General features: G+C 41.5%; 10 protein-coding genes and 1 long non-coding RNA gene across 15 annotated transcripts; 8 read left to right on the top strand and 3 right to left on the bottom strand.

Annotated features, from left to right (window-relative positions):
• Positions 1-27,435: 27,435 nt before the first annotated feature.
• Positions 27,436-95,443, top strand: atp2a3 (ATPase sarcoplasmic/endoplasmic reticulum Ca2+ transporting 3). The gene is made up of 21 exons (XM_066696128.1): positions 27,436-27,899; positions 44,506-44,523; positions 45,534-45,616; positions 53,280-53,384; positions 54,749-54,887; positions 63,925-64,005; positions 65,567-65,652; positions 66,031-66,495; positions 77,135-77,223; positions 79,198-79,300; positions 81,634-81,765; positions 83,436-83,552; positions 85,654-85,872; positions 86,195-86,530; positions 87,493-87,713; positions 87,848-88,050; positions 88,346-88,431; positions 88,806-88,939; positions 89,666-89,783; positions 90,181-90,298; positions 91,977-95,443. The coding sequence occupies exons 1-21, from the start codon at positions 27,782-27,784 to the stop codon at positions 92,021-92,023; spliced, it is 3,018 nt and encodes a 1,005-aa protein (XP_066552225.1). The 5' UTR covers positions 27,436-27,781; the 3' UTR covers positions 92,024-95,443.
• Positions 90,293-111,130, bottom strand: LOC136718411 (uncharacterized). The gene is made up of 3 exons (XR_010805286.1): positions 111,049-111,130; positions 108,705-108,851; positions 90,293-91,970 (listed from the first exon to the last, which is right to left on the bottom strand). It is a non-coding gene; the product is annotated as an uncharacterized LOC136718411 (long non-coding RNA).
• On the top strand, positions 98,909-112,957 carry p2rx1 (purinergic receptor P2X, ligand-gated ion channel, 1). Of its 2 annotated transcripts, none has more exons than XM_066696131.1 (13): positions 98,909-99,189; positions 105,032-105,173; positions 105,728-105,799; positions 106,341-106,410; positions 108,734-108,815; positions 108,914-108,994; positions 109,101-109,233; positions 109,532-109,668; positions 109,811-109,901; positions 110,191-110,256; positions 110,461-110,556; positions 112,024-112,069; positions 112,411-112,957. In XM_066696131.1, the coding sequence occupies exons 1-12, from the start codon at positions 99,053-99,055 to the stop codon at positions 112,066-112,068; spliced, it is 1,152 nt and encodes a 383-aa protein (XP_066552228.1). In that variant the 5' UTR covers positions 98,909-99,052; the 3' UTR covers position 112,069; positions 112,411-112,957. The 2 variants fall into 2 exon arrangements, with proteins under 2 accessions (XP_066552228.1, XP_066552229.1); XM_066696132.1 differs by having other exon boundaries at positions 106,341-106,398.
• A 122-nt stretch (positions 112,958-113,079) lies between these two features.
• On the bottom strand, positions 113,080-175,501 carry camkk1a (calcium/calmodulin-dependent protein kinase kinase 1, alpha a). Of its 2 annotated transcripts, XM_066696129.1 has the most exons (18): positions 175,144-175,501; positions 158,858-158,909; positions 154,086-154,548; positions 146,148-146,195; positions 145,314-145,367; positions 138,997-139,048; positions 138,284-138,417; positions 136,671-136,707; positions 135,493-135,514; positions 134,813-134,901; positions 132,796-132,995; positions 129,072-129,125; positions 127,383-127,456; positions 126,715-126,802; positions 125,099-125,227; positions 124,314-124,417; positions 120,489-120,536; positions 113,080-117,557 (listed from the first exon to the last, which is right to left on the bottom strand). In XM_066696129.1, the coding sequence occupies exons 3-18, from the start codon at positions 154,428-154,430 to the stop codon at positions 117,485-117,487; spliced, it is 1,551 nt and encodes a 516-aa protein (XP_066552226.1). In that variant the 5' UTR covers positions 154,431-154,548; positions 158,858-158,909; positions 175,144-175,501; the 3' UTR covers positions 113,080-117,484. The 2 variants fall into 2 exon arrangements, with proteins under 2 accessions (XP_066552226.1, XP_066552227.1); XM_066696130.1 differs by lacking the exon at positions 120,489-120,536 and having other exon boundaries at positions 175,144-175,497.
• Positions 175,502-187,233: 11,732 nt separating this feature from the next.
• On the top strand, positions 187,234-193,951 carry dhx33 (DEAH (Asp-Glu-Ala-His) box polypeptide 33). Its single transcript, XM_066695445.1, has 12 exons — positions 187,234-187,613; positions 187,841-188,001; positions 188,114-188,341; positions 188,515-188,685; positions 188,777-188,962; positions 189,071-189,182; positions 189,287-189,446; positions 189,604-189,692; positions 189,993-190,120; positions 190,291-190,494; positions 190,681-190,767; positions 190,946-193,951. The coding sequence occupies exons 1-12, from the start codon at positions 187,406-187,408 to the stop codon at positions 191,252-191,254; spliced, it is 2,043 nt and encodes a 680-aa protein (XP_066551542.1). The 5' UTR covers positions 187,234-187,405; the 3' UTR covers positions 191,255-193,951.
• Positions 193,952-194,753: 802 nt separating this feature from the next.
• c1qbp (complement component 1, q subcomponent binding protein) lies at positions 194,754-198,025 on the top strand. The gene is made up of 6 exons (XM_066696112.1): positions 194,754-195,171; positions 195,726-195,876; positions 196,283-196,370; positions 196,511-196,606; positions 196,732-196,857; positions 197,140-198,025. Exons 1-6 carry the CDS (start codon positions 194,910-194,912, stop codon positions 197,287-197,289), a joined length of 873 nt encoding a protein of 290 aa, XP_066552209.1. The 5' UTR covers positions 194,754-194,909; the 3' UTR covers positions 197,290-198,025.
• Positions 198,026-198,387: 362 nt separating this feature from the next.
• rpain (RPA interacting protein) lies at positions 198,388-200,646 on the bottom strand. The gene is made up of 7 exons (XM_066696115.1): positions 200,406-200,646; positions 199,961-200,149; positions 199,747-199,819; positions 199,298-199,412; positions 199,050-199,113; positions 198,671-198,808; positions 198,388-198,555 (listed from the first exon to the last, which is right to left on the bottom strand). The coding sequence occupies exons 1-7, from the start codon at positions 200,604-200,606 to the stop codon at positions 198,526-198,528; spliced, it is 810 nt and encodes a 269-aa protein (XP_066552212.1). The 5' UTR covers positions 200,607-200,646; the 3' UTR covers positions 198,388-198,525.
• A 931-nt stretch (positions 200,647-201,577) lies between these two features.
• mlxipl (MLX interacting protein like) lies at positions 201,578-229,062 on the top strand. 2 transcript variants are annotated; one of them, XM_066696114.1, is made up of 22 exons: positions 201,578-202,350; positions 205,823-205,929; positions 206,355-206,437; positions 206,793-206,882; positions 207,319-207,360; positions 211,897-212,071; positions 212,397-212,477; positions 216,372-216,523; positions 216,730-217,378; positions 217,480-217,553; positions 217,811-218,093; positions 218,368-218,480; positions 218,669-218,788; positions 218,985-219,112; positions 219,205-219,328; positions 219,585-219,714; positions 221,129-223,776; positions 223,892-223,960; positions 224,184-224,330; positions 224,649-226,591; positions 227,052-227,146; positions 228,667-229,062. In XM_066696114.1, the coding sequence occupies exons 1-17, from the start codon at positions 201,992-201,994 to the stop codon at positions 221,269-221,271; spliced, it is 2,853 nt and encodes a 950-aa protein (XP_066552211.1). In that variant the 5' UTR covers positions 201,578-201,991; the 3' UTR covers positions 221,272-223,776; positions 223,892-223,960; positions 224,184-224,330; positions 224,649-226,591; positions 227,052-227,146; positions 228,667-229,062. The 2 variants fall into 2 exon arrangements, with proteins under 2 accessions (XP_066552211.1, XP_066552210.1); XM_066696113.1 differs by having other exon boundaries at positions 224,649-227,146.
• A 3,472-nt stretch (positions 229,063-232,534) lies between these two features.
• On the top strand, positions 232,535-235,563 carry LOC136718046 (intelectin). The gene is made up of 8 exons (XM_066695659.1): positions 232,535-232,641; positions 232,765-232,833; positions 233,057-233,203; positions 233,513-233,760; positions 233,858-234,016; positions 234,281-234,401; positions 234,516-234,619; positions 234,962-235,563. The coding sequence occupies exons 1-8, from the start codon at positions 232,626-232,628 to the stop codon at positions 235,112-235,114; spliced, it is 1,017 nt and encodes a 338-aa protein (XP_066551756.1). The 5' UTR covers positions 232,535-232,625; the 3' UTR covers positions 235,115-235,563.
• Positions 235,564-236,337: 774 nt separating this feature from the next.
• LOC136718510 (intelectin-like) lies at positions 236,338-238,157 on the top strand. Its single transcript, XM_066696265.1, is given in 7 exon segments — positions 236,338-236,347; positions 236,547-236,608; positions 236,611-236,793; positions 236,891-237,049; positions 237,314-237,434; positions 237,549-237,652; positions 237,990-238,157. Coding segments are annotated over 7 exon segments (792 nt in total). The 3' UTR covers positions 238,143-238,157.
• Positions 238,158-246,695: 8,538 nt separating this feature from the next.
• On the top strand, positions 246,696-253,899 carry LOC136718047 (intelectin). Of its 2 annotated transcripts, none has more exons than XM_066695660.1 (8): positions 246,696-246,928; positions 247,269-247,331; positions 248,006-248,164; positions 248,645-248,892; positions 249,227-249,385; positions 249,755-249,875; positions 251,141-251,244; positions 253,129-253,899. In XM_066695660.1, exons 2-8 carry the CDS (start codon positions 247,274-247,276, stop codon positions 253,279-253,281), a joined length of 1,002 nt encoding a protein of 333 aa, XP_066551757.1. In that variant the 5' UTR covers positions 246,696-246,928; positions 247,269-247,273; the 3' UTR covers positions 253,282-253,899. The 2 variants fall into 2 exon arrangements, with proteins under 2 accessions (XP_066551757.1, XP_066551758.1); XM_066695661.1 differs by having other exon boundaries at positions 246,701-246,928; positions 248,042-248,164.
• Positions 253,900-256,376: the final 2,477 nt, after the last annotated feature.

Below are 256,376 nucleotides of genomic sequence, written 5' to 3' on the forward strand. Positions count from 1 at the left end.
TGTACCGTCAAATCTTGGGTGAGAACCTCCTTCCCTCCAGGGCATTGAAAATGGGTCGTGGATGGGTATTCCAGCATGACAATGACCCAAAACACACAGCCAAGGCAACAAAGGAGTGGCTCAAGAAGAAGCACATGAAGGTCCTGGAGTGGCCTAGCCAGTCTCCAGACCTTAATCCCATAGAAAATCTGTGGAGGGAGCTGAAGGTTCGAGTTGCCAAACGTCAGCCTCGAAACCTTAATGACTTTGAGAGGATCTGCAAAGAGGAGTGGGACAAAATCCCTCCTGAGATGTGTGCAAACCTGGTGGTCAACTACAAGAAACGTCTGACCTCTGTGATTGCCAACAAGGGTTTTGGCACCAAGTACTAAGTCGAAGGGGTCAAATACTTATTTCCCTCATTAACATGCAAATCAATGTATAACTTTTTTGAAATGCGTTTTTTTCTGGATTTTTTTGTTGTTATTCTGTCTCTCACTGTTAAAATACACCTACCATTAAAATTATAGACTGATCATTTCTTTGTCAGTGGGCAAACGTACAAAATCAGCAGGGGATCAAATACTTTTTTCCCTCACTGTATGTTGTGATATAATTTGACACAGGATATTGGCTTTGGCAATGCAATGCTTAAGTCACTGGCCTTTATATATTCAAGTCTTTCCATCAGCTCTGTGTAAACCTGCGCGGCCCTGTTGATTGCCTTTCTCCCCGAGGAATCGATGTCCGAGTAAGGATTTCTCCACGCGGTGCTGGCAGAGTCTGTAAGTCGTGTGTGTATTTCTTTACCAATATTAAATGTGTTCTGCAGGTGATGGCAGATCAGTGTATGCATCTGGAGAACGAGCAGAAAGAAATGTCTATTTGAATGCATTAATTAATCAGCCTGAGTTTTAATATGTGGCTTAGATACAGTAATTAGTTTTTAGTTCACTTAAGGTTGTGCTTCTTTTATTAGTATTGTCATTTCTTACGATACGTCAATAATTTCATTTGTGCCGAGTCCCGCTTGTCTCTGCTGCAGGGTGGCGACCAACTCAATTATTTCCAAATATTAGCTTGAATTTTGATGGTTTCATAGAGATGTATTCATTCTTAATGGTGTTTGGTCTTTTTGTTGAATCGCCTGGGCTCTTTTGTCCTTCTAGCAACCGAAAGGAGCAGACAGATGAAAATAATAACACAAGATCATCTGAAAGTGATGATTCAGTGTAGCCCCCTCACTCGACTGACTCAGCCTGCTTTGTTTCTCGTTTTCTCGAAGCCGCCTGCCCGGCCGAACACTTTGAGAGCTGTGAAAAAAAAATAATAATGCAATAAACTCAGAAATCACGTAGGTACAGTAGCTGTGGGTTTGTGAATGTGATGCATCTCTTCTTGCTCGGACTACATGCAGTGATCCCACTCAGACGCCCCCTCATGTCAAAAAGTGCCACTACACAACACAGACACCCAGATGTTTCATATGCGAATCCAATAGAAATAAAGAAGAATGCTGTGGATGGGGAGTGAGCGAGTGAATGAGGGCCATGAGGGACTGAACCTCAATTGGGTGTATTTATCCATTAAGAATTTCCTGCCCCTCACTTACACACTTCGCGTAATGTTGTGGGGGGGAACTAGAATACACCCTGAGGTTCAACGAGACAAGGCTGGGTCTGTGTTTCTCGTTGCCACCATGAGTGTCAACACCTAATAAAGCCTAAACCTTCTGCTTTACAGCTTTTGCTTGCTTGCCTTGTTTCACTACAGGATGGCTGGCTTTTGGAGCATGTTTTAGAACTTGTACTTTTGTTCCTGGAGGCAGACAATCTTCATTACCACATCGACACGAAGTGCAGGTATTACAATCAGAGCTTAGTGCACATTTGATTGATTTGGCAGATGTATAGGTGTTTAAACGGGCTATCCTGCAGGCCACGACAAGGACAGTGAAAGCCCAAGTAGCTGCCCCTGAGCGGTCGCTATCCATTCATGCCATTCAAATTATGCAATCTGCACAGCAATCCTTTAGTTTTCACCCTTTTTCTCTTCCCCAGTCAATGCCAGTACTGTTCGTAATGTACTATAACTAACTGAGGGGCAGGTAATCGACTGATCTAGTGTAGTGGTGTATAAATGGTCAATTGTCACTTTAATAGTTTCACGTCTCAGAATTTAGCTTCTGAATATTATTTAGTTGTTTAATTAATTGCCACCTAGAGTAACAGAGGAAGGTAGGAATTGCCCAACTGTTACATTCAGCTTCTATAGAGTGCATCAATTTAAGTAATTTAGCAAAATGCGACTTTAAATGAAGTTTAGAGATTAAATTAGTGTTACATTTTGGTCTAGGCCTTTGGTTAGGGTTGCTTTTCTACTGACCTGACTCTATCAGGTGTGGATTTCAATGTTTACGGTAGGCCACCTCTCAACGCTAATGTGATAAGGCACAGTGATTCAACTTTGGATATTTTGCAGCCCACAAGCTCTGTTGAATTCTGTCAGGAGTTTATTTATGTATTTAAATAAATGAGACGTTTGTTCCTTTTTATTTATTCATTCATCTCAAGTGTGACTTATAAATGATTCTGTGGCACTTCTGTTCACGGCTGACGGCTCGCCGCACAGGAAACACCGCTGAACGCCGCACTCGGCTCATATCCCCGGTGGACATGAAGAGCAGAGTTTTCGGGAAGAGTAAGATCGCTGACTGTTGTTAGGAGAAGAGTATTAAATGGCAATAATAAATTGGGCAATAGTTGTCTGAATCAAACCTCTGTGAACTTTAAACTTCAAGTCTTGATAGTATGAGCAGATTATTTTTGTGCCAGAACTTATCTTAGAATCTTAGAATAGCATCTAATTCTTATTTTCGTTTCTCTCTTTTGCCAATTCATGTGCAAGCCCTTCCTCTGTGTCCATTAAAGATAGAGGAAAGTGAACGCAGTGAGCCAGTGGTTTGTGATGTGGGTACTCATCACCTTTCCATTTAGTTTTTTTTTTTTAATGTTCTTATCTGAGTCACAGAAAAACTGTGACTCATCCCTCAGCGAGACCCGGAGTCGGCCACTGAGGCTCTGCAGCTACATAACTTCGAAATATAATGAGAACCTGGACAGTTATTCACTCTTTAAGCACCTGCTTTGCCAGACAGACCCCCGACTCTGACCCGCAGCGCAGTGACAGAGGTTGGGTGAACGTGATTCAAGCTCTTGCACAGATGATGCCTTCAGGACAGGTTGCATTCAAATGACACATCAAATCGTGAAATCTGTGTAGTGCATCGGCATCGCCCAGCCGAGAGCTGGGTTTGGTATTCAGAGATGTCAAATTAAAATTTCCCAATTGATCAGCTGGCTTGTTCAAGTTACTGATGGGGAAAAAAGGTCTTATGGGCCTCCCAGAAGACTTTCTTGTCACCCTCTGCTTCCCCAGCACGCCGCAATGACTGTATCTTAAAGCACAAGCTCACAATGTCTCTGGGAGGGGAGACTTGTTGGCATAGCTTCGGTCTTTGGCTTCTGTAGTCTTGAAGAGCAACACTGAATCCAGTGCATACTGCATTTTCAATAGTTATCACTGCTGACGTTTTTGGTGCCCACTTCCTAGTCTGAGATGAGATGTTTTGATTGCTCCACCACATTCGTCTACTGCTGCCCCCTCTTCCTTTGACGTGGGTCTCTCCAAGCCTCTCCCGACTAATGTGAAGCAGTGAATAACGCCGTCAGTTTAGCTGGTAATAAACACCTCTTTGAACGCAGACGCTATCCAGGGTGAACGCCAACATCTTGCTTCAAGCCTGTAACTCTGACATGTTTTTTGTGAGTCAGGTTGACGGAGACCCACGCTCAGCCCTGGATCTGCAGGCTTTCTAGGGCCTTCATGACTACAATGACACCGCCCGGTGTGTTGACTCATTTATTGTGTGACGTGCAACCCTGCAGCAGGTGGTTGTCAACGAGGTGTGAAGGGAAGTCTTTGTTTATGGCCGGGCCCAGAAAGACAGCGACTGCATTCGTGTTCTCTCTTCATTAGCCGCGATCGAGTCGCAGCGCTTTAGTAATAAAAGGACTCAAGCGTGCCATACTCTCGGTGCTCGTGCATTTTATTTTTAAAACCAACGTCAGCAGCAGGAGAATGGATCACAACATGAAATAATTCTGCCCCTCAATACCCAAATGAAAGCTTGGTGTCTAAAACCACAAGGGGATCACGAAACCTACTTCTGCTTTCTGCGTAGATTAATTGCTTCTACTGAGTGTGCAGGTTATTTTTGATGTCGAAGCAGTATCTTTATGATCAACCATGCTGTTTATTTTTGTTTGTTTTCTTTCAACTTTTTCAAAGCCCTGGTTCTCCACACACGTATGGGGTGCTAGTGTCAGCCGCGGAGAGATTTTTGTTTTGCTCCAAATATTTGCATGGGAACGATACACGCAATAGGGAACCAAAACTGGAGTTGCCTGTCACAGCATGCAAATGACAGACAAGAAACCCTTATAGAGATTCTTGTTCATTGGCAACAGTGGCAGGGATGCCTAGGCTGGTCCATTCTCAGGTGTTTAAACAACTCGGAAAGATAGCAGTTTGCCGACCAGTGCAAACATAACTGACCTTATTCCAGGGAAATATTTGTGTTTCCTTATTTGTTCAAGGATTATTTCCAAGAGCTACCGTGCTGTATGGTCAGGTAAAGATTAAATCAGCCTTATTTTGGTATTGTCCTTTGAAATAAGTGAGGGATGCCACCCGGGGCACTTTCTAACAGCGTGAATTTGGAGGCCGATCTATTCTCTCTTCCTGTGCTGATTTGCCGCATCCTATACACTGCAAGGCTCGGATCCTGAGAGACCAAGTTCTAATGATTAGACCTAATTAATTGCACCCATAGAGACATCAGGACCCAGCCTTTTGTGGATGCAATTAATTGCATGGTTAAAATAATCCAGGAAGGCAGGGCCCATTTAACCCTTTGGACTATTTTTAGCCATGTACTGGTAGCTAATTTAAAAAAGAAACCACTAACCATTTGGTATTGAACTTATGTCTCTCTTACATAATGAAATCCAGTTTATTCTCTTATTAACTTTGCGTCTCTCCTGTTTTCTCGATGTGGTTTTACAGTCCAGCATTGTCAGTGATATAGACTATAATATACGTGTCTACCAACTAGGTGAATCCTGGTAGCAACTTGGTTTATCTTGTGTTTATCAGGCTGGTAAGGAACTCATGTGAAATTCCCTTTGCATAATATCAATACTCCAAATTTCAGTATAGTCCTAATCCTTGCAATTACTATATAAGGGTTTGCAAAATGTAACTATGTATTAAAGCAATTAAACTGACCAAAGTGAAGTACCCATTGCCTCCGTATTGGACATGTATCACTGAGCCCTGCTTTCTCAAGTTCTCTGGGAAATACGCAAGTGGGTGCCGATATCTGTGTGACAGTGGAGAAAGAAAAATGTTTCCGGCCTGTGACTGACTCTTTGATTGGCAGCTTCGAAAAAAAATACAGAAATGCACTGTGAAAAATGATTGAAAATGGTTATTGAAGGAACACAACGGCAGGCTAATTGAAGTGGCAGGATTCCAGCTTGGTTCCTGTACCCTTGAAAGGGCCGCCCGTCTCTGTCATCGATGACAAGGGCAGGCAGGCTGACAGCTGTGCCTCGGCTCCTTTTCATACATTCATTTTACAGGGGCTCAGACACCGAGGGAAACACAGAGGTAAGTTTAAACAGTAAAATGCCCCCATGCCCCGATTTCAGCTTTGTGTTACATCTTTCGTAGCATCACAAAAGCCTCCAGCTCATGTTTGTGCCGTTCATAGTGCACATAAATCTGCAGCATCTTCAAGAATGACCTCATCTCTAGGCTGATAAGAGGAAGTGAGGTAAAGTGGGTAAAGTCGACAGAATTCCACATCGGACCTAGAGGTGGTTCCTGAAGGAGGAACTATTCAGACGCATCATCCCCTTCTTCTAGGGTGGCAGGGAAGGGCAGAAGCTTATGGGGCTGTGTTTCTGAAACCCATGGAATCTTATGGAGGGAAAAACAGAAGGATATTATACTAGTTACAGGAGCACATACTGAATGACAGAATTGTTAAGCAGTAACTATAATTCATGCAGGTTTTTAATTGAGCAGCTTTTTAGCAGGAATGTGAGGTTGCTTAACAAGTTGGTCTTGTGTGCTGTTTTTATGAGGGAGCTGGATCAGGGGCAGTCAGTGAGAATGAAGCCATAAAAAACCCATTAAGGCTTCCCACCGTCTCTCTCTCTCCCACTGCCCACAGACTTACAGACTCGGGTGGGGCGGGAGGGTGAATTGCAGTGGCAGTGGTGCAACACTGAAGAGACTAACTTGGCAACTTTAAAACTTTAAACGGCAATTACACAATTTGGAAGGAGATTCCCTGAACTATTTCTTCAGCTTTTCCCAGCTCTACAGTTGTGGGCGACCAGTCTTACACACCGATGACACAGTGATTGACTTGGCCTCACCCCTCGCAGTCTCGCAACGATACCACGCAGGTTGGCTTAGTTTCACACTTCGTGAGAACCTCAGTGGGGGTGAGGGGATCTTGCTGGTCAGCCCTGTGGAGAAGTTGTTGTTCTCTAATTGGCAATTGTATTCGTGCCATGTCTTTGTCTGTATGCAATGCTATATATATATTCTGATCTTTGACCAACACTGCAATTAGCAATTTGTTTTTGCCACATCTCAAAGGAAACCAAAGTATTATAATTATAGATTACAGTCTCCTGCTGCATCCAGGGCACCACAATTCCCAGATATGAGGATGCTTTTGTCTTATTTGTGTTATAAAACCTGATCTTGGCCAGTTATCTTCACCAGCAGTAGAGAGTCAGGGTGATGCATCAGTTCTGGGACGTCAAGATGTAACTGGGGTACGGAGCTTTTGGGTTTATGGATGAAAACTTTGAAGATATAGGCTCAAGTGTTGACCAGAGCTCATGACGTGGATTTATCCACTAGCAGGAGTGATGCAATGTCCAGTGCAGTCCCTTGCAAGGTCTCTGCTGCACGGAGCCAGAGATCTGCAGTGGCCAGGGCTCAGGGCCAGGGAGGAGGTGCAATAAACCAGTCTGTTAACTACAGGAACAAATAATGTCATTCTGCATTGTTGTTGTGGTTTTATTTTCCTCTGAGGCTTTTTTTTTTTTTTTGCCTGTAACGTTTATGACATGCTTATGCTGCAAGTCATGCTTCTTATTAAAGTAATTGCTTATAGTTGTACCACCTTGAATCCTAATCTTGGCTGCCCTCAATTGCTGAGCAAGGATACACTGTGAAGGGTAATGAGTTGGTCACACGGCAGAATGCAACGATGGCCTGAACCTTCATTACAACGTCTCCTGCCAACAGGAGTGTCTCCAGGTCGGAGTGTTTTGGACGATGTTCGTAGGAAGGTGCTGAGGGTGGGCCAACACCCTGGTAGGTTCTGGGGGGGAAACCTGAACACCTGTGTGTGTATCAAGGAGGAAAAGAGCAAGAAATGTGAGCACCTGAAATCCAACACCGCGTGCTTCAGAGCTTGCTTTGGGCTGATTGTCAAACGCAAAACGGCCCTGCTTTCGGATGGGAGGGAAGCTCCATTCTTCAGGCTCTCACCTCCCTGTGTTAATTAGCTTTTCAAAACCCTTCAGTTTGGTCTGAGAAAAGGAGACAGACACCGAAGCAGCCGGAGAAGAGGAGAGGCAGGCAGCGGGCCTGGAGCGCCGCGTTGTTCTCGGGCCACAGCAATGTGCTTCCTGTCACCGCCAGCTGGCCGAGGCAGTGTCAAAGAGTCTGCTGTCGCGGACACCTGCTGACTGAGCCACTCAGCTCCCTTTATAGCCCACTAAAAGCCATCCGCAGCATGTTTATTTAAGTTTCCTCAAAGCAAAGAACATGCGGAATATAGCCATGAAATAAAACAAGTACTTGTGTAATTTGTATATCTAGATTTAAAACTGAGCCTGAAGATTTTATTTTCTGAATACACAAGAAACATTTTAAAGCATTATAAAAGTGCAGTAGTACAATTAATACAAAATACTATAAGTACACATCCTAGTACAATGAGGTAACAAGTGCATATTTAATACAGTCAAGTCCTAGTTATGTGCTAAAGGGAGGGGGCATAGGAGAAGTCACAGTAAAACAACTGAAATACTAATAAATAACAATACGGACACATAGCTAAATAAGGTGCATAATAGCAGGAGTGCTGAACAGCCCAGAAGAATGCTTTCATGTTCCACCTATATTTAGTGGTATTGACTTTGTTTCATGATGCAGCATTAATATGTTTTCCAATGTCCCCTGTCCTGGCACAGTACCCGTTTTGAATCACGAGCTTCGAAAGGCCCTCTATTTGAGTCCTTGACAAATTTGTAGGTATCGGCCTACATGTAGTATTCGGTACTTAGTGAGCAGGTGGCAGGAAAATGCACCGTCGTATTTCACCAAGTGCTGCCACAACTGTGTGTAAGTAATGTCCTTCTACAGAGCTGGATGCGTTGCCCGCGGTTGGCGTTGGTCCAGTGGCCGCGCGTGTCCTCAGGCAGGGAGCGGGCACCTGCAGGCGCAGCGCTGAGTCAATGCCAGCAGATATCTCGCAAGTGATAGTGTGAAAACATGTGAACAAGGAAGAGAAGAGTTCCCCGACACTGCACAGCTGTAGCACGTATGATGTCTAGCGGGGTATCTGTCCACAAACCCAGCTATGGGCTTTTCACGTTCTGAATAGTGGTGGAAATGGATTGGGGGGCCTGGACAGACCGTAATCATATAATTGACCCTTCAACTTGACATCTCGTCTGTTCGGGAGGCGGGTGGCATTCTCAGCTGGCTTTAGCTCTATCGGAGGCGGTCGTTTGAATTCTGTCTCCAAAGGAGGACAACCTTTGCTTTGCCTTGCAAATGACTGCGACCAGTCCCTCCACCCCTCCCCTCCGCATCCCTCCCCGTCATTACCTCATGCATTCTCCACACAGGTGGTTCCTTTGGGAGCTCTGGGGCTGTTAAATGGCCCATAAAATGAGCCCTGAAGCGGCTGCCTGCTCTGAAGAGCAAATATTGATCTTCAGCTGATTCAGTTCAGAGGAATTACCTCACCGGATTGCCTCCGTGTGCCTGTGCCCCTCCGCCCCCTGCCAACACCGCCACTCTGTACCTATTCAAACATGAGCTTGCGTCTCAGGATCAATGCTGTGCATCACTGTAGATGCGGTGCAGCTGCAGAGCTGAGGTCTATAGAGTCGGCTGGGCCAGCTGTGCTAAATCAGGCCACTACTTTGTCTAAAGACTCCAGACTGACACTGCAATCCCCTGGCTTTCTCAGTACAGTGTAGCTCACAGAGGGAAGGTGCATCAGCAATATACATTACCGGGGGGAGGAGGGAAAAAAGTTTTCAGTTTAGTTATAGCTTTGAAGACTTGTAAGACATTCTCTTGCATTCTGGGAAGGTGGTCAGTGTGTATGACCAAGCCAGTGTACCTAGGACAGTAAAGTGGGCAGGTGGCTCTTAGACAGAGATCCATATAACAGGTAATCTCCTGCTCAATATACATCCCAACCTGTCCAAACTCGAGGACAATATGGCTGTCCTTATTAATCTGCAGGCAAGACCAGATGTGTTACAAATGTGTTATGGCAGTGCAGGTTTCTGTTAATGCTGCTCTGTTAAACAGCCACTGAAAAGGGAAACAAAACGGCCATCTTCTCTCCTCCACTCAGTAATGACTGGTTATTAGAACCAACTTATTTCCAAGAGGAACTGAGGTTTGCCACACAGGTGATCTCTACCTGCCCCACTGTCATCTTACAGGGAATAGGCCAGCAGTGTGCAGCCTCGCTGGAAAATCCTAGCTTCCTACACACATTTGCATTGGAAATCAAAAGCTGAGAGACCCACATGACTCGACTGCACCTGTCTGTGTCAACACTGCCTCTCTGCTTTACATACGTTGGGGTGGGGGGGGGGCTTCTTTTATGATGGCAATGGAGAAAAAAAACTAAAATTGGTTTCCACAGCAAGACTTGCAGTACAACAGTTGTGCACTTCTAAAGATATTTTTTTGCTGTTGTAACCTGTTAAGATTGCATCTAAAAGTGCACTGGCATTTTTGCCCTTAAGCCCTTACTAAATGATGACAATTGTGCGACAGAAGAGGCGCAATGCTTCTCCGAAAGCCAATGAGTGAAACCGCTTTGATCAGCTGTTAAGCTATTGAAATCCTCTCCATTGCCCTGAGATGTACCAGTATATAATAGCACTGCATAAAATCATTCCAATTGTATTATTATTAATACATTGTTAAAGCACCACAACAAAAATAATAATAACTGGCACAGGAAAAAAACGAATTGTTCTCAGCCTTGAAACACAATCCCTGGATGACGATTGTGTGGAGTACCAGCCGCTTGCTCTGTGAAAAGGTGGTCAGTCAGAGAGCCTGTGAGGCGACACGTCACGCTGTCCTGATCCCCCCCGGCCCACGTGGTTTACTTTCCACTTGATTTCCAGCCCAGTGTGGGATAGACCTTTTTCTTCTTGCTGAATCGCAACGCCGCTCTTCAGATATAAGGGCCGAGCTCTGAGACCCCACCAAAACGTCAGATTTGGTTTTGAAGTCGAGTTTGCTGTTATTATTATTATTATTATTATTATTATTATTATTATTATTATTAATCTGTTAATTAGTGGCACTGATACACAGTGGTGCCAGCCTATGCCAGGTTGGCAGAGAGGGAGGGAATTAACAGCCTAATCCGTCTGTGCCTGGTGCCAGCCACACACAGCCCTGCGCACATCTGTATGGGAAGCGCGTGCTGCTGCACCGCTGTCATCTGCACGCTGGAGAAACGGATTTCATTTGCACACAGATGACAGTGCTGAGCAAGAGTTATGAGTGCAGGGTAGGCAGTCCTGACTCAGTGCGAAACAGCAACAACAACAGCAGCAGCAGCAGCAGAAAGCAGCCTGTGAATGAGCCTTGAAGGGGAGCACAGTGTCGGCTAATTGCCTCTTTCAAGCTGTGGTGGCATGAGTCACCGGCGCTACGTCAAAAAGCAATGCGCTAACGCGGGGACAGGATAGCCCACCTGCAAAAAAAAATAAGCCAGGTCTGTAGAGAGGAGGCAGCAGGGAGATCAAACCTGCAACTCTGAACAATAAAGCAATTCTTGTGCCGGTGGTAACTCCAGAGAGCAAACATCACCATTGTGATTCATCACACATTTCTCTCTCTCTTTTCATTTTTATGTGGGATGCATCTCGTCAACATTTTGGAAATTGAGGCCACAGGCGCCGCAGATATGTGCAAGGGCAGCCTTTTAGGGTTTCAGATGAGATGTATTCGGTACAATCTTTATCGTCACCGCTGGCGTCCTCCACCGTGTGTCACGACACCTTTTGGTAATGAGGTTTGTGGTTTTATGGTGATACAAATGTATTTAAAGGGCTGCCCCATTTGTGCTAGGAACACCACAACGTATGCGCCCATCTGACCTACTTATCGTTCCTTAGGCTCCCATTCTCTCTGGCGAGCTGGATATAGTTTGTCGCAGACTGAGCCATCGTAAATAATATGTAAATATAGTGGTTAAGCCATGTAATCAGTAACTGTCAGGCTTTGCTATGTGTCCCTAGATATGATGCTATCTGACTTTCATGTCGGCTTTATTTGGACGCGGCTGCCTTTATCGGAAGGGTGACAATTTCCTGTAGGACTTTCCCTTGTGGAAGCAAAGGGTACCCTGAACTCTCTCTCACCAGGCAGACGACTGGCTGTTCATGCCCTGGTCCTCTGCTCAAAACTACTGTGAGATTACGTGTATATATATGTGCATTTACAATTGAACTGTATTCTATTCAATACTATCAGCTCATGTTCTTGTGTTGCTGTGTTGTTACAAGCAGGTCAGGGCAACGCTATCATTGCCCCCTTGAACTAGAAACCATGTCATGAATTTCAAGTGCATCCTGTCTGCTGGATGTTTGTCAGTTATTAGCATCTGACATTTTATTGAATTTGATCCTGATCCCTTCAACATTGTTAATGATATCATAAAAAACAAAACAAACACATAGACTCAGTCAGTCAGGGTAACACACACACACACACACACACACACACACACACACACACACACACACACACACACACACACTCAATAACTCACAACCTTTGCATGTCAGGAAAGTCTTCTTGGCTCTGTAGGATTCAATAGATTATTGCTGGTCGCTACATCATACAATAGTAGTTCAGAAACATTGACACACGAGATTCACACTATCATTGCACACTGGACATCATCGCAACCATTTGAATAACTAAATACATATTTAAAACTGGTATAATGGAAGCCGAGTTTTCTTGTGAAGAGACTGATATAAAAAGGGGTTGTGAGTCATTCGTGTATTTCTTTTTTCTTTTTTTCGGTGCTGAGCTAGATAGTTTAATTAAAGAAAAAAAAAGAAAAAAAACTGCATCCCTATTCTCCCGAGCACCCTGTTTATTGAAGGCAGGGCTGTGTTCATTTACTGACTGTATTGATATTGATATTTGTGAAAGCAGTGTGTGTAGGTTAAGCCTCAGGACACAAAAGGATAGATATGAGCCGGTGACTTTTCGAGCCTCAATCTATTATTTTTCTTGCTGAGGTAAGGGTGCTTTGCATACTAAGTATGTTTGACTTTCCACAAAGAACCCTACTTCTGCCTAGGGGACATCCACCTGACACAGAGAACGGCGGGACACACAGAATTCATCATTTGAGTTTTCCTGCTTTATCAACAGACTCTTAAATTTGGTAGATAATTGTGAAACTTTTAATTGCAAATCAGTCTAATTGATTTTCTCATATTACATTGCCAGCACCAGTTCTGAATAGCTGATGATTATTCTCTGTGTGCGTGTGCATGTGTGCATGCATGTGTATGTGTGTGTGTGTATTAATTCAGATATTTGCCGGCAGAGTGATTTTATGCCAACGCATTATACAACCACCACTTGAATGTGCCTCTTGAAAATGACCTTTGCGTACGTGGCCTTACATGATTTAGCATGTTTTTAAAAGGAAGTTCGGATACAAGAAAAGGAAAGATACAGTAAAAAGTATTGTTACCAAGGCAACGCACAGTTCAAAGCAACAGAACATATCCGAAGGAGACGCTGAACAAGGCTGTGCAGTCCAATCAGAGTGTTTGACTGAATAAACAAATAATACGCCAATATGCAGTCAAAACTCAAACAAATTAGCAGGCAAATGTGGAATTGTGTGCCACAGTCCCACATCCTAAAATGTGTTCAGGAACTGATAAACCTTGGCGTGGCAAACATTTTATTCTAGACAATAGCTACACATAGGAATTTCCATGGAATTACCAAATTAATTTGTAATAGGAGCAATTCCCAGCAACATCTCCAAGAAACTATACATACATTCACCTATTCAATCTGCTGACTTATAAGACTTACAGTTCTACGCTCCTGTGTTGTGTTGATTTACACATTTGTGGGTGCAGGTGTCTGACCAGAGGAGCTTCAAACCTGTCCGCCAGATGTGTGGGAATGACTTCTGAGCCTCGGACACCTGCAGCCAATCAGTACGTCTGGTGCTTCATTAATGTTGCTTGGAGAAGTAACATTGGAGTAACATTACTGATCAAAAAGATAAGGTGTTTGTGCAAACTGCTGATAAAACACTGTGGTAACTGCTGACCTTTACTGGGACTCTGAATTGGAAGTTTAGGGTGGGACCGGCCCGGCTCAGGTGGGACCCTGTCCACATTGTTCAGGAGCTCCTCGGAGTCGATAGCGCATTAACACCCTGTCTCTATGCCGAGGCGCAATCAATGGATTGGCAAAGGGTGACCTTAATTACTGAAACGTGCCTACAAACATGATGCAGTCTATTTCAGATAGTCTGTGTGTGTGTGTGTGTGTGTGTGTGTGTGTGTAGGAATTCGCTGTGTAGCCCCTTCAACTGCATGAGTGATATTGAGGAGAGTCATTTGTACTTTGGGATGTTTGTCACACAAACGTAGTAATGACTTCCGGTCTCAGCAGCATGGCTCAGCTGAATGGCATGAACACTTTCCCTGGTGTTAAGAAGTTAATTAAAGAGAGCTATACAATCCGCGGGACTCTGGCCCTTGACAAACACAGCTGACCTTCCCTGCTTTATTTTCTCCACAAGTCAAGAGGGACAGACGGATCTAAAAACGTGGAGGATGTGTCGCAGAATGGCTTTTGGAAACGATTCTTTGCTATGTTCCTTGCCAATGTTACGTTGCATAAAGTCATTTTCCCAGGAATATCCTCCTCTGGCTCACCGAAAGCCTTCAGCGTTGGGTCCCTCTTTCATTTCCTTCCTTCTTTTCGTGTTGTTCTAGAATAGCTAAGCTGCACAGTGAATTGCACCACAGAACATATCAGACACACGAGAGACAGCGATCCCCTTGTGTAAGGGTGTGCTAAACCTCAGAAATGACATAAAGGAAAATGTAGATACCAACTCGATCGCTGTGTCCAAGCTTAGCTGTGATCACACTTGAATGCAAAACTGTGAGTGAGAAGGGGCCATCTGAGATCTTTACACACCAGCCTACAAGCTCACTATGCCAGTGTGAACGTACCAACACGACAATAATAACTTGTAGTCCTGAGCGCTTTGTATCTGTAAGTGTGTATTATGTGTTCCTGCAGCCCTTCTCTTGAGTGAAAAAAGCAGACTTTTGAATCAACACCAGCCCTGCCTCTATCTTTGTTGCTATTTATACTGTTACTATAGAGCACGCAGCACTGAGCAATGCTGTATTTCCTTCCTTTGGGTTCAGCAGAGACTCACGGCTCTTTGTCATGGCCCAACCATGCCCATCCACGTGTCTCTCCCCTGCCCTGTTTGAACAGTTTTTCTTCTTTCTTCTTTCTCTCCGGAAACACAGCTTAGATAACCTAGTGCACACAAGTCACCACTACCCACTGAAGCCAGCAGATGCATCCAGCATAATACAGCATCCTCTCTTTCATCCGTGGCCTGTCAGGGGGAGAAATAGCTACAGCCCTCTTTGTCTGTGATGCAGTTGGAATAAAGCAGAATGTGTGTAAATGTTTGGTTGTGGATTGTAGTCTTTCCTTTGAGTCATATTCTGTCTAGTTCTTTTAATTAACAAAGACACCCATAAGAAAGTCTCATTGTAATGTAGTAATGTGACAGAATTGACTTTTTATAGGAACCGTCCACCATCTGTTTACTGGAAATGTAATCCAGTCCAAGATAAGGCACTGGGCTGGAACTGCAACCCAATTCAGTTTGATTTGGATGACGTCTTTTTGGCGGGACTTTGTATTACAGTTAAACACTTAGCAACAACTTGCCCAGGTATTCCATTATATGTTCAGAGTAACCTTGTATGACAGAGCTTTTGTTTCAGTACTGAACACGACATGACTCTTGGCCTTCTGTGGTTGGTAGAAATCAGGAAATCTGTCATAATAAGCAGACTCTCACACACTGCAAAACCATCTACCATACCATGCTTACACTCCGACTTACTAGGTTTAATGGGGGACAGAGAATCTTGGCACCAATTACACAATGGCAATGCTAGTCTAGTCTCCTCTTAAAGAAAAAAAATACAAGCGAAGAGAGCGCATTTCACGTCTGAAGAAAGTGGGCGAGAGAGTCATGTTTCTTCAGCTGGAAAGAGAGAGTATATTATGAAGATACTCTCTCTGTCACCGAGAGGAAACCCGACTTGTGGTTGATGATCTGTCTTCAGGAAATACCCCGAGGCGAGGAGGAGGGAGTCAAGAAACACTGCCTGCACTTGCGAGTTCACTTTGCTTCTCTGCTGTTTACTCCTGTGCGGTTTTAACCCTTCCTGCCTCCTTCCTGCGTGTACAGTTACTATAGCTCACCTCAGCAGAGCTAAAACGTACAAATCTGTAAGGCTGGAGAAGCCACAAATGATACTTCTGCTAATGATGTATACATACAACCTTTGTGTCCTCAGACTGGGCTAGCATACACTATTCACTTGGCGTTGTGGTGTCGAATTGGTGTTTTCAGCTCATGTATCTTAGACCATTGACTGTGTTTGTGTTCCATTGATATTTTATTCTTTCAGATGTTTTAATTAAGGGCTTCTAGACGGCTCCTGAGCACCAACCTGCAGTCATGTTCCATTCAGTATTAATCTCTTTATATCTTGTGGGAAGAAAATGCCAATATTGTTTCTTCAGTTATGTGTGCTTTTGAGTTTAGGGTGATCTGTATCCTATTGGGTGGGTTACTAATAGTTTAAAGTTTACTAACTCCAATGCCTGGCACTCTGGGCAGGGGGCTGGGCAGGGTTCTAGCTTTCATTTAAAAATGGCGGCATTGTTTTGAACTACTACATTTTCCAATCTAGTGCATTTGTCCAAAATCGCTGGTTTTGTCACACCGTTTACGCAACACTTCAATCATGTATACGTCTTGTATTGTGATCTGACATTTGGTCATTTCAGATGTGCTATAACATAGACGGTGATGCCAAATGAGTCCATTATGGCCCTTCTCGTCATCTTTATTTTAAAGCTGCAGTACAAACGAAGTGCATTTGCAATTCAACGGACATATTCCGCTGTTAACCGAAGTTTTAGCTGTAATTAACGTCATTAAACTGCAGTTGCTCTTCTCGTTGGGTTACTATGCCGACCGACTGTGAGATGAGGAGCTGAAAGCTATGGCAAATGAAGCCATCTGTTGCTCATTAGGCGTCGTCTTAGTCAGGGTGTCACAGTGGCTGTGAACAGGGAATCAGTTTCAAGACTAAATGATGGTAAAAAAGCCTCAGAATGTAAAAGATCCCTGTCAAAGGCAATCCTGCAAGAAAGGCATGGAAATTAATAGGCCGTCAAGAAAATCCATACTTGCCAAAAAATAGTTGGGGGTTCTTGTCATACTCCATCTTAGATGCGAATGTTTTGATGAAGGCTGGGCTGATTTACTGACTAGTGCAAGATATTAGATGCTGACTGATGGTGCTGGAGTCCCGTGTGTTCATCTCTGTGTTTGATCACAGCTCCTGAAAGATAAAACAGATTATTCAGCATCAGATGGTACTGAGACATATTTTCCCTGTAGATGACCTTCCGATGCGCGTTTGATCTCATTGGACACCTAATCAAATGAGACGACCCCACGACCGGAATTGTTCGGAATGGTGTCCCACCGAACAACAGCTTGAGAATATACATCTCCCACTTTCACCCCCAAAGTGTGTACTGACGCATGAGTCTGCATCTATGAAATCATTATCGACCAAGGATGTCAGTGGGGTATCACTCATGTTGACCTAATTTGGAAGGCAATATAACTTTTGAGTGGTGCGTAATCAAAACACGTTTGCTATTAACGTACACTTACATATCCAAGACGTCATCCAGATACCGAGCTGATTCATGAGGCTGAGAGAAATGCCGGAGAAAGGCAGCCTGGCTTTTCCTACTTCTAAACAATCGGAGAAAAGAGACTGGGCCGCAGACGGTTCCAGTGCCTCCTGAAAGTTTCAGGTCTCTGAAAGGCAGGAGATGAAAGCCTCACCGGGATCCGCTGCTTTGTAATCAAGATCTAATCTAATCCCTGTACAAATGATTAAGAAATAGTCAGAGTTTGTGTTCAGGTTATCAATGAGATCTTTGCTTAGATGGTTAGATGGTTTATATTTTGTTTGTTTTTTCAACTCGTGTACTTTAATACTTCTCGACATGGAGAATTGCTGGAAAATAAGCACTGGATTAAGTGTGCCGTTTCATTTTGCTTTGATAAGCATTCGTCACAATTCAGACATCTGAGGTGTACTTGCACTGGGGTCATGCGGTGTACAGACACATTTAAGATACTAACACTGACTTGTGAAGTTAAAGTAAGAGAATGAAAAGGGAGCCTCATGTAGCTTAAAAATAAATGTAGAGAAAAAAGCTGATGCCAACATAGCATAAATTACTATTCTAATGTTCTTTCAAGTGCTTCAGCTGTGGATACATAATTTCCTTACACTTGCTCATTACGCTAAGTCTCTGGCTAATTAATTTTACCACAGGGCTGAAAAATACCTCATATGTTTCTGTTAATTTCTGGTCGACAATGCGGACCCATGACTCAGTTTGGCAGAGATTTTCCTCTAAACTCAGGCTTTAATGTATTGATTGTGTTTTCTACAATGCATCTAATCAGCTTTTTGTACTTTTCACCTCAGTTTGGGAAGTGTCATTCTAGAACAGGGGGATAGAATTCCAGTCCTTGAGAGCTGTGTTTTTATAGGCACCTTCCAGTTCGCAACCGATCAAGACCTGGAATAGACAGGTGATTAATCTTCTGATTCTAATAATGAATCCAGTTAAGTAATCATGACATTATTAGGTGGAATGAAAATCACAAATCTCTGTGGCCTAGGAAGCCAAGATGTTCCTACTCCCGCTCTAGACCTACAAATATGTAGTCCCCTTGTCCCAGCTCCACATCTTTGGTTGAACCAAGATTCAAGACTGTGTTTGTTGACACTCTCTTGATCTCCGGAAATCAGGATTGTGTCTCGAGGCGGTAGTCCATCAGCAGACCTGCTTCTATGGCATGTTGGACAGTGTCCCTATTCTGCATTGATTGGCAGAAGACTTCTGTAGGACAGCCATCAGTGTTGTCAAGGGAGTATGATATGGCCTCTGCCCTAGGTCCTCCTAATTCAAAAGCTCTCATTCTCATCTTTGTGTGGGACTGGAACAGCTAGAGTCTCAAGAAGCTACTCCTTAAGCACACAATCAACAATCTATTAAGTTTCGAACCGTTTACCAACTCCCTTTTAAGCTCTTGTTTTCTAACCAATTTTCCCATTAAGCAGGCCAGATCATTGTACCATTTGCATATATCTCAAGAGCACTTTACTGGCTTTTTCATCCAGAAAAGTAGTGTCTCTGCTCCTCATACACTGAGCAGAAGAAGGGATTGCATCAGGAGATTAGTATTTGTAGCGCAATAAGCGGAGGAACCAATGTTTCTACTCAAAAGGGCTTAGAGATGAATTCCAGCTAGGGTCACCAGGTGAATGAAATGCATTTTCTGGAAATGTTTCAACCCCTCCACACTATGCTAATGGACATAAGTTGCTCAGCTTTATACAAGAGATTTTTTTCCCAGGACAAGCTTTAAGCAGACTCTACCCAGCCCTGAAGTTATGAAGCCCAGTTACGGTAAATATTTGGCGATGGAAAAGAGCCAAATATTAACTGTGTATTGAAGCACCCAACAGAGTGGTTATTCCTCTTCTTGGCACTTAAACAAAGGATTGAATAATGTTATTAGTAAGTTAAACTTCAAGTAAACTCAATTATGAGTGGCCAAAACATTCCACTGGCTTTCCTGGGATTAAATGAGATTTATTCGGTGTACGTTAACTACCAACTTTCACCCCTGTGGTGTTTTTCCTGATTTCAGAGTATCTCCTCTGAATACTGCCTATTGTGGAAGGTCACTTTATCACGTTTTACTGGACTGTGAGTCAAATTATTTAACCTCCCGACTGACAAAATGAGATTCACGGCCAGAATTGAAGCCTCTTTGTATTTGCTGAGGTTGGCAGTCTCTCAGTAATATGAATGGGTCCCTTTCCACATTTTGAAACTTTACACTGTTTCTATGGCAAGAGACTTCCTCAATGCTGCAAGACAGGAAGTGATGTGGGGAAAATATTAATCTTGCACTGAAGGGCTGCGAAGCATTTTGCAACACAGATGTTCTCCCCTTAATTACATTACGGGCAGGGCTTGGGGACCAATCCTCAACCGCACCCCACCCACACTTCTCCTTCACTGCAGGGAGCGGGCGGCGGTCTGAAGGGGTGGGAGGGCAGATTTCACCATGGTGCAGTGCTGCAGGCTGTCTGAAGGGGCCGGGAGCTCCCAGCTCTTATGCAGATCCTGTCAGCGAGCCACGTCCCTGGGCAGTCAGCTTTGAAATGACTGCGGCTCCGTCTCCCTGTCTGTCACATGTCAAGTCAGATGGAGCTGCACAATGCACCCCGGGGCTGACAGCTTGGTGAAGAGATTGGGCAGCCCGTCAAACGCAGCTGCAGAAGGCCGGGCTGCCACGCACTCAGACCATAATTAGAAGTCCATTGTAACAGCAGCTCCTTAATAAAGAACAGTAAAGCACTTCTTACCCCCTTAGAGAAAAACACCCACAGGAAGATTGACCTCGCTGATTTGCATAACCATATCACCGAACTGGTGTGTGCTTTTGAAGGCTCGGCATTCTTTGCTTTGACTTTTTTCGGTTCTTTGACTTGTGTTTTCTTTTCCATGGTCCTCCTCCACCCTAGCCATGCAATTGGCCAAACCCATGTCACCACCATCCAGAATATCACATGAGAGAGAGAGAGCTTGATATTTGTGTATCTCAGTCTCATCACAGGAGTTCATGAGCATTTCTATAAATTACTGAGTGCTTAATTGTGTTGATGTGTGTAGCTGGCAGAGGTTTCAGTTCTCTCGGTCATATTCGGTTTGACAGCTCTGGGAGGCAGAAGTCAAACTATTTGTTTCTGGTCTTTCTCTTTTTCTTCTATCACTTTCGTCTCCCCTCGTAAGGGTGAATATATCACCAGGCCTGTGTTCCATTTTCATACGCATTATGCAAATGCAGAATATAACCAAAACGAAATGCAAAGCAGAGGCGGCCAAAGGAAAGAATGGAAAATACCCTGGGGCACCTGGCCTTAGCCTTGAACGCCAAGACAAAGTGATCTCTGAGAAGTAAAACACAAATCAAGACTTTTTATTTTGTCCTAGTTGAAGGATTCCCCCCCGGGACCCTGTTCTCGCCAATGAGTGGCACGATCATTTAATTTACCAGCCTTTCAGTACACGAGTAATGCAATGTTGGTGCGTATGGCTAGTTCGAGAGTCATGTCTGAGTCAAGAAGTCAAGGATTGATGGTCAAAGGGACTGAGCGCCCCCTCATTGTCTCCTAAGAGTGACTACCTTTCTAACTGTTTTAACATTAACTTAATCCATATGAAATATTAAGCACTGTTAATTGCTTTGTGCCTTGATTTTTGTGTTTGCTTGTTTTTGAAACATTGATTTATTACTGATGACAGCCATGTAAGAAAACAAAAGTCATTAGATGCTATAGAGCCTAATGCTGTATCGAAGCTTAAAGCCAGCAGTTTTCAGTGGAAGGATTTGAGTAAAAGTAAACCTCCCAAAGCCTCCCTTATCCTTTAACCTCTAACCCACTATTCACAAGCATAAAGTATTTAACAAATGCAAAGATGGGTTGCAAATACTCAATGTTTTTCTTTAAACCTTTGCTACATAATCTTCTGTTATGTTTCCCACTGTCTCCTCCACCCAGTCCCACTCCTTGCTTGTGTACTCTAACTCTACACTGTCACGAGTCTGAAAGGTTTGGAAGAAGCACTAAACCCACAGTGCCTTGCATTCATTATCCGTACTTATGCAAATGATCTTCAGCAAAGCGATTCTGACTTGTCCACAACCAGGAAAGACATGTCCACAACCAAACCAACAAGGATTGCAACTTGCAGGGAGCAATCTGCGGGAAACAACGAGTACATAATCGAATACTAGTTGTTGTGGTGCTTGAGTTAATCCCAGAGAGTAGTTTAGTTGTGGGTGATCTGTACAAAAGTCTTAAGAAAGAGAGGTGTGAATCAACACTGTGTCATGTATGAGTCAATACGTAAAATTGCCAGTTATTTAAAATATTTACATTTGGCCTTGGTGCTGTTTGGTGCCGGGCGAGGGCCAGCCAGGTTGGTCATGTCTCATTGAGATTCCACTGGGAATGGTACGCATGATCAGCCCACAGTGTGTGACACAGTCAGCGTTTACTGTTTTATCCATTAGCATTTCTGACACAGTGAATGTTATATGAACAAGAAAAAAATACTGTTTTATTGTTTAAAGTATTTTACATTTTACGAACAAGAAAAAAAAGTGTTAAGTGTTAAAAAATTGCGCTGAGGGACAGCACACACTAAAACGTGCAGAGGTTTGCTTACGCTATAAGCGCAAACTTCCAGTGTCTCGGGGGGCGGGGGGGGAGGTGACTGTTATAGTGCTCCTCCAGTTTCTGTTAATCAGCCACGTCAAAGTGTCAATCAAACATGAACTTTATCAGACCTACAGACTTGCCGGCATGAGATAATGGGGCTCTTTCTGAACAACAAAATACAAAAGGGCTTTTAGTTGTATGGAAATCCGTCAGGATCTGTATGGGAGTAACCGTGTTGCCTCGGAGAGCTAAATTTAGCGCTGCGCCTGTGAAGCATCTCAAAGTGCAACATGTTTGCAGAATCACTCTTAATCTGAAGAGAAAAAATAAAGTGATGGGAGGAAACATGGCGGCCTCCAGCTCCCTGGGGTAAATCACATAAACACCACCGACTCTAGTCAATCTGACAGAAAAACCATTGCAATAATAACAGTGCTTTCCTTTTTCAGATGTCTTTGCAACAGAGAATGACCTTGACAAGTAAAGGACTATATAAGTAATATTACAGGCATCGGCACAACAATAAAAATAAGGAACACAATGTTTTGTCCCAATCGATTTGCTTGGAATAGATTTTTCACTCCTTGTGTGTTAATCTGATTTAATATTTAGGCTGTGAAGTTACTGCAGATTCTAGTATTTTCCTTCTCCGCGCCGTGTACCAGGGGAGAACCAGAGAACACCTCGAGCCTTTTTCGGATCAGGATCGTGCTTATACAGCAATATTCAGTCAACAATCACCTGCAGGACTAAAAGGATGCTGACAAAAGCTTTGTGTTGGCCCTATTTGCATGAGAATCATTACCGATTAGAAAGCGTGAAATTGGGACCCTTCCAGGCCTGTTTTGTCAAGACTAATTAATCCCAGAATATTATCCAATCAATCCATCAATTTAGGCCTGGTCACGGTGAATGCTATCATATAGCATAACTCGTATAACTCGTGTTATAATAGGCTGACGCAAAGGTATAGTATGAGAGCTATATGGAAAGCACAGACAAGCAAACAAGCTTCATGTTTAGGTATTTTTATTTACATGACTAACAAACCATGAATACAGGACTCCAGTGGCAGTACAAAGAAACACTCTCACTGGCGAAAAAAACAAACTAAAAAGAAACACAGAATTCACACGATGCTGAGAATTTCCTAGGAATCCTCAGTGATTGTGAAGAGGCAGTTATCAGGAAAGATATCCGGTTTATATGAGCAACACATGTTTTCTAAACCACAAATGGGGGCAAAAACATTGAAATCTGCATCAAAGTGACCCACATTCACATAAAATGGGTTTTTAAAAAGACTGCAATAGCAAAGCTTGGGTCAGACGTGATCTCTTTAACAGTATGATGTTCTGATAACTCCTTGGCATTGGGGAACCTCCGGGACCGTGCCGTGAAGAGGTTTGGAGATTTTTCTCTCAATCCATTCACCTGTTGTCCAGACTGTCTCTTTAAATGCTCGACTCCTCAGCCAAGCCTCTATAGGAACACTGGCTTTCCAGTCCTTGGTTAAATGGACCATTGTTGTGAAGCACTATGGGATGCGTGACGGCAAAGGAATCAGCATGTAAATGTGAAGGCCGTTCATGCGTTACCATAGCGCGGCTGACATACGGGAGCCTTGCCTTCCCGTATTGCGTGTTAACAATCGAGACGGACTCTCCTTTCCAGCCAGGTGGTTAGCATCCTCACACGGGAAGTGTGCCGAGGCAGAAGAAGACAAGAACGCTCTCTCCCTGCTCCCTACACCTGTCCATTGCAAGGGCACATCAATTTAAATCAGAGAGAACCCCCACACACACACATACATATATATTATAATCAATGGATGCTCTAAGTCAGATGAAAAGAGCTGAAGGTTGTATCAATCTGCAAACCATTACCTGGTCAAGGTGACCGCAAGTAGGACGATAAATGTTGTAGCATGGCATAGGACAGGAGGCAGGTTTTTCACGATGTGTGGCTGTGTCCCAGGTCTGTTTACCTTGACAGATTGGAAGCGCCTCCATTGGGGCCCCTCGTCAGTGTCTCTCCATTGACGTGATTCGGTGTGTTGTTTGTTGTTTTGTCTCAGTCTTCGTCAAGCTCCACGAGCAGTTTGACAGCAGTCAGATAAAGCCTGCATAGCGATTGGCTCCAGATCTTCAAAAGGCACTGCTAGGTCAGCTTTCAAAACACAGAGAGGGAGGGAAAACTAAACGCACCAACAAACACAAGGAGCGCCGGTGGAATTGCTCAAATTGGAACGATATAGCTTGAGAAACCTGCTCTTTTTTATGTTTTTATTGCCAGACTGGAGTTGAAGGGCTTGATGTAATTTTTGTAATTACAACTATTCTCCCACAATGATTGATTCTTACTCTGCAAGTCACATAAGACTATTAGAGTTCGTTATGCTTTCTTTCTGTTTGGGAACCCATGGAACCAATTAGCACTTAAAACAAATCTAGTTTCTGAGCAAAGAAGTAGTGTTTTAAACCTGAGGATTTACTTCAGACATAAAGCCAATAATTTCTTAGTTACTGCAGTTCCCAGTCTGGCTCTGCAGTGTGAAAAGGTATAAAGATTGAACTAATAAAGAATCCACTAAAGATGATCTACAATAAACGTTTATTTCCTTATGTCAGTTATAGACCTAATATATATATATATATATATATATATATATATATATATATACACATATACACACTGGTATATATACTTTTATTACCTTGCCGAGCAAAAAACAGATGGCTTGCTTTCTGGAACACGACCAAGATCTTCTGGACTTCTAAAGTTACTACAGTTGATATATTAGATATAAGGTTGCTTGGAATCTAATCAAGCACTGAATACCTTGTAGGTGTATTTTTTTTAAGCTTAGTGCACTTTTATGGAGCTGATCCCAAGTAGGGCAAGTCTGACTATGTCTCCTGCAGAATCTGAAGTTGAGCGAAAGGTGATTCTACCTCCCTCTCCAGTACAAGTTTTTATTAATGGGCTCGTAGAGGAATCGGCAAATCACGACCCGGGGAAATTACATTTGTAGTTCAGTTGACTGCAGCAGGTTTTAATCATAGTAATGTTTTTTGGTAATGGATTTTTCTTTTTACTTCTATGTTTCGTATGTAAATCATAATTTTTGCACCGTCTGTATCGCTTCAGGAATCAGCCCTTTTCTTTCTCTGCAATCTTAGTAGGTACTTATTTCTGGACTATCTGTGGACCAGGGTGTCCAATCTCTCCACATCCAAATGCATTTTGTGAGACTCCACAATCTAGCAGGACTAGAACCTGATATGGGGGGTGAAAAAAAAAGACAGATCCATTTGGAAAGAGATTAATTATTTTGTAAACAACAACGATGTCAGCCACTGTCTTTAGAGGTCAGATAGTATTTTGTCGTTGTTGTTACTGCTTTTTATAACATGCAGATCCACAAATGCAACATTGACTCTTCAACCCCACTACAGCGGATGACTTATTTCAAACCTAGCCCACCTAGAGTCACAACTTTAACCCACTCAAGAATACGAATACCCAGAACTGCATGGTGGGTTTCCATTGAGTAGAAAAAAAAACATAACAAGGTGCTGTGTTTGTCATATACAACAGGCAGGGGGGTTGTGATTAAATCTGTCCTCTAATTTTGATGTAATTTCATATCTCTATCAGGTTTATTTGTATTACAAGGCTTGTCTCAACCGTGATTAGTTATTGTGATACACAGCTGGCCTGGGAAAAGGATGGTTTACTAGATACCCACTGTCAGATGAATGAGAAAAAGGAGATACTCTCCTGCATCCCACAATGGCATGACTGAAGTCAATATTCCTCTGGGAGTCAAAGGATGTGAGCTGCACTGTTTAGACAGTGTAGCTCCACTATCAATGGGTCTCTGCTGGCATCCATATATTGTCCAGCCAAGGCCTACTTAAGTCACTCTCCCTCAAACACTTACTATGACAAACATTACTCTAAGAAGTGCATCTCACAGTAGACTATGGCACAGGTATAATTAAAAACATCAGTAAAAGCTAGTGATAATATTTCCCCTATATGTTTGAACGAATGCCTTTTCTCCCAATTAAATTAACAGGCAGTTAACATATATAACACAATGTAAAAATGATCCCAATATGATTAGACCAGAATGCTTGTTCTAGAGTATAAGTTGAAAGAGACTGAATCCTTGACTGCAACCAGTATTGTTGTTTTGTTTGTTTGTATATTCAGACCACTTTTATTTTTAGAAGAAGAAAAATGCGCTTTGATCAATGTATATTACAATACATTTCCATAGTGTGCTTCCCCCGCCTAAACAATTCCTATAACTAAGCGACACTTGCCTTTCATAGATACTACTGATTTGTGTAACAATTCCTTCACTTATTACAATGGTGCTTATCTTTGCTATAGTAAACAAGTGTTTTTAATTTGATGTCTACGTGACATGAACGTTTTACTCATTTTAAAAATGGAGTTCAATGTATACAGGTCTTTGCGTTTCATGTTTTGAAGTGCCCGTTTCTTTTTTGATAGAAGCCATTTTCTTACCTGCTCTGATTTCAAAGATGCGCTTACTTTGTTCATCCTGAATTTAGTTTTTCTGTTTTTCATAACATTTATGATATTTGCATGAACAAAGTTGGCCCAACACTGGTTTATGATTGACTTGGTTACTTAGCAAGTGGTCAGCTGGCACACTAACCCTGGGCCAACCTAAAATTGCTGTCTGGGTCTGCACTAAATATAAATATATATTTCCTATCACTTCCAGTGATAAAATAACTCCAAAATAACTCCACCATTAAGTTCATGACACTGGGCTTGAACTTGGCCCCTGTCCCCCACCTGCCCGACCCCTGCGGCCGCCCTTTGGAGACCCCTTGCGCCAGGTTTGTTCCTGCACCACAATGGCATGTTTGAACAGTGGACGCGGAAGTGCAGCACCACGGCTCTAACACTAGATTTGCACATATGAAAACGACACATGACAGACAGACAGACACACATGCGAGGGGCGCCGCTGTGTGCATTGCAGTGCCCGCGAAAGTCTCCTACTCGTGTTGCCATTGCAGGCAGGTACGACCCGCACGGAAAGCAGCCGGCAAGCTAGCCACAAAAAATAAAGAGAGAGAGAGAGAGAGAGAGAGAGAGAGAGAGAGAGAGAGAGAGAGAGAGAGAGAGAGAGAGAGAGAGGCGGATTTAAGGGAAGGAGCCGGGGGTCATGGTGACATGCGTGTCCTATATGCTGTGCCCCATTAAGCAACAACCCAAAAAAAAAAAAAAGCTTGAGGGTTTGCAATGTGCAAGTAGGAAGCGCTGCAACAACAGTGTAGGAGTTACTCCTTCCTCCAGTGCTCAGGTAACAGGAGCCAATAGAAACAGACGGCAGGGCTCAGACACACATAAAGAAAGAGGCGGATCTCCGAGGCCAGCATACCTTCTGATGAACTAAAGACAATCTCATCTTTCTGGGGGGGAAGAGCAGCCCTTCACAGCCGGCCGCAGGACTCCGCAGGCTGCTTTACTACAAGTCGTTGGCTCGCAGAAGGGGCAGGTGGCACCGAGCGCTGCCCACCTCCGCTTGGCAGTCTGAACGCACCCCGGCGGGGAAACCCCCCCAAACCTCGCTTGTTTTATTAAATATAGAGAGAGAGATCTCTTTTTTTTTTTTAGCAGAGGAGAAATCTGTATATGCATCTTTATTGACACAGCCTACATGCTCGGAGATGGAAAACGCGCACATCAAGTCGGCACCCGAAGTGCTCGATCACTTCGGGGTGAATGAAAACACTGGACTGACCCTGGAGCAAGTGAAAGCCCATTTTGACAAATACGGACCCAACGGTGAGTACCCTGGGACTGGATACTGTTGCAGGCACTTGCATCCGTGTAGATACAATGTTGTACAATGTGTGCGCAAAGTTACACACGCAGCGCTTCCCACGCCCCGGCGCCGCGGACGGGCTTGCAAAACTTTTCGACCTCCTGAAATGCGCATTGATGTTGTTCCGCAACTTATCTGCATCTTATTGGGTTTATTCCAGCTGTGGGTGTGCGGATATATTTCACACCGGTGCACAATATATATATATATCTGTCTTTTCTTTATGTTTTTGATCCTTATTTGAAAAAAACAACAAAACCAGTGGGAAATGTGTGCACCAGTGCGCCCTTGGTTAGCAGCTGCATCACTGTGCTAACAAAAAGTTTAAATGTCCTTCTGGGTTTTTAAAAGAATACCGTGTATAAGCCTTGTCCTAAATATAGCACACTATTGTCCGAGTCGTGCCAAACGGCATATATTGTGTTTTGGCTGCTGAAATCGCACGCTTTTCATACGCAGATCAGGACTGAGCGTCACCATTCAATTATTTTGCGCTAAATCGGGGAACAAAGTGTATTTTACTGCTTTATCAGATGTCCACCTGGCGGCAGGACGCATCCTTAGCACCGCGGAAAAGGCGCAGATTTCTGGCGACGGTGTAAATGTGTGAAATGTGAAATGGTAACAATTGTGACATATAACATCGCCTACATGTATTGTTGTAGCCTGGACAGTATTACCCAATGCACTACGCATTACATATATCGCGCCGCATACAGTGCATTTTGTCAATTAACCCGTCGTCAGCTCTGCAAAGATAAATAAAATGTAAAGCTAGATTTGCGTCATGCATGCAGTATATTGTAAACGAACAGGAAATACGCCGTGATCATGATCTTGAAGATATTAAAAAGCCCTCGCTTACCAATCTGCTTTGGAAAATGCACCAGACCGGCAGTTTGCTGGTTAAAAACAAACTACACAATAACTCTCAACTAAGCTATTACTTAAACACTGTTGCATTATTTGGCCACACTTTACAATAATGGTCACCAATTCTTAATGCGTTCATGTGTAAATACCACAGGAATAATCAGTGAATACCTTATGCACTTCATCTGAGCTGTGCTGTTAATCACATGTGTAACACGGTTAGGAATAGGGTCACAGACTGGGTTTGGGTTTATTCATGTAATCAACACCTGAACTCGGTGGAAGTGCATGAGGCATTCATGTTTTATTCCTGTGGGATTAAGACATGCATGCATTGTGAATTGATGCCCATTATTATAAAGTACCCATAATTGTACCTTGCATTTAATCTTTTCTGCAGGCGACTAAATATTCAGTAATCTGATATTTAAATTGACAAGATATGTCTGTGACAATGTATTAGCCACAAATATTCGAATTCAAAGCGGTCTGTTAGTTTTCTTTATTTAAATATTCGTCAAAAGTAATTTCAGGAACAATATTCAAGGGCAAACTTAATGTTTCATTTAAATTATTGCATGCTGTATAGGTGGTTATATGTAGAGTGTAGGCAATATACCTATGCTATATCCAGCTATCTGAGTTTGAAAGTCAAATTATTTTATGCTCTTGCCCTGTATTCTCAATATAATATATGTATATCATGTATATCGTAACATTAAAACTGAATTCAATCTTTTATGTTTGTGAAATGCAGAGCTCTTTCTGTTTCATATTTTTTTTCCATTAATTGAGATATTTAAAAGTGGAAAACCCCAACCACTTGCATGACAAGAAATCAGCCATACGTTTCTAAAGGAAATTCAATGGAATTGTGTTTCATTGGTGCACATATGTAACTGGGGTTTAAAACACGGATACTAAAATATCATGCCTCTGGTGTTTGCAGAGCTTATATGTTCAAACCGAGGCCTAGCATTTGAAACAGGAGTATGAAGAGCCAGTGAATTCTGTCTTCAAATGAATCGGGAGTTAAAATTAGTGCTGTCATTCAAGGATTCCTGAGCAGTTCTGTACAAGTCTCCTCTATGGTGGGAAACCTGTTTTTCTTCCATACTCTTTAATTACTGATGTATTTTGTTTTGCGGTTTATAACAGTTTTTTGGTAGATGATTGTATTTATTTATGCATGTAGAGATTTAATAGAACAGCATTTACACTGATTTTTGGTTAGTTATATATATTCAGTTTATATTCCCCAAAAACTGCATTCCTCTCTCGATTATTGTAGTAAGTCTGAGCATCCCTCGCACCCGAGTCTCTGCTTCTGCTCAACATGCACTTTACAATTCACAATTTGCTCAGTCAAACTGAGCATTTCAGGACCAAGCCAAATGCTTATCTGTCTTGTGTCCACCGGTGACACACAGCATGAGGCAGAAAAGAGACATCGAAGAAGTATTGAGTGCTTGGTAAGGGGGCTGTCGGGTGAATCTTGCCAGGTTGAGTTTTCTTTGCGTGGCGTGGGCAAATGAGGTCACTGTGACACCTTCTGTGTGCAGTTTACAGGGATCAGGACAAAGCCAGCCCTGTCATTTACATGGCATTTAAATGAGCTTGATTTCTAAAATGCACAGGATTGAAATTGCTAGTCATAGTAAAAACCTTGATCAAACCCCGTCCTATTTTAGGAGGCCCTTTTCTTCGATAATGTGAACTAATTGATTTTAAAGCTTGCTACAACTTATCACTTAACTGGGCGTTGCTGTTTTTTTTTTTTTTAACCGTGTTTTATTTCAGGCACATCTCCTTTCAGTGCATCGTACTGAGTTCTTCATTTCACAATCATGTTGCTTAATGGAAACACTCAGACTCATTTTACAAATAACGTGGCTTTCAGTTTTAATTGTGACTTCCTGCTCTTTGAACATGAGCCAGTTGAGTGAGGGAATACCCTTTCTCTTCTGTTGACAGGGCTAGGAGCAGCTCTCCAACGTGCAACTTTAATTCATTAAATTCATTAATTCATCAAGTTGTTGTTGTTATTATTTTAGCTCTATTGAATATTGGAAAGGACTATTTGTACGTTGGTCTTTTTTGAATAAACTCACTTTACTCTTAATTTTTATGCCATGTGTAATAAAAAGCTTACACTGTTAGCAAAGTCTTGATATAGGCTAGTTGTTGATCTAGTTAATAGTGTGAATGTGTTACAAAGTGTCTTTTTAACACTTTCCCTCCCCCTCTCTAAACACTAGCTGTGTGTGTGTTGTTTTTTCATGCAAGCAAGAATATTTGACTTTTGCTGCTCATGCTGTAAGATACTGCACAGAAAATTGATGAGTGGGAGGGGGAGTTTAGATTTGTTAACCCACGGTGGTGATTCTTTCTTTTGATTATTTTAGAGAGATTCAGTTCTAGTTAGGGGTCAGTCTGCCTTTAGAGTGCATTGAATTCTGTACTCTGCAAATATAGGTCACACTGTTTAAAAGAGCTGTTTAAAGTAGACTTTTCAGAATTGCAGGGAGGATTTTTTTTGGATTGTCACACCAGGGCCAGACACATTGTTCTGGATCCCATATAAGTGAGACCAAGCCTTTTCTCACCAACTGCATTCTTGTATCGTTGCAGTTATCAAATTTAACAAGGATTTCGAAGTACTGTGTGCACCGGGCACTGCTCGAGCTGGGATGCTAACGAGAGATCCCTGCAGGAGGCCAACATCTTGCAGGACTTAATCTTCAGTATCAGAATAAAAACAACTTCCTTTCATGTAGCACTTTTAAGTTCCCAAAGAGATTAACAGATCGGGCTCAAGCACGTCCTCCAGCACTCTTCTTATTTTGCAATAGTGCTGCTGGATCTTTTATGACTACCAGTGGCCAGGACCCCAGCGTAATTTCACACGTGGTCTCTAATACATCTTGGTGTCCCATGTCCCCTCACTAGACTGTTGGATAGGAAGTTCCAGCCCACAGGAAATAGTGACTAGTATAGATCTTGCATCACTACAATTAGTGATCTAATTTGTCCATGGATGGTCCTCCTCCCAGTGCCTCCAGGGTGGTATAGCGGCTGACTTGTCTGTACAAGAGCCAGTGGTGTCTGCTCTCATGGTGGCACTTAAACTCTGCTTTCCTAACGCTTGATTGCAATACAAAGTTGGCTGCATAACCCACTCAGAGTGGGCTGTTTTCCTCCAGGCCAGTATTCAAATGTCTTGGACTGTGTTGCAATAGGTCAAGTAATAATTCACTTGAACACTTTGGATGTACAATTGTAGGATAGTCATTGTGTGGGCCAAATTTTGTGGGTGAAAAAAAAGCTTTGAAATGACTACATCTTTGCAGTTTCACAGTAAAATTATATTTTTACATACTGCAGTGATCTACATTTCTTGTCCATCATTTTAAACAGTAGTATATTATCAATTCATAAGGCATTAACAGTCCGGAGAACTACCAGCAGCCACATTCGACCATAGGAATTAATGTAATAATTCTTCTTCCAATCTGGTAAACCAATGACCAAGCTGTGGTCTTCAGCATTACTGAGGTAATAATGCATCATGTTGGCAACCAGCAGGATGTTAAATATTAAATGAAGTGGCACAATGGCCCATTGTTAAGAGTTGTGCCTATGACAAGATAAATGGGAAGTTAGATGGGACCTATTCAATAGATGAGAAAATTAATAGGTTAAGAAATTAAATTCATAATGAAGAATTCAGATGGCAGAGATGAACCTCAAGAGATCAGTTCTCCACTAGAGCTCAAATGAAGCCAGTTGATATGGGCCATTCTGAAATTTCCTAGCTGGGTATAGTTTGTGTGCATGCCTGCGTGCGTGTAACACATATGCAACATGCTTCTAGTTTTCTACTTCATCAGCTCGATGGTCATTTCCATTGATGATTAAATATTCTTGCTTCATTTGTCAACAGTGGATGACTAATTGGTGGTGCTTTGCAAAAGTTCATAATAAATGTTTTAAACCCAAAGAGACTCTTCTACTGTAAGATCGATGGTGGGGCCCTTCACTTCACTATGCAATATGTGTATCTAGTCTTAGTGTGACTTTTACCCCTTTCTTATCATTTCATGTACTCTGATACGACAGGGTGTGTGACTGCGATTATGCCAACAGGATGGGCATATCACACTTTCGTAAAGGAATTATGCATGGCTTTTTTTCTTTTCTTTTTTGAAATATGAGTATAAAGCATGTTTGTGCCGTATTTCTGACACACTGTAACCATGCACGCTCTATTAGACCCGATTAAAAGGGGCCTTTTGTATCCCCTGTTTGTGCAAGGCAGAGCGTCGGCATTTGAGCCAGGCCTGGTGTAAGTGCTAACAACGCTGAGATCTATAAAACAGAACAGGCAACTGGGAGTGTAAGCATGCCTTCAGAGCTCGGCCATGTCCTTGTGAAAGGCAGGGAGGATGAAACCTTGCAGCACGAGCCCAACAAAACAGACATTGAACCCTGTGTTTCCCTCCCTGTGCCACCTGGGGAGAAAGTGAAGGATTGACGGCGGCCATTGTGGCAAACTAACATTGTTTCAGGTTTTGCTTATCGGTGGTTAAAAAGCATAATTTGTGTGGCAAGCAACGTCAGTTTTAATGTTTTTTGTGTGTTTTTCTTAAATTGGTACAACATTCCAGAATTAACTAACGCAGTTACTGTGAGACAGGATTTTGTAGCCCCCAGTTGGCCCCCATGACCATGAGTTTATTAAATTAAACATTCTAGTGGGATTAAATCCATAACAGACTTAATATCTTAAAGACACAGCAAGAACCAATGCAGATAGAACACTAAGATACTAACGAGCTACAGAAAGGAAAAATGCATTTTTCTTGTGGTACCAGTGTTGATAGATGCATAGAAATGTTCCAGTGCATTGCTGAGTTGAGCTCAAGCTGTACGTGGTGTTATCTGTGTGATGTGCATCACGTGACACAACTGTGAAATTCGTTTTTGATGTTTACTTGGAACTTCTGCTTGTAACCCAGCAAAGTTGTAACCTTTCAAATTCTCTACATCCTCCAATCACTTCTGTGTTTTTTTTTTGCAGACTAATTATTAGACACAGTAAATGTGCACAGTTACAGTACCCAGAACTTCCCTGTGAATGTATTTCAGATAAAACCCGTCTATGTACAGTTGTACTGTCCTTTCCTCCCTCATTCACTTCCTTAACGTGACATTACTAGGGATGATTTTATTTTTTAAATGTAGTTTAATGGTTTTGAAAAAGCAACAGGAACTAGCAGTCAACCCAGTGGCCAACCATGAACATTAAATTAACTTAAGTGCAGTTTTCCTAAACAATGAAAGCATGAGTGATTGGCAAACTTGTCCCACATGACATAATTGTTCAGGACAAACATTAAGACATAATATAATGATTATGTAACTCACATTGTAGTTGCAACAGAGGCGTTTCTGTTTGTAGTGTTGGTAGACAATACTAAATCAGCCATTTCTGGCTTTAGCGGTTAGTGCAGAGAAAGTTGTGCACGTCACAGGACATCCACATGAATTTATATTTAAATATCGATGCCACAACTTCCACTTTCACGATTTTATGGTGTGTAAAGATTAAAACTGTTCTGTCGTGAGAATCCCTGACCATCTGACAGAGAAGTAAACAATTATGCCCAGCCTTTCTTGAAAGTTCAAAACGTTTGCTCATTTCCTGCGTTCAAATTCAAATAAGTGAGTTGATGTCATGGCTGAGTGTTAGTGTGCATCTCCCAGCCCTTAGACTTGCAAGGATAACGCCAAAGTGGAACTGAAGGCAATGCTAAGCTGGGGAAACTCGGGTAGGAGTTCTGGGTTACCTGGGAGGCAGGTTGGTATCCCTGTAGCTCTCCTTGATTTAGCATCGTTGTCCCCTCGGAACTGCAGCTACTAGTTAAGTACTGGAGGTCCTTGCAATACTGCTCCATTTTTTTTAAAGCTTTTGAAACTGAGTATATCTGCTTTATTCCTTTTCTCCTCTTTATACATTCTTGTAATTCCATTGACCTCGTAAAAGTTTGTAATTTATTACTGCCCATAACAATTGTCTCCTGTTTTTATAGTGTATTTATGATCCAAAAGTGAAATGGACGGCTTAATGTATCCAGGACAGAATATGATTAAAATCACTGTAGGATTTAATAAAAATAAAATGAAGGGGGTATATATAGTGTGTTATTAATGGGTTCTTCACTGAGCTTATAACAAACGCGTCATTCAAAGGAACCGTATGTGATAGATCGTCTGCGGTCAAACCAAGCTTCTTGTGTAGTTGTCTGTTATAGCGCTTAACTTGCCGTACTTTTTCCACTCTGTGCAGTTCGCGTAAGTGACCAATTCTTGTGATCCACACGTTATGCCACTGGCAAAGCTTTACTTAAAAAAAAGACCGTCGTACAGTGAATGATTCTTGTGTAAGGCGTTACATGATGGCCAGACATTTTGACTGGATTATTATAAAGGATTAAACTGATCAGACTTGGTAAACTGAATGGGGAAAATTATCTTTAGTAGTTTGCGTGCTTCAAAAGACTTTACCTGGACAATAGGTACATTTTGTCAGGATTCACCAGATGTATCTCAGTATTCAAATGTTGCTCCTGCTCGCACTGTGGCAGAAACCAGGAGCTTGATAGCATCAAACCCAGACGTGTGCTCTTCATGCTTTTGTGAAAGATGAATACAGACATGGGTCTCAAGCTCAGTCTTCGCTATCACGAGCTTCGGTTTGAAATGTACAAAATCAACAGTATCTCGGTCCTTTTCATGCGGAGAACACCCTCCCTCCTCTCTCCTCCGACAGCTGTTTGGTGACCGTGCGTCAGTCTTGACCAGGTATTTCTCCAGCATTGCGAGCCCGGGCGTGTTTGAGCACGTGCAGATGCGCTCCACAGAGCGGCTGTGGAACAGGGTGGTGATTTTCCATGTTGTAACTTGATCTGGGGTTTGACGGGTGGCTGATCTGAGGAGGATCTGTGGATGCAGCTGAGGGGTGGAAGCTGTAACCTCTGGTAACTTAAATGTCAGGTGAACAATATTCGTATAATAACAGTCAATCACACTACACACAGATGGTTGCCTTACAAGACATTATTGGATGGCAGGAGTAACGAACCCCTCGGACCCAAGCAGTATCTGGTCTGTCTGGGGAATGGTTCAAGGTTGATGTGTATTCTAGTTTCTGTTGTTTGAGTTGTTTTTGCCTGGAGTTATTTTGTGACTTCCTAAAGCACTCTCGGTGGAAAACACAGAAGTCTGACCTGTTTGTTGCCAGATCTTGCAGTTGCCAGCTCTCACACGTGAGGGGTAAAGGAGATGAAAATGATCCGAGTGAACAAGGCAGGAAACCAGCTGCCCTGTTACGTCCTGCTGTTGGTACCTTTTCCCTCTCCTGCAGTTCTTGCTCCCCGGATTCTGGCAACCGTCCCTCGAAGCTCATTTCAGCTTTCATTGGAGGCATGTGGTGACCAGCATTTCAGGCTGTGTATATATTCCCCTTTCCAGAGATCCTTCTTGGAAATACTGTTAACAGGCCCTTCAATTCTAACAGAAAGTACTTTGGGACCCTTAATGGTGTGGAAAAGATATAGCAATGTATCTCTTCAGTGTACTTCACTGTGATTTAGGTTTAAAGGAAAATACTGTAGGTGGGGGAAGCAATCCTAATTGTACTTACGTGCACGGTCTGCATATAATACTAGGAATAAGTACTTGATGAGTTTTGTGAATGCAATGTCTTATGAAGGTGTGCTGTAAAATGATAGGGAGAGCCTGGTTATATGCTTTTACTTTAAGATGTCAAGGTCTTGCATTATGTATTTGTATTGTGTACTGTGGAAAAGACTGCTTCACTTGCTTGGATATATGATTGAACAAGGTGCCATTAAAACAAGCAAAAGGAAAATGTAATTTGAAAATGAGTATGTAATCTTATATTTTCTGTAAAACTGGTTAGATGACGAATGGCAGAATAATAATGAGTCTTTCTGTGTGAAGTTAGTTCCCCCGCTTATTTTGCATTCAGATATTTATTATATGGTTTGAAATTGCGATCCTTCAAAAATGTTGTACCAAAAAAGAGTTCATCAACAATTTTTGCACACTTACTGAGCTCTTTTCAACTGAAAAGCACAATATTTGTAAATCTGATTTGCCTTCAATTAGCATGAGGTTTATTTGAAATGTCAAAAATATGACTTATGATGTTTTATGAGGGGGCCGAGTCAGTGAGTGCATTGTGGGCTACTTCTGTTTTGCATTTCTTTTGATTTTAACCTTTTGTTTTCCTCATTAGCAGCATAAACTTTATGTAACAATTGTTTTGCTGAAATATTTGAAAGCATTATGTGTCTGTTTAAGTAGTTGTATGCTTTATTAAGCTCCAACCATTTGGATTGCTTTTTTTTAAAGATTTAAACTGAATGGAAAGTTGTCTTCTGAGGGACACAAAGGAATTTTATCAATCTAATCAAAACATTTTGAACATGCGTATACGATTGTCTCCTCTGATAAACTGTGAAAGTCAGTCTACTCACCATGAATCTCTAATCACAGATTACAAAGGCAGAATATTTATCTGAGTATGAACCATTTTTTTCCATTTGTATTTGGTCAAAATAATAATGAAGCATTGAAAACGGCACCATACCATTTTTAATCAAAAGAGCGGCTGGCAAAAAGTATGCCACATGTCGGTAATGAAACCAAAGTGGTATTGATGCTGTGTGGTCCCCCTCCACTCACCCCAGACTGTGCCAATTTTTTATTTATTTATTTTGATCCCTAGATTGCAAAATAATGAGTTCAGTAGCAGTGGACGCCCCGTCCCTGTGCCGAAATAGCTGCAGTGTGTAATGACTCATTACGTAACAAAACCGATACAGTAAATTGTATATTTTCTTGAGGTCGTTCCTGAGCTTTATTTTGCTCTTGCTGGTGGCAGGATATCACTTGGAGCTGGGGGTTGTGGGCGACAGATCGTACAGTTAATCGGTGCCCTGTTTTATCACCATAGTAGCAGCATCATTCTTTTTTGCATCATTAGTTTATGATGTTGGCTGATGACAGAGGGATGTCCCTCATCGGAAACGCATCTTCCTAAATGCTATTTTCACTCTGTCGTATTGAGGGGTAGGAGTTGGGTCTGTACCAATGTGTTTCAGTAGCTTTTATTCCAGTTCTGAGTTGGGAACACCCTGTGAATAAGGCAGCCGTACCATCTCAATAAAGTGTCAACTGCCGCCCAAGTAGCAGGCTTCTGAAAAATATAAATGTCACGTGTTCCTACAACTGTTTGAATTAAACGCCCATTCATTTTGATTTTTATTTCTTACCTCCTGACATGTTTTTAAGCTTTTAAGACAACTGCCCCAAAGACGCTTCCTGAACAAACATGACTAAGTGTGGTGCACTAAATTAAACCCTATGGTTTCACAAACTTGCCAGGATTTGAGCAATGAGAAGAAAAACAAAACATGTATTGGACAATATAGTAATCTTTAACTCAGTTTCACGGCTTTTTAGAGAGAGAAGATGACGTTATGCTGTTGTGAAGTTTGTTCCTGGTGATTTTGTGGGTTTTATTCTCAGTTCTAGGTCATTGAAATGCAGAGTAGGACTGAGTCATGCATCGTACTCTATCAGGTACACAGGCGATGGAGTTTAAATTGAACTGCTGCAATGCACCAGAGCTGGTCCCCTTCCCCTACTATAGTGATCGTTTTTCACTTCAGTCCAAAATTGATCTTGAAGTGGGTATTAGCCCGGTAAGTTCATTAACCGCCCCTGCTTAACATCCGTTTGACACATCTAAAGAAAGGTTAATGCTACGTCCCGTGATTAAAACAAATAAACGGCTGACATCCGAAGACTGCTAATGTGAACCTATCTGGAATGTTAATGTGTCAGTTTCTTCTCGGGCTGCGTTGCATTGAGAGAGGTTCATTTTTTTTCCCCGTGTCTAAAAAAAAATGGGCTGGGAGACGCAGGGAGAAGGAGTCCTTCGGGAACAGCCTGATGGTTAGAAAGGCATGATGTCCCAAAACCGACCTTGGCCTCGGGGGAGGAAAAGAATTTCGGAAGAATGCTATGAGGATAATTAGTCCGTTTCAGTGCCCTTGGTGTGGCTTTCATGGCCCAGTGGAAAAAACAAGTTGTAAGGAGTAATTAGCTCAGTGTAGCAGTGCTCCAAAAAGGGAGGTTCTAGCATTTGTAAGTGTTAAGTGTCTATGTAATGTTTCTGTGGAGCAAGAAAACATACAATGGTTGCCAGAGTGAAAACGGTTGATTTTAAAGTCTATACCATTATGTTTTGATGTGTGTCGGTGACATATGTTGTATAGTAACCCTTTATTGGTAAGTCAGTTATGTTGGCAACATCCTTTTAGTGAAGCAGTGTGGTTTCCACCAGGCCCCGCTTTTGAAAAACCCGTCTGTCCGCCTTTGATGGGAAGGATATCTACCAACTCTTTGCTGCTTAATGAACTCACTCCCAGACACCTGGGCAGGAGACCGTTTGCCATGGGAACGATCTGCTAACACACAGAGGGATGTGATACCTGTTGTGGAGACCTGGTGGGACCTTGGGAAAAGACACCAGCTGTGGGTAGGGTATTAGAGGAGTTTTTCTAGGAGAGCTCAGAATAAGGTCACAAAGATGGTGCTCCCTGGCAGCTTATTTCCTCCCTGTCTGTCTCTCTCCCTTTCTTGTTCTGGGCCTGACTAGTGTTGTTGGCAACTGTTTCCAGGAAGTGTACCTCCTCTGGATGGTGTGTAAACAGGCTGGCTCTTGTTTTCGGTGTGTGTGTGTGTGTGTGTGTGTGTCAGCTGGGGGAAGGCGTGGTGAAGTCAGTATTGAGGAATGTGCCTGGGCAGGCCTGGCTGACACAACCCAGATGACTGCAGAGGGAATCCTTGGCTCCAGGTCGGGAGGGAACCCCATTCACCCCCCCACGCCCGCCCCTTCCCTTCCAGCAAGACTCTATTGTCATTAAACTGCAGGAAGCAGCAGCCAGCAGAAGAGTGAGGTTTAGGTTTATTGGTGATCGTTAAATGTTTCTTTTTTTTTTAAACCTCAAGCACCATTAGGCGTGTGCGTGCTTCACAGTGGTTTATCAAGAGGAATTGCATGTTCGATGCAAAGCAGTGACAGTTTCTAACACAGTCACACTGTAGTAGCTGATTTTTGAATGCCTGTATGTACTAATATTGTGCTAATTACCCTGAGGGAAATTTGACTTATTAATGTTCCTTAATGTGTACATGAAAAATAACAGATTCCTGAAACTTCGAGGCCCTTTCTTATTTAAAAAAAAAAAAAAAATCATAATGCATGCTCTGATACAAATGGAAACCATGAGCAGTGAGAACTATAGATGCACTACGTTTGTAGTTGCTATCTGAATTTCTTCGCAACAGCATTTCTTTCTTGGAGAGGTGAAAATCAAATTGAAGAATAGTTAGAAAGCACCACACACCACACCGCATTGCAATGACTTAAACTCTCTTGCCAACTGGATGAAAGCGCACTGATCAAAATTTATGAATGCATCCCGAATGGTAAATAAGTGTAAGTGGCAGGTATGCGCATTGTCCAGGCCGGGGCTGTAGTCCTCGGTACTAAACGAATACAAGAACGGGGTTTAATTTAGTTGAATTCAGTGGCAAGAGTAAATAATGTATTAATAAAATAATTTCCATCGTGTTAGTGCTCCAGTTGTAATATTTTAATAGTTCCCTTGAATGAACAGAATGGAAAATCATGACTTGTGAAGCCAGTTTCAGACGGGGCTTTTTTTGCACGGTTCTCAGGAAACCCTGAAACAGAGTGAGACTAACAGGAACCCGCAGTATCATCGATGAAGCATGAGTAAGCCATGTTTGTAGCAGAATTGGTAGAGTAGTTCACCACATCTTTTCATCACAAGCTGTATTCATTTTTGTTTCTTATAAATATGCCTTTATGTGAATTTAATAATAGTTTAAATCAAAATTAGGGCATTTTATTTGCATCCAACATGAATGCATAAAATTTGAGGTGGATGGTAGTGTAGCACCTTTCATGTGCAGATGTCACAGACAATTTAAAGATTCAGTGGGCATAATCTATCTAAATGTTAGACACCAGGTCACCATGAAAGTGCATGCTCTGGCTTCTCTGCCGCGCTTCTGAAAATGCAACCTCATAAGTAGCTTGCATGCACTTCAATGCCACCGGGAAGTGTGTCGGAGAATAATCGGCTTAATGCAAGCTCTCGCTTCGTTCTCATGTCCATGTTAAGCTCCTAACGCAGGCCTGGGCTCTGCAGACTGTGGTATTTCCCTCCTGATTTTTCCCAGCAGGGTGGATTATGACGCAGGGAATTTGGCTCCCGGGGTTTCCAAATATTATAGGGCAACACACATCACTTCTAAATAAGAAGCAGATTCCTTTTTCCACTAGGTGCTGAGAGGTTTATGTGTGTGTGAGTCTATATGTGTCTCTGTTTCTACATTTGTGCAAGTGTTTATTTGTAGTTAAAGAGAAAAAGCAACTGCAAAAAATATGTGTTTTATGCGGAGTGACTTTATAAATTTGATCACAACGAAGCTGTACGTTTAACCACGCATGAAAAGTACAGGACAAGAGGCACCAATTACAGCCAATGATGTAATGGTATACAATCCACTGTGCATGAATAGGCCACATAGCAGGAGTTAAGCTCTTGTGATAGTCAGTGTAAATATAGAGAGATTTTCCTAAAATAATTCCAGGAAAGGCTACTGCAGATTCCCCATCCAATACATTTTAAAACCATTAAGGGTTTACCGTTCCACTACTTATCTGACCATTACTGTGTCCTCAGACCAACCATTTGTTACATAATTAAGGAACAGTGCCCTTCCCTGCCTTAGTCTTTTCACCATGTCCAGTGGAACATTTGTTTTTTTCTTTACTACTAGTTTACACAGTTGTAGTAAGTGTATTGGTCCCTGTTCAAAGCAGGATTCATGATATTTAAATAATCTATTTTGTTTACCAGTGGGGTGTAGCTAAGTGCACATGGTGTATATACACAGGGTTAATATTTATCTGGTTAATATGACTTGGCCCACTCCTTTGAACCAGGTACATTGGAACTGGCTTATTATGGGCTTGACTTTTCCACAGTAACCTGCCATCTCACAAATACACTTCTAAAGCCTTTTTTATTACCTATAGTCTTTTATATGTACTTTTAATAGCTGTTTTAAATGACCCTGCAACTCCCTAAAGCACACCTAAGACCATATCTTTTGGGATGGAAATTAAGATTATAATAGTGTTGCACTATGTATATTTGTCCTTCTCACTTCTAAATTGGTTTATAGCTTTTTTCCAAGGTGAGTGTTGTTGCTAACAATTGGATTACAGTGCACTTGCAGTCCGCAGCTGCTGTCGGGCTTCACTGTGGTTAATGATAAAGCCACAATTCAAATGAAACAGTGTTTTACTTTGAAATTGGCATACACATTTTCTTTATCCCCCTGTGAGTCTCTCTGTGATATAAATATTTCAGGGCAAACAAGCGCCTGAAGTTCCTTTAAGAATTCTGCCGGGGAGAGGATAGCGCTGTAAAGAAAAAGGTTCGCCAGTTGCCAGCTCCCTTCCTGTCAAATCACACTGGTTGTACAATCCCCGGCCCCTGCCTACTCTCCAAATGCTGCCACCCACTGCCTGTTCGCTCGGCCTGCAAATCCCAGCTCGCTGAAACCTACACAGCTACCTGAGGCTCCGATGGGCAGAGGAGGTGAACGCCAGCAGGGCTGCATTACTCATCCATCGGAGAGCCTTCTGTGTCGACCTGCAGCAGATAATTGGGAGATTGCAAAGGCCTATTTAAAGCTGCGGAGCTCGTGCCTTTCTGTACCCGTTCTGCGTGCTTTTGTTGTCTGTCTGACCTTGGCCAGTGGTAGGACGTTTTGGCAAACGAGAGCCCTTCTGTTAGTGTGTTATTTTCTGTCAGTGTACAGTCCTCCTTTCCTTGTCTGCTGCTAACAAATAGGCCTGCTCCATAGCTTCCGATGAAGGCTGTTGTGTATTTTTACCTGCACGCGTTCAGGAAAAAGAAGTTTGAACGGGCCGGGGAAATCCCCTTCTCTTGACCGCTTTTGTTTTTCCGTACTGATTTCCTGATCGCCGAGAGCCAGTGGGAGATGAGTCTGGGTTGTCCATTGACTATGGGTTGTTTGTCAGCACTAAAAAGAGTTTGTTTAGCCGAATGAAATGCAGACCCCTATATAACTCCCATGCCTAGGATTTAATTTAGCCACATCCTGTCCCCCCAAACCTCAGTGTTTGAACTTGATAACTATTTATAGGATTTGCAACCCCCCCTTCAGAAAGCATTGTTGACAGACTGAGTGGGAACACGTTGGATGGTGGCAGACATCTGTACCTGGCTTTGTTAATGACCTTTGTGTTCAGTCCATTTCAGCTGGACAACTCCATGTTAAACCACTTTCATCATCACTTGCAGGCTAATTGTCATGCATTTATTGTTGTGCTTTATTTGCATAGAGGTGCTGAATATGAATGTTAAGTTGGGTTGCCTGTGTGGTGCACAGAGTCCTGAGGAGAGAGTTGTACCGTTCTCCTCCTTCTCTCGTCTCCCTGCATGCAGTTACAGAGGGTTACGGACCTAATGGGTATCGAACTCCTCATCTCTACCAGACAGCTTCTGATCTGATTTGTGGCGCAGTGTTAATGTTGGAGATGATGAATATCCACAGGATGAAAGAGCCCTGCTGACACATACAGTGCGTTGCATCTCGATTATTTGCATCTGGTGGGGGGGTGAGCAAAAAAGCTACAGGAACTCGGGCTCTGATTGCATGTCTGCCAGCCAAGACACCCACTCAACTGACGCGAAGTCTCCTGCAGAGACCACAGTCTGCGTGTGTGCGTTTGTGCGAGCAGAGCAGTCTTTGAAAACTTTTGCACTCGATTTTATTTATTTTTTTCCCTTTTGAAGCAACGGCTGAGGCTTGTATATATATGACAAGAGACGCTCTTCCTCTGCCCTGACACTTATTCAAATAACTTGATCCCTTTGTGCAATTAACTGCAGATGTCTTTATTGGGAGACTGATGTGCATGGAGGGTGGTTGAGAGGAGAGAGCTACAATATCTGATCCACATTAACATAGAGGAGCTACATGGTGCATTACTGTATGTTCCTTCACACTGTAAACTAATTGTTTCCGCTGTGCATTTCAGGGTGAAAGTTCACTTGCTTCTAATATCAAGGTTTACTGGAGTATCCTGAGACTTAACTAAAATACTCTACAGCCTTTGTGTAGGTTTATGAAAAGATAAGTTGATAGATCTAATTATACTCCACAAGGATGACATCACACACACTTCACTACGGGAATTAAATCGATTCATGGTTTTTAATCCTGACACACATAGTGTTGTGTATTGCTATGATTGGGGGCTTCGAGGCTCACAGACTGCCCTCACCTCATTTGTATTCCCTCTCATTGGGAGCTCTTGATAAGGTAGTGTCTGCTTTTATCTGATTCATTACCAAGCACCAAAGGGTTGAAAGTCTGATTCCCCTCTCTCACCTGCACTTAATAACCCATTATTTGTATTCTTATTTTTCATGCTCCTCTCCGGATTCTTTCTGAAAACGGCAACAGAGCTGCCAGCGGAAGAAGGTAAATATTTATTTTTCCAATATATTCCTCCCTCCCCTTTACTATAATCTTTTGTCAACTCCAACATGGAACTTTTCGTATCCATATTAAACAAATCCTATTGCTAAATGAGATCACAGCCCTCGATCTCCATTTAGTCTGTTGTGTGTTCAGGATATATGAAGGGGAGAGTGGGATTAGCGCTGCACTCTATTTGGTAAAGTATTCTGAGGAGTGAAAGCAGGCCGGGCCCTTCAGGAGCGGGATTAGGTCTTTTGTACCGTGGGTATCCTGTTTCCTACACGTGGTCAGGGAGCGCAGGAGACTCCCAGATGGGTTCCCCGGTTATCTTAGTGAACCAAACCATGAGAGAGTGTAACAGTTCCTGTAACAGAGAGGGGTTATATAATCTCAGCTCAGTGTAGATCTGACCTGCTGGGGAATATCTGTTTTTGTGTTTTCTGTCATGTTGTGAATGGTTCACAATGTAAGTTCCCCTTTTTAACGTTTTAGCAAAGAAGCTTCAGTTAATTTATTTAATTTCACAGGGTGAGATCCATCTTAAACCCTCATTAAATTAAGTTACAGCAGAGCAGTCTTCATTTTCTTGTTCATCTCCTGTCCACGATAACAGGCCCGACATTATCCATGAAGAGACCTAGTGTGCAGATTTAAATGCTGCTGTTCTGTACATAACAACAATAGCATGTCTGGCATGATTCAGGTATCATACAGAACCACATTAAAGTGCAATTAAATATGTCAGTATGTTTTTGTTGTTACTTGCACAGAACTTTTTTTTATTGTGTTTTTCCAATTGCATGTGTAACATTTGCTTACTATTAGTTCGTTGATTCCTTTGTTTACTCTGCTCTACTGATCAGGTGAAACTTTACCTAGCGGACACATCTCCCATCTCCCTACAGTGGAAGTGGTGCTATGCATGCTGGGAGTAAACATTAATTCCCACAATTTTATAATAAATGTGTCCTGATTATCCAGAGATCACACTGTGTTTCCTGTGTTTGCAGGCAAGTCCCTGTGGGAGCTGGTGGTGGAGCAGTTTGAAGATCTCCTGGTGAGGATCCTTCTGCTCGCAGCCTGCATCTCCTTTGTAAGTACCTGGGCTTTTGGGGGGCATATGTGTTGGTGGATCATGAGGTTTTTCATTTTATTTTAACTGGATGCTTCACATCTGAAAGGTGATGTTATATAGGGAGTGACACTGGGCCGGGTCAGCTAGGTAATTTTGGTTCTACTCGCCCATTAACCTATGAAATGAGATTAATATACTAAGATTCAAAATAGGAGGAAAGTGCTTATTTTTTATTATTATTCCTGTTTCTCATTAATGTTTGTAAATCTTTCTCCAAAATGCATAAGATTATTTCGTTTATTTTAGGAGACTTGACATATTAGCTCATAATTGTAATTTTACTCTGTGCTGTTTACTGTGTAGTGCAGTTTTTTAATTTTTAACTTCCCTGTTATCCTGCACATTTAAGCACGTTCTGAAATCCCCCGGGAGGAAGCAGGGGTCTCTTTTGGTATTCTCTCCAGGTATCCTCTCCTCGCCTTGCTTGGGATTTGTTCAAACAGCGGCATTAGATTATTCCGCTTGTTGCATGCAAACTGCGTTTAATCGGCAAAGCACGTCAGGAGCAAAGCTTATCTCTGAATGAAAGCTGAATGTTGTTACATTATACCTGTCAGCACGAGTGCATAGATAGCTATCGCTTGAGACCAGGACAGCAAGTTTTTAATTCAGCAGGTCAAGCTAGAAACCATATCTTGACAGCAGAAGCTCTCAAAAATAAGGCCTATGAGCTCCTGTCGGGTTGTCCGCAAGAAGGTTGTGTAAAACTATAGGAAGACAGCTGGAGTCTGATGAGGTTTAGTACAAAAAATAAAATAAAATCGGGCTTCTGTATTTCCTAATGTTGTGAAATCTTGTATACAAGTGACGTTTAGGGGTCAAACTAGGATATATGTCACAGTCCACAGGACACGTATACATCCATCAAGGTTGGAGTTGTGTGTTTACGGAGTTAAATGTGTGTGGTTGTGAATGGGGAGTAGCTTCAGTTTGGGGTTCTATGTAATGAGGTACATTTGTAATTAATGCAATGTAATTCACCATGGCTTTGTCTGAAGCACTTATTGATGATGGATGCATGTATTGGAATTCATACATCCCTTTAGAGGAGTTCTGGATCAATAAAGGCCTAGTTTTAAATGTACATCACATCTTAAAACCTTGGGGGCCGTAGATGGCAGAGCTGAGTTGTCCCCCAGGACTGTTTTCTGGTCATTCATATTAAGTGGCCAATATTAAGTGGCTATTAAAGTATATGTCCTATGCCATCAGTCAGAGGGGATCCTGTGTATTGAAGTTCGGCCCATCACAGCTAGCTAAGATGGGAGCACCCGGGCCAGGTTTTGAACGAAGGGCAGTGCCAAGGCAAGGCCTACCCCAGAACTTGGCATTGCATGACCTATTTTATTTATTTTTCCCCTCGTTCTCGTTTATTTTGTGTCCAGCTCAGAGGTTGATCTGAGATCCTACAGCCGCCCTTTAGTGGCACGGGGGGAGGGGTGGAGCTCTTCATTTAATGTAATATTGGCTAATGGGGATTTTCCTAGTCTCCTGGCATGTTACCAGTCTTTGCAGATTTTCCTTTTTGCTAGCTTTGCTAAAAATAGTAATTGCGAAATTGTTGATGTTTGTGTATTTCTAGCTTTTTTTTTTTGGAGGCTGTAAGTGAAAACGGCAAACAATTAATGAAAAAATGACCTTCAATCTGCCTTATTTCTGCATCCCTTTCAAACACACTTCAGATCATCTTCTTAATCTGTTGTAGGAATAAAATGTACTGCATTTCGATCTCCTGTGATTATTTGACGCTTTCATGTGTCGAATGATGTTCCCTATTTGTCACAGCCCCCTCTCTTAACTGTCACTTAGTGTTCCTAAAGGCCCAGCGAATAGGCCGGACCACCAGGGTCTGTTTTTTTAATGTGTTTTTTCTGCCCCCCCCTTTCTTGAATCGGAAGGCTTTTAAAAATAGCAGCTGCATTTGGCGAACCAACAGAAGAAGTATTTTACTTTTCCTTGAGCTCGGATCCCACGAATTTCCCCTCACTGGGCTCTACACTTTCAATATTCTCGTTGAAATCCATCTCTTCCTATAGCAAGCAGAACTAGGGCAAGTATGTCAGCTCGACAAATTTCCCGAGAGCGAGGCGACAGGCGGGAACTTGGACTCATTCTTGCTTGTTCATATCGGCATTGCATTGATGAATTGATGATAAATGCAGTTTGTGTATACGTACAAACATGGCCAGCATATTTCAAGTGTTATTTTCATATTTACACTTCAATGAAAATATCGAGAGTAGTTTGCCATACGGCTCACCTTACTTAATCTCATTTGCGTGGTTTTTCCATATTTTTTTAATGTGGCTGCCTGGCTTTCCATAGATTTGCATCCTGTGGGACACAGGGGAATTGTTTGTGCCAGCCTTGTTTAGCTGAAAGACTAGAGGAAAACTATAGCCTGTCTCGCTGTGGAAACTACAGCGTCTGGGCAGACGTGAAAAAGAAATGGATCAGCTACTCCGGAAGCAGGGTTCAGTCTGGATTTATTAGTTCAATTGTATATTGCAGTGAGATAATCATACTGGTGCAGACCGTTGAAAAGGTCACGGAAATCACTTCTATATTTCAAAGGGAAACACTTGATTTGTTTTATGGGAAAAGAAAAACAACCTGGTGTGGTTTAGCTGGGGAATGCATCACTTCAGTGCAAATGTATTGTTCTAATTGATTAATTATTCCATTTATAGATATCATCACCCCCTTATACCTCCTCTAGCTTTGAAGATGCCCTGGTCGTCTTATTGCATCAGCCTGTTCCCAAATTCAATTAGTTTTAGTTTCTATTTTTTCTCCAAGAGATACCAGCTCTGAATCCATGGAGTTTGGTGATGGATAAAAGTCACAGACTGGCAACAGGACCTCTTTGGTTTGAGTCAGTCAGTTTATCTGCTAATTAAATCTTGCACTGGCCCCCAGGAGAATTCTGCTCAACTAGGCCTATCTTCCAGGTCTCGAAATGTTGTCCTTGGGTGAACTCCTAACAAGTTATTATTCACCTTGACACCAATCTGAGATCTTACAACACCTTCACTTATTCTGGTTATCTGGTAACACTCTGGTGGTTTTTATTTAATTTCACAGGGTGAGATCCATCTTAAACCCTCATTAAATTAAGTTACAGAATCGCAGTCTGATCCAACTTCTTAATTGCTGACCCGAAGGCCTATGGTTTATTTTTTAAAGCATATTAATTTGAATAATTAGTTGTAATCCTCCTGAGATTGGAGCGTTTTGATACCGAATCATCACAAGCTATCAGTTTTTCTCAGAAATTCCCGTCCTCAGGAGTGGATTTGTGCAGTGGAAACATAAGATACAGATATTCCTTCATCCAAAATTATGTGAAATAGGATTTCTGAATCTGAATAACCAAGGATTCCCTCCCCTTCCAGTTCCCAATTCTGGAAGATGCCAATTGCTGGTGATTGAGCTCATGGGTGCATTCATGTTTCAGGTTAGCCGAGATGAAGACATGCATGCATTCTATGGAACGTGTTTTGTCAGACCGTCTGCTTCCTTTCGCAGTGCGGGCTTCATGTAGATTTCTTGTGATTCAATTCAGGAGAATTCTCTTTCTGCAGAACTCTGTGGCATCCTTATCTCTACCCATAAATCCAACCAGAAGATTAGAGTCTGTGTGCCACAAATTCAGCATACCGTTTCCTAGAGAACAGCTTTTCAAATGACCTTTAGCACGGAGCTATTAATGTTTAGGCTGTTTCTACACTGCTGTTTCCAAACTGCCCAGCTTAATCATAAGCACAAATTTGTTCCAGACAGATATATCTGCCCCGTCCCAGCAATCTCAAATGGAACAGAAATAGTTTTTAATTTGATACATTATCAAATGAAAATGGCCGCATATTGAACGGTTCAACGGGTATTTCTTTGAGTGTTTGCATTTTCTCTTCCTTGCTGTGCCAGTCTCCTTTCATCTTAGTCTTGTATTTGAGAGACCATCCGCTGTCTCAGGCAGAACGAATTGTCTTGATTGTGCGAGGAAGGACAGATAAACTAAGCTTACTGTTACTCTGCGGAGAGTGATGACGCTCAGACTGAGTCGGTGCCAGCACAGGTTTGCCACAAAGACCGGAAGTCAACTGGCAAACTGCAACTAATTGTAAAGGTCACCAACAACAATTGAATGGACTTCCTCTATTGGAGTCGAGAGTTGGTCTTTGTTCAGAGAGAGTGCAGGTCTAGATACTTCACAGAGATCAGGAAGCGAAAAACAAGCGAGTATTGAATTTGCTCGCATGACAGTTTCCATAAACGCTTCATCTGGACAAATATTCATTCTGCCATGCAATGTTGGAAACCAAGCTCGGCCTTTTATTTTTGAAAGCTGTCTACGCACTGTACATATTAATAGATATCATTACGCGTTTGATTAAACGAAATCTTTGTGCGAGTCGTTTACCGACGGCGTTTTTTAATGTCAAGATCGGATCATTCTCCTCATTAAATGTTACGTCTCTAGTGATAGCGAAGCACGTCTGTGCAGAATGGTTCATAAAGCACAGGCAGACGTTTATTTCTGAATGGTGGCACTTTCAGCCGGTGGAGTGGATTGGTGTTTCTTTAACTGGCATCCGTTGACGGCAGGAACCTTGAAACTGACTCCTTCTTCCATAAGCCTGATTCTCCGAGCGGCGGAAAATGGGACCCAAAGGTGAATTTTTCCGAAACTCAGGATGTCTTGCACGCTCAGTTTTTCCTCTTCTGTTTCATCACTGTAGGACTGTGGTAAAGTGGGAGAAGGGATTGTAGCGGGAATGGTCTTTTCCACAGAACCAGTTTCACTAGTGGCTTCCTAGCATTTCTAAAGTGGGTTGAAAGATTCCTAATCCTCACCCTATTGAAGTCTCCTCCCTTCAGATCTGATGTAATCCAGTATAATTAGAGATTAGATAGCACACCATGTTAGTGCCTTGTGAACAGACCACATCCATTATTAGTGCCATTCCAGAGTTTAGGGTTACGATTAGGGTATCCTGTTGTGTTTTAAAGAGGCATAAAAAGAAATTGCAGTGCAGTGTTTTCATTTCCCTTTACTTAATTATGGAAGTCAAACCACACTGTATAGCTTTTCAATAGGGAGCCAGTGAAGTCATTATCATCTACAAAGCCAGGCTTAATTTCCTCCAGAAAACGGTGAGAAAAACAATGGCTTCTATCTTTGGTTTTAAAATGACTCTCTTAAGAGACCACATTATGCCCCTGCGTCTTTGTGTTCCCCGTCTGGAGACTCAAAAGACTGGCTGAACTGATGATGTTCGGATTTTCGATCGTCAACGCCAAGAGCAGGATTTAGTCACCCGTCAGTGACAAGTTGTCTGGCACTTCTTAACAGGGACATAAAGTAGAGATCCACAACGCAACGGCCTTTTAAAGATGAAGTATTGATTTCTCAGACACGATCACACTCAGGAAAGCATTTGTCAGCATCCCTGTTTTGCATAAGGACGTTTGCCTTTTCAAAAAGGATTTATGTTTTCCTTCCTTTATTCAGGTGTGTCATCATTGTTTATTTTAACTTAAATTGTTGTGACCCCATCATCTTCCAGTCCAACAGAAAAAGGTTTAGTGTCCGATTGTGTCGGACATTTATTTTGCTTATTGATCTAACTAACTGGTGTATATTGACTGAAATATGCTATCACAAATGTCATCTCTGGGCCCTTTTTGTTTATATCTTTTGTGTTTGTTTCTCCTCAGATGTACAGTCTGTGTTTATACAGCACTTTCATGAATGAATTCAGAGATTAAATGATTGCTTGGAAACTAGGTCGTAGCGGCAGTGAGGATTTTAACCGAACATTTGAGTGTAACGTTTGAAGTCACTTTCTAGATGGCTTGAGAGCGGCACTCCTTATATTTTTCATTGACTTTCAAGTTTAGATTTCAACAGAATATTAGAATCTGTTTTTGGAAACGTTCCAGCACCTAAAGCCATGTTTCATTGTCCTACTTTAACTCATCTGTTGCATCAGAATAAAAGTAGAATAATAAAGTGGGACGCAGCAGAAAAGTTAATACCAGATAATATTTTTATAATCTAAAAATATATATAGAATTATCATTTCATAATGACTTTGATTATTCTTGATCATATCACTTACCTTTATAAAACCTGCATCCCCGCCAGTGAAAAATGCATTTCTGTGGACGAGTTTTAGTAAGATTAAATGTGAGCAATGAGGTTTTCGGGGGTGTTTACATAGGCTTTAATGCTATTAAGGCTTTTAATTGCTCAGAAGCCATTTTTGAGGGGTTGAGTTCTGGTGATTATTCCAGTAACGAACAACCCAAACAGCAGCTTGGCTCACAGTAGGATACGCAGCTCTGAAGAAATTAAATAACAGGAAATTGAAATTTAATGTAACTACTCTTTAAGAAAACGTCTCGTTTCCGTTTCTAAACATTGAAACCCAGGGGTCAATGGTGCCTAGTTTTAAACCGACTAGTTTTCTTTTCATTACTCATGAGAGACGCCGCTTCATCAACATCAACAAATAAAGTTCCAGAAGCAATTTTTATTTTATTTTCATTCTCACATCAGCTCATGCAGGTGCTGTTTCTAGAATGACATCGAAAAGGATCCCCCCTTTAATGTATCTCTCTTTCTGTCATAACCACCATTATCATTTTTCAATACAAGAAGGTCCTTTTGTTTTCCCAGAGCACCTGTATTTATAGACCAGGAATCACCCCAGGGCAGCTGCAGGCCTCATAGCAACATAAGCAGCATTGTAACACAGAGATATGCTTCAGCAGCATTTCCTGAACCACAAAGATGCTATCATCGCCAAACAGATCAGCTTTATTACAGCACGTCTGGTGTAGAGCTGGAGTACATCCACTGTTCATCACCATATTTATTCACCATTAAGCTCCCTCATTTAGGCCTAGATAATATCCGAACTAAGACCCACCCGTCAAATGCAATTCACACACGCAGTACTTGATGGAGGAATCCCATCTTAAAGAAGGAAGGCACTGTCCAAGTCCTGGGTCGGAATCATGAATTTGATTGGTCACAGTTTCAATCGAAGCTGGGTCTTACTTTTAATATCATTTAGATGAAACTGCTAATTATGGATAATTATTAAGTAACTCAAGGTTCCCCCATTCATTTTGGTCTTCAGCTTTTGATTTGGGTTGGCCAACAGTGGCACTGAATGTGACTTGTTTAGCTGGTGTGGTAAAGTCAGAGAGAGCTTCATCTTTTTTGTTTAGACCTGAAATACTTCTGTAAATACTTAAAGATCTTAAATTCTGCCACTGACGTTTCTCAAGCCCTCAGAATTTCATCGCCTGCGAATTACTTGAGGCCAAAATTGATCTATTTTATGGCAAACTGTTCTTGGGAAATGCTACCCCTTGCAATCTGTTGTGAATTTCCCCAGGTTGTTATGTTTGTGACACTGAGCCGGGATCACACAAACACACACACACACGGCAGAGTGTGCGGTGATGTCATCTGCCGTGCCTGGTGTGATGTCTCTCCGTGTCGATGAATGAGAGCCTTGTACAGAGACCCTCTCTGGCATGTGAAGGAGTGTTGTGTTTCCTCTGGATGTGCGCCTCACGTTGCGCTGTACTCTCTCTCTCGCAGGTGCTGGCGCTGTTTGAGGAGGGCGAGGAGACGACCACGGCCTTCGTTGAACCCATTGTCATCCTCCTCATTCTCATCGCCAACGCTGTGATTGGAGTATGGCAGGTGAGTCCTACAGACCTACCGGGGAACATGGGTAAACTTTTACTTAAAATCACTCTGAGGGAAGACATCGAAAACATAACACAATTAAGTGTTTCACCTCATTCTCTAAGGATGAGGAAGGTATGTCCCTGACTCAAATCATGTTCCTCTTTGGTGGTTGTTTACATCATGTTGGGGTAGTCATGTTGGGGTAGTTCAAAAAGCTACAGCCTTAGTCCAGCTAAGATTAGAATACTTTTGATTATATTACAGAAGTTTCTGGAAAGAGATGCATATGTAAGAATAGAAGTCCAGTTCTCGTGCTTTCAAACTCATCTGTGAAGCACCGGTGAAACATGCACATATTTATACTCCAAATGGATGTGTCAGTGAGCACGATGTACTGACATTGATTGATTAAAGACCAGCCTTAATAGGTGAGAGTAACACAGTTTGTTCCTTGGGTCTTAATTGAGCTTACTTCCTATGTGGACTTTGTAAGGAAGAAGGAATGCTTCAGGCAGAGTAGGTTAGTCTACAGCTGTCGCACCGAAGTCTAGTCGTGTGGGTTTGCTGACTTGGGTGTCGTTTACAAGCAAATTTCCAATACATGATCTATACTTCTACAGTGCTAGAGTCAAGGTAACTTCACTCACTCTGAACTGTGAAACGCACAGGGAAGAGAAAGCAGAGCAGCGGTGTACGGACTGTAGTGGGTTCAGTCATCTAGAAACTAGACGCTCCTTGCAATATGACTACTCTGTTCCACTACACTGACTGGGAGGGAGGCCAGCACAGACTTGAGGGAGGTAGTTTGAATGCTAGGCCTTTTCTGTAATTCGCCGTGTGCACCTGCTTCCTTTCCCCATTTCATTAAAAATCCCCCTTGACAAGTCTGCTCATTGCCGAGGTTGGCCAGACTACTTGGTTAGCCTGAAAATTAGTAGGCCAGACCCAGCCAAGTGTGTAGCCTCATACGGTGCCGAACTTACAGTGAGAAGACCTTTACAAAGATGGACATTAGACCTGTTTTATAAGAGTATGAAACGGTTTGCTCATTTTCAGGGTTTACAAGCTGCAGCACAAATGCAAATGGGTAAGATTATTATTGGTTCAACTCCCACTTATGTAACGGGCATTAAAAATATCTCACAACTGACATTCGCTCGTGTACAGTTGCCTGCAGCTCTTTCAAACCTAAAATGGGTCCTTCTTAATCTGTGTAGGACATGTAGCAGAGGAAATGCAAATGTCAATTTCCTCTTTCACGTGCTACCACCTCCACGGTGAACTCTGACCCTCATTTATTGAGGCACGGAGAATGCTCGTACGTACAGAGCCATGCGGGATGAGTTTGGGCTGATGGGATGTTCTCTCACCTGCAGGAGAGGAACGCAGAGAGCGCGATCGAAGCTCTAAAGGAGTACGAGCCCGAGATGGGCAAGGTGTTCCGGATGAACAGGAAGGCCGTCCAGAGGATCAAGGCTCGGGAGATCGTGCCTGGAGACATCGTGGAGGTGGCGGGTAAGCATTCGACCGAACTAGGTTTCCTAAGGGGGACTCAGACCAGAGCTTCTGTGATACAAATGATCATCTTATGCTCTGCTCTGATCTCACTGGAGTATGACAACCAAACCGCGGTTGGAGATGTGGCACATTGGGTTAAAATTGACATTAAGTTTCCTTCAGTTATTTCAACTTTGGAATTAAAATAAATAACATGGATTATATCCTCTTGAAGATTTTGTCTAAGCTTAAGACAGCTGTTATTAAAGCAGTAGAAACCAGATGTTAACACTTATGTTCCTCCAATGCATTTTCACATGTTTGTACGTTTGTGTCACATACTTTGCTTGGTTGGTTGGTAGTGAATCTTTGTAAACATCTAGGTGCTGTCAGAGTGAAAGTTTGGCTTTAAGACAAGGATTTTTCTATCTTGACATATACTTAGGGTAAAAGGCTTATCCTTTAAAAACATTCAAGGTCCTTGCTTTGTTGTCAAAGTTGGCTTTATAAGGTAATAAAAGGAGCTGTTCAGAGTGTGCTGCGCTGGTATGAAGGGAAGGCAGGTTGGTGCGATCGGCGAGGGGGGGCAGTTATCCACGGAGAGCTCAGGGGGGCGCTGCCCTTGTCGAGACCTCACACGCTCTGAAGAAAAAGAAACCCTTAGTCTCCGAGATGCCGAAGCAGCCATTTTTGAGAGAACATAAATCTCTCCCTCGGGGACTTCAGTAAACGGCGATGAAGTGTTTTCCACTTGAAAAAGTTTACCAAGTCACATCTAACATGAGCTCTAATGACCTGCTGCTCAGACCTGCCGTATTGATTCAGCCTCATCCGAATAGTGGCTGCATTGAAGTACAAACGAAAAAAGTAGAATCCCTGCCTGGAATGAATGCTAGGTCTTTCTCGTAGGTTTTCTGTCACCTGCAAAACATTTTCTTCAGTCTTGATGCTGAACACTATAGTGTAAGTTTTGAATGTAATCAGTGTACACTTTCTGCGTGGATTACATTATTGTATTATTAATTTATAAAATTGCCTCTGTGTAGTACATGATTCAAATATATATATATGTGTGTGTGTGTGTGTGTTGAATACGAATCTATATTTTAACCAGAACACGTAATAAGCTGCAGAAACAACACAACACAGCACGACACGAAGGTGCTTTTGTCGTCCAGTTGCAGTGGCCATACAATTATCCTCGTGTCTTTCTTCACCAATGACATTGAGCTCTGAGCAAGAACACATTTTATATCGCTGCAAGTCATTTGTCATTACTCTGGGGAAACGTCCGCTTTGATTATGTGATCAGCAACAATAGGAATGTTGAAGAAATACCTGGAGGAGGTTAACAAGTACTGGAGTGATTCATTGATGTCACCCCCACTCAGCCTACCCCTGTGCTCTTTGAATGCTATTTAGATGGCAAAGATTGTCTTGTGAATGCCGTTCTCCCTGTGCAGAGATAATTTCACCTGGCTTGGCAACTCCAGAACAATCTCCTCTTTGTTCAGACGGAGCTACCCCAGGCCTTTGCTACGACAGGCCTGCCATGCCATTACGTAAGAGAGAGAGGGAACTCGCGTCGGCATGGAGAACGAGATGAAAAGATCGCTTCTTGAGGAAGTGCTTAAAGTGGCAGTGCCCAGGCCTGGGATCAAAGGAAATCGCTTTGCACCTGTTAGACTGTGCTTCTCTCTCTCATGTCGAGGGGGTAGTGTTGTCAAACCTGAGCGGTCCGTCTCCCGTATCCCGGCAGAGTTTCCTACGTACAAACCCTCCGAAGATTTTCGGGCTATCGTTTTTTTCAATTAATCTACAGGGGGTTGTTATATATTACCTTGGCTGCACTGATGAAGAAGAGATGAGTATCTTAACTCGTCAGGAGTTATGCACGCAATGATTGATGTCATCTCCCTGACTGTAAACCAAAAAATGGGAAAAAAGTCACTTGGCAAACGCCTTCTTTTTGTATTTGATTAATCACTGCTGCTTTTTTTTTCTCCTCCGAGCATGATTGGTAATATTGTGCAGCCTGTGCTCGGCTTTCGTGAAGTTTCTGAGAAATTACACATCATATAAACAGTGTTTCTTCATTTATTTACTTTTACATTTTTTTTTCTTGCAAAGAGTCCGTTAAAATGTAATACATTAAAAGTATGTTTGCTTGGGAAATGTTGTAATAATATGATGTATCTGGAGAAAAATGACAGAGAAAATCACATGGGCAGCACCATTTTCACAATGATAGTGGCAGATGTTTTGGTAATAATACTGCAGTGGAATGTATTTAGAATTTGACATAATTCAATGGATAAAACAATCTCTGGGGCTTAATTTTTCCTGTCTCGATTTATCTTTCCTGTTTTCCTTGTTTTGTTTTTGATTTTCTTCTTATCTTAAATAGCCAGTGCCAGTTACCTGCAGGTTTATAGGTATCTTCCAAACAGTGTTTTCTCTTCTTCCCTCCCCCCTACTGTTTCACTTCCTAATTGCTAACTAATTCCAGGCTCCTCTTAAGCGTTCCTCATAAGAGACATAATTAGCAATCGTTGCGCTGGCGAGGCCCATGCGGCAGGGTATCCGAGGCCGGCCCATCCTCCTCGGGGCAATTATCGTTCATTTTTTCAAGAAACAGGCCCTGGCAGATCCCCAGTCTTGAGTGGGAGGACCCCCCATGTCGGAAAGCTTTGACCTGGATCACAGGATGCAGTTGGGATGGGAAGGAGGCTCCGGCAGGGGTTTGGGAGGGCATCCTGAGACCTTGAGGTTTTCCACCTCCGCTCCGTGGTTTTTTCAATGGCGGGGTGAGGGGGGGAGCCTGAGGTGGCAGCGGCGGCAGGTTTTTCAGAATCGTGAAGAGTGACAAGATGGGTTGATTCGCACTGCAAATCTGTCATTCCCTGCGGAAAGGGAGGGCACTGCGGCACAGGAAAGCTGTCTTGTCGAGGCTGTGGTGAGAGGGAGGTTAATGACCGCGTGATCCTCAAAGGAGCCCCCCCGCCCCAACCCCACCAGCAATTCCAGCAATGACCATTCCTACACAGACTGGAGGGGAGCGCCTGCCACCCGCACAGATTTATTCCCCTCACGCACACCCTGGCATCATAAAACCATGCTGCGAGTGAGACTTGTATTTGTGACTACGATAGAAATAAACGCCCCCCCAACCCCAGATCGTGTTCAGAGCAAGTTTGTCATTAAGTCGAAGTGGAAGCTGGTGAACTGAAGTAATTTGTGACCGTCTCGAAATGCAATTTTCAATTTTTACACCACGTGTTACATACACATGTCATTTTAGCTTCAGGTACCTGATTGTGTATCGTTTAAAATCTCCCAAGCGTGTTCCCAGCACCTTCAAGGAGTATTGTCCCGTTTCATAGCTTCTACTGAGGGTGCAGTTTCTTTATCGTTACATTAGTATTAGTATTATTATTATTATTGAAACAAAATCAAAATTAAAACTTGTTGTGTTCTGCAACGTGGAAATGTAAAAATGGCGAGCATGGCGTACAATACACAAAGGAGCTGCTTCATCAGAATTAAATGAGTAATGATAGTGTGTGTTTGCAAATCACCAGTAAATCATGCCGTAATTGCAAGCTACAAGCATGTCAGGGTAATTTATCCTATTTCGGGGGCAGTTTGATTCGGCAATTTGCTCTCCCTGTAGAACACTTTCCATTAAGTTTTTCGGAGGACCTGTTTCCAATTGAAGCGGCCGAGGCAGAGAGGCTGACAGCTGTGTCTGTGTCTGGCAGGACTGGGAGAAATCTCTTCCTTTCCATCAAGAGTTGCTCCTCTGACATTTTTTTGGTTGCTAAGCAGCCTTAAACACCAGTAAACATTTGAGAAGGTAAACCACAGTCATTTCTCAGTTGAAGGAAAAAAAAGGAGAGAGGAAAAAAAAGAGACGGAAAACAACATCTAACAGATTATACATTTGGGGAGGGGGGGATTGAAAGCAACGTTTGCTTCTCCAGCTGGGCGATGGCAACGTGGATGTAAGAGTTAACTGGGGACGAATGCAGGCCTGTGGAAAGGTCAGTGGAGGACGCAGAGCTTCCTATGGCCGAGATTAGCGTGGTTTCTCCACGGGTCCTGACTGGAAATTCAGGCAAGCAGGAATTATTGGGAACTGGAACGAGCGGCAAAGCCACCACGCGGAAAGTTTCCACCGTCTTCGGTCTCCGCGGCGTGCCAGTTTCACATCATGATTAAGATTTGTGCCTGGTGTGGAAATTTCCTTTTTATTTTCCCCTCTATACGTGCCGCAGTATCGCATACATGAGATTTATTGAGGACTGAGCTACTTGGAAAATTAGGAACGGTTTTCAAACACACCAGAGTGTCGGGCATTCGGTGGAGCAGCAAGTCTTGTCCCTGTGTGTAACACCAGGAAGCAGCGTTTCACGTCTGTTGTATTATATGGCCTCATCAAGCTTTCAGCAGTACTTTCTCTGAGGACAGGTCTCTGTTCTCCAAATACATCAGGAGAAAAATCTCCCATAAAGCCCTGAGCATCATGACTCGGTGTACAAGCTGAAGTGTAATCTCTTTACCATGGTAACTGCAGGACCTTTTAATAATCAAGAGGGCTAATTTCAAATAGCATTTAATATGTAGATTCAATACTTGTTTTGCTTTCCACTGTGCTTGTAGTGTTCAGTTTAAGTTTTGAATGTGGACAATGAGTAAATTCTAAACACGCAAATAATAGTAACAATTCAGGTAGTGGAAAATCATTTTAAAAGTAGATGAGTTAAAATGCTCGATCGCGGTGTGGTCTCGATGTAAAGCGTTGTGTAGGCGCTGAGGTTCTTGTTGTTTTTGTTGTGTTTCCACATTTGCTGGACCACAGCAGTTTCTCATTAAACGGCCTTGTAGAAATGGGGGGAGAAGCGAAACACAGCAGCCGAGAGGGATGGAAAAGGGCTCTGAGAGATAGAGAGAGAGAGAGAGAGAGAGAGCTCCTGGAAAACTTGTTTTGGGCGGATTCTCCTCACTCACTCCACTTCAAAACACTGACTATCATCACACCATCTCCTCGGTGGCACTGTGCCCGGAAGTCAGTAGGCATGCAGCATTCCAGTGGAGACGCCCACACACATGACATCATCCAGCCGCCCCCCCACCACCACCACCAGCAGCTCCGACTCTGAAACAAAGAACATGACACCAACTCGAAATGAAAAACAAGAGATGAAATATGTATTGCAGTTCAACTCGAAAATAGTTTTCTCTTTTGAGAGGTGTTGATGGCTGACAAATAACAGCCCGAGATTTCAAATTCAAGCACAGCATGTCCTGTTCATTCATACGGATTTTATTTGTTCTAAAATTGCAAATCCCTATTTAAGGAGTCTTCGAGATCCGTGCATTGATATTTCTGGTCTATATAGCCAGTGTAGAGACACATCTGTACAGTATCTGACTTTGAAGGAATAGAGGAAGGGAAAGTCATCTGAGGACAGTTCACATTGCTTTGAATGTTTTCTTTTACAGGCCAGAGCCAATAGGCCAATTATTTGGAATAATACTAGGTGTATACTAGACCAATCCTCACCCCTCTCACCCCTCTTGCCCATTCTTCCTCATTAGTCTAATGTTGTGAGGGGGCTTCTGTTTGTGTTTCCTCTACACAAGGTAGCTCTCAAACCTGTGTCTACGGCCAAGGTTTAAATGTGGGGTTGCAAACATCAGAGGAGAATTCTGCGAAACAGGGTTGACAATGTTTTAGCCAGTAATGAGAGTCCTGGAGAGTGACTTATACTCGGTCACCCCCTGAGGGATTATTCCAGTTGGATTTTGAGAACATCACATGATCATCATTCCTGTGACTAGCTAGGGCTGTCCGGTTTCCAATGGACGCAGTGAGCCCAGTGCGTGATCCAATCAACATCAAGAGCCAGAGAAGAGAAGATGGGCTGTTGAAACCACAACAGATGTGAGACGAGGGGCTTGTTTATATATTTCGCCAGACTCTTTGCATAAGCACCTTCCCATAATGGGTCATCTCTCCGTAATCGCGGGTTATTGCAGATGCCAGCTGACGTCTCTGGAAATTAGACTCGCTAAATATGCTGCCTGACCGGGCCAGCCAACATCCCTGTCGTGACCTTTTGAAGGGGAGTCCTGCAATTGATACTGACAACATATGTAAAACATGCCTCTCCCCTCCCATCTGTATGTAATTTTGAACAGTTTAATGCTTCATTTATTTGCTCGCCTTCCCACTGCATTACACGGTATCGCCCTAGATTGGTGCGAAGAAAGTAAAAACCAGCGATATAAATTTATAGCGACGGCACACCCAGTTGCGTTGGCCTGTGGGAAGTGAGAGAAGCTGAATAACGCTCTCCCCAGAGTTGTTAGATTCCTGTGGGGGGGAAAAAAAACAACCAAACACACGGAAGATGTTGGTTAATAAAATACATATTTTATTTTAGGCCTGATTCAACATTACACATTAAGTGACACATAGATGAGATTTCTTCAGTGGGCACTCGTGTACAGAACCGAGTGGGATGATTAATAAAGCTGAATACATTGTTTTTGCCTAACTTTTCTCGTTAAGCATACACGCGCACACGTTTAAAAAGGAAACACAGCTGTGCTTATTTGAGACACAATGAAAGTCGCATCTGCTTTTTAACTGATCATAGTTACAGTTAGGTCCATAAATATTTGGACAGTGACACAATTGTCATAATTTTGGCTCTGTACATCACCACAATGGATTTGAAAGAAAATGCATCTTGCTTGTTTCAAGTGCAGACTGTCATCTTTAATTTGATGGTAGTTACATCCAAATTGGGTGAACGTTGTAGGAATTTCACCCATTTTTATACGTGGTTCCCACAATTTTAGAGGCTCAAAAGTAATTGGACAAACTAACATAATCATGAATTAAATTGTGAGTTTCAATGCTTGGTTGCAAATGCTTTGCAGTCAATGACTGCCTGAAGTCTGGAACCCATAGATATCACCAGATGCTGGGTTTCTTCCCTGGTGATGCTCTGCCAGGCCTGCACTGCAGCTGTCTTTAGTTTCTGCTTGTTCTTGGGGCGTTATGCCTTCAGTTTCAAACTTTCAAATTCATTGTGGTTGCGTACAGAGCCAAAATGATGACAATTGTGCCACTGTCCAAATATTTATGGACCTAACTGTAAATCAGATTCAAATGATGGGTTTATGACATTTAAACCCTAGGCCCAGACCAGACCATAATAGCAAATAGGCGACGGTTAGCATTGTGCCATAATGTGGCTTAAGTCGAGTAGATAGGGTTAGATGTATAACGAGCCTAATTAAATAGCGGTATTTGTATTGGTAATCGGATAGGAGAGTTTCATTCTCTCTATGCTGCGGCGTTTGGGACGGACAAGAAGTTCTTAGAATAGGTTTCTTTTTGTACCCGAGATCTCGGAGTACAAAATATGTCAGACTTTCCCAGTTTACCTCAGAGAGGGTGAGTTTCCACCACAAAGCCTCAGTAAGTTGCCATTTATTTACGTTTATGGCTTAGTGGAACGACAAACAACCACAAGTCACAGGAAAGTATAAGCAAGGCGTGGAGTTCCCATTGAATGTACGGAAGATGGCTGGAGGCTAGAATGAACCAGAGAACTTTTTTTTTTTTTGATCCCCCCCCCCCCCCGCACTTCTTTTTCTGGCGTCCTTCCTATGGTTCACTGAAAGCAATGCCACCGAATCCTCATACGGCACAGTTCTGCCAAAATTGGTTCCATTTGGAAACACACACGCAACTCACAGACTTTTCATCGAACCACTACACCCTTCTGAGGTTTAGCAGATTTTGCCTTCCATTTTTTTATCCGTTCCCATTAGATATCTTTAAAGCAGGATATCCGACGACAGCTTGTGGCAGTGGCATTTCATCTCTGGAGGAACCTGCGGTCCGTGAAATGAAAGGTTCTTGCGGTTTGATTTCATTAACGAAAGTGAAGTCTGGACGGGGGACAAGGTTTCAAAACGTTATGAGATGCACTGATGGGACTGCAGCGAGACGGGCATGATTTCGAAATGGGAAATATTCATGACGCCTCTGAAAATCATAATGGTTTGGAGTAGTGTTCTTGTGCCGTGCTCTGTGCTTTTGTTGTTTATTAGAAGCATGGATGGTGTTTTCCAATAAAAAATCTTTCCGTCTCTGTCTCTCACTTTCTCTATTTCTCTCTTCTCCACACTGCTTATTCCGAGATTGATTTTTAATCATGCAAGCTGATCGGTAGATGTCTACAGGGAAAGCAAGCAGCTCACACATGCCTGAAGCCTGTTTAAGCCTTGTTTCAATGACCCAGGGCACCTCTGAAATGCTTCTCCCTGTAATTTCCTCTTGTTCAGCTTTGAGAATTGTGTTCGGGAACCATTGAACCAGTAGCGAGGCAAATAAGCCAAGAGTCTTACACAGAATGTGTCAATTAAATCCCAAGAGACCACAGATAACAAGTAAACCTTTTTATATATACCATCCATGGGAAAAAAAGTAGTATTGAATTCAGGTAACCTGTGGCAAGGCTGCTTTCATGACATTGACAAGGTCTTGTTTAGTGAGGAGAAAGTAAAACAAATCCAGTCTTGCAAGTTGTAGCGAGTCTCTGAATATTGAACGACAGCATCTGAACATCGATAATGCTGTTGCTGTCCCTCTCAAACAGCATCCTGTGACTGATTTACTTTCCCACGGGTTTTGTAGTCTCTGACGTCGTCGTCAAATTGCCACATGGGGAAGAAAAACGGTCCGCTTTTTCCAGAAGAACACTTTCCTCTGTGGAAAAATGCTATAGAGATGTCTGGTCTTAACACGGAAGAGGACAATCACATACATTAGCTTATTTGAGGGTTAATATGGTTTAAGGCTTGAATGAAATTAGTTTTTTAGAGCGGTATAGTTAATGGTCTGATTCTAATTGATAGTGTACAGTACATCTACAAGTGACTTCAATGAAAGATTATGTTCTCCGATTGATTATGTGCCACAGGGTGAGTAACTGTTAACCCCTGCCACTTCTCTTCTGTTCCTCTTTTGCAGTTGGTGACAAGGTCCCTGCAGACATCAGGATTACCTCCATCAAATCAACTACTCTCAGAGTGGACCAGTCCATTCTCACAGGTGACAGAGGGGGGTCACGGGTTCATTGCAGTATTCTCAAGTTAACTAGTAGCAAGAACCATTCTCATTATGACACAAATTAACTGTAGTTTCATAAGCTGGATGTCTATAAATCCATTCAAGTTGACATGATGAAATGTAATATTTGTATTTTTAACTGAAAAAGGTCCCCCCCCCAAAGAAAAAGGCCGCACTTTGTAAAATTAACTGTTATTTATCGAGGTCAGCTGCTAATGTGGAAAGTGACAAACAGGCTGAGGATGAGAGGATGCAAATGTGATGCTGAGCTGCTTCTGACATTGACAGTTCATCGCTGTCGTTAATGAGCCATTCAGGAAATTAAACTCGTCTAAAGCATATTCGCATTCAGAGGGACTCATTTCAGGCCTGGAAGGAGATTAGAAAAATGTTCCTAGCTCTAAACAGGATGAAAAATTGCCTGCACTCTCTGAACTGAATCAATTTTTTTGGGACTATATGATCCCCTGTAGCTCGCAAAACATGGCCTGCCTTTGTCCTTGTCCTGACTCTCATTGACATTGATGCAATCCTCAAAGTCTCTGCTGTTCGCACTCAGAAACTGCAAAGACTTGTTCATCAGGTCCTCTGTTTTACTTGCCCGACCTTGTTCTGTGGCAAATAAATGCGTATTTTCCATGAGTGCCCCGAGCTCCGAGACATTCTGTATCTATTTCAAAGAGAGAACATCACTATGAGAACATCTGTGTTTTAAAGAATGATAAGCTTCCTTAAAGATTGTCTTCAATCTGGCTGTGTAAAATCATTGAATGACATTAAACATGATTTACAAAGTAAGTTTCCAGCTCCCATAATATTCCTGCATTATACATCTTGCTACACACTATTCATTTACATATCTGTGCTTTTGCTTTCTATAGTTATCAGCCTGACACCTAATTTTAATAAGGCACTTAAAAGTTAATGGTTCTGGAAAAGGTCAAAGGGCACAACAAAGGGACATGCCACACCCTTCCCTGAACTGAGATCATAGTTCTTGAGGAAAGTCATCTAGGAATGCAGTTAGATGAACCTTTTACTGGAAGTGTCAGGTGTGCTAACTATAATTTACAAAAGTTATAGGTATGCTACAGGAGTAGACACACCCACAACGTGGTCTTTGGAAAATTAATTAATAAAACTCATCGCAGAGATGCATTTAAATATATTTCCTAGTAGTTATCCTGAAGAGCTTTTCCTAAGGTCTCAATTTAAAATTATGTTCCCTTCTGTGTATGGTTTAAAGTTTCCAGTGTCCACACATGGGCAGGGGTTATTGGAGGACACAACCAGTGAAAAAAAAAAAAAAGGAAAAATTCATGCTGATAGAAACACTGATATTTTAGTAGAGGTTCCCACTTTGATGAGATCTAGAAAGTACTTCTCTGCCTAACGTCCCAGAAGAACAAATGTAAACATGAGGAAAATGCTGAAGAAAACTCACAGTCCTAATTGTAGATATCTCCCTTTTGAGAGAAGAAAGCGGAAAAGCGGACTGTGAGTGAACTCTTGTAACTCACGCCCTGGTTTCTTCCTCCTGCAGGGGAATCTGTGTCGGTCATTAAGCACACTGACCCAGTGCCTGACCCCAGAGCTGTCAATCAAGACAAGAAAAACATGCTCTTTTCGGTAAGACTTCCTTCCTCTTTGTGCTCCTGATCTGAGCTCTGATTGTATCCATGCACCACACATAAGGCCATACGCATGAAGAAGACTGGGGAATGCTGTCGCTCTTTTTTTAACATTCAGAGCATGTTGCTAAGAGAGCTATACAGAGCCTCTTGGTACAACCCAGACACTGACTGTGCCGTCTCCCTGTACAGCACTGATGGCTGCTGGGAATGAACTGTGACCTCCCATGTCTGGGAGTGTAAAGGATATTTGGAGTTTCAATGCATAACTATATATCGCTTTCTATTCTCGCCAGGTGCATTCATCCATTTCCACAGGGTGATCAGTTTTTTGATCCCCTTGATCTCTCGCTCACCCTTCTCTGTTGTGCTGCAGGGGACCAACATTGCCGCTGGCAGGGCCATCGGAGTGGTGGTGTCCACAGGCGTCTCCACAGAGATCGGCAAGATCCGCAACCAGATGGCGGCCACGGAGCAGGAGAAGACGCCGCTGCAGCAGAAACTGGACGAGTTCGGCGAGCAGCTGTCCAAGGTCATCTCGCTGATCTGCGTGGCCGTGTGGGTCATCAACATCGGCCACTTCAACGACCCGGTGCACGGCGGCTCCTGGTTCCGCGGCGCCATCTACTACTTCAAGATCGCCGTGGCCCTGGCTGTGGCCGCCATCCCCGAGGGGCTGCCCGCCGTCATCACCACCTGCCTGGCGCTGGGCACCCGCCGCATGGCCAAAAAGAACGCCATCGTGCGCAGCCTGCCCTCCGTGGAGACGCTGGGCTGCACCTCCGTCATCTGCTCCGACAAGACCGGCACCCTCACCACCAACCAGATGTCGGTCTGCAGGGTGAGTCTCGGACTGGGATGGGGGATTTAAGAACATAAGAAAGTGTACAAACGAGGAGGCCATTCGCCCCATCATGCTCATTTGGTGTCCATTTATAACTGAGTGATCAAGGATCCTATCCAGTCTGTTTTTAAATGTTCCAAATTGTCTCTTCAGCCACATCGCTGGGGAGTTTGTTCAGATTGTGATGCCTCTCTGTGTGAAGTGTCTCCTGTTTTCCGTCTTGAATGCCTTGAAGCCCAATTTCCATTTGTGTCCCCTGTGGGATTGTCTCGCAGAACCTGAATTATCTTGGCCATGATTATGTCTAATATTTGGGGCAGTGACACTCACTTTTCATGACACATATACATTGATACATTATAGGTGGGTATATGCAAAATCTCCCCAAATTAGGTGGGCATAAGCAAAGTCCCATTCAAATTAGGTGGGTAAACGGCGTACTTATTTAGGTCGATTTATCTACGTTGTCATCCTCCTTACTTTTGCATTTCCCTTTCGAATTTCTATTTGCACGTTTCAATTACAGAGAAGTGATTATTTCCAGTTTTTGCTGAATAGCAACTTCAATGTTTTGTTAAATTTTACTTCACGTAGAAGCAGGACTTAGGGGCTGCATGCACACTGATAATTGACTAATTTTCATGAATTCAGTACAGTTGGCACTTAATGATTGTTGTATGGTATTTTCATTATTCTTAAAAACTGCTCTTATGGTATTGTGCTCTCATTTGCATTTAAATTCTGTGTTGCCTTCTAAATGAACACCTGAGACTCGACTGCTTCAATTTAGGTATAAGCCTATGATTTATAGTACAATTAGCATGCTGAGTATATGTGGAAAACTGCAGACCAGATGCCATACCTATAATTGTCACGGGACACTGTCAGGCAGTAGTATGGACACTGTTCTGAGTATTTAAAACTCAAACTAGGTCATTTTTGTTTCTCAGCTGCGGATGTGCAGTCTTTGCTAGCCTCTCTCAATCCCTATTCAAATGTTTGCACGCACCACGAGTGACTGTCCTGGTGTCAGTCAACACTACTGTGGATAAATGCAAATGTGAAAGCCCTCATTTGCATGTCCTTTGATTCTGTTTATGAATAGCTCAGGGCTGGAGCTATCTTTGTTTGTTCTAGGGTCTTTCAGTCATTGATTATTAAATGAGGGAAATTAGGGATTATTAAATGAGGGAAATTATTATTTATTATTTATAGGCCTCTAACTCAAATATTCCAAATGACACATAGAACAGGGGATGTGCCAACTGACTGGAAGACAGCAAATGTCACACCAATCCACAAGAAAGGGGACAAACCTGAGCCAGGAAATCACCAATCAGTCTCACCTTCATCACTTGTGGAAATGTTGGAAAAAATTATTTGACAGAAAATAGAGGAGCATCTTAATGAAAACCATATTCTTGGAGATAGTCAACATGGGTTTAGACGAGGCAGATCATGTCTTCCTAATCTATAACTTTTTTGAACATGCAACTGCAGCTGTAGATCATGTAAAAGCATATGATATGATATGATATACTTACATTTTCAGAAAGCTTTTGATAAGGTTCCACACCAAAGACTGATCCTCAAATTGGAAGCTGTAGGCATTCAGGGTAATGTAAGTAGATGGATTATGAACTGGTTGATGTCTAGGAAACAGAGGGTGTCGATTAGAGGAGTCGCTTCTAACTGGAGTGAGGTTGTTAGTGGAGTTCCACAGGGATCAGAACTAGGGCCTTTGCTGTTTCTAATCTATATTAATGATCTGGACTCTGGGATAGTTAGCAAACTTGTCAAATTTACAGATGATACTAAAATAGGTGGCTCAGAAGATACAATCTCAGCAGCACAGGCTATTCAAAGGGACTTAGATAATATTCAGTTGTGGGCCAACACCTGGCAGATGACATTCAATGTGGACAAGTGCAAGGTATTGCATGCATGTAACAAAAATGTCCACTATAATTACACTATGGGAGGAATAGAACTAGATGAAGTATCGCATGAGAAAGACCTAGGAGTCTATGTGGACTCCTCACTTTCTCCATCCACACAATGTGGGGAAGCAATAAAAAAGGCAAACTGAATGCTAGGGTATATTGTCAAAAGTGTAGAATTGAGAACAAGGGCAGTGATGTTCAGACTGTACAATGCACTAGTTAGAGCTCATCTGGATACTGTGGACAGTTCTGGGCTCCACACTTCAAGAAAGATATCGCTGCTCTAGAGGCCGTTCAGAGGAGAGCAACCAGACTTATTCCAGGTCTGAAGGGAAAGTCCTACTGAGAGACTGAGGACCTGAACCTTTTCACCCTGGAAAAGAGGAGACTACGTGGGGACTTGATTCAAGTCTTCAAAATCATGAAAGTCATGGACCACATCAACCCAGAGGAGCTTTTCCAGATCAGCAGGGACACACGGACCCGGGGACACAAATGGAAATTGGGCTTCAAGACATTTGAGACAGAAAACGGGAGACACTTCTTCACACAGAGAGGCGTCACAATCTGAACAAACTCCTGCGGTAGAAGCTGAAAATGGGGGAACATTTTAAAATCAGACTGGATAGGATCCTTGGATCACTCGGTTATTAATGTACACCAAAGGAGCATGATGGGGGGAATGGCCTCCTCTCGTTTGTAAACTTTATGTTCTTAAGCCCTGAAAAGCTGACGACTCTGTGTGAACAGTGAACACGTTCCTTTAGATGGTACTGATTCATAGGAATTAAAAACAGTTATTCGTGGCTTTTAACCCATATTTACAAGGAGATGCTTATAATATTTTTAAAGAGGTATTTAATAATTGATTGTTTGAGTACAGAGACAGGATCCAGGTTGTTCAAGGGATGGGAGAGAACTACTGTTCTTCAGTTTGTAGCCATTGTTCTGGAGTTTGGTAGTTCCTTTACATTTTGCCGTCTTTATTCGGTTTCAGACTTTCCAAAAAAAGGAAAGAGCACTTGTTTTCCTCTGCAGAGTCTGTGGGCACATCTCCTGTATACACAAAGTGTAGTAATTACTGAAGTAATGTGCTTCCAAAGGCGGGCGGCTTTTTAAATGTCAAAGCACCACATTCAACGACAAGCCCAATAAACCCGGCCGCTGGGCTGCGTTCACACTCACCGGGCCGAGAAATGCTGGCGTCGGATTGTGTGTGTGTGGGTTCGTGTGTGTATGTGCACACGTTTGATTCCCAATTTCCACTCTGTCAAGAGACAACACTCACACCACTCCTCTCACCACCCACAGCTCTCCATTCCGTGTCCTTTCACGGGAGGAAATAATGGCAGTCAGAACGAGAAAAAAAAATCTTGTTTACATTGGCGCTTACTGCTCAAAGCGCCTCACACTGCTTTTGTAGGGTGCTGTCTTCTCATAACCTCTTTCAGCCCAGTCCAGTCCAGTGCAGACTGCTGTCCACTTATAATTGTCTCCCTTCGCCTTGAGGGGGGCCGAGAGATGGCTGAGGTTTTGTGAAGCTCTGTTTCTGTGCATTTCGGCTAACTTTCAAATGCCCAGCTGTTCTCTTGCATTATATATGGAGGACTGCGCATGTGATGGCGCTACAGGAAAATCACAGAAAAATCTCGGCATTACTTTTTTTTTTTTCCTTCTCTAATGGGGATTCCCTCTCATGCGCTTGGTTGGAGTCGTGCCGGAGAGAGATCAAAAGCGCTGGTCAACAGGGATAGACGCATAACAAAAGTAGGAAGTGTGCCAGCGCTGTGGCACCACTGTGTATCTGATAAGCGCTGGGACTGGAGGCTGCGGTGTGTGCAAGGTCACCCCGTGCGGCTCCTCTGACTGGCAGAGGGTTTCACTTGCGGTCATGATCCAGGGAATCTAAAAGGGTTCGGTGAGCCGAGGCGAGTCTGAGTGCCGAGGACTTTCTCCTTCAGCGTCTGTACAGTGATGCACAGTGACACTGCTGGCGTTAATAATGCATGCGGGCTCTCGGGCAGACAAACTCTCTGTGAAAAAGAGCCACAAACACAGCTGAATTAAAAATACAGGGAACGGCACACTCGGCTGAGGTGGTTAGACTGCTTGGATTATAAATGCATGCGGTACTGCTGCTGCAGTCCCCAGTCACTGTTTTAGTCTAAGAATAACTTTTAAGCTTAATTTTTCTGGATGCATTTAAAGAGGTTATAACAGAATACTTACAAAGGGTTTGCCAGATACTTCCACCTGCAGGTACAGGAGAATATAATTAGACTCCCACCCCCATATGAGTGCTGATTGGTTTAACCTTGTCTGCAGATCAGGATTGGAAACTTGTTTTATTGATCTACATGCCATATTGATTCTCTCGCTGCTTTCCTTCTACTGAGCTTTTATATAGACTTTTGTATATGATAAACCTTTTTTAAATTGTACTTAAGTAACTGAAACCTCTACACAATTAGACGTTTGTAAATTATCATCAAGTGGATTGGACTGGACTGATATGTCACCATCACTGGCCTATGAAAAAAAGCATTAGGTAGCCTAATGGTGTAGGAAAAGCCACGGTTTATAAATGTTTAACTGCAGGGAGTTCCCTTGGTGGACCCTGTTTAATCTCACAACCCTAATACTGGGATCTTTTACAGACTGCCAGGGCCACACTCTGGTAAATATTTACTCTGTGTATTTACAATACCCATGGTCCGCTGCGCCAAGCCCATATCCCCCTGATAGTAGATTTTCCTTTCTTTCTGGCAGAGTGTTGCTGTGCTGTATTTTTCTTTTTTCTTTCTTTCATGGAGACTAACAAACAAAACACAACAGACAGAAAATGTTTTTTCCCCCTTCTGAAAATGAAAAAATAGCCCAGTGTCTGGGAACGCTCTGGAAAGCAGTTCTACCGCAGAATTAATGAAGCTTTGATCAGATCGCTGCCCGTCAAGAACAAGGAAGGACTGTGCTTTTAATCCGGAGTGGAGACTGATCTCTGCTGGGGTCATAACGGGACATTTCTGAGAAGCTGCTTTACTGAAACCGTCCCGTGTTACACATTTGTTCTGAATGATTGATTAATTTGGACACGCTTTCTTTTATTATTTTTATTTTTTAAGGCTATATATAGTTGGATAAAAGTCAAACAACATTTTTATTAGCTCTTTTGAGTTGTATTTGTTTTTGTCATCTTCTCAAAATTCATACCACGTAGCATTTCCCTTGATAACATTTCCATTCATACTGCCTTGACAAAAGAACACAGAATAAGTTGATTTTGTTTACTTGATTTACTCATGTTTACTTTGAGAAACAGGGCAGCATCACATGATGGGTAATCATTCCTGTGTGCTATCCCTGCTGTCTGTGAGACACGTCACTCGGACACACAAACATGCTTATGGCCCGGGCTTCTTGGAACAAATCAAAACGTGACATCATGGAAAGACTGAAAATGTTAAAATGTCAATGGGCCGGACACACTGCAAGAAGAACAGATCAAAGATGGACAAAGGAAGCTTTCGGATGGATCCCAAGAGATGAAAAAAGACCTAGAAGACCACATAAAAGATGGGAAGATGAAATCATACACTTTGCAAATGTGACCTGGAAAAGAGAAGCCTTGGATCGAAGCAAGATGAAACATCTTGGGGAGGGCTTCATCCCATTGATAATGGCTGATGACAATATATAAAGAAAAGCAAGCAACTCTATATTAAGATCACCAAGCAAAGGCACGTTGTAGAAGGAGAAGAGCGATTGATATTATAATGAAGCGGAGTCAATGTGGGCGAGTTCTTTTAGAAGTCATAGTAAGTGCTTCTAAATTCCCAGCTTCTCGCAAGGTATTGTGTCAAACCGAAATTAAAAGTCTTGACAGTTATGGTTTGATTGTATGTTGCGGATTTATGTTCTCCCTGCTGTGCTGTTCATTGACAACACTTGTAAAGAGGTTACAGATGGTGCTCCCCATGACATGGATTCAACCAACGTTACCTTTTAAGTAGAGAAGCACAAACGGGTCAGAATACAGCGAATGAAGTCTGAGCTCTGTAGAAATAAAACTGGCTGTGGTCCAGCTTGGCTTTTCTCTTCTCACATTTTTGATCTCGTCTCTCATCCCCACCCTTATAAGGTAAACGTCGACAAGTTTGCACTTGAGTTTTCCAACTTGGCCGCCACCCCCGGCCTTTGGCAGAGATCGCACTAAACCTTCAGCTTTATGTTGTGTCTTTAAAGGAACATTAGCCACCCTATTTATAGTGCAGCGCTTGGCTTGTGTGCTCACTTCCTCTGCACTGTGCACTGTTAAGGATAACATTATTATGGCTGGTGGAAAATATATTGTAATCCAATTACAACTGCCCAGGCCTCGGAGCCTGAGGTTCCTGTTTCAATGCCATAACATTACTCACAGACAAAGCGAGGAGGTTTGGAGCACCAGCTCAAAACAGAGCAAGGCCTCGTTGCCATGGCCACGGAGTAAAACATCTCTTTGATAAAGGTGGGGAGACCAAGTCTGGGAAGAAGGAGAGAGAGAGAGAGAGAGAGAGAGAAAAAAAAAAGCTTATACAAATCTGGCTCCTCACAAAGCAGTTTGCCTACGAGTGGTGATTCATTTTTGCAGCCCCCTCCTTTCACAGTTTATTAATACATATTTGTGAACCACCTAGTGTTTGAGACTTTTTCAAGTTTTCTATTTGCTTCTGAAAAGTTCTAGCATGAGAACGACAGCATCTAAAAATGACTTGTATTTCCATCTGCGTCTGAAATGTCAGGAATAGTTTGCAGAGGCTTCAATGAGAAAATGAATTCACATGCCACTTGTAGCTCACTGCAGTAACGTCCCTGAACTTGTTTTGCCTCTGATTAATTTGTATGACAAGTGTATGGATGTCTATGAAGTCCATGTATAATTATCAGCAAACAAAGGTGTTAATAACTTGTAAGTATGTAAATAAATGTTACTTATTCAAGGCGAGGGTTCTTTAAATCTGTCTTCAGATGCGTTTTCCTAAATATTTCTCTACTCAAAAGTGTACACAACTTTTGAATTAAACAAAGAGAAGGTTTAGAGTGTATTGATCTGTAAACTTTCAATGCTTGTGTGCTTATATACATTTATATTTGCCACACTCATAAATGATGACCTTGAACATGTTTTTGTGTTTTGGGCACGGTGCCACACGTCTTTAAAGTGATCCTGAATTGTTGTTGCTGCATTTGTTTTTCTTTCACGCAGCGAGATGATCTAATAAAGGATGAGTCTCCCTCCTCCAGACTCTGAGAGCAAAGCCAGTTCTTTTCCAAGCTGACAGGCAGTCTATACACACCAGGGAATATGCATCCGGCATTCATCTGGTTGTATTAACAGGGACTTGGTAGAGACGTTCCTGCTGACGAACAGCACCGTCGCTTTAACCCCTGCTAGTCGTCCACGTACAGTGTGAGTCCACCAGGAAGGAGAATTGAATTAAATCTGTACCACGACAATTTCCAATATATTTTATGAAACCACAGCCTTTCTAGGAGGGAGGAGAGAAAAAGTCTTTACACACTCCCACGTCGCACAGAAGTATTAATCCAGAGCCAGACATGTTTGTTTTCTTCTCTTTTTCTCAGTTTCATTTTCTGATGTCTGCATCCCTCTTATGCCTCCGTCTCGAAGGCATTATCACACAGGATCATAAGTACCTCTTTGGCAGTGCAACAGCGAAGGAGTGAAAGGGTTGTGATGCTGAGGAAAAGGCTCTAATAACTTTGGATTCCCATTAAAGCAGAATACTAAGAGGCTTATCTCGCAATTGGAACGGATGTGGTTTTAAATACATCTGGAATTTCATACAGCATTGGATGCAAGACCATTTACAGCCGAATCCTTTGCTTTGCTCTGTGTTTGTGTGCGAGAATGCGGGGGGGAGGGGAGGCGGGGAGGAGAGGCAGGAGACTGTCATTAAATGCCCTCTGAATTTCCTTTAATAGCTGTCTTTGATTGACAAGGTGTTTGGTAAACACTTTTGTTTGTTAGACTCAAAAAGCGCGAGTGTGGGTGACACGTTCTGTGTGTTGTTGGGTTTTTGTTTAGATTTTTAGTTTTTTTCCACTGAATTTCAAGTGCGCCGTGTTTCTCAAAGGACGCCAAGTCACGCCAAGCCCATCGTCTTTGAACAGCCTTCTATTCTTGGGCAGCTCTGGCTACAATCTGAGCTTCTGGGGCTGAAAATCACAGTGTCTCTGCAATGAAACATCTGTGGGCAAAGTTGGGTTTGAGGGCATCTTTGCGAGCTTTTAATCAGCTGCTTTTAATCGTCCAAGATCTGTCGAGCCTGGCCAGAACGGCAACAGCTGTTTTGTTTTCTGCTTCCTTAGCATTTTCCACCAATTCAGCCCTGCCTTGCGAAAGAGTGTCCAAGTTTTTGGAGAGCTTTCCGTAATGCGGATGGCAGTCGATTCTGGAAATGGAGTATTGATCTGGACAGCAGCGGCCGGCATGCAGGCCTTGGTAGGTAATCACATGTCAGTGAGTCCAGCTGGCCTGACGGATGGTGATTTACTGTGGAGAGCGGTTACAGTGGCTTTAAGCAGGGAGAGGTGTCACCCTTAATAACATAACATAACAAGAGGTCCGTTCACATCGAATGACTATAAGGGTTCTCGATGGCCAGCCTAATGAATAAAGAGAACCAGTGCATCTGCTCACCCAGTCTTGCTGCTGCCTTATTAGGGCCGGTGCTTCTGCACAATTCTGGCAGACTTGTTCCCAAACGCATCCATCTACCTAAACTGAATCTGAGGGTGTGTAGGACTGAGGAGATGAGGAGAAATTAAGGATGGGGGCGTAGCACATAGTTTGTTGGTGTTGGTGTAGGTGGGATAATTTCATGTCTTCTGACCTCACACTGGAAATGGAAATGGTAAAGTTGTTTAGAAATTACCAGTACAATGGAATCCATAGTCTCATAGTCTCAACAGTTAATTCAGACTAAAGCGATTATTGTGGTTTAATGAATTTGTTTTTCAATCCGGATAAAATAGCCAGGGTCCCCATGCCATTACTAATAGCCACATTCACACTGCTTCACAATGTGACTAATTAAGTCCCTCACAAGTGAAGATCATACAAGATTAGCTCACAGGGGTAGAAGATGCCTTAAAAGGAAAACTTCACAACACACTGCATTATAACATCCCTGCAGATTCCTGCAGACATTTCCCTTGAATAACACTTCAGCTGGGCTAAGGGGTTAAGGGCACACTTGAGCAGTACACAGCAGCCAGTCTCACAATAATATTTTCCCATGACTTCAGTTGGGGGGTCACTGACTAGGCCAGCAATTTAAGATAGATGTGTGTTCACAACAAGCTAAATATACAATAGGCACAGATAATTGAAAATACTGGAAACTCTGCAACTCGTGAAGGTATTTATTGATTCAATATGGCACACATGCAATGGTTTTAAAATAGGAAAATAAACTTGTAACAGAAAATGGTACAGGAACTTCAGAGGTTTGGATGGAAGAGATGAAATCACTGATCTGCATATGTATGAGTGTACTTCGGTCTATCATGCAAATTTATCTGGGAGCTGGGGAGTCCTGTTTAAAATATTCCAAGTTCACGAGACCCCAGACTGACTTCCAGGAAGGGCTGTGTATAATTTTCATATGTTATACGTTTGCAAAGCTTGATAACTGCATTCTGTAGCCGTTGTTATGACTCCCTCAATGAACTCGATGTGTTCTTGTATATTTAACACGTATTCATTAAGTAAAGTAGATTTGCTTCCACAGGTATATAAACAAGCCAAAACAGAACAAATTAATAATGCAAAGCTGACCGCTAGGAATGTTTTAGGGTAAACAAAGCCTAGTTTCAAAAATAATAAATATATATTTATTATTATTATACGGCATACTACTATATGAAAATGAGTAATAGTAACTAACAGTGGTTTCTATTCCTTTGCAAGTTGTTACAAGAAGCTTTTATTAGGATGTTTTGATTCTAGTCCTGTGTGGCGCCTCTGATTTCATGACTTGAGCCACGTTGTTTGACAGAAGCAACCTAAACCAGCACGGTGTCTCTCCATGCTTGAGTGCTAGCTCTTTAAGGCTGGCCGGGGTGAACTGTAGCAGAGGATTTGTGCTGGGTCAGTTAAAGGGAAGTTCCCAGCTGTGCGGTGGGGAGAGACAGTGAGGGGGAAAAAAATATCTGCCTGGATGACATCACGTGGATTCTGATTGGCTGTCTCAGTGGGAAACCCCTTCAGGGGGTGGAGCCTGCAGACATGGTGCTTTGAGTACACAGGAAGTGTTACTAACCCATACTAACTCCCTGGGCCAGCCAGACTTTTTCCATTTCCTTTCCCCTTTTCCTGTCCACCAGCACTGGGTCTCCCTGTCCGTGCCAGGCTGTGATGCATTGGATCACACAGATATATCGAAGGACGTTTTTTTTGTGGTGTTATTTTGCTGTGTGGTATCGCATCAGTGTTCCTATTTAGGGATACCATCTGCATCCGATCTCCCAAACACACCTGGGAGCAGGTGGCATTACGATTAATCCAGCAAACACGCTCTCTCCAGCTGCTGTTTTGAACTGAAAGTGCTTCATTGTGCAGATGCTGCTCGTTGTTGACCAAACCCAATCGGTCGAATTCAAATGTTCCCCTGTCTTTCTGTCCTCAGATGTTCGTAGTGGACAAAGCTGATGGCTCTCACTGCAGCCTGCATGAGTTCTCCATCACGGGGTCGACGTATGCACCCGAAGGACAAGTGTGAGTATCTGTCGGTCTGCTGGGAATCTCCTGCCAGGGCTCTTCCCTTCTTGATTAGGAACTGTCCAGGGAAAAACATACATACAGCTGATGCAGTGTGGTAGTCAGGCCTTTTTTAGAGCATTTCAGACGCTGGACAAAGAACTGTGTGTATGGAATGAAGAAAGAGCAGGTCTAATATCATTCAATTAACTTTACCCTCACAACAGACAGGGAACAGCTACCTACCAGAACAAACATATTCCTGACCATATCAGTGCTAACTAATTCACAGAGACTCGCTGAAATAATGTTAAATGTTTACTTTAATTTGGTTATTCGTGCTGCTGGACCATAGTATCCCAAGATCAACTTGTAAAATATATACAATCTCTCTCTCACACACACACACACACGCACACAGTTACTTCCCTCCAAAAACCTTACTCATAGATGTACATGTTTTAGAAGTTTTACTAGGTAGACCTTCCTTGAGGTTCAATTCAAGAGAGGAGTTTTTGTGTGAGGGGGATTATATATCTTCTACTTGCCAGATAGCTTGACATTCCCATTACACTGTGTTCCAGCTGACATATTTATGGCAGACTCAATTCGCTAAACTTTAAAGAAGCACAAGGACTAACAAAAGTGGAAGACTGGCTTTATAACAGTGTAAGAAAGCCCCCCCCTCCTCCCCGTGTATTGCATCCATTTATCCCCAGTTTTTCCAGTTACAAGTTTGTTTGGCACTTTCAAGTTATTTTCTTTCCCAAATCTCGATTTTATTCCCTATAGTCTTCTGGAAACCAGGATTCAGATCTCTCCTTATGAACAGATCACCTTCTTTATAAAAGTCCATCCCAGAATTCTGAGACTAAAGTTCGTCTCTTGTTTCCTGAATCTCGAAGTCGCTTCTGTTTTATAAATCGTTATAAACCTCTGGGGTAGAGGCGAGCTCATGGTGTTTGTGCAGATTTCCTGAAAGAGGGAGTTTGAAATGTCAGATAACCAGGTTCTGCTTTATTCTTCCGTACTCTTTCCATTTGTTTTTGCACTGTCAAATCCTTTTCCCAGCTTCTAAAAAGGCTTGTAAATTCAATGTGACTTAGGGGAAGCAAATATGTGAAGCTCAACGCTCTGAAGCCCATTGACAACACCATGTGAGCAGCAGAGTTACTCGGGCAAAACACACTGCAGAATGTGTGAAATGAGTTACAATTAACATAATATAAGCATAAAACCCCTCTTTTAAAGCATATTTACTTAGTGACACAGTTTATAATTTAAAAGCAACCAAGCAAACAATCCCAATCCCCAAGATGATTTAAGTGCACATATTTATGGCCCTACCCTGCACTGGCTCTGTAAAGACTGTAATATCTAAAACCACAAACATATGAAGAGGATATGAATAATATATTCTGACTAATATTAAAGCAAAATCAATCCCACTTGCTACTCCATCACCAACTGTGGTAAATATTGATAGAGGCAGGCAAAGGCAAGATTTCTGGTGTTTGATTGAAATTTGAGTCATATCGAGTTAGTGTTTGAATGCTCCACTTTGTGTCAGGCGTTAGCTGGGGGATTTCACAGGATTGACAGGCCTCTTCATAGTCATTCAGCCCCAGTATGTGTGTAGGAATCCAATTCCACTCTCTAGCGATATTAAGATGTAATTCCAGTTCCCGTGGCAAAGACCGAAGCTGCTCAAAACATACAGTGAAATCCTCTGGGTTTGTGTAATTAAGTGCAATCTCCCAGGGGTCTCTGATAAGTATAGGTAGGAGTTCAATTATACATTCTATTGCCACAGCTTTTAAGTGTTTTTGAATTTTGTATTATTCTGTATTGTTTGAAACTTGCCGAAGGGGATGAAAGTAGCAACTGAAGTAATCTGTTCATCTTTCTTGCATCGTGTTCCCTCTGGCTTGTACGATTTGAGAGTTAAGTTTCATCCTCCTTTCATGACTCTTGTCCGTTTCTTCCTTGCAGGATGAAGGGAGACATGCCAGTGCAGTGTGGCAATTACGACGGCCTGGTGGAGCTGGCGACGATCTGCACGCTGTGTAATGACTCCTCTCTGGATTACAATGAGGTGAGTCCCCCCTGCTCTCGTCCTTCTCATACATACAAAGGGTCAGTGAATTAGGTTAATTAAACCCAATACCCATCCCTTGGCTTAAAATTTTCAGCTCTTGTCTTCTAAAGCTCCCAAAACCCAGGAGCCAACAGAGCCTGATTTAGCCATGGCTAACTCCGGTAGCCGCACACATTCCTCCTCCCTCCTGTTTTCTCTCTGGGTGTGCCTTTGTTTGGACATTTGCTGCCGCCCTGTGTCAACTGGCCCATTATGCTGTATTGTCCCAGTGTGTCACTCCCTTGGACTGTTAAGAACATGTACATAACGTGACACACTGGGATGTTATACATGGGCGTGTCACTGTAGTGCGTTCTCACAGCTGGAAGGCACAGTAAAGACACAAAGTTACAAGCTGCACTGGTCAACGGAAATACATTGTGCACATGTCCACTTCTGGTAATGTTTTGCAATAGACACTTCAAATACTGCAACTAAGCATGTAACTGGGTAATCTTGGTCTTCCCTGTAACCCAGAGTAATTTGTTAAAGCAAAGTATTATTAATTTACGCCAGTTGTTTAGACTCTGCAATGCGACACTCAGGAGGGGTACATCCTGTAGCACACAGGTTGAAGCAGAAGGGACAGAGAATGAAAGGTGTACCTGCCTCCAATGAGCCAGAGTGAAAATGCTCAGATAACGGCTCGACACATCTGTGTGCAGGTTGCTGCGCAAAGCAGTGCATCTCTAAGAAAAACACGGCACTGTTTATACACAGCACACAGCTGTTGAATAGGGGCAATCACATTCTCCCTGCACACATTGCACACCCACACACGCATTTTGAATTTAAACTACTTATTTACACCTGGTCTTCCCGATGGAGGTGATTTATTGAGTGTCTATACAACTGCATTCATTTAACAAGAAAAGGATTACTTGGTTTTTGCTTTCTAATTTGTGCTCTTATTTATACCTGTTGACAGCAGGTTTTGTACCATTCTTTGCAATGTTGGCATTAACATACTTTGTGCCTTTGCTCACCCTGAAACGCGCAATGCATCTTTGTATGAATCCATGACCTCCAGGATTGTGTAATTTATTCATAACCGGAGATAAGTCTTGTAACCTTGTCATAACTGTGCAAGTTGCCTTGAATTTGAGCCAATTCTTTCTGATCAGTGTCCCCAACTGCTTATGAAACATGTGCAAAGTCATATCACTCTCATAAAAATACTGTCTTCAGAACACAGTGCAAACGCCCATAAAGATTTTTATAATTTAACTAGATGCAAAATAATGCAATGCAAGTACTAGTTGGTTAACCGATTTACATATACATATGCACACACACACACACACGCATTTAAAACATTTGTAATACTTTCAGAAGACTAGGTTTGTTTTGCCAGCTCACTAATTATAATCCAGAGTCCTGTTTGAGAAGGCTGTGGAGTCACTGAAAGCCCTGTGTTGTAATTCTGCTGGATAAAGCAAACATCTGGGTCAGGCACATCGTTTTCCTTCTGGCTCAGTCAGATGTGGGCCTGGCCCTTATGTTTGGTTTCCATTATGTATCATGTTGAGTCGGCACACACACACGCACATACACACACGTGCACACGCACATACACACACGCGCACACACACACGCCTCATAAACAAATACAGAATGTGTTCACATGTGCTTCAATCCCTCTGGATTCTCTCCTCAAGTCTGTTAACTGAAAAGTGTCTCGTGTTCGCCCATAATACAAGCAGGACTCCCTCGCAGTTTGATACAGTTGACTTTATCGGAGGGCTCATGTTTTGTGCACTATATTTAGAGGAATGGACTTTTATCATTCTTAGCTCCTTTTTGTTGTTGCTCTTTTTTTCCCTCCCCATCTACTAAAAATATATCTTGTGCCCCCTACTGCATGCTGTGAGTATTGTCTTTGACAGGCAGCCCTCTGGTTTCATAATTTTACTAAACTACATCAAAGGGTATGCAGATGACCCACATGACAATACAATTTCAATGCTTGTGTTTTGTTTTTGTTTCTGCTGTGTTAGATTGTGATACCAGACCATGATAGTAAAATAGAAAAGATACAATTCCTATGAAGTGTCTATCTGTGCTGTGGTACATTTGTGTTGTGCATTTGTATTCTGTTCCATTCAGCCTTACATTATATAAGCCCTTTGATCCATTCATTTTGGAGAGCTGCATCCAAAGTGGAATTCCAGTCCAGATGTGTGGTGTTTGTGTGTCTTTCTTTTTTTAAGGAGCATTTTGTACAGGACAGCTGGGTGTCTTGCTTGGTTCTCTCAGCTTGGTCTGACATGAGCCCTCTTTGTCTCCTGCAGTCCAAGGGTGTCTATGAGAAGGTGGGAGAGGCCACCGAGACCGCACTGACCACGCTGGTGGAGAAGATGAACGTGTTCAATACTGACGTCAGTCGCCTGAGCAAGGTGGAGCGGGCCGGAGCCTGTAACACGGTAAGACACAGGGTAACAGTGTAAGAAGAGACCGAGATTGAAGAGTAGGGGATATTGCTAGGACCTCTTTCGACTGTGATGTTATGTGTATTTCAAACCCTGAGCAAGCGATGGACACAGTGGTTTTACTAGAGTCCCTCAACTCTTAGGCCTTGGTAGTCTTTACATTATGCAGGTGAGAAAACAGCTATAGATTTAAGCTTATCTCTCTAAATCAAGAATATAAGGTCTTTGAGTTAAACTTGCAGAAGCAGTGCGATCCGATCTGCATTAATTACTGCTACTCTGTTTCCACCGCGCAAACGAGTGAGCACGGAAACGCTCTCGCTCTTAACAAGCTGAAAATGCCCTTCGGTGACTCCAGTACTTGGAAGTGCAGCATAATATTTAGACAAGAACAAGTTTATGAGGAGGTTAACTAAACATTCGCGGCAGCATCGGGCTTTCAACCGCCAAAAGAAAAGAAAAGGTTGATGATCTGACTTTGTTGGAAGGGACTCAGCTCTTGAATCACTTCATGCCAGAATAAGTACATTCTATTTCACCCTGCAGACCCTGTTTTTATTGTTTCTCACCATCAGAAGTACAGATTATTTAGCTATATATGGAGTTTTGTAACTTTCTGATCAAAGTGTTCGGTCTTGAGTTTTTTTTAAGTCAGATTGAAGCTGACAATGAGAAGAACGCACTGAATTCTAGGTAACTGTATTACCCAGCAATTGATTCCCAACTTAATCCCCCTCACCGTCAGAAAGTCTGTCTGAAGTCCACATACCAATGATGACACCTAGTGGAGATCTTATAAAACTCTCTATCAAATTGTGGTGCTAGAACAGCTTTAGTGTGGTTTAATTGTCTACAAATGTTATATTTAGGTTTGACTTTTAATAGTTTGTAGAATTCAGCTATATTTTCCTCTAGAATTAAGTTCAGAAATCAAACTAGGGTTGTGTTTCTGCTGACTTGGGTTAACTTGGGTGTAGCTTACAGTTTTTGTGGTTGGATTTAATGTCCTATTGTTAGGATTAATAATGAGGTAGCTACATTGTTTAAAATGTCACCCAACATGGTAAAACAGTGGAATGTAAGTATGTGGTTATTGCTTGTTAGGGATATGGTTTTGAAAATGATTTAAACTGTATTGTATAGCCTATGAATTCAGCCAAGTTAAGATGCATTTTGTACCCTTTAAATATCTATATTACACAACCACAGCAAACGTGTCACCATTTTAATTTACTGAAGAACCAAGAAAATGATTTAATGCAGCACTTTTAATATATGAACATCATCTGAAAGCTGTGCCTTCGCTGATCACAAGATTGTGAGATGTTCAGTGTGCTACCTAACTAGCATCTTGTCTAACAGCACAAAGTCTTCAATCAAAATAAAACCAGGGAGTGAAAATAAAACCCTCCAGAGGAACGAGTGCGAGTGCAGTGCAGACGGCAGGGCCTGGCTCCGCCGCGCGCACAATGGGGCTGACAAGCTGTCACCATCGCCCGGCGCAGGGATTAGCACTCTCGTCCTGCACTGGCCACCTGTGTGTGGCAGGTGGCTGTGATCCGTCTATAATTAACACCAAGGTGCACGTGTGCCTGACGTCTCCATCTCTCTCTGTGTCTACTTCCTAACCCCTGCCCTCTCTCTCTCTGTCTCTCTATCTATAGGTCATAAAGCAGCTGATGAAGAAGGAGTTCACACTGGAGTTCTCCCGCGATCGCAAGTCAATGTCGGTTTACTGCACCCCAACGAAGCCCGGCACTCAGAGCAAGATGTTTGTGAAGGTACGGGCAGCAGTGAAGGGGCTGTCGTCTCCTTCTGACAGCAACTAGACACTGTCGTCTAAGACTCCTTTCCATAAAAAAAACCCTACGATGACTTACTTAAGTCTCTTGTCAGCAGTTCCAATTATGTAACCATAATGAGATTACACACACACACAGATGGGTGACAAATTAAAGGAAAAACTTGAATAAATGAGTGGAGGAACATAACGAATGCACATGCCTCCAAACAGGTGTCCTGCATGATATAATTAAGCAATTAACATCCTATCATGCATGGTTTGGGTCCACTTGTCCCCTTATAGGGAAGGGTCACTGCAAATCATGACAAAGTTATTCTGAGTGATCACCTTTATCCTATGGTGACACATTTCTATCCTGATAGGAGTGGTCTCTTCCAGGATGACATTGCCCTCATCCACAGGGCACGAGGGTGCTATGGCCTTCGCAGTCACCAGATCTCAACCCAGTTGAACACTTATGGGAAATTGTGGACCGACGTGTTAGACAGCGCTCTCCACCACCATCATCAAAACCCCAAATGAGGGAATATCTTTTGGAAGAATGGTGTCCATCCCTCCAGTAGAGTCCAGAGACTTGTAGAATCTGTGCCAAGAGCACTGAAGTTGTTCTGGGGTTACTGAAACACTTTTTTTGTTTTTCCTTTGTCACCCGTCTGTATATGTTTAAATACTAAATCTCTTTACAACCAAATTTAACCCTTTGGTTTGTTATGACACATTCCACATATGTATTTAGGAAACCCCAAATTGGTCTACATACACTCACCTAAAGGATTATTAGGAACACCTGTTCAATTTCTCATTAATACAATTATCTAACCAACCAATCACATGGCAGTTGCTTCAATGCATTTAGGGGTGTGGTCCTGGTCAAGACAATCTCCTGAACTCCAAACTGAATGTCTGAATGGGAAAGAAAGGTGATTTAAGCAATTTTGAGCGTGGCATGGTTGTTGGTGCCAGACGGGCCGGTCTGAGTATTTCACAATCTGCTCAGTTACTGGGATTTTCACGCACAACCATTTCTAGGGTTTACAAAGAATGGTGTGAAAAGGGAAAAACATCCAGTATGCGGCAGTCCTGTGGGCGAAAATGCCTTGTTGATGCTAGAGGTCAGAGGAGAATGGGCCGACTGATTCAAGCTGATAGAAGAGCAACTTTGACTGAAATAACCACTCGTTACAACCGAGGTATGCAGCAAAGCATTTGTGAAGCCACAACACGTACAACCTTGAGGCGGATGGGCTACAACAGCAGAAGACCCCACCGGGTACCACTCATCTCCACTACAAATAGGAAAAAGAGGCTACAATTTGCACAAGCTCACCAAAATTGGACAGCTGAAGACTGGAAAAATGTTGCCTGGTCTGATGAGTCTCGATTTCTGTTGAGACATTCAGATGGTAGAGTCAGAATTTGGCGTAAACAGAATGAGAACATGGATCCATCATGCCTTGTTACCACTGTGCAGGCTGGTGGTGGTGGTGTAATGGTGTGGGGGATGTTTTCTTGGCACACTTTAGGCCCCTTAGTGCCAATTGGGCATCATTTAAATGCCACGGCCTACCGGAGCATTGTTTCTGACCATGTCCATCCCTTTATGACCACCATGTACCCATCCTCTGATGGCTACTTCCAGCAGGATAATGCACCATGTCACAAAGGTCGAATCATTTCAAATTGGTTTCTTGAACATGACAATGAGTTCACTGTACTAAACTGGCCCCCACAGTCACCAGATCTCAACCCAATAGAGCATCTTTGGGATGTGGTGGAACGGGAGCTTCGTGCCCTGGATGTGCATCCCACAAATCTCCATCAACTGCAAGATGCTATCCTATCAATATGGGCCAACATTTCTAAAGAATGCTTTCAGCACCTTGTTGAATCAATGCCAAGGCAGTTCTGAAGGCGAAAGGGGGTCAAACACAGTATTAGTATGGTGTTCCTAATAATCCTTTAGGTGAGTGTACATTGGTGTAAAAACCTATCCAGTAGAGTGAGAGTGGGGGGTCTGTCTGGTCATCAGCCCAACTAAGCACTCGTTGGTTTTGTCTCTGTGCCCCTCTCCCATGCAGGGCGCCCCTGAGAGCGTGATGGAGCGCTGCACCCACCTACGTGTGGGGACCAACAAGGTCACTCTCACCACGGCCATGAGGGAGCAGCTAATGTCTCAGATTAAGGAGTGGGGCACAGGGAGGGACACGTTGCGCTGCCTGGCCCTCGCCACGCGGGATGCCCCGCCACAGAGAGAGAACATGGATCTGGAGAACTCGGTCAAGTTCGCAGAGTATGAGGTCAGCACCTTTACGTGAGCTAGCAGGGGGTCACGTGTGGGTCCTGTCTGTTTTCACCATATTTATTTTACTGCACCATAGTCACAAGATCTTTTAATTTCCTTTTCACTGTAATGATTTGCTTAATGATACACTTTTATTATGGGTGTAACCAGTCTGAATTGACCTATTGATTAGAATGAGTGCTTTCATCCACCACACCTAACACAGTGGCAATGTACAATGGCTTAGGAAAACTTCCACAGGCAATAGTCATTCATTCATTCATTTATTATTTATTTATTCTTTGTGTATGTTTCCTCCACTCTTCCCCCAAACTCAGACCAACCTGACTTTCGTGGGCTGCGTGGGCATGCTGGACCCCCCCAGGAAGGAGGTGACCGACTCCATCAAGCTGTGCGGCGACGCGGGCATCCGGGTGATCATGATCACGGGCGACAACAAGGGCACGGCTGTGGCCATCTGCCGGCGCATCGGCATCTTTGAGGAGGACGAGGACGTGGACAGCAAGGCGTACACGGGCCGCGAGTTCGACGACCTCCCCCCCGAGGCGCAGAAGGAGGCCTGCAAGCAAGCCCGCTGCTTTGCCCGCGTGGAGCCGGCGCACAAGTCCAAGATCGTGGAGTATCTGCAGTCCTTTGACGAGATCACCGCCATGGTGAGTGGGGACCCTCTGCTTGTGTGTCAGAAAGTCATTCCTTTTATCTTGATTTTGCTTGTAAAATTATCTACCACCATTGCGGTATATTGATGGATATGAATTTCCAATAGTCAACTGTATTTATTCATAAAATGAGGTCAAATGTAGATCCAAACATCAGCTAGCCGGATGTGAGAAGATTGTAATTTATCATGTCCATTGAAAAGGATGCCTTTACCGCTCCAAACACCCAAAACATTTGCTACAAATTATGTACTGTTTGTTTAAATAGTGTACTGATGGGTGAAGAACATCAAATAGCTAACAGTGTGGTTAAAGTGACATACATTACCTCAGCAACAAAGTTTATTTAAGAAACCCGATCACTCAGCCGAAATGTCGAGACTCAACATATTTGTCTCATCATTGTCAAATCGTTACAGATTTACGGTGCATCTAAATATTTGTTTTTCCTGCTTCATTTGACATTACAACCAAGTACAACCCTTGACAGTTTAGACATTTGCTTAAATAAATGAGGGGATATTTAGACGTGTTTGAGCAATGGGTGTATTTATTATGTAAGTCTGGTGAAAGTATGGCCTGACTGTGAGAGATGATGAGGATGGGATCCAGATTGCCTTTGGTTTTCCGTCACATAGTTGAGTGAGCGACAGTGCCGTACTGTCTGTGAGGGGTTGGTTCACCCGAATGCTGCAGGAATATACCATTTTACCTTTGGGCAAAGTCATAGACAAACAAACTTACTGGAGAGGAATTGTTTTAAAGACGGTGGGTGGAAAATTGCAGGAGGAGTCCAGTTTGTTGGTTTTCTGGTGTTTTGCACTTTGCACACCTTGAAAGCAATATGCTGGTTAAGGGAAAAGTGCTGTATTAAACACTGACATTATTGACGGTATTTTATTCTGCCATCTCGAGGCTCAGAGCCTCAGTAACCAGTTCCCATCGTCTCTCCTCAGACTGGCGATGGTGTGAATGATGCCCCCGCCCTGAAAAAGGCAGAGATCGGCATCGCCATGGGCTCCGGCACTGCTGTGGCCAAGTCCGCCTCCGAGATGGTGCTGTCCGATGACAACTTCTCCACCATCGTGGCGGCGGTGGAGGAGGGCCGGGCCATCTACAACAACATGAAGCAGTTCATCCGCTACCTCATCTCCTCCAACGTGGGCGAGGTCGTGTGGTAAGGGGCCTTCTCTATCGTAGCTCCATAGTGTGCCAGCATATTGAAGGCCATCAGTCTCTACGGTGGTACGGTCCAGGCTGTCCTCGATCTTCTCCGGTGCTGAGACCCTGCTTATGTCTTCTCCTGTGCAGCATCTTCTTGACGGCAATCCTGGGTCTCCCCGAGGCTCTGATCCCCGTGCAGCTGCTCTGGGTGAACCTGGTGACGGATGGTCTGCCAGCCACCGCGCTGGGCTTCAACCCCCCGGACTTGGACATCATGGACAAGCCCCCCCGCAACCCCAAGGAGCCCCTCATTTCTGGCTGGCTTTTCTTCAGATATCTGGCCATTGGAGGTAAGCTGATCATGCACATTTTTAACTTCTGGAGTTGCTTGTGGTTTCTGGCTAATAATTGAGAGGACCACTGGATTGGGACCTTCTGACATTCTTTACAGGCCACTTTACAATGTACTTTCTCCAGTGCTTTCTCAGAATAAAGGGGTCTGCTTCGTTTTTTAAAGAAAGAGAAAGACTAGTTGACATCCATCCAATTTCAGAACTACATGCACACCGTTCCTCGGCTGCGGTCGCGCTCTTCTCGTGTCCCACCTCTGTGAGCAGAAGTTCAGCTGTTTCTCTTCCCCTGCAGGGTATGTTGGTTTGGGAACAGTAGGAGCGGCTACATGGTGGTTCCTGTATGATGAAGAAGGACCTCATGTTTCTTTCTACCAGCTGGTGAGTAGGCAGCTCATCACACAGCTTTTCACGTGAGAAGAACCAAGGAGAGAAATTATTTAAAAAGCGTTCAGAATTATTATATTGAATCAGTAAAGTACTGCAGCTGCTTCATTCACTACTTCATCTGTAATTTTTGCCAATGGTGCTTCCATTAAGTATTAACTCAGTGGGGTGGAGAATTATTAGTGTTTTTTTTTAAATAATAACTTTTGTTACCCTAACAGTATGGCATATGTTAAATCCTTATTTAAATGCATGAAACGCAACACAATATGAAAAAAGTTCAAGGAGGTTTAGACTTTCTGTAGGCACTTTATATTAAAAAAACAAAAGATCTGCTCCTGCTCATTCCTGCTGCTGTTGGCCCACAGAGACACTTCATGCAGTGTACCGAGGACAACCCCATGTTCCCTGGAATTGACTGTGAAATCTTCGAGTCCCGCTATCCCACCACCATGGCTCTGTCGGTGCTCGTCACCATAGAGATGTTCAACGCACTCAACAGGTCAGTCAACTCCACCCTGGAGCAAATCCAGAGGAAAGAGCTCATCTTCACAATCGCAGTAACTTGTGTAGCCGTTTTTATGTGTAAAGCTTTTGAAACCATTTCCAACTAAACAGTTCTGTGTTCTTATTCACCATCTCTCAGTAAGTTAGATGAATGGCTTTACAGGACAATTTACACATTTCCGAAAAGATGAGACACTGCAACTTTTAATTGGCACCGGTGCAGTCGAAGATCTCAAGTGAGGCGTGACAGGCCGCAGTGTTGTCTGTTGTGCGTGAGTTTCCACTGCTCTCCTCCCCACCGGGGAAAGTTTGGCGGAAATGCCGTGGCAACAGGCTGTCGGCTCACACAGGCAAAGATATCGCTTCATGAACACGTTTATCTGAGCAATCTGCTCAGTATGAAATATTATAAATTGTACAGCAGAGTCAGCAGACACTGAAATATGCAGTTAAGATGCATTTTGACTGGGGGTCTTTTTTTTTGGTTTGATGGAAACCATAAACTTGTCTACTTCGTTGTTCAACCATAATCATGTGGCCTTGAAGCATTAAAATAGTTTAATAGTGGTAAGATCATCCTGGAAGCAAATGAGCAGCCTTTACTGATGATGAGTAACTATATTAGTGTTGGACGATGTCTGCCCATGCGTTTTACCTTCTTTGAATGCAAACTTCAATTGGGCAAGAAAGCCGTTGAACCTCCAGCCTTTCCACTCCGCAGCCTGTCTGAGAACCAGTCCCTGCTGAGGATGCCTCCGTGGGTGAACATCTGGCTGTTGGGAGCCATCGTCCTGTCCCTCTCCCTGCACTTCCTCATTCTCTATGTGGAGCCACTACCTGTAAGTCCACAGACAGACGCACCAGAGCTGAGACATCCTGGGCAGGGCTTAACAATCAAATGTAGTAAAAGTCACTCAAAATAAATTGAAAATTGTGTTTATTTTGGCCTTACCTGTATAGGGCGATACAGATTCTGTTAGGTGTGTCTATCAATATTAAGGCTTGTTTGAAGCACAGGTGAGGCTTGAGCTGAGGGCTGTTGTGGTCATTTACTGTGGGAGAGTAGGTCACCAGGCACAGGACAGTTACAGACGAACCATGACATGAATAAACACTCGTTCTCCTGTTTCTCAACCACAGCCATCTCTGCTTCGTTTGTAGTTCGAAGCCTCAAAGTCTATGGTTTATTATTGCAGGCTTTGATGTGGTTTCTTACCCCACCCCTCTTTCTCTCAGCTGATATTCCAGGTGACGCCTCTTCGGTGGGGTCAGTGGATGGTGGTCTTGAAGATCTCAATCCCCGTGATCCTACTGGATGAGACCCTCAAGTACCTTTCCCGCCACTACCTAGAGGGTAAGTGCGTCTGTACTCTGAGGGAAGGGCATCAGCCAATTGGAGAAGGGCAATGGACGTCTGCTTCCCACTTCTCTTCAGTCAACCCAAGACATATTTTCAACAGCTGTCTACAGTAATACGATCAAAGTGTAGTAATTTGCATCAACAACTGGGCTCGTATAATTAAGGATACGATCTAGAAAAATGTAATTCAGTGTACTCCCTTCTGCTTGGTTGAAAATGTAAGGAGACTCAAAGCACTGCAGATGTCTCTTCTATTTATATATAGTTTTGAAGACAAAAATACTTTCCCAAATAAACCATTTAACGACGGCAGCACTCAAAAAATAAATAGGCACTTCAGGAGGACACCTATTACAGGAGAGCGAAGTGTCTCATTTCGAGTTCTGGGTGCAGGAAGTGACTCGTTCTGATGTTTTTTTGTGCTTGAGGGATCTGAGGTCAATGTGCTGTTTGTATTTCTTCCTTCTACAGCCTAACTTTCTCCTCGTGCCCTCTGTGAAAAGGTATACGCTACCCTGTCTGTCTCTCACTTGGTCATCCATACAGCATGTGGATCGCTCAGTATACACTTAGAGACACATCCAGTAGAAATGGCACATTGTTTTGACGTTTTGTTTTTCAATTTTGTATGTGGAAATGTGAGAAACTATTTCCAGTATGAGTTCAGCCTGTCCTAGCACACCAGCAATGTCAAAAGATGTCTAGTGGGTGGTAACTAAGTTAAGTTAAGTTAAGTTAGGTAACAGAAGAGAAACGTAAACTAATCCCACTGGACATTTTCTACATTGGAGTCGAAATCCATCTGGTTTTCTTTTTGCTTTGAATTTTTGCATCTTTTACTGTAGAACAATTCATATTTGTTAGGACTTTCATCATATAGAGTTTATATAGTGTATGGAGGTATTATAGTAAATTTAAACTTGGTGGAACAACCTTTTACAACAGCATGTACTTCTGAATTGGCCATTTCTGCCTCCATACACTATAGTAGACTGTGTATGGGTAGGCGTATACAGACAAAGCTGTTCTGGAAGCCTGAAGAAAGTGCTGCTGTATACACCTGGCACATCCATATACAGAGCCCTATCTGTCCGTCCTCCTCTAAGTCCCTGTCTGTGCTCTTGTTCCGAATTGCATGAAAAACAAAAAGCGGTCAGAAAGGCGGTTTTCTCAGGAAGACCAAAAAATGCTGATTTCATTAGAGCACTGCCCATGTTACAACATTATCTCGTTTCTAAAAGAGCTTTCAAGACAGTTTCTTTTCAGCTCTGCTTTTGCATGAATAAATGAAGCATCTGGCCTGTTGGGTTATTTTAAGAATGATTTGATTTGATTGGATCTAAAGAAATGATAAACGGTGAACAGTAGTCGCATGAATCATATAAAAGACGTTCAAGATCCTGCAGGTGTTAGAGAGCAGATCTCTGATCCCGTACTTGCTAAAAACCTGGGAAACCTGTCAGCTGTGACCAATAAACAAGGAATGATATCCAATGATTGGTCTGAAATACTGAGTTGCTGTGGGGAAGCGGAAAACTCAGAACCAACCCATGTGGCAAAACTGACCATTGCGTCTGCTAGACTTACAAATAAAAAAGACTGAACATTACCCTGAATCCAGTGACGTGCAGTCCATCTCATCTCGCCTCTTTTCTCCTTTTTCCCCCTACAGGAGAGGAGGAGAAGAAGTACATGAAGAGAAGGCAGCTGAAATTTTAACCCTTTGTTACCCTGGCCCTATGTACACCCAAGTCTTGCATGCTCAACCACCACTATCAGCCAGCAGGACTTGCATGTGTCGGAGCGCGTGTGTGAGAAGAACTCAGACCAACTGCGGAATATACTGATGACTTTAGATTTTTTTTTTTTTTTTTCTGTACATACTAGTGCAATAACTGGACCAGAGATTAGACAGGGGTAGGGCATACGATGGGGGCAGAGAGTTCTGGAAGGAAGGAGGGAAGGAAGGAAGGTGGGTGGGAGGGGGCGGTTCCAGCAAATGGGACAGTGAAGATCTGTTTGGGTTTTATCGGCATCTAATAAATTATTACTGCCGTTTGAGTCAGGCTACTGAAGACAGCCCAGTGAAGAGAGTCACCTGGAGGAAGCGGGAGAGGCCGCAGGTCAGCATGAAGAAGGGGGATCTTTTATGGTTGGCCGACACAGTGCTTGACTCCCTTCGACTGGGTCTGCCACAGCGGCACCGAAGTACCCTCGTTCCCTGGTTGTTTTACTTGATTTTTAATATGGATAAACGAAGTGTACAGCACCTCTTTCGCAAAGCCACGGCCAATTCCCTTGGTTTGCGACATTTGTTTTGAGGATGAGAAATGGCTTCTAAAAGGGTCAGTGTTTGTTCCGTACGCTTTTATTGTGGGTCCAAATCGGATGCCAGTCTGTCTCATGCCAGCCGAAGGGCATCACCACCATGGCTGATCACACGGGAGTGTATTGCTCTTCACTCTCTTGTAGTGTTTGGTTGGAGTGCCCCCCCTCCCTAATAATGTCCTTACTGATGGACATTTCCCCATATTTCCTGTCCACATAGTCTCTAAGGGATTCAGTACATTTCACTCCAGTTTGATGTTTACGCTCTGCAATTATTCTTTTTTTTCCATTTCTGTCACTGTCTAAGAAGTAAGCCGTTTAATGTAAAAGGTGTGGCTCTTTCTGCACGCTATTTGCCTTCCACTGTTGTATTTTAAATGGTCATATATATATGAAAAACTTGAAAGATTCCAAAGATACAATGATCTTTACCCTGGTGGGGTCAATGTTGTAGAAATCAGAAAGGGGGAAAAAGCTGAAGCACTTCAAAGATCTTGTTGAAATGTTTTGTCAATTTTGATTTAGAAAAAGAATGTTTTTAGAGATTTTTAGCATTTCCACTTTAATATTCCCGATTCCTCCACATTTAGAAAACCCAGTACCCAGTTCAATGACCGCGTGGAGGACTGTGAACAAGTCTGCCCAGGTGTACCTGACCTGTGGCTCTTGCTAAGGTACTGAACCCAGCGGGGCAAGTTACTGACCCTGCGGAAACGCTTTCCAGTGGATCGTCTTGGAGAGGAAATTAGTTTACACTTCCAGACCTAGCCAATCCTTCCTCCCACATCACGCATATCGAAACAACACTATCGACAATCCTGTAGGACTTTTGCCTTGCTTTAGGTTGGTGACCTGATTATTTAGTGATCTAGAAAGCACAGAAGCAGGAGTTTGAAGTGTGAGGTCAGCCTCCTGCTCGTCTGTGGGCTTCGCAGTGCATTGTATGCGTCTCAAAAGCAGTGAAAGTATGTGGTGGCAATAAATCAGGTGTCTTTGGAGCTCATGGGTGATAGGATTACATTTTTCTTTTTTACATAAGGCAATATGAATTGTACATTTCCAACAGCCTGCACTTTGTAACTTAGGGTCGAGAAATGATGCGTACGCAATGCTTTGCTTCCAAATGGTCATGCCTATTGCTGGCAGAACGCTTTTGACTGACCTGTCCTGTATTTATTTTTCCGCCCTGGTTTGGCCCTCGCACTGCAGGGTAAGCCACTGTGTTCGGATGGCAGGAGCCGTGTGTCGGTGCAAGTTACTGCACTGACCGGTGATCAGAAACCTCCTTAATGCCCAAATGGGATTTCACATCACTATAATCACTATCCATCACCATCCAACTCAACTGCATATTGAAAACCACGCCGAGAGCATTTGTCATGAATCTGCTAACTTGAATCACGTCTGGGCATTAGAGTAAAAAGGTCGGTGATTTAAGGTTAAAGTGCTGGGAAATATTTGAGATCTGCTGAACCCGTCAAAGCAGCATAATAAAGTGGAAGGACTGAACTGTGTTGTGTGTTCTTGAAACAGCTGATTGACCGTGTGTGCCACCCCTTATAATGGGACTGTATAGCCTTGTTATTTACTACTGAACTTCTGAACTCTGTACAGGAGAAAAAAAAAAAAAAATTGCATGGAAACATTGTTACTGTAATTAATAACCTATACAGTATATTGTATTTAAATTGTTTTTCGAATACCTACTTTAGCGATAAAATACGAACACCAACATCAAAAGAACTGAGCGAAACTTTAATTTTTTTTTTTTTTTATTCAATTGTTTTCTTCAAACACATGGCATCTCGGGATTTCATTTGTAGGATAGAAGGGTTGTTTATTTCATTGTTACTGTCTGTTTTTACGGTTGGTGGGGATTTGTGGCTTATAGTTTAGAGGGAGAAATGATACTGTGTATAATAATAAAAAAGAATAACAATAATAATTATATAATTTTTAATATACAACAAATTGATTCGGCAAAGGAAAACGTTACATTTATTTAAGTGTCTGGTTTACACAGAGCATGTCCAATAATGACTTTTGAGTTTTTAAGTTTGTACATTTGAAGGGCTCAGTGCGTCTCGAGACGTCTCTATCCTGACCTGATTCTATCTTGGTGATCAGTCCAGTGTTGTGGGAATCGGGTACTTACTGCTCTAACGCACGGGTCAGTTTTTGGCTGCACTTTGCACGGAGTATTATGGTACTTCTGGAATCATTAATTGCTTTTCTCATGATGCAAATGCTATCAATAGTCACTACTGTGAGGGTGAGTCCCTTTAGGAATCAGTTCAAACCCCTCTCACTGTTCTGATCCAAAACAATGTTACTCTATTACTCGATCACTCACTTTTGCATCACTCATTATCTGCAGTTTATTATTGGGGAAAAATATATATATATTATAACGTCTCAAATTTGATCCAACTGAAGTCTTCTCTCAAAGGTAGTTTAGTGAGTCCATTGCCTCCGGTGACTGCTCTATAAACTGAAATGAGGAGTAATTTTTGTGCCAATGTACAGAAATACTCATACTAGTAATGTCTGAAAAGATGACATTCCTCTGCCTTGTTTCCTGATTTATAGGGTATCATTGAATTCGAGCTGTACACTGTCGGGCTCTGGTGGATTTCGTTTTCCTGCAGCACCATCACAGAGAGATAAAATCGGGTCACGTCTAGAGTGCAGATCTGGCCACTGAGAAATAAATAGGAGTCTCTCTGTATTGCCTTGTTAATATTATCTGTTGGACACAGATATTTTATAAAAACACATTTAAAAAATAAAGATTATTTATCTTGTTATTTATTCAGAGATCTTTCTTTCCTTTCTGTTTTGTTCTTGATGTGTTACATTGTGTGAAAGAAACTGAAGGGAGCTGCAATAAGGGTCTTGTGTGAAAAGCTGAAACTTAAATCAACATGAAACACCCAAAATAACTTGGCATTCTGTTAAGCCTAATAAAAACCACACCTGTTTAAATATGACTGCCAATATACATACATACATACATTACATATGTGTTTTTCATTTAGCAAAGCTGCTGAAATGATTGAAAGGGTGAACTAGTTAAAGAATACAGGGATCTGTAGACGACACTGGCCTTGTCCTATACCATACGTATTTCCTCTTTTCCCAGTTCTGAAAAGCAGAACTAACATAAGGTAATATGCCTGACATTTTAAACTGCTTTTACTTCTTCTACACCTCATTGTGATGATTTTAACTACAGACATTCATTTCATTCTAATCACATTGTAGTTCACTGCACTTTGCTACACTGCACCAAGAATCATACAGTATTTCTACTGCTAAAACCTAGTGCCCTCTGCTGTATATTTGAGATATAACTTCACCAGACCAGACCTGGATAAAGCACTCTGTTGCTATGTAGACTTTTAATTAAATTAAAAGTGAAAATGTCACTTTTAATGAAAGGAGGTCCCATTATTAAATACAGCCAAAGATATGCAGAGGCCAACTGTGCCCACAATGTGCATTTTGCCACTTCTCACACTCAAACACACATCAGGAAGGAAAACAAACTCCCGTGTGAAAATACACCGGATTGTTTATCCAAGACAAAGCTGGGAGGGATGATCGATTGTTTGCATAGAAGCTGCATGAATCCGGTTGTCAGTCCAACAGGATACCTACGTGATGGTTTGAGCTCATTAACACCACGGGCCAATCCCTGGCTCGAGTGATGCACGCTTCCCAAACTTACAAACCCTCTGTGAGTACAGCAGTTCACTAAGAATGGCAAAACAGTTTCGGCTAACAGTGTAGCATAAAGCTGTCCAAGAATAATAAAACACGGAAGTCTTTTGATAAGACGATACAATTGAAGACCGCAATGCAATCTTTACTTCTGAATAACATTTCTAGATCAAGCAGACAAATCCAGTAGTCCCACATCCAGAGCCCAAACATACAACAAAAAAAGCATTTCCTACAGTGGTGATCTTTTTGTATTTGCAATCACACTGTACACACATGCCAAGAGTCACGATTGTGATCATGGGAAAGAGTTTCCCCTTTATCTCTGAGGAAACAAACTACTTTGTGGCCAATACCAATTAAAAAAAACACAAAGTGGTGATCACAGAGTTGTCGTTTTTTTATTCTATCCTTACACTGCATGACACTGACACAGTCCACTTTGTGGCAAAATGACTATATATGTCTCAGTCTGTAAATAACTCCCACTCAATCGACCAAAGAAAGCAGCCCCCCAGAAATTCCCACTGCTCGGCCTCACACATGCCCATGAAAGGGCAAGACGATGGCTCTGTCGCACCCCCAGTCTCTCGGGGCGCAGGGTTATCTCCTTGTGTCTTTAAGAAGTTCAGCAATGCGAGCATTCCTGAGGGGCACAGGGGCTGGAGAAGAAACAGTTATCCCCCTGCTTGCAGATAATGCTGGAATTAATACATATTTCAGTGCTTGAGGGGGTTATTTAGCTGAAGTCCAATTGTCTCCCATTGTCTGTCTAGATGAAGATCTGTATGGGTAAGCATCTTCATTACATCATCTAGATTATTCATGTACACATTCACAGAACCTCAGCTTCCGCCCCCCCCCCACACTTTAAAAAATGGGTTCCGTTATGTTGTTTTTTAATGTCTTATTTTCAGGCTTCAACAGGCAGCAACTACACTGGAACACTGTTTACATTCCTCGGAGATGATTTCATCGGTGAAACTATGAAGATGAGTCCATTCCCACAAAGACCTTACAGCCAGTTTGTGCTTGTCCTTGGCATTTACTTCAACACAGAAAACAAATAAACTCATAACTCTCTTTCTACTGTAGCACAGGACATGGTACACGGAGGGGAGGGTGTATCTTAAACTATATGACTACATATATAATATGTCAATCCTCAATATTTAGATTAGAAGGTCATGTCACAATTCCCACATCTCCTGATCGGCCCACTAACCTCTAAATTCTCAATCACTTCTCTTCAGCGATAGACACAAAAGTCCTGAATGAACGTAAGTCTGTTCTGTGGATCTCTATCTACTACATTACATCATTTTTTTAAATTATGATTATATATTATATATAACTGCTGTCTAACCTACAGAGCTCAGGAGTACACTTAATCCCAACACAAACAGCCACCACTAACACCTAACGTGGGCTTAGTTATACAACTCGACAATGACAGCCCGTGTCATTCAAAAGTGCGCTTTTCTATATTAACACATCAGGGCACATAAGTGTCACATAAAACCTTCCAATGTGCTTATTTAAGTAACAAAAGGAAATTAAATGCGTGTTTTGTATTTTGTACCCCTGGGTGTACACTTATTACATTAAAGGTTTTTGAATACGGCCCAGTGTGTACTGCGATAATTGTAACCCTGGAGAAAGGTGAGAAATTATACTTATATTTTCTGTATATTGCTTAAATTAATTTCCTGTGTTTATAATATTTTATTTATAGTGGGATACTTGTATTATTAGTTTCATTGGGGATACATATATAGCTATTTTGTTAGTTTTTTAATCAGCACAATCAGTATAAAGGTTGTGTGTTTTTTTAGGTTTGGTGGGGGGTTTGCAAATACAGGCATTTGCTGATAACATCTGCTGCCTGGGCTGTGCTGGCCACCAGTGAAGGGTGCTGACTTTTTTTGGTCAGGCATCCAGAGCTCGAAGCTACGCAGCAAATTAAAGTCACAAACCACACACAACTATGATGATAATGCATAATAAATGCGTATGTTTATTGGATTTGTACAAATATATTGTGTACGATTGTATTTCAACAAGGCAGCATGTTTGATAGGTTAAAACAAACGTGCTGCATTTTGTCTGCTGAGAATTCCTGAAACCTCTTACAAAGGTATCAGCCACATTATTACATCTTACAAAAATAATTGCAGACAACATGGGCTCCATTATACAACCCAATCAAACAGTCTATAATTACAAATCTATAATAAAGTAATTGCAATGGACTCTTTTGTGAGATTTGCTGGAGACATTCCTTCATTGCAGGAGAGTGAAGCAAATGGACTTCAATCATTTGAATACACATCCTAAACGGCCCGTTTCGTTGCTGCATGTCTTGCGCTCTGAGGAACAGGACCAGACGGGTGAACCAGGTGAAAGAATGCCAAATGTAAGTGGAAACAAAATTTTCAGTCTCATCTCATCTGACAGATGCTGATACTAGTTAAACATCAGTGTTTGCGGAGTCCATAAACTCCACCCCATTCAGGTCACTCGGTGTGTGTGTGTGTGTGTGTGTGTGTGAGAGAGAGAGAGAGACAGAGAGAGAGAGAGAGAGAACAATCACTTCTGGGTTTTCTTACTGTAACACTTAGCCGTGCATGAATGAGTCAGGGGCGAGTGTGAGAGAGAGTGAGTTGTTCAGGAAGCAGGAGGCGAAGGCAGTGTAAGATGAACAAATTCCTGAAGGAAGCCATCTCTGACTTTCTCTTTGAGTACGAGACCCCTCGCCAAGTTCTGGTCAAGAACAAGAGAGTGGGGATAGTGTGCCGGCTGATCCAGCTCGCTGTGCTGGCGTACATCATTGGGTAAGGCAGCTACTTCATTTAAATACCTACATGGAGAGGACAGCTTGTACTGAAGAAAAACATGCACAAGTTAAGGGGGAAAGGGCTTAAGTTGTTCTCTTTTCAAACATTCTGATGTGTTTTGCAACTGGATTGTGATTATTTTATCTTCAGTGAATCACTAGCTGTGACTGTGTCATTTCTAAAGCTCTGTGAATACTTGTGAGCTTAGTAAACAATGGCTATCATTTTAATTTATTTTTTTCTTTCAGGAATGGGCAAGGTAGTGGTTTCATCTATATATTTGTCTCTAGATAGGTTTCTGCATTTTGATTATCTCTCGTCTTTTAAGCTCTTCGTTCGATCTACCTTTATTCTTCAAAGATGACTTCTTTTGAAACATGAATGCACCCAAACCCTGGCATATTTACAAGGCAGGTTAAACCTCGAAGTGTAAACCACCTGCAACAATTGATTTTAGCAGAATATCACCCTTCAAAAGAATACTTTAAATAGTCTGTCAAGACATGCATAATTATAAGATTAAAAAACAAAAATACATTAAAAAATGTAAAAACTGCTGTAGCTTTTTATTGCAACCTGCTACATTATTCTTTGTGTTTTTCTTCTTATATAATACAGTTGGGAACATATTTACCCTGATGAGGAAAAGAAAAGAGATGAAATGTCACTTTCTCATGTGCAACGTTAACTGAACAAATGTTAATTAAATGCTTTTTAGTTTGTTCCATGGGGTGTGGTAAACTTAAAATTATGTTAAATGTTTCTTAATATGGCCCTGTGTATTCTGGAATAATTGTAACAATGGAGATGGAAACAGTTAAAGTATTAAAGTCCTGGAAGAAAGACAAAGGCAAAAGCTATAGACTATTTAATAACTGAATAAGTTAGATCCTAACATATAATGTGAAGATGAAATAGGCGTAAGTCTTTTGTCAAACCCAGTATTGTATATTCTTTCAAAAGTCTGAGGCTGATCTAGATGGTATATTGTATACATTATTCCGTTCTCAATGGAGTTATTGGCAAATATCCAGTTGCCTTTAACAAAAACACAGTTACAGAAGACCATCAACAATTGTTCTTCAGATGAATCTCCATCTGTAAGTTCAAAGCATCATCACTGCTGTTCAAGCATGCAACCGATCCCAGCTCTGTGATCACCTGGTTTTAAGCAGCAGAAAAAAATAATTTCTCTACGGCCAGCAGACAGGAAAGATGAGTTTGGAGGAAACTCTACTTTCAAATCTGTTTTAAAGCTTTTCCAAACCCCAACAGTCAGTAGGTCTGAAATACAAAACGCGGTCTCCCTTAATGTGCATCTACTACCAAGCTCATGTTACAAAGGACCAACCTACTCATAATGGAGGCTCTTATCAGCAATAAGCATGAGTTTTATTTTGAGAATTGTGCAAGAAGTAGAAGTAATGTGAAAATGTAATGTGCAGAAATGAGGCAGCAGAGGAATTCATGATGTGAAACTAAAACCAGACTGGCCTCCGGTTCGGTTAGACGGCAGTCAGGTTTTAACTCCACTGTTAACAAACTTTAACTTTTGATTCAGGTTTGATTTTAAAAATCACCACTGTGGAAACAGCCTATATAGGGGAAGTGACCCAATTAAACCCACCAAAATCTAAGTTCAACATGTTTTCTTATAAATATGTGAATTTCTTCCCAATAAAGTGGATATTAAATCAAAGAACAATCTCTCATCTAAACACTTGTGGTAGACTTTGTCATACTTCAAATTGTATTGATTAAGCACTTATATTTTATAGATTATTGAATTCAGACCTCAAATTACCAACCTAACCAATTAAAATCATATTTTTAAATTATCTGAAACTAATTTCCATCACATGGATTTGTTGCACTTGTAGAGGCAGTTTGCTCTGCTGGTTGGTGGGGTTGGGGCCGGGGCTGTTGGGGCTGTGGAAGTCTGCACAGGTGCTTCAGAAAAAGAAGCATGTTTTGTGGACGCTTGTCTGTGCACTCGGCTCTGGCTCACAGGGAATATTCCAGTGCTCTCAAAGCCACTGATGATGTTCTCTGGCTTGAGAGCAGTGGAAAGCACATCAAGTTTTGCAGGGAATTCCTGCTTTCAAATTTTGTCCCTGCTAACACGGGAATGGCAGCACAGTTCTTTCCTCCATTACCTTTTGACTAGGGATGCACTGATCGATCGGCCACCGATTAGTATCGGGCCCTTATGGCAAGAAATTACTATATCAGCTATTGGCCGATTTCTTTAAAATGGCCGATATTTCTGACCGATATTTCTCTCTGATGGTGTGCCTTTTATTGCGTCTAAGCATCCGATTTGTTGTATTCTACTCGTGTAGTTTTAACAAAATATGAATGATGCATACCAACTGCAATGCAGTCCCCCCAGACCTGCTCTTGTCCTATAGGCCAATAAATAACAGGAAAATATTGGTAACGGCCGATCTTGTTATATGAATATCGGTATCAATGAATATTGGTATCGGCCCAGATCATTCTTACTTTTGACATCAGCAAACACTGTCTTGTCCAAAACTGCTTCTCAAAATTCTCAAAATACCTGTAATAAAATGATTCTTCTCTGTCCATCCGTAATCCGCATGAAATTCGCAGCAAGCTTCCATCATGTTATTGCAGTCCCTATAATTCCCTATAATTTAAATGCAGTCCCCCATTCTGTCCCCATAATGAAAATAGGGTAAGTAGCTAAGTTAATGAATGAAAAGGATGTATTCGGAGTGATATTCATTAATTTAAGGCTTTTTTAATATGAGGGACAGTGGTCTATGGGAAATTAACCTCAATCATTTTATACTGAGTTAATGTAAACATGTAATATCTTAATAATAAAATAAAATACATTATTTTGTACAACTTGGACCACGTTTATTACTGTTAGTAGAAACAATTATTTAATGATTCTGCTTTCAAGTCATGTGCTAATAGGCTTTTCAAGTGCGCTGTTCCTTTAAAGCCCATATGACAAAAACAATTACATTTTAAGATTATAATAATTGATAGAAGCTTCTAAAATGTTCTGATTTACTATGGTCATCAAGAGTTTCTCAATTATTGTTGTTCTACTGCATCTATCTGTGTGACCATCACTCTGACAGTGTCCCGCGCTCCCTCCGGAAACTCATGAATTCTATATTTTCAAATACAATATAGTGCTTTTAAATGCCAAGCAAATTAATTTGATTTATTAATCTCTTCATTGTATAATGCTTATCAATATTCACCAAGTTTGGTCACCAAATTCCAGAAGGATGGCTTCTTGGGAGGCCCTTCATAAAGCAAAGTTTTGGTGTGACTAATAAAAATGCTGCTGCACAATGGCACCACAAAATCATACAGACCTCAAGAACAAAAAATGTGATTGGCTCCAAATAAAAAGTAACATGACAGTAACAACTAATATTTCCCATCTTTTTTGTATTTCAAAAGAAAAGAGCAAGTGGGCTTATATGGTACGTGGGCTTAATTGGGTCACCTCCCCCATATGCTTCTACTAGCATGCTGTGCAAGTGAGACTGGTCACGTTTATACTCTACATTACTATATATAAACATCAGAATAGAAAAAGTAGAACCCACAACACTGTGTGAATTCCAGTCTGAATCTCGGAAACACACCTTCTGTCTCTGCATTTATTTATATCTTATGTACAATACGTGTAATACCTATTATACTCTATCAATGGGCACAGAACACTAAAGTAATATATGGGGACTTTAGGTGTTTGTTCAATGTAATGCGGCAAAAAGGGAGACAGTTCACCGAGCCATAGACTGAAATTAATAAACGTATTAACATTTGAGAACTTCTCCCACTCTCTCTACCACAAAGGTGTGCAGGTCGATGCAAATGCAGGCTGATCTGAAAATAATGTTTAAACCTTTAATTCGGACATTAATTCATATTTTACGAATGGTGTTTCATTTAAAAATAAAGATAGTAAACCATGCCGATTCAATAAAAGCACCATTTTCCATTTAATTACTTTCATTAACAATATTTCATTTCTTACGAGCTGGAGTAAGTCACTCCCTCGCGGTCTACTGGAACGCAGCACAACGTGTCTCATTAATGCTGGGTGGTTCAGGGAAATGTTTATTGGTCAGTGGGCCAAAAACATTTCAGAAACAATCTTTCCCACATAAATAGATCACCCCTTAATATTGTGTGGCTTTGACTGTTTTTCTGGACTGTTCTGATAAAATCGGAACTGCATTCTATACCCTTATTTAGTCTTCAGCCAATAAACAAGATGCTATCCAAGCATGTGCTCGGGTTGACGTTCGCTAACAGAGCGCCATGAAAACTAAATGCACAGCAATGCCTGACAATCTGAGGAGATGAGTCTGTCTGAAAGAAATCCGCGGAGGACAAAGCCAACGATTTGGAAAATCCTATAGATATCAGGACCTATGAAACTGCATCTATCCTGTTTGAGAAGTCTGTGGTCAGGCCTTAATTGTTTTATATTCCAATCACCCCTTCATAAACTCATCTACTGCAGGTGTGGGCATACGAGTAAGTTAAATATCACATGGTCAAACATGACATCCCTCTGTGACAAATTCTGCCAACAAATGATTAACTCAGTGCATCCTAGTCCCGCCGGATAACTCCTCCAGGTCTTAGACAGACACACAGATACACAGATAGAAAGTTAGATAGATAGATAGATAGACAGATAGATAGATTTGGCAGCCGTTTATATTTCTTTTTAGAAGTATAAATGACAGATAGCTCTGTGTGTGGAAGCTTTGTTCTCTTTTTCAGACAATGTTTTATGCATTGTCAGAACTACACAGCATGTAGCAGAAGGTCATATAAATGTTTTGCAAAGATAATTGTGTATTCATCAGCATGCACTGCATATGCCTCCTGCTGTTTCTGTCAGTCTGTGATTGGATACATGAAACACATGAATCCCAGGTTAGTGTCAGAGCAACTGCACAACCGGTAGAAGTATGATAGTTTCGTTCTTTTCTTGTTGTTCTTTTTCTTTGTTTGCACAGTGCACCCACAGCCAGTTGTACCTAATAATAATCACACACCTGGTAGGCCACGAGTTCTCATGCTTGCTACCGTAAGTGTTAGTCTCATGGTGAGCCCACAAGTGTCCAAGACAGGAAATCTATCATTAGTGCGAGCGTATTAGTTTGCAGTGCAGTGAGCTCAAATGGCTGAGTAATTTCTTCATTCCGGTAGCAAGTGATATCTTGCAAAACCATATGAAGAAAGTTTATGCCCATGGGGACTGGGGAGTGCTGGGAAAATTCCTTATTGGATTTGACTTTGTTTTTATGTCTTACCTACTGCATTTAGATATTTTAATGAAGATGTTTCCTTGTACCATAATGTTATAAGCATGCATTACCTCTCTTAATATCTATTTAAATCCTTGGTCTCATACTTAAGTCTGCAAAAAAGGGTGAAATACAATTATTCTGCTCTCCAAAGAAAGCAGGCTGAGAAGATACTTGTCTTGTAGATACTCTGACTTTATAAGGGAAAAAAAAGTTTATGTTTCATTTAAAGAGCTAAAATAAATACCCTTGATAGGCCTGCTTTGGGGATGAAGTAATGAAATATTTTAAATAATAAGGTTGTTAATAACAAGAGCCAAGCACACGCTGTAGAAATGCTGAAATGTCTCGTCTTGTAGCGCAAATTACTTGAGTTTTGGGATCAGGTGTTAGTGTGTTGAACTACAAAGGTTAACTGAACGTCTGACACTCCTGCGTCCATAGTTGTGTATGTTGGACATTTCAATGCAGGCGATGAAGGGTCCAAAATGAAAGTGGTGCTTGTCTCCCTTCTCCAGGTGGGTGTTCATCTATGAAAGAGGGTACCAGTCTACAGACACGGCCATCAGCTCCGTCTTCACCAAGATGAAGGGCATCACCTACACTAACGAGAGCGGGCTGCGCATCTGGGACGTGGTGGACTATGTGTTCCCTCAGCACGTGAGTCCGGGTCTACAGGCTGACACCAGGAGAAGTCACCCCGACATCATCTGATCTACAAAGCCTAATTTGCCTATTATTTACAGCTCATTCATTTAGTTTAGACAGTAAGAGAGTCACACAGGACGATGATCTGTTTACAAACCGTGCTGTTTATACTGCCTGTTTGCAAAAGTGGCTTGTCTGACTCCAATGAAGCAGCCCACGGCCAAAAACCAGTCCATGATGATCCCCGAAGCAGAAAGATAAAACTGCCTGTTTGCTTTCTTTCCTCTTTAAACAACTCCAACAGGAACACCTATATTGACCTTTTCTTTCCCCCCCGCAGTCATATCTTAATCCTAAATATTCAGTATGTGGAGTTGGAAGCCATCGAAGCCTAAAAAAACACTTTTTTTTAAATACTTTCTTAACATGCAGGAGCTTCCTGTTAATCAGCAACACCAAAGACTCGGCTGCCACTTTTTAATGTTGAAATAGCAAATATTGAAGTAGATCTGTCTCTTTTAAGAACATCAAATATCGCTCCTCTCTCCCTCCCTCTCTGTCCCCAGGGGGGTGACTCCTTTGTAGTGATGACCAACTACATCATGACGTCCGGACAGCACCTCGGCCGTTGTCTAGAGGTATGCTCCAAACCCAATCCCTCTTTAGTTGTAGCCTAGTATAAAACACAAACATCTCCCTAAACGGCAAATGTCTTTTTTTCTAAATGCATTTATTGAGGAGCAGGGTACTTCGAGTCATCAAGGGTGGTAATGTGGAGATTCAATTTCCAGCGTTAGTCAGTCCCTCCTCTCGAATCCTGCACCCGTAACAAGTCTGAGGTTTCACCTTGATAAAGAGTTATTGAGAATTCTACGCCTCTTTCTGACTACACACTTCTTTGGCCAAAACAAATAATGAAGAAGCCATGTCCTCATTTTTCTTCCCTTGGATTATTAAATGCCGGAAATGATCTCTCACTTTCTCTCTCACACTGGAGAGCACCGTAAATGTGTCAATAAGAATGCAGCTTCAGTGAAAAGTGGAAGTCAAAAAACATAAATCAGTAGTTGGCTTGGAAATGCTTCCTGCACAACACCCACTCTTCTCCAGAACAGCCTCCCACTCTCACTCCTGCCTGGCAGCGCTGGCGAGCTCTACAGTCTCACCTCTGTCTTTCAGCTCCCTGGCCTCGCAACCTGCGTTTCTGACGATGACTGTGTGGAGGGAAAACACAAACGTACGGGAAACGGTAAATTGAGCGTGTTCTGAAGCCTGACATAGCATGATTGTAGAGTTCAAACCTGACTTGCCTACACGGATCCGTGACATCGGGCTGCGAATTGCAATTCAGTTTTCCAAACTCTCTTAAGGTTATCACATGCAGCCTTGCACTGTCAAAATTGTGAAACTGATAAAAGCCTCTGCTATTCACTTTCCACAGCCGTAAAGGACTAACCACATGCCTCGCTTGTCACAGTTAGGAAAAAAATGTGAATGACTGTCTGTGCTACACACACATACAGGAATATGAGAGTAAAACTGCAATTTCTACATTCATGCTATTCATGCACAGAATGCACCATTTCAAGGAAAAATCGATTTTGATCAATCGATTTTGATTTTATTATCGTAAGATAGCCTCAAAGTGATGGTAAGCACACGATCACACTTCTTTTAAATAGAATCCTGAATCCACTGATTAATGTAACTGTGATTAATGGACATCTAAAGAAACCCAGACTAGTTAAATAAGGGCAAACAAACTGTTAGAAGGGCTAAAGTCAGTTACTATAACTTACATTTTCAAATTTGAATAATCACATACATTTCTGGAAGTCACTTAATATGTTAGCGAATAAATCCCTCACGTCTCATTTACCTGTTTCAATAACGTATGTTACTGTGGTAACCAATACAAATATCTTGGTTGGTTCATTCAAAGATAATTTTATTAAAGCTGGACATGTATTTGATAGATCTAGATGAGTTGCTGGATCTGATGGTATTGATCAATTTTTCTTAAAATCAGCTGCTCATTTAATATCTTCACCATTGGCATGTCTGTTTAATCATTATTTTATAACAGTTCAAATTCCCTTCAACTGGAAGTCAAAGGGGGTGACAGAACAGATGCCAATTGTTATCGGCCTATTTCCATTTTACCTGGACTCTCTAAGATCATTGAATCAATTGTGTACAAGCAATTACGTTTCTATCCAGAAAGTAACAACATCTTACCTGACACTCAGTCAGGTGCTGGACATGAGTTACGGCAGCGCAGTTTTGAATGACACTACTATGGGTCTTGAGTTGTGCCGCTATTTGTATTGACCCATCAAACGATCCAAGTGGATCACTCAATTCTTTTGGGACTATGTAGCACTGGCTTTCCTGGGGACTCAAGTGCCTGATTCAGAACTACGTTTTAAACAGAACTCAATGTGTACAATCTGATAGTTTTACATCACCACCATGGCAGGTTTCTAAGGGAGTGCCACAAGGTTCAATACTAGGCCCTTCTCTTTGTTTTATTTATATTCATTGTCTTGGCCAGGGTATAGATAATGCACCTATCCATCTTAATGCTGATGACACTTTCCTATATTCATTAGGCCCCACTCTCTATCAATACAGTCTAATTTGCAAAGGAGCTTTTATCCAATGCTAAAGGCTTTATGTGATAATTGTAGATTAGTTATTTATAAAGCCCTTGAGAAGCTGGATGTGGTTTATCATTCTGCCACATGATTCGTCACTGGCGCTCTCCACCATGCTTTTCTCTGAGATCTTTACACTCTGGTCAACCGGCCTTCAAACAGACAGCTACACCAGTAGTACAGACTTATTTATAAAACATGAATCGGAAAATCACCACACTGTCTAAGCAAGCTATTAACAATATAAGTCCCCTCTTAAAAGCTGCGATCAAGCAATCTGATCTGTTTATGTGTTTCTTAGGCACTATGTGATCTTGATTTCTTTCAGCTGGCTTATTTCATAGAGAATTAAAAAAACACTGCAATACCACGTATTTGTGTAGGACCAATTTGCACAATAAGCATGTTAATAAAAGACAAATCAACCTGAATAACTAGGCAGAAACAAGATCGATCTGTTCCCAATTAACATACACCAGCATGCATAGTTATTTTATGTTCATTTGCTGCAAAAACGTCAGTACAATATTGAATTTCTACTTAATTTATAACGTGTGCACGAGAATAATAAAACACATGGTTTGCAAGCACAGAATGTGTGACATGGGGTGCATATCTGATTCACAGAACTTGTGCAAGAACTTTTTCAAGTTCTTCAACCACAAGCACATGGTCTGTTCAGAAACTGCAACACAAGCCTACATGATTAAGGTTAGATAATACTAACCTAAATGCTGATATACATTTGCAAAGTCTGGCGAAAAAGATAATTCCATAAAGCCACTCTTTGAAACGTTTGCATTTTAAAACAGATATTATAAGCGATGGTCTGCATTTCAGGGCCTGTTTTATAGATGGTGTGATGTGCAATAGATGAGTGAGATACCTGGTTCAAATTGTCCTCCTGTTCCTCAGGGAAGATGACGGGAAAGTGCATTAACTCAAGCTGTGAAGTCTTCGCCTGGTGTCCAATTGAAGATGACCGCACTATTCCCAGGTACACTGCTCCCGTGTCCAGGATTGTCGCTTTAACCTAGTGGAGAAACACCAAAGGATAACAATTGTGATGTTTACACTATTCCGTACTTTTTTTAGTCCACCGCTCTTGTTGGAAGCAGAAAACTTCACACTGTTCATCAAGAACTCCATCACCTTCCCTGAGTTCAAAGTTGTGAGGTAGGGGACAGAACGACCACCACATCTCGCATCAAATCGTCTCATTTGCGTCTGACTGACTGACCCAGTTGCCACGTTCCCCTTGTTTTTCCTTTCTGTTTTTCAGAAGTAACTTGGAGAAAAATGTAGACCTGGGAAACTGTCTCTACCACAAAACCAGTGATCCCCTGTGCCCAATATTTAGGCTGGGAGACATTATTGAGATGTCTAACTTCAAATTCATCGATGTAGCGAAGAGCGTATGTATTCGGCTACTTAACACAATTCTGATTTGGCCTTTTTTTCCTCTTCATCTAAAATTCCTCTGCTTCACAGTTCATGTTGCATGGATCAGTTATAAACAGTTAACTGCCCCACAGCATGGTGGGAAAAAGCAAGAGAAAGTGTTCTCACAGCACAGAGCAAATCTTTAGGCTGGAGTATAGTAGCACAAATCTAAACAAATTAAATATGTTTCTTAATTGGAGAACCAATATATGAAGTGGGTTTTCACCAGTGTGATTAACAGGATCATGACTGCGGCTCTGTTGTTCACAGGGCGCTGCGATCGGCATCCTGATTGACTGGACCTGCAATCTGGACTTGCCAGTGGATGAATGTAAACCCAAATACTATTTTCACGGTCTGTACGGACACGGGGATAAATCCAACTCATCACTGGGCTACAACTTCAGGTACAAAGCAGGAGAACAAATGGGTTCAACTGGATAATAGAAATCACCGTCCAAAATATACTGCTCTGCATGAACTCACCTAAGAAATTGCTGAGGCACATTTTTTTTTTTTTTTTTTTTTTATCTTTTCTTGTATCTTAAGGCACGCTAAATATTATGTGGAGGACAAGATTGAAAAGCGAACAATTACCAAGGTGTTTGGGATCCGATTTGACATTATTGTCCAAGGCTTGGTAAGACAACTGGGGTTGGTCAATCTGTCCATTACACATGTATCTGTTTGAATGTATGTCTCCAGATGCTTTATACACGCAAATAAATTCTACTTTTAGCACTTTCTGGAAAAAAAATAAGTCAGTTGTGGTTTTAAGTTGTGGCCTAGTGGAATATAAAATCCCTACTTAGATGTGTCTGAAAGTAATTAGAGCTGCACCTCACACATTTAACAGGTATGCGAGACACATATTAATAGGGGAATCCCAGATAAACATGCTATAGTCATGCCCTGTGTGTTTTTTCCAGGCAAGGCAATTTGACATCATTCCAACACTGACGACCATAGGCTCGGGAGTGGGCATCTTTGGAGTCGTGAGTTCAGTTTTACATCATAAAGTTAATACATTTTGTTAATCCCTTTAGTTTGGTTGAGAAAACGTCAGCGTTTCAAGCCAATGAAAACCATCAATGTCAATCATAACACTGTGTAAGTTGAAAGACACCATGTGAAACCTGTGCCTGTGATTCCTGCAGTATTTCTGATCAAAGGCGTAACTGAATTATTCTGGTTTTCAGGCAACAGTAGTATGTGACATGGTACTGCTGTATATTCTTCCCAAGAGGGATTTCTACAAAAACATGAAGTTCAAATACACAGCAGAGCAGGGCGAGGTGAGTCACGTCTGTGTGTTTGCAGGTTTGAGGACATGGGTTATGTATCATGCAACAGTAGCTATATCTTACTCTCTAAGAAACAAAGAACTAAAACATGTATAATACACCTACTTTATTGACTGCATTTGAGATGTGCTTTTAATATCCACAAGAGGGCGATAGACTAAAACTTGAGTGTGCGCTTCCACTCCTGAACTAACAAGTCCAGCTTGTGTTAATCAACGAGACGAGACGCCTCTATGAAGGCCCTAGTCTATTGTGCAAAGACAGACCAGGCTGAAGCTCAAATGAAATGATTCTGCTTTGAGCAAACAATAGCGTTGCACCATAGCCGGGGTTCAATCCAACAATTCACCTGCATGATCCGCTTTAGGATATAATTAAAGCTCGCTCAACTGGAGCAATATTTGATAAGCATTACATTTCTATGCATCAGTGAAAACAGTAGTAGTAGAGGTGTGCACATATATACTGTACTTTAAAATGTACCTGTGCTATGAGCCTGCTGACTCTTCCTCACTGTGTCAGTCACTGCTTTCCCCGATCTGGCGACGCTGATCCTCTGACCTCTGGCGCCTCCTAGTGGCAGGAGGGCGTCTTTGCGTTTGAGCTGCCAATGGATCGGCAGTGGCTTTGGTGTGCAGGTGCATATGGACTGTTTCAGTAATCTTACACGATACGTCACTTTCAAATCATGCATTAGTTCCCATTTAAGATCACATTTGAAACGAGGTTTGGCCCTCGGTGCCGGCCATGAGTAGGAATGCATGACTTTGAAGGTCTGCATAATGAATGAGCAAATTGCTTTAAAAAATCTAATTAGCTGTATTATTGTCTGTAGTTTGTGTTTAGTTAGTCAAGGGGGCACAGTCGTATTCTGAAAAACACCCAGGAATGCACTATTTTCAAAAAAGAAAGCTATTTTGCCATTTCAACTCATTTGAATTAGTTAGATTAAGCATGTAATCCAGGCAAAATATTGTAATATGTGCACTGTATAGAGAAAGCATTGTTCTCACAGTGTAACACTTGGGCCGGGTGGATAGAGCGGTGGTGCTGAGGCAGACTCCTGGCAGCGGTTGCTATGGTAATGCAGACATGCCGACAGAAGTTGTCTTTTAAAACATCTAAGTGCAAATGCTAACCTGCACCTGTCTGAACTCTGAAGATCAATACGAAAGCAGCAGGCTTTGAAAACGTGATGTGTCAATGCGGTAGCCCACAGAAACTGCTCAAATGACGATGGTTATGTATTCCTATAATCTGCTTTTCAAAAGCATTGAATATCAGAACAATGAGCGGCAGACATTCTTTGCTTATAAAGCATGGGAATGGCGAGGAAGGGCCAGGCTGCTCTGTCCTTCAGGTCTATGGTCTGTGCCTGTTCATTCAGTCCACGATGTTGACTTTAGTGTTGACCTTACTGAAAACACTCCTATTTAATACAACATGCTTCTGTTTCAGGACAAAGGGTTGACTCAGAGCAAGTCAGAGAACGAGAACAACTAAGGTAGAGTGAGTGCAATGTTCACAAAGTACAGCAGACATCTGATCATGCATGCAGTGGGGCCTAATGTCTAAACTGAAACTGCTGATTTTGTTGCTTTTTGGTATGCTATAATACATATTATTTCAGTGGACCTGTTGAATATAGAATAGAGGTTTATACTCTTTATAATGAGCAATCTCTTTAAATCACCGAGTAAGAAAGGTAGAATCAGACTAAACTATTGATGTATATTTAATGTATAATCCAGTAGAATGTGTTTCAAATGGGTGCATGCATGCATGCAATTAAAGTAACTTACGTAAACTTACATCACGCAAATGTTCCATTTATTCTGGTTGCAGGAGTGTCGATGGACAAAACAGTGTCATGGAGCTCCTGACAGGGCTGTGAAAGGCTTGGGTCTGGATCTGAAGAGAGCTTTGACCGTGACACTGGAAGACTAAGCACTGTAACACCCTGTGTGTAAAGCTTGTACACTTTCTTCCCAGAGCCTCAGCTCCAGTCTTTGTGTAAACATTTTTTTTCATATTTTTTTTTAAGAAACTACTGTAACCAGTGCAAGGCATTGGCCACAAGAAAACAAAAATAGTGATGCACCGTTCTTTATGATGTTGTAATATGATCACTTTGATCATAAAGTGAGATTAAACCAGTATATACAGTGTATGAAAATGTATGGTTTAAAAGCAAGCAAAAAGGTGTTTTGTGTTTGTAGACTATATATATATAACTTCACATTGTTCTTAAGTGCCATGTTTATTATTTTATTAAAATCTTATTTTATTTTTATAAAAAAAAATGACAGTTATTAGGGAGAATGATAAGTAATGAAACAAGTAAATGTACACAACACTTACAATAAAGTTTTAAAGGAGATATTAGACAGAATGAGTCCTATCATACCTCTGCTTGTGTCATTGCTAAATCTATTTAATGTTTACAATCCAACATAACAAACAATGTGATTGAAATATTTAATATCACATTAAAACCAATAAAAAGTACGAATGTTAGTTGTCCAAGATGACTTTATTGTCTTCTGTTATAACTAGTGTACAAAAGCATGCAAAAAATAGCCTCTTTATATTGGTACATATTTACATTATAACAGTTGCATTTCAGTTCAGTACAGATGCGCCATGCTTCAATAACCTTACAATACATTCATATTAATGCATTACAGTATATCCATCGAGTCAAACAGCAAGAGACGTCTCAAACACTCACGCAGAGAACAGTTAAATATGGTACAGAACAACGATGCTAAATTACAATGTCCATTCACTGCCTAGGTTCTCGTGTTCGTAGCCCTCGGATTTCGTTGTCAAGACATTTGAGGATTGAACCTTCATAGTTTTGGTTTAAAAAATAAATCACTAAAATATGAACAGTGACCCATAACATAGGCAAATTGCACACCTTTCTGGAATGTTATTTAACATTTGAATATTAAGTAACAAACAAAAAACGGCAGTACCTGGGTGACATAGTTGGGGTTGGGAAGATGAGGCTTTTGATGAGCCAAACACAAACATAATACATTATTAAAACAAGTTTTGATTGAATGTGACTTAAAAACATTGTTTAGACTCACTGGAATAAACATTTTATGAGATGCATTCAACTGAGATTTGTGGAGAGAGAGAGAGAGAGTGGAAAACAGCCACTCTGTGAAGAATGGTACACAAGGGGCACGGACAAAATATTGCACTTTATACACTTACTGGGGGCATAATATTCATAAAACCACCGAAACATCATAGTCTAGTATTTGAATTTTTGCCAGGGTTTTCACTTCTTTGAAAATGTATGGATTTCTAAAACACCAACTTTCAAAATTCATAACCACACTAACTAATTAGGTACAAAAAAAGTGTTTTAGTGCATAGGATCTTTTGGATGTGTGACATGGGGAATAAAAGAAATGAAAAATACAAAATATATTAAAAGTCCACAGCATAATAAGAAGTCATTGCACATTAAATGGGTTTTAGTTCAGCCAAATATAAAAGCTACTGCTATTAAGACAGGGATATTGAAGCCCTCATATCTATGAAGTAATAGCCCCGACTGATCCCGATCTCCCGTACAGAAGATAATGAAAACAAAAATATAAAAGACAGAAATTGTTTATTAGAGAAAAAGCGGATTTACTTTGTTGAACAGCTTCTTTAACTAGATCTAATGCGCGAGTTTGCTCTGTTTATGGGGGTGTTTTTCCTGAGATGTCAGATAAAGAATAACTTCTGCTCAAGCCCAGCTGAACATCGCGTCACAGTTTAGAGACCAGAGATACATTTTCAGTATAAAACCTATGTGGAATAATCATGGCTGAAAATTAATTTCCAGAAAATATCAGCTGGCAAATGGCAACTGTTCCGTTTCAAAAGAGGTAACAAAAAAGTATAAGTATCTTTTTTGTTTGTTTTTAAGTATCATTGATCATCAGGAGTGATTCTGTAAGAGTTATAATTCCCCAATGTTTATATAGCAAAACACATTAAAGACACATTATAACAATCTATTACTCATAAATTACTTGTCCTATTAGTTAAATTAGGACATAGAAAAGGCATAACAACCATGGAGAATGTGAGCCAATAGAAAATGTCTACGTTTTGAGCATTAAAGCCACATACTTGTGTGGTTTATTTCTAAGAATATACAAGTATATATTTTTCAATATGTTAGTGTGTGTGTGTTACAGTGAATTCATAGCCCAAGAATGACAGTAGTCAACAAAAATAGAACAGCAAATCACAGCTTTGAATTCTGCTTCATCCTTTTACTAGACCTAGAATTATTTTTTTCTGGAGTTGGATGAAAGGTTTTTTCCCCTCCCCACGGATATGAACATATTAAAGATTAAATCCTTCTCAAGGATCCCGTTTAACATTTGACAACATACTGAAGTTAAAAAAGAGAAGAGAAAATGTGAATCTTTGGCAAACCCATTCTTAAAACACGGAAATAAAAACCGGTAAATGTACTGTATTTAATGGTCCCTTTTCACTCATGGGAACTGTGTCTTCACTTCACTATCAGGTCAAATAGATAACATTGATTTTATTTTGTTTTACAAGTTTTCAAAAGCACGGATCTATCCATTCCACTGGCAAACCTACTAGCAGCAACTTTGTGAGAGGTCTGGCTTCAAATCAATGGCTATTTTGGAGAGAGATGACCATGAAAACTCCCATTACTCTCCCTCCTCCAAAAAAAAAGCTCCACCATCTAGTTACCAAGTGAACCCCCAGTTCACTCCCATGTAATCGATCGTGTTTAGATTGTGTAGGAGCATCCAACACAACTTCTCCCTGCTCGACTGTACACATTTCAGAGGTGGAGGTGGATCCCCAGTGAGTTTCTGAACATTTCCTTACGATATACTGGCATTGCAGTTTTCTGTAGCAAGGCCTGATGTTATCTGGAGAGTGTATAGTACAGTCCAAAACAGGGCTGTCAGACTCCAGTCCTGGGGGGCTGCAGTGCATTTACTGCTGGATTGTGTTCCAACAGGAGCTGCCAATTACTAAATTAATGTCATGATTTACTCAGGAAGGCTCATCTAAAACGTTCATATTTTATTTTTATAGCCGATACCTTGCAATTTGTTGATGACTGAAAACATCGACCCCACAGAACCTTTCAGAGTCTGGAGAGAAGTAATTCAGTTAATTGTTTAATTAGACCAATTAAGGAGCCTGGAACAAAACCCAGCCGACACCCCTGGTCCAAAAGAAAGCTCTCACCTTCACAGCACAGACGTACTGAAGAGAATGAAAAGATCTCGTGTGTATGCAATCTTCATCAGCCTAATTAAATAATTTGGTACAAAATAAAAATCAGTGCCGGGAAAAGAAATTGAGGGGGGATATCCAGTTAAATTAAAATAAATTGAAGGAATTTCAAAAACACTTCACAGCTAGGACACTGCCTGGAATTAGCGAGTTCTCTCGGATCTCCAATCCGTTTCCCTCATTCAGTGCGTAATCACTCAATTTAAACTGTGCACATTTCACATTTGTGCCTGTAAGATAATGATATCCTACTTAAAACCGTCATATACTTCTGCTATTAACGAGCCTTCAATCGGGCACAATATGCAATCATTGGCAATTAGCAGGACAAATTTGAGATTTCGACTGAATCTGTCTGCGAACAAAAACACTGTTCCCGTAAAAAAGTGGTGGAGTTTTGAAAGCAGTTCCTTTTGATTACATTCTGATTGCAGGATTATTACAGTCAAAAATGGAAGAAAAGCCTTTTTTCTTGCCGCCACTTGTTAAGAAAGAAAAAAAGGAAAAGAAATCTTTCTTTAACTGTAATGAGTGCCGCTGACGATTATGAGTGATGCCAATTCCCAGACAATTAGTGTGAGCAATTTATCACTTCTGTCCTTTCATTCTCCTTCCAGCCTGAGCCAGAAGCTACACCCCCTCACCTGGACTTCAAAAGGAATAATTTGCAGAACCTTTATGTTCATACGTCCTCAAAATTAACTCACGGCTCAGAAATGTCATATTAGAATTTGACGTCAATGGAAAACATAGCATTGAATTTTGAAGAAATCTCTAGTCTGCAAGTTTCTTGAAAAGTAGAGGCCGGCACACTGTTGACATTAACAGTTTTTTCTCCTTTTCTTGGGCTTATTTTCACAATAGAACAATGTTCAACCTTATTTTTTATACTTTAATTGTTAGTGGGAGGCGTATAGTTAAATATATACATGTATGAAGTTGGACCACTCGATATCGACCTTCTCTGTTGTGAGTTGGGCCTCGAATGGAGACGCCATACTTTCCGATGATGAGAAAGTGGTTTTGCAGTCTTCACGGCATTTTTTTTTCCCTTTCTTTTCTTCAGTCTCCTTGTCAAAAGCCATACAGAACAATACAGAGCAGCTTTCACACCTTTGACATCCCAGACAGGGTATATTGTGTAGGGAAATCTGGGGTGCTAGTTTGGCGCAATTTGGTTGGGTATTAAAGTCTCCATGTTGTCGGTGGCCAGTGCCGTGGCTGTGTCTTTGTAAATAAGCTTCCAGAAGATCCTTTGACAAATAAAAGACCCTACTTCCTTAGTGGTGAGCTGATGCCGAATGTACAAGCTGGATTTAAATAAGGCTATACAGAAAGACACAAACTGGACAAGACATCGACACACTCCGGGGGTGCTAGATAACACAGGCAGGCAGTAATACTAGCATTCCCAATGCACCTGTAAACTTTTGAAATGACTCCCTTTTCGCTAGTGGTTTTCTCCACCGTAACCCCCCCCCCCCCGAGTGGAGAAATGTGGACGTTTCTCCGCGACTGGAGCTGACAGGAGGATGAATGAAGAGGTAGGGTGGGGAGAAGAAAGATGGAGGGAGTCAAGGAGTAGCCCCAGTCTAAGGCAGGACCTGCAGGACGTTCAGGAGGATTGATCGTCTTCGTGCACGTCGGAGAGTTCCGCCTCCCGACTCCCGTCGCCACTGCTGCCCTTCCTGTTGGAGAGACGAGGCGGGATTGTTAAAAATGTGGAGGCACCTCCTCGGAGAAGACGGCCTCACCTCAGGTTCGATTCGGGTCAAAGAAGTCGAAACCTTGCCCGTATGTGTAGAATGAATGTACAGAACACAGTGGAATAGTCACGGCATGGCAGGAGAAGGACCAGAGCTACCCAAAGAAAAGTAACATAATATATAAGTTTTCCATCGACACTCATAAACCTTCTGGTAGTTTCCAGGCAGCCAGTATTTAAATACATCGCTCCAGAACCAAAATGGACAGTATTAGATTATATCAGCCATTTGTCGTGCCGTCTCCAGAGCAGGCTTTTGAGTTCATTATAATTAAACAATATCTAAAGATGAAGTGTATCTTCACTTCCACTTTTTTTCCATGTCCTTCAAAAGATAACTCTTTTTAGATGAAGTGACACATGAAGGCAGGTTCATTTCACAGGCAGCTCTTGCATTATCTGAGGGTCTGAAAAATGTATAGAATTTCTTTCCATTTTCGTTTAATTAAGGAGCGCTGTGCCGGGAAGACCTGCAGGAGGACAAGTCTGAAAAGCTTGGTCAGTCGGGTCTGGGGGAAGCTCTGAATGGTCCGGCTGCCATGGTAACATTCCTCCGCGTTCCTTGGTGGATTAATGACGGCTCCAAGTACAAGGGTTGAAAGTAACACGATAAGACCCACTTCACTTGGTAATCTAGGTCAACCAGAAGCTGCCCTTTTTCATAAGATTAAAGCAACGCCTGTTGAGATAACCTTGACTGGGGAAGAAAAATGTGAGCCATACACTGCGCCATCCTTCCCAGCAGCCTCATACATCCTCACACAACCTGACAGTGCTTGTTCAGGGATGGAGACTTCATTTAAGATCTGTCACTAATCCACTTTATGAGATGAATGGGGCTGAGAGGAGCTGGGCCGTCGTCGTTACGCGCAGCCTTGTGAGCCGAAAGCGTTAAGAAATACCAGTAGCAGACTCAAAAGTTGCTTCCTTTCTGCCCTTCTGTTATACAAATAAGTCCACCGATCAGGATAGGAGATGGCATATTTGTGATTTGCATATCATCAGAATTCTGGGTATAAAATACGCAGACTCATCTTCTTTTGACACGAGCACCTACAATACATTATATTTTTCTGATTAACCTGTATTCGTTCAGTCAAATATTGTCAGATTTAATTTGCCTTTATTTTGCCGAAAACTGGAATAGATGTATACATACACAGAAACAAGCCAACCAAGTTCTTAATCGCCAACTAAACCCACCTTCTGCTTAAAGAAAGGTTAATAGAGGAAGGATAGTCTACAAATACCATACATGAATCAAAACTATGTGAACTGAAGTTGTCATTTACTCATTCAAAATCCTAATCTGATGAGTTTACGGATGCCAATTCAGGATGTACACTCACCTCGCAAAACTCCAGTTCAACTTCATTGGCTGCTGTATCACTTATCCCATTTACGATTATAATGGTAGAAGTGTAATGTCACTAAAGACCAGTCCAAGTACAAATTAATATTCCACAATACAAACAAAAGCTTCCCAAAAGCAATCAGGCAAATGTTAGACAAAAGTGGCATTTCCACAATTTTTCTTTTCTGAATTCAGCATTCAACCCTAGAAATCCCGCACCTTCTATTATATATTTTGGATTCCACAAGCTACCTATAACATTTCACGAGGATTTGCTAAAAACTGTAATTGTTATGATTTACACAAAGCAGTTCAGAGTCAGAATAATGTCTACTGCCGTGTAGAAATGTGAACGAACATACCGAAGCATGATGTGAAAATGAATGTTATAACATGTTGATTGACAACCTATCAATGTATAGATCATAGCATCCTTGCATTTTATCAGAAGCAGATGATATAGAAAATATATTCTTCAAAATATGTGCATAAACACACACACGCACACACTTTACACTGGTTATATCTTCAGATTATGCTGGTATAGTCAATCTTACACTTAAAGACACAAGAAAATAATCATTCACATCACATTTTTCAAATCAGATGGGAAAGCTTTTGAATATTCAAAGCAGAAAGCACTCAGCTAGGAGTCAATCATAGGAACGTCTAATCAGAAGAGCATCCCGGTGACATTTGCACGGGGCGGAGAGCAGCAGGATTTGGGGGGGAAACACGGAGGCATCGGTCGACGCACTCTTTCAGCAACAGCCCCAGGGTGCGTCTGCTGCCAGGAAGCTGACCTACTTTCTCAGAGCACAGCAACCCAGTACCCGTTCGGCCATCTTTGAAGATCGGGAGGAGGGTTTCTATGCCCTGATTCAAGCTTTTAAGCACAGCCACAAGAGTTTCACACCAGAAGCTCTGTGAAGTGGTGTCCTACCACAGTCCTTCTGAGGAGACCACTTCAGCAACAAAAGTAGGACCACCTATTTTTACCCATTTAAGACAACTGAGAATTGGGTTTCTAAAAGTATGCACATAATCCATTCAAAAACAGGCAACCACACTGAAGTAATCACTAATTATTTCAGAAGTCTTACTAAAAGGTATAGAATAACAAGAGGCAGTCAATTGAGAAGTATAAAATCAGAAAGAAATACTAGGATTAAAAACAATAAACAGAGCAGTGATTGCCTGTTTTAAGACTGAAAAGTCTGTAGGCTATACGATAGATTAAAGACGTACTTCAGTTTACTTACATTTTCAGCAAATTCCTCTACATTACCCCATCAAGTTTAGTTTGTTTTCTACATGTGGTGGCGGCTGGGGTGGGGGGGTGCAATTAATATACAATCTTAGTCTGTTCAGAGCGATGAAATCCACAGTCAGACAGATGAGAAGGGGTGGACAACACGGGCACCACAGGGGGACACACAGCGAGTCTCCTACATCAGAGAGGACAGGGACGGACACCGCACTGGCACGGCACACAGTTACCTTAATGAAGGATGAGCTTTTACAGAGGAGTGGAACAGCCACCTGTCCCTGTAGCAAACAGTGGAGGAAAAGGAGAAGATCATAAACAGAGACAGGTTAAGTGTCAGCAGGGCGGCCCGTATGGAGAGACAATGGGGGGAGGAGAAGGGGTTGAACTTTAATCAAAATAACAGTGTCGCTGTGTCACCCTTGTATGTCCTCAACAGCATAAACTGACATTGATCTGTTCCATCTTTGGGGTGCTTTCACAGTTGTTGATTTTGTGCACCTCTGAATTGAACTGCGCTGTCTCAGGAGATAAAGGGTTGCACAGACTCGTGTTGTTTGATTAAACCAAAGCCATGTACCATACCATTGTGGGGGCAGCTTGCGCCTTCAATTTAACACAACCGGACTCGCATTTCCTGTACAGAAATTGCACAAACATCTGCAAGCACGGCACATATCACTTCACCAATACTATGCAAAGTCTCCCTTTGCATGTGTAACGGTGTGTATAGCTCGTGCTTGACACCACAATCTAAACAAATTGTATATTAAACAGGAAAGTCTAGCTACTTCAGTTGTTTTCTTTTTTCTTTTTTTCCTATCAGATGGGCCAATATCGAGTAATTGATAATTAATCCGATAACCTTAACCAAATACCAAAAAAAAAAAGATGTTGAGGTAAAACATTCGACAGCTGGTGAATCGGTGAAACCGGTGAACAACAGGTGCAAGGAGGTGTGATATTCAAACCTCCCAGAGTGAACTTTGTCTGACCCTGTATCCTTAAAGATAAATTTCATCTCACTACCAGCTTAAGAGTTTGCTCTGGGGATAAGAGTGAGAGGTTAAGCAGCTGTAATCCGACTCAAGAGAGAGTGAACGAGATAAAGAGATACGGTTACACCAGGAAAGGCAAGCGCAGCCGGTACTGTAGAGGCTGTTTCAGGTGTGTTGTGTGTCAGGGACAACATTCAATGTCCAACAGGGTCAAAGACAGATCTGAACAAACCGAGGTTCAAATTGTTAAGTCTCTCGCTGACCACTACCTGTGAAACATCAGCTTCTGTACTCGACTATTTCAGCACAAGATACTGTCAAAAAAGTATAGAAAAAAATCATTAAAGGAAAGCACTTGCTGATCAAAAGTGAAAATAAATAAATAAAAATCAGAGAGAGAACACTTCAATAAGAAAGCAATTTCATTAGAGCAACTGAGCCGTTTCTCGCTGTGATTATTCCATTTTTGCCATCAGAGAAGAGGACTTTGCCTTTACATTTCTGTGTGAATAAGTCCCTTGAGAGAGAGAGAGAGAGAGTGAGAGAGAAAGAGAGATGGTGTGCGTCTGTTCAGCACAAAGCAGGCATATAACATTTACACTCACTCCTGTTTTAATGTTAAACTATTAAGAACAACAATGCTGTGAGTTGATTAGCTTATTTGAATTAAGAACTATTATAAATGACTGGAGAACAAATCACCGTCTCTGAATGAGAGATTTCCCAGCTGATGAGGGTTATATAAGGAAAAGGTTTCTGCAGAGTTGTCCAAACTTTGGTATTGCCCAGATATAAATTGATAGAATTAACAGTCAATCCTCTTTCAAATTTAAGTAGGATTTCCGACTAAGATTTAGTAAGTAATCTACGCAACTCAAAACAGGCAAAATATTTGGTGTGTTGAAGTTCAGTTTCTCACGAGGGATTCCCGCTTGGCTAAATGAGTAAAGATTGCAGAGTCACATGCTATCTGCAAAGTGGGCTTCCCGACTGAAAAGACACAGACGAGGTGAAGATGTATGTTTTTACAGAACACGCGTGTCTTGTCTTCGTCTCTCCCGTGCTACTGCGAGGTCCCAAGAGGGAACCAAGTGGATTTACAACCTGGTGAGGTGATTGAGAGCTATTTAAGGAATAATATTTGCAGCTATTTAAAAAAAAAAAAACAATAATAATACCTCTCTTGGTATTTTGCAAATCTAATTTATAATTTCAGTTCAATTGCTAATTAACCCCACAAGGTGACTAAATGAAAATAAAAGTTTGTTCTCTGCAGATTACAATGCAGTGTGTGAGTCCTGGTTGTGTGGTTTCTCTGCTCTGACTGTGCTGTAAAATAAACTGCCGCACTGTATAGCTCAATTAGAGAAACCATTTACAATCATAGCAACTGACAAACTACCGGGTAACTCAGTTTCCTGTAAACTACAAATACACAAATAAATAAGGCACCTCAAAGACTTTATATATCATAGTAGAAATATTAGTTTAACCACACTTGTGTCAAATAAGTGCATGTGCACAAGCTAACTCAAATGTTAACTCAATGCATCGTGTTGTTGTTGATTTTCAGTTCATTTAAGTTTCAAATCAAAAAGATGCCACATCCCAAACATTAGATTTATATCCTGTGGGATTGAATAATTGGCCTCCTAACTGTAGATTTGTTCAATTTATCAATCTTCTGGGAGCCTGTTCTTGGTTTGACATTCAGGACAGATCAAGTGCCCCAGCTTGTGTAGTTATTATTAGTCTCAGCAGGTGGCACTGTTACATAACAGTCAGATTACAACGACTCCCTCCCTTCCGGAAATTATCATCGTTAGGTTTGCCTTTGGTTTAGTGCTTTAGAATCAGTTAGTCTAATAGACAAATTGATTTTATAAGCACATACATGCCGGAGAATTTTTTTTTTTTTTTTTAATGGTACAGGAAATGTGTATAACAGCTCAAATGTGGACTAGCTTGCCAGGCATTTAAATTACACCTGGAAAACCTGGTAAATATAGCTCCCAGGCTGTTGTCCCCCCGGTGTGTCGGTCTCTTAATGGCTCGGGGCGTGCCAGGCAGATCCGAGGTGCACTTGCGGCGAGGAGAGTTAAGTGGGAGCGCTAATGAAGTCTGCTGGGCCCATTACTGACAACAGCCTGTGATTGTTCCTCTCCTTTCATGAGCAATTAAAGCACAAGCTGCACGTTAAGTGCCAGGCATTCTTCTGGAGAACGTCAGCCACCACTCCTCCTAATTTCCATCCGCGCTGCCGGTATAATGCTGTACTCTGAATTTTACAAATGCCACACATTTTCCCAGAATAACTAGTAGAACAGTTTTTATTTTGTTTTTTTTCCTGCAGCAGATCTCTAGACACAACATGTAAAGTGTGGAGTGGTTGACAACCGGCAGTTGTTGTTGCACAGGCATTTACGAACACGTAAAGAAGTTATTCCATTTGCATAAATAAGTAAACGGTATGTAAACAACGAAATGCAAATATGGAGTCTTTACATAAACTTCCAAATAAAATTCTGCAGTGGTAAATTATATGTAATGATCTACAAAACCCAGACTAAAGTCAAATACTGCCTTGATGAAAACTACAGAACACACCTGCAACTAAACAGAACGACAATTAATTGACAGACATTTCACACTGTTTCTGTAGGGAAACAAACCACGAGCTGCCTAGTCCCCTAATAGTATAAGAGTTCAGCATAATCATAGCAAGGTAAACCAATGGCATGGTATGGAGCTCCAATGCTACAAGAGTACAGGTGGTTGGGGGAGAGTTCAGTTACCTTGGCAGCGCTGAGAGGTTCTGCTGTACGGCAAGCATAAGAAAAAAGAAGACCTTTTCCTTCTGGAAGAAGTGTGAAAGAGGCTGGACACAGGTTTCAGTGACACTCAAGTCTTTTAGCAGTAAAGCATCAGTGTAAAAAAATAAATAAATAAATTAATAAATTAAAAAAAAGTAAACTGCTTGGCTATAGTCAAGTGAATGCTTCCCCCCCCCTCAGTCTGATTGGCCCTGGCTGGGTGTCTAGATGCTACTGGCACACTTACATGAGGAGGTTCCCAGGGGCAGACATGGACCTCTCTTCTCTCCTGGTATGGCACTCAAATGGGTTCCCGAACGACCTCTTCCTCAGCATCGCTTTGACCAAAATCTGCAACAGAGGAGACGCTGGGCTTTAGGCGGCGGGTTGGACACGGGCGGCTTCTCCAAACAAGACCGGACTCACAGAGGTACTACAATCATGGTCAGATTAGGGATTTTCAAGGCGACAAACAGGAGAGCTTTGTGACGTGGACTTCGGTTCTCCATTCTGATGGGTGGTTTGAACCCAGGCTGTGCTCTTGATAGGAGCCAATTTCTAATGGCTGTATGTAGTCATATCTGCCTCCCACTCTCCTGCTGATGCTGCATCTTAGATGGAGATCCAGATTGGCTCGTGTTCATTAAATAAATCCCTAGCACTGAGAGGCAGGCGCTGGAATGCCTAATTATTCATAAATACAAATAGATCATGTGGTCGAGGCCTTGTGTCCCGAGATAAGGATGTGTAAATGATCACATTTCATTGGGGGAAATGACTGGATGCTGTAGCTTTCGCAAGAACAGAAGCAGATAAAAGTCAATGCCGGAGGTTGTGACGGAAGAGAAGCAGGATACGAGAGAAAGTATCGGCTCCATCCCCTCCCCGGTGTGCCGAGCATTGTGGAACACCATCTGAGGAACCCATGTGAAACTTATTCAAAACCAGATCTCGCCACAGATCCTGTATTCAGTGAAGGAACTCAGGTGGCTGTGAGGTGAGGGGTGTCGGCGATCGGGGTGGGCCTCTTACCACGGCAGACAGGCTGGGGATGAGTTTCACGGAGTTCTTCACCTCCTCCTCGGTCACCTCCACCACGGTGCAGTGCTCCTCCTCCAGGGGCAGGGGCTCGGAGCCGTCCTTGGTCACCCACGGGTGCAGCTGCGGAGAGAAAGAGCGCAGACACTCGAAACAGAGCGCCAACCCATCCCAGAGCCCTTCTCAGATCAGCTCTTCCCTCAGTGCCAGGTGCACGAGATATTGACTGCAGGAAAGAAATGAAATCTGGGCAACAGTAAGCGCCACCTGGTCTTTTGTTTGCTTCCGTTGTTTCTGAGTATTGACGGTTTCAATGCTGGCTGTGTGCTGTCAGTGACTGACTGACAGTGCAAGATGGCATTCCTTTTCTTTCGACCAAGTCTTCTTTAAAAATAAATTAAAATACACCACAAAGGGGCCGTCCAGTCCTGCTGCTAGATCACAGCATTGTGTGCATAACACAGAGGTAGTATGAAATAACTAAACGGTAAAACACAAAGGTTGGGCTGAGAAGTCCTGTAGATTATAATTCATGCATTTCTCTGTGTGTGCCAAAGCTTGAATACAATACATTTCAGAGGTTAGTTTCAATCAGGAACATTGATTAATCACTCTCGCAGTGCATTGTGGGGGATTGCCTCAATAGTTGGTCTAAGCCCAAACACACACCTCTGGGCCTTACAGCGCAGCAACCCTACAGCTCTGCTCAAAACACCCAACGCTCAGGCCCAGGAAAAGAGTTTAATCATTCCAATCAATCAAATAATTAGCTTCAGAAAAGCCCTGTAGTTCTAAAAAAAAACAGAGAGAAGCAATTCAACAATTTCCAGTCTGGGATCTGCGTCCCTCTCCGATCTAGGAGGACATGTGTTTGGCCCACAGGGAGCGCCGTGCGAGTTGGGTGGCAGCGATGCCAAGCTGCTATCAGCGTGTAACGGAATCAGAGATGAGGAGCAGCTGATGCCCGCAAATGCTGGCTGCAGCCGTCGACATTGCTGGCAGGTTCTGAAACCAAGAATAACGCCATACTCGAACGCTACACTTTGGTGCCGAAAAAAATGCATTTTGTCAAACGTATTCATGTGAAAAGGTGTGCCGGCATTATTTAAGGCCAATGCATTTCATAAGTATCCAACTGGTACTAATATCCGGCTGTAGTCCTGATTCCCACCAGGTGTGTGTGCGCATCGGTTGCCAAGTCAATACTGCGAGTGTTTATAAAATGGGTGCTTTTATTTTCATAGCTTTTTACACCTCAGGATACAAATTAACTCCCCTTAAACTCTAACCACAAAGAGCTAAAACAAAGACGCTAACGGCTGTAACAGCAAAGTCAACACTGTGTTAGTTCAACTCAAAGGCTGTTGGACCAGATTGTAATTATAATTGCAATTACTGCTGCATAATTGAAACAGTGACTTGGCTTGTACTGCTGCTACAATTGTCATTTTAATTACAAGTGACTTCAGGTCTGGTGGACACTCCTAAAAGGCCGTAGAAACTGATTTCTTTGTTCTGTGTGTAAATATAGGTAACTGCTTGGCTTTCTTTTTAATTGGTCAATATAATATATAAAAAACAAATATCAGGGCAAGTGAGCCTCTCTTTACCTTCACTTCAGGAATGGTAATCCGGGAGTCTGGGTTTTTGTCCAGCATTTTCAGAATGAGGTCTTTCAGGTCTTCGCTGATAGCCGGTCTGTATACAGTGATAAGGGGAAGCCAATAAATATTAATTAATGAGACTAACATGTATGATCGGTAGATTCAAAGAACCATTTCATCAACCTCAGGGGAGCTGTTGTGTCAGTTAAACATCCCTGTGCTTTCTTTTGCTGAATTCATTTGTTTAGATGATCACTCATATCTACACCGGCCCCAGTCCCCGGCTGACTGATGCACGCTGCAGTCCTCTGCAAACACCGCAAGGAAATGCACAGGAGAAATTAGAGAGCCCTTCTGGCTAAACAAAGCCCGAACAACTCTGCCCAGACCTCTCTATTTGCCTTTCTCAGGGCTTGTGCAAATAAAGCTCTTGACACTTGAAACCCAAAGCCTCCCAGAACATCCTCACTTATTCTTCATTTATGATGATGCTTTATTTGTGTTCTAACCCGAGTTCACCCAGATATCATAATGAAATGCCGCCTATTTGTTTGTTTTCCTGTGAGGCTTCACCGCGGTCTGATGTGCAATGAATTCCCAGGGGGTTCGCTAGATCTGCTGGAGACCAACATCTGGCGCAGCTGTGCGACGGGGTGTTGTGTTACGAGACTCACGTTTCTGGGAACTCCACGTTTTTGTTCCTGATCTTATTGTGCAAAGCCAGGATGTATTCGTCTATAAAAGGGCACTAGGGAAAACAAATAAATACATTAGAGAACAGTATAGCATATATACAGTACAACATACACTCACCTAAAGGATTATTAGGAACACCATACTAATACTGTGTTTGACCCCCTTTCGCCTTCAGAACTGCCTTAATTCTACGTGGCATTGATTCAACAAGGTGCTGAAAGCATTCTTTAGAAATGTTGGCCCATATTGATAGGATAGCATCTTGCAGTTGATGGAGATTTGTGGGATGCACATCCAGGGCACGAAGCTCCCATTCCACCACATCCCAAAGATGCTCTATTGGGTTGAGATCTGGTGACTGTGGGGGCCAGTTTAGTACAGTGAACTCATTGTCATGTTCAAGAAACCAATTTGAAATGATTCGACCTTTGTGACATGGTGCATTATCCTGCTGGAAGTAGCCATCAGAGGATGGGTACATGGTGGTCATAAAGGGATGGACATGGTCAGAAACAATGCTCAGGTAGGCCGTGGCATTTAAACAATGCCCAACTGGCACTAAGGGGCCTAAAGTGTGCCAAGAAAACATCCCCCACACCATTACACCACCACCACCAGCCTGCACAGTGGTAACAAGGCATGATGGATCCATGTTCTCATTCTGTTTACGCCAAATTCTGACTCTACCATCTGAATGTCTCAACAGAAATCGAGACTCATCAGACCAGGCAACATTTTTCCAGTCTTCAACTGTCCAATTTTGGTGAGCTTGTGCAAATTGTAGCCTCTTTTTCCTATTTGTAGTGGAGATGAGTGGTACCCGGTGGGGTCTTCTGCTGTTGTAGCCCATCCGCCTCAAGGTTGTACGTGTTGTGGCTTCACAAATGCTTTGCTGCATACCTCGGTTGTAACGAGTGGTTATTTCAGTCAAAGTTGCTCTTCTATCAGCTTGAATCAGTCGGCCCATTCTCCTCTGACCTCTAGCATCAACAAGGCATTTTCGCCCACAGGACTGCCGCATACTGGATGTTTTTCCCTTTTCACACCATTCTTTGTAAACCCTAGAAATGGTTGTGCGTGAAAATCCCAGTAACTGAGCAGATTGTGAAATACTCAGACCGGCCCGTCTGGCACCAACAACCATGCCACGCTCAAAATTGCTTAAATCACCTTTCTTTCCCATTCAGACATTCAGTTTGGAGTTCAGGAGATTGTCTTGACCAGGACCACACCCCTAAATGCATTGAAGCAACTGCCATGTGATTGGTTGGTTAGATAATTGCATTAATGAGAAATTGAACAGGTGTTCCTAATAATCCTTTAGGTGAGTGTATATAGCTTCTAAAATAATGTTTTGTCTTGCGTTACCGTCTAGATTATTAACAATTTAGCTAATGATTTTATTTTGTCATGAATTAATAAGTCTCCTAACAGAAGGTGCTTCCCACTATTACTAATGAGGAATAATTAAGTATTACAGGCAAGGCTTCTGATTGGATGTCTTCGTGCCTAACTTTTTAAGAACGCTTTGCTTTCCTGCCAGACAGAACAGCCACCAGGGATCATTGACAACATCCTTTATGTACATGAAGCATGACAGCATACATTCCCCTGGCAGGCACACATTAGGTCTGTAGATAATACAGATATTTCAACAGTCCACTTGCCTTTCCAAACACAAAACAGTAGAGAGTCACGCCCATGGCCCACACATCCAATGCCTGCAAAACAGCAAGGTATGTGAAGACGTTACACTCTCAAAAACAACTGAGATATAGACAAAGAAAAGGCATGATTAAACACCCCTCACAGAAAACAAAGTAGCATTTGAAATTAGACAGCATCTGTGGCTCCTACAAACTACCCACCTGTTACTACTATATCCAGTATGAAACACTTTACTGTAACCCTTTTGCATGCACTTGGATTTGCAAAACACTTTACCGCTATTGTTACCCCACTTAACTGTTTGTAATATTATTAGAACATTATTTTACAATCCTGCATGTAATTGTTTGCACTACAAATCAACTTTATTTTTACTATATAAGTACATCAGACTTGATAGATTTGTCGATTTGTTTATTTATACATACATTTTGCCAGCTATATTAATAGATATCGAGAAACAATAAATATGTCAAAAATATAGGTCTTTGTTGTGCTGAAGTGTAGGATGCTTTACTGATTGCTCCAACAGAAAACAAGTCGCCCTTTCCAGGCTGATACCGTGGAAGGATCATTTTCTGGACTATCAAGAATGTCTTGACGGATGTTGTGAAATACGTCAAACCCTCGTGTGTTTCCTAATCATTTTCTGAGACTGCACCCTGGGTTTTGTATTCCTCCCAGGGAGTCTCTCGCACAGCGCGGCTGACGTTTTGATTGATGGAGTGCACTGGAGCAATCCTCAGGCAGAAATTAACCCAGCGATCTTCTGTCTAATAACTGAGCGGGCTACCAACTGAGAAACCCAACACGGGCACCGGCCGGCAAGAAATCATTTGTAAAAAAAAAGAAATCCTATCAAAAATGTAAAGAAAAAAGGGGGGGCATGGCTGTAGAAGAAGGTCATTTCCGTAACAGAAATTCCTGAATTCCACAGATTTTTGCTTACCCGCTTCAGATCTAAATAATTCAGGACATGCAGACAATACAGCTTCTGCCGGGTGTCTGACGGTGCAGAAGAAACCTCAGAAAACACCGACTCCTGTGCGGCTGGCGAGGTTTGAAAGGTATCAAATGCTCGAGTGGATGAATGGCCTCTATGATTCAGGAAACAAATGAGTGAATCTAATCAGACCTAATTATTCTTACGTCCCAGGTAGTGCCGTTAAAGAGAAGCAAAAGGCAGTGATCACTAGAAAGACATTTCCTTTGATCCGGATAAATCTGTGCGACAAAATGGGTACAAAACACTACATCTAAAAAGAAGCATTTGTTCCCTTCTAACATGTTTTTCTTGCAGTTTTTACAGGGGGATGTGATCAACATGTATGTGGCAGCTGTGCCACGGTATCTGTGCATGAGCAGGAACATAGCTTTCCACTTCTTAGCATGCTATGAATTTAATCTACAAAATGAATACATACATGAACAAACAATGAATAAGAAGAGAGAGCAGTGCAGAGTTTCATGGGTGAACAAACTGATCTATGAAAGCCGAACATTTGCTTATCTCTCTGCGCTGGAAGAGGATCCCTGCTGGTTATCAATGGGCCCTCAGTAACTGAATTATTAAGTATGCAAAGTATATGAAGCCGCAGTTTAGGCTGAAGAGATCTCTTGCAGTGGAATATAACCTGTTTTCATTCCCTCATCCTTTTGGCCAGCCTGCAGACCTATCTGAGGAGCAGTGACTGGGTTTAATGGTTGTGTTGCACGATCAGCCCCTGGTGTCTTCAGAGACGCCTTTACGAACACACGGCCGCCTCTCGCAGTCACAGCGGACACCCGCGCTATTACAATGCCAACGCTCGTCGCTTTCACGGCGCTAACGATGCCATTGCTATTCTGGAAAGGCGTTTGCGTCACACGGAATGGAATCTTTAATTACTCTTCCGAGAGGATCGCTGTGTATCCAGGCACAGAACTTCATAAACCCGTCATCTGGAGCCAATACAGGGAGGGCTTAGGGAGACCTGGGGGGAAGCAAGCGTTCACTCACAGCTAGGGCCACAGCTTACAAACTGCTGCAGCTCAGTTCAGATTCTTGAATTTAGATTTATTCTCTATACAAATCTCAATTTATCGTTTTTCTATACATTGTCATTACGGTATTATACTCTATTATATTATGAAATAGTGTGTGCAGTAATAAGGTTGGCCTGGTTTCTGTTTTTTAAGGTCTTTTAGTGTTTTAGATTAGGAATCTATGTGGTTTTCAAATTGACTTCAGTGAAACATGTATTTTTACATGGCACATATCATATATATTTTATATATTAATTGATATAAATAAACTACGTAACATTAAACACATGGAGATTGTTTTAAAGTTCCATATCATAATTTAATGACAATGATTATATTTCTGTGGTCTTTACTCATGCCAGTGTGAACATCTACAATGGATGTTCTAGAGGGTCAGTTAATCTCAAATAATGGCAGTATTTCCAACAGCCTGACAGCATCAGATCCCTGGATCCCTACTTTATATCACAGGGTCAAACACTCTCACCCTGAGAGATGAGGAGACAGAAAGGGAGACAGAGAGAGGAAAATGACAAACACCTGCCAGGGTTGTCAGACAACTTTTTAAACATGATAACTTGAAGTATCCTTCACAGGATTCCATTTTTGGCCTTCCTTTTTTAAAATAAAGGAAAATGCTATTCGGCCTCTGAAGTTTCTCCAGCTGTGTTGGCAGCCGTGCTGAAGTCAGTGAATAGCAGCACAGCTGAAATGCAGTAACGTGGCACGGCCTGCTGACGTGTGTATGTCTGCAGAGACATGCATGGAAACCCAGCCATCACAGTCATTAGTCTTGGTTTTCAGTTGTTAAATTAATTCATTTGGAGAATGCAGGGGTGCGACATCATATCGGAGAGTGTGGTTTTGTTCTGCTGTGGCAAGTTAGCGCTAATGACAAGGAAAAGTTTGCTCAGAGTACAATTTTCATTGGATGTTTGAAGAGGATACATCCAATTTAAATGTTCAAATCCAGGTCACACTGAAACCCTGCAACCTGGCCCCAGACCACAATAAATTGCTGCCACTGATTGCCTGCGACTGTTACCATAGCAATTTGCCCAATGCTGCTGTGGTCCTGAGATACGAATGTTGGTAGGGCTGTTCTGTTCGAGTTCAATAAAGACAAGAAGTGGATTTTTCACCGCAGTTACATTACATGACTCACCAAAGCCCTGGAGACATTTCTCCACCAATTATGAAAGACAAAATAGGCCAAAACAGGATGCAAATTAAGCATGAAAAGCTAACTAATAGATCCAACTTGCCCACTTTTTCTTTTTCTAGGTAACTCTGTCAAAAGAGGCAATGGAAATTATACATAAGAGCTCTCTAAATACAGATGTTTTGGTTATAAATGGATGTCTGAAATACTTTTTCTGCCGATTCACATCTTTAAGCTGATTCACTGTCAAACTTTCCTTTTAATAGTTACTCAACCACTTCTTAAAAAAGTTAAACTGCTTTAGGAACTGACTCGTGCATTACTACTATAAATTGAGCATGAGAAACTAGTGTGAAAACTGATTCGATCAAGCGGTATAGAGACTTAAAAGGATAATATGACCACAAATGGATTGAAGAAAGGTCTTCGGGGCCTGTCCACCCATCTTTTCCATATGGACAGTGGGTACATGAGTAACACATAGCTGAAGATTCTGCTGGTGTGTACAGGGTTTAGACCTGGGGGGGGACTCTCACCTTCCCACTGAAGCTCTTGTGATGATCAGCCAAGGTCTCCGGAGCCATGAAGGCCGGGGTCCCCGCAGTACTTGAAAGCAGAGCATCGTTCCCCTCAAACTGGTTACTGACGCCAAAGTCGGCAATTTTCACATGCCCGTCGTCTCCGAGAAGCAGGTTGGAGGGCTTGATATCCCTGTGGACAATCTTCTGGTAGTGCACTGGGAGGAAGAACACACACACGTTCCAGTTTAACTCCGATAATGACAACAAAGCAGGGCCTGTTCTCTTAACTCTGTTCCCGTAGAGCCAAGAGCAGTTGGTATTATTATTATTATTATTATTATTATTATTATTATTATTTTTATTTCTTGGCAGGCATCAATCATTACAAAGTTCAAGATAATACATTTTACAAATTCCAATTTACAATTTACACAAGTACAGTAAGTGAGGTCCTACATCCTGGACCGTGAAAGCTAAGTGCTATCAAGATGTAGGGTCACAGTCAGGGGTTATGGGAAAGGGAGCAAGGAGGAAAACAAGAACGCAAGAAGCATAATAAAACTCTATGAAGTGCCATCTAACGGGGATAAAAGGGCTAATATTACAAGTACTGTTGGAAAAGATGTGTCTTGAGTAAGCACCGGAATGAGGTCAAGGACTCTGCTGTTTTGACTTCAGTGGGCAGGTCGTTCCACCATTTAGGGGCCAGGGCCATGTCTCCGCTTCATCAACAGCTTGAATCTTGTAAAAAGGGTCAACTTGATCCAATTTGGAACCGTTTAATTGAATTGGGAATTTAATAGTTAATTTGGAACAAACCAACAACAACCATCAAGGCCTTCAAGGGTCTGAGCTTTGAGAAAGAACATTGCAAACACAGCAGCGCCTATGTTGGTTGATAAAGGATCTACAGAAAAAATAATAAATCATAAAACCCTGGTAACAAAAAGACAATGCAGAAAACACAAAGCACTAGCAGTATTCAAGAACAGTTCCCTAAATAAAATATGTGACAGATGCAAAACAGAAATTCTCATTAGCTTTCAACAGGTTGTTGTCTCTGCATAGCTCCTATAAACTCTCACTGCGTTTTCTTTAACATTACAACCATATGTGACCACAGACTTCCATTCAAAGCTCATTTGACACGATGGCCCTGACATTGGTTTTGTGAATAGATGCACATTAATATATTGATTCCCACACACGGGTTACAGTGGCTGCTCATGTACGGGGAATTAAAGCGAGCATCCGTAAACCCTTTAAATGGAGCTGATCAAGAGCCAACAGTGTCCACTATTGACACAGTACCCAACACAAACACTCAGAGTTTGGTGCAAAGTGGAACTAATGGAAAAAGTCTGCCTGCACAGCTTCAGTCTTCTGCACAATCATTCGCAATGTGCTTCCTATCTGCCAAGATAATCAGGCTGACAGCTGATTTAGTTTGACTGTGCTAATAAAATTCAGCTGCAGCCATTTAATAAGCCAGAGAAGTTGTAAACATTTTCCACACACTTTACAAGACACTATAAACACCTACCGAATCATATTTAAATGTCAGTTCTTGCTTTGGTTAGATCCAAAGAGAATAAATACATACAATTCAGATTTGTCAGTTGGCATTAAAAAAGACCGAACCGAAGAAAGACTCAACAACAGGTGTTCGACTGCAGAAAGACTTACTATTTATTAAACTAAGATGTGGTGATAAAGTATAAACAATAGCTCTCTGTACATCATCATCAATTTTAAACAATATACTGGAACAACACACCCACACCCACACACATTTTAATCCATTTTGTTTTTTCAACCTGTCTGACCTGGTTATGTCCAATATGTGTTGTCAAATCTATCCCATACATGACGATTCAATGTCATTGTTGTTGTTGTTTCCAAAAGGTCGTGGTGAGGTCAGCAAACTTTTATTTTACTCTATACTCAGAGAACGAGGTATAAAACACTTTGAGACGGCCCTCAGCACAAGCAGGCCCTCTATAACAGATAGACAGAGAGCTAATGAACTCACGGTACTCGATGCCCAAGACTATGTCCCTGAAGTAGATCCTCGACTGCTCCTCGGTGAAAGGGCTGTCCGTCGGTACCTCCATCACTTGGCTTGGAGCCGAGAAGGAGAAGGAGAAGAGGAATTCAGTATTGTGAAGCAATACACACACACACGCACACGCACAGACACACTTAACTCACAGACACATGCTTTCCAGATGACATCTGCCTGTGTTGATGCTCTTTATTTAACTAGGGTTCAACACCATTAATGAAAAGAACTTGCGTTTCCAAGACACTATGGAACATTTTCCCAGTATGCAAAATATGTCAGATAAATAGACATTTACAATATAATAAATCTATAAAAGGTGATCTTTACAACTTCAAAATGTACGACGGCAAACTGTACATTTTTACGAGACACATCAAAACAACATCTTTGTATTATATTGTTTTTGTTACACCCTGCACCCAATTTGGTAGCTTCAATAAAACTGCAACACATTTAAAGGACAGAAAAAAAAGAGGCTGAATAGCTTTAAGATATCTTAAATAATCTTAACAAAAAAACACAATATAATCTCAGTCTAAGAAAAGGTATTTAAATGCTATATAACTTAAGACTACAAGTGATAAAGCAAATCATATGGGGAATCTAGGCATAGGATTTTAATTATTTATGAAAGGGAATATACTCACCCTTTTCTCATGAGCTCAAATGCTATAAAACAAAAGACAAAATGAAAAGTTACATTGGAAAATTAGGTTCTTTTGTACTTAAATCTTAACATGTTTCGCTCTATGAAAAGTATTATAATTTCAGAATATTTACTTAAAATATAAATGTATATTCTAAATATACTACTAGAAAAAAAGTACAGCAAGGTATTGGATGTAAATATTTATGACCAACATAAACACAATATAAAACAAACAGCAGTGCTTCCTGGAACAATTGATATAAAATACTGAAATCATAAAATCAATGCTATATAGAACATCAACACACACATACATACATATATACACACATACATACATATATATATACATATTACAAAGATAACATAATAATAATGCAAGGTTCGTAAGCAGCACATTAATTGTAACTTACGGTTTCAAGAAAGTAAATGTCCTGTGCATTTAAATGTGCTATTAAATCTAAGCATCAACAGTCAGTTAACCCTGCCTGCTGCAAGAGATTAACAATGTTCTGTAAAAACTTGGCCAAAAGAAAGTTTATACACATCGTTTGTTTATTGCGGCGTCTGTGCGGTTTATCCCTTGTGCTACTGTTTGGTATACATTTACTAATTCTGCAACTTTATTATATGTTTGATGGACTCTCACTTCACGGCTTTCAAATCACTGATTTAGATCCACCCGTCCCATGTGTTGCAGTTAGGGAGAGTTTAGATTTTTAACTAAGCAATTTCGGGAGGTCCTTCAACTCTCCATTTCCTGTTCCACAAAGCCTGCTTAAAAAGGGGTGTATTGGTTTGTTTAAGTGTGATATTTTCTATCCTTTTCTTGATGCGTTTCTACAAGTAAACTCAAACATTAAAATTATTGATTTACACCTTCCAAGAAATAATCTGAAATAGATGATACATTAATGCATGACTAAATAAATGTCTGTAGCTGCTACCCCTTAATCATCAACCCAATGCACCACAATAGAAGGACTAATTGAGATGATTAAAGGCATCGGGAGATTTATCAATCAATCAAGTGGTTTAATTAAGCAGACTACAGACTACGCCATCTTGTGCTGGGAGGAATGAAGTGCAGCCTAAGAAAGCTGGTGACGTAAAACCCAGAAAATAAAATACAGAAGCATAACTCAACACACAGACAACACAAGAGTGGCCATTTACCCATATGAAGGTTGTCTTCAGAAGGGTCATCAAGCACCTAGGAGGGACACAGAGGTGCCAGTTTAAATATGAATGATTGAAGCGTCTTTTCAGGATCATGGCAACAGATTCAAAACTGAAGTGAGGTTGTGTACCACATGCAGCAGTATCGGTTCAGGATTTTAACAGATACGATCAATCACTCTGCAAAATGACATGGGGAAGGATAGGCAAGGCGTTGAGAGCGCTCAAATACAAAACAGAAGCCCTCTTTGCAAAACTCATTAAAGTGGCAATTTAAGCTGCACAAAAGACATCCGTCTACCCAGTGCTTCTTTGCAGTCCCTGCCAGCCATCCTGATGACTTTTAATTACTTTTAGATTGCTTCTGTGTCTGTCTGCAAATTGAGGAAACCGCTAACGAGGCCACAAGAGGAACATTCAGGCGTCGAGCTCCGTTTTATCAATTTTCAGCCAAAGTTTGGAAAGCTGTGCTCTGAAATCTGCAACTTTCCACTGTGTGGGTGGGGGGGGGGGGGTTCTCTTTCCTTTCATTATGAACTAGAACTCCTGGCTTACCGCTTTTATTTTTGACCAACCGTCCTACCTGTTTTAATTAAGAGTTTACATAATGCGAGAAACCCCGTAAATGCAGAGTAATGGCTCGGCTTATGTAATCTACTTTGGGAAAGTGAGCCCAAAGAGCTGGCTGGAGAGGCTATCAAACACTGAAGGCTAGAGGGTGGTGTGGGATGAAAGTCCTTTATCTTACACTATGAAATATAATAAGGAAAAAAAAAGCGACTCTATAGAAAACACAGAAGTGCTTTCATGCAGAAACGCAGGCTCTCTGAAAGCTGTGGAACAATTAATTGCCTGAACGCCGAAGCATGTGCTAACGCAGTGTGAAAACCCTTTGCCATGTTAACAAATTAAGCGCTGTAATTGTTTCAAGATTTCTCTCGTGTTAAATCTTTCCACACTAGGATTGCCGGCACACATGGCCACCGATTCCAAGATGACTGGCCTCTGAGAGCGGCCCCTCTCTGCGATGATGGAGGTCTGATGAGGCACATGAGAGCAAAACTCGGCACCAGTGGAACTGCCATTATGCAAAGCTTTTTTGCAATGCAGTTAAAAAAAAAAAACTGCAAGTGATGAATAAAACGCCTTTTCTCCTTACTAATTAAGTCTGCTAATTAGTAAATACATATTTAAAATCAAACTACAGTAGAAGTATGATGGTAGCCTTTAATAAAATCACAAAACTATATTTTCAAATGTCTTTACAATATTTAGTTCCTCCTAGAAATGGAAAGCTAGCAAAAAAAGAAACCTAAATTTGCACATTAATGGGATTCTGTCAGTAGACATTGTTACCATATTGATAGAGTTTCCAACTGAACCACATTATCGCTGCTCGATGTGGCAGTGTAATCAGGTTCAATCTTCTCCTCTTCTTAATTAATTTCTGCTAAGAAAGAAAGGCTTGCCTAGGAATATTAATCCTGTCGAGATATTGTGTTATTTCTGAGAATAACATTTGACCGCACAACTGTTCTATCAGTGGGATCTCCCAGAATGCATCTGGAGGTCACAGGGATAAACAGGCAGAGAACAAGTTGGCACTGTACCTCCACCAGTTTGACGATGTTGACATGGTCCAGTTTCTTCAGGATGGCGATTTCCTGATACACCCTCTCCAGAGGCCCCAGGGTTTTTGGCTGGTCCCCTTGCACGGCTTTTGCTCCACGGGGTGGAGGACGACCTGCAAACACCCCCCAAAAAATGATGCATTACACACCAGCTCAGACTAGAGTGGCTATTATTGTTAGCAAACAGTTGTAGCAAATAAATATAATAAAAAACAACATTTCACCCGTGCACTGGGATTTCATTGGATAGAGGACAATAAAAGGAAGTTTATTTGTGCAAAAAAAATCAATATGGAGCTATGAAAAAAGTAAACAGATTTTATCTTGTCTTGGCCTGGTTCCTCACCTGGATTGTGAACTGTCAAATTTTAATGATACATTACTGGTGACAAGCATGGCATATAAATTAGTAAACAAGGTAAACAGGGTTGAGCTGATGAGGACAGTCGACAATATAATGCTGTTGTAGTCCTTTCTGATCTTGATATTTTTGGGGGAGAGGTCGCACAGGAGACTCGAGATTATACAGTCCCAGCTGTGAGTGAATTACAGCTAGTTTACAGCTAGCTACTGCAAGAAAAAGGAAATCACTGCTGGCGTTCCCCAACCATCCCTCACAGTGAGAGTGCGGTGGCCTGCATAGCAACCAAATTAAACATTTCATTCAAATAAAACGTTACAGAGACACCTACGTGGAAATCCATATTGCTTCATCAGCTTCTTCTTGGAGACTACTTTCATTGCCTAGAGTAAGATAGAAAATAATTAATACAAGGGGTGGGGGGGCTCTCCTGAACTTCAGGTATCAAATTAAACCATTCAATAATTGTAGTGCCTTTTGCTCTTATACAGGTGCGATACTGATGAAGTGAAGTGTAGCTAAAAGCTGCAGGAGCAGATTTGTCTCTGTGGCAATTTGAGCTGTGCAAGAAACAGTGGGATTTAGACCCGATTCAAATTCAATCTTATTAAAAAGAAGAGTTCCCCCCCCCTCAAGCTTTAGGTCTTGTTAGCTGTCATTATTCAGTGCATCTGTCTACAGGAGTGGAAACTGCACAGGAAGAAGGGAGGAATGTGTCACAACCAAGGTGTTCAGGTAGCGATATTTGTTGACAAGCCACTACTCTGATCTGCTGAGGATCCAGGAGACATGGAGCCCAGCCTCAAAGTCCACCGTTTCTCTCATTTCCCTTCTCTCTTATTCCTGTGGGATTCCACACTCATGTACAGCCACCAGATCTCAGAGTTAGGATTTCATAGCAAAATGCAATATCAGAACAAAGGATGTATTGTCATGGAAACATCACATGCTCATTATTTAACATACAACTGCACACCTCAGTCATAGTTGCAGTCTCATTGCCGCTTGCTTTTTCAGGTTAATTGTATATTGAAATTTCCCTGCACCAAACAGGATGCCTTTCGGAGCATGAGCGGCATTAACTGGTACAGTAAATATGTAAATCGACCGAGATCCAGGGCTCAGACGATGTACAAAATCACCTTGATTAAGTGAAAGCGGTGTTCATCAAAGCAGCCAATCGAAACGTCTTGTTGATTTTTTCCCCCATCAGGAAGCGACGGCAGAAATTAAATGCCGCCTTGTGTAAATACCATCCCTGCTGTTTCTCTACACGGCAGCAGGGTTGGCTTTCTCCACAATCACATAAATGCATGTTAATTTGTGCACAATTTTTGCATGCACTGCACTGGGCGCTGCAGTCCCTAAGCAATGTGACACGCTGAAACTTCCAGAAATCGATTCATTTTAAAAATCACAATAAAATGCCCACGCAGCCTGCACTATGGCCTCTAGTTCCCAGTGTCATTCTCCTTAGTTATGTTCCAGATCTTTTATGAGAAGATAGTAACTCGGTGTTAGCACACTACAGAGAGGCGGCCACATTTGTATTGCTTGGTAGCAACTGAAACGTGCAGTTAATCACATCGGTAGCTGTGCCAGGGCCAAGCTGCAATGCGAACTGTATAGAGATGATTATTTCACTGGCTAGGGGCTATTCTGCCCGCCAAGGGATGATACGCGAGAATGTAACCGAAAAGCGCGGCCATGTTGGCTTCCACGGCGCGAGAACGGCCTGCCTCGCACGGCAAACAAAGTCCGGGGAGGACGAGAGCGTATAGCAATGCTCTTACAAACTCCTCTGCTTAATGCATTACCCTGAGCACAGCACAACAGGGTCTCGAGAATTCCACAGGAATCTACGAGTAGATGGCAGCCATTCCAGGCAGGAAGTCAAACCAGACGACCAAGCTAATGACTCTGGAGAACGGTGCCGGTTGAAATAAACGGTGGCGATTATATTCTAAAAGGCTATGAATGAATAGATCCTGACGCCAGATCCTCCTTACTTTAAAGATCAGATATGGAAGGACAATTGAAAGGGTGAAAAATACGATTTTACAGGAGCAGCAGACGTGTGAGTTTTGCGTGGCGTGGGCATATCAAAGTTTTGATCTCACCTAGGCCATTGTTCTTCCTTTCATCACTTTTAATCTACAGTTTAGAGTGAAATCAAGAATGATTTTTATAGTTTAAAATATTCAGTTTAAACAGACTCAAGTGGGGGTTTTTCCCCCTCAGTTCGTACAAATTCAGTAAACCCGTTGCTTTTGAAACCTAGCTTGCACATTCTTGAAGCTACTGCGTCTTTATTAAAGTCTTAAATAAAGGGGGTAATTATGTATTTCTCTCTTGCACCTGCAGTTCTTATATGTTTTATTATTATTTTAATGAGCAGGACGCCACACAAAGAGCTGCAACGGTTGAATGAAGTTATTAAAATTTCCTTGTCATTTTAACGGCGAGAAACATGATCACAGAAATCCATGGTAGACTCATTAGTCCTGTCTTACACGCTTCACAGCTGGCGAAGTGATCCTATTGCCTATATTCTGCTGCCCTCCGCTATACAATAAATATCTTTTGAAAGTTACAAATGTATTGTCAAGCTAATGAGTCGTTCATTTTCTTTTAATTGTTTTTAGATAGAAAATTTTCTTTCTAAGTGGGTTTAAAAAAAAAAGTATTTACAGCTCAGGGAAAAAAAAGGATCCAGCAACATTTCTTTCCTCTCCCCGCCAGATAAACTAGTGCATCTTTCAAGATCAAAGATTTGCTTGTATTGCTGACAAGTGTAAAGAGCATTTAGCCTGCCACAGCACACAGATGTCCTGAGTATTAAATATACTGTACGTACAAATCATCTTGGGTACAAAGACAGAGGTGTTTAAATACAAACGTTAACAGGAATACACCGCACTGAAGTTTCAGCTGAATTCCCTCACACGAGACACCTAACCTTGAATGAAGACTAAATACTAACAGGTAGGACAAACCACATCACCAAAAACAACTGAAAACTGAAAAACAAACAGTAAACAGTCAGGAATTTGGGCAAACAATAACCTGTGGGAAGAAATTATAGAGGTTCAAATTCATCTTATACCCAATAAAAGGAGCATAGCTTACTATATCCGATCTGACCCTTTATAATGTGATGCAATTTGATATTCAATCTCTGGTTTATTCTGATCAATGGTGAGTTACTGTGGCTTTTTTGTAATTTTGCCATTTAATTTGCTTTATAACAAATGCACCTGAATGAAAGGATGTCCTGGTTAAATAAAGCTCAGTAAAGGAACGGTCAATCGGTCAATCTGGTGGACATATGAAGAGACAGAAACAGAAAGAAGGTGATCGCCTGAATATTGATTCTACATCCTCAGTTCTGTGGCAAGATTTCCTTCCCCCTCATTGTGATGGGCCGGGACCATGAAATGGATGCTTGTCACATTGCCTCCAGTCACGATCTGAGTTCTCAATCCTCAGTGGTGAAGTGGATATTTAAATATACCTTCGATCATGGCCTTCACATCAGACAGAGCTGTATAGATTCCCATGACAATGTCTCCTCGACTCTGACTAACCGGTAATAGATAAGGAAGTCAGTGGAAAGCACCGTTAAAATTATTTAGTCCACTGCATTATAAATTATTTCAGTGCATCAATTGCTCTGGTTTCAGTTTTAGTGGGAAACCTGCTGGATAAAAACTAAGAAAAACAGAAGAGTCTTAATATTATTGTATATTTAAAATAATAATAATAAAAATGTTTTTTCTTCGGTTTATACAGTCCTGAACAACCACTTTATGCAAAAGCACACAAACACAGTGGCAGATACACTGCTGTTACTAGGTTACAACATTGCTTCGAATGACCTAGAACTGCAGAAATAATTAAAAAAGCAACAACGACAAAACAACACAAAAAAGCTTGATGCTGTACAACAGTCTATATAAAAAGAAAATGAAATTCACAAGGTGTGTAGCCGTTTGGTGTACTGTTAACTGCATCATGCCAAGAACTAGCTAAAAAAGGATACAAATCATTATGATTAAGAGTGGATATTGTAAAGTAAAGTTACAGGGGTCCAAATGTGTTTAAACAGGGACATTAACCTAAGGATCAATAAGCAGATCATGAATTGAAGTATCTTGTATTTCTAGGTAACACTTCGTGATGCTGGAGACAATGTATAAAACAACAGGGGCCTGGGAAGTTTTCATTCAGGTATTTTAGACATGAAGTACGACAGAGCGATGTAATCAAAACAGCAGATGTGAGGGTGTAAAAAGGGGTTAAAATCAGCCCAGGTGTGTAGCTAGTGTGCTTCTCTGGATAGTACGGCCCAAAGGCACTCATGAATGTCCAATGTTTTAGAATAAAGAGGCCATTAATTCAGAGATGTTCAACGGGCATCAGGATCAAACTGGGTGGCTTCACCATGCGGAGCAGTGAACCTTTCACAGTACGTGTGTCTGTGGATCTCACAGTTTCAATAACGCACGCCAGCTGAGCACCGTCGACCACATGTTTCTTGTCAGGCGATATGAAACAATGATCTGAAAATAGATTCTCTTAGAGATTCTGTACACACAATACATACACCGATCAGCCATAACATTATGACCACCTGCCTAATATTGTGTAGGTCCCCCTATTGCCGCCAAAACAGCCCTGACCCGTCGAGGCATGGACTCCACTAGACCTCTGAAGGTGTGCTGTGGTATCTGGCACCAAGATGTTAGCATACAGATCCTTTAAGTCCTGTAAGTTGTGAGGTGGGGCCTCCATGGATCGGACTTGTTTGTCCAGCACATCCCACAGATACTCGATTGGATTGAGATCTGGGGAATTTGGAGGCCAAGTCAACACCTTGAACTCGTGATTCATCAGACCAGGCCACCTTCTTCCATTGCTCCGTGGTCCAGTTCTGATGCTCACGTGCCCATTGTAGGCGCTTTCGGCAGTGGACAGGGGTCAGCATGGGCACCCTGACTGGTCAGCGGCTACGCAGCCCCATACACAACAAACTGCGATGCACTGTGTGTTTTGACACCTTTCTATCAGAACCAGCATGAACTTTTTCAGCAATTTGAGCTACAGTAGCTCGTCTATTGGATCGGACCACACAGGCCAGCCTTCGCTCCCCACGTTCATCAATAAGCCTTGGCCGCCCATGACCCCATCGCCGGTTCACTGCTTTTCCTTCCTTGGACCACTTTTGATAGGTACTGACCACTGCAGACCGGGAACACCCCACAAGAGCCGGAATTTTTTGGAGATGCTCTGACCTAGTCGTCTAGCCATCACAATTTGGCCCTTGTCAGAGTCGCTCAGATCCTTACGCTGCCCATTTTTCCTGCTTCTAACACATCAACTTTGAGGACAAAATGTTCACTTGCTGCCCAATATATCCCACCCACTGACAGGTGCCATGATAACGAGATTATCAGTGTTATTCACTTCACCTGTCAGTGATCATAATGTTATGGCTGATCGGTGTATATACACATACATATACAATGGTTGAGCTTAACTAAAACCAAGAAATCGGGCACAGTGTTCACATTCCTCGCATTTCTCTCTGTGCGCTAGAGACAGAGCAGGGAAGGGGTGTGCATCAGTGGTGAGTGCGAGCGACAGCGTGCAATTGCGTTTGTGAACGGGATGAACACAAAACAAAAACTAACTCTACTGAAGTAACACAACACAGTGTCAGTGAATACAATACACCTGAGGGGCCGGGCTGGAATCTGTTGTAAAGACATGCTTTCAGACACTTTGACAGACAGAATTATGTGCCACTGATGTCGGCATTTGAGGCAATGTTCCCGTCACCATGCACAGAGACAAGTGAAGGGGGAGGGAGGATGCGTTTCTTTGTTTTTGCATAATTATGTATAACGACATCTAAACACAGCTCCTGTCTGGGTATTGGGTACCTTTACATCCCCTGTGCAACCCACAGGCTGGAAAAAACAAAAAGAAAAGGAACACAAAATCCATGAGTCATGCAATTAACATTTCAAGGCAAACTGTGTTGTTCCCTGGAGAGCCACGAATGATTAAATGTTCTTAATCTGTGTGTAAAAATAAAATAAAAAAGTAAATAAAGAAAACACAACACTTCCACAAAGTACAGTTATCTGTGCTTTTGAAACTGATAAATAAACGCACAAAAAAACGTAACCTTCTTTCACATAATTTGCTTTTACTCGTCCTTCTGTCAACCATCAGGCCTCAACAGGATTTGTTTTCTGAGTGGGAATCTGCTACTTTCGCGCCGGAGAGAGCAGAAACACAGGCGTGAACGGTCGGAAACGCTACACCATGGCAACTCCTGCAGTATGGCAAGATCCTTAGCTGACCCCTCTCTTCAGCGGACCTTTAATGACCGCCGCACACAAGACCGTAAGCCTGCCGGGAGCGGAGTCGCACAGCGGTTGGACGCCGACAGCCCAGTGTGGCAGAGCAGCGCAGTGGGGTTTCACAGGATGTTTTGGATTTGCATGCCAAGTGGATCAGAGCAGTAACTGTGAAGCAGGAGAGCACACAAAGCACGCATTCAAAAAAATAAAAAACAAAAAGGTCAGTGGAGCGCAAAATCTCAGCATACTAATTGCACTCCAGAGCCACGGTACTTACGTAATATTTGTCGTCATCCTCGTTGTACGCTAATTTCACCACTCCGTACGAGCCCTGGGACAGGAATGAAAATAGGACAGGAAGTCACAAGGAGCTCGGCTTAACGTGACATACGGCAGAGGCAGGAGCTAGTGTCTGTGCGGAGCCCAAAGTGACAATTATGGGCTATTGCGATACGCAGCACAGAAAATGCTTTGCTCCATGCATGTAGAGTATTTATGTCATTAATTGCATAATAGGAGGCACTGCTACACTGCCTGATATTCTCAGAGTTAAAGAGAATCGTGAGCAGGGACTCCAATAAGATGTGGCTGTCCACGAAGGAGTTATTCCCGACTGTTGGTTAACGTAGCCGGCTCCGATCTACTCGGCGAGGCCTCTGCTTTCACCAGAGCAGAGCTGCTACTGCCATCGCGATCCGACTGACAGATCGAGTTAAACTGACACTCTCCGCACGTGGGCAGTGCTTGTAGGTCAAGACGAGCCCAGATCTGTCAGATGCAGCTGTTCAGCATTAACAAAGCGAAAATAAATAAATACATACATAAATAAGCTGACAAAATACAAGATGGGCTTGTCAAAGAACAAATCGCTGTGAAACTGCAAGGATGCAGGGAAACTGCAAGGGAATTTTTGCCTGTATAACAACACATGTACACATATTGGTTCCATACTTGCCTACAAAGAGACATTCAAGACATTTGGTATTTTGCATACAGGTAATAGGTTCCAAATTCATCTATGCAGTTGCAGTGCTTTGTGGGAACACTGGCCTATATAACCTGCCAGTAAAGCACAACTCATAACAAGAAGAAAAGAAACCTGAGCACCCACCTTTCCAATTTCACTTTTCAACTTGTACTGGTTCAGTTGTATACAATCCTGTGAAAATAGGCAGATAGTTAGCTAATCCCAAGGGAGACCCACTGTTGTAACATTGACAGTAATGAGCAGTCTTTGAAAAGTACGTCAAAAAAATACTATAAAATGATCATTCTTTAGACAGTTAAATTGAAAGGTAGTTAAAAAAAATAATTCAAATGCTTTTAACAGCAATTCAGCTAGAAACTCGAGTGGCATTACAAAAGAACGATAAAACAAAAGGCTGATCGAGAGAGCCATGACGTAGATAAAGACCAGAGCCAGGGCTGGGCAGGGGATTTCAGTCTGTATAAGGAACTGTTAGGAGCAATACAGCCAAGACAAGGGCAACAAAAGTGTTTAACAGCTTGAGCACAACTTCAATAACCACTTTAGGAGAAATCACTGGCCGAGGCTGTGACAAATACTTCTGTGTGAGAGTCTATGAGTAATACTTTGGAGTGGATTCTCCAAACGGCTTCAAGCAGCTCGAAATGGAGAGAAAAGCTGTGAATCCTGCAGGCCTCGTGCTGCCTGCCACCTGACAGACAGACATTTGCATTTCTGTGTAAGAAAGTTCTGCACAAAAACAGCAAATGTTATTCTAACAAGTATTTCCAGGAGAGAAAAAATACAATGCCCATTTGGGTGTAGTGTGGTTTTCTGACTGTTTTAAAGGTGTGGATAATTTAACTTTCCAATCAATAGCATTGTAAGAAAACGAGTGCAGTCATTTATAGGTTGAGACCTCGAAAGTGAACAAAGAAAAAGTCAATATATGGGAATAATTAGAAGAATCAATGAATATGCATTAAATACTGATTAGTATGCAAAAATAATAGATTATATTGGTTTATGAATAATCAACAATATAACTAATGAGCAAATATGTCAAACCCTCTGGTACATTTCCACTGCACCACTTATGTAACCTTGTGGACAACTGTCAGAAACAACAGGAAGGTTTGTTATCAATATAGCCATGCTTATCTCCTACCCTGAAAGTGTCAAGGCAAGGGAAATCAAATGTTTTGAGAACGGAGTGTCTGCTACAGATGTCTCAAGACACAGAAGAAAGGCAGAGACACACAGACCCTGTATGATCCAAAGGGAATTAATTTGGATAAGTTCAATATAGTTGCCGATCAATACTCGAAAGTCTTACAGTGCTGAATTCCACAGCCACAATGTATGGAAATCCGTAGCATCATGCACATCAGTACATTGTTTGTAGGGGGTGGATACAAAATATGCAAAGGTGTTGACCAATAATTGATCACTATTCCACCTGTTGCAGGAGATCAAGCCCAGAAGGCGGTTATGGCCGCTGGCGTGCGTTTTTCCACCCGGTGGGCTCCGGCACATGCTCAGTCAGCGCGGCACTGCAGCAACGATCACTGCCTTTCTGCTCTCAACACCGAGAGCCAGTCTGGATGGAACAGCTTTTCAGCCCTTGAAAGCTTTAATAAATCATATGCTATTTCATCAATGCTGCAGCACCAAATGCTAATAACATCAGCAATGCAATTTCCAGGCAACCCCTGTTGGACGCCTGCCCTGCGTCTCCGAGCCATTTACTGCTGCAGTTGTGAGTCGAGAATCAATCAAGACAAGAGAATGACAACTCTCTCTCTCTCTCCCTCTCATGCGTTCTCTTTTTTTCTAGCTTTTAAACTTTAATTGATTATACAACAGCCTGTGGAAGAGTGCCCGGATTTCTGAAATTGCTCAGTAAAGAGCCATACATCCTAACGGGAATATAAATATAAGGAAATGTGTGCTTCATGCTTCATTGCTGATGTGTGTGCTTGGCAGAGTATTAATGATTAAGATTACGGTAGTTAAGGGCCTCGTCTTGGAAATCTAGCAGGCGGCTTTATTTCCTAGCTTAATTCAGAGAACCATTTAGGACAAAATGCTTCCATCCAGCTATGGTTTCTCTGCAAAATCCTCGGCTGTAATTTCCGATCAGATTTCTGTCAAAGAACCAGACGAGAATGACACATTCCCAGATACAAGCTGAATTGTGATATAAACTTGTATTTTCCAGCATAGCTAAATGTGTAAAAGGCAATATTCTGCCCATCTGTCACCTGCTATATCCTACATACACTTAAAAGCAGTGAATTGAGATGCAGTGAGGAGGTCACACAAACACCCCCCTACTCTCCCTGGTGAAGAACAGGAATCAATGCTTTAGAGAATTATACATCTTGACTGTGAAATAAATAAATTACAGAAATTAACAAAACAAAATCAGTAAAACCTCCTTCCCATGAATATATATGATGTGAAGTTTGATTTTGCAGCCTCTTTATGGTTATGTAAATATCAACTCATTGAATAGATTAGGGAGCACTCTCTCATCTCCAGTTAAAAGTAAGAACAACAGAGATGAGTGCCGGTCAGTATATACTAAGACAGTAGCTGGATCCCCCTCCCACCAAACTCAACATGTTAACATCACGGTTCAGCAGAGAGCACGGACTCCACAGCTACCAAACATGGTCACACTTCAACAGTCAGCCATTAACTCCCTTAGCCACCCTGTTTAACTCGGTCAATGCTAATGTCAACACCTCCACAGCCACACACAATTAAGCATCTCACGATTTAATCTCAACCACCCTGCTTCCATTTTTATCAGGATTCATACCGAAGACAGATACCAAAACATTCCGGACCGGTCATTTTGGTCACACTTCGCAAATATGCCACCGTCCAGAGGGCACCGTAGGTAGATGCAGTCCTAATTAAAACCAACAAATCTCTGTAAGCATCTTGGCGCTAACTTGTTTTTATTTAATGATGCATGCCATTATCAGTCTCCTGCTGAAGTGAAATTTGTCTGCGACTCTTTCGGTTATGAACGGGATGTGTGTGTGTGTGCGCTCGTCACTGTAGGGAAGATTCATTTGTTAGGGAATAACAAGCTCGCTGAAATTAATCTCAAATCACTCAACCACTTCTAATGGGTCCCGATTTATAATGTCTACATAAAATGCAAACATGTAAAGTACTTTGTGGAAAAACAGCATTAAATGTTAAAACTGGCTGTGCAGCATCTAGCATTGATTAAACAATTACAGGCATGTTTCGTGCATCAAATTCGCAAGATTATACTGCTAATCCTCTGTCAACAGATATTTTACATTGATAATCTATATCACACATTGCCGGAATTGAAGACACTGATCAGTTTTTGAATAAATAAGAAACTGAAGTAGGAAAAAGCAGTAGAAAAACACGGGAGTGAGTGTGCTCGTGTGTGTGCGAGATTGTGTCCTCATGAGAGATGACTCAAGACGGATTTTGTTTTCGAGCAAAAGAAACCCCAGCCAAGGGACCAAGAATTGTGGAAATGTGTGGAAAGTAACTCCAATTTGCTTTTAGCTGAACTAATGAATTCAGACTGGTTTCAGCTCAAAGTTGGGAAGGGGGATCTCTCAACCAGGGGTGTTAAACACTAAGTAAAACTCAAGTTTCTGGGGACCCAAGGGCCCCCCAGATGGATGTGGGTCTACAGACTCCAATCCTCTTCAGTCATGTTAAGTGCTCCTTTGGCTCCACCTCGAGTCAAGCATTCCTCACCCCACCAACGTTGGGCAGTGGAGCCTGAAGCAGGTAAATGGATTTTATCCCTTGTTTGGCTCATCTCTGAAAACATCTGCCTCGGTTACACAGGTCTCCCAGTAGATTATGCATGCGGTGGCAGCTGTCTGGTTGATGGATGCTGTGGGGAGGAGGGGGGGGATCAAAACTGTTCAGCGAAACAATTTGAATGGCGCAATTCATTACGGGTCACTCATTTCATGCCAGGTCAAACCCATTTAGGCGCTTTAGTTAACATTAGAAACGCAAATGTAGAGCCGCACCTGCTGGAAATTACAGGACAGGAATACCTCGCTTTAAAAGCTGCCATGGTGCCGTTATCTACAAGCTCTGCCTGTTTGTATAATTCAGAAGCTGTGGCGACTGTGTGACTGTGGCAGTGTCTTGTGAGGGAAAAATTGTTTTGCTGGCAGCTGAATTTTCCGAGCAGATTTAATCTGTACGAATTTCCTTCTGTCACACGGACATGCAACTGACAGCTTGTACAAAATATGCACCGCATATTAATATTAAGTCACACTTTCTGAACCGGGCTTTATAGGAATGTCTGTCGGAAGCAATTTGCTTTAAAATGATGTCTATTTTTAAGGATTATTTACCCGTACTTTTGATTCTGCAATTGGTTTTGTTAATATTTATACAACGATTCGGGTATAACCGCCAATAATTGGGGCCTACAGCTCAGGAAAGGGGACGATATATTAAAAGTCTCCTGGCTGGTTTCACAGACCTCAATTCGAGCTAGTCTAAGACTGATCTAACTAAAATAACATTGGGTGGTCCGTGACTAGTAGTAATTTGGGTCTGTGAAACCAGCCCCTGATCTTAGCATCTTCATTGTGCACCAGTATTGTGTCACATCAACCTGCCCACACTACGATACTAATTACACATGAGTGGGTATGTAGGGAACCCAGGTGGAGTGGTTTTGTGAAACTAATAATTATTACAGAGTCCTTATACAAAACACTATGTGAGGCAGATGCATTTAAATTGAAGGGAAGACAATCAGGATATAGAAGTGGGACAGTAAACCGGTATGACAGTAATTCATGGTTTAATAACATGAAATTAAGTGAGACGGAGAGGATGTTATACCTTGTTTGTTGATGTTTTGCTCTACCTGGTCAAGTGCCATGTTCTGCCATTAAAGCCTTCAATGATTCATCACTGACATGCTGCTTTTTCTTTTGTTAAACTTTGCTCAAAGTGTACTGCGAATCCGCTTAACCCTACTGAGTCACCCATCTCAGCCTACTGCCAGGATATGTGCGATGATTTCAGTGCAGAACCTTCTGTACTTATCCTTTCAACTCACCCAAAAGGAAGTAAAAAAAATATAATTAACCTTTCATTTAATCCCCCTCTCCCCCCTTAAGTTTGAATATCTGCAAGACAAGAATGATAAAAAAAAAAAATGAAATTATCTGCAAATTACATTATACTATATTAAAGATGTAAATCACACTTTTCGATAGTGACAGTATGTGGGCGAAATACAAGTCGTAGGACAAGTTGTGTGCAAATGTATTATACCAGAAGATGACCGTTTTTATATGTTTATAGATTATATATTCTATAAATACACAGCTTGCAGTTCCATAAGAAACGTCTCACAGAACACCTTGAGTGAAGATTTCAGGGCATATTGAAACTCATAAAACGGACTTTAGGAAACCCGTGCTGTAGCCTGAAGAAGCTATAACTGCAACAGATGTAAGTGTCACTTGAAAAGATTAGCAAGTACTGGCAGCAAATCAAACATAAAACACACAAAAAAACAAAAAATGACTGATATGACCAAAAAAGGGGCTCTTTTATTGCAGGCTGGAGTGAATATTGAAGCCAAAACAGATTCCAGCTACAGCATTGCTAACAAAGATTAGCTTGTCTCAACACATCTTCTATGAAAATAGCACATTATGACTTCTTAACAGAATCCTTCTTTTCATCTTCTGTATCACACTAACTTGTCATCTTGTGTATTCAACATTATTGTTGCAACCCAGCATTTTCTATTTCCATTTCCACCAATCTCTCACACTGTGACTTATCACACAGATACAACACATACGCTTATCATGTAGAGTAGCAAGATGTAGATGCAACAAACAAATAATCAGTTCATTATCCACTAATTAGACTGATTTTCTGAACATATTCTTGGATGACAGAATGACAGCTCAAGCCTCAAATAAGCACTGATCACAGTTGATAAGCAAATGCCTGGATCCAAACAGCCCAGATATGACATATACAATAAACGCAGTCATCGTTTGGGTTTGTTTATGTTTGTATCAATCTTATTATATTTAAGAGAAACCTGTTTATTCTACAATTAACAGAACATATTTGTACTTTATTAGGGTGGATTTAAACTAGGCAGTTATTAATAGAATTTCTGGTCTTCAATAACTATTAGTATTTAATCACCAGTATTTGTTTTACACGTTTCGAATTTTTGCAAATATTACAAGTAATTTCATGTTATTCAATAGTTTCTGATTACAAAGGGGAATAGGTTCAAACTTTTCAATTTTGCCTTAGGTGATTCAAAGGAATTTTAAATAACGGAAACAGCATGTCATCAAAAAATAAATATATTCTTTTAACTTTTAGCAATTTTACAAACAGTCTTATTAAATATGTTACACTGGAGAAATTTCCAGCTAACAAATATTGCAAGTATAAAACCACCTTCCTTCATAAAAGCGGTTGCTAATTAAAAATCTGAGAAAGAAATCCAATTGATTTACATTTCATTTATTTATTTATGTAGTATATTATGTATTGTATTTTTCGGTTTAAAAAGGGGTATTTGAACATACAGGAGTTGTGTGTATAGAGAAAGAGGAGCTAGATAATGTGATCATCAAGTAAATAAATTCTCATTGAGGCGAGGAAGCAAGGACACTTAAACTCCTGCAGCAAATAACAGATCGGCACATTCAATTAAAAAGTACAACCAATTGACAACAGTCATTGATGGTTTGAAAGACAAATTAACACCAAAACCGTTACAAAAAAACGGTTTTAGCATTGTAACAAGACAGAGCAAGTTCACAAAGAATTCTTATATGGAACATTAGTGTTCCAATTACAAAAATATATAAATAAATTATCATGAAAAATAAGCTGCCATTTTATTTTATTTTTTACGATGAATCAAAGATCTCAAAAGCCATCTTTATTGGCAATCATCAAAAAGGAAAGCAGGTTCAATTTCCCTCCGTCTCATACACAAGAAATCTGTCAGGATCAGCTGAAAATCGATGACAGCAGCTCGGACCCCTCTGCCCTTTAGGAACATCATCCATTTAATTAGAGCGACCTGTGGAAGTTTGCAACTGAGTGGACTGAAAACACCACGTGCATTAACATTTCATTTCAGCCCCAAAGGCAAGTATTTACTAGGCTCTGTTCCCACGAGAGCCTCCCCCTATGTAGATGTCATTAGCATACCATTTGGCAAGTGCTTTGAACTGCTAAGTTAAGTACTCCTAACCATGCAAATCACCGTCGGTTCTGCTCAGAGACAAGCTTAAATAACTACTCAGCGTTTTAAAGTGCGACAAAAAAGAATAAAGCCCTCAAGTGAACTCGTAATGGTAGCAAAGTGTGGGAATGAAAATGGAAACCAATTGTGACTGATCACCGTCACGTCGGCGGGTGATGCCTGAACATGGTTTCATCTCAGATTTTGGTCACGTCTGAAATGCCTCCCACAGTACACCCTCATGTGTTTGATATGATGGATGGATATTGCATGTTTCTGACAGATGGTGGTCCATTTACAACAACAGTTTAGCATTTACTACGACATGTGGATTTCAGCGTTGTTTTGACTTCGCTTGCTATCAGAAAACACAGACCTGGTACACGATCAGATTACAGACAATGCTGTGGTGACATCTGATATCCACCGATAATCCTTTTGATCTCGAGCAAGCAATATACTCCAGTTAATCCAAAATAATTAGAAATATGGGTAGAGGGTGAGTCTTCTTAATGTGCGGTTTTATGGAAATGGAAAAACAAACCCAAACAATGCAACAGTTTTAGTTAATCTCAGAGATGAGATTAAATGCAGTTAAAACCTCTTTATTTTTTTATTTTTTTACTCTGAACAGCCTGATCACATTTCCTCTCTTGTAAACTGAACAATTTCCATTCAACCTTGTTAAGATTAATACGATTTCCCTTATCCTATGACGCTTGAGAATAGAGATGATGTTATACAGAATGCAATGCAGTTCCCACATCTTGCCCCACCCCTCTCCTCTTTAAAAAAAAGATTACCTGGGAGTCAGATATTGAGACACGCTTGGACTCGATGGTGGGCCGGCGGGCCACTCGAGGGGAGATGTGGGTAGAGTTCCCGGTCGCGTAGGGGGCATAGTTCCCAGATGAACGCTCCTGCAGCGACAGCTTCCTGTTGGACAGGACGGGCCGCTGGGGGGCTTTCCTGGCGACAGAAGGGTCCGAGACTCCGCCCTGGGCGCCGTTGTTCATGCCGTTCACCCTCCTCCCATTTGGTGGGGGCGCCTTATCCGTGGTCACGTTGATGGCCGCCACCCTGTCGGCCAGTTCAGTCTGGTGCTCAGACTCCATCTCCTGCGGATCGGCGTCGAGGCTGAAGGACATGCCAGATTCGATGGGGTGTGGGCAGTAGTGGTGGTAGAAAGCTAGCGCGGTTCCTCTGTTCTCACATGAACCTTTTGTGGACCAAATTATTCCTTGGATCAGAACGGACTCCACTGAGCTGCAACAAATAATAGAAAGAAGTTAATCTTCAAATCCACATAACCAAAATGCCCTTGGTGCTCTTCAATTGGGTCTCTACATGTTCAGTACTCAATTTGAGCCCGAGCACCGATTAAACTAAGGCTGATACCGTGATGCTGTCAAACATGGCTGTCGCAGTATTCCTTCGTTCAACAAAGCACATACATCTGCATTCATTTGCATCTCAAAGACCTGCATGTGGCACTGACACATCCCCATTAACAAAGTGAACAGAAAGATAAATGACTTTGACGTGGACCTCTGCATCCTACATCTACGATTATTACACAAGCCTCGCAGCCATAGTGTGTACCGAGAACGACACTACATTGTTACAAAGACTTCCCACATCAAGTCATTACACAAGGATCTGGCAGCACTGTGATAGGCAGAGGGAATCAGTTAATTAGATATTAGTTTGAGGAAATTCTTCTTGTATTTCTTCTTTTATGTGCGATGAATGACATTTCCAACATTTATCAACAACAATTAAACTGAAGCGAAGCCCCCCCCCTGCGAAAACATGCGCGTATTAACAGACGATGCAGCGCTTACAACTAGATTAGGTTCGTCTTTGATCATAAATGGAAATCAGAAAAACAGGGCTCTACACAAAGATTAACGAAATTCAGTGTTGTCGGCAATTAAAACATGCCGTTCAGAAGAAATCCAAGCATAACCTACAAGTCAACAGTGAGAAATCATAGAAGTGAAGAATCACTCCTGTCACATTATCATTCTTCACACCCCTCAACACAGAGCGTAATCATACAGCAGTAATGACACAATCTAGCAGGTCCAATATTATGTTACTTCACACCACCACATTCTTTTCCCCACAAGAATCCCTTATTATTTAACCAAGAAAATGTATAATAATCATAAAATGTACCTTATAATCATGTACCAAAACCTTCTTTAGTTACCAGGTCGAGTTAAGCTTGTACAAATAATATAAGGATAGGTCAGGATGCTTTAAAACCACAGGGATGCCTCTTCCTCATTAAGGAGCTTAAGGAATACAAATGCCATTAATCCATACAGTGCCTGAGGTCCTTCCAGCAGCCAAGAGCTCAGGCCTGGAGTCAGATACGCCCCGTGTTCGGATCCCAATGCAGCCACTCTCCCACAGTCAGCTTTGCGTCTTAAGGTGAAGTCCTCGGGGGGGCATTCAGCATAACCAGCCCAAAAAATATCTACTCTGGATTCTGGAAGCATTTTCTGAATCCCCCGGTGACAGACTAATCACCTTTGAATACAGCTGACCCAGCAAAAGGCTGCAGTAAATCCCAGTATGTTGCACAATACTGCACTGTAGTCCGAGAGAGTATTCTTGAAATACAGCAACAGAAAAGGATATAATTTTATAGCCCAAGTGAAAACAGAGGAGCTAGCTGTTGTGCTGTTTGGACAGAAATTGTGTGGAAACTGAAGTTACCTTGGGGAGTCATTGTGGCCCTGCATGTTAGAAACAAAGCACCCATCATCTCAGGTAGCAAATGGGCCGTCTTGTCCAATCCTGTCTGATGTGGAGGGTGCTATTGCATACAGGATATCGATATGAAAACATGCTAGCATACAAAGCAGAATTCATTTTGATTGTCTAAGGAATGGCCTTCTAAAAGGTTCTTCTCAAATATAATATAATAATTAAATGAAGCACCATATGTTTATTACGGGAAAAGGTTAATTTGTCTGTCTTACTGTCTATGCACCTCGCCAAGTACAATCTTATCCACCGATAAGATCTAAAAGAGATTTATCATATCCACAAACACTGTCTTTACATTCCTGGCATAGAAATACAAATTTGCAACATGTACAGACTAGATTCTCCTTTTAAGGTATTTCTCAGGTGAGACTTGTATAATGGCCAAGGAAGAGCTTAAAAATGTGGGATTTAAAAAAATATGACATTCCCAAATTTGACATTCAAAAACACTGCCATCCTCCTCTGAATATTAACGAAAACCAATTACTAGCACTGCAGCCCAAGGTCACGTCGTGTTTTTCTTCCTCCATAGGTTTTATTTGTCTCTTAAAAGGGAGTTTTATGTACACGGCAAAGAATAACTTTGAAGGTCAAAACAAGAGAGATACCATGAAGTGCAGAAGCACGAAGAATGACTAAATCAAACCAGATTAAAAGCAGTTTATGGTGACAAAACACAGAAGCACAAAACCCAAATCAAATCTACTAAGGATCTGATGCTCTCAGTGTGTTTGTCCGACTGCCATTTATGTGAGTAAGCGACACTAAATGCTGAACAGCCAATTCTGAAATGGTTCTGGTGGCCTGTGAGCAGGAGGGAAACTTATTAAAACATTTTTTTCTCCTAGTCCTTTACAGAGCTAAAACAGTTAAGCAAGGCTATGTTATGGAAAAACATACATTGTGAAAAAAGGAAACCGACAGTATCCAACACCAACAGGAAGATTTTGTAAAAATGGTTGAAAATTGTTTGTTTTGTAGGGTGGTGAGTATTTGGTTTTTAGAAATTAATATTTTGTTCCCACACTACTAATATTGACACGACTAACCCCGAGGTGTTCTACTCCTGACTTCAATACTCGTTTCCCTCACAGCGTTTCTATTTTACATCTCGCAGCTCCAGTTGCGATTGTTCCCGTCAGCAGGAGGAGAGATTTTTCCCGGCTGTGTGGGATGAAGCTAGTTGGGTTTTCTCCCCCATCCCACCCCCACACACTCTCTCGCATATGGGCCTCGTATGCTTCATCACTTGTTCTAAACCCTATTGCCTCACCACCCACCACCTTCACAAGCGCATGTTCGCTTTAGTCTAGGGCAAATGTTTTTCCATTAACCAATGTCTGTTTCAATGCAGTGCTTAGAAAAACATTCTTACTGTGAAAGCAATCCAGCTGACTCAACCTACTTAAGGATCAACAGTCATCGCAGTGCATTATTCAAGTCCTCCGTGAGAAGCCATGCCTAATCACGACTCCCTCACAGCCTGGTTCTCGTCGTCCTCCTCCTCCTCACCGCGTGCCGTATCCAGACTGTGCTGTACCAGGCACTGCCATTCTTCTGCAGGTATGGAGGAGGACAGACCTCACAGAGCTTCCCATCTGTCACTAAAGCTGCCTTGAACCCTCGATTTGTTAGTTTGGCTACGGCCGTCATCATTTCCACCAGAAGGACTGAATCCTATCAGCTGGATGATTTCTTCATTTCATGGCCGGCAGCTTTCCCGTTTTCTCCAATCTTCTCAATCTTCACTTTACTCATTTACACTGGTGTCAGATTTTTGGGATCTTTTCCACGTGTTCCAGACATCGTGTGGTTAAAGATCCCAGATCTCAACCCAGCACTCTCCATCATGGGGTGCATTGTCCATCGGTCTGGCCAATAGGGAACCGCTACTCTCTACCTACAACCCAAATTAGGAAATCAACATTCCTCTCTCTCAAATCCACAGAAACAAAAGGCGCCCAGTAAAGGAATTACTTTCACGGAAGCGGAACGTGTCAATCCACACACAATAGCCTTCCGTGGAATAGAAGGATTTCTGAAGCAAACTGATCTAATCACAATTCCCTGTAAACAAGATTGGACCGATTACCATTTGAAAGTAATTATGAATAAGACAATGCTGTAGAGAGCACTAAACGTCAGGCATTCGGATCGCAACAGTATTATTTCCCTTTCTCCATGGACTGACAATATAGGGATTTGTTCCTGGAGACAGATTTGAAAAAAACAAATGAAGGGAATCTTTGTTTGGTTCCAGTTAGTGTTTAAATAGCCCTGTCCTTCTGTAACAGTCTGAAACTGTGCAGATGAAAGTAATGAACAAGAAATTAGCTCAACTGAACAAACATAAATTGATTGGCACACTTTGGGGAAAAGTACTGCAAGAAAAACACATATTGGGAACTGTTTCAACATGTACATTCATACTACCTACTACCATTCACACTACTTTTGATATCACATTACAGTCAACAACTTATATCGAAATGTTATTTGAGGCATCTGCTGCTGTTTTTCTTACCCTAAATCTTTGAGAAGTTGTGTCCAAGCAGGTATTTTAACCCATGCATTTCAATCTCTACAAAAACACTTCTCGGTGTGATGTATGGCGGAAAACAGCAGATGAACATGACCCAAAGTGAGCTGACAGGGAGTTACTGGAAACAAACCTTTTTATCCCCCACCCCACACACACACATACACTTCATATCTGGGTGCGTTTGTTGGTTTTTAAAAACCTGTAATGCGAGGAAGAGGACAATTTCAAGATATGTTGCAAGCGGACACTCACCCAGGCCTACTGTGGTTCCCTGCTCCCGTGCTCCTTCACTGCAATCGGGAACCTACATCACAAAAGAGACAGCCATTAAACTTTCATACACGGCGAGGGCACACACACTCCCCTGCCAGAGCCGGTCTGACAGACACAAGGCTGCACATTGTCGCAAGCAGAGCTCGGGGTCAGATGCATTAATAAACAAGATCAGAGGGTACTACATTAGTGACAGATCTCTATCTATGGAAATGAAACACAAAGCACCCCTCCCATCACATTGTCAGTCTATACCTCCGAGGACTGGAATTTGTTTTCCCACAGATCATGAGGTAAAGGTATTTTGAATCTCCAGAAAGACAGAAAAACTTTCTGTAAATGAAAGAGGCAACCCAAACCTAGGCACGGTTACTCTAGTGGAGAGATCTTTTATTTAGTCCCTGCAAACTTTTATTAACTATTGGAGATACTCTCGGCCTGGCTTTTATTTCTACCATCTAATACGGACTGAAAAGTGTCCAAACTACCTGATGAATGTGTCAAAAATTTTAAATATGAACAGGTGCACGTGGTATGACTTTCAGGTCATTGTACTTCCAAGAAAGAACTGGATTTTCAGTTCAAAGTATAACATTCTGAAATTCTGGGTGTGTAACTCCCAGGATTTCCTGCAAGACACTTAAAAGGAAATCTACAAACAAAACAATTATAAGTCGCAGTGGGGATAAACTCTGAATTGTTTTCCCAGCAGATCAAAGACCGCAAGTCCGTAGTGAGATGAGGTAGAGGAACGCTAGACTTCATCAGCCAGGATCTCGACACATGCATGCCAAGCGGTTGTAATCACAGCCATTGCAAAGAAAGGACTGAAAAGAATATAGATTGCTTCACCAATGGGTTGAACAGAAACAAGGGTATGGAATGAGGTACAGACTGAAAAGTTGTTTTGTATTATCCCTTGAAATAATGCAGCGAACAGTAAACACAGAAAGATAGAAGCACTGGCAAAACATGAACTGATATATATCTGTAGAACATATAGTATGAGAGTATATCGTGCTGCTATTCGAATACAAAATGAGTTCTCCCTCTCAGCAACCAAATCATAGTTTCAGTTATCACTGATGGACTTTGGTTAGGCCTCTGCGAAATAACTAATTACAGCTTTAAACTACAAGAATATTCAGAAAATGGTACCATTGTGAGGACTGAATTTAAAACTACATAACTACATTATCTTGGTTTCTCTTATTGTGGTCTTCAAATACAGTCTCCCTTTATCATGCTGTCAATTTCATCAAAACATTATAGCACGATCTGCGAGTCCGTTCACATTTTTATTGGCTCTGAAAATAGCCTTCAAAATGCATATAGCACACATTCCCCAAGAGGAAATAATAGGACAAACATGCCGTCTGTGTGGCAGGACAAATTACATCACAATGGTTATAGGCCATGAACAGTACATAACACAGTGGCATGCATATTTCATAAAGTGGAAAGAGCAACTGCTTCATTCCTTGTCACTACCCTACTTCAGCTTGTGGCAGTGAGAAGAAATAAACAAGAGCCAAACATGTCTCCAATCGGCATGGCTTCAGTACGCTTTACTTTACCTTAATGAAGAGTTCGTGAGCACAACGTGCAGGTGAAAATACAATCAGATCTCTAGTAAGATAAATCTATAAAACTCAATATAAAGGAAATGCTAACGGACTGTAAGTCAACCATTACATTTACGTGTCAAGGTTTTCCAAAAACAAATGTATTGGGGAAACAATCGGAAAATGGCTTTTCTGAAAAGGGCAGTTTCCTCCATTAACATAACAAGCAAGTGAAATTACATTTAGGTTAATCGCACAGAAGATGATATTAAGGTCAGTTTGCACATGTGCATTATGCCATCAGAATATGTTCCCCTGCCATCGCTTTTCATCTTTTCATGACTTTTGATATTGGGATGACTTTTCACAAATCTCAGTTTTCCATAATCTAATGGAAATGTCCTTGTTCATCTAAAAGCACTCTGAGTAATACACCACAAATGGTATCAAGGTAATGGGTTTGTAATCATATCTGGGTTTGCTGCTTTTTTTGGGGGGAGGGGGTTGTGTCATTTGCTCTCTTTGTTGAGAAAGGGTAGGAAAACTAGGTTGTGTCTTTCCTGATTACATTTATACTGGTATTAGTCAAGGAACCTGTCTGTAGGCCGACTAAAGGGCAAGGGTAAACCATAAACCCTGTTGTTTTAAGGAGTAGGTGATGTTTTATTCTTGATAGGGCTTTTATATACAAGCTTTGAGCAGGAGAGCATCAGAAAAGGGGTGGGAAGGAGGAGGCAGAGCGATGGGGCCCAAGGAAGAGGAAAGCATCTGAATTTATACTCCTCCACATGAACCCTTCCATCGAACAAGACTCCATAACATTTTTCTTCTTGGCTGTGCTCCAGGACAAAACCTACATATTCAGGCTTTGAAGAGCAACTATTCCTTTGCAAAAACATAAAGACTGATCTTTCATTTTTAAGTCCAAGAAGAACCTTCAGCTATTCTGCGGAGACAAACTATGGACAATCTTACGAGGCTCTTAGGCTATCGCTGTATCATCCCACGCTTTGTGCCCGTGTCTTCATTTTTCTTAGTTTCTGGTGATGTTGTGTAGAACAGTCTCCAACAGAGCTTCATCTTCAGAGCCCTGAACGGGAGACAAACGCAGCATGGATGACCCAGAGACACAATCAAACGAGGAGGCAAGCTGTGAAGCCACATTCCCCACAGGAGAATTTTCCCAGGCCTCTTCTGGCAATCACACACACACACATTTCGCTCAGCACAGTTTGCTCAGAAGTGCCGATCGCGCTCTTCCCCTATTGCACAACCAATAAGAGTGTGAGGTGTAATGGGCTTTGTCAGCTAACACGGAGCCCTCCAGCTCCTCTATAAGCCTCAAACTGAAAATGAAGGATTTCATGCCTTGACTACAGCAGGCACGAATCTATTCAGGTAACCGACACACCATGCTATGAATACACATCAGCTAAAAAAATAAAATCAATAGATGCATACATAAATAACTATGATCGGCACATTAAATTGCTGCAGAAGCCTAGAAACAGATCCATTCGTGATGTGTGATGCTTTCAATCACATACTGAGAAGAAAAATACAACAACTGCCTGACAATAATGACAAGAGATCTTATCCTGGTAGATTAAGACTTTTTGGGGGGAATACATGTCAGATTTGTTTTTCCAGTGTGTACTGTCAAACTCCAAATACCAATCTATACAGTCTAGAACAGAAATAACTGTATAAATAAAGAACACAGAGTTTGAGACTATGGCCCGTTTTAAATGCCACCTTCCAAGCGGCAGTACAATTTGTTATTGTGCGACACGGCTTCACAACGCCTCGCAGACAGAAGCTGACAGCATAACAAACATAATGGAGAAGTGTCACTCTTCATTGCAGGGAATACAACATGTGCGTTCTCAAACAAAGACACAAACTTCCCTCGAACGCTGCCTGTACAGAAACACAGATCACGGGGAACAGGCGAGACTAATAGAACGAGAATGTCCCAGAGCAGGGTGACAATGTGAAACGAAGAGAGGAAAGGATTAAAGAAAATGAGATTGGGCTTTTGTTATATTTTGGAAATCTAAAATGACAGCGTTACAAAGCTCCTGGACAAAACATTTTCTTTATTATGCATATGTCTAAGCAGAACACAAGCTGCAAATAAATGATGCCAAAGGGTTTCATAGCAACATTATTTATGTTGGCATTTCTTAATTAAATGACTTGACTGCAACACAGAAATGTGGAACGAGGAAGGCGGCGGCCTTAATATTTTAAGAGTTAAGTAAGGGAACAGTCTCTGATTTCCAAAGGTGGCTGCAATGGCCCATCTCAACAGGCTTTCAATCTACTGCCCCGCTCCAGTCATGAGAAAACATCAGCTCGTCTGCATGAACACGACACGCCAGTCTCATATTGCAAGAGACTTTAAGATTGTTGTCTTGCTAATTGTTGGTCCATTGACTCAGGACCTGCAAGTGTCTGGCTTTTGAAAAGGGTCACATACAGTCATCAATATTAAATGAAACACCTTTGCTTACTGATCACGATCCACAGATTATTTAATACACATTCTGGAGGGCAGATTTATAGGATTTATAATTGTAAACACAAGCCTGTCATTTCTGAGGCCATTAAAACTTGCCGATTCTGAAAATCACGAAAGTGTCAGAGATCTTGACTTTTCATCTGCAGCCATTTACAACAACTCTAATTACACTGCCCTTAAGGAATATACAGATTCTCAATTACGCTCAGTGAAGCTGAAGGAAATTTTGAAGGAAGATTTGATAGTCTCTGAATTGACAGGCGCATTAATTACCAGAAAGGACTTTTTTGGAAAGAGATTGAATCCTATTCCATTTGGGAGATGTAGACGAGTAAGCTGAGATTTAGTATTATATTGATGGGTTTATATCAAGCCTTTAATAAAGCGAGTATGGATTTTTTGGATGGGGTGTGTGTGTGTGTGTGGAAATAAAAATGCGACAAAACCTTTGCTGTAAACAAGGAAAGGCTGATGTTCTTGTTTTATCCAGCCAATAACAGAAAGTCCTCTATGTAAGACATACAAGTTCTCATGTATTTAATCCTCTTTAGCCTCTCCGTTACATCCTCTGGTGACCCATGGTGTCACTCAGGAGCTTCACGTCCTTTAATACCTTTTCTTTGATAATGCCCTAGGCAGTAGCAAGAGGTTATAGCTACTAGGATAGATACAAAACCCAAGGGTAGAGCTGTTTGTTACCAAATCTCATGATGCCAAACAGGGACATCTACATTGAGTTTTGGTTTTATTATTTAACTAAATGAATTGATCTTAATGAGTTGACAAATTCATGATGTTCAATAATGACGAGTATTGTAGCAGAAGAACAACATAACATATCAATGTTATTCACTGGCAGAAACTGAACACGGCATTACTGTAGCAGTTTAAACAATCGCGATCAACAAATTATAAGTGCTCCGATAAGAATGTTTATCTAATTCTCCGGAGTAAAATCCTTAGTTCTGTATTTCTGTATTATGGAATCCCTTGGCAGAGCATCGTGTTGGAGAATAAAATGTGTAGAAAAATATTAAAATTAATATTGGCCTTGTCACAGTGTCATAAAAGACCAGATTAATCCAGTTTATACAAACAAGACTAGTACTAGTTTGCAAAAAGCCAAAGAATATCCGGGATGAGGACTTTAAATCACAACCACATCCCTTCCTTTCCAGTGCACAACAGTCTGGTCTGAGTGGATGTAAACTGGGTCCTGGCTGGCGAGACACTGTTTCGGGTAGAACGCAGCAGGGGAATCCCACAGAGGGGCGTACTGACGGGCCGCAGCTGGGATCTACGCAACGCGGATCTGGGGGCCGGCAGCAGGTTCCTGTTCGTGGGCCACTCTGTCCCTAGCAGGGATTCTCTCCCTCCACAAGGCAGGCGGGCAGGCCCCAGTCACCCCAACACCGGGGGATTAGCCGCAGCCATATTTAGCCCTCTGAAAGGTTTATCCTCACCGCTCTGACAAAGTGAGAGTGTTTACAGCCGTCACCGCAGCTCCACCCGAGACAAGGATGCAGAGCGGCGCTGGGGGGCTCCACTGAAATGCTAATGAGGCCGTGGGAGAGACAGGGTTGGAAAAGCCTCCCACACAGTCAACGGATCCCCTTTCCGTGAAGCCAGTCGACATGGAGAGGTTTATATAGTGGCTTCTTACCCAAGTTTATTTTGAAAAGGGCCTTGGCGGTGGGATTAAAGGCAGCTGATCACAGGTAATATTAGACTCATTCTGCTCACACTGCACCAACCTCTCTGCTAGGCCTCTCCCCTTTGATCCGTCTTGAAAAAGCATCCGTTACGTAAGCCGGGGATGTCTGACCGCATGTTCAATTTCACTTAATCCATTGCTTAGATTGTTTTAGCTCCTGGTAATTAATGGCCGCAGAAAAACGGCACCAAGTGGGGTGGAAAGGATCAAAATTGTCCTAAACAGTTAACAAATATGACCTAGAATAGAAATCCCCATCTAATTTAAATTGGTTTCTCTCAGTCTACTATAATTCATGTATTACAGGGCTTGTTTCAGTGTACCTTTCCTTATTAGCTGCTGTTTACTGTAAACCTGCCGGGCTCTGGAATCCGACGGGGCCACAAACCTTCGGAGTCACTGTCTGGGATGAGCTGGAGAAACTCGAGGCACTTAAGCCTTCAGTCAAGCCGTATATAGACCACACTGCCACTGCCTACAGCCACGTGTGCTGCCTAACCCCCTATTGACTTCAGTGCTGTTGTTTATTTTAGTAAAACCTTCAAATACGTAGCCTCAGCACCGCAGAGCGAAGCAGGGAACGCCTCCAGACTCAGAGTTGAGACACAGTACAAAGCTTCTATAAACGACTTCTATAGACAAAATTCAGATCTTGAATTTTGAAATGCAGCACTAATTTACTTGGCATTCGTTTATTCTTAAATCTGGTTTCTGTCAGTATTATGGTTTTGGATCTCTTTTGCTATTGTTGGCACTGCACCTGGCATTCAGACATTACTTTAATCAATTATTAAAGAACTATCAGATTAAGTCATCAAGCATACTAAAACTTAAATTTTGATCACCACCAACTATAAAAGCAGAAGGTTAACCGAGGAATCTGATCCAGAAGATTGCAGAATGATAAGATAGAGAGGGGAAAAAATGCTATTAAATGATCTTTCCGAGTCTGGGTGCTACACAATGTGTGCATCACTCGGGTTATGCAACCAGGAAAATCCGATTAAGGAAGAAAGATACCAAGCAGAGAACAGAGAAGGTCCATCACATTAGGAAACCACTCTGTCCTCAACACTCACAGTAACTTCACACAAACGCCACTCCAAGCACAGTGCCCATGTGGACAAACAGGAAAGCTGTACTGGAGAAAATACTGCAATTAGTCGAAGTGAGGCCCAGCCCTTCACTTAAAATATATTTGTTCTTAGTAATTAAAATTCATATCCACAATATTTGCAAAGGTCACCATCTACAATGCACACCTCTGCTGCCAGAGCTTGTAATTGGATTAAAATTAACTTAAAACTCAACCCGCAAACAGATTATCTACAAAACACTGACGACAACTTGTTCTGCCCTGTGTCGATGTAAAGGTCACTATGAAAATCTGTGTCTGTGTCACAGTTGTAATTACAGTGAGCAAATATTCCCTTGAGTGTTGCACCAAAGGCCATCTGGCTTCCTTTGGAGCATCCAATATATTCTGGGCAAGGGAAGTGCGAGTAAACATACTCAAATCCTAAAATAAAACTGTTAATCTGCTTTGTTTTGGAGGATTCTAGATCCGACATAAGTCTTCTTGTGCAATGTCTGCAGAGAGAGCTGCGGTGTCAGGGAAACCTAACCTTTTGCCTTCCCACGGGAACATCTTGGATTCATTATTAGCTACCCAGCCACACAGAAAAGTACAAAGCAACACAACGACAGCCTGACCTGTGACATGTGCAAAGGTTTCCCGAAAATATAGACAAAAACAATAACTTTGTTTAGTCAGCTCGACGTCTAGTCTAAAACTAACCTGTGAGAGTGCTCATCACCTTTTCTATAATACACTGTAAAATAATTAACCAGCACATGTTGATCTGCTAACATTTAAGCTGTGTGTTCTCTTATTTTTTAGGTAGAAAGGTTGCCATCAGCAGAAATTGGCCTCAAAACCCTGAATTTGATTAGCCTTACCGAGCTACACAAATCACCACAAATGCTATTAGCAATTCCCCGAAGGTTTGCTGATGGGGGGGTAGTCAAACTACATTTGCAGAAACAAAGAAGAGAGCGTTTGCCTCTGGAAACAACATTGTGCTCTCTAGAGGTGCAGCAACATCACAGTTTATCATGAACTGTTATTGCAGTTTCCCATGCTAAATCAGTTATGCTTTAATATGCTCTGCTGATCTCAAGATGCTACTGAAGCTCACCGTGCCGATCCATCGCCTGGATAATAAAATCCTTCCTACTACTACTACTACTACACGAGAAGCAGATAGCCTTAGGTAGGACATTACTTACCCTTTCACACAGCTCTATCAGGAGAGAGGAATTGATTTGCAATCTGGAGAGGTGCATTAAAGTAAGGAGACTGTCAAAGCCCGGAGAGGAACATTAAACTTCCTAGTTAACAATGTGGAAGTCCAAAACCACACCATGGATACTGAACATCTAAGACTGGTGTGGATTTAGATTTTCAGTGCTGAAGAACGCAAACCTAAACACCACACACACACAAACACTACTCATTCTCTCTCACGCACACGCACACGCACACGCACACGCACACCGTTTTAAACCCTAATTGTTGCTGATGGTTACTGCTAAGATGAATTATAAGCAAACTGATGCTGCTGCCTTTTGACAGCACTCTAGCTGGGCTCCAGCTGTTTTCACAATATCAAGATTAAACGCCCAAGTCACTGCAGCCTTTATGAGCGGTGGACATGTCCCGGCTTTTAAACAAAATGAGTACCTGGGGTCCAGGAGATAGTGATGCTTTGTAGCAGAAATGTCAAGTCATAACAAATCAATCAAAAGCATACAAGCAACCATAAGAAAAAACATTTTATTTTTTTTATTTTTTCCACATTGGTTTTATTTTGGGGAACAAGTTACTAACAGTAAAGTGGGTGATTTATTTTGTTCTACATGCATCTCTGTTAGGAGTCTATCTTTCCATCTTCCTCCACGGCACTGTGCTTTTTCATGAATTTTTAACTGCCTTTTCACGCGGAGAAGGAAAGCTGAGGGACAAGTCAGTTTTATTTAACAGACCCTAAAATTCAAAGTGTTTCAGAGAGCTAAATGAGGAAATGTTTCAAAGCCTCTCGTGTCCCTGAAGGCAAACAAAATGATGCTTTAGTTTCTCATTCTTCAGCAGAAGAGAATGCAATAACAAAGGCGGAAAATATCCCTAATAGCCATTCTCCACGAGCTTCAAATTAAAACCTCTGGATGTTTCGAAATAATGAACACCCCGAAGAAGAAGGAAACCCATCAAAACATAACCAACCTACTTCCCAAAATTCAGCCAAACCCTCCAGGGCAAACTTGAGCGAACTTGTTAAAATGTATCCTCATTCTACCTCTCTGAAAGACTAATGGACAGAAGGGGAAAGAAATAAGATCCATCAGGTAAAAGCTCATCTGCTGAATATATTGACAATATTTGAAATAATGAACAGTAGAGCCAAAGCTAGAATAGGTGATGCGTTTGTGAACCAAATATTCCTGCATAAAATGATCAGCAATTGTTTCCCAGTCACACCTTGGCTAGCCTTTATTATGTAATGCATTGGAATATTGCAGGTTTCCATGGAATGCAATTAAACCAAACAAAAACTGCAGATTAATCCGTTGGAAGCTATTCTGTGCATGTAAAGTATATGAAGACAAATTAATTCAATTAATCAGATATATATATTTTTTTACAATACACAAAGTAACTGCTGAGGAATCGAGATCTACTGGTCTAACACCTTCTCCCTCCATCCCTATTCACATCACATACGAACCTCTGCTAGGGTCACAGCAGGTCACTTCACATCCTTCACTGAAACCTGGCCAACCAGATATCGGCAGTGAAACCGAGCTGCAACCACGAGATATTCAAATCAGGTGGTGCTTTACAAAAACTATTCTATTCCACGCTGCATTTGAAAGGGTCAGTAGCTGTTTTGTCTTCAGATAAATTAATTCACCATTCAAAACATTAGTCAAAGGTGCTAATTAACTAGAAGGGTTTTACAGAATCTGCAGAAGATGGACAGAAACGTTGTCGAATCATTTCACACTCGACATCAGGGGAGCGAGAAGCACAACTGAACTATTTTAGCACAATTCGATTATGCACAAGAGATGAGCTTTTCAAGTCTAGTTATCTGCTGAACGTGTCTGTCCAGGTCTGGAAGAGTCCTGAAGCCCATCACAAAAACTAGATGGCTCAGGCACCATCACACTGGGTGGAACATTAAATGGACCCCCCATTAAATGCTTTTGCTACTTTCAAAAACAACAATATCAATACAATGACGGTTTCCTTCTGGATATCTAAGCATTCCATACAGCTGGCTGCTTGAACAACACTCATAACCATTCAGCTTGATTGGATATATAGGACATGACCCCTGGTGGCAACTTGAGTCCAACAGGTCCACAGGGACACATTTGTGCTCGGAGCTCCTCAAGGTAGGGATGTAGAAACAGCATCCTACCTTTAAGTACAGAGTTCATCCACGTAATCCATACAGATTGCATCATACAATGACCGGCAGCTGAAGAGCAGACCGCTGTATTATACGTTTTCAATGGAGCCATATGGAATCTTCTTCTGGATTTTGTTAATCTTTCTTTCGAGTAAGAGCACAAATATTTGTCCAGCTTAATCTGACAAACAAAGCACTCCAAAGCACTGGTGAAGTGTAAAAACAAACAATGGTGGAACGGCAATAAGAGTTATTTGAACATGCGTCCGATAATGTCCAGAGATAAACACTAATCACAAGCACTATTGCATAGTCCAATGGGCTGTAAACAAGGTGAAGGAGGTCAAAGGGGAAAAAAACAAACACAAAACTAAAATTACAGATTAAAGCCTTTGTTGACGTTGGGAAGCACAAAGCGCCGGCACACAAGCAGGCCTTTCTTTCACTGGGGATTAAAATAGATGACATGCAGCCCATCTAAACCCACAACGTGCAAGGTCCTGCCAACGGCAGACTGTTATTAAGTCTAATAATGGCAGCTTTGTATGTTTAATTTTATAACACATAAACCCTGTAATTAAATAATCTAACTATCGAGGCACTTCCTGACACAGACAGAGAAACCACAAAGAATGCCGATATTATTCCCCCTGTTTTTGACTCGCTGCCGAGTTTGTGACTGGGAAAGCCACTGTAATTAATTCTTATAGCACAAATTCACATGGAGAGAGACATCAAAGCTTAACTCCCTCTTGCCAGAAAATGAAGGAACAGCAGCTTCCAGTCACCCAAGTTAACCGTTCTTCCCCTGGTGTCATATATGGGCTACTGGGCTTCTTCACCTGCCTAATTTATATTGATAAGTTGTATTGCTTTCATTGTGTTCATTCCTAATGGTTATGCACTTTAGCTGATATTTCTTGATGTATTTTAACCATCTGCTTGTGTTAATTATGTAATGCAACAGGGCGACATACAGCTATAGAGTAAAGTCTGAGATTTAGAGGTCTGCCACTACTTTATCTTATTGTCTTTATTCTGTAATCCACTAATTGGCTAGAAGGAGGGAGTTATTTAATGTGTTAAAACCTTGCATTAATTATGTCATTGCAGTGGCAAAAAGCCGAGACTGCAGAGATGCAGGTGTCATTAATATCCACCTATATAATATATATGTACACTGATCAGCCATAACATTATGACCACTGACAGGTGAAGTGAATGACACTGATAATCTCGTTATCATGGCACCTGTCAGTGGGTGGGATACATTTGTCCTCAAAGCTGATGTGTTAGAAGCAGGAAAAATGGGCAAGCGTAAGGATCTGAGTGACTTTGACAAGGGCCAAATTGTGATCAAAAGTGGTCCAAGGAAGGAAAAGCAGTGAACCAGTCACACGGTCATGGGCGGCCAAGGCTCATTGATGCATGTGGGGAGCGAAGGCTGGTCCGTGTGGTCCGATCCAACAGACGAGCTACTGTAGCTCAAATTGCTGAAAAAGTTCATGCTGGTTCTGATAGAAAAGTGTCAGAACACAAAGTGCATCGCAGTTTGTTGCGTATGGGGCTGCGTAGCCGCAGACCAGTCTGGGTGCCCATGATGACCCCTGTCCACTGCCAAAAGAGCCTACAATGGGCATGTGAGCATCAGAACTGGACCACGGAGCAATGGAAGAAGGTGGCCTGGTCTGATGAATCACGAGTTCAAGCTGTTGACTTGGCCTCCAAATTCCCCAGATCTCAATCCAATCGAGTATCTGTGGGATGTGCTGGACAAACAAGTCCGATCCATGGAGGCCCCACCTCGCAACTTACAGGACTTAAAGGATCTGCTGCTGACGCCTTGCTGCCAGATACCACAGCACACCTTCAGAGGTCTAGTGGAGTCCATGCCTCGACCGGTCAGGGCTGTTTTGGTGGCAAAAAGGGGACCTACACAATATTAGGCAGGTGGTCATAATGTTATGGCTGATCGATGTATATATTAAAATAAACAGTTTACAGTAAAAGGAAGACGAGTCATTTTATTATACTTAAAAAAAAAAAAAAAATCCACATTTTCATCTCATACATAATAGGATATGAAATAAGAATTAAATTATAACTCACTTCCAGTAAGTAATTGTTATTATTTTCCTCTGTAGGCTGCAAAAGTGTCTTTAGTAAATATGCCTGACAGACCAGTTTCACGGACTGGCAAAACAAAACCAAAAAGAAGAGTGAGCACTGAAAAGTCTTAAGATGTGAAATCTCCTTAAAATAAAAAAATGAAACAATGTACTTTTAATTATAAGTCAATATATGAGAAGTATAAAGAAAAAACTGAACTGGGGAGCCATCCATATTAATTACACACAAATTTACAATGCAAAAAGCTGGATACTCACTGAAACTCACCAGTCTCCTACTGGGTTTCATGTTTTTAACATCTTTGAAGTATTCTGTTTAAAAGCAGGAGCAGAAGTAGCACCACATGCGAGTTGTGGTTTCATGTACACCATGGACTGACAGATAAGGAAAATGAGAAGGCTTATTGCTAAAGCAGACACACAGGTCTGAAACCAATCATAAATTAATTCATGAACACAATGCTGGAAAGTGACTTGCATGTTACCTTCGTCATTTCAGTCCCCAGGCAAGTTTAAAATATTACCACCAGTATATCAGCTGTACATGCTGTGATAAAAGCAGAAGCATTTTGGGAGTTTAGCAAAAACTTGCATAACTGCAGATAAAAGCTTTACAGCTGCACGCTTCACGGTACACTGTGGTGGAAGTTAAAACCAGAAGTGTGTTTGTGCAGGGGCCTGAACTCGATGAAATCTATTTGTGACAATTATAAGACAGGGCTGACGTTCAATTACAGTGTCTATTCACAGACAAAAGCATAGTACATATCTGGATTTGCCTTCTAACTAACAACACAACAACCGAGGGGTTTAAGCTCTTATCAACCCAATTAAATGATAGTTGGCTTCTTGAGGCTGCAGCTATTAATAAATGGGGTCGTTATGTTGCAGTTAAGAAGGCCTGACACTGAGAATTCAGAAACGAATATGCCCCGATGTTTTCAATTAATTATTTTTGATTGGCATAGATTAACAAGATCTCAACACTACACTAATTCCCAAACAAGATAATGCAATGTATTTCTAAACCCATTGTATCTAAAGTGCATTAGTTCAGGAACTTTGTAGTCAAACAATTACCAATATAGGTTTAAAAGAAGAAAAGAGAAAAAAATATATATATATCACAGACCCAACCATCGCCCCTCATTCCCAATCTGAAAAACAATTTGCAACTTCCCAAATAGACTGAATAGAGATACAAACTGTGCTACTTCAGTTCCGCTGCAGATGAGAACATGTTATCGCTGCTCATTGAAATCCGGCGCTATCTTTGCCTACCTCCAGGGATCACATGAGACAATGCCAGCGACCTGAAGCAATTTAATAAAACAGGTTTCTTAATAGCCAAGGGCTGGACGGCACAATGTCTTACAGGAAGGTGGGTGGATCTCTCTCTTAGTTTGTGGAGCTTCGTCTTGTTCCATTCTTGTATAATTGCAGGACAATGATGACAGGAACACAGTGGCTAATTCAAAAAGGTTAATACAGTCTATTTGTCATGTTATATAATCAGTTGGGAGTTTCACCACTGAAGCTAATGATTTTGTCCTTGTTTCTGCCAGGTTTATGTTTAATCACGGGCAGGTATGAGAAGTGTTGCAATGGTCGACTCCTGATGAAATCCTGACGATAAAATCTTAAATACAGATTTTGCCATTATGTACAAGTGGAAAAAACACTCCTGAGCCAAGATATATATATGAGTATTAAAGTGCTTCAATCACTTCTATCATGTAGGTTTAACTCTACCTTTACAGGACATTCAGTGTGTGTAATATGATTCCCCGCCCCCCCCGGTTTGGACACAATGGCACACACATAAACACACTGGTTTAAACTCGGGGAACTGACGACAATGTCACAGTCAAGGCACATTTTGTCCTCTACCCAGAATGCAATGCTTGCTTAAGGATATAAAATTAACTAGAGCAACCAACACCTGTTATCAGAGATTCCCCATGTGGGCACCTGTTCATCCTCAGGGAACGTCTCCTACCTGCAGCGTGAGTTCTGCCAGCTTTCCACTGAGACGAGCCTCTCTAAACAACGGAGACATTGCTCTGGGTGATGCTGACAGGTGGGAGAGCCTTTTTAAGGACCCACGGTCACAGTTTTTGTAGAGCCTGCATACCTACTTCTTCAACCAAAGTGCTCTTCAGCTTTAAGTCATTAAACCGTATATGAGCAATGCTGGGCATCTGCGGTAGACCACAAGCTTTGCCCATGATACATCAATACAGACACGCCCCAGGAAAAGGGTTGCAAAAGCTAGATAGAGGATTTCCTGACAGGATGGGAGACTAATACATTGCACCTAATGCAGGTTCAGATGTGAATTTATCACCCTGCTAATAACAGGCTTCTGCTGAAATAAAAGTTATTTTACCCTACTCTGTTCAATCAAACCAGCGTGGATTGTTCCTGTAATAATCACTTGAATTCAACACCAACATTTAGGTGCTCTAAATTAGACATTAAATACTACTCATAGCACTATGGTTCTCATTTTTAGTGCATTCAGACAGCTGTTTAACGTTTGGAATCCCACAATTAACACTTGTGACAGAATAGCTTCAAATAAAGATGTTTTTAAGAACTAATTTCGCATGAACATTACAAATATCTTCATATCTATGTTTTGCAAATTATATATATACATCACACACACATCTTGAAAAACGTGTGCAAAGAAAAAAATAATCCAGTGGAGCCCCATAACCAATTGCCAAGATTGTCTGTATAATATAGAGTTCAACTTGCTAATGTTATTTCATAGATATTAAGATACACACACACACACACACACACACACACACGGCTCAAATCTAAGCCATGCAAACAATACATCTCCAAATCTAAGTCTTTGTGAGCTACTCAACTGGCATTTGCATTACAATAGTACATGTATAGCAGTATTTTCTATAGGAAATTAGATCTTTCCAGGTAGTATTTGCACCCAACCTATTGAATTATTCGTATGCAGTGAAAGCCTTCCATTTAGCAGTATGCTTTTATGCGTTTTACAATACTCCTGAAACGTGGGACATTGTTGCAATTCTGTCTGAAGTCATGCTTATAATGAATTATACACACAGTAAATACCTTTACTGGGGTGCCTTGTCATTTCTGCAACACAGCCCTTTGTGTGTGCAGTAATCTCTCGCTATCCACGGGAGCAATGGTTGCAGATATAACATTTCAGACTATATTGCTCTTATCCAACCAGAACCAACGACACTTCCATCCACACACACACACACACACACACACACACACATCTAAGTGTCTACCGTAACCATAATCACATTTAATGTATTGAAAGCATGATGCAACTAGCAGCAAACATGTGGGAGCAATGCAAACGCGACCAGCCGGTTTGAAATTGTATGTACACGTTAAAACACTAATACCGATTCAAATTATATAACGGTGGTTATTGGCAGCAGTGTCACTAACCTCCAATTCTCAAGTCAGCCTTGCCGTACTAATAAAGGTATACCATATGCATGCATGTATACCCCAGTGCAGGCATGCATGTATATATACACACACATATAGACACAGTTTCCTCGTTTGCACAGCGGGCACATTTCCTGCGCACACTTTCTGCAATCACAATAACAATGATACGCAGAGCACGTGTAGCTTCTGATAGATACACGGTGACAGGCAATGCACTGGGGGGGTTTGCACCGCTCTTTAACCCACACATGTGTGTCATGTGCAAACACATACAGAAGAGCAAGTGTCAGTGGGAAATAGAGCCGCTTTACCAATGCAATCTCATCAGAGCGGGTGTCCACTGCGCCACTTCTAACTTGACACACTTTTGCTTTTTAAAAAGTTTCTGCTCACCTGTGTATGTCCTCCTCCGTGCTCTCTCTCTCTCTCTCTCTCTCTCTCTCTCTCTCTGTCTGTCTGTCTGTCTGTGCTACCCGGACCGGACGGTCAGACACATCGCGCTCGCACATCCACCCCGTCGCCACTTGCGCTCGGTCACCCGCGGCGGGCTGGGGCGGGCATCTCCTCCGCGCCGCCGGCACCGGGTCCTTTAAATCGCCGGGCACGCCTTCTCCCCCGTGTTTAATTGAGTTTGCTTGTCGTCCTTTCTCTCTCTCTCTCTCTCTGCCTCTCTTCCGCAATGTGGAGATGCTCATACCCGGCTCCTCCCCTCCGTCTCTTCCTCTACTTTCAGTTTCTCCGCCTCGCCAAGAAAACTGTTCGGGGGAAAGTAGTGCCGCTCGCATTATGGCGCAGGGATACAGTCTACTAGGAGCCAGCGGCACGGCGTAGTGATACCGAAACGTAGCTGGCAACTTCCATTATGTTTTTTCGGGCCTGTGCGTTGGGTCCTAAAGTCCGCAGGGTTCAGTGACTTATATTTTTATTTTCCGTTTAGCTGTGAGTCACCTATGACTGGTTACTCTTTGGATTTCTCTGCTTGATCTGTTTGCATTTCATTTCACTTTAATACAGATTACTGTTCAATTGATTTATTCCACCATGGGATCTCCACCACTAATACTGCCATCAGGTGTAGCATTCTAATATGGTTTTTAGGTCTTAGTTTCTTTAAACATGTACATGATACATTGTTTCTGTATAGCTTTCAAAACACATACATATTTTAAATCTTCAATAATATGTTTCAAATTTGACTTCATCCACTCTAAAGTGTAGCCATACCGCAAAGGAAGCTGGGAAACACTAATTGTAAACAAGTTATTAATTGTTACTTATTGGTTGTCTATATGTGTGGTTTTAGTTGTGTGGGTGTGGGTGACCCCCACATTAATACATAATAAACATACATTAAATATTTGTTAGAATATATTTCTAACATATATTTGATCCCCACATATCCTTAAATATATTAATATAATTCCATATAATAATTGTTTTGTCTATACATAATTTAAAATAATTGAATTGCTACTAAATATATTTTCAGATTTATGACATTCATCCTACAGGTAAATAAATTCCTATATTATCCACATATAATCTACTTACCATTTAAGGCTGGGATAAAATCAAAACTTTGACCCACCCGCTAATAGAAAACTACAGAGCTGTACTCAGTTGCGGCTTCATTTTTAGTGAGATGCCACTTTCTTCTAATCAGAAATGTAACCGCCATGATGAACAGGTTTGCTATAAGTTTTGATTTAATCCGGCCCTAAGTCTCCTTGAATAAAGACATCTAAATAACTTTAAAACAATAATCATAATTATACTCTCTCTCTCTCTCTCTCTCTCTCTCTCTCTCTCTCTCTCTCTCTCTCTCTCTCTCCATTTGGGATTGCTAATACCTTCCTTCAATTGTTTGCTTTGTTAAAAGTTGATGAGCCAGAGCTTTTACAAATTCTCTGGGCCATTGAACATTTTCTTGCTGATATTTTATTTATGTAATTGTTGGATTGTTTGTTTATTTCAATTGGACTTCACAAATTTTCACTAATTTCACATCATTAGCAAAAGCTGCTTATCTCTATAAAGTAGGCTTATGGTCGCTGCTTTTATTGCTAGATTTGATTTGTTATGAATTGATTTATTTATGGCTGTGGATACATGGCAATCTAGGATTTGAATAAAAGTTATGCTGCTACGCTCTGAACTTACGTGACACCGGGTCTATTATTAAACCCAGGCGGATAACAGCAGAGTGTTCTGGTATAAAGACTCTGGGCTTATGAAGCGCGGGCAGTGCCACCTTGCATGACCCAGGCTAAACAGGCCAGGGTATCAGCCCTATTGCTCTCTGTGTAATTACCTTGCTCAGTTAGCTATGAATATCTGAAGAGGGTGTATGTCAAAATACACATGACCAAGCTGAGTTTCATGGTCAGGTCACTATAATCTGCATCACTGTATGCACACCACTCTCAGAACAAACTGGATGTATGTATGATAGCAAACAGCCGTCACAGTTTGGGTGGAGGAAGGAATATGAATAATGAAGAGGAAGGAATTTTAAATATAGAAATTGATAAGCGTAATTAAAAGCACAGGGGAATAGCCAAGAGCCAAGTTTGTCCTTCCTGTATCTTTTATACAACCAATAAATAGAAAACCCAGAGACTGACTTTCTTAGTGAAGGAATAGAAATAAAATAGAAAGTCATAAAGGCTCCCATACTACTTGCCCTCCCATTTCTCTGTTCTTGTTGATTCAAAGAAACCCAGATAAACACAGCACAGAGGACTTCTAAACCACGCATTATGTGAACAAGCTGCAACCAAAAGCCCTGTGGTATAGTTTCTGTTTTCGGCCATATGTTATGAGGATATGTGCTCTTGTATGGCGATGCATTCTGTCAAATGTTACTCTCATCCGAGGTAATTTGTTAAAACTGAATAAAAAATGACAAAAATCACAGATCTTAAAGTGACGAAACTTGCCCTTGGACAGAGGTATACATTCTAGGATGTGTCTGTAATGAGATACTGCTTCCTACAATATAATCTTATGTTGTGGTTAGTCATACCATTGGGAAGGAAGAAGTGGGATGATGCTTAGTTCATATGTTTAGCTAAAGCTGGTTTTGTTAAAGATGGATCCACTTATACCTGAGATCTGACATAAATTAACCCATGTATATACTAAAACTAGAAGTCTTCACCACCACACGTCGTAGTCTCTGGAAAAGTGCCAGTGAGATTGTAATGCCTCCAAAAACAGCTGCATCAATGCTCTGTCTGAAGTCTTATCTCTGTTATTTGCTCAGTGGAATTGCAAATGTGAAAAGAATTGGGAGACCTGATGGTGTATGTTTACCAGGAGTTTTTTTTCTCCTGGTCCTGCATGACTCGACACAATATTTCAGATATTTATTCGCACCGTAAACTGGATAACGGCTATTGCGTTTGTCTGAGTCGCTGCCAACAACCCAGCCAATGGATTTCTGAAATTAATCCTTACATGGCTTGTGCCTTACGACTGGAGCATCAGGTCTAAAAGTGAAAAGCATTCGCTGAGCTTCCAAGATTTTCAGTGGCATTACCCATTAGCTGGCAAACAATTAGCACAGAGAGCCACAAAGCCTCCGAGCTAGGATCCTTTTGCGTTCGGCACTGTTGCCAAGTTTGCCATTCACTGCTCTGCGAATCTGGAGCGCTGAACAAAAAGGACTTAATATACGTGTGTCAATGAATTCCCATTTCTTTTAACTTCCTGTGTTTCCTGGATTGTTAAGAATAAACGCGTGAAACTATGAATAGAATGCTTGCTTTTCTCCAAAAGTGGAAAGCTAAAAAAAAGGAGCGATACATTGTATTTTGATCCTAAAATAAAATACATAATAAAAACCCATTATGTATATACAGCAGTGAATTAATGTATCTTGATTCTATCTATATGAGGCCAAGATACCATGTGGTTTCGAGGCAGGGAATCACAAAAAATATGAAGAATCCTAACAGCCACAAATATACCTGCGGCGAGGAGCAGAGTCTGACAACCCTGCTCTGCTCTGTAACGTTTCCTATGTTGTTGAAGCTGCATTACATTGTCCTCTTGTGTGAGGCACAAGGGAAACACAATTCCTCGTTTAATGTAGAAGACTAATTAAGACTGACAGGAGAAGGAGTTGCAGCCACTGACACACCAAGAGAAAGGCGAGGCGTTGAGTGGAGCCAGCCGTCTTGCATGGAGCTAAGCCTCAGCCTTTTTGCACAGGCTTTTGTTTTTTAGGGCATCCGAGTTGTCCCTCCGAGTTTGGCGGTTCAGCTCCCCTCCGGGCTGCTTTGGGTGCTGTTCTAACAGCAGGGGAAGTGATGCGTGACAGTGCTGTTGATTCAGGTCGACTGAGTCTAGGCAGGAAGGCAGCAGCCATCCAGCATCAAAAATCTGCCGAGATTATTATTATATTTCTTAGCAGACACCCTTATCCGGAGCGATTTACCATTGTTACAATATATCACCTTATTTTTACATACAATTACCCATTTATACAGCTGGGTTTATACTGGAACAATCTAGGTACAGTATCTTGCTCAAGGGCACAACAGCAGTGTCCACCACCCGGGACAACACTACATATGAAAACCATTCTCAAAAGCTGTCATTTTTATTTACCATCAGACCAGCCATGTGAAAATCGCTGAGTTTGACATTATTATCGAGTGAAATATGAATGTCAAATGTCAACAGTCAGTGGTTTAAGATAACATTTTGGCTGGTGTGCTGGAATTTAATTTGAGAAAAACATATATCTGTCTTCCAGGTGCACAGTATGTCCTCCAGTTAAAGTACAGTCATGTTTGCATAAAACAAATTCTTCTTTCAATCCAGGTAACAATAAAGATAGGGGAAGTTATTACTTTTAACCTTCATCTTGCCCCAGAAGGTTCAAAATCATTAAGTTAGTCATAAATGCTGTTTTTCTCGAAGTATGTGTATGCAAGCATGTGATTTTCCCCCAATATTACAAAATAATAATCATAATTTTAAAAAGATTGGAGTACACCCTAAGTCTAACATATCCAGAATACATAGCATTGCATCAGATAAACATAAAGCACATTCATAATTCATAATCATAGCCACAGCCATTTTAATTGGAAGAAAAGTAAGGTGCTTCATCATTGTGTTACATTAGGAATTGGAGTGTGTCCTCCAGTATGTACCAAACACACTTTCACACCAGTTATATTTGCTCAAACCAGCACCAATACCAGTACACCATCAAACTGAAATGTATTGATGATGGTGTACACATTAATACACAATTCCTTAAGAGATTTTAATGTCAATTATAGTGTTTTGCAAAGGATAGACGGATGGCAGCATTTTATCCATGACTGGAATTGTAATAGTGTTCCCCCTAGTTTTTAAACGAACCCAATAGGAGTCTCATTTACATCAACATGAATTCAACAGACTTGTGCTGGAGATTAATGCTACATTTTGCTTGATTGCATTATTCTTTATGCAGAAAGAAAGTGTTTGCAATGGAATGACATAATATTGTTTTGTAACAAGCTGTAATTTATTGAATCTCCCACACATTGGTTATTAAATACACAATTATAGCACAATAATTGCAGCGTTCTGTGCTTTGTCTCCAACAGAATGTTTTTTTTTTTATCCATCTTGTTCTTCCTCTATGATCAAGGAATCATCTCCATCTTGACTGTGAAACATTGTGAGACATGGTTTTTGTTCTGAGAGCGTTATTTCTGACTGAGCGAGCAATGCTTCACTTAAAGAAATAAAAAAGGAAAATCGCTGCGTCAGACAGAAGATGAGATCGCAATTCAAATATAATGGCAAGCAATGACAAATGCATTTTAAATGGGTGAGTATATTATTGCACTCCCAGTGTATTTAATTCAGTTATTTTAATATTAACACAATAGCCAGTCTAAAAATCTTAGGCCATTAATAATACCATCCCTTCACTGGCAACGATTAGCCGCTGGGAGAATATTGCTCTTTTATGAGTGTAATAAGTTTAACATGTCAACTAGACTAGCACTGAGATAAATCTTTTGAAAAATGTTTGTGCTTGAAAGCTACATTTCAATGTTTTCTAGAGGTCACTTGTGAAGTGTGCATTGCTTCAGTAACTAGGAGTTCTCCTCTAATGATCTACCCTGTAATGCTCCTGGGGAGATCGCCTTCAAATATCTAGATTGGGTCTCTGAAGGTTATGGCTTTACACTGCGATCCCAGGGCCCCAGTATAGATTGTAATTGATCCGTAGAGATGCTGTGATTAAAAAAATATTGATTTTCCTCCTGGGTTGAAGTGCAGGCCTACTGGAGTGTTTCACGATTATGTATATCACTGTATATCGGGGAAGCTGGACTGAAAACAGTATACATGTCCATATGAATCCAGGCAATCTTTGTTGCATTTAAGCTGAGACACAATGTGATCTTTATTTCATTGTGTGCAATGATGGGACTTGTTCAATCTGGAGTTGGACCTGAACTCAGTTTCTTATACTTTTTCCACGTTTCCACATTTACATTACTACACCAGACAATGGTAATGCCATGATTTCCCATCGTGCAATCTGTTTGCAATTTCAGTGAGGTAAAGCACAGAAAACACTACAAACACATTGGGAAGTTAGGGAAATTAGTATTAAAAGACTGTAGCTGTGAACCGTGGGATTAAATCTTAGGGGAGACGTTACTGCTTTGTGCCTTGAGCAAGGTACTTTACCCACATGATGGGACTCAGACAGGGCAGGCATTCATTTAGCCGAGCCTGAGTCGTTTCTTGACAGATAAATAAAGAAAGGCTTCCAGACGCCCTGAAGGCTGGGGCAGTTCGAGTGTTTACTTTGAGCTCCCTGGACGGGGCCCATAGACAGTTGTTGCCTATTTTGTCGTGGTGCGCGCTGACTGATGTTTTTATTTCCACTGCAGTTGCCTAGACACCAGAACCACTTTCTGTTTCCAGCCATCACCCCATCACAGCAGGATACTTGTTAGCCTTTACTGGGTGTGCCACCCTTTCTCTATCAGGCTCTTGGAGATGGGGGGGTGGGTGGGTTGCGAGCAGTTCTGTTTGGAAATGGTCATCATAGCGACAGCACAGTCTCTAGGTGTATCCCACCCTCCCTCAGGAATCCCCTAGTTGGTTCCATGATGAAGCAAAAAGAGAAGAGTGATGCGGTTGCAGGAAGTCCCTAATCCGTTATTGATTTTAACATAGCAGGTCAGATCTAAAGAATGTGAAATAGGGAACGAAACATCATCGGTGTGTTACTTAAACAGCTGTAGCAACAAGTAGGGAAGTATATTGTATTTTAGGGCAACCATAATACTTTGAAAGTGTGACTTAACCATCGGTCCCAGTTATAGATACTATCCTCCCAGCAAGTGAAAAATGTTTCCTCGTCTATTGTGGTAAATGCATTTTTTTTACAACAATAAACCAATTGTAGGGCTATAGATTATGTATTGAGTGTTAGCATGTAAGAAACACCTACATCAGCATGAACAAACCACGAGACGTACATGCAACGGCTGTAAATAACCTGAGACCTGAACAAGGAAATAGGAAGGTCACATGTTCCTGTGAATAGAAGAGACAAAGACCCAAACAGTGCAAAGTACAAAGACATGTACCACACAAATCTTGGTTTCCTCATCCAAAATCAAATATGTGACTTTGTTTGATATGCATCTTCACAGTGTGGTTTGTTTCATCCCAATGACTATTTTCACAGAGAGAGAGAGAGAGAGAGAGAGACAGACACAGAGAGAGATTTTCATTTTCTCAAGGCAGAGGGAAACTAACTCCCACAACCCTGCCAAGAGCACCTCTCACACACTGCAGCCTTGAGCAGTGAATCACACTCGTAAAATCAAATAATTAGAGTCTACAAAACACTGGCCAGACCACAAACTCTGATCAACCTCAAGGCTCACACTTCGGGATGGTTTACATGTTCAGCCATTCAGCTCCTTAGCCCAGACCTTTCTTAATGTTCAGCTCCCTTCTGAATAAATTCAAGAACACATTGTGCTCGACCAGTTGATTTTTAGTACCAGCAATACCAGAGTCTCCCCTCCCCCTGTGTCTCTCTTCACAACAATATCCTTTTGTTTTGTTGTTTTCCCCTCCATTTATTGAATAAGAGCAGTGCTATTATTTTGTAGTGTCGGTTTCAGGAGCAGGTTATCTCCTGAATGCTTAACTCCAATAGTGTTCAATAACCCGAAATTTTCAGATCAATACCATTACTTGATTTTGGCTCAGCAAGCTTGTTCAGTTGATAGTGAGATGAATCGCATATCTGAGCTTATTATTCCACATGACTGTTTTCCTGAATACGCCTGCTTCAAACCCACATACATCACCAAGAGAACTTGTCTCTTTTTTCTTTTTAAAAAGGCCAATGTCTTTTTCATTTCTGCCCCTTGAGACCCCCTTAGATTTCAGCTGCCAGTTACCACACTTAATAGAAATACAAACATACTACACTCGGGTTATATTTGCTGTTGCTGTGTGTTCGTGGTTTTCTAAGTAAAGGCTCATCAAACACTGCCTGTCCTAATATATACGCTACGTCTGCATTTCTTGGAGATTGGTGTTTTCGGTGGGATTCTGAGAACATGTCCTGAGTCTAGGATCTCCCACTGTGCCTGTTGTTCTTCTCTGTCTTAAAGGGGGGAAAATATATTCTCATGACCTTAACCATATTTGACTTGCCAGATGAAGTCTGTTCTGTTGAACCCTTGCCTAACGTGTCTGGAATCAGACAAATGGGCCAGACAGGGTATTGACATAGAACACAATTAATTAACAAACAAACATCTCTGCCTATTTTAAAAATATATGTATACATGGAACTATTTGCAGGCATAAACGTGCTTTACATACACAAAAACAAAATAGAGAGAATCTTAGCAAGAAAGAAGGATGCCCATTTCATACAATCTTAAAAAAAAATGTACTTATTTCATAACACCTGTAGTATACCCAAGAGCCTTTGTAAATTAATGTATGATCACGTACCAGCCAAACATCAACTTGCATTTCAACCAGGCTGAGTAATAAGATATTGCTGTGGCTCCCCCTGCTGGTTGTGTCTCAGCAGCAAGGAACAAGTGAACTTTTAACACGTCTGCCTTCCTAGGTTCCTGCAGTTCTTCTCTGTTGCATAACAAAAAATGTTGTGACTCACTATGCTTTGACGTTCTTGCACAGCTTGTCCTTGGCCATTGCATTACACCTCGGAGCCATTTCCGGAGTCTTGATTCTGCGTACAGAAAACCTTGAGGCATGCATTTACTCCCCCCCATGAACCGCAATTCCCAGAAGGTTTCTGTGTGAGAAGCGCCTTGAAAAACGACATTAGAGCAACAGCACGACACTCAGGAAAAGTGATTAGAGCAATATGTCATCCACAAAAAGGAGGTGTTACCTGACTGGCGACACCGGAGTCCGCTGACCAAATCTGAAACTTAATTTTGGTGCCTCTCTTTCATACACTGCTGCGTTCTGATGTAGCTGCCAGCCGCTTTGTTCTTCTCCCCAAGGCCTCGCTGGGAAACCTCATCAAGGAGAGAGAGAAAAATCAATAAGACCTCATCTCCCACTGATAAGCAATCTATTGAGTCCACGAAGCATGCATATTAGCAAGCTGCAAGAGAGAGTGAATTCACAAATGATCATTTTCAAGGTTTAGCGCTTCAGAAGGAATAAACAGAATGATTATAGGTATTTTATAGTCATAACCCTCACTTCTTTATATCCACACATCAACCCTTAACTGTGACAGGTCATATATTTGCAACAAAACAAGTAAAACAACTTTCCTGTATTCATGCATACCGTTTCAGTATACAGTATAGACTTGAGCTCTGTTACTGTTTGAATCGAAGGCATTGATTCCTTCTCAGGTTCGGCAAGGTTTCTGCAGACACCTGCTGCTGCCATACCAGGGTTCGCATGTAAGTCAGCCATAGTCAGGAGGTAAGTCGCCTCATTTCAGATTCAGGCAGGTTTTTCGATTCCTGCAGGAGTATATATGGATCCAATTCTGCACTGTAACAGAAAGCTTTGAACATTACTCTGACAGGGTTTAACCCATGTGTGGGAAGTGTGAAATCAGATGTAGGCGAGATAAAAAAAAACAAAAAAACAATTCAGCTGAATACAAAGAAAATAACATATATTCAGACATACATATATACATACATGCATACATACATAATCATTATATATGATTACGATCAACCTGTTATTAATAACTGATTGACAATAATTGTGATCACACCAGAATTCATTAGAAGGATTTAAAAATAAGATACATATACATATAACTATGATATTATTGTCTTTTTGTGTGGGCTACTTCTTTCAGATAACAAACAGACAGTTTCCCGGGAGACAACCTACAGGGCAAATGTTTGTGCTGATGCACTTTTATGGAGGTACATTATGAAAAGGGTACCAAAGCATAACATTTGTTGGAATAAATTCTAATGCAAAGACTGAAAACATTCTGTCGCCCTTCAGACCTAGTGCTTTGCACAGAATATTAGTCAAGGCTACCATTATTTATTTATTTATTGTACTCCATCTGTGCTGTGCTCTCAACTGTCTAAACTAAATATTTCATTGCTTGGAGATGTGTTCTGTATCCAGTTAATGGCTTAAAAGATACGCTACATTAAAATTTTTTTATATATTTTTTATTTTAAAACATTCAGTCCATACATCAGGACTGTCACTCCTAATTAATCAAATGATTCACCCGGAGCTCAGCAGCAGAAAATCATAAGCGATGTAGTTCAGGAGGAGTGAGAACCAGACTTTGTATTATTACATTGATGGATCCAGGATTTGAGAGGAGTAACCCAGTTCTTTCACTGATTTGTGCTGTCCTTCCTTATTTTTGCTTTTTGCTCTGAATTTGCATTGAACAGCGAATTTTCTCTCTCTCTCCCTATTGCTCTCTCTCCATATTAGCTCTGCAGAATGTCTCCTTTCCTGTAGACATCAATCTAAAAGCTAGGTTGTTGACTGCGATAATAACAACAGGAAATGCAGAACTGTAACTGAACTGGTCTCTGCCTGAGCAATCTTTAAGCTTCAGCATTAGTTGCTAGGAAGTGTAGACTCATTAGGTACCATGCACAGCTACATGCCTCACACTAAGTCATGAGTAATTAGGGAGATTTCAGGACAGTTCGGAGATAATTGCATGACAGTTCTTTCCTGGAAAATATGATTACCCTATAACACAATGATTCCAGAAAGCTCTATTATTCAATTATGCAACAAACACAATTACATTGAAGGTATTAGAAAGTGATTATGGAAGAATGCAAACAGTGACAAAGTTTTGTGCATTTCTGCCAATGAAGCAAAAACTTTAGCTAGAGATATTCTAGGATATAAGAATATACATCCATTCTCCATATCAAGGCTACAGCCTGGAAGCTTGGCGCATTGTGGTTTTATTTCTGTTCGCTGACTGATGGGGCAGACAGGACTCTCAGGTATGTGAAGTCTCCATAGTAACAGCAGAACTCCACATAATAAGGTAATGAAGCTTATTAAATGCCGAAGATGTTGAGGTGTGAAGGATAATTGGTAATTGTACACGCCGATTTCTTGACTGTGCCCTCTGGAGTAATTAAAAGAGTAAAAATAAAAAAATATACGAAATACAAGCAATAATTGAATTAAGTGCTAATTTACAAAGTGTCAGATGAAAAGATTATTGAAATTTGATGGCTTTGCAAATTACACAGATGGAAAGGAGTTCGTACGCTCTGGCTTCTCCTTGTGGATGCATCCTGGCCAAAGAAGATGAAAAGAAAAGTAGGAAATACATGTAGGTTTGGATTGCACAGCTGGAAGTTGTAAGAAAACTGGAGGTTCCCTGAAAAGAGATATGGTTTTAAAACAATTATAATATTAGTGGCCCAGGCCATATAGTGTATATGCTTGAGGCCAGCAAAGTGTCTCAATTTGGATCCCACCGACCCGAACAGTTCGATAGAAACTCAGCAAAACCTAATTTCATGGGCAGAGTTCAAATATTGGATTATTTAAGTAATAAGAGTGGTAAATAGGATCAAAACAGAATCTTCATGTCTATTTTTGATTCCTGTGAAGGAAAATACCATGGTTCATTTTTATCTCCTCTTTCATTCAAATTGATATTTTCATCATTACACGTATTAAGTGTAATATAACAATAATAATGATTATGATTATGAGTAATATCATTATAGACAGCATTGCTATATTACATTTTGATGCCACAGGTAAATGTATCTTAAATGGAAAACAATAATATACAGAATCACTCTTAGAGCAAATATGTTTTAATTAATTGCACTGTGTTATTTTAAAAACATCAACGGTAACCTTTGTAACCATGTCTTTATGAGAGCTTTAAGAAAAATGTTTCAATAAAGTTTTGCGACCGTGACGTCATAGAAATGCGACAGGAAGCGAGAGGAACCACGTGGGAAAGCGTGGGACAGGAAAGTAAAAGAGCGGCTCAAAAGAACTGGCACGTTTTCTGGAGGCAGCGTTTTGATTTCTTTTTTTCTTTTTATTTCTTCCCTCCCAGTGTCGTACACTGCCCGATCACGCCACACGGGACTTTTCTCCTGTCTGTGTGCTTTTCTAGATCATGCCCCAGGACCCCGATCCTCCTCCGGCGAAACGATTCAAGCCGGGGTCGCCCTTCTTCTGCCTCAATAAGAAACCTGGCATGCTGCTGCCCAGAAAGGGGAACACATCTGTACCGATAGAGTTACAGCGCAGACATCTGCCCATTTACCAGGCAAAGTCCCAGCTCATCAACCAGCTGAGGCAGCTACACAACGCGGTCCTCATAGGTAAGAGCACGACTTCAGCTAAAAACATCCTGATCTGAACAGTGTTTTGGTTTTATTATTGAGATAAACTCGCGATATAATCTATGTAATCATGTAATTCGATTGTATCATCATCATCAGTATTATATTTCACTCAATTTTTGAAATGAGGAATCCCATTCATCACCTAATATGAATACGTTTTCGTTTTGTTCAGTTATTTATGTACATTATGGCATTTGTTGTAGGCGAGACGGGTTCTGGAAAGACCACGCAGATCCCCCAGTACCTCTATGAGTGTGGCATCGGGCGCCAGGGCATTGTGGCCATCACCCAGCCACGCCGGGTGGCAGCAATCTCCCTTGCTGGCAGGGTGGCGGAAGAAAAGAAAACTCAACTGGGAAAACTGGTAGGTAGAGCTAAGATCGGTCTCTTCTTCATCCCTATTCAAGTCAGGGGATGAAGGCAGCTGGTGAAGGGGCAGTTTGCTGATGGCCTGCTATGTCTGTATGTCATCTCAGGTGGGCTACACTGTCCGCTTCGAGGACGTCACCTCCCCGGAGACCAAGCTGAAATTCATGACGGACGGCATGCTGCTGCGCGAGGCCATTGGGGACCCACTGCTCCAGAGGTACACCGTGGTGATCCTGGATGAGGCCCACGAGAGGACCGTGCACACCGACGTGCTGTTCGGGGTGGTGAAGATGGCCCAGAAGAAACGCAAGGAGCAGAACAAGTACCCCTTGAAGGTGGGTACCGTCACCCCAAGCTTACAGGCCCACCCGACTGATCCAAGCGGAGTTTGATTTTCATTCCAACTAGAGATTGATTATTCATAATTGAGGGTTCTGAGTGCCTTCTGCTGCCTTTTACTTCCTTATGAACTGGTCCACCTAGGTCCTTTCTGTGTCGGTCCCTGTAGGTGATCATTATGTCGGCCACAATGGACGTAGACCTCTTCTCGCAGTACTTCAACAAAGCTCCGGTTCTCTACCTCGAGGGGAGGCAGCACCCTATCCAGATCTTCTACACCAAGCAGCCGCAGTCAGACTACCTCCAGGCGGCGTTGGTGTCCGTCTTTCAGATCCACCAAGTAAGTGGGGCGCTGTGGCAGTGGAGATGTCCAAGATGTGCCCCGCGCCCGGATAGAGCTGACGGTTAGTGTTTCGCTCCGTGTTTTGCAGGAAGCTCCCCTGTCCCACGATATCTTGGTGTTCCTCACCGGCCAGGAGGAGATCGAGGCCCTGGCGAGAACCTGCAGAGACATCGCCAAGCACCTGCCCGAGGGCTGTGGGACCATGACCGTCATCCCACTGTACGCCTCTCTGCCCCCAGTTCAGCAGCTCCGGGTCTTCCAGCCCGCACCCAAGGTAACCGCTAGAACTGTGTCCAAATGGAAGTGTTGCCGTTTAAAATTACAATTTTATCTTTGATTCTGTTGTGCTGTGTGTGGTTTGAGCTCCATCGTTTCTCTACAGGGCTCCAGGAAGGTCGTCCTCTCTACAAACATCGCAGAGACCTCTATTACCATCTCTGGGATCAAGTTTGTCATCGACACCGGCATGGTGAAGGCAAAACGTTACAATCCAGGTGAGGGGCTTGGACTGTGGGGCAGAACTCTGTCTAGGTACAGAACTATATCCTCACCACGTATAAAAGCAGGAAGCTAATATGTAAGCCCTCTGTTCTCACAGACAGTGGCCTCGAAGTGCTGGCAGTCCAGCGGGTGTCCAAAGCCCAGGCCTGGCAGCGGGCTGGCAGGGCCGGCCGCGAGGACAGCGGGGTGTGTTACCGCCTCTACACCGAAGACGAGTTCGACAACCTGGCCAACGTGACCGTGCCCGAGATACAGAGGTGAGGGAGCCGGCCAGGGCAGCCCAGACCAGAAGCCCACCGATTCGCTTCACAGTCACAGGGTTCAGGTTGTTGTTCTGTGTCAAAGATGAACTGAGGAGGAATTGTATACACCGCATTTTATTTGTGTTAATGTGCTGGATGATGTGACGTACAGGTGCAATCTGGCCAGTGTGATGCTTCAGCTGTTGGCGTTGAGAATCCCAGACGTTATGAACTTTGACTTCATGTCCAAACCGTCCCCAGGTGCGTGCTGCTGCTGGCTGTCCTGTCAAATGAACGTTTATGTAGCACGTGTGTCTTAAATGTACTATTATCTGGGTGCTGGCTTGTACTTTTTATTACTTTAACTTGACCCGCTTTCACCTTGGTTCTTTAGCATTCTTCTGTACTCCTTGCAGTTAATATGATGCTCTTCTCCTTTCAAAGAACCCTATGTAGCAATGGTTCTGGAGTCATTCCCATTTGCTCTGCACCCACTGTTTAATGAGTTTGATGGGAAAACAATTCTTGATGATGTTGCCATTTGCTATCTTTGTTTGACAGAGGCTATCCAGACAGCCATAGAGCAGCTGGATCTATTGGGAGCCGTGGAGCGCCGAGACGATCAGGTCATTCTGACTCCATTAGGGAAGAAAATGGCCTACTTCCCTCTGGAGCCCAGGTTTGCCAAGGTGAGGGAAACACACCCTTACATAACTCTCTTCATGAACAAAGCTCTACTGGTCATTTCCAGTCAGGACTCGGCAGTACATTGTCGTACATTGTCAATATTGCACATGGTTCTGTTTTGAAAGTGGTGTGAAGAGTTCACGGTGGTGAGATGAGTGCTCTCTCTCTGCAGACCATCCTCCTGTCGCCGGATTTTTCCTGCACTGAGGAGGTGCTGACCATCGTGTCCCTGCTGTCGGTGGACAGCGTCCTCTACAACCCACCCGCCCGGCGGGAGGAAGTCCACTCAGTGCGCAGGAAGTTCATCTCCAATGAGGGGGACCACATGACCCGTCTCAACATCTACAGAGCCTTCAAGAACGTGGGTGGCAACAAGGTGAGATCTCTGCTGCCTATAGGCCTACAGGCACCTTTCAGTTGGGAAAATTGCTTTGCTTTTAATCGTGTGTCTATTGTATGTGAACTGTAATGCATTGATTTATTGAATTATTCAATGGACTGGTTTGTTTTGAACTTAATTCTTACTTCTGCTTCTGTTTTCTCTCCTCTCTGCCCGTCTCAGGAGTGGTGTCGAGAGAACTTCGTCAACAGCAGGAACATGGGGCTGGTGTCAGAAGTCCGCTCCCAGCTCCGAGAGATCTGCGTGAAGGTAAACGAGTTCTGGTGTTATTGAGCGCATGTCTGTACCCTGTCTGTAGTTCGTCTTGTCATGGACACAGACTGGTTCCTGTAGGAGGGATTTAAGTACAAGGACTAGAATGGAGTGCGCTCTATCTGGTACAGCGTTGATTTAAGTTAGAGTTTCCCCTTTCTCCTCCCTGTCCCAGCTGGGGATGTCCATGGAGTCCTCCCGCACCGAAACGGGCAATATCCGTCGATGCCTGGCCCACGGGCTCTTCACCAACGCGGCCGAGCTGCAGCCCGACGGCAGCTACACGGCCCTGGACACCCACCAGCCGGTGGCCATCCACCCCTCCTCGGTGCTCTTCCAGGCCAAGCCGGCCTACGTGGTCTTCAATGAGCTCCTGCACACCTCCAAGTGCTACATGCGAGACCTGTGCCTGGTGGACCCCGAGTGGCTGCACGAGGCCGCCCCCGAGTACTTCCGCCGGAAACTGCGGGCTGTCAAGAGCTAACCACGGTCGTCTCGAGCTTCTCTCTGCGCGTTTCGCCAAAAATAGCACAGAAGACACGTCTGCAAAGAGTCACGGCCTCCTGTAATTTTCCCCCCGTGCGCACCACATGAGAGCCTCACCTTTTTGTCCACCCCTTGTTTTTTCTTTTACTTACCAGTGACCAGAATTGCAGGACAAACAAAGCACCTGACACTGAGGATGGATACTGGAAGTTGGAGATGCTCGGGAATTCTGTCTGTGTGGCGTTCGGATCGGGAACCATAGGTTGAGTCTCAGACGGGAAGCTAAAGAGCTCGAACCTGGAGGCGTCCAATGTGTGGCAGTAAAGCTGACTATTGTGAGGCTTATTCAAGGCTGAGAAATATGTGGCCCTTAACTCTGTGTAACTGTGTCTCAACGAAGGTCATCCGTCTGTATGGGTGACCTCTGACCTCTGCTTCACTGAGCCTTTTGTGGCATCTCAGATCTCTCTATCTCTCAGGGGGAAATCGGCAGCAGGTGACCACCAATCATATTGAATATCTTATGAAGAAAAAAATGGTTGAATTCTGCTGTCAGAGATGGGGAAGGGATGGCTCTTATGTGGATTCAGTAAAGTCCCATCTGAAAGTCTCTGTGACAAACAAAAAGAAATACAGATGATGTTTGACACACCAAGCGACTGAGAGGCAGAGCTTTCACCCTAAACAGGATGTGGCTTGTGAGTCTGATTTCAGCTTACAGTTTGGCTACTGTAGCTTTCAGTTCAAAAGTTTCTTAATGGAGTTTTTCCACTGCTCTATATTTGACAAACTCAAGTATATCAACACTCGATCCTCTATGTCTAAGAAAACAAATATTCGACTGTTGAATAAAAGCAAGCCTGTGTGCATGCATTTCTTCCCTGATATATTGCAAGAGTCACAAACCCTGACACAGCTTCCTTTCCAAATGGAAGACTTTAGCCATGGCTCTCGGTGGCTTTGTTGTCAGTCAGAAATGGCCAGGTTGGCCATTTTGCCCTCATCCTAGCCCTATACCACAAGATACAATAGAATTGGGACTCCATGAAAGATTAGCCACTAGAAGACTAATTAACCTAGAACCAACTAGCATCTGCTGTCTTGAGGCATTTGTTGTGTTCAGTCATTGTGGTAGACCGAAGCAGGTTTTGGGGGCAATTCCACATTGAGAGAGCTATAGGACTACTTCACCCTGTTTTGTGTTCCACAATTAACACTCGAAACTGCAAACGATAAAGTCTTTAAATCTTTAACTGCATGTCATCTTGCACTTTATGTGGCTAAACTTCACTAGTTTCACACTGACCAGAATTCACACGTGGTGCTGGACCACAATGACATCACACTGGTCCTTAAATAGACTAGGGACATCTCTGGTATTAATTTACCTTTTGTATCTGTCAGGCACTGTTAAACAATACTAGCTTAACCATGTAAAGTAGTATTAGAGAGGTATGCACTGCATGGAGTTACAGTGAAAATAAATTACACAATTCCTCAGGTTTTTCACTACACTGTATCTGAATTGGAGAACTGGTATGTTGTGTTACAAGGTGTACATTGTCGGTGGTAAACACTGATTTAAGCCTTGTTAGGCGGTGTTGATTGGGATTATTTAGGTTTCCTAATTTACTTCTACGAAAGCTTTTTCCCCTTCTCAAGTTTCATGTTTAAGTTAGGAGTCAGTAGACAAAATTGTACAAAAGCCTAGTTTCTCAGCTATCATACTAATCAGATACGTTTACTCTCTTCTCAATCAGTGGCAGTACGTTCCGTAAACTTCACGTCACATTTTACGTTTTCAGATCCTAAACCTTTCATTGTAAAAGTAAGGATTCATATCTCTTACAGCAAAGCAGGTCCAGTAATAAATCTCAGGACTCAAACCTTCTATTATTATTATTATTTTGGATTACTTATTTTATTATTAAAATGATATAAGTAATAGTGAAAATATAGTTGAAGAAGCAGGGATAACACAATCTGTTTACAACGTGACTTAGAATGTTTGTAAAATGTTTACAAGGCCACAAGGTCATTGGAGTACATTTTTTAAATCATTAAAAGCCAATGTAAATAGTTAAGACTTTAACAAACCATCCTTTGTGTTCTTCGTACAATGAAATTAAAAGAAAAATGACTGCAAGTGAGTTTAATATCCCTGCAGTTACGCATTGGTTTTATGTTTTTTCAGCATCCACCTTGATACACGTTCAGCTGATTAAGTAGAAAAGAGCAGAATGGATTTACTCTAGGGAATTCAAATGTATTAAAATTATATCTCTATTATTTTTTTTACAATAAAAACAACAGGAATACACTTAGTTGGCCTGTGTATCTTGTAATTTAACAAATCTAATATTTTTGACAGCAGTTTAAAGTTGCAGTTATAGTAAATATTGTTTGGACCCATCCTGTTTTATTTGTTTTTCTGTGGTTATAAAATGGGGCTAGCTGTCCTGAACAATGTACACAGGGTGTTTTGAAAGTGTGATGTGAAATGACTTTGTAATTGGAAAGGCAGGTTCTGTATATTTTGTATAAAATAAACCACAGCCAGCACAAACTAGAAGCCTATGAGACCAGGGGGGACTTTATGGGTATATAAAAGTGTTATGTGGTTTGAAAAAACAGTAGTGAATGATGTAAGAGTTTGTAAAATATAGCATTTATAATAAATACTATTTCCACACCATCTGATTCTACACTTCATTATGCGTTAGGTTTGTGTTTATGTATTCGTAACTGCATTTACAAAAATAGTGCCCCCCAGTGGTGGGGTCTGGTGCTGTTGTGTCCATGATTATGTGCTCTTTCTCTCCAGGTTTTATTCTTATAAAAAACATTTTATTCATACACGGTTTTATTCTTAGATATAGAATCGCTAGATCGCACCAGCCTATGCAAGCTCTATGAGGGTCGGTATGTAAGCTGGTGGCCATATTGCCCAGGGCTGGGAGTACAGTGCCTATAACGCAACAGATGGAAGTGGAGATACAATAGAGGTGTTCATTGTTGCTTAAACTCTTATTTATATCAGTAAAATATGAAAACTTCAAATATAATGTGAAAACATTTGTTTACAAAGAGTATTGTTTTGTTTGTAAAAATAACACTAATTGAAATTACTATTATTATCTGATTAGAGGAAGGCTAAATTGAACTTTGATTAGGTCTGAAGTTATACTTGATCTTCGTTATAACCTACTGTAACTTATTAAAATACTGTATGTAGACGTATAGCTTATAAAACTGTACCTCACATACACAAATAAATAATTGTAAAATAAAATAACTGGTTATTCTAGTAGTAAGCTACCGTACCACTTGACAGCACTATACCTAGACAAGATGGCGTCTCTCTAGACATAACAAATGACGTAACGTTAATCTAATAACTGCATCTGTGGTTTCATTGGTGCTGGGCACCGGATCCACACGGTCGTGTTTTGAAGGCGCACATAAAGCACTTCCGGGTCAGAGACAAAAGGTCAAAGTACCCGCGGAGGTCAGGCTGTCCTTTCTGGCGACACGTGTTTCCAGCAGTTTCTGAACTGCACTCATCCGGCAAGGAGCTCCAGTGTCTGCCGCATTCTCCGGGCCAATACCGACCGCCGCATCCGTCTTGAGACTCGTCGTACCCGGCTGAAAATATGCTGAAGTCCCTTACTCGAGCAGTGAGCGCCGCCGCCCGCATCTCCAGCAGCGCGGCGACGTCTTCCTCGTCCCGGGGGCTGGAGCCTGTCCTCCGCTCGGCTCTCTGCACTCCCAGCTCGGCAACGGCTCGGCCCTTCACCCGCTCTATCTGGATGCTGTGCAACAACGGCTCTTCGTCGGAACACAGGCCGGGGTTGCTGAACTCCAGGCGGGGGATTCCGTCCGTATCATGCGGCTGCGGAGGGCTTCACACAGAGGGTGAGAAGATTAATATATATTGGGGTTTTCTTGCATGGCAGCTGGGAGCCCTGCAAGCAGAATAGCTGGCATACATGACATGCCTACTTCTAACTTAATTTTCAATGGGGGGGAGGTATGTGTATTTCAGTTGCAAGACCTAAAATGAATAGGGAAGTTAGGTGTAATGACATTATTGATGGTGTCTGCGTTTTTATTTTATTTTACGCGGAATTCCAGGTTACATTCCGAAACAAAATGTAACAATATTAAGTTAATTGTAAACACGAAAGCTTATTTATACTTAAATATAAAAATGTGTGTAATTTTAATTTAGCTGCCGCATGTACTACACATGTAGTTGTACACACGTGACCTTGAGATGCTAGGATGAGTAAACTGCAAGTGTGATGCAAGCTGCAGCTTTGGATCAGTAATACATGTGGCTTTGGACTCGTGTACACATTTAGTTATTTGCATGTAATTACATTCAAAGACATTTGTGTTTGTGTGTGTATATTAATTACACGCACTTAAATGCAACAGTGACTGACATAAGACACTCTTGTTGGCAGGTGACAAGGCTTTTGAAGAGTTTCTGTCAGATGAGATCAAAGAAGAGAAAAAGATTCAGAAACACAAGGCGTTGCCCAAGATGTCGGGCGGATGGGAGCTGGAACTCACTGGAACGGAAGCCAAGCTGTCCCGAAAGATAGCCGGAGAAACGTGAGAGAATCTTTATCATTGAATTTTTATTTTTTAATGTAAAGATATGTATGGCATTCATAATGAGAGAATCTGGGGGAAATGAGAGGCAGCAGGTCCTGTATTGAACAGGAAGGTCCTACTAAAGCAGCATTGACTTATATTGAGGTGTAGACCTTGGAAGGCTGCAGTTCGGTAGATTTGATGGGTATCTAATTCGTCTATCTCCAGTTTCTGGGTTAAATTGGTCCGATGTAGAGATTTGTGAGTTTAGTAATTCAGGTGCAATATGGTGCTCTGACACAACACAGGACACTGCAGACAAACATCAGTTATTGTTTAATTGTACTCATTAATTGCATGTTCTTCATCACTCGCGACCCGATGGTTTCAAGTGTTTTGATGGCCTTCCTTTCCTTTCTCGCAGGGTGTCGGTCACTTTCAACATCAACAACAGCATTCCCCCCAGTTTCGAGGAGGAGCCAGAAGAGGGACAGAAGCAGCCTGAGAAAGAGGTGAGCAGTGACCAGCCAGGATGGCCAGAACAGATGCCAAGATCGACTGATGTCGCTGTTGAATGAATGTGTGCTTCTTCAAACTGTGTAATGCATCCATGGGTTCTTTCGGGTGAACATTCCTCCGCTTTCTCCTCCAGCCTGAAATCATGTCGACGCCCAACTTCGTCGTGGAGGTGTCCAAACAGGCCGCGAACCAGTCCTTGGTATTCGATTGCCATTTCCCCGAAGATGAGGTTGGTCTTGTTACACAACCCTGTACATTAAAGCTGGCATCTGAGGTGGTGTCTTATTGCTTCAGACCACACTGACCATGTAGAAACTCTTTGGGTTGGTTTCAAATGATCACATTGTCTTCCAGGTGGGTCATGGTGAAGAGGAGGAGGAGAGCGACATCTTTTCTATCCGTGAAGTCAGCTTCCAGCCCACTGGGGACAAGGATTGGAAGGACACAAGCTACACTCTCAACACAGACTCCCTGGATTGGGTAAGCACTGTAGAAGGGATTTGCAAAGGGATCGCCGTCCACAACAATATTGTCCACCCCCTGTCCCATATCAATCCTACCATTCCACAAAGGCTGCAAGAATCTGTGGTGTCAATCCTGTTAATCCCTTTTTTTTTTCTTGGTATTATTTAAGTTTAATGTAACTGCACATTTAAGTCCTGAAACCTATGCAGAAGAGCTTTGTTTAAGTTCCATGGCTCACCTCTGTTCCAAGGTATTTGAGCCTCGCTTTACCATTGAACTCCCCCCTTTAACCCACAGGCCCTGTACGACCACCTGATGGACTTCCTGGCGGACCGTGGGGTCGACAACACCTTCGCCGACGAGCTGGTGGAGCTGAGCACCGCCCTAGAGCACCAGGAGTACATCAAATTCCTGGAGGATCTCAGCGGCTTCGTCAAGTGCCAGTAAACACGGACGCAGGAGAAACACAAACCAACGCACCTGCCTAGACTCCATGTCAGAAACTCGGCGGCCATCAATCGTGCAGGCTTTCTAGGCACCTTTGTACCATCAGGGCCTGTCAAATAAATAAATACACCCCCCCCACCCCTGTTAAAATGTTGGTAGAATTGTCAGATACCCTTGCACACTTTCAGGACTGGAGTTTTTACTTCAGTGTTATTGCAAATGCCATATAAAATGCACAGCCACTCGTGTGTTACTCATACAGTGGGATGTTCTTCTGGACATGGAATCTAGGCAGGAAGGGGTCCATGAGTCAATAGTAATGTTTCTTTACTTTTGTATTTGTGGGAGTGTAGTGTCCATATTGCTCCAGCTTGGCTACTTCTATACATTTATACCCGTTAGAAAAAATAAGTCAAATGGGGATATAGAAAAAACAGCCCTTTGCCCTGTGTCTCGGATATTTAGTCAAAGTTGCTTTAGCGTGCAGTCCCTCTGGAAGTCATGGTTCAGATTTCATTACACGTTTGAGCGGTTAGGGAGGGAAAAAAAAAAAAAGTCAGGTGCTCCCTAGTGTAATAAAGTGACTTGTAATATAATTGCTCAAGACTAGTCCACTTTCATCTGTTATAGCTCTTAAATTATTGCCTCCTCTTTTTACATTAATCTTGATGTAAAATTAGCACATTTGTTCTTGTAAAGACTGCAGATACAATAATAAAATTGAGTTTAAAAGGGATCCTTTTAATGGAGTGTTTGTTTGCTTTTGACACCATCTGCAGAGACTGGGGTGGTATCACAGGAGAGCTATACAGCTCCTATCCAGGTGAGATTTGACAAACTACATTGATGCAGTGGTAGATTAAGTCATAGCAGTGAAGTAGTCCAGTCTCACCTGGGCCAGGTAGGCCGTACTGTATGCCTTAATGACAAATGTGTTTTGGGAGCAAGATCAATATTTCAGTGCAGATTTATTCATTCCAATACAGAAGATACGACTCAGTCGTTCCACTTCCCCACGCTTATGTACTGAGCTTACAACCACTGGGAGAAATTGCAAAATTTGCAAATAATGAAGGAAAAACAACTTTACAAATGAAGTACCAAGGCAAAACATGAATAACTTTATTTCACAGAAATTAAATAAGACTATACAAGCGACAAACAAGACCTATGCTTTCCGATTCGGAAGTGTAAATATCTTTGGCTGCTTTTAAAATGAATTACTAGTGTCTTCCTTCACAAGACAACTGACAGATGATCACAGGCCTGGAATGACAGGAAAAGGGGAATTATACACAAACATGTTTCCCACACATCTGTAAAATAGATCTGATGTTATTCTACTGTGAAATAACAATGAATTGATAATGGTGTGGATTACCGTGCAGCTGATCAGCAGATTGACTCCATCTGTGCTGTTGGCCACAGAGAACACAGGATTGTGGGAGCACTGGTCCAGGTGCTCCATCACACTTTTCTCCAGCAGCAAGTGCAGGCTCTCCATGGTGAGGTTTCTTTGCTGGATACACCAAATGAACAACCACAAGACTTTCACACACGCATCCACATATGGCTACACAGATTTACTGTGCAAGTTACTGAACAACACCCAACTATCTTCTGGCTGTCCTTATTTGTAGTGTGGTCTGATGGGTGTGAAGGAGTCATTTGATGAGCAATACTGTGCCTGAAATGAGGTTCATTCAAACAGGCAATTCAGAAGTTCCCTATAGTAATAACAAAACTGAAAGTGAACTTACCCTGGTATTGATGTACATCCCACATTTACACGAGACGAAGAGGCTGTTCACGGTCAGGTTATTCCTGGAGTAAATGTAAAGAGTGTCCTGTTAATTCCCCACACACTTGTACAATGTTCCCTCTTTACATTTGAGAAACACATTTAATCTCAATAACCCCCCCCCCCCCCACACCTCTTCCTCCTCACACTCCACCAGTTGGGACTCAAAGCTGTAAAGACAGAAAGCAAGAGGTGCATCGAACTTACACGCGACAAACCGGACAGATAATCTGCCCTTCTGCTTCCATTCCTTCCACCAAGGCGTCTAGATACTGTTCCTCGTACAGCAGGTTCTGCTCGTACTCGTCAATGATGGACCGTTCTAAAGCACAGAGGGGAGGTTACGATCCGAGCTTTTAATAGAACACTCAGATCTTAAAGAGGTTTAATTGCCCAGGGAATGGTAGCTATTACTTGGTCCTTAAAAATATAAATATCTATATAAAACAAACATGACAATATGAGTTGTAGCTCCGCTAACTTTTTCCTTCTTGCCTTTTTAAGAAGTTCTGCATTTCCCTCAACAAAAGCAGTCAGGAGAGGACTTTGACAAGAAGGGACAATGCATATGGCTTGCACATATTCTTATGGAAACTAATTGCTTTTCACTCGTTTTCAACAATCCAAAAGTGGTCCAGACATGGTGATGAAAGTACCTTGTGACAGGAGCTCCTGCTGGATCTCTTCCAGGACGGCCAGCTCGTCATTGTCCTGCATCATCTTGTACATCTTCAAAGAGATTATAAAAACGATAAATAAAATGCAACCCTGTGTTGTTCCATGGATCGCCTGGATACAGTTCTTCTGCTCATTTCAGTTCCTTCAAAGGCCTGTTGATGTCCATGAGAGAGACCAACAAAAGACACTCACTTCTCCCAAGCCATCCTTGGTCCACAGGGAGGGCAGTCTCTGGTCCATGCACTGCAAGGCGCTCCACTCCTCTTCCATCACCTCCTGGACCAGGAAGGAGCCTTTCAGACCGCAGTGCATGCTCTCCCCCACCTGGCGGTACCGCTCCAGCAGCTGGGACCGGCTGTTCTTCAGCCTCTCCACGCAGCGCTGCCGGGACAGACAGCAACACGGCCATTCAAGGTGCATCTCCCAAAAGCCCATCTCAAACCCAGTGCCCTGAAGATGAAGCCCTCAGTCTCTTCATTAACTAATTATACTAGGGTATTAATTAGGCATATCGAAGGCGGTTTAAAGCAGGCACTACAGGATTAGATGTCCCCTATGGGTGAGAATGGCAGCAGGGTTAATAATAGAACACTGCGTGAAGTTCTGAACACTTCAAAAGAGCCGAATTCTACCTTACCTTCCTGTAGGTCTCCTTCCACGGCGGCGTCGTGCCTTTATACAGAGAGCGGTGTCTGTGCAGGGCGTCCATGGAGGAATCAAACGAGACGAAGGGAAAATCCACGATCCGTACAGTTTCCCTCTTCGGAGAGCAACACACTCTTCCCCCGCGTTCCCGGTTCTTCCTTCGTCTACGACTTTTAACCTTTGCCCCGCCCATCAACGTAACAGACGTGCGCCGCGGTGCGTCATGGGATTTGTAGTTTATACCCGGCAACTCTGTAGTGTGTTGGTTTCTGTTCTGATCTGCCTGGACCTACAACAGTGACACTGGTACTAAAAGTCTCACGATTGTATTTAAACGTGTACATTATACAATTTCATGATAATATTTGTAATCTTCCAGTCGAATAATAATGAACATATTTTTGGTGCACCCCAGACTGTAATGGTATATGTACAACAACACATCCTATAGTTTTAGTTTTAATCATTTGTTGTTGTTTTTTTTTGTTTGTTTTTTTAAGCCAGTAACATGTATACAATATTATATGGGAAAACTGGACTCTAAATGAACTTTTTGAACGCTAAGACAATGAAAGGAGATTAAGTAGGCCTAGATCTTATAGAAGACAGCAAAAGAAGAGTAAATGGGATGGAGTACATTTGGAAGAAACGGCACACTCATGAAAGGCAATCTACCAATTTGCCTGGAGAAAAGTATTTGATCAACGCACACTACCAGTGCTCACGTATAGCTCCCAAACCTGTAAAGCCTGGCACTAATTGACTAACTAATTAAACAATTAACAATTAAGTTAACTGCTGACTGATATAAGGCAAGAGAGGGGGAAGTGGGAAGAAGTGCTCTGTGGTGCTGGGGTTGAATGCACTGATACTAGATTTACAGAGGCATCTTCCTCTTCCTCAGTAAGACTCATCCACAGTCTTAGTCTTAATTCAATGTATTGTTTATTAATGGATTATTCATAAGATATTGGATTTTTTACGAAGTTGTGTGTTGGTGCACTCACTCACTCAAACGGAGATTTATCATCTATATCTATAGACATGCATCATGTTATCTTATCTTATCTTATCATCGCAGATAAATGGACGACTGACAGGCTGTCAGTTCGCACACCTGCAGGGCTGGAGGCAGCCAGTGCGCATGTCCAGCGGGTCGGTTCGGGGCAGAGGTCTGTCTTTACACAATCCAAAACACGTGGCACCAGCTGAGCCTCACCCGGACGGGCTGCGGGGCGCCGGGCTCGCCGTTGAGCAACCGGGCTGCCAAACAAACACGGCAGGGGCGAGGGGGCAGCAGCTCTACTGCTCTTTTACAGTGTAACTCGGTCGTTAGTCTTCAATAGTTAAGAGACTGAAGTTAACGTGCGCTCACTTTGAACTTTAGACCAGCGGCCTGCGTGGACTGTGCCATGCCTGGCTCGGCTCCAGTGTCCTAATGGGATGCGTCATGTTGGAGTAATGATGCCACTTTAATGCACATGGTGTGAAGAAACCCCCTGGGCAGATGAGCGGCGCTGGTGGCAGGCGGGTTGTGTCCAGTGTCTAACCGTGCCAGGAGCTGACCCACCTCTTTCAATGGCCAAGTCCGAGGGATCGGCCCCCAGGTTCTCCGGCCGGCCCGACCCCCAAAACCTGCCCGACTCTGAATCGGACTCGGACCCCGAGGAGGAACCAGGGCCAGGCGCCGGGACGGGACAGGCGAGGGGGTCCGTTGCCCAGACTCAGGTGATCCACAGCGGACACTTCATGGTCTCCTCCCCGCACAGCGACTCCACTCCCCGCCGGAGGAAGAGCGGGGCGGCGGCTGGGTACGACTTCGACACGGTCAACCGGACCGGCTGCCAGACGTACAGGTTCGGCCCAAGGAGCGCTGGGAGCCTGAGCATCGACCCGACTCTGACCCGGCTGTTTGAGTGCATGAGCCTGGCTTTCAGGTACGATGTTGTGTCACTGGGTGTCGAAATGCAGGTCGGGTTCGTGTGGCGCAGATTTCCGCAGGTCTGGGCGGCCCCGCCAATGGGATCGCTAGGATTCTGCAGATCTGCGCAGATCTGCGGCAATGTGCGCTACAAGCATGTGACCAGATATTTGCTATCGCATCAGTATGTGTGTATAATAATGATAATTAAAAAAACTCAATGTCAATAAAACCGGTTTAGTTTCTTTACATAGTACACATATGAAATGTAACCAAGAGTTATTTGTTTGCATTCACCGAAGTATTTTTCTCCAACCGTCCTTACAAAAGTATAACTTTAACATTTATGGTACTTATTTATTACGTGTTTGTCATGTTGACTTAAATTGGGCCCAATCTGTTAAGCTCTATCTCTAGCTTACACAAATGAACATGCTTTTCTTAATCTTCTTTTAAAGGGCATAATTGTGCTCATGTCACAATACACTGAAGTCTGTCATGTTTAAGTGCTCTTCCATGCTTACTAGTATTGTTTGTGTCACCGTGGTACTTAATCTCAAACTGCTTGTCATAAAATATGAAACCATCAGGTCAAAGTTCAAAGCCAGGTAAATAACAAGATCATCTTCAGTCATTGGTGCTGGTCTCTGCCTCTGCTGATTATGGACAGAATCTGCAATAATCCATTGCTTCGGACAGCCTAGAACAACTTCGGCTGTGACCTTTAAACCTTTAGTTTATCTTTTTGTGTAGCATTTTGTCAAAGATTTGAATCTGGTATTACTATGCACCCTGCAATGCTTTCCACAATAGTTTGAGCTTCATCCCACCAGAGCAAAGTATGTGGTTTGAACATCAATCATTGACATCTAACACGCACAAGATCTTAAAATGCAGTTCTTTAAAAAAAAAAGGGGCAACACTTATTAAGCTTTTATATCTGAGAGATGAGTGGCTAAATCATGACTTAATATTCAAAGAACACCTCTGGGATGAACTGGAATGGCAAACTATGAAGATTCCTCCAGAAAGAGATTCTCATTTGGCTGTAGTAAATGTGCTGTGGTCGGCAGGCTTTGAAATTAAGCTTTGTTGTTGTTCCAGACAGATCTTAACTCATCCCCAAATACAGAACTCGGTTTGAAGAGTGTAAAATTAACTTGGACACTTGAAAATGTGCACCAGTTTAATCTCATTTGCATAACACGCAGGTAAAAATGCATCCTATATGCATAAAATGCATAAAATATGCCTGGTTTAACTGGTTACTGATTAGGTACTTGGAAACATGGACTTATTTTTTTTTTTAAGGTTGTGTATTCGTGGATATAGACTTTACACTTCATGATTAAAGTTACCGAGCAGAAATCTTGGCCTATCGAATATAAATGTGTTCTCTAATGTATGCCATTTGTTTACTTCACTACTTTATTTTTAAATGATCCTTTAGGTGGTGTGAGTGTTATGAAATTATGTATGTTTTTGTTGGCCCAATACACTTTGACATTGTGTTGTGAAATCATAAAAGCTAAAAAAAAGTGGTTACTGTGCCAAAGACCTCTGTGTTTGTATTGTATTGTATTTACAAAAATATCCCTTCGATTCCTGTTTTCTGAATTGCTCTGCAGCAGTGTAGACATGACTGTTGTAGGGTTAACCCTTTGAGAATCTGCCAACCAGGTCACCGTGCCTTCCTTTTAGGTCTAATAATCTTAATGGTTATAAACCAGCTTTCAGAACCTCTTTGTTTAATCCGTCGTTAAAAAGCAGACGCATCTGGCCTTAACGAAATTAATTATCCATCAGGAAGTCTCGGGGTGCACAGAAGTCATTGAAAGCGCTTCCTATGATTTTAGAAAGCTAATGTCTAGTCCCTACTACTGCTAGGGATCGCTATAATTAGTGGTCAATGACCTTCGTGGCACAATGCGAGGTTTGTAAAGCTTTGCCAAAACACTGCTTTTAAATCTGCACTGTTACTCAATACAGTAAGCACACTTTGACCGAAATATTGCAACTCTTCAGTGTGTTATAAAAAGCACGTATTTCGTGTTTCTTTCCCCCCCCTAACACCCTTTCTAAATAAATAGGAATGTAAGATATTTAGGGATTTAGTATGAATAAAATGCAGGGAACAAAGTCTTTTCCTGTTGTAAAGCTGCGGCAGTTGTCTGTAATCTGATTTCAGTTTATTATGTGTGGGAGTGGAGAGGGTGATTAAATGGAGGATCAGTGATGTAAAGTCTTTTTATTTCTCCTTTTTGTTTTGTTTGTATAACATTTAGTCTTGTATATAATGATGTGTAACCAGCCAATGTGATTCTTGAGTTCTTTCCTAGTTCCACTGCGGCACACTTTTGTCATTAGTTATCATTTGCTTTAGTAATCCATACCAATAAAGAATTTTTTATGGTGCTCCTGTAATAGAAAGTGATTATTATAGTGATAGATTATAATGTATAGATTATTATATATTATAGAAATATTATAGTGATCACAAAATCAATAAAATTTCAATAAGCTTTGTCTGATTTGTGATTTGTCTGCATTATTGTCAGACTTGGTGAACAGACTTGGCATAGGGAGGCAGTGAAGACTACACCACTGCAGTAAAATAACAAATGTATAAACTGCATATTCATCGTTTTATTGCAGCTATTGCTTCATTGGTCTTTTCCCATTGCTTTTGACCTTTGCCTTGCCAGGTAAACAGTGATGGCTTATTTAACAATGCCCTGTTTAGTGCATTACTGTTTGGATTACACCTTCAATGTCTTACTTTTGTCCTATTTACTGATGGGAGTGTTTAGTCAATTCCCATCTTATGCAAACCACATGGAGAAATCTTTTTTTCTGGCTTCCTAGTAACGAAAGGCAGGGAATACATCAAGGCCTCTCTTAAGCAAATTAGTAGGTTTTTGCATCTAGTAAAAGAGAAGGGATTTCATCAACGTTTTGATTAATTGCTTTGTAAAGTGCTGTGTATTAAGTTAAGTGTTAAGTGTGGTATAGCAACGAGAGGGGAATGGCAAGCACTGACAGTAATTGCTGACTTTAAGTGTGCAAAAACAAGTGATGTTAGCAAGATTATAATACACAGTGGACCATGAAATAGGCTTAGGGTTTTATAGTTGCTTTCTGTCAGATCTGATGAAAACAACCACAGAACTATAATTTTCATCTATTGTACCCATTGGCATCAAGTATCAATGAAACCTCTTCCATGCCTTTCATATTAAAGTGGCTTCTAGATATTTTCAGTTATATTGGGTTCATATTGATGCTTGATATTCTGACTTATTATCAATTAGAAACATGGAGATGTGTATATTAAACAAACGTTCCTCTTGTTGAGAATGGTGCTGCCTTTTTATTCTGAAAATGAGTTTTCCATCATGCAGGCCTGGAAAAAAATGGATGAATGCCATTTAGCAAATGAGTAAATCAGATTTCTCATTGTCTAAAAATGTCTTTTTCTTTCCTTCCAGTGGAAAAATTGTCTCGCCAAAGTGGAAGTCTTTCAAAGGTCTTCGGTTGCTTTGGAGGGACAAAATCCGCCTTAACAATGGAATATGGAGAGCATGGTACATTCAATGTAAGTGTTTCAGTGCTCTTAATGTGAAAAGCCACACAAGGATTTTAGAGTGTGCATTTTGCTAACGATATGGGAGAGAATCGTAATCGATCTACAGGGATGCCTTTGTACATATTGGACAGCTTAATAAGTTTGACGCATTCAAAATATTTAAGTTTCAGTATTCAGGGATAAGTGTGTTCATATGATAGCCTGAGCAGGGCTCCAAGATCTGTAACGGGGAGCACTGAGAAATTCATGTGGGTAGACAAAGTAAAAATTGAGAATTCCTGCAGTTTCCGGTGAATACAATTCAAGTCTAGACATTGTCTATCAGGCAGACGTGATTAATGTAAAACGAACGGAAAGTGGTTTGACTTCAAGTGTGAGGGTCTGGAAGTGGATCCAAATAGATCATACTGGTGTGTTCTGTGCCTTGCCTGTAGATGTGGAGAAGAGGAAGAACCCAGTGTGCGGTTTTGTGACCCCACTGGAGGGCTCTGAGGCGGATGCCCATCGCAAACCCGAGGTGAGTTCGTCCCCGGGGTGGCAGTGCCAGTGACCACACAACCTTCCACACTACCTTCTGATGTCTGGAAATCTCAGGATTGTGTCCAAACGGGCCCATTTCATGCCTGTGTGCCCAAAAGATCTGTCTCGGTCCTGCTGGAACTTGGAGTTATAGAGGGGTCAAGGGGGTCAGTCACAGAAATGCAAATCTGTGTACATTGAAGTTAATGGTGAAGCTTATTTTGAATCCGACATTGATTTTGGGGGGCAGATTAAGGCAACCTAGGCCCTGACATGGTAACCTTCCTGTTGTAAAACCTTAAATTTAGGATTATTATTATTAGTGGTACTCTGTTTTCTTTGTTTTATTTTAGGCTATTGTTTTGGAGGGCAGCTATTGGAAGCGGAGGATAGAAGTTGTGATCAAAGAATATCACAAATGGAGGATTTACCACAAGAAAAGAGTGAGTCAATGCCAATGATCGCACAACAGCACACCATGCCTTCGCATGAAACCAGTCTCACTTTTTATTATTTTTAATATTGTTGTTGCTCTTGAAATTCATTAGATGAATTGTTCTGAAAATATCATTATTTTCCTGAATTTCCTGTAATTACTAACTTGATAGCTTTATACACTTGCACTGTTTTTGCATAATTTTAGGAATTTAAAGTCTGGTCTGCATTCTTCAAAAATAGTTTTTCTTCTCCTGCCCTCTCTCTCCACAATGCACAGTTTTCTCAACGGTCCACAAGACTAATTGTAACTACGCAAAGCCGGACACTATTGTGTGAAGTTGTGACGCCTGCAATGTCATTACTTTCCACAAGATGGTGGAAATGAGGAAACCGTTGAAATCAAAGCAATGTATAATTTAAATTTGTTTTATTTTTCTTCAGCTTCAGAAAAATAAAGATGGTCAGTTGTCAGTACTGGAAAAGGTAAGCGAGTCACATTGAATATTTTAGTGACTTTTCTGATTTTCTCCATTGACTTCCAGCAAAGCAGGTCCAGAATTAGCACCTCCAAGATGTCACAGCATATTTTTTGATCTCTGATTTCTGGTACTTGGAATGAGCTTATAGAATAACCTGAGAAAATATGGATTTTTGGTGGAGTTCCCCTTTAAGCAATTTTTAAATTTCTAATAGAGAGGGTTAAAACAGGTGTTTAAAATGTGTATAGGTTTAAAATAAAATGCATAGTGGAAAAACAGGAGTGCCACTGAAAAGACTAATTACATCTTTAATGTGAACATGGACATTTAATTAGCTGCACAAAGAAATTGTCCAGAAATAGATGTTCTGCTATTCATTAGCCTATTTCTAAATCAACCACAGCTATTGATTTCTTAAAAATATTGGTTCTTAATGAATAGACTTATTCGTATGATTCGGCTCATTTTAGAAGTCTAATTAAATTCTGCTCTGTTCATGTTTAAACTTAATTAAATAAAGAAAACAACCCTAAGGGATTATTCTTCACATCAGTAGGCTAGTGGCTCTGTGCTTATTTGGTGTGTCTCCCCCTCCCAGTGTCGAATCCCCTTGGTTTCCTATAAATAGCCTCCCATTCATTCTAAACGCCGTAAACATGTAAAAAGACTTGCGTCAGAGCGCCGCTGGAGTAGCAAGTGACTCACGTTCTTTCTGACTTCTTTACAATCCTGCTAATCCTTTTGTGCGCCATATGTGCCAGCAGCAGATAGTTTGGACCTGAATGAGAGTTAATCAAAATCGACCCACTTCCTGGCACGTCTTGCGGCTGCAGAGCGGTGGGCGATCATCTGAACGTGCTCACCTGACGATGGCCAGGATGCTGTGACACAAACGCACGGATGGCACTGAGGCATTGTGGGGCTGCTCAGGGGGTTCGTCACTTCTTTGGGGAGCTCGCACAGGACAGCACAAATAAACGCCGTGCCTCCTCACCCCTGGTGTAAAAGTGTGCGCCTCTCTGGACACGCTGCCCTCGACACATCTGTATATCACATTCGTGACCTGTTTTCATTGTCTGTGGAAGTTACTTTTTGTGCATGTATAATGTATAGTGAGGGAAAAAAGTATTTGATCCCCTGCTGATTTTGTACGTTTGCCCACTGACAAAGAAATGATCAGTCTATAATTTTAATGGTAGGTGTATTTTAACAGTGAGAGACAGAATAACAACAAAAAAATCCAGAAAAACGCATTTCAAAAAAGTTATAAATTGATTTGCATGTTAATGAGGGAAATAAGTATTTGACCCCTTCGACTTAGTACTTGGTGGCAAAACCCTTGTTGGCAATCACAGAGGTCAGACGTTTCTTGTAGTTGACCACCAGGTTTGCACACATCTCAGGAGGGATTTTGTCCCACTCCTCTTTGCAGATCCTCGCCAAGTCATTAAGGTTTCGAGGCTGACGTTTGGCAACTCGAACCTTCAGCTCCCTCCACAGATTTTCTATGGGATTAAGGTCTGGAGACTGGCTAGGCCACTCCAGGACCTTAATGTGCTTCTTCTTGAGCCACTCCTTTGTTGCCTTGGCTGTGTGTTTTGGGTCATTGTCATGCTGGAATACCCATCCACTACCCATTTTCAATGCCCTGGAGGGAAGGAGGTTCTCACCCAAGATTTGACGGTACATGGCCCCGTCCATCGTCCCTTTGATGCGGTGCAGTTGTTCTGTCCCCTTAGCAGAAAAACACCCCAAAGCATAATGTTTCCACCTCCATGTTTGACGGAGGGGATGGTGTTCTTGGGGTCATTCCTCCTCCTCCAAACATGGCGAGTTGAGTTGATGCCAAAGAGCTCGATTTTGGTCTCATCTGACCACAACACTTTCACCCAGTTCTCCTCTGAATCATTCAGATGTTCATTGGCAAACTTCAGACGGGCCTGTACATGTGCTTTCTTGAGCAGGGGGACCTTGCGGGCACTGCAGGATTTCAGTCCTTCACGGCGTAGTGCGTTACCAATTGTTTTCTTGGTGACTATGGTCCCAGCTGCCTTGAGATCATTAACAAGATCCTCCCGTGTAGTTCTGGGCTGATTCCTCACCGTTCTCATGATCATTGAAACTCCACGAGGTGAGATCTTGCATGGAGCCCCAGACCGAGGGAGACTGACAGTTATTTTGTGTTTCTTCCATTTGCGAATAATCGCACCAACTGTTGTCACCTTCTCACCAAGCAGCTTGGCGATGGTCTTGTAACCCATTCCAGCCTTGTGTAGGTCTACAATCTTGTCCCTGACATCCTTGGACAGCTCTTTGGTCTTGGCCATGGTGGAGAGTTTGGAATCTGATTGATTGATTGCTTCTGTGGACAGGTGTCTTTTATACAGGTAACGAGCTGAGATTAGGAGCACTCTTAAAGGGAGTGCTCCTAATCTCAGCTCGTTACCTGTATAAAAGACACCTGGGAGCCAGAAATCTTGCTGATTGATAGGGGATCAAATACTTATTTCCCTCATTAACATGCAAATCAATGTATAACTTTTTTGAAATGTGTTTTTCTGGATTTTTTTGTTGTTATTCTGTCTCTCACTGTTAAAATACACCTACCATTAAAATTATAGACTGATCATTTCTTTGTCAGTGGGCAAACGTACAAAATCAGCAGGGAATCAAATACTTTTTTCCCCTCACTGTATAAATAAATGTAATGCAGTTTTGCTTTAATGGTCACCCAGATGGCTCCCAAATGATTAAAACCGACGATAAGAGAATGAGTCCTGGACGACCCCCTACCCTACTGTTTTCCAACTGAACTTTGTTACTTAATTAAACCCTTAATTTAACTAATTTTCTTTGAGTTATTTAAGTATAAAATTGCATATGGAACCAACTTTTTATCAGTTAAACAATTAAAAAAGTCAAATATAAGCAAATTGTGAAATGAAGAATTCAGTTAAGTAATTGAGAGGGTTGGGAACCCCTGGACTAGAGAATTGACAGCTTTCCTAAATGAGGATGTTTTTAAGCTGCAGGTGTTATTTTGCTGGTGCTGTTCACTGCTCAGCTCACACACGGAGGCTGGAAATACCTGGAACGATTTCAGGACGTTCTGTATCAGTGGGGGAGTTTCCTCTGGTCTGCAGCGAGGCGGTGTAGCTCGGCAGCGTGAGACGGGCGGCCCGTGCGACAGCTTCCCTGCTCAGCCGCACGTGAGCGAAGCTGTTTGAATTAGGTCAGGAACAAAAGACACGGCAGCGCTCCCTGAGGAAGGTAAAATAGAGAGAAACAAAACAAAAGGTTTGAATGGAAGGAGGTGCGTGCCAGCTACACATTATCATAAAATAGCACTGGAGAGGAACTCATCACTACCCCCCCTTCTGCCTGGTGATAAACGCCTCATGTCTCAATGGGTCTATATCTGTCCAGGAGTCTCATATTGCAGCTTTAAAGTACATATATAAAGGTGGGCTTCTGGGTCTTTAACAGAGCAGGGACGGTTCTGGCAGGCTTTCGTTGAGGAGTGAGTACTCGGGTTTTGAATGAACACACACAGCGGACGGCACTGGGACTCTTGGACTGCAGTGATGGTGCTGTAACTGGAATTATATTGCTACCCAGGTGAATTCATCCATTTAAGTTGGGTAGTTCTAGGTTTTATTGCTAAATGCTGTAGCTTAACACAGTGGTGTTTGCTAATTAAAATCACTGCTCTGCTGCCTCCATCGTTGAGTGGTGTGTGTGTTTAGTATTGGGATTCTCTGTGGTGCTTGAGGATTGGTTTGGTTGAGGTGACCTATCATGAGCTTGTCGACACAGAAAACTGATACCAGGGGCTCAGTGTTTAAGAAAATGTATGGTGAAGCAAATATTTTCTTGCTAATCCTATTGTTTCCTGTGTTATGATTTTGTCTTGATGTTAGTCTTTTGGGAGACTCGTTATCTGGTGATAAATTGGGTGCAGATTCAGTAAATGACAGCGAGGTCTCTTTTTAAGCAATATGTCTGCTAGCAATAAGCCTTGCATGCTTTGGAAGAAGTGAAACCTTGATATCTATACCAGCAGAGAGATGTGGGCTGAAAGAAGTTATTTAAGCCAAATAACAGCTTCTATGTTGCATTTCTCCGCAATTAAAACTCACCGATTCATGCAGTGAACTTTGACATCTTTAATGTGATATAGACTCGTGCCTTTCCACATTGCTTCTATAAAACCTGACTCTCCTCAAGATATTTTGCTTGTTTGATTACTTGTATAGAGTCCTCTACTTGGCAACCAGGCCTCTTTCAGCAAATGTATAATTTAACAGGGGCATATTTAACCATAAATCCCAGAGGTATTTAGTCCATTTGATTTCACTAGGTGGCTATCTTTTGAAAATGTTCACACTTTTGATCAGAATTAGCTTCAAGGGAACAAATTAGTTTTTTATGTTGAGTTTGCTGATTTAAATTAACAACAACCACACATCTGTGTTTCTGCAGTGGTTCTGGATGTGATTTTTCTCTGCACCAATGTTCAGTACTTTTGTTTGTCCACTAGGGGAATGTTTACCAAGAGGGCGTGAAGAAATGGCCCAATCAGATGTTCCAGGAACCCGTGCCCATGCAGGAGGAAGCCCATATGTTTGACCTAGACTGCTTCCTGTCGGACATCTCGGACACCCTGTTCACTATGACGCAGAAGCCCTGCCACTGGGGCGCGGACTGGCACAACAGTGAGTGTGTACGGCTAAACGGTAGACTAGTAAATAGTGGTTGTTTGTGGCTTCATCCACATCCAGCCTCATCGTTCATGCAAGAGAATAAGTTGTGTGGTCTAACCATACAGAGAGAACCAGGGACGGTCATGTGAGTGATTCTGACACGCAGCACATTTCCCCCTTGCCGATACAAAGCAAGCTGGATTAAGGAAGTTGTAAAATTAGTTAATTATGTAAAAGATGAATCCCGGGCTCTCTGTCTTTCTTACACACACCCACATCCATCCACACACTCGCACACACCCTCCCAATTATATGTTTCATTCTCTCATATCTCCAGCTTACACCAGCAATGCTGACATGATCCAGCCCGGACTGACTCCACTGCAGCCCAACCTGGATGATTTCATGGACATCCCAGGTACGGAAGAGCTCGGTTCTCCGACTCGCTGTCCGTCTTTCTATTCCGACTCAGTTTTGTTCATTTGGTAGATGTCTTTATCTCCGGAGCCTCTCGGGGCTCTGGTATGATATTATTGGAGACCAAGGAGTGAGTGATTTATTTGTTTTGAATTTCTAAAACTCATTTAATGAATAGTTAACTTTAGGAACTATAGGAACTTTCACTGTATTGTAGTCAGTACAATAGTAGTTGAAGTTCATACAAAGCGAGTGAGTTTTCTTCTTAGAAAATTCTTGTTTGCTAAATGTATTGTACATATGTGGCATCTTTTTGTTGCTAGAATTTCCATATGATTAGGCTCCATACTTAAGATTTTATAAGGTGAACAAGCACGCACCATAATCAATCCTGCATCTTCTATTCTTCTCTGGCCCTGTCTGTATTGGCAATAAGAGGTAGAATAGTTTTCCTCGCAGCAGTAATAGTGATTTTTGGATAATGGTTTAATCATGTCAAAAGCATATTATCACTCATTGCTGTAATATATATATATATGTGTGTGTGTGTGTGTCCAGACTCTCTAAGTTTTTGATCGCTTAACACGCTTTTATGCCATAAACTAAAGTAAAAGCTGTGCTTGATTTACATTTTCTCTGCACCATGTTTAAAAAAGGTAATTCAGTATATCATGTATGTAATAGTATAGTTTGTTATAAAGTATATGATTGAAAGTGCATTTTTTAGGGTGGGGAAATATGGCTGTGAAACTGACTCACTTACTCTTTATAAATTAGCTGATCTCCTTGTTATTTTTTAAACTTATGTGGTCCAAGCATTGACATTCTCTGACATACCGCTATCCTGTTGCTGATGCAAGTTACATTTGGACTTGACATAATTGCAAAACCCAGGGGAGAGTGACCGCTGATCAGTAAAAGCATCAGCTGTATCCTCTACCTGGTATCTAAGTCAAAGCCCTGTGCTGTCATTGTTTTAGAAATTATTACAAGAATGATAGAAAGAAGGGAATTATTGGTAGTTGTTTAAATGGCTCATTCCAGTATTCTACCTTGTGTGTGTGTGTGACAGCTATGGCGAATTTAGCACTTTAAAAAAAAAAAAATCTAGTGTTCATGACATTTCCCCTGCCTCTAGGGTGCCAACGGGAGGTCAGCTCGTGAGGGTGGGGGGGTGTCGTCCACAGCTGGGAAGTGAAACTGGATGTGGTTGACCACACGCATCACGTCTCAAGAGCTTTGGTTAGTAGGGAGGACAAAAATGAGGGAATTTCTGCATCAACAAGGACCATATAGAAACCATATACGAGGCTAATAAAGACATGAGGTCAGCAGAATTTAATATGCGGTTTCTGCCCCCCCAGGATTGCTACACGGTCAGCAACTCTAGTTTTACATTTTTTAAGGATCTGACACTGAGTTTCTTTATTTACCTTTGTTTTTTTATTTGGTGTAAATGACAACTGAATCTCATTTTATTAGCAAATACTGTGAATTAGTGATTTCATTTGACTAAATAACCTAAAACAGACTAACATACACCGATCAGCCATAACTTTATGTCCTGCCTAATATTGTGTAGGTCCCAAAACAGCCCTGACCGGTCAAGGCATGGACTCCACTAGACGTCTGAAGGTGTGCTGTGGTATCTGGCACCAAGATGTTAGCAGCAGATCCTTTACGTCCTGTAAGTTGTGAGGTGGGGCCTCCATGGATCGGACTTGTTTGTCCAGCACATCCCACAGATGCTCGATTTAGATCGAGATCTGGGGAATTTGGAGGCCAAGTCAACACCTTGAACTCGTGATTCATCAGACCAGGCCACCTTCTTCCACTGCTCCGTGGTCCAGTTCTGATGCTCACATGCCATTGTAGGCGCATTCAGCAGTGGACAGGGTCAGCATGGGCACCTTGACTGGTCTGCGGCTACGCAGCCCCATACGCAACAAACTGCGTACAAAACAAAAGTCGCTCAGATCCTTACGCTGCCCATTTTTCCTGCTTCTAACACATCAACTTTGAGGACAAAATGTTCACTTTCTGCCTAATATATCCCACCCACTGACAGGTGCCATGATAATGAAATGATCAGTGTTATTCACTTCACCTGTCAGTGCTCATAATGTTATGGCTGATCGGTGTAGTCCAGCTCTTACTGTAGCTTTTTCAAACCCATGCATGTCAAGTTGGCAGCATTTCCATTGGGCTCCACAGCCCATTGATATCCAATCCCTTGGCCTGTCCCCAGCTGTCGAGGTTTGTCACAAGGCAACGGTCTGCTGCTTTTCCGTGTGATGCTCGGATCCTTTTAATAGCGGTAAAAAAATGTCTGTGCCTCACTGTTATGAACAGAGGCTGCGAATATTACTCTGCAGATTCACCTTCACTTCTTTAGATCCAAGACACAATGTTTGTGAGTTTTAGTAGCTGGTTGTGTGACTAACGATCTGGATGCTTTTCTCTTCACTGCGTTGAGATCGCACTCCCTGCGTCTTTGTCATGCTTTGGAAACTAAACTATGCCTCCATTGCGAGTTACTCATTTTGGTAAGTATGTTCAAGATGTAGAGAAGTCTGACTGAAATCTGTGAAGTGCCTATTCGCTTGAAAATACTGAGCTGTATGTTTCCCAGCAGGTCATTCCTGAGTGAATCTTGTGGTGTTTTTTCTTCAGAGAAGGATATTTGTGAACAGTCCAGATTTATGTAGCATATTTTGTTTTTATGGTGGGGTTGATTTAGCTAAAGCTACCCCCTCCTGGGCAGCACATCCTTTACAAAAACAAATTGAAAAACAAGCAAATTGTTTTTGACTTATTATGAATGTACTTTTAATTCTATAAAAGATTGGTGCTGAATGGCAAAAATGTAATGTGGATGACCAGCTTTCTTTCTGTAAGGCTGCCAGAGTTTGCATGACTTTGCTGTGTAATGCATAATTTGGCAGGTGCAACAGTTTATAAATACAGCACAATGTTATCATGTGATCATTTGACACAGCCGATACTTCATTACTTTGTGCCCATAATAGTTAATTGGGGGTGGTTGTGCCACTCTTGTGTCCGTACAATGTAGATGAATGATTGCAGTTTCTTGGAATTCAGAGCTTTTTAGGAGATTTTCACCTTTCTGTCCCTATGTGCTATATTCGACTGTAGTCGCAATATGCGTTTCACACACTAACTAAAAGTTGGGAGATGTATTGTGATATTTTATGTGACACAAATTTAATATTGTTTATATTGGGCTGTCAAAATACCTTCCTTTGTTTTCATCTTACTAAGGGAATTCTGAAGTGGTTTTTCTGACCATTTTTTTCTTCTGTATTTACATCAGATAAAACTGTGACAAGAATAGAAATTGAAACATTCATATTTTTGTTGTTGTTACTTCCCACCCATCAGTGTGGAAATAAATACCAGAATTGATTTTAAGGTCTTGGCAAATAGAGGCTGATATTCTCACTTCTCCTTTTTGCAGAGGGTTTTTTGAAAACGCCCTTCCCTCAAAAAGAAAAAATGTTTTTTTTTTTTTTTTGTATACGTGGTCATACAATTAGTCACCTAAATATTAATTATTTCAAACTGATTTAACTTGTACATTGCTTTTAATTGCAGAATAAAACGTGTAGCTCTTAGTGTAAAATGAGACCTAAAACAGAACCAGATTAAACTTCATCTACCAAGTGTTATTGCATACGGTGTCAATTATCGGCAATAAATTATTATAATTATAAGTGTAACTGGCTAGTATGCCTTGACCTTACAAGTCCTATATCTAGCATGTCTAAAAGACTCTTGAGGGATCTTCAGCTGCAGTTGCTTCTCAGATGTTTGTGTATGAAGAAAGTGATCTGTTGAGCAGGTGAGTGTAACGTGGCGGTGGTTGTTGTTCCAGATATCTTCATGAGCTATCGCGGCCAATCTCTGGAGCAGGCTGGCTTTGCAGACTGTGGGTATTTTGGCGGCATGTCGGGCAGCGTGTTTTCCCCAGGACCGGCTTCCATGACGGCAGGCACTCTGATGCCCGGTGAGAGCCAGCTGGCACAGGTCAGTGCACGGTATTGGGTAATGAAGGGCAGACTATAGACTTGAAGCTTCTTTACTATAATGCGTCCATTTTGTTTTTACAGAAGGCTGGGCAAAACTAATTTAATCCATCCACGTTAAAGCAGTACTGGAGATGTCTTCTGAGTGTTTGAACAGATGGATAGAGATTTGTGCTGTTTGTTGATTCTGATTTCTTGTGTTCCCAGGCGAATGCTGTACTGGGTAATGCCAGTAGACTGTCTGTACCTTCCTCCTCCGATGCGCATTCAGACTCCATTTATCACAGACAGTCTTTGCCCCCTGGGATGGCTTATAATCACAGTGGCATGACCTCTGACCCCAAATACAAAACAGAGGTAGACTACAGCCATCAATCGGAATACCACCGCTCTGACTTGGTGCCGGTAACGACCCCGTATGGGCATGAACATTATACGAGCAGCACAGCGTTGACACACCCGAACATGTCTGCCCTTGCCCAGGACTCACCTTTCACCCCGTATTCCACACCCGGTCACAAATACGGATACAACTCTTCGGTCACGTCCTCGGTTATCACTCACACGGGTTTGACGTCAACCCTCATTCCTCAGGAGCACACAGGACACGGCTACGCGGCCCCTGAGGTGTACTCGCCGGCCCCCTGTGCGTCTTTAGGGTACCCATCTCCTTTCAACACCCAGTCGGGCCTTCCTCCTGTGACCATGCCCCATAACTTCTCTGTGCCTCAAGGAAGTGGGATGAAATACAAGCAGAAAACAGCCAGTGTCAAGTCCAAGAGGTCTGTGCTCACCTCTTCCTCCCCCATGCAGACCAGCTGCTTGGCAAAACTGCTGTCAACCAGCACACCAGAACGTGAGTAAAGCTGATACTGTACCTTGTAAACACTTCCTGGTTTGTGTCTTCCATCAAGGATTGAACAAGTCTTTTTGCCATGTTTGTGCTTTTTCCCCCAGGTAAATCCACACTGAGTTTTGACCCTCCTGGGGTAGAGGCCAGGACACATCTTTCCACTTCTCCCACCTCCCCAGTAAGTTTGTGATTTCACGAGGTGTTTCACAGATATAATTTAGTTCTTACTGCTGTTTTTGGTTGACATGCATCTAATGAGGAAGCTGAAGTCTGGCTGACTAAATGCACCTTGGCCAACCTAACGTTTTTAAAGTAGGTATTGCAGCAACATGTGTAACAGGATTGTTAGTGTTTCATCATGCTAGACTCGAGACTTTGAGCTATTGAGGGAAATCATTATAATTAGTAATGTACCTTTTATTTTGTCTTGTACAGTCCAGTGGTGGTGTGCATTTCTCTTGTGGAACTAGCATGGTGGAGACCACAGCCCAGAAACCGCACAGCCCATCCCAATCTGCAGGAATCCCAATGCTGACACCACTACACTGTCAGACAATGATAATCCCAGATGGGAGTCAGAGCACCAGCTCAACTCATGGCTCGGCTGTGTCCGCTTTACTGACGCAAAATACCATGTCTATGTCCTCACCTCTCCTGGTACCCAAGTCAGAAAAGCTGTCCCCAGTACAGACGTTCAACGAGAAGACGTCTTTAACAGGTCTGTATCAAAACTAAGAGACTGCTATGAACTTTAGCTATGAGTCAAGTTGATTTAAAACTGGTTCTTGCAACTGGATAGATTATAGTTTGTTAATTAACCTTTGATCATGCAACTCTTATAAATTAACCATGCATACCTCAAGCTGACGTGCTACCTGAATGTGGTTTTGTTTAGCTTACTGCATCTTGCACACATCCACTGGACCTTCAGACGCATTTGTGCATGATCCTTGAAAATCACCTTTTATTTTTTCCAATGTTCCCCCCCCCAGTGAGTTTCCGGAGGAATTCAGACCAGTTATCCCCAACACACCCTTCAGAGAAGAGCCCCAGCCCCCAGTCACCACATTCCAACCCCACCCAAGTCAGGCCGGAGCATACCAAGGTAAGACTGGATACAACAAAATCATCATCATCATCATCGTATGCAAGATGGACAGCAGGAATTACTGCATTGTGTGAAACCACAGCCTTAAACGAAACAAGATAGTTTCCCAAAAGTTCAGGGCCTGCAGCGTCCGGTTCAGGACAGACGGCACATCACATCCATTCTCTCACTCCATTCTCTTGCAGGTGGAGACAAGAAGAATCACGCACATCTCTGCGGAACAGAAAAGGCGATTCAACATCAAACTGGGCTTTGACACATTGCACGGCCTGGTGACGACACTGAGCTCACAGCCCAGCATCAAAGTACGCATCATTCTCATCAGTGTGGGGCTTCAGATTAATAACCTGAATTCTACTTATTCGTTCTTTTGACCCACAATGCCACATAGATGCTATGAGTGTCTTACAGTCTAGAGGGTTATACGTGAGGGACTAATGTCCTGACTGTTCCTCTGTGCTCCCTCGTTGTAACTGTTCTTCCCCCCCCATTTTCCTATAGATCAGCAAAGCCACCACCTTGCAGAAGACTGCTGAGTACATCGGCAAGATGCAGCAGGAGAGGGCGCAGCTTCACGACGAGGCCCAGAGACTGCGCGTGGAGATCGTGGCACTCAATTCTGCCATCAAGTGAGTTCCCCTCACGGCTAGGATAGGGCTTTACAGAGACGTACAGCTGTGTGCCATCCTGACTGATGTCTCTGTGTCTGTCCCCTTCGCAGTGTGTGCCAGCAACAGCTCCCCGCTACCGGGGTGCCCATCACTCGCCAGCGTTTCGACCACATGAGAGAGATGTTCCGGGACTATGTGAGGGCACAAACGCTGCAGAATTGGAAGTTCTGGATTGTATCCTTCACGTTTATTTTTTTTTCTATACCGTAGGCACTGAGTAAGCACAGTGTATGAGAGCAGACATCTTAAACATAGTGACCTAGACAAAATCATTTCTGATCATAAAGAAGGTCGAGAACAGCTGTATCTATAGCCACTCTGGAGTGCCAGGGTGAGGGTTTGGCACCCCATGGAGCATCCAAAGGTTTGATTTAATAGCAGTTTCAAGACCTGCTCTGAGCTTGGTTTCCTTAATACAGTCCTAATTCAGTTCAGCATTATAATTGAGCCGCTGTTTGAGTCCTACAATGGGATGGTGTCTACTGCCAGTGTGGAAGACTTGTGTCGCACCACTCTCTCCTGGCTGGACCAGCACTGTTCCCTTCCTGCTCTCAGACCCAGTAAGTCCTTCGGCTCCGAGAGTCCTGTGTAGCAGGTGGCATGAATGAGTGTGTGACTGGCCACACAGAGATCTGAGATCCAGCCTGTATTTCTAGCCACGGATACTGGATGTCTGTCTCTTGATACTTATTGGGGATCAAACTATTTTTGTTTTCATTAATGTATACATTAAATATACATTGTGCTTGTAGACAAAGTCATTCTGAATAAGCCATACTGCCCACAAACGGCAGTAGACTTTCAATTCCAAAAATCAAAAACGGAAAACAAACTGCAGCACCGGAGTCTGTTATTAAATTGTTTGCTTCCACCTAGAGGAATGTCAGGGAATTGAATCAATTTTATGTTTAGACTTTTATGATGAACCTTTACACTCTGCCTTATTTTCCTGATTTATTTATTAGTGTGTAGCTCCTTGATAGTTTAGGCCATATGCATTTTATCTTGTATCAAATTAAATAAAAAATAGCCTTTCGTATTATAAAGGGTTAATCGCCTGGAAAAAAATAAAAATAAAAAATAAAAATAAGAGATGAAGATATGCAAATTAGTCCTGTGCACCCTGAGAAATTGCTGATTGTGCAATACTGTAGTTTAGCTAGGAAGATGTCTTTGAAAGCTCTTGGTCTCTAGTTTCAAATAAGCCATGGATTTTGTAGTTTAGAAAAAAAATACAATGAATTTCTTGGATCGCCAATGATCCAAAAATAATGGGGCGGAGTGTAAAGGGTTAATGTCATGTGGGCAGCCTGTTGTAATGCTGAGTGGCTTATCTCCTCTCATTTGGCGGGGTTTGTTTTTGTGTCGCAGGACTCTGGGTATTGGTTTAGTCAGCAAAGGTGTTCATTAAAATGGGCATGGATATAAAGTTTAATTACTTTTACATGGGTGATAGCTGTTGTATTGAGTGTACTTTACACATGAAATAAACGCATTGTGTATAATTAGCGCATAAATATTGCTTCTTATTTGGAACAGTTATATTTTATCTACCTGATTGCCTGTAAATTGTAAGATTACACATTTAATAGGAATACAGAGAGTACTCCTTGTTTCTTTTATATAATTTGGATAGAAACCTGTGTGGGTGTGGAGGCTACACAATCTAGTACAGTGAATGGACCACATTTATGACCTCTTTCAGTTTCATTACTGACAACATTTCTTCATGTATGTGAATAATAGTTTAGATTTTTTTTTTATCCATACATGGAGGGAGAGGGAGGCTTAATATTTCTTAGGGTTAAATAAAAGATTAAAGACTGGTTCTGGGCAAAGTCTGTTAAATGTTATGTAGTTGACTCAATCGTATATCTGTTGCAGTGAGATTAACTCTGTTGAACTCGCTTTAATCTGTGTTCTGCACAAAACCTACACACGGTCTTCTCCTTTTTTCCTTTCTGTCGCTCACAGCTGTATTGAGCTCACTCCGCCACCTCAGCACTTCCACCTCCATCTTGACCGATCCCACCCTCGTCCCCGAGCAGGCCACACAGGCTGTGACCCAGAGCAACCCTAGCAACACTTACTCCCCACAACCGCAGGCCTTCTCGTGACAGCGGGCTGTCTGACTGTACAGCTGTGACACGGAACCACTCGCCGATATTGGTGCTGCAGTGTCACTATATGCGGTGTACTCCTCCAATGCCATGTGAGGTCGGATTTCTCAGTTTTGTTGCTGAATTAGCTGAACGTTCAGGGAGTTTGGGGACCTCGACTCATTCATAAAACAGTCTGAAGCCACACCACCACAACCAACTGAAATGGAAGTTGCCATCAGCTCCCAATGCGATTGTAGTCAGATTTGCTGACCAGAGTTCTGAAAGAGATTTAATAACCCCAGCATTGTATTGTTTCATCAAGGCAGGAAATGTATGGATAACAGTGAGTGTGTTACTGTCTGAGCCAGTAAAGGTTTTATTTTTTTACAACTGTACAGTGCATCCGGAAAGTATTCACAGCGCTTCACTTTTTCCACCCTTTGTTACAGCCTTATTCCAAAATGGATTGAATTAATTATTTCCTCAAAATTCTACAAACAATACCCCATAATGACAACGTGAAAAGTTTGTTTGAAATCTTTGCAAATTTATTAAAAACACAAAAGCACATGTACATAAGTATTCACAGCCTTTGCCATGAACCTCAAAATTGAGCTCAGGTGCATCCTGTTTCCACTGATCATCCTTGAGATGTTTCTACAACTTGATTGGAGTCCACCTGTGGTAAATTCAGTTGATTGGACATGATTTGGAAAGGCACACACCTGTCTATATAAGGTCCCACAGTTAACAGTGCATGTCAGAACACAAACCAAGCCATGAAGTCCAAGGAATTGTCTGTAGACCTCCGAGACAGGATTGTATCGAGGCACAGATCTGGGGAAGGGTACAGAAACATTTCTGCAGCATTGAAGGTCCCAATGAGCACAGTGGCCTCCATCATCCGTAAATGGAAGAAGTTTGGAACCACCAGGACTCTTCCTAGAGCTGGCCGCCCGGCCAAACTGAGCGATCGGGGGAGAAGGGCCTTAGTCAGGGAGGTGACCAAGAACCTGATGGTCACTCTGACAGCGCTTCAGCATGTCTTTGTGGAGAGAGGAGAACCTTCCAGAAGAACAACCATCTCTGCAGCACTCCACCAATCAGGCCTGTATGGTAGAGTGGCCAGATGGAAGCCACTCCTCAGTAAAAGGCACATGACAGCCTGCCTGGAGTTTGCCAAAAGGCACCTGAAGGACTCTCAGACCATGAGAAACAAAATTCTCTGGTCTGATGAAACAAAGATTGAGCTCTTTGGCCTGAATGGCAAGCGTCATGTCTGGAGGAAACCAGGCACTGCTCATCACCTGGCCAATACCTTCCCTACAGTGAAGCAAGGTGGTGGCAGCATCATGCTGTGGGGATGTTTTTTAGTGGCAGGAACTAGGAGACTAGTCAGGATCGAGGGAAAGATGAATGCAGCAATGTACAGAGACATTCTTGATGAAAACCTGCTCCAGAGCGCTCTGGACCTCAGACTGGGGCGAAGGTTCATCTTCCAACAGGACAACAACCCTAAGCACAGCCAAGATAACAGAGGAGTGGCTACAGGACAACTCTGTGAATGTCCTTGAGTGGCCCAGCCAGAGCCCAAGACTTGAACCCGATTTGAACATCTCTGGAGAGATCTGAAAATGGCTGTGAACCGACGCTCCCCATCCAACCTGATGGATCGTGAGAGGTCCTGCAAAGAAGAATGGGAGAAACTGCCCAAAAATAGGTGTGCCAAGCTTGTAGCATCATACTCAAAAAGACTTGAGGCTGTAATTGGTGCCAAAGGTGCTTCAACAAAGTATTGAGCAAAGGTTGCGAATACTTATGTACATGTGCTTTTTTTTTGTTTTTTATTTTTAATAAATTTGTAAAGATTTCAAACAAACTTCTTTCACGTTGTCATTATGGGGTATTGTTTGTAGAATTGAGGAAAATAATTTAATCCATTTTGGAATAAGGCTGTAACATAATGTGTAAAAAGTGAAGCGCTGTGAATACTTTCTGGATGCACTGTATAATAACAAAAAAAAAAAAAAAAGAAATTGAAAGTAAACCAAATTTAGTTTTTGTAAATTTGACAAATATTATTAGGTTTTTGTTTTGTAGCAGTCCTTCGGATGATATGATTCCGTATGACAAATTTTGAATTTAATTGTATGCTGCAATGTACCAATTTTTATTTTATGAATTACATTTCAAGAGATTTGTATTTATTGAAATTTGTAACAACAAAAACATAATAAAACATTGACAATTCCAAAGTACAACGAGGAAGTTTCATGTATTTGTCACCTGCAGAGAGATCAGTTTAATCTTTATTGCTCACCTTGAAAGACCTGCGTGTTCCTCCTAATGCACAGTATTGGCATTGCAGTGTTGTTTTCAATGACTTTTAATGATTTATGTCACTGATAAGGATCCCATTGAAGAAATATAAATACAGACCCACATCCTCCACTGCAGTATTAAAGCCGACCTGCTGTAAGAATTTGATTTAAAGATTTTATTTCATGAAAATATTTACAGGTATGTAATATCTCACAGAGATTTTGAACCTTGTCTTTGTGTGGAGAAACTTCTCAATCACTGTTCTAATCAAGCAAGTTATTTTAAAAGACTTTTCAAGTTTTTTTTCTTTCAGAAATGTGGCAGTGGATGCTCTTCTTGCTCTCGTTTTTGCTTGAGGCTCAGATATGCACTTCCAATTCAAGTAAGTCTTGCATGTTTATGATGTACGTCCCATATGAGGGCAGCTGTGTGGATTGGTGGTTTGGGCTCTGGACTCCTGAGTGGAGAGTTGTGGGTTCAATCCCAGATGGGCATGGTTCTTTATCTACATTGTTCCAGCTGTATAAATGGGTAAGTTATAAAAATAATGTGATGTATTGTAACACTTGTAAGATGTCGCCTCCTAATCTTTTGTTTGGATGTAGCTGAAGTCTTCAGTGTTTTGCCTGATGCCCCACAAATGAATATTGGCTTCACCAACTCCAACACTGAGGTTCAGAGGCTCCTGGAGAAGATGTAATATGTGGCCAGGAGCTGCAAAGAAATCAAAGCATTATACAATGTCCATGAAGGTATGGAAATTTGAGACAGAGGGAGTGTTTCTCTTCTAGGTAGAGTAATGGTCTAGTATGATTTTAGTGATTTGGTGGTTTAAGGATTATTCTTTTTTATTCTCTTATCATGGACTCCAGTAAATAAGACCTGGTCTGACGACCTCAGTGTGTTTGAAGTAAGACTTCTGCTCATCTCCATCATGTCTATCAATAGCAGCTCAGCCAGCTGCCATTCCTTGTATGTACACAATCCTAGACCAGTCAGTTGCATTCAACTGTCCCCAAAAGTGAGCTTCTGTAAACATTGATCTGAATTTTCCATTTGCTTCCTTTCAGATGGTCTTTACTATTTGATCACCAGCAATAGGGTGCTCTACCAGACCTTCTGTGACATGACCACAGCTGGGGGGGCTGGACTCCAGTGGCCTTCGGATCTGCTGATGCAGCCACTGCTGATGACTATAAGCTGATCGTGCATATATATGTGTGTGTGTGTGTGTATAAATACAGTGGCTCTCAAAAGTATTCATCCCTCTTGGACTTTTCCACATTTCATTGTGGTACAACATGAAATCAGAATGCCTTCAATCAGGAGTTTTTGCTGCTGATCAACACAGAAAATGTCCACAATGTCAAAGTGAAAAACAGTCTGCAAATTAATTACAAATACAAGACAGAAAATAATTGAATGCATAAGTAATTACCCATTTCAGTCAATATTTGGTAGAGGCACCTTAGGCAGCAATTATAGCCATGAGTCTATGTGGTTAAGTCTCTACCAGCTTTGCACATCTGGACACAACAGTTTTTGCCCATTCTTCTTTGCAAAATTGCTCAAGCTCCATCAAGTTGGATGAGGACCTTTGGTGAACAGCAATTTTCAACTCTTTCCACATATTCTCAATTGGATTGAGGTCCGGGCTTTGATTGGGCCACTCCAGAACATTGACCTTTTTGTTTTTAAGCCGCACCAGTGTGGCTTTGGCTTTGTGTTTGGGGTCATTGTCCTGCTGGAAGATGAATCTTCCCAGGTCTCTTCAGCAGGTTTTCTTCCAGGATTTCTCTGTACTTTGCTGCATTCATTTTGCCCTCAATCTTTACAAGGTTTCCAGGCCCTGACGCAGAGAAGCATCCCCATAGCATGATGCTGCCACCACCATGCTTCACGGTAGGGATGGTGTTCTCAGGATGATGTGCTGTGTTACGCTTGCGCCAAACGTAGCACTTAGCACTGAGGCCAAAAAGCTCTATTTTGGTCTCATCAGAGCATAGAATCATCCTCCACTTGGTCTCAGAGTCTCCCATATCTCTAGCCGAGATTTGATGTGAGTTTTTTTTTTTTTTTTTTTTTTTTTCTCAACAATGACTTTCGTTTTGCCACGCTCTCATAAAGGCCACTTTAGTGAAGCACCCGGGCTATTGTTGCAGTATGCACAGTGTCTCCCAGCTCAGCATGGAAGACTTGTAACTACTTTAGAGTTGCCATAGGCTTCTTGGTGGCCTCCCTGACAGGTGCCCTTCTTTCCCGGATACTCAGTTCTTGAAGATGGCCTGATCTAGGCAGATTCACAGTTGTGCCATATTCTCTCCAATTTTGAATAATAGACTTTACTGTGCTCTGAGGGATATTCAATGCCTTGGAAATGTATCCTACCCCTCATTCGTGCTTTTGAAGAACCTTATTCCAGATTTGCATTGAATGTTCCTTCATCTTCATGATGTAGTTTTTGTTAGGAATTGTACTAACCAACTTTGGGACCTCCTAGAGCCAGGTGTATTTAACCTGAAATCATGTGACACCTTAATTGCACTGAGGTGGACTCCATTCAGCCAATTACGTGACTTCTAAAGACAATTGGTTTCACCACAGCTCAATCAGGTGTGTTATAGCAAAAGGGGTGATTACTTGTCTGCATCCCAGTGAGTTCATCTCTTTTATATTATTATTATTATTATGTACTTTCAGTGCTACTGGGCCTTTCCATGCCAATCCACTCTTCACCAGAGTCACGTCCACATCTTTCCACTACAACACCTTGTCCATCTTTAGTAAATCTAAAGATAAAGTTTGTAACGATTTCAAACTCTGCTCAGTATTTCTGTATTTTCATGTTAGATTTTTTACTTGTCCATACTACCTCCTAAGGCTCTGTCTCAGCGCTTTCTAGTGAGGTACGGGTCAGGCGTGTGCAACATGAACAGGGGACCGGCTATTCCTGTTGTGTATGACTTTGGGAACAAGCAGTCTACCACACAGTTGTATGGCCCAAGTGTTCAAGGTATGAAAATAAAGATTCACAATAAAGATATACAATACATAAATAAAGCACTTATTTAAAGCACTATGAAGAGTTCAAATAATGCATTTTCAATCAAGATTAATTTTATTAAAAGTGGTAATAGGTGTAAAAGGTGTTCGAGAGGCAATCTCAAGAGAAGTACAAAGAGAAAGATAACAGGCCCACATGTCTGTCCTGTGATGAGTGGTAGTTCGGTTTCTACCGGACAACGGCTCAGGAAGACCCATATATGATCAAATGGGTAAATCAAATGCATCAAGACCAAATTGCTGGTGAAAACTAGTTCTTCTCAGACCCTGTTTTTCTAGGTATCAGGGTTGAACAATAGCACAGTACTGGAGCACAGGAAGACCAGTGGCCTTGTTCACACAGACACACAGGAAAAGAAATGCAGTTCTTCATATACATATTGAAATTAAATATTGTTTCTTGTTTACAGGAGAGTTTGTTTCAGGCTACATTATGTTAAATTATGAGAGAAAGCCAAATGCCATTTGCTCAAGAATCCGAACAGCTGGGTGTAATACTGAACATGTGAGTAAACTTACACGCATGTACTTCTCGGGAGTATGTCAATTGGTCCCTGCAGCAATCCACTTGAGCATTTGTAACCATGAGTTAGTAAAATTATTGTAGAGCCATAGAACACATACATATATAGTTAGGCCATACATTTTATTTAATATATATTTTTTCTTAATAAATTAATCTGAAACTTGAATAGAACAGTCATATACAACTAATCCGTACAGTTGGCTGTGGCAACTATAGGCTCCTTAAAACAGGTTTCAAGTTAAAGCTTGTATCTCAGCTGGAATAGTGGGTAAGGAAAGCTGCTGCAAGCCTGGCGTTGTGGGTTCGGTTCATTTATTGATTTGTTTAAATAGATTTTTTTTAATATACTATATACAGACCTGCCAACCTGTACACATTTTTACATCAAAGTACGCTGGTATGCATTGTAACACCAAAACAAGCAAAAATAGGCCTGGAGTTCTGCACACTTGCAGTAATTAACTTGATTACTCTGGGAAATTTCTAAATGGATGTACTAAAGATCCTCTATAGATTGTATTCACCCTAGAGCCATCTTGGTTTGAAAGTGGGGGAGGGGGGGGTGTACACCTTCAGATTACCCTTTCCAACACAATTCCTTGAATTAGTAATATAACTAGTTGCTTCACAGTACAAAAACAAAATGTTGAAATGAACGTATATATTAGTATTAAAACAGTCTCAGACCACTTTAAATTTGTATTTGTTGAAGATTATTGTAGGCATGTAGATAAACATAATAGATACTTTCATTTCGTGTCTTCTCCATTAGTTTCAAGTCTTCAGCATTTTCCCCTTTGTGCCACTGTGCTCTGCACAAAAGTAATGTTGAAAAATGAGGGCAAAGATGATTGAGTAATTCAGGGTGGGGGTCTGGGAATCTGCGAATCTGCAAGCAATCAACTCACTGACTAACTGGATCACGGGCTCTATATAGGACATCCCATATTAATACGTCAGGAAGGGCTGCTACTAGGTTCCACACAATAACAAGCACTGAGTGCAACAAACCTCTGTAATGATAAATAAATAAATCAATAAATAAGATCATGATAATAAGTTAATTCAGATTATTCTTGCAGTCCAGTCATAAGCGTCTGGCAGTCTGGATTTGGCTTGCGGTCCGCCTATTGACTACCACTGCCTTAATATATACCAGTTATTATTTCAACAGGGTTTTCACCTGGCTTGACAGTAACTTTTTATCACTGAAGTGCTGTCTCTAGTTGCCGGCTTAATGAATATTCATGATCACACGAACAGTGAGGCACAGATCCTAGATCTAGGAGGCATAGTTTTCCTTTATATAGAGAGGGAGAAAAACACCACCGGAATTCCTTGCAATTCCCATAATGCATAACTTCATGTACGATGGATGTTCCAATGTAAAATAGTCAGAATTGAAATTTAAATAGAGGATCTTTGGTGCAGTATGAGTGAATCCTACTTGTCACGTGACATCATATGGCATGTTTAACACGAGAATCCTTTCATTTCAGTACTGTGTGGGAGGAGGAGGATATTTCCCGCAAGGTGATGGAAGACAGTTTGGCGATTTCTCAGGATTTGACTGGGATGGCTCTGTAACGCATGTAGGATGGAGTGCATCGAGAGAAATTACCGAATCTGCTATGCTGCTGTTTTACTGCTGAATTGCTGGCTTGCAAGCAAGCCTTTACACAAGACAATCATTGTGTCACTCTGGAATTGGGGGGAGAAGACCCTGGTTCATCTTGCGTTTGTAAAAATATTGTATTTTATTTTTGTATATTTAAAAATGCAGTCACCATGAATTAGGGGAATAGCGCCCTATCATTTTTATTTTTATAGGTAATGGTTTTGCATTATTTCTTTAATATTTTTATCCTTGATGAAATAAAGGTTTAGAAAATGAATGACTTGTTAAATTAAATTGTTGGCAATTACCTGTGAAAACATTTGCATATACGTATGTACCAATCCTGAAGCAGTAAAGGGCAGAATCTTGACAACTCCTCCTATTGACATCGTCCATCACATCAATGACACACCATCACACACACAAGTCCAACTGGCTCCTCTAATCAAACATTACAGATTAACCACTTCCCAAGTGATTGCTCAGTTCTACACATCAAGTTTATGTCTTAACATTGACCTGCATAAGGTGTGGGGAAAGTTTGATTGTCTTTTATTGTTATTTAGTTACATTTCAAATCAATTGTAGATAAACATAACTTTACTAACATTTAAGATACAGATTATAGTGACAATTGCATTAGACTACAAAGGAGCCACCAGCATTGAGAGCAGTACAAATAAGCTTGTTGACATGAACCTGCTGGGGAACATGAGAGCACATCCTCTCTACAGTAGAGCGTCAGAGAGAATAGGCAGGTCTTCAGCATGAACATGTTTCTCACATTGTATATAACATGGATCACATTTTATACTGTTCCATTTGGTTGTGTTACTATTTCTCCACCCACTTATGGTGGACAGTCCTCATTCAAATGCTCCTACATCATCATATAGAGTATAAGAATGTCAAGGTCGAGTCACCAGATCACACAGCCGTTCATTTTCCATGGTTTCTACCTGTAGACTACGTCACTGCTCGAGTCCGGGAGGCAGGGCCTCATAGCCTTGTTGGCACTGTACTGTCTTGGTTTAATACATCGAATGCTTTATCATTCATGTAGACTTAATCAAAGACGGGCCTGAATGTTTAGTTCATTGAGTTAATCTGCATGAAATGATCACTCGATGTAGTTTCTATATCTAAATCCACAACCAACGACTTATTTTGTATAAATCAAGGGCCGTGATCGTTCATATTCTATTTCTTCTACTACCAGGACATTCCCAACTTAAATTAAGTTATTTTCTCATACCTACCTTATATTATGTAATACCTGAAGTCAGTGTAGGAAATGTAACATATTGTTACCATCTGTCCCAGTAAAGCTTTTTTGTTTTTTTTTAATAATTGGTTGTAGTGGTAAAGATTAGGTTAACCCGGAGCCCTCCTCTCACATGACGTGAAGAAAAGAACTGAGGATGTGAGTTGGAGAAGCCTTTTTGTATATTCAGATAGACAAAAGGTTACTGCATTAGGTATCTATCGGTAGTGGTTACATCTCATTAAAATACAGTTGTACAAAGTATTTTTTCAGCTTTCTTCAGGCAGCAGATGTTTATCAAAGACATTGTTTTAAGTCCTCAACCTGTGCCCTAAAACACACAACCTTTTTATACTGTTTAACTGTTTAACCCCATTCACACTGGGTTAGTTTCAAATTAATGTATGTATTAGTGTGCTCGCTGTTCACACTTGCCTTGTGTACAAACGTGCTGAGTTCGTTTTGAACGATAGGTTATTATCATAACCCTGCTTCCCTGAAAAAGAAAGACAGCCATTACTGGATGGGAACAGCCTTCTGATCAGTGAAAACATGTACCAAAGCTGCCCAATAGGGGCCCTGCTGGCAGGAGGAAGACCCGCCCCCTGACTGCAGCTGCCTGCCATTTCTTCATCAGGAAGGTCATCAGGCCGAGCGACCCCTGAAGGGCAATGGCTGTCTTTCTTTTTCAGGGCACTGGGGTTATGATAATAACCTATCGTTCCCTTTCAAATCGAAAGACAGCCATTACCAATTGGGAGGACTATACCAGAGCCGTCGCCAGTCCTGACACCTGATTTAAGCACCAATTCCTTCATGGCATCGGATCACTTGTGTTCATATTGCAATAATCAAGTGAGCTTGGTTCGTTTTATATTGCTAAAACACTGAGTACTTACATTTTGCTGATTAATGCATATGGCAGTATAACACGTATAATAACAAATATATATATATGAAGGTAATACAGTAACTACATACAGTAGTCCACACAAAGTAGTCCAAAACACATTTGACCAAACAAATACTAGGCCTATATGGGTGTGTTACATTAAGTCATTCTGCGTAGATCTGACCAGCAAAAGCAATTCAGTTTCACAATCTATGACAACAGTCTGAATAGTGAACATCCAACTGTCTATTTAAACAGACTGTAGGCAGTTATTGAATACAACAAAAGGCTACTATACTTGTGAATATTATAATCAGTGTTGAAGATTGGTTTGCCTACAGATATACAACAGTAGTGCGATGTTCCCCTAAATATCCATCTAGGAGTGTTTTACTGCATGTATAGCTTTTAAAATATACTGCTACTTTACATAAAACATTAAACATAATGGGGTGTGTTCAACAAGGTATTTAACATCAATTAATTATTTCTGACACTTATTTTCTCACACAAACAAAAGTACTGAAAAGTACGCAAAATGAATGAAAAATGACTCGTCCACATGCAGCTTCTATGCATGTCAACTTTATGTTTCATTTTATTGTGGTATTAAATGGTATTTTATTCCATTTAGAATAAATGACAGAAATGCTTCGATGTAACGCCCTTGATGAAAATACTCCAATATCCAATTGTTTTAAAATTACTGATGTTACCATTAACAATAAGTAAATGAACAAATTGCCTACATATTATCTTAACTCGCTGGTACTGCTGTACAGTCAAAACTACATGTTATTAGGTGAAATATGACGTTCATTTCCTGATTGCAAAAGAACCGAGACCTTCCAGTCACATTCAAGTTTTTCAAGAGAACCAAACTCAGTTCTTTGCCAAATGGACCACCTCTTTCAGTGGTCTCAGTTCATTTCGGTTCGGGTCATTTACCAATCGAAATCTGTTGTTCACACTCTTCCCCAAACAAACCAAACCATACTGAATATGTCAAAAACCTCTAGTGTGAACGAGCCCTTAGTTGATTGAAGTAATCAAAAGACAGTAGTTGATTGAAGTTACCTATAGACAGTAGTTGATTGAGTGACCTACACACAAAAATACATGAAGAACTAATAAAGTAGCCCCCTTAAAAGAGAAAATAGAAACTAGTGATTGCTTTATGTAAATACATTTTCCCACTACATGCATAATTAGGAGATGACAATACATTTGGAAGTAAACCAGTATTTTGGTTAGTTTTTGTAAATTTGACTTGATGATATGATTCAGTTTACAAATGTTGAATTTAATTGTATGTTAAAATGTCATGTCATTTTTAGTTGTATTATTCTATTAATTAAATGTCAGTAGATGTTTTGAAATTTGTAACAACAACAAGCAAAAAAAAAACAAAAAAAAACTTGTTGACAATTTCAAAGTACAACGAGGAAGTTTCATGTATTTGTCACCTGCAGAGAGATCAGTTTAATCTTTATTGCTCACCTTGAAATACCTGCGTGTTCCTCCTAATGCACAGTATTGGCATTGCAGTGTTGTTTTCAATTACTTTAAATGATTTATGTCACTGATAAGAATCCCATTGAAGAAATATAAATACAGACCCACATCCTCCACTGCAGTATTAAAGCCGACCTGCCGTAAGAATTTGATTTAAAGATTTTATTTCATGAAAACATTTACAGGTATGTAATCTCTCACAATAGAGATTTTGAACCTAGTTTTTCCTGTGTGGAGAAACTTCTCAATCACTGTTCTAATCAAGCAAGTTATTTTAAAAGACTTTTCAAGTGTTTTTTTTCTTTCAGAAATGTGGCAGTGGATGCTCTTCGTGCTCTCGTTTTTGCTTGAGGCTCAGATATGCACTTCCAATTCAAGTAAGTCTTGCATGTTTATGATGTATGTCCCATATGAGGGCAGCTGTGTGGATTGGTGGTTTGGGCTCTGAACTCCTGAGTGGAGAGTTGTGGGTTCAATCCCAGATGGGCATGGTTCTTTATCTACATTGTTCCAGCTGTATAAATGGGTAAGTTATAAAAATAATGTGATATATTGTAACACTTGTAAGATGTCACCTCCTAATCTTTTGTTTGGATGTAGCTGAAGTCTTCAGTGTTTTGCCTGATGCACCACGTATGAACATTAGCTTCACCAACTCTAACCCTGAGGTTCCGAGGCTCCTTGAGAAGATGAAATATGTTGCCAGGAGCTGCAAAGAAATCAAAGCATTATACAATGTCCATGAAGGTATGGAAAGTTGAGACACTGGGAGTGTTTCTCTTCTATGTAGAGTAATGGTATAGTATGGTTTCAGTAATGGTCAAGGATTATTATTTTTTCTCTTATCATGGACTCCAGTAAATAAGATCTGGTCTGATGACCTCAGTGTGTTTGAAGTAAGACTTCTGCTCGTCTCCATCATGTCTATCAATAGCAGCTCAGCCAGCTGCCATTCCTTGTATGTACACAATCCTAGACCAGTCAGTTGCATTCAACTGTCCCCAAAAATGAGCTTCTGTAAACATTGATCTGAATTTTCCATTTGCTTCCTTTCAGACGGTCTTTACTATTTGACCACCAGCAGTGGAGTGCTCTACCAGACCTTCTGTGACATGACCACAGCTGGGGGCGGCTGGACTCTGGTGGCCAGTGTCCATGAGAACAACATGTATGGGAAATGCACGGTGGGCGACCGCTGGTCCAGCCAGCAAGGGAACAACATCAACCTCCCTGAAGGAGACGGCAGCTGGGCCAACAGAGTGACCTTCGGATCTGCTGAGGCGGCCACTGCTGACGACTATAAGGTGAGCTGATCAAAATATTCACTAAATATATTAGTGTGTGTATCTATGTTGTTATTGAATGCTTATTTCTGTGAGTTGTTCCTCCTTCTCTCTTCAGAATCCAGGATATTATGACCTAACTGCCCGAGACGTGTCCGTGTGGCATGTTGCTAACAATGCCCAGATGGAGCACTGGACTCTGTCTTCCATTCTGCGGTATCACACGGAAACCAGCTTCTTAACCGTGTTTGGAGGAAACCTCTTCTACCTGTTCAAGGTATAGTGAGCCCTGTGTAGCTCATTGCATTGTTTGCCACTGGTCTTCTTTATTAGTGCAGTGCTTTAATATGAAAAACATGGTTTACAGAGACTGAAAACTAGAAGAAATCTGAATGTCAGTATAATTTACATATTAACAGTACATCTTTCTAATATAGTGACATATTTCTATGAAATATAAATTCAAAATGGGTAAATAGTTGTTTTTGCTTGTCCCTACTACCTGCTAAGGCTTTTCTCCTCATGAACCATTTTGTCTCAGCGCTATCCAGTGAGATACGGTGCAGGCGTGTGCAACACAAACAGGGGACCGACTATTCCTATTGTGTATGACCTTGGGAATGAGCAGTCTACCAGCCAATTGTATGGCCCAAACAGTCGAGGTAAGAAAATGAAGATCAAATTATGCAATAAATGTACTTGTGTAAAATAACTTGAAAGCGCAATATTTAAATGAGTTAAACATTGTTTTGTGAATCTTGTTTCTTATTTTACAGAAGAGTTTGTTCCAGGCTTCATAACGTTTAGACCTATCAATAATGAGAGAGCAGCAATGGCCATCTGCTCAGGAGTCCGAACAACTGGGTGCAATACTGAACATGTGAGTACAACTTACATGCGTGTACTTCTCATACCAAAACTTAAATACAGGACATTCCACTGCTTTGAACATTTAACAAACTTTAATGTGGCTCCCCCATCCCTCCTGCCTGCCCACAGCCATTATAAACCTAAAAGCACAACTTATTCAATGAGAAACATAAAGCACTGCTCTACTCTGTGATCTGGAAAGCTTATAACACTACTCAGACAGACACAGAGTGAACTCTTGGAAATGTCCCAATGGTTGTGCAGTATGAATAAAAACTACTTGTCATGTGACATGATACCGAATGTTTTACTAGGCATTAATTTAACACGAGAATCCCATCTTTCATTTCAGTACTGTGTGGGAGGAGGAGGATATTTCCCGCAAGGTGAAGGAAGACAGTGTGGCGATTTCTCAGGATTTGACTGGGATGGCTATGGAACACATGTAGGAGCAAGTGCATCCAGAGAAATGACCCAGTCTGCTATGCTGCTGTTTTACCGCTGAATTCTTGGCTTCCAAGCAAACCTTTACGCATGACAATTGAGACACACTCAAAATGTACTGTTACATTTTTATGTTTATTTGTGATTTTCTTTCATTTTAATGTAATATTTTAAAGTTTGTCTCATAAATGGGTTAGTACTTGTGTCATCCAAAGAACACCACACATTGGGCTTCACACCCTAACATCGGCAGTTGGGACTTGGGTGACGCCTAACTGAAAAGAAGCCAGAACTGTTATGTCTAATTCTTTCTCCTGTTTCACAGGATTATCATTTGTTCACGTGGTCCTATTCCTGGGACCTGTTACACAAGCATGGTGTCACACTGGAATAGGGGGTGGGTGTTAAAGCCCGGGATTGTTTTTTATTTGTAAAAGTCTTATTGTAATAGTAATGATTTTTGCAATTATATTTAAATCCCTGAGATTAAATAAAGGTTTAGAAAATGAATGACTTGTTGGATTACCGTCTGCTGCCTACTACCTTAACATAAATATTTATGAGTGACACATTTTCGCAAACCTTCCTATTTTTCATCTTTTTGTTAGGAGAAGTGTTGGCATGCTCAGGAAAATTCAATTAAAATATTCAGTGCTCACAGATGCTAAGTGCCAATACCTAGTTCCACACCAGCTAACCCTGATTATGTGCTGCCACGGTTGGTCCAGATATTGGTTTCCGGTATCAGATAAAAAAAAAAACTGCAGTAAAACATAAAACCAAATAACATGTTTAAGGACACAATCACACAACATAAATAATGCATAGAATTAAAGAAGTATTCACCATAGTACTGGTCTACAACCCTGAGGTGAAGAGGTTCGTGGAGAAGATGAAATATGTTGCCAGGAGCTGCGAAGAAATCAAACATTATACAATGTCCGTGAAGGTATGGAAATTTGAGACACTGAGAGTGTGTCTCCTCTAGGTAGAGTAATGGTCTAGTACAGGGGTGGCTAACGCTGGTCCTGGAGAGCCGCAATCCTGCAGGATTTCCAGGTCTCTCTAAATTACCAATTAATGGATACCTTGAACACAGGGACATTTTGCCTAATTAAGACCCACAATTGGTTCAATTAAGCAGTTCACAATCTGAATAGAATAAAAGCCTGTAGACCCTGCAGCTCTCCAGGACCAGGGATAGCCACCCCTGTTCTAGTATGTTTTCAGTGATTGGTGGTTCAAGGATTATGATTTTTTTTTTTTAATTATTATTCTCTTATCATGGACTCCAGTAAATAACACCTGGTCTGATGACCTCAGTGTGTTTGAAGTAAGACTTCTGCTCATCTCCATCATTTCTATCAATAGCAGCTCAGCCAGCTGCCATTCCTTGTGTGCACACAATCCTAGACCAGTCAGTTGCATTCAACTTTCCCCAAAAGTGAGCTTCTGTAAACATTGATCTGAATTTTCCATTTGCTTCCTTTCAGATGGTCATTACTATTTGATCACCAGAAAGGGAGTGCTCTACCAGACCTTCTGTGACATGACCACAGCTGGGGGGGCTGGACTCTGGTGGCCAGCATCCATGAGAACAACATGTATGGGAAATGCACGGTGGGCGACCGATGGTCCAGCCAGCAAGGGAACAACATCAACCTCCCTGAAGGAGACGGCAGCTGGGCCAACAGAGTGACCTTCGGATCTGCTGAGGCGGCCACTGCTGACGACTATAAGGTGAGTTGATCAAAATATTCACTAAATATATTAGTGTGTGTATCTATGTTGTTATTGAATGCTTATTTCTGTGAGTTGTTCCTCCTTCTCTCTTCAGAATCCAGGATATTATGACCTAACTGCCCGAGACGTGTCCGTGTGGCATGTTGCTAACAATGCCCAGATGGAGCACTGGACTCTGTCTTCCATTCTGCGGTATCACACGGAAACCAGCTTCTTAACCGTGTTTGGAGGAAACCTCTTCTACCTGTTCAAGGTATAGTGAGCCCTGTGTAGCTCATTGCATTGTTTGCCACTGGTCTTCTTTATTAGTGCAGTGCTTTAATATGAAAAACATGGTTTACAGAGACTGAAAACTAGAAGAAATCTGAATGTCAGTATAATTTACATATTAACAGTACATCTTTCTAATATAGTGACATATTTCTATGAAATATAAATTCAAAATGGGTAAATAGTTGTTTTTGCTTGTCCCTACTACCTGCTAAGGCTTTTCTCCTCATGAACCATTTTGTCTCAGCGCTATCCAGTGAGATACGGTGCAGGCGTGTGCAACACAAACAGGGGACCGACTATTCCTATTGTGTATGACCTTGGGAATGAGCAGTCTACCAGCCAATTGTATGGCCCAAACAGTCGAGGTAAGAAAATGAAGATCAAATTATGCAATAAATGTACTTGTGTAAAATAACTTGAAAGCGCAATATTTAAATGAGTTAAACATTGTTTTGTGAATCTTGTTTCTTATTTTACAGAAGAGTTTGTTCCAGGCTTCATAACGTTTAGACCTATCAATAATGAGAGAGCAGCAATGGCCATCTGCTCAGGAGTCCGAACAACTGGGTGCAATACTGAACATGTGAGTACAACTTACGCGCGTGTTCTTCTCATTCTGAAATGTACATGTAAACATTGCACTGCTTTGAACAGTTAACAAACTTTAATGTGGCTCTACTATCCCTCCTGTCTGCGCACAGCCATTATAAACCTATTCAACTTATTCAATGAGAAACATAAAGCACTGCTCTACTCTGTGATCTGGAAAGCTTATAACACTACTCAGACAGACACAGAGTGAACTCTTGGAAATTTCCCAATGGTTGTGCAGTATGAGTAAAACCTACTTGTCATGTGACATGATACCGAATGTTTTACTAGGCATTAATTTAACACGAGAATCCCATCTTTCATTTCAGTACTGTGTGGGAGGAGGAGGATATTTTCCAGAAGGCAATGGAATACAGTGTGGCGATTTCGCACAATTCGACGCGAATGGCTATGGAACACATGTAGGATGGAGTGCATCCAGAGAAATGACCGAGTCTTCCATGCTGCTGTTTTACCGCTGAATTGCTGGCTTGTAAGCAAGCCTTTACACAATACGATCATTGTGTCACACTGGAATTGTGGGGAAGCCCTGGATCATCTGGTATTTGTACAAGTCCTGTATTATATTTTTGTACTTTTAAAAATGCAGTCACCATAAATTAGGGGAATATCACCATATCTTTTTTATTTGTATAGGTAATGGTTTTGCTTTATTTCTTTAATTTTGCTATCCTTGAGATTAAATAAAGGTTTAGAAAATTAATTAATGTTGGATGTTGGCAATCACCTTTGAAAATATTTGCATATATGGTATGTACCAGTCCTGACAATTCTTGCTTACAACATCATCCGGCACATCCATGACACCCCATCACACACACAAATTCAACTGACTCCTCTAATCAAGCATTACAGATGAACCACTTCCCAACCGACCGCATCTACACATCAGGTTTAGGTCTTAATGTTATCCTGCATACTGTGTGGGGAAAGTTTGATTGGTTTTGTTATTTAGTTAGATATGAAAACAATTGCAAATAAACATAACTTTACTAAAATTTAGGATACAGATTATAGTGACAATTGCATTAGACCACAAAAAAGCCACCAGCATTTAGAGCAGTACAAATAAGCTTGTTGACATGGGGAACATGAGACTGGTCTTTATTAGTGCAGTGCTTTAATGTGTAAAACAAGGTTTACAGAGACTGAAATAAAAAAAATAATAATCTGAATGTCAGTATCATTTATATATTAACAGAACATATTTCTAATATAGTGACACATAGTGATATTTCTAAATACCAATGATATATAACTTCAAAATGGGTACACAGTTTTTGTTTTCTAGTTTCTTTTATGTTTTTTCAACTACCTGCTGAAGCTTTGTCTCCTCATGAACCATTTTGTCTCAGTGCTATCCAGTGAGATACAGGGGACCGGCTATTCCTATTGTGTATGACTTTGGGAACGAGCAGTCCACCACACAATTGTATGACCCAAGTGTTCAAGGTATGAAAATAAAGATCTGTCATCAAGCATTCATTTAAATTTATATTTCAATGAGTTGCACATTGTTTTGTGAAACTTGTTTTACAGGAGAGTTTGTTCCAGGCTACATAACGTTTAGACCTTTCAACTATGAGAATGGGGCAATGTACGCTGGTATGCATTAAACGCCAAAATAAGCAAAAATAGGCCGAAAGTCTCTAAATGCAAGTGTTATAATTCAACAGAATGCAGTGTTTTGGTTAAAGACCTTACACTTGCAAGTAGAAACTGTGTGGGAGCACGTTTTTTCTATCCAGCTCCGTTTCCCTAATACACACCTGTCTAAGAATCTATACAGGTGTGGGATTAGCTTTTGTTATTGTGATTGATTAATTACCTGAATAAATGTAATGTTTGAACATGTTCACAACACATTTACCCACCCTCATTCATTTCTGGTGATGTTTACCTTCGGCTAGTAAAAATACCAAGTTAAGTTATTTCCTTCTACCAGACTCAGTGGCTAGTGGCTAAAAAAGTTAATTTTATCCCCTGATTAAAATGTTCTGTGCTAGCAGATGCTAAGTACCATCTTGTTTTAATTCTTAATCCCCTCTCCAATGATATCAGATTCAACATTTAAAAGTCCAGACTTGAAAACTTTTAAAATGTCATAACTTTATACATGGTAGACAAGTACTTGTAGCTTGTATTTATACTGCAGGTGTATTGGGTGTCCGTTGCCTCCGGATCATTTTAATTTGGCCACAGACAGTGCAGAATTGCAGCCTTTCAGAAACTCTAATAATAGTCCGGATTGTCTTTGTGTTGGGATGCGTTTATTAACCATCTCACACAGAGGGGCTTGACGAGGCTTGGTGGGATGTTTCCTTTCACAGTGCAAAATGTATCCAGTGATATTCAGTGGCACTATAAATTATAATTTATATAAATTATAATGATTTATTATTGCGAGGACTGTTTTCATTTGGCAATTTTCGCAGCAATTACCTGTGAAAATATTTGTGAATATGGGTCACTTTCCCAAAACATGTACCATAGAGTCTGATTACCAACTTGGCAATAGTAAAATAAATAAATACAAATTAATCTCTCAACATGCACTGTTAGCATACACACAAAATGAAGAAATGTGATGGTTTCAATAGTGAAATTGTAATTTTCGTGTAATTAATAATTTGTTGTCTTTAAGCACATTATTTGATTTTCACATTGTAGTATTGAATAGAAACTACAGAGCTGTGATATATTATCCGATGCATATAACCACACAAATATAGGGTGTTTTTAAAAAATTTGGATGAGAATGTATGCAGTGTGATGCAATAATTAAAAATAATTAGTTTATGCCAGCATGGTGTCCCCATTTTATTTTAGGAAGGGCTCATTGAGATAAAAAATCTCTTTTCTAAGAGCGTCCTGGCCTAGATAGGCTAGGATAGTAAGTCGTTATATAAAAATGACAAAATACAATATAAGACATACAAGTACTCTAATAAGAAGAAAAACAAAGAAATCACAGCCATAATTTACAATCATAGAAACCGCAAATTAAAAACATTGAAAAGACAAGGAATCAGCTTCAAAATGCATCATCAATGATTTTAAAATACCAAGAGGGAGACGTTTTTCAAAGCTTCAATGGGGCAGAGTACAAATTCCGTTCTAACATTTAACAAAATAAAGTCCTGTGAACAGAGACAGTACCCACCACATTTTTTAAGAATAGAAATGCATAAATAAGAAGGTAGCAAACCCAGAATGGCTTTATAAATGAAAATATATCAGTGAGTTTGCGGGTGACTAGGGAAGGCCAGCCATCCCCAGCATATATTTTTGACTCTAGTGGTACATGTTTTGGGACAGTGACCCAAATATGGTATGTATCAATCCTGAAGTGTGTCAATTCAACAAACCGTAGTAAGGGGCAGCATATTGACAGTTGCATTAGACCACAAAAAAGCCACCAGCATTGAGAGCAGAATAAATAAGCTTGTTGACATGAACCTGCTGGGGAACATGAGAGCACATCCTCTCTACAGTAGAGCGTCAGAGAGAATAGGCAGGTCTTCAGCATGAACATGTTTCTCACATTGTATATAACATGGATCACATTTTATACACTTTTCTTTGTAGCAGTCCATCGGATAATATGATTCCGTATTACACATTTTTAATTTAATTGTATCCTAAAATTTACCCTTTTTTTTTTAATTGTATTATACATTTCTTGAAATTGTATTATTTTTTAAATAATAACAATAGCATCAAAAAAAATGTTGACAATTCCAAAGTACAACAAGGAAGTTTAATATATTTTTCACCTGAAGAGGGATCAATTTAATCTTTAAATATTTTTGTCACTGATAAGAATCTCAGTGAAGCAATAGAAGTACAGACCCATATCCTTCCACTGCAGTGTTAAAGCCGACCAGCTGAATTAATTGATTAAAGATTGTATGTCAGGAAAAGCATCTCTGGACTGGTCTGGTCTGGTCTTCAGCATGAACATGTTTCTCACATTGTATATAACATGGATCACATTATATACTGTTCCATTTGGTTGTGTTACTATTTCTCCACCCACTTATGGAGGACAGTCCTCATTAAAATGCTCCTACATCATCATATAGAGTATAAGAATGTCAAGGTCGAGTCACCAGATCACACAGCCGTTCATTTTCCATGGTTTCTACCTGTAGACTACGTCACTGCTCGAGTCCGGGAGGCGGGGCCTCATAGCCTTGTTGGCACTGTACTGTCTTGATTTAATACATCGAATGCTTTATCATTCATGTAGACTTAATCAAAGACGGGCCTGAATGTTTAGTTCATTGAGTTAATCTGCATGAAATGATCACTCGATGTAGTTTCTATATCTAAATCCACAACCAACGACTTATTTTGTATAAATCAAGGGCCGTGATCATTCATATTCTATTTCTTCTACTACCAGGACATTCCCAACTTAAATTAAGTTATTTTCTCATACCTACCTTATATTATGTAATACCTGAAGTCAGTGTAGGAAATGTAACATATTGTTACCATCTGTCCCAGTAAAGCTTTTTTGTTTTTTTTTAATAATTGGTTGTAGTGGTAAAGATTAGGTTAACCCGGAGCCCTCCTCTCACATGACGTGAAGAAAAGAACTGAGGATGTGAGTTGGAGAAGCCTTTTTGTATATTCAGATAGACAAAAGGTTACTGTATTATGTATCTATCGGTAGTGGTTACATCTCATTAAAATACAGTTGTACAAAGTAGTTTACCATGTGCATAATATCATAGACCTAAGTTTGTTACTGTTGTCATTGTATTTGATGAGTTGCTGCTCCTTCAGGGTTATCTTTGGTCTCTTTGTTGCCTCTCTGATTAATGCCCCCTTTGCCTGGTTCATGAGTTTTGGTGGGCAGCCCTCTCTTGTCAGGTTTGTTGTGGAGCCATATCTTTCCATTTTTAAATAAAATATTTAATGGTGCTCCGTGGGATGTTCAAAGTTTCTTGTGTATATATATTATATTATCAGTGTCTTTATTATCATTTAATCTTCCCACCTTCTAGGTCTTTTTCGTCACCATTTCATATATTCCTTTGTCCATCTTTGATCTGTTCTTCTTGTCCCATTGCCATTTTCACATTTTCACTCTTCCAGTGATGTCACATATTTGTGTTAGTTCTTTGATCTGCTGTTTTGGATGGTGTCTATTTTGATTGACATAGACTGGGCACTGTATGTCAATAAATCGACACCTGCAGTATCCGCCTGTCTCTTGTTTTCTAAAAACTATGTGAAAATGCGGACACACGCACTCACGTTTAGCCTCATTCTGAGTCTGTGAGTGTTGCTGTAGTACAGTATATTATAGACCTGTTTCTTGATGGAACACAAATCTTTACTTCATGAACGAGGATTCAGGGGACGAGGATCTCCACGTACACGACTCTCCACCGGCCACAGGTACTCTGCCCTGCCCACACTGGCCTGGCCTAGATGCATACCTATGAAACATTTATACACAGGTGCTTATTAATACAGTGCAGCAGGTATATTGCTACATTGCTTAATACAGGGCCATGAATGATGTGTCAGGAGGATTAATCAACATATTTTAGGTTATCAGCTGTAAAACTCAAATGTGAAATCTACCTGATAAAATAATGACATTCATTGAATAATTGAGAGCTCCTGTGGGAAGAAAAACCAGCAGACACAGTGGCCCCCCAGGACTGGAGCCTTTTTTTACATCCTGCACCTGCTCACAGCCTTGAAACAATGCTTCATGGGTTCCATTTAGCAAATAAAAGATTCAAGTAGGTAATGGAGTAACAAATAACTATTCACCTTTTAAACTGCTGCCCATGTTGTTTTTTCGTTATTACGCTGTGAGTGAGACGAGTCCTGGTGTCGTTGCAGATCACAATTGGTCAAGACTGACATGCCACCTTGAAAACAGCATTAGAAACTGCATAAGCCGGAGACGCCCACCCGCTCTCGAGGCTGGCGTGGTAGAGTAACGGGGGGCAGGGATACACGGACACCTTCCCCTGCAGAGTATTTAAATTTTCTGCCTCAAACAGGGCTGGAACAAATTCTGGGCCCCCGGGCACGAATGCCTTATGGGCCCCCCCCCAACTATGCGGGTTTATATGTATATATATGTATGTGCGTGTGTGTGTGTGTGAAAAACACATTTAAAAAATGATAAGTTGTTGTTGTTTACTGTCAGGCACGTTAGTGACATAATTCAACCCAGTGGTACATACACTATACTGAGATGTATTCACTACGTACTGAGACACACACAACAAACTGAGATGCATACTGTGAGATTTGACTTCCGTTTACAGTGAGATTTCACGTCTGCATACAGTGAGATTTTCGCTTACACACTATACTGAGATACTTCCATATACAGTGAGATCAGTCCTCAGTCAGACAATAATTCAAATTGATTGTTTAAGAAATGAAAATGTTCCCTTCCCTGTATGCGTCTTAGTAGGTAGTGTGTGTGTTTCAGTATGTGATGTATGCATCTAAGTATGTAATGTGTGTGTGTCTCAGTATGTGATGTATGCATCTCCGTATAGTGTATATACCACAGGGTCAATTATGTCCCTAATGGCACCTCACAGACTTAATTATATGTTGAAATACATAAATGTTTATTGAAATAAGTACATTATTAAATAGATCAAAAAATATATGGTTCATATATATATATATATATATATATATATATATATATATATGATCAAATAAATATATGGTTCATTCTTTCAATAGGGCCTTTTGTGTCCCTGTGCCATATTTTGGATAAAATAACTGATTATGTTCAAAGTAATTCCTTTTCACAATTACTTGTAAAACCATATATATATTTCAGTATTTATGTATGTATGTATTTATTTAATCCAAGTCCACTATATGCTTCCATATGTTTCACAATTACTAGTTGAATGTATATGAAAAAAGTATTTGATATTCTTGGTTTTAAATTATTTGTATTTCAATTTATGGGTTGTATTTGAAAATAGAATCACAACATACTCAGCACAACGACACATATGGTCTAAAATTACCAACACTAAAGACTCCAGTTGAAAGTAAATGTAACGTCTCTACCTTCTCTGTCATGATATGGCCACATTAAACTTTGAACAGTATTATAATCGGCACTGACACTGTGTTACGTGTGCAAGGTAGATACTTTTCCACCTGTACAAGCATTAGCTCAACGTAATACCAAAGAAACTAATAACAAACCACACTTTCTTTTCTTCCTCTCCTCAATTCTCCCTCATTAGCTAATAGATAAGAGATGGGGGGAGGAGACAAGGAGTCAATGAAAGTCATTAATTTAGACTTTTGGGACAGACTGAATATTTTTCAACCAAAGTTTGCCCCATTGCCTCAAACTCCTCCTTATTTAAGCATCTCCTTAACTGTATCAATCTTCTCTCACTGCTCCAGTTGTTTCTCTGTGCTCTCTCTTCAGAGTCCCTCTTGCCACTCTCCCAGTTTCGCTCACCGCTCTCCCATGGCTCACGGCAGGCCGTATTGTTCACATTGTCCCGCCTCTAACAAAATTAGTTGAACTACTGGTGAGGTGTAGAACATCATGGATCTGCCTGTAAATCTGACACCAGGCTGTTTATCAATTAATATGAATTTAATTTATTTTTCCCAATTAGGACCTATGCTAGTCATTCAAGACTTATGATTTTAGAGTTACTATTGCAATGTGCTATTGGTCTGCAGTTCCCCCCTGCTGTTATCATCTGCTTTCTAAACTAGTAGGAAGTGTTATTGTTCTCCATTCTTGTCTGGTCCACTACCTTCCCCATCCTCTCCAACAACACTCAACTCTACAGAATATAGTCATCGAATGTTGCGTTATTCTCTGTTTGTTGCAACAGAGCGTTGACCTCTTCTTTAATTATAACAGGCAACCCATGCTGACATTGTGTGTTGCTTATTTAAAACCCAAAGATTGAATTATTTGTGTGGGGCTGTTATCAAACAGTGTCAGACTTCACTTCCAGAAAGTACTCTTCATATATACGCTATATGGATCTTAATTGTTTGCAGTTCAGTTAGTCGGACTTGCATTAAGGTTATTAAAATAAATAAAAGTTTCACTTGGAACATCGCCGGAGTATATTGTCATTTGATGCAGTAACACAAAACACTAAAACAGAATGCAAAAATATAATATAATATTAATAATAGTGCATTGAAGGAGATGATGAATGAAACTGCTCATTTAACTTGTTCAAAGCCTGCCAATAACCAGGGAACACAGAGATAGTGTGTCTGGAAGAGCTCTGCGTTAAAACACTTTGGGAGAATGTCAACCAAGCATTTAATTTATTTATACTGTTCGACTCGACTTCGACTGATTTGCAGGATCAGTTATTTTATACTAAATTAAAGTGAAAACCAATGACATGCTGACTGTGAAAAGATGCGAGACAGTCAGTGTAGGAAATGTAACTCATGTAATGCACAGAAAACAAAGGACACAGAGACATTTTTTTTAAATAATTGGTTCTAGTGGTTTTATAAATTCTCAGGATACACTGATTAATAAGTTGTAATAACAAGTTTATTACAGTAAACATCAATACAGGTTAACCCAGAGCCCTCCTCTCATACATAGGTCTACTTTAATTAATGCATTTTTGTCTGTAGGTGTCATGACTACACCATGAAACTCACCACAAGATGCCACCCTTGTCTCAGTTTTCTGCGTTCTTCCCCCCAGCCCCCCGTTCATCATCAGCTCAGTAAACCAGATTTTTTGTTTGTTTTTGTAAATTTTTGTACGATGATTCAATAGTACAAATGTTGAATTTAATTGTATGTTAAAATAGTTTTTTTAAACGTCAAGAGACGTGTAACAACAGGAACAACAACAACACCAAAAAACATTTTCAAAGTACAAGGAAGTTGTATGTATTTTTCACCTGGAGAGAAATCAGTTTAGTCTTTATTGCTCACCTATACTTTTGAGGCAATTTCTCACGCACCGCTGGGGGTGCGCGCACCACAGTTTGGGAACTGCTGTACTAAAACATAATTTTTCTCCCCCTCTGGTTTGTTTTTTTGGAACATATTTCTTATTTCTCAATGGTATGTGAGGTATTAAAACTCACACGCACCACACACACACACACACACACACACACACACACACACACCATTAGCAAATAGTGAGTAAAACTTTAACTTAAGACTTGTTTAAAGCTTTGGTAAGCGGTCACATATTTAGAAGGAGGCATCGAGGTCTCAGGTAAGAGAATGATGTTAATATTACTAATTTCAATATGTGTGTATTAGATAATGAAGTATGTTTTTCATGTTTTGCTTGAGTGTAGTGAAATAAATGGGGTGAGTTTGCAGTGCAAACAGAAATGTGCATAAGACTTATAAGTGATGTTTGACTATACTAGTATGGGGCTTTTGTGATTATCTAAATATTTTCATGCTGTTTACTGCCTCTTGAAGCTTCAGCTGAATTTAAGGAGAATGTGGAATCTCTATGTCATAAAAGACACTTTACCATTCCTCCTTAAAAGGCAACATAAATAAAATAAATAAGCAAATACTAACAATTGTGTCTTTAATTTCAGGTTTTATGTTTTCCTCAAAAATGATATTCTGGACTGCTCTCTCACTTTGCCTCCTGTTGCAAGGTATTATCTGTATTCCTGTATACATTAACTATGTGCTCAGGAGTCTAGATAACCCCAAACAGTTAATTTTGCACAATTTGTGGTTTTGAGTCCCTCCTTCACCTCAAACCCCACCCCAGCGCTCCTTGGCTCAATCCATAGTGTGGGAGGGATCGGCTGGCTACGTCCTCATGGCCAGGTCACTGTTTGCTCAGTCAAGCAAGGCAGAATTAACTGTTTGATGATAATTCAGACTTTCGTGAATATGTAAAACAAAAATAGAAGTACTATTTTGGCAGAACTTACAGGATTTACAGGACCTGAAACCTAACCCTAACCCTGTTATACATGTGATTAACATTGGAACTCAGATGAAGTGCAAGACATATTCATGTGTTTATTCATATATTCATTTATGAGGAATCTCGGTATCTTAAAGTGTGACCAGTGTACTTGGTTCATAGGAATCCTAATTGACACTTTATGTATCTGCTGAACCTGTTGATCATTGAGTTTAGTGATTTCATGCTTCCCAATGCAATAATGCCCTTAAATTCACAGCCAGCCCATATCTGAATGACCTATATCAGAAATAAAGAAATCAGTTCTCTTGCCACTCTCCAGATTCGACTAGTTTGATAAAGGCATGGAATGAGCTTGGCTAGATATGTAACACTAGTATTGTCTTCTCAAAGTTTCACCCCATCAAGTGTGGACTTTCTGTATTGTAGAAGGTTCAAACAACTTAATTGTCAACAATAATAATGGCGACGTTTCGGGCAATCTACCAGACGACTTCAAGTACCGTGGTCAAAGCTGCAAGGAAATAAAAGAGAAATATGGTATTACTAAAGGTAGGCTGCCATTTTTGTTGATTTGCTTATTTGTTTTTAAATTCGTTATAATTATTCCCCCTTTCTGATAAAATAATATAGAAGTAATAATTTAGAATATCTCTTCATTAAGAGAGTTTGTCCTTTCTCGGAGAACTGTGTTCACCAACCTGTTATTTAATGAGGTTACACTTCTTAATGGATCAGTTATTTGCTTTAAAAATGCTGTTCTCCAAACCTTGAAGCATTCAAAGGCTTTCTATTGCCAAGACTATATAGTATTGTATGTTTCTCAATGCATTTCTCTAGCAGATCTGGGATAAGATCAATGTCTCAATGGTACTTCTGTACTTAGATGCAGTTGTGGATAAGTTGTGGTCTGCTTCCAACTTTTTATACTTGGTGATACATTTTGATGCACTTGAATCACACATTGAGTTTCATCATGAAGACTTTTACAAATCCCACCTGAGATGACCCTTCTCTGTCCTACTCTTTCAGATGGTCTTTACTATCTGAGGAGCAAAACTGGGCTCCTCTACCAGACCTTCTGTGACATGACCACAGCTGGGGGCGGCTGGACTCTGGTGGCCAGCGTCCATGAGAACAACATTTATGGGAAATGCACGGTGGGTGACCGCTGGTCCAGCCAGCAAGGGAACAACGCCAATGTCCCTGAAGGAGACGGCAGCTGGGTCAACACAGTAACCTTTGGATCTGCTGATGCGGCCACTGCTGATGACTATAAGGTAGGTTAGGTGACTAACTTCTTGGATTTGGTTTCAATCATCAACCTTTTTCAAGCCAGTGCTTTGATCTGATTTTGCATTCTAGCATCAATGCTTTTCTTTTCTTGTTGATCACAGGGGGTGATGCTAAAAGTATCATACATGTAGGTATAAACTTTAAAAAAACTGTATGCTTCCATCAGAGTTGGGTGAAAGCAAAGCGAGGGTTTAATTAATTCTTCATAAGCCTGTGTGTGTACAGAGTGTCTATACATGTATACAGTGTATGACATCAATATATTACAGGGATGCTACATATGTATTTTTGCTGTCTTTATTCTCTTCCTGCTTTCAGAACCCGGGATACTATGACATCGAAGCTCAGGATATTTCAGTGTGGCACGTTCCTAACAGAGCTTTAACCCAGTTTTGGAGTAGCTCTGCCATTCTGAAGTACCACACTGAGACCAGTTTCTTCTCACTGTATGGAGGAAACCTTTATCAGTTGTTCCAGGTATAGAATTGCACTTTGATATATCATTAATCTAGAAGATCAGCACATTTGGAAGCGTGATATTGTAATACATGTGTGTTTGCTTTTAAAATCAGGAACTTGGAAAAGCTGCTTTAAGGGGGTGATGCTTCTTTCAGATGTTAATGTTAATTCTTTCGTATCATCAATCCTTCAAAAATCATGCAAACCAACTGAAAAGTCTGTTAGAAATTCCTGTCAGTTTGACTTTCTCAAAACTCCTTGTCCCACAGAGAGATGGGACACAACACCTGTTGTTTTCATATTAGCAGGCAACGTGGGAATACACATTTTGTTTTCCTTCAGTTTTGGATGCGGGTCTTTCACCAGTTCTTATTGCTTATTTTCTAGCGCTACCCAGTCAAATATAAGGCAGGCGTTTGTCCAGATGATAACGGGCCATCCATTCCCATTGTCTATGACAAAGGAGACAAGGCCTCTACCGCTGAATTATATAGTCCAAATTCTAGAGGTAAGAACAGCCTTTACAGAAGTCTAAACTGCATGCTTCATGTTTTGAAAAGGATTCCATTCAAATGTAAATGTCATATAGTGTTACACTGGGCGGCATGAAGTCAATGGCAGAAAAGCCATTAGGACACCCAATAATACGCCATAGGCATCACCTGTATCAGTGGCGTAGCCAGGAATTTAAGGGGAGGGGCAAAATGAGGGCGAAGAGGAATGATGAATTTACGGTGGTGGGTCTGGGGGCCTCCCCCTGAAACTTACATACCTGAAATGTGCGATTCTGAATCATTTCGGAGTTGAAAACCATAGCACAAAATCTCCATGAAATCAGGCAGATTTTCACTCAAACATCCAAAGCGACTTACATTTGTACTCATTTATACAGCTGGGCATTTTATTTTAGCAATCTAAGTTAAGTACCTTGATTAACACTGCCACTGCCTTACCCAGGATTTGGGCCCACAACCTACCAGTTATGAGTTACCAGATTATCACATTATCACAATGGAACACATCATCTGACATTATACAGGCAAATTAGACACGGTTTCTGGTGCTTGTTAATCATCTAGATCTATTTCGGTGGAGCTCTGTAATTGAAATGGGTGAGGATGCACAATTTTTTATTTGTACGCCTGCTAGAAATATGCATCTTCATTGGAAGTAAGTGGTTTCCGCCACTGATGTAGGATCTAGGTGAATTAAAGTCTCCTGTTGTGTCATCAATAACATCAGCATTAAATAGTTTGAGGTCCATAAATAGTGTGCTGCCCATAAAGTCTTCGGTCATAGTGGAGCGCAAATATGTTTTGAGTAGTTGTAGCAACGCTACCCTATTGTTGTCATTACTTGATGGTATATCAATACATTACAAGTGACGTAAGCCTCCAACATCAAAACATCAGCCCGAATGGCCTAGTGGGTATAGCAAAACACTGGGGTGCACAGCATTCTTGAAATGCATGGTTTGAATCCCAAGTGGGGAGCTTTTTGTTTTCTTTTTTGGGAAAATCATGATACCGTGCCCCCCCCTGAAAATATGCCACTGCCCAGTACACTTAATTTGGTTTAACATTCATTTACTTAACTGTACTTCCTTTTTTCATAAATTGCCACAAAACATGTTTCAGTTGAGCTCATTCTTTTAATTATGTTTAATGCCCTTCTGTTTCCAAGTCATATCTCTTCCCAGCGTATCCTCCTCATAATTGCTGAAATATGGCATTTCAATGATATGTTTTAAGGATGTGATTTCTTACTTTACAGGTTCATTTGTTACAGGCTTCATATCATTTCGAACTTTCAATTATGAACGAGCAGCAATGGCCATCTGCTCAGGAGTCAAAACAACTGGGTGTCACAATGAACATGTGAGTGCAATGCTCCGGTGTGTGTGTACGTGTGTGTCTATACAGTCACTTCCAGAATTATTGTCAGCATTGATTAAGATGAGCCAAAATTATTGAATAAAATGAACACAGGTAATTACCTATATTTTATTCAAAAACATGTGAAAACCTATAACAATTGCTCAGATAAAACGTATTTTTAACAGAATTATTAGAACTCCTAATGATTCGAAGAAAAAAATAATCTGCAGTAACATTCTACTTTTCGAAGTCTCGGTCTTAAGGAAGTGAATTGTGGCCGTCCATGGCTTCCTGTTTCATTGGGGTAGAGAAAGGAGGTATGTAAAGAAGGCAAAGAACTAACAAATTAAAAGAGATAAATAGTTGTTGAACTTCATAAAGGTCAATGTGTACACCAAAAATGCTACAAACCTAAATATACTGCTTACCACTATTAGGGCAGTGTCAAACCTGTCTGGTAGAGACACAAGTGCCCCCACGCACAGTCAGGAAGATGGTTCGGTAGGCAAAGAAGATTCTAAGCACCACCGAATTATAGCTTGGTTTCATCTTGGGGTGTGCCAAGGTTGACAAACAGGAATAGCCAGAGGTGTGGCGTAACCAGGCACAGAGCAGAGGAAACCGGTCAGGAATGGACTTGGGGTCGAATACCAGCAGACAGGGCAATACTGGAGATCCAACAGTCATTGTTGACGAAAGCAGACAAAAGGTCAAAAACACAGCAAACAGGATACTGAAGGAAGTCCAGAAGTCATTAAACAAGGGAACAGGCAAAGGTCAAAATCCAGGAAGGCAAACACTATCAATAATAATCGAGGCTTAGGCTAGGAGAGGCAAAACAAGCATAGGTCAGAAGACACTGCAGCAGTGGATATATATAGGTGGATCAGAGGAAGGCAGGAGTGAGTAAATGGAAGGGCTGGGAAATCTAGAATATGTGCACATGGTGGTGAGGAATGGAAAGCCTGGAGTGCTGTTCAGAATTCAGGAGATGATCTCTGGTGGCAAATGGGAGTTTGCAGTGATTGCATGACAGGGTGACCAAGTCTGTAAATCTACAATTAGACTTAGCCTATTTGGATGATTTGCCAGAGAAAAGCCTTTATTGAGAGCAACCAACAAATGTAAGCACCTGGATTTTGCTAAATGGAACTGGCACTTGAATTGGAACCGGGTCCTATGGTCACATGAGGCAAAAGTAGAGCTCTTTGGCCACTCACACCAGCGATGGGTATCTCGTCAAAAGAAGGATGTGCAGAAAATAATCTCATATCTACTGTAAAATATGGTGATGGATCTTTATGCAATGGGGCTGTTTTGTTTCCACTGGTCCTGGGGCCCTTCTGAAGGTCAATGGCATCATTAACTCTGCTAAGTACCAGGACATTTTAACAAAACACTTGGTTGCCTCTGCTGAAAGGATCGTGCAAGACTTTGATCCCAAGCCCACATCAACATTTTTGCAATGGTCATCTCAGTCTCCAGATTTGAAGAGGGCTGTCCATAAGCGCAGACCCAAGGATATCAAGGATCTGGAAAGACTCTTTGTGGAGGAATGGTCTAAGATCCCTTCCAATGTGTTCTTCAGTCTCATAAATGTACTGAAAACAAGGGTGACACTTGTGAAGCTTAATTGTAATGTGTCATTTTGATTGATTTCCTTGAATCGTTAATACAGTACAATATATTCCACATGTTCGAAAATTACGATATAGCAATATCAAATTCCCCTTGCATTTCCCTCTTGCTAAATGCTGTGAGCTCCATCAGTCTGGCACTGTGTTATCTGAGGAGCTGAATTCAAGTGCTTGTGCAGGTTAAATGAATATGAACATGATATTTAACTCTGCATACATAGCAGTTGAATCCTGTGTTTTGTTCCAGTGCTGTATCGGGGGAGGAGGATATTTTGAAGAAGGCAGTGGGATCCAGTGTGGGGATTTTACAGCTTTTGCCTGGAATGGTTATGGAACACATACAGGATGGAGCGTTTCTAAGGAGATGCTAGAATCAGCGGTGCTGCTGTTCTACCGCTGAAGAGCAGGCCTTGATTGATTGATGTATAAACAGATCATGAGCTTGTTTTTAATACTTCAAAATGTGTGATTTTATAAAACAAGTATTAATGCTTTTTGATTGAGTTCTCTCTCCTTCATAAAATACAAAATATAGGAGGATGTAACTAAAGTTGTTTTTTTAATCAGTGATACTTTCCAATTCAAATCAGTTATTCTAGTTAAGTGTTTTATGTTTCATCTCTTTGCTGTATCACTTACAACAATAATCAGGAGTTAAATTTGAAAAAAGGCCTGTTTTCAGATGTTGAGTGTCTTGAAGATTATAAATAATGTTTTTCCTTCTCTGTACATTTATTTGACTTACTGAATTCAAATGAGTTGTGATTCAACTGTTTAATTAAGGGAATCTACAGCACATAATTGCACACTATCTGGCCAGGGTCCTGTAATCAAACCTCATAAGCCGCCTGCTCCCAGCCTATCATACCATTTTGAAGTGAGGCACGTATTTTAAACCATTGTTTACTTGGCACGCAATGCTACATGCTTGATTGTATTACATCAAAACAGTGATTGTTAAGCTCATGTATGTAGCAGATTAAAAAAAGCTTTTCAGATGTACTATTCCAACATGCAATTCTCTCAGTCCCTGTCCTCTGTGCTGAGTTTCTGTCTGAAGCCTGACCTGTGAAATGCATTTATCGCTACCACAAAAAGCTTGACAGCTGGGTTTTAAGACACCTTATCCCACCAGACTTAGACTCATGTCTGTCTTGATACAGATGTTCTCACACAGCAGTTTCTAAATATGATATTGCCTGTAGCATCATCATTCAGTTTGGCCATTTAACCTTTATGTTTCCAAACATGTCATTGCCAAAATGGTCATGTTCCAATTACTGTAAATACATGTGAGCAAATTGTGGTAAATGTGATATAAAAGACAACAACACTGCTCATCAGCAAATATTAGTAAAACATTTAGCAGAGTTACTGGTATCAAGCCTCGATAAGCTGGTACACATTTATAATGCATGTTCTGTTTTTGACTTGTAATGTATTATCTTGATTCTGTGATGATACATCAAGTGTATACATATAGAGTCTACTTTCTCAAATCTCTATTAAAATGTATGTTGAGAGAAACAGAAAACATGATGTAGTTTATGCAACAGAATACCGTTATACCTTTGTATTTAGTCTAAGAGACGACACAGGTCTCACTTGAATGCTGTGGGTACAAATTCAAATCTATTATGCGTTTTAATTGAAAATATATACTGTACATTAAACCAAAGACAATTCAACACCAATTGATTTATAAAAAGGGTCACACTTTACAATAATGGGCACCAATTATTATTCAGTTGATGTATGAATACCTCAGAATTAACCCATGCATATCTTATGCATTGTCAGTCAGGTGAAGTGCAAGGTAAATGCTGTTTATTGGACTACTGGAGTTATGCCCTGAACGGCTTGTTACAATGGGAGAAACATTTAACTCCATTTACATTTTTAAAGAGGCATTTATATATTTTCAGCAAGTCAGTGACAGAGATGTTTTTGACACATACATGCTGATTTTTAACTTGAGATAAAACTATCTAGTTTGAGTACAAATAGAGGAAGCTCGATCCAGTGTGCAATTGAACATCCACGCCTGTTTAAAATAAGCACACCAGATGGCAGCACCTGACAGCAACTAAGCATGCGACCCACCATGTGTTTGTAGAGTTTGCAGTAACCTTTTGCACTGCGGTAATACATAGTACAACTTAGTAAAACACTTCTCACATATTGCTCTGATTAGGTTAGCAATGAAAAGGCCAAGAGTGACATCATTAAGGTAAAACATTCTAAATACTAGACTGTATTCTTGCCAGTCCAAAACAGTAAGCTGCCAATCAAGCTACTAAAATGAAACGGTTCCAAATAACTAATCATTTAATGATAATAATAATAATAATAATAATAATAATAATAATAATAATAATAATAATAATATTAATGTGATATAGATTTTACAAATCATTTGAAGGTTGAATGTTTGAGCTTGATGGTTTCATTTTGTATGGTAAATCAGGAGCCTCCTGGGGGCAGCATTCATCATCTGGAGTTAATTGTAGTAAACTGTAGTAAAATGGGCATATTTGAAACCACACCTGGAGCTGGTGGGAAGACGAACATAAGAACATAAGAAAGCTTACAAACGAGAGGCCATTCGCCCCATCGTGCTCGTTTGGTGTCCATAAATAACCCAGTGATTCAAGGATCCTATCCAGTCTATTCTTGAATGTTCTGGAAGAGTCCCTCTGGTTTGATGTGGTCGATACCTTTCACGATTTTGAAGACTTGAATCAAGTCCCCACGTAGTCTCCTCTGTTCCAGGGTGAAAAGGTTCAGTTCCTCAGTCTCTCAGTAGGACGTTCCCTTCAGACCTGGAATAAGTCTGGTTGCTCTCCTCTGAACTGCCTCTAGAGCAGCGATATCTTTCTTGAAGTGTGGAGCCCAGAACTGTCCACAGTATCCAGATGAGCTCTAACTAGTGCATTGTACAGTCTGAACATCACTGCCCTTGTTCTCAATTCCACACTTTTGACAATATACCCTAACATTTTATTAGAAGTTTTTCATTGCAACTGGCATTAACTAGTGCAGCAACCTGAGATACTTAACAAAGAGCTTTGAGAATTAAGATACTCTTACATGAATGTGTGTTATATTGTCCTGTTTTGTGTACCTCAGGCAGATGGTCTTTGAGGAGTTTTTTTTTTTTTTAAATCAAATTCACCACAGTGAGGTGCTGAAAACAAGTCGTTGACAATGACAGGTGAGTTTTAACACAGTGGCAGGGATAGAGAGCCGAGAAAGTCATAGTCGCTCAGTTATAACCAGCATGTGCACAACTAGCATGTGATTACTGAGGCCATAGTGTATAGATTACAAAAATAAGATTGAGGTTTTCCCTTCAATGAAATCCATACAGTGTTGCCAGCTTCCCCACAAACTGACCCACTGACAAATCCCCCAAATCACATATCTCCCCTCCCACTGCAGCTTTTTACAACTATTTTGTGAATGCTGGTGATCTGTCAACGAATACTGAATATT

The sequence above is a fragment of the Amia ocellicauda genome, chromosome 22 (assembly GCF_036373705.1).
Source record: "Amia ocellicauda isolate fAmiCal2 chromosome 22, fAmiCal2.hap1, whole genome shotgun sequence".
In the NCBI taxonomy this organism is placed as follows: domain Eukaryota; kingdom Metazoa; phylum Chordata; class Actinopteri; order Amiiformes; family Amiidae; genus Amia; species Amia ocellicauda.

Bases quoted from the DNA above. Each gene is read 5' to 3' on its own strand.
- atp2a3 (XM_066696128.1), top strand. From the start codon at position 27,782: ATGGAAAACGCGCACATCAAGTCGGCACCCGAAGTGCTCGATCACTTC. The intron at 53,385-54,748 runs GTGAGTCCTACA...TCTCACCTGCAG, and splicing joins CTGTGATTGGAGTATGGCAG to GAGAGGAACGCAGAGAGCGC. The intron at 66,496-77,134 runs GTGAGTCTCGGA...TTCTGTCCTCAG, and splicing joins ACCAGATGTCGGTCTGCAGG to ATGTTCGTAGTGGACAAAGC.
- p2rx1 (XM_066696131.1), top strand. From the start codon at position 99,053: ATGAACAAATTCCTGAAGGAAGCCATCTCTGACTTTCTCTTTGAGTAC. The intron at 105,174-105,727 runs GTGAGTCCGGGT...CTCTGTCCCCAG, and splicing joins ACTATGTGTTCCCTCAGCAC to GGGGGTGACTCCTTTGTAGT. The intron at 106,411-108,733 runs GTAAATTGAGCG...CCTGTTCCTCAG, and splicing joins ACACAAACGTACGGGAAACG to GGAAGATGACGGGAAAGTGC.
- camkk1a (XM_066696129.1), bottom strand. From the start codon at position 154,430: ATGTCCTTCAGCCTCGACGCCGATCCGCAGGAGATGGAGTCTGAGCAC. The intron at 126,803-127,382 runs GTGAGTCTCGTA...CACTGTATACAG, and splicing joins AACGTGGAGTTCCCAGAAAC to ACCGGCTATCAGCGAAGACC. The intron at 124,418-125,098 runs GTAAGAGGCCCA...CCTCTGTTGCAG, and splicing joins TCCCCAGCCTGTCTGCCGTG to ATTTTGGTCAAAGCGATGCT.
- dhx33 (XM_066695445.1), top strand. From the start codon at position 187,406: ATGCCCCAGGACCCCGATCCTCCTCCGGCGAAACGATTCAAGCCGGGG. The intron at 188,686-188,776 runs GTAAGTGGGGCG...CGTGTTTTGCAG, and splicing joins CCGTCTTTCAGATCCACCAA to GAAGCTCCCCTGTCCCACGA. The intron at 188,963-189,070 runs GTAACCGCTAGA...GTTTCTCTACAG, and splicing joins TCTTCCAGCCCGCACCCAAG to GGCTCCAGGAAGGTCGTCCT.
- c1qbp (XM_066696112.1), top strand. From the start codon at position 194,910: ATGCTGAAGTCCCTTACTCGAGCAGTGAGCGCCGCCGCCCGCATCTCC. The intron at 195,172-195,725 runs GTGAGAAGATTA...TCTTGTTGGCAG, and splicing joins CGGAGGGCTTCACACAGAGG to GTGACAAGGCTTTTGAAGAG. The intron at 196,371-196,510 runs GTGAGCAGTGAC...TTTCTCCTCCAG, and splicing joins AGAAGCAGCCTGAGAAAGAG to CCTGAAATCATGTCGACGCC.
- rpain (XM_066696115.1), bottom strand. From the start codon at position 200,606: ATGGGCGGGGCAAAGGTTAAAAGTCGTAGACGAAGGAAGAACCGGGAA. The intron at 199,820-199,960 runs GTGAGTGTCTTT...ATCTCTTTGAAG, and splicing joins CCAAGGATGGCTTGGGAGAA to ATGTACAAGATGATGCAGGA. The intron at 198,809-199,049 runs GTAAGTTCACTT...TGGTGTATCCAG, and splicing joins GGATGTACATCAATACCAGG to CAAAGAAACCTCACCATGGA.
- mlxipl (XM_066696113.1), top strand. From the start codon at position 201,992: ATGGCCAAGTCCGAGGGATCGGCCCCCAGGTTCTCCGGCCGGCCCGAC. The intron at 205,930-206,354 runs GTAAGTGTTTCA...CCTTGCCTGTAG, and splicing joins GAGAGCATGGTACATTCAAT to ATGTGGAGAAGAGGAAGAAC. The intron at 212,072-212,396 runs GTGAGTGTGTAC...TCATATCTCCAG, and splicing joins GGGCGCGGACTGGCACAACA to CTTACACCAGCAATGCTGAC.
- LOC136718046 (XM_066695659.1), top strand. The intron at 232,834-233,056 runs GTAAGTCTTGCA...GTTTGGATGTAG, and splicing joins GATATGCACTTCCAATTCAA to CTGAAGTCTTCAGTGTTTTG. The intron at 234,620-234,961 runs GTGAGTACAACT...CTTTCATTTCAG, and splicing joins CTGGGTGCAATACTGAACAT to TACTGTGTGGGAGGAGGAGG.
- LOC136718047 (XM_066695660.1), top strand. From the start codon at position 247,274: ATGTTTTCCTCAAAAATGATATTCTGGACTGCTCTCTCACTTTGCCTC. The intron at 247,332-248,005 runs GTATTATCTGTA...GTCTTCTCAAAG, and splicing joins ACTTTGCCTCCTGTTGCAAG to TTTCACCCCATCAAGTGTGG. The intron at 251,245-253,128 runs GTGAGTGCAATG...GTTTTGTTCCAG, and splicing joins CTGGGTGTCACAATGAACAT to TGCTGTATCGGGGGAGGAGG.